The sequence below is a fragment of the Gigantopelta aegis genome, chromosome 10, assembly GCF_016097555.1.
Source record: "Gigantopelta aegis isolate Gae_Host chromosome 10, Gae_host_genome, whole genome shotgun sequence".
Lineage (NCBI taxonomy): Eukaryota > Metazoa > Mollusca > Gastropoda > Neomphalida > Peltospiridae > Gigantopelta > Gigantopelta aegis.
The window spans coordinates 49,901,531-50,187,177 of NC_054708.1; the positions used below are offsets into that span (position 1 = coordinate 49,901,531).

The window sequence follows — 285,647 nt, forward strand, 5'->3', positions numbered from 1 at the left end:
ATGATTGGATGAATTAATGTTTGTTTCATTAGAATATAGGAGAAAGCACAAAATGTACATATTAAAGCAAAGTTTAAGTCTTAATTTTATGGAATTTTTTTTTATCCTAGCAAAGTTACATTATAATTTAATTATACATGCAGAATTTTAATTTTAAAATAATTTAATATTTTTGGAGAATATACAAGCTTGTGTCATACTGATTTTACAAAATGAGTGTGAAGATTCTTGTATTGCCCGAGCGAGAGTTTCATAAAATCAGTTCGATTCACGCGCGAGTGTAATAATATTATCCACATTATCCATAATATTATTTTTATGAATAGCAATGACCATGGCAAAACATTTCCAATGTAACTAGAATGAGTTGAAGAAATTACGTCATTTTTGGTAAGCGATTATCATTACACAGAGCTAAGACTGGGGAAGCCACATTATGTTATGATGTCGCTTCCCAAAATTACGTCATTTGTTGTACACATGAAATCATTATAAAACATATGTTTTGACCGAGTAAGTGAAAATTAAATTTTTACATTTTATAGGAATATATCTTATATTACACTGTATGCTGCTTTGCAGTCAGGAAAAAAATATCAGATTTGATAAAGTGACATACCCTATGGCATCTTTTTCACTATTGGAGCCATTTTTATACGCCTGTCTATGATGGATCGTATTATGGTATGACGTTTTATGTCCGTCCAAACATCTGTCTGCTAACTTTTTCTTGTCCGGACCATATCTTGCATACAGGATCATCAGAGTCACATGTAGGGACAACATGGGATGGCGGTGTGTCACATACTATTACTAGTTCACTGTGACCTACTTTTCACGGTCTACTGCACATAACAGTAAATCCTTGTCTGGGCCATATCTTGCATACAGATGCATACAGGACCATCAAACCTCACATGTAGGAACAACTTGGGATGGTGGTGTGTCACATACAATTACTGGGTCTCTGTGATACAAATAAATAAAATAATTTGACTATATTATGAACATCATATGGTTTTCCATCAAACTACTGACGGCGTATCATGTATCTCACCGGTACTCGTGTTATTAATTAAAATGAGACATTATGTAGATTTAATTTAGATTATCCATTTTCTTGTCATTATGGTATTTGTAATAGCACGAAATACATTTTTCATATATACAAACTCTAGTATATTTTTTAAGGGTATTTTCCAATTTCAACCTCTCTCTCTCTCTCTCTCTCTCTCTCTCTCTCTCTCTCTCTCTCTCTCTCTCTCTCTCTCTCTCTCCCCCCCCCCCCCCCCCCCCCCCCACCCACCCATTGTAACTTTAATTAAAATGTGTTACCAGCTTGTAGATTAACCGAGCTGGGTGTCCCATTTTCACGGCTTGAAACTAGGGTCTGTGACTTTAAATCAGTTAGCTGTCATTCATTGTTAACTTGTTTCACTAATCCATTTTACATCTGTTTTACTAACTATCAAATTTATGTTTCAGCTTGGGATCAGTCAGACAAGTTCATGAAGTTGTATGTCACCTTGAGTGGTGTCCAATCGATCCCTGGAGAAAACGTAACTTCAAAGTTCACTGAAAAGTTAGTGTTAGCATTTGATATTTGATATCGGACGCCATTATGAATCAATCTTCACCATGAGCAAGGGGCAGGACGTAACCCAATGGTAAAGGGCTTGCTTTATGCGCAGTCGGTTTGAGGTCGATCCCTGTCGGTGGGCCCATTGGGCTGTTTCTCATTCCAACCAGTGCACCACGACTGGTATATCAAAGACATGTTATGTACTATCCTGTCTGCGGAATGGTACATATAAAAGATCCTTTGCTGCAAATGGAAAAATTTAGCAGTAATTTACCCCTGTAAGACTATATGTCAAAATTAGCAAATGTTTGACATTCAATAGCAGATATGGGGTGGCACGTAGCCCAGTGGTAAAGCGTTCGCTTGATGCACGGTTGGTCTGGGATCAATCCCCATCAGTGGGCCCATTGGGCTATTTCTCGTTCCAGCCAGTGCACCACGACTGATATATCAAAGGCCATAGTATGTGCTATCCTGTCTGTGGGATGGTGCATATAAAAGATCCCTTGCTGCTAATAGGAAAAGAGTAGTCCAGGAAGTGGTGACAGCAGGTTTCCTCTCAATATCTGTGTGGTCCTTAAAACAAACTTTAATGTTCACTGGATAGGATACTTGACAAATATTTATACTGAAACTCATTAAAGGTAGTCTCTCTTGGATTACAAAATGAAAAATATAAACAAAAAATACAAATATTAGTTCTCTTATTTTTACCCAAAAATCATGGATAAAAAGTATATATAAGAATTGTTTCTCATTTTTTTAGGAATTTATCGATGTATAAAAGTGTTGTACATCGATAAATTCCTAAAAAATGAGAAACAATTCTTATAATTACAAACAGTACAAGAAGTGTACCTTAAAACACTCAAAAATAATTTCTTTCGTTCTTATCGTCAACCATGTTCTGTAAATAAGCGTAGGAATACATGTATACATACTATTGGATGTTTTTGGGGGTTTTTTTAACAGAATAAAAACAAATAAAAAATATATTGTAATTTTTTTTTTTATAACATGAATATCTCATCCAGTTTCCCTTATTTTTTTAAGCGAGAAAACAGGTCACTTCCTTGTTCTATTTTTAAAATGACCACCGAACTGGGTCATTGGGCTTCTCGCCCATCCAGCTAAAAATAGTTCCAATCGATCTTGGTCTTCCGTGATGACGTATTTTTATGAGGTTTATGGAAGGATAACGCTTGGTTTTTTAGTGACGTCAGCCAATCAGAATACAGTAAATCGTATAAATTCGGAAAGTTTGTAATTATAAAGAAATAAAAATGTTTCACAAAATATTATAAAATACTATGTTTTCTGATTGTAGTTTGAGATCATTACATTGTGTAATTCTACACCTGATAAGTGTGTTGCTGGTTTGGCTTTGTTTTTCCTGTTTGACGATGCCAATGTAGATTAAAACTAGAGGTATGGGTATGAAAGAAAACTGACCTCATTTTTCTTCTTTTTTTATAGATCTGTTGAACTGCATATAAAAAACCTCAACAATAAAAACTACGAATTGTATATAACCAAAGTCTGTGAGTCGATTGATGCAAGTGCAAGCTACCACAAAGTGAGTGTAAATTCTTTCTTGCAAATTGAGATACTGTTTACTTTCTTTGTCCTTTATGGTAATGATATATTTGAGTGGGTGGGATATTCAATATTAAATCTTTGGTACCTAAGTCTTTATCGGTTATATGAATTGGCATAACATCAATTAGAGATTAAAATTTTTTTGCAAGTGATATTAAAACATCCAGTATAACTTGCAAAATATATTTATAAATATCTGTCTAGCAACAGCCATCTATACATACAGAGCTGTATCTGATGAAGTTTTTCTTTTAAAGAAAATATGACTCTTATTGAATATTGGTATAACAGTTTCAACTTTTTAAAACAGATATCATACCCCTGAATATAGTAAATTTTAATATACTGGGTATTGCAAGATTAATGCAAAACAGTGAAATTTACATTAAAATGTGTTTTATTGTATGTAAATTAGTAACGGGCCTAATCTAGAATTGAAAAAGTAGAAGCGATTTCTCCCTTTCCAGAAAAGGTTTGATAAAAATAGGTGAAGTGGACATTTGTTGGTGCGCATGCTTTCAGAAAGGTTCTGAATTATATACTTTGTTCAAATAGAAATATTTTGTTATCACTACTACATCTGGTAATAAAAAATAAGCAAAACAGTTGAATATTTTTTATTTAGGGCACGATAGTATTAAGTACTGGTAATTGATAATTTTCTGTCTGGTGGAAAATGCATTAGAAAAAATGTAACAGGTTTTCTCTGACTACATGTCAGAATTACGAAATGTTTAACATCCAATAGCCGATGATTAATTAATGAATGTGCTCTAGTGGTGTTGTTAAACAAAACAAATTTTGGGGGTTTTTTCAGCAAAGTTTTGCTGAAAAAAGGTCCCATTTTGCTGGCTAAATTAGGGATTGCTAGTAGATTAGTTTTGAAAATATCCACACAACACGTAGTTCTAGAACTGCGTGAACGTGTAAGCCAAGCAGAGAAGACTTGCACCTCCAAATCCTATTATATTAACTAGTATATGTTTTTCCATTGATTTGTTGTTGTTCCATCCAGGTTAAGACCGATATGGTGCTACTGATGTTAAAGAAGAAGGACACTGGCAAAGCATGGGCTTACGTTACAGAAGCAGAAAAGAAGGCAAAGGAAACTAAAAAGTAAGCTAGTCTTATTTCATTTGATGTCGGGCAATCAGTATGTACTGGATCTATTGTTTTATAAGTTTGTGTACACAATAATTATCAATCAGCCAACAGATAGTATTTAGGTCAGTTAGTTTACTAAACCATTATATTGATGAAAGAAAATCTCAACTACATTAGTGACATCCTGTCCGGTATTTAATTCCATTCATGACAATGTTAGTAACAGATTTGCATGCAATTAGAAGACATGATCTTTTATACTCAAACCAGCTTCAACTGTCTTAGATACCAGATATGTTTATCGTAAATTAAGTTAAAAAAAACAAAAAAACAAAAAACATTTCATGAACCACATACCAGTTGAAATAGGTTACTTTTTATATTCGTCTTAGGTATATGGTTAATGTTAGTATGAAATAAAAAAATAAATTACAATCTTTGCTCAAAACTGTCACAAACATTCCTAATTAACTTAATGTTAGTTAAATTATGCAATATGACAGAATGATTATTCAATGAATGAATGGATGGATAAATGACACCGCAGCACGTCTTGATTGATTGTTTCAGGCTGCCGAGGGGGTGGGGACGTAGCTCAGTGGTACAGCGCTCGGTTGATGTGCGATCGATCCCCGTTTGTGGGCCCATTGGGCTGTTTCTCGTTCCAGCCAGTACTCCACAACTGGTGTAACAAAGGCTGTGGTATGTACTATCCTGTCTGTGGGATGGTACATATAAAAGATCTCTTGCTGCTAACTGAAAAAGAGTAGTGCATGAAGTGGCGACAGCGGGTTTCTTCTCTCAATATCTGTGTGGTCCCTAACCATATGTCCGATGCCATATAACCGTATATAAAATGTGTTGAGTGCGTCATTTAATAAAACATTTCCTTCCTTCAGGCCACCGATTGATGAAAAGGACGATCCGAATGCGAGTATAATGAAACTGATGCAGAACATGTACGAGGAGGGCGATGATGAGATGAAGCGAACCATTTCCAAGGCGTGGTCCGAATCCAGGGACAAACAGCCATCATTCTAGAACACACATCAAACAGAAACAAGCGTACTGCCGTTAATAAACAAAACATATTAACATTATCGTCATTATTATCCGAGTGATAAAAAAAGCTTTTAATCAGTGTGGAAATGCAGTTAGCAAGTGAAACATGTGAATGGGTTATGACTGAATATCACATCTTGTAAGAAAAAAAAACATGGTTGACAGCCAGAATATGTCAAGCTTTGAATAGTGTTTTATGTTCCATTTGGATCACGTATAACTGCTGATAATATTGGACAAGGAAAACTAAAACAAAACAAAAATATGTGGGAGTGGGTGTGAATTCATGAGACATTTCAAGCAAGAAACAAAGTGATGCTTTCGCAACCGTGTCAAAAATGCTGAAGGACTGAAATTGTTGTTTTTTACAGACTTAACTCACTAACATTTAAAATAAAACCATATACACCAAATACATAACCCCCAAACCCTTAATTTTCAACATGGCTGGTACTATCACTCCCAAGTTAAGAAAATAAAATATCCCCAAAATGGGGAATTCATTTATTACATCTGGCTCCTAGTTTTTGTTGCATTATGCACGGTGGCTGAAGGTCAATTGGTGTTACTTCTACCGTTTCTTAAAATATTGCTTATTCAGTGCCATTTCTTTGTATATTCTGCAGTACTGTTTCTGTATATATAGTATATTTTTTCTGTGGTTCTATGTTTCTGCTATATGAACCATGATTAAAACTACCACCATCACAGGGGTTTCCCCAGAGGCATATGGTGTAGGGGGCCACTACGCCTTAGGTGTGTAAGTAAGAACTTTGGCATCATGGAAGGGTCTTAAATCAATTGCCCCTATGCTTTAATTGGCTGTAGGTGACAATCAACTGTTGGTTGTAACAACTTTTAAAATTTTACAGTATACAGGTATTCACACTATAATAGGTGAAACAAGTCCTTCATACCTAATTAGGTTCAAGGACCTCAGCACCCTTTCATTTAACAACAGTCGATTACTAATTGTTATAAACAACAAAGCTGGCACATGCATTTGCATTAAACTGATAGTGAAAATATAAGCGCCTTAAAACTATCCTGGGGAAAAATCTGCATCAAAGTAATGCATATACCATTACTACTGCAGACCTTGCTATGAAGAAACAAAAGGATTAATTCTTCCCTCACATAGATTATGGCGGGCCATTTAAGATATTATTACCCATGTGGTTAAAAATATGGTACATATCAAAGCGATACGTCCCACTTGGCATTACGTAAGTGGGACGTAACACTTCGATGTCCCCGATTGGTGCACTACAACCTTAAAGGAATGTCAACCAAACGAGTTGAGTGATATAAATTAAGATCGATTATGGGTCATAAATAGGATATTAAACTCGCTACTATTTTCTATCATGTTTATGTCCCTCATGAAATAATTTTCATTGTCTCTCCCTAAAGCTTGTCACAATTGAAAATTATTTCACGAGTGACATAAAAATTATACGAAATGGAAGCTCGTTTAATATCCTTTAATTACCATATTGAAAACTGATGTTTAATCCTTTAATATTACCATTTTTAAAATTCACATGCAAAGGAAGAGCTAAAAATTATCTCCTGAATTTATCTCGGGAGTGATGAGGAGCCAGAGAAAACCTCCCCTTAAACAGTAAGGTCTGCTACTGTGACAGCAATATCACATTTGTTACTGTACCTTTGTTTCACTGCTACTCAATGCAACAGCTTTTACTATTCTGTAAACTCCCGCAATGATTGCTGTGCCTCTGCAACCTACTGGTTTGATATCCGTGGTATGTAAATCAAAGCATGTACTTTCCGGTCTGAAGGAATGTGAATATAAAAGACCCCTTGCTGCTAGTTGGAAAGAGTAACCTATATGGTGGAAATAGGTTTCTTTTTTAATACTAGGAGGCCAAGTGTCCCACAACCAATGTTTGGTATCTAACAGATGTATATAAAGCTGCTACAGCATCATTAAACTGCTGCCAATATATGTTTTAATTTACCATGGTGTTCAATAATAAAATATAAGGGCATCTCTTTTTTTTTTGGCATTTACATATATAATAGCTTCTCTTTTTTTTCTTTTTTTTTTTATAAATTAAACTACGGATACTATAAGATTTTTTACCAATAGGATATACTGCCACTTTAACTTTTTATTACTCTGCCACTGCAACCTACTGGTTTGATATCCAAACGTACTTTCCTGTCTCTAGGAATGTGAATATAAAAGACCCCTTTTTGCTAGTTGGAAAGAGTAGCCTATATGGTGGAAGTAGGTTTCTTTTTTAATACTAGGAGGCAGAGTGGATTGTCATGCAACATTTTCTACATACAAGCTATTAAACATTAAAAATGTGTATGTGTTATTTATGTATAATGGTACCAGTATTTTGTCAGTCTGTAAAACCATTTAGTACACTTTTCTCTATTTTCAGAAAAAAGTTTCAACTATAACATAATGAATGCACCTTTTATCAATAACAAATATAGGTATTAGCTAGGACTATGTCAATGAAGTTGCAACCACATACATTCTCCATTTAGTAATCATTGACCTGAACATTGTGACTACTTTAGTCATTTTTATACGTCCATCTATGATGGGTCGTAATCTCGTATTATGGTATGGCATTGTCTGTTAACTTTTTCTTGTCCGGACCATATCTTGCATACAGGACCATCAAACCTCACATGTAGGAACAACTTGGAATGGCAGTGTGTTGCGTACTATTACTAGGTCGCTGTGACCTAGTTTTCATGGTCTACTGCACATAACAGTAAATCCTTGACGGACCATATCTTGCATTCAGGACCATCAAACCTCAGATGTAGAAACAAATTAGGATGGTGGTGTGTTGCGTACTATTACTAGGTCACTGTGACCTACTTTTCATTCTACTGCACATATCAGTAAATCCTTGTCCAGATCATATCTTGCATATAGGACCATCAAACCACATGTACAATCTGATTACAATCAACTCCACAGGCTGATTTTAATCAGATTGACCACACGTAGGAACAACTTGGAATGGTGGTTGGTCCAAAACAAACTATTCATCCATCCCATTGCAAAATTTGACATAATTAGAATTGAATCATACCCTAACATATTCATTAATATAGATATGGTTTTCTATCAAACTCCTGATGGGTGTATCATGTACCTCACCAGTACTCTTGTTAATTGCCATTTTCCATCTAAAAATCTTGTGTCCACAACACATTCGAGATGGTGGAAACTGTTTATAGAAAGTCTTTGCTGGGTATGAACATGAAAAATTAGTGAGTAAATTTGTTTGCTTCCAGTAGGGCCTACTAGGTTTTAATTTTACTTTTCTATCTCTTTTGATATATTGATTAACATGTTTTTGTGCTATTTGTCAAATTTACTAAATTAATTTCAATATCTCAAAATCTATGGTGAAAGCACCATTAGAGCAAAATAATCAACCATAAATGTTTTAAGTTATTGACATCAAATTATGACTACAATAGCATGAACTGTGATGCAGTAAAGTGCAAATTATTTTTTTATTATCATTGCAATAAAAGTTGTTAAATATTTTCTTTGCATTTTTTTTTATAAACCAAACTTTCAAATTTCATATCCAGGAAACTAATTTTAGGTGAGGGAGAGGCTTTCAAGGGTGGAAATGATATATTTCAATTTGTTTATGCAAGTCTGACTAAATTCTAGTACTTGGAATCTGGTTCTATTCTTGCCTTTTAAATATTCCTTACTTTTTACATATTTTATAATTCTATTTCCCTATATTAAGAGCTACAATGTAGATCAACTAATATTTATACACCTATACATCACAGATAAAACAGTGCAACCAATCAGTTGTGTGAACCAACTTCAAAAGTTAAGTTACATTTTATTTTGTTTACACCACTAGAGCACATTGATTTTTTAAACATCTACTACTGGATATGAAACATTTGGTAATTGTGACTCGGAGTCTTAGCGAGAAAACCCACATATTTCAGTTAATAGCAAGGGATCTTTTAAATACACCATCTCGCAGACAGGATAGCACATACCACAGCCTTTGACACACCAGTCTTGGTGCACTGACTGGTACGAGAAATAGCCCAATGGTTCCACCGACAGAAACCAACTTCTAAGGTCAATTGACATACAAATGTTTAGATACACAAGATGCTTTTTTATTTTAGTTTTATGCCAATTTCTCCCAAACTATAAAGTGTGTGAGACATAGCCTGGTGGTAGAGTGCTCTTCTAAGGAACCTGCAGTGTTTTTCATATCTCAACCAGTTTTTGCTTGGTGGGTATGTAAAAAGATTCCTTCTTGCTGTTTGGTTAAGTATTTCTTCTGAGGGTGGGACGTAACCCAGTGGTAAAGCACTCGCCTGATACACGTCAGTCTGGGATTGATCCCCATCATTGGGCCCAGTGGGGTATTTCTCATTCCAGCTGGTGCACAATGATTGGTATATCAAAGACTGGTATATGCTAGCCTGTCTGTGAGATGGTACATAAAGATCCCTTGCTACTAATAAATGTTTTTAGCAGGTTTCCTCTCTAAGACTATATGTCAAGATTACCAAATGCCAGACGTCCAATAGCCAATGATTAAAAAATTAATGTGCTCTAGTGGTATTGTTAAACAAATAAACTAACTTTTAAGTATTTCTTCTTGTCTAAGACCAAAGTGTGTAATCAACCATATGTTGGATACCCAATAACCAATTCTTACATAATGTAAAAAGATCACTTGGATATATTTGAGGGTTTGCACAGGTGATGTTTTGCACTTGTAAACTGATGTTTTATCATGTCATTTTTCATGTCATGGTGCAGGACATTGCCCAATAGTAATGTGTGTTGTAAATCTAAGATCAAACCCTGTCAGTGGGTCCATTAGACTATTTTTAATTCAAGCCAGTGCACCACAACTGGTAAATTAAGGGATCACGCAGCTATTTCAGCCAATCAGTGATGTGTAGGCAACGAATTTAGTTCTATGCAAAAAAAGAAGAAAAAAAAGAGAGTACCTCGTTTCTTTATTTTATTATGTTGGTGTCTGAACAGACTTGACAGTATGATTGTGGAATATTGGAAGGGTTAACATTGCCTCTTGATTTTGGCATATCAAACTGACAGATGTATATCTGCTCAGCTACAGGCAAGACCATTGTTTACAGTGCCTGTGTTACATATTTTTATTGAGAGTTGCTTCCCCACCATTACTCCATGTCTTAAGGAGTCTGGATAATTGAACTTGCAGGTGGTGAAGTATCAATGTTATTTGCTTAAATCCTGTCACAGAGGCTATTCTCTTCATGTCAGGTAGTATGTAGCACCTACTGTTAATAATTTAGTCAGTGCTTGGCTTTGTTTGTATCGTCACCAATGTATAATCAATAGTGGTGAGATACCTCAAAGGCCATGGTATGTGCTATCCTGTCTGTGGGTGGTACATATAAAAGACATTTTGCTACTATAGAAAAAATGTAGCAGATTTCCTCTAAGACTATAGGTCACAATTACCAAATGTTTGACATCCAATAACCAATGATTAATAAATGAATGTGCTCAAGTGGTGTTGTTAAACAAACCAAACTGTTTCATGTTTAGAACATTACACTAATATACAGTCTAGCAAAACGTTTAATTATAAAACAATATAGCACTTATAAAGAATTGTTTCTGATAAAGGAAGCACTAAATTGGACAGCACACAATTCAAAACACAGATGAGAAAATTACATCTTTATGTTTTTTTAATACATATTTACAAGCAACTTTAACATTATACAGAGTAAAACTGCAATTTCACCACCTCATCCTGTATTAATCAATGACTAATATAAAAACACGTCTACATTTGTGTGAACCTGTTTTCGCCATCACTGAATGTGGTAAATTGCTTGATACTACATACAATACCAATGTGTTGCCTCTCTTTTAATACATGGCAACGGGAGGAGCGACCTGCCTTTCAAGGTTTTAGGAAGTGTCCCCATTTTAATTGTTTTTATGATTCAATTTTAATTGTTTTTATGATTCCTTGATGAGCTAGATTCCTTGATGAGCTAGACTGTTAAAGTATGAACACAGGATAAAAATGTGAATGATCCATTTTAAATAATACAAAATGACCTGAGATTATAATCTGGTGGTAAACCGGGCTCGAAACTCGCCAAAAAATATGGTGGCCCAAAAAATAATAATGGATGTTGGCAAATTAAGGTTAGCGAACCATGAACAAGATTTTAATGTGGAATAAAGATATGCAATACAAATATTAATAGTGGCTCATATATTATAGCAAATAACACCATTATTTTTTTAATATGTAAGTCGCCCAAACAGGACATTGGTCACATTTGGCGACCTGCCCACAGGCTGTTCCGAGCCCTGGGTAAACTGCTCATCCGAGGTGTGATGAGTTGATTAACCCAGGTGGATACACCACTTTTATCATATCCAACCAGGATTTCCCAAACTCGTATATCACAGGCTGTGGTACATGTGTGTGCTAATACAACCTTTCTGTCGGGGAAGTGCATATTAAATATCCATTGCTGTTACTTAGTAGGAGTAACCTATGTGACAGCAACAGATTTCCTCTCACTATCTATAGTCCGTCTCATCCTTCTACAAAAGTGTTTTTTATTAATAATTTCAGTTTGGCATGATATAAGAAGAAAAGTAAAAATGTTCTGAAAATAACAAACAAATACTATTTGTGTGTGCAAGTTACGAAACAATCGACTCATAAATAAATAACTTGTAGTAAATTCCATAGTATCAAAAAGGCGTTCCCTGTGGGATGGACTATAAATCAAATGTTGCAATCATAATAAGTTAAAACCAAATAGCTGTAGTTTAAAATTCCTTCCATCTCTTATAACTCAGGATGCTCTCCCTATATAGTGGAACTCTTCATTGGGCTTCATCTCTGTCAGGTGTGCCAGTCTATTTGAAAAGGAGATGAACGCCGCTATTGTCCCGATGTCCCATGCGTCATCTTGTGTTAATCCCTGATCATAAAGTTTCTGGTACAGTTCTTCTGAGGGTGACCGACTGTGACAAATTTCCATTGCAAACTCCAATATTGCTTTTTGTCGGGTGTCCAGATCTGCACATTTCCAGTTAGCTGAAAGCTACAAGAAACAGACATGATGGCCAGCTTCAAGTCTTAAAATCACAGTGAAACCATTCTAAACTGGACACCCACAGGTACTGATATTTTAAAGGAAGGGGGAGGGAGCGTGAAACATCCAGTTTTGGAGGAATTCGGGTTTACAGAAGGTCCAGTTTTGAGGGGATTCACTGTATATTTATATGAAAACCTAATGGTAGGAAATTATTTAACTTTCATTAAAAAAAATATTCACTATATAGTTTTATCTACTTTGAAATAAGTACTCGTAACACATGAAATGTTACATTCTATAGCAAATGGTTTTCTGACATGATACAGTTCTCCACTAACTGGCTTCAAATGCACACTTTTCTGTGTACTTTCTGTACATATAATATTTGTGCTTTGTTGGTGTCATCCAGTCCTGTTGCCATGGCAGTGACTCCAGGAGATGACAAACATACATTTAGAAAAAAAAATTCTTATCAAATTGTTGTTAAGCAGTGTTCTCATTATGCATTTTGTCGCACAGACTTGTTGCATGCAATTTATCCTAGTGACTCGAATCGTGCATATGGGAAGACGTTACGTCAAGATTCCATGACATCAGTCAGTTTAAAAATATTTTGCAGGAAATGTAAGTGCATACAAATTCCAGTGAAATAAAGAAAACATGAATGTAGACAATTTACTGATGGCATTAAGTAACAAGACATCTGGACAATAATAGGTTTCATGGACCCATAAAATCTGGACATTTTGACATATTTATAAACAAATGAAAAAAAACCCGGAAGTAACAAAACTAAACAGTTGTACTTTAATGTGATTTGACTGGCTGAGACCTTACGATTTGTCATGAGAAATAGAACATGTTCTAATTGGTACGATTCCGACACAACTTGACGTATGAGAATAAAGTTGTTCCAATTTAGGTGTTCTCATAGTATGATTCGATCACATGCAACAAGTCGGTACGACTAATCGCCTAATGAGAATGCCCCTTAAATCTGTCCTGCAATACCATTTTCCAATATTATGCTATGTCTTGGAAATGGAATTGGTTGCATATAGGCTGGGGCCTATAGTATAGTTTAATGGCTGCCTAGTGCTTTGTGAAGATGATACAAACCTGATCTGCTAGTAGTGGGTTCTTGGACTGCATGCGATGAAGGGCGCCATGTGTGATGACACAGTAAAGACATTTGTTCTCTGAACTCACAGTAACTGCAATCATTTCTTTGTCCGCTTTTGTTATGTTACCTAAAAAAATTATCTCTCAATATTTACTACAAAAGAGGGGTGGAATGTATCTCAGTGGTAGAGTGCTCAACTGGGGCGTGGTGGATAGCAGTATTGAGCGCCCTCTATATACTTTGGGTTTTTTTCAAATCAGTGGCCCCCACAACCGTTAAATCAAAGGTTATGAAATTTAGTCCGCTTATGGGAAAGTGTATATAAAAGACCCCTTGCTTCTTTACTACTAACCGGCCTCAGTGGCGTCATGGTTAGGCCATCGGTCTACAGGTTGGTAGGTACTGGGTTCGGATCCCAGTCGAGGCATGGGATTTTTAATCCAGATACCGACTCCAAACCCTGAGTGAGTGCTCCGCAAGGCTCAGTGGGTAGGTGTAAACCACTTGCACCGACTAGTGATCCATAACTGGTTCAACAAAGGCCATGGTTTGTGCTATCCTGCCTGTGGGAAGTGCAAATAAAAGATCCCTTGCTGCTAATCGGAAAGAGTAGCCCATGTAGTGGCAACAACGGGTTTCCTCTCAAAATCTGTGTGGTCCTTAACCATATGTCTGACGCCATATAACCGTAAATAAAATGTGTTGAGTGCGTCGTTAAATAAAACATGTCTCTCTTTCTTTACTACTAGGACGGGATGTATCCCAGTGGTAAAGCGCATGCTTGATGCGCAGTCAGTCTATAATCAATTATCATTGGGCCATTTCTCATTCTAGCCAGTGCACCACGACTGGTGTATCAAAGGCTGTGGTATGTGCTATCCTGTCTGTGCGATGGTGCATATAAAAGATCTCTTGCTACTAATGGAAAAATTAAGCAGGTTTCCTTTCTAAGACTATTTGTCAGAATTTCCAAATGTTTGACATCCAATAGCTGATGATGAATAAATCAGTGTGCTCTAGTGGTGTCATTAAACAAAACATTTGCTTTATTTATTGGTAGATTAAGTGTATGTGGTAGCAGCGAGTTTCTTCTCTCTCTAGACCAAATATGAAAATAACCATGGGCCAAATTTATGAAGTGTGTTTTTCTTAAATATTGCAAACATTGTTTAATCACTATAAATGTATGTAGTTAATGTTTGTAAGACATAAACAGGCTTTGTAAATTCGGTCCCAAATAGCTGTAGTCTAAAAATGCACTGATGTGTCTTTAAACAAATATTCCTTACCTTTTCTGTAATACAAAAGAAATAATGATGATACCTAAATATGACGTTATGGCATGGCAATCTCCCAGTTGTGTGAGTTACTGATTTGAAAGTATCTAAACAGCTGTTATACAGTGATGACCCAAATATCAAACCCACTCTATCCAATGAAATAAGCACTACAGAAACGGACTGCTCTGTGATGTATAACTTTATTATAAGTGTTTGTTAGATAGGCCTACAACTTATCTGACATATCTTGCTCTCATTAAACAAATATCACAACACTTTAATATCACATATTATACAATACTAATATTAGATGCATATAGCAAATGTGCTTTCACATACCTTTGCCTTGCATTAAAACATCATTGTAAAACAGAAATGCCCTCAGTTCTACAGGTCTGTATGCCAGTGCTCGAAATGCATTTGGAATGAACTTGGACTGAAAAGCAAATATTTTAACTCAAACTTAATAATGTACTCATTTATAATAGTTTCTAAATTGTTTATGCGGGACAATTAAAAGAGTTCACATACGGTATCATTTATCATAATTACGTCCTGAGTTAAAGACACAGTCTGAGAATAATGCCAAAACAACACGTCTCCTACAGACCTCTGAGAATTGAACATCTGTGTGACCCATTTATTGGTTATGCACAAATAAATCCAGGTAACCCATTTCCTTTTTGCATGGCCCGTTATATCCAAGTAAATGGTGTTCCAAATTTTGGGTGAACAAAAAATAGGTTACGCAAATTAGTCCTACTAGGCCAAACTAATTTTCATATTTCTTACTTTCAAGATCAATAACTCTTGTCAGAAATGTGTAAATCCCCATGAAAGTCAAACATGATCTGTACCTCTTCATGATAAAACAATACACAGCTCAATATGTTGAAGAATTGTAAAAGAAAAGTCTGGAAAATTATACGTGGGACAGACTGAGGTCAAAATCCACAGAAACCATATTTCCAACCAACAATGGACATTTAAGGAAATTATCAAGTGTATTGTTAAAGGATACTTATTATTTTCATTTCGAACCATAATATATTGGGATACCTATAATACAACACAACTCTAATTATTTAAACTTCAAATCATAAAATATTACTATACTGATAATACCATACACACCTAGTATTATAGGCATACAGTTTGGAAGACAAATAAAATACTAACAAGGTACTTAAAAAGGCGTTTTAATGTTCATAATATTGACATAACACCCCTGAATATAGGAGAAAATCTAGAGAGGATGCTAAGAGAATATGAACCCATTAACTGATGCAAGAGGCTCAATTACTCTAGAATATAATTATTCTAGAATATAATAGCAATTATGTTTTGCATTTACCATAGTTTGACACCTAATAGCTGATGTATTTTTTTCGTGCTGGGGTGTCATTAAACATCTATTCTAGAATATAATATATTAATGATGACTACTTAAAACAAACAGCCAGACAAGTCCTGTTTTTGAGTTGTATCCTATCCCAAAGAAAATGTTGGATCTTCTCGTGTATTATACAGTATATGTGACATATCTAATTTGCATTAAAAAAAAGAGGAAAAATAATTATTATTATCATTATTTAACATTAGTTAATTATTTTGACCATCAGTGTATAATTATACTGCTTACATTTCCAAATCGATGTTGTAAATCTTGTGGCAGAGTTGACATATCTGGCACTGGAAATCGACTCACTGACTTATCATCATTTGATAATACGTGTCTGGATGTAAACAGACCAGAAGTCATCTGTCTTGGAATCTGTAAAGTATGAAGTGATGATGGAATAAGATAAAGAATGTTATTAATGTCCAGGACTTCTAGATTATGGTAGCCCCACTCCCATTGCTAGTGATATTCAATGCTGGGCTGGTAAATAACTAATATTACCATGCCCAACAGCTAGTGAAAACAAACAGAGTCAAATGATGCAGTTTAAAGTCTATTTTGTAAATATGAATATCCTGACCACCCCAACCCCCAATGTTAGTGTTTTAAGCTCTATGTTTCTCTTTAGGTGACATATCTGATTATTACTATTATTTAGTAAAATTGTACTAACTTAAAGTAAAGTAGGGCTAGTTCATTTTTAATCGCAGCAAGTAAATTTAAAAAATCACTGATCCCATGGCTAGTGGATTTTAAAAATGTTCTAGAAACCATGAAATTAAAGTGTAACATTTGCAACTCTGTAATATTAAAAAAATTAAAGAAAAAGAAAAGGGCAAGTCCTATAACAGGAAAAATGCAATATGCTGGGTGCATAAGATCCAATATTTAACATTACACATACATTCTATAAATTACAGTATAGTATAAATCTCTAGCCTTAAGAATACTGGTAACAATAAACAGGAATGATGCAATTACCGTTATTCTTGAATTTGGATTGTTCATACTACTAGGTGGCAGATTAGATTACCATAACAACTAGGAAATTTACTTGAGTGAAAACAAACCACTATGTCATAGGAACATGGAAGCAACAAAAATTAATTATTAACTTTACACAAATCAGAATTTCTAAAATGTTGAGGCTGCACAAATCACAGTATCAAAAGTTTATGGAACATTTACTAGTAAATGCTGATATGACACCACATCTATTTTATTTGTGCAGTCTCAACTGTTCTTAAACATTTTTGATCTCCACAAACCTCAATGAATACTCACACTCACAAGCCCCTTCCCCACAAAACTTTTGTCTTAAGAAACAAGTGTCATATAAATATTTATGCATAAATGACCCAAAACTAGCAGACATTTTGGTTTTTCAAATTGTGATTCAGTGTATTGTATTCACCCAATTCAACACAACTCGGCAGAAGTAATATGGGAGTGTGCAACATGCAGCTTGAATGTTGTCATTTAAACAGAACATATTGCTAGTATGAGAGAACTGGTGTAGCCAATCACACCTCTTTTTCACCCTCCCAACAAAAGAAATAAGCAGAAATGTTCAGTAGCCCAGTGGTAAAGCGCTCACTTGATGCACGGTCGGTTTGGGATCGATCCCCGTCGGTGGTCCCATTGGACTACTGCTCGTTCCAGCCAGTACACCACAACTGGTATATCAACGGCCATGGTATGTGCTATTCTGTCTGTGGGATGATGCATATAAAAGATACCTTGCTGCATTAGGAAAAATGTAGCCGGTTTCCTCTGATGACTATGTGTCAGAATTACCAAATGTTTGACATCCAATAGCCGATGATTAATTAATCAATGTGCTCCAGTGGTGTCGTTAAACAAAACAAACTTTAACTTTCATTAATCCACCAGACAAGTACATCAAGAAATCTATGTGTCCGCCAATATTTTTACATGTCCAAATAAATGATTTGTGTTATTCGAGTACAAAATAAAACTGCACTTAATATTTTTACTTGTCCACTGGACAACCACCGAGGCACATTGTATTTGTCAAATCAGTTTTTCACTAGTTTATCAAAATAAACGTATCCAACACGATATTTATTAATGTGATGTTTATTGCTGTGCCAATAAATGTCAGAATGTTAAAAAAACGGACCGTAGTGGTTTACATTGGTGAACTAGTTTTTCACTTGTCAGGACAAATGGACAAGTGCTCATTTCAAACACTGCCACCATCCATAGACAGTGTGGGTATATGAAAGAAATATTTTATTTAATGACACACTCAACACATTTTATTTACAGTTATATGGCATTGGACATATGGTGAAGGACCACACAGATATTGAGAGAGGAAACCCGCTGTCGCCACTTCGTGGGTTCCTCTTTTCAATTAGCACCAAGGGATCTTTTATATGCACCATCCCACAGACAGGATAGCACATACCACAGCTTTTGATATACCAGTCGTGGTGCACTGGCTGGAATGAGAAATTGCCCAATGGGCCCAATGGGGATCAATCCCTGACTGACCGCACATCGAGCGAATAATTTACCACAGGGCTAGGTCTCGCCCAACAGTACATGAGACAAAGAGATAATAAGTAATCCCACAACTGATAATGCTGCTTTAATTTTACAAACTAGCCAGTGATATAGCATGAGATGAGTATTCATATATTATGTCAACTAGCTACTTTTAACCAAATACTTAACTTATGCATATTCACTAATAAACATAGTTTACAACAGTGTTGAAACCTGTTCATGACAAACCCTGATCCACCAATAAACATTTTGTTTTTCGAAGCTGTTTTATGTAAACCCACCACTTTCACCAAAATACTGTTTATAGAAATTACGGAATCGTACGAGCTATTCGGACTGTTTCTCAGGCCATTTCAATTCACGAATCCGTAATCGGCCGATATGTTCCGAATATGGTCGAGATGTTCCGAACGTGAAAAAGGGAAAATGGCAACGACCTTGAGGGGCATATCTCGCTTTGTAACTAAAGATGGGTTACAAGTTTTGAAAACCTACGTCCGATCATGCTCCGTATGTTTATTAAATAATACTAGTATGTTAATAACATACTATTAATATATCTAAATATTTTTTAGCAGACTCCTTCGGTAATTTTATATATTTCTAGCTGTGTTTCCGACATATGCCAATATCCGTTTCTGTTATAAATAAACATAAATTTCTGTTAGTTACTTAAAGTTGAAGTTATTAGTATGTTTTTAATATTTAAACATTGGAAATAGATCTTAAACTTTAAAAACATTTCTGTGACACTCCATTATTTTATTTCCTTTTAGATCTAACTTACAATCTAGGTCACTTTCAAATGCAGTCCGCGTGAAATAGACAACCGTTACGTCTGAACTGAAGGGGCTCAACGATGTGGTGTCACTGCCCAATATGGCAATAAGAAATGACATGCAATATGTGCTGTGCAAAGAAAAGATGAAAACTATAGTTGTGATTTGTTGTGATTAATGTACATACACATATATTACAAACAATGGATGCAATTATTAAAGCTGTTTTGAGCAGAAAGTGGTAGATTTGTTTCTGCATGGACATTGTCAATATGTATTTATGGTGGTAACACACGTTTATTATAATTGTTTTTTTTATTTGTATTTTTGCATCAATAACTAATATTATAAGTTAAATATAATGGGGAATAGAGACAGCAGCTTTAACACACACTAGGCTCTGTACAGTAATCTGCTCCGTGAAAATGATCATTATGTGAAGGTCACAGTTACATGCATTAAATTACTTTATTATTCCATTGTCAGGGTTTCTGCAGAGATTAATTCTAGGGTATGCTTTCAATGAGCCATGAAGCATACCAACGCTCATGCTGAAGTTGTCATTTAAAAAATCATTTCAACAATGTTATAATGTATATATATATATAAAGTAGGCTACAATAAATACTCTAATTAATATAATGCTTTTTGTGTCTTTGTAATAAATTATGTTAAAAGTCGTACAGGAACATTTAAACAACTTTTTAACATTAAAATATATATATATATCTGAATATTTTAGGGTATGCATAAGTACCCTAAAAACATTTTAGGGTAAGCAGTTTTACCCATTTTACCCTCTGGAAAAATCCCTGGATATGTCATTCATCCATGGCATGGGTTAAATTTTCATCTACAACCATACATGAATTACATGTGGGAAAAACAAAGATACTTTTTTTGTTTACAAGTATGTCAAAGGATCATGGTGAAAATACAGTCTAGTTAGTCTGTGCAGTCATTCAAATGAGGGACGGGACGTAGCCCAGTGGTACAGTGCTCGCTCGATGCGTGGTCGGTGTGGGATTGATTTCCATCAGTGGGCCCATTGGGCTATTTCTTGTTCCAGCCAGTGCACCACGACTGGTATATCAAAGGCTGTGGTATGTACTACCCTGTCTGTGGGATGGTGCATATAAAATATCCCTTGCTGCTAATCGAAAAGAGTAGCCCATGAAGTGGCGACAGCGGGTTTCTTCTCTCAATAACAATGTGGTCCTTAACCTTATGGTTGACGCCATATAACCATAAATACAATGTGTTGATACAATAACACATTTCTTTCTTTCATTCAAACGAACTCATATTTAATGTAACTTAGTTATACTAACTTCATTGCAATTTACACCCATCAAATAAGTACATGAACACATTTATTACAGGGCTGCATATACCTACAATGTTTTGTGGATCCACCAACTCAGGAATTCTTAAACCTTTTTGCCAAGTGCTTCCCTTAGCAAGGTGATCATTGATTCATGTCCCATCATCATCCTTTGTTGTGTTTAGTTAGTCCATGACAGCAGTTTCAACTGACCTGTCTTACTTCCATTGAATTCTCACACACATCTATTTAAGAATAAGAATTACTTTAAAGTGCATTGGCATGAATGAATGAATGAATATTTAATGACACCCCAGCACCAAAACATATATGGGATGTGAAACTAACGGAAATGTGTATATAAAATGCTATAGTGTGTTGGCAGTAAGTTATTTCTAATGGGATGGAGGGTAAATTACAACAAGCACATCTACAGTATTCCAAAGTACACTAACATGCCCCAGACCAAGATTTTACATATTTCCCACCAAAAAAATAAAAATTAATTAATTATATTTATTTGTTAAACATAAAATTTTGGGGGCACTTCAAAGTTCAGGACAGGATGTGTTCACCCCATTCGCCCCCTCTGGATATGCACCTGACATTTTCAGTGTGTTGAAATGCTTAACAAAACTGTAATTGATCAATAATACATGAGTGTTTGATTTTGTTTTTATTAACGTTATTATTTTAAAGTTAAACCTTGTATCAGTTGCTTTAGTTTTAGTTTATAAATTGTGACTGGTCACCGTCGGCATGCTAGATTGTATTTTGGTGATGGAGCAAATGTTTGACGTTTTACTCACATCATTGTTTCAGAATGTTACAGAACCACTGTCAAAACCAGCTGAACGTCACAAAATTACCATGGTACCTGGTGATGGCGTCGGCCCAGAACTTATGGCAAGTGTCTGTGATGTCTTTCAGGCAGCAGGAGTTCCAGCTGATTTTGAAGAAATATTTATGAGGTATCAGGATGCAAAGCAGCACTTTATATTTACTCCGAAAGTCCGAACCAAATTGTTAACAACTACGATAAATTACTCTCCTACCTTTAATCACCGTTAGATTTTCTCCTCTTTTTGTTCAGACATAAATTGTGAAAAAAACATTACACTGACATGGATTCCACATATTAGACTGAAACCATATCACCTATATCGACTTTGTTAAGATCTCCTAGCACAAAACACATGCAATTTTTCACCGTCTGCCATTTTGATTTTTTTTGTGAAATACTCTTCAAGAGGAGTGGAAGTCTCCTAAGTATGTGACGTAATTAATCTGACCTCATGATGAGTGTGTTATACCTTAGCGCATGTCATGGCGTTGTTAGATTACGACATATCAACCACCCCTCTTGCAGAAAACTGCATGCATTTGGCCCTATGCGATCTCAGTGAAGTCGATATCGGTGACATCATTACAGTCTCATATGTGGAATCTGTGTCACTGTAATGTGATTTTTTCATGATTTGTGTCTGGACAATATTTGAAGGAAATCTAACAGTAATTGAAAGTAGGCAAGTAATTTATCGTAGTTAACAATTTGGTTCAGACTTTAGTTGGCAAGTAAATGCAAAAAATTACTTGCCATCTCGGGATTGTTAATTGTCAAGCAACATACCAAGTACATGTATTAATATGGATCTACATGAATAAAAGAAGTTTAAACACCAACCTCGATTTTGTAGAATTAAAAAGCATTGTATCATCGTTTATATGGTCACTGCGAATACAGACATATTCCCCAAAAGATCAAATCGAAGTGAAAATTTAACAAGTGAATATTATCATCGTAAAACATATCTAAACTGCTACACATTTTCCATTGTGTACCTTACTTTATTAAAAGGAAAGCATTAATTTTGCAGTACGACAAAATATTACGATCGTCAAGTCAAGGGGGAAAAATATGATCACATGATTTACAGAGAACAGGATGTTTTTGTTTTGTTTTTGTTTTTAATTTATTTTGATATGTATTTATTTTAATACCTCGGGCAACTTTGGTTATCTGATAAAAACGATTTGCAAAATAAAATTTATGTCATAATGATTGCTACGGTTTAGTGTGATAACATAATCTACTAGTAAAAAAACAAGTGTTTTTTCGCAATATTGCATCCTGGCCATAGAGTCAGATGACAAGTAGATGCATTTATATCTGCAGGTACATAGGAACAATATCTGGAGTGGTGGGCACCACCTCTAGTGTCGGGGGGGGGGGGGGGGACACCAATCTTGTTCCATGTCCTCAGGACATTTTAAACTTCAGCTAGTTAGTGTCTTAACAAAAGATAACTTCAGTGTTTGGTCAAGACAGAGAGAGAGCAGAATCACTATGATGAAATGTGTTGGGTCATCATTTTATGTTAGTGATGTTTTTGTTTCATGTTGACAGTGAAGTGCACCCAAGCCAGAGTGCCAACTTGGAGACTGTGGTGGAATCCTTCAAGAGGAATGGGGTAGGACTGAAAGGAATCATCACAACTCCATCCAACTTCAAGGGTGGTCTCCTGCAGACTCTAAATATGAAGATCAGGCAAGAAATCTCACCATCTGCTTATGAAAATAAGCCAGTAAATAGCAAATTTCATCAACTATTGTAACTTCCATGCCAGCTGTATGTTTTACACATTTCAGATCTGACCGTAACAAAAGTTATTAAACAAAACAAACTTCTTTGTTATTTTCATTTCGGTAATGGGTCAGTCAGTTGACATGTGGTTTTTTTTATTACTTGTACATTATATTAAAAACAAAAAACCCAGGAAGAAATTGTAGATTTTAAAAAGTCAATTATTTGTTTGTCAGTCAGGTTCCAGTGGTTGATTGATTCATTGATTCATTGATTGATTCATTTTTTCATGATACGTTTTTTTACAGAAGAGAGTTAGATCTGTTTGCCAATGTGGTCTGGATACAGAGTCTTCCAGGTTACAAAACACGTCACGACAATCTCGACTTTGTCATTATCCGAGAGCAGACAGAAGGAGAGTACAGTGCACTGGAGCATGAGGTAATTGTCATGGTTATCAAGCTCACCTGGTAATATGTTCCTCCGCACATTATTTTCAAAAATATAAGGTATCCAGAATGTTTATTCTTAGTCAAACACTAACCTATTCCTAAACTTAATGTCAAACTGAACAAGTAATTGGGATCCAATGTTTCAGTTGCTGTGATATTACATTGCAGCTGGAAAACATTTATGCTCGGAACATACAGTCACTTTCTACAACACTTACTGTCTGATATTGTGAGGAAATAGCACATGGCATGTGGTAAAACATTTGACAAGTTTGGTAAAACATTTTCTTGATACAAACTGTCGATCTATGTTTTTTTCTTTTCCACATTACCTGTCCTCAATCAAGTGCACTCCTCCCTACGGCTAGTAGTCTGGTCCGAACATCCCAAAAGCCAGTGGGATGGCCTAAATTCTTCTCCTGTATGCTCCCTCTAGTTCCGGTCATGTGACAGTAACTTCCTTCTTTTTTCCTTCGCTGTTTGGTTTGGATGTCTTTTTATTTGGCTCTGATTTATTCGGAGTCATTTATCAAGTTTTCTCCAGTGTTTTCATATGCCAAAAAAACTACTGACATGAGTACTCGGATGTGATTCATTGCAAAACCAAAATACACGACGATTAGAAAGTTTCATTAACAAACGCTCAGGTCCACTCGGGCAACCACCTGTTATAATCAACCACTTGTTCACACAAACACATGGATTTTTGATGATATTTTTTTTTCAGAGTGTACCTGGAGTGATCGAGTGCTTGAAGATAATCACAAGAGACAACTCTAAGAGGATAGCCAAATTTGCCTTTGATTATGCTATGAGACACAACAGGGAAAAGGTCACTGCAGTTCACAAGGCTAACATCATGTGAGTAAATATTCTACTGGTATAAACAGAGAATACTACATGAGTGGCCATTAGGTACCATTCATCTGTTGACTTTAAACATATTTAACGAGTAAAAGCAAGTTGGATATGTTTTAAACAACGAGTTGTAACATAAATGGTATCTAACGGACACTAATGTAGTATTCTATTTCTTACATATCCACAAAAAACACATTTAAAATAAAATTTAAACTCAACTTTTCCAACTAAAACCTATTTATGGCCCAAGCGCTTGTAGTTCATTTATGTGTCACAGACAAATCAATTTCTGGTTAACTTATCCTTCACAGAGAAATTCTTTTTTTTTTCTTCTTTTTTTTTCCAAGAGATGATATGTCAGTGGCCACCTGGAGCAGTCAGTCATATGTCTTTAAATTGTTATTACACATATGTGGTTATTAGTATGTGTTATCAAAAATAACTAATGATGTTTTCACCATATGTTTTTAATCATAGAAAATGCAAACTATGGCTAAAATTAGGGGGTATATGTTTTGTATTTGACCTTTTGCAACATTATTGCAGATTTTACTGTATAAAACTGATTTTTAACACATTTGAATATGTACATAGGCTCTGTAGCAATCCCCTAAATTTGTATCTTATTACCAATTTATATGCAGCAGATAAATTTGATAGCCAGTCAAATTACATATTATATGTGGATTGAATCTGAGTAGTTATGTGCATTAAATAATAAAGTGTGAAACATTTTTGTTTTTACAGTTGGTGTGTAACACATGAGAATACTTGGTTTCAGGAAACTAGGAGATGGTCTGTTTTTACAATGCTGTGGAGAAGTTGCAGAGATGTATCCCAAGATCAAGTTTGATTCCATGATCATCGACAACACGTGCATGCAGGTACAACTAGAAGAATAACGCTGTGGTGTATTTAGTTTGAAAATGGCTAGTCTCTGTTCACATTTATTTTTAATTCGAGTACATTTATAAAAAAAATTGTCCAGAGGTGAGGGCCAAGATGTTGATGTTACCTGTCTGACATTAGTATGCCTAACACAAATATACTTCCTATGAAAGACGAGCATTTTGAGAAATCAAAATCATTGGGCAAGTATGATAACCATAGGCTCACTGCATAGCTAGAAACAACAATGTTTTCGTGTTATCAGTATTATTCATTTCAAATTGCCCTTGATTGTGCATATAAAAGATCCCTTGCTGCTAATTGTAAAGAGTAGTCCATGAAGTGGCGACAGCGGGTTTCCTCTCTCAATATCTGTGTGGTACTTAACCATATGTCTGATGCCATATAACCGTAAATAAAAATGTGTTGAGTGCATCGTTAAATAAAACATTTCTTTCTTTTTTTCTTTCAAATTGCTCTTAATACAAGACATATGGTACAGATTATCATGTTAGGACTGAATTTACAAAGACTGGTTTCCTCTTGCACACATGTAACTACATAATTATATTTACAGTGCTTAAACACCTGCATTTAAGAAAAACAGGCTGTGTAAACTCGGCCTTAAATGTTTGATTTTCATTTCAGCTTGTGTCAAATCCTAACCAGTTTGATGTGATGGTGATGCCCAATTTGTATGGTCACATAATAGACAACCTGGCTGCAGGTCTTGTGGGCGGAGCAGGCGTGGTGCCGGGAGAGAGTTACAGTAAAGATGTGGCCATCTTTGAACAGGTTAGCTTCACGTACTAGCATTACTTTAGATATACAAACAAAAATGAAAAATACCACTCCTCTTAATACAATGAATACAGTAAAAAATGTAATGAAGAAAATCACACAAAGATATATCGGTGCCATTGCTAGTGTTACCATTCAAATGCATATGGCATTACTATTTTAAAATGTTGACAAAAAAGTTGCTTATGAAAAAAAGCTTCACACTATAAAACAGGACAATATTTCTGTTATAATAAAGTTTGAACAAAAGCTACATTGCCTTCCTCAAAGGAATATGATTCTACTATAATCTATGTTATTTTCATCTTGCTAATAAGAATAGCCATTTAATATAAATACACAATGTATATATAATGAATGCCTGATGTCAGAAACTTCTGTCCTTTTCGTCCTGTATATAAACAAGGCAATCTGCAAAGTTCTTAGACATCCAAGATGAGTAAAAAAGATATTTCTTCATGTATGTTTATCTTTTAGGGTGCCCGTCATTCTTTTGGTGAGGCTGTGGGCAAAAACATTGCCAACCCGACAGCTGTGTTGCTCAGTGCATGCAATTTATTGAACCATATCCACCTGGAGTATCACTCAAAACTCATCCAAAAAGCTGTTCACAAAGTTATCAAGGATGGGAAGGTAAACATACAGTTCTTTGATCACCATTAACACAATAGGTCCCATAATTAACTTAGTCATTTAATCATTTCTCTAAACAGAATGTCCCAATTTCACCGTCTTAGTCCAACATTTAATCTGGTCTAACATGACTTTTAAACCTCTACATTTTAAGTTCCTCATCTTTTGGTACATACCCCCACCCCCCAATCTTTTTTGCAGATTTTTTAGATGCAGTTATCTCACATTTGGCTTTAATTTTTGGTTTGAATGATTTTAGTTTTCTGATTTTCTGTTATACTTTTTCTTTCGCCAAACAATGTTAACTGCTGATGAGTTGAACACGTCCAGGGTCGACTATAAGCCTTCACTCGAACTAAATTATCGGCCCCGTCTGTGTTATTAGCTATATTTACCTCAAAATGGTGATCCATCAACTATCAAATGGAAAAACCACCGAAAAGGACCAGCAATTGCTGCGATTGCGCAGTTGGTTATTACAACCTTCGGATTAATTATTTAGGCGGAACGAACTGTAGATGAATCAGGGAACCGCAACAATAGCCAGGCAATCCTTTCTTTATGTTGTTTGTTAGGCGCCTATCGGTAATGATCTTCTAAGTAAAGCTAGTGGTGCGGTAACTGTTAGATGAACCGTGATACCAATTAAACAATTAGTGCACAAACAGGGCTCTGCATAGAGCATTACTTTGAACACGTCTGCAAGACCAGTTTTAAATCAAACAATGGGCGAGTTAATCAGCTGTCATCACTTCAGCAACCACAAATTTAATTAATACCTTCAAGGGCTTCTGTATCAAACAATCGGTGTAATTTCCAATAAATTCTTTCACTCAGATATTTTGCTATATAACACCTTGATGAAATATTTAAGTTTGCAGTTACCAAAATAATATGCATCTAATTCAACTTTCTGACTGATGTTACAAGCCTTGAAATAAAATATTTTAGTGTACCTGACACAATGTCCTGCACCAATCAATTTGTGCCTGACATGAAAGAAATTGTACCTGTCACAAAACATTGTAAATAAAAATGAAATAAATTATGTTTTGTGTTGTTTAATAATTGATATATTTAATTACTAAATAACCAATGCAGCAATTAAGGCAATAGTCACCAAATGATGACATTTATTATTGTTACATACTTATTAGTCTATGATGCATTAATATATGTCCTCTGGTAAAGCTATATCCTAACCAGCTGCGAGCTACATGAGCGATTATTTTAGAAATCATGCGTACAGTTAGGATGCGGCAATGGAAGTCATTGATTTCTAAAATAATTGCTCGCGGCCGGTTAGAATAGGGCTTAAGACACCCATGAAACTGTTGTCACTATCACTGTGTTGAACTTTCAGATTCACGATGATCTGACTCAGACTCATCCATTTTTTTCAATGTCATCAGTGTCTTGTTTGTGGTAATATTCTATATTTTTGGTTGCCGAGTGATCTTTAGCATTTGACACACGCGGATGTGTGGACTCTGATCCATGCGTCCGAAAAATTGTGATTATACTGCATTTCTTTTTTAAATGTTTTGCAGAGCGAGCACGTCATAAGTATAACCTCGCCTTTGGTGTTTTCTTCAAACTGTAGACACAAAGAGGCATTTCTTTTAACTAAATACTCCTTTTACCATTTTAGTTCAGTGCTAGATTTTAAGATACTACTCTGCGGGATATTCGTATGGGAATTTTTGGGGGACGATTTAATCAGCGGCTGCCCGCCGCGGATACTGGGAACAGGGACAATTGATTTGTCATTATCAGTACCTGTCTGTTCTTTTACAGCAAAGGCTGAAGTTATTTTGTTCAACATCCTTTAATTGTTAACCACGAGGCAATTTGAATTGCAAACTTTAAACGAAAATGCCACAGGAAAGTATACGCTAAGTACGAAAGGTCAATTACAAATATGCGTGACATCACTTTTCACAATGTAAGTTCCTGCAAAATCGAGACTATAAAAAATCCCATTAAACAGGTACACGGACTGTAGATGAACTTTGTGTTGGACTGTCAAGTGCCACGCGAACCGGTTCGAATCCCACTGGTACACATTTGTATTTTTTTCATTCGTAATCTTTTTTTTTTTTAATCGGTGCTTTAAGTGTATTCGACTCCAAAACAGCCGGCTTTTACTACAACGCGAGCTTCAGACATGGTGACCGGCGCAATCGACATTGTTACTGACAAGTTACAAATTTGTAGCGGACAATGACCGTGACCGGCCGCTTATTTCAAGGCTTGATGTTACGGAAATATCCGATGTTGATCGAATGGTTCAACTACCCGATGGGTCGAGTACCGACAGGGTTCGAGCCATTGGGATTCAACTATAGTTTGAAGTATACATATTTAATTTTCGTTTGTCATTAAAATGTTCCATCTAAAGTAATGATGTAATTTTCTGCATGAAATAGATGCCAAACACACCTACACGTATGACCGTTATAACTGCTAGTCACAAACGTAAACTTATAATGTTTTGTTAAATTGGCCCCAGATATTTGGACAGAGTTGGTGAAATAAAATTAATGTCTAAAATAAGACTATGTTTAAGAAGACCCAGTCATGTACACTTAGACATCTGTAACAGGATGAAAACATCCTTTATGTACAGAGCACAAAAAACAAATCCATGTACAATCAGTACACTTACCTCTGTAGAGAGGATGCCCGTGTATAAAAAAACAAACCCAGTTGAGTTTAGCTTTCACATAAACACTGCAGAGCGTTTTACAACATTAGTCTTTATTGGAGATGTCTAATGTCATATTCTGATATCCAGTTAAAACTTGCAAAATATGTATTTTAAAATTTTAACTTTATTTTATTATAAATTAAGCGACAAGTCTTATTAAATAATGCTATTCTGCCTTGCAGGTGCTGACCCAGGACATGGGAGGTTATGCATCCACCACGGATATGACCACTGCTGTGATAGCAAATCTCAACTAACAAGACAACTTCCAGCTCTGTTGTTGAACTTTTGTTAAATTTTGTATTTATTTATACACGTTTCGAATCTCAGATTTGCCATCCACGTAACAAAAAATAAAAACAGGCAGACATTGAATTGTGATCTTTCATCTCTTCCACTGTGGCTTCCTGTTATGTAAGTCGAGGTTCAAGAAATATCATTACTATAGTCCGCCCCACAGGGATCACCTTTTTTTATACTATGGAATTTACTACAGGTTATTTATTTTTCCAAAACATTTTTACTTTTCTTCCTAAACCAACCTGAAATTATTAATAAAAACCACTGGTAGAACTATAGATGTTGGATCATATTTCACGTCATTAAGAGCTAGTTTCTGTTTTCACTTTGTAAATAATTATCTTTGAAGTATTTTCACTTACTCCTTTGATCTCAGTTAACATTCATATAACGTTTGTGAACCTAAACGCCTCAACCAAATGGAAATCTTTTTATTAGTTCTGTGTGTTTGTCTCAATTACGGTTTATTGCACGAGTAAAAACACTGTCTTTAGTTATTTAATAACTTAATATTAGATACGGTAAAACATTTTTGGTTATTACAGCATTTGGAAACCATTACTTACATTTTGCTAAAATTATCAATTTTGGCAAATCCAGTGTGTTTCTAGTCGTCCTGTTATCTGTAATATCTCCAAATACATTTTGAATCTAAATTCAGTGATTTAAAGGTCAAACTTATTTATTGTAATCTAGACTTGATGTAAATTTGTAATCTAACCAGAAAGGTTGTAAATATTTTTTTTGTTCCAAAAAAATTAATAATTAAAGATGAAAACTTAATAATTATATATTGATACAAATAGCACAAATTATCTGCCTACAAGTATTTTATTCTGTAACGGTCTTATTTAGGTATTGAAAAAAACTTCTACTTCATAAATTGTGCAATATCCATATAAGATTCTTTGACCTGCAAGTAGACATTTTGATATATGCTTGATCCACAGTTCTTAATTAGACTAGCTATGGTGGTGTCGTGGTTAAGCCATCAGACATAAGGCTAGTAGGTACTGGGTTCGCAGCCTGGTACCAGCTCCCACCAGAGCGAGTTTTAACGACTTGATTGGTAGATGTAAGACAAACTACACCCTCTTCTCTCTCACTAACCACTAACCCACTGTCCTAGACAGACAGCCCAGATAGCTTTAACCTTAATTGGTAATAAGCACGAAAATAAGTTGAAATGAAATGAAATGGGATAAGTTGGTGCTACTAGTTTGACATCAATGAAATGTTCACCGATATTCCATTATTATTATTAGCACATTATTTTAATATCAAGTGTCATAGTAATTATTATATTGTTCAATTTGAAACAAGAAATTCTCTAGTCACCATATAGGTTTAGCTTCAGTTAGAAACAGCCATTTTATGTGATGGACAGCATTACAACAACCTTTGATATATCACTAACAACTGATCCTATGAGCAGTAGTGATATAATTAATGATCTATAGGATAACCGCTGGTTAGAAGTCCCGATTGATTCAGATATAATCGGTCATTTTAAGGCCAGCATTATAGCTTTTACCATAGTTGACACCCAATAGCTTATGTATTTTTCGAGCTGGGGTGTCATTAAACATCTATTCTATTCTATGTAGTCAGTAATTAGCCAATTCATCCTTGTACAACATGAATTTTAAAAAAGTATTTTAAATGGTCCATCTGAATAAAGAGTACTTAAAAGGGATATTATGCTAGTTTTTATAATGTGTACCTGGTTTTGATGATGTAACTAGTGTGAATTTTAGATTTTTAATTTTTTTTAATTTTATGAGCAGTTGTAATTTTTATGCGAATTATGTATGAAATAATGTTTAGCGACTTGGGATTACTGTAATGAATAGCTAAATGTTTGTTTGCCACAATATTTGTCCATAGAAATGTCTTAATAATGTCTAACATTGTAACTATGTATTGTATTTTGTGTATCTTGGTTGCAAAAATAAATAATTGTGACTGAGAAATGTTTCTTATTATTCATGATTTTTAATTAACACTCATCAATTTTTTTTTTTAAATTAAAAGAAATGTTACATCAGAGCAATAATCATATATCAATATACTGGGGGCAGGACGTAGCCCAGTGGTACAGCAGTCGGTCGGTGTGGGATCGATCCCTGTAGGTGGGACCATTGGGCTATTTCTCGTTCCAGCCAGTGCACCACGACTGGTATATCAAATGCCGTGGTATGTACTACCCTGTCTGTGGGATGGTGCATATAAAAGATACCTTGCTGCTAATCGGAAAGAGTAGCCCATGAAGTGGCGACAGCGGGTTTCCTCTCTCAATATCTGTGTGGTCCTTGACCATATGTCTGATGCCATATAACCGTCAATAAAATGTGTTGAGCGCGTCGTTAAATAAAATGTCTCTCTCTAGTTGTGGTCCATTATATATGCAAATAGAACTCAAACCAACGAAGTGAATATTAAATAAAGAAATTTTATTATTTCTTTCAGTCACAAAACATTGCATAATGATAACACTTTACACATGCTAAAGTAATATTTGTATTGATTAAAAACTGACCCAGTGATAATACAAATATAACTTATTCTTGTGCCTGAAAGTGGTACTGAAATGTAAAATTGTCACGTGTCCTTGTCTGAAAAAATAAATTAAAAATGTTTATCATAATTTTAAGAAACGTCATGAAAAAAAAAATTGTATTACAATATTGACAACTATATTTTAAAATGACTAACTCCAGTTAAAATAAATTTAAAAACTAATGTGTTTTGGGGGTTGTGTTTTGTTTTGCTTAATTTCCAGTTATCAAGTTGGCAGGTTATAAAAATAGCAGGTTTTCACAAAAGGTCTCCAAGACATATTAAACATTTATGCAAAAAATAGAAAATTCACTTTGATCTTAGAAACCCTATTATGAAACAAGTGATACAAAAATGAAACTCAAATAATATGCCGGAACTTTAATTTCAACAACAGAATCAAAGTAGTTTTGTTTAGAAAAATAACCACTTTCAACAACTTGTCAGCTAACATGTACCGGTACGTGTGCAATGAACTCAACAAGGTATAAAAGTTAATTTAAAAATACACACAATATACATTATTTTTTAAGTTCTTGCAATCACATAAAAAAGTGACGGGGTGAAAATAATATTACAAAACATTAAAACAGGATTCACATGGTTCTAGCACAACACCGACTTTATTAAGATTGGGTTTTTTTTAAACTGTAGTAGACTAAAAGGACTAGTTCAAGGAGAGTATCAGTATATTATCAGTACCAGTATAGTAATATCTTAAATGGCTCCCCATAATCTAAGCTAGGGAAGCAAGTAACCACTTGCCACAATTTTGTTTATAGCGAGGTCTGCTGAATCTATTGAATTTGATCTAAAATGCCAAAAAAGAACCCAGCATTTATTTTTAAATTGGTATCATATCCATGTCTATTTCTCCATGCTGCATAATACGGCTATTTATACCGTATCGAATTGTACTGCTTTCCATTGATGCATTTCCACACATGAGTTTATCGATACAATGTACTTAAAAAGTACCTTTTCTACACATATAAATGAGTACGATAAATTGTGCATGGAATCTATTTAATGGAAAGCGGGACTTCGTGAAAATGGAAATCATTATAGGTAATACAATAGTGCTTACTGAATTTTATGATCATACAATGAAGAACAAACTGTTTAATGATCAAAAAAAATATTTTGGTTTAAAACAAACCCCACCTATTCAAGCAATTACAATATACTGTGACACATCATAAATAGGCCTATATTGAAAAAACCCAAATGTTTACATTACATCAACAACTACAAAAACAAAACAAAAAATATAATTAAAAAAACAGTATCACAACCACTTTCACCAACAACTACTTTATGTGTTATCTGAATTATAAAAACCACAACAGTAAATGACTTAAAAATATAAATTGATTTTTTGTACACAAAAACAAGCATCTCCCCACCCAATTTTATCTATTGGATAACACTGTCAAAATTGATGTATCGTCCCAGTAATAAAATATAAATGACGGATGATGAACATTCACTATGCCCAACCTCAAATCACAAGTGGTTATTGATGTATAAATATGAATTTAAGACGAGGATCAAACATCAAGTGATAACTAACCAAATGACACCACAATAAAACCGGATGATTAACATCACCATGTGAAATAATCCTATAAGATAACTGTAATTACTGCCCCTAGAGTTATACCATATTACAAAATATCTTCCTCCTTTGCAGGAAAGTTACAAAATTGGAGAGATTATACAAACACACTGAAAATATTGGACACTGTTGAAGAATATTAATTATGGTAATAACAGCAGTGATAACTGGACAATGTTCACAATAATATAATAATTTTGATAAAATGGACGGAATATGAATAAAAAATGCAATTTTAACTATGTCTACCCCCACCCAAAGGTTGCGGCGTTTAAGTCGGAAGTGATAAAATAAACATACAATTTTATTAATTTATTGTAAGGTGAAAAACCCATACATGATTGATTAACATACCATTACCGGAAAAAAATATAAATGCAGACTGTCCATATAGCATATGTGGATGTACCATATAATATTTAAAAACCAGTGTATGATAAGATCTATGTGTATTAATAACTTTCACAGACACCAACATAAAATGCACCAAAATCTTGGTCAAATATCTATCACTTCACGTACAATCACTGGTAAGATTATTCATGGCACATTTCTCAAATGCTGATGCAATATTGGTAACAATTTTCTCATAACCTTATAACTACTTCTTAACAAAATTTATTCATATTTTATAACATAACCAAAAGAATGAGGTCGGTTAACTGGCAGAACAGTCATTAGGGAAATGGGCCTTTGTATTGTACAGCAAAAGAAAGGACTTGGGAAGCGTGAGTTAGTTCCTTGTGAAAAGTGAGACAAAAATACATCGAACAACGAGAACCAGCTTCTGACAGAAACACAAATCACCAGCAGCACAGTTGGTGTGTTAATCTAGTTAATACAAGAAAGAAGTTTAGTATGAGAAACAATCTCATCCGTCTGTGTAGTCGTGTGTGAACAGTGATCACAGCCATATGCTATTATGACAGCAAGGGGCATATATGTCAAAAATACTGTAAAACCCTTATATCGGACATGCAATCTCGATAGACTTTATAATCACATGCAGTTTAGATATACTTTATAATTATTAAATCCCCATTGTTTGACGTAAGACTGAAAATATCATGAATAACAAAATACAGTGATATGAATGCTGTTGTACACACATTGGTTTCATATCTGTAAGCAGGGTTACAGTTACCTGTGGCGATACAATTTATAATTTAATACCGTTTAATTTCATTTCATTTACATGTTTGTTTTTTCCAACTCTCTTTGGCAGTTTGTTGTGGTCAACTGTATGCACAAAGCCTTTTCTTTGCGAGTTACAAACCAATTTAACCACTTTCCTGGCAAAACATGTGAGGGTATTGTTGAAAAGCTGTGTAATTTTCTTATAAACCTAAGTCTGGAGTAAAAAATTAATATGTTGTATTTTACAAATATGACTAAGTTATTTGCAAACAGTTGTGAAGGTTTCATGCATTAAAATTATAAGGGTTTTACAGTATATAGTGAATACAATGAATATAATATAAATGATATTTTCAATGAGAAAGTTAAATATTTATTTCTTCTTAGATGATGAACACACTTTAATCATCCAATCTAGTCCACCCTGAAAAACAAAAAAGGGTAACATAACTTTTAAGATGAAAATTTCATGAAATTCAATTAGTAATTTTCCTTTTTGTAAAGTCTACCCAACCAGTTTTTGTTTCATGAAATGACTATTATTTGCAAACATTTGTGAAAATTTCATGTAGTAAAATATAAGTGAACTTCAATTATTCTAAATTGATTTTACCATGTCTTTAAATACATATGACATTCAACAGATGTCCAGATTTTCTAATATGCAATTTGCACCATATGGCTAATGAATTAGGATTGTTGATGCATTACGCTACTTCATACTAGAGGTACAATGTACAATTAACACACATAAAGCTCAACTATTATAGTGCACTGAACTTTTCTGATAGGCAATTTGCACCATTTGGTTAATAAATTAGGATTGTTGATGCATTACACTACTTCATACTAGAGGTATAATTAACACATTGAACTAACATCTTATATTTATGTAATGAATCAATGTAACCTGGAAATAACAAAATATCCCAGAAACGTTGTGTCCATTATAGACCTGACAGCACTGTAATAACATAAACTAACTTACCAGTACAGTGAAACCTGTCTAAACTTAACTCTCAACAAACGGAATCCTGTCAAAACCGTCCAAGTTTCATGGTACAACTTTTTTAAATTCTAAAATGGGACCCTCTAAACACCTAATCCAGTCTAAATCAGATATATATTAGGTCCCTGGCGTGATCCGGTTTAGACAGGTGTCAATGTACTACTACTACTTTATACCTGAACTCCCTCTCCTGTGAGAGCAGAACACGGCTGAATCTGCCACTGTCGATCTCTTATAGAAGACAGACTGAGACCCTCGGCAATTTCCGCTGCTGGAGCAGCACTCATCAGATCCTGTTTGTTGGCAAACACTAACACTGGGACACCATTCAGCTTCTCTTCTTCCAACAAGTCATTCAGTTCCTGTTAGGTAAAGATGCTATCTTTCTTAGATCTATATAATATTATTTTACTGTTCAGTACTGGAACCAACAGCCATGTGGTATCAATAAAGGGTTCATTCAAAATTGCATGACATTTCAGTGATTTTTTTAAAGGCACTTTGCGTAACCTTTTTCAAAAATGTTTCTGCAATCATCAACATGTTCTAATAATATTAAAATATTCTGACGTGAATTGTTGATCTCTTTTTGTTTTTGTTTTAAATGGAGAAAAATAATTGTCAACCAATTTTCATTTCCCTAGACTTTTCATGACCCAACTCAAAATTACATGACTTTCCATGTTATTTTGCATCATTTAAAAGACAACTTATCATTGAATTATTTGGGATTGTACAACTATTTGGATAGAAGGACATGAAGGTTTCAAACCAACAAGAAATAAAACTCCACACTCACCATTCCTGTTTCTTCTAATCGTTTACCGTCAGAACTGTCTATAACATAAATCTGCAATACAAAGACAATTGCTTAAAACTGGCTTTTCTTTTCATAACAGTTAACACAATACAGTTTTCTTGAGAGGTTCAAAAGGAAATATTTACCAGAAATAATGACCACTACACTTTGCAGCTATGCTGGCATTGGCATAGCCAGGGTTTTATACTGGGTCCACCCACATCAGAATAAGTCACCTACACTGTCTACGAGTCATGTTATGGAGTGACAGGTAAATATAATAGGTCACCTACACTGTCTACGAGTCATGTTATGGAGTGACAGGTAAATATAATAGGTCACCTACACTGTCTACGAGTCATGTTATGGAGTGACAGGTAAATATAAAAGGCAGGGCTAGCTCTGGGTTAACACAAAGTTTCGCCAAATTAACTATTAAACGTCAAAAATGGCAGAAAACCAGTTATTTTCTCATAAATGTAGTAAAATTATTTTGCCAACTTAAAATAAAATTTACCAATTGTTTTTAAAATTTGCAATTGGCGAATCTGGCGACTGCCAGCGCTAGCCCTGAAAGGTGGTGGGGAAGAAAATAGAAAGAGGTATGATTGAGGCTATGCCAGTGTAATCAGGTTCTTTAATTTCATTACAGTTCTGCGTAAGTTACAAATAAATAAAATGTACTTAAAGGTAGGGTCAACTCAAACAAGAGCCTTATGTGTTGGAAAGATGCATACCCGGACCACCAACACATACTGACACTTTAGCAAATGAAAAACGTGTAATTTTAGAGTAAATAAAAAACCATGATTATTCCTGCTAACTGGGGGCAGCCATTTTGTTTTGTTTTTGTGACGTCCGGTGGGATAACTTGGGGCGAAGTGACGTCAGCTCCTGACCATCTCCTGTATGTACAGTGTAAACAAAAGCAGTAATTTTCGACAAGGTGCTTCTCTTTGATCAACCTGACTTGTAAAACAGCATAAATGACATAATAATATAATAAACTATTTAACTAAATATATTTCAAGTTGTATTAACGGAACAAAATGGGGTTATAGTATTTTTCTCTGTTTAATAATCCAAAGGAAAAATGTACACTATTAGGCCTGTTGATATGCTATGTTGGAGCAAAAACGACAACCCACGATACCCAAGTGATAATTTTTTTTTCTTTGGGACTACGTAATTGGTCAGTTCTGTAGTTTTAGATGGAAAAGTCTACTTAATCAATAGTTTTACAGAACTATTTACAGTAATAAACCATGTCCATTACCATTTTAGGGGCGACAGGTAATATTCCACAATACCGGTATGTATTTTTGTTTCTAGACAGCATCAATTAATTGGCTTGTCTGGTTACCAATCAAATACACACCTGCCAATCAGGAATCACAGGTAGAAGCAACTAACAGCATAGACCAATTAACTAAGAAAACACTCCGTGTAGCATTTCAGTGCATAGGTTAATGCATGGACAAAACATTGTTAATTATTTCAACTTGTTGTGTAGCCACTTTGACAATGGTATTTTATTTTGTATTGAAAAATAATATATACAGTGCTGGATATACTTATTGCTGGCTTACTGGGATGTGTATTATTACAGAACATTGCAATGTATGACTATTTATCATCCCGCAAAAACCAGGTAGATTCCTGACGTTACGTGTTAAGTATTACGTAATCACCAGCTCGCCAGAGGGCGTACTCACTGTGATGGTACAAAATGGCTGCGCCCGTTATATATAATAGCCGTCACATTTAACCGTTTTATTAATTAACTATAGGATTATACTTGTTAATATTAAGCAATAATGTGCATTATATATCGTTGAATATGCATACCAGGCCAAATGCCTTAATTGTCCACTCCTTTAAATGATATAAATGTCAAATGGTATAAAAAACATTCTCTATTATTATGGTAAATGCAAAACAGTTTAGTGGTCCTTATAATAGTACTGCAAATACACACAATAAAGAATTTTCCCACATGCAGTATCAAACCTACTACATATTTAATAACTAAAAGATACGGCTTCAGCAATCTCTCAAATGCATAGTAATAACTTAAGTAGAGTTCAGTTACCAAAATATCAGTATTTTCAAAATAATTCTTCCAGTATGGTCGGATTTTCCTTTGTCCTCCTATATCCCATACATTTAACTTGAAGTTATTTGATTGCACTGTTTTGATGTTGAATCCCTGTGAAATGAAAAAGAGCACATTATTTAATTCATTAAACATTTTTCAAAGAGAAACACTGCAAGACAGCTTTAAAAAATTAAATCTTGTTACATCCATAAAATAGTGGAGTTTTAATTTTTATACAAAGTCTATATTATGTCAGAAAAATATGCTTCTTTCTAACATTCATAGTCACTTGACAGACTATCAGTACTTGTGTAAAATTATATAAAATTTTGCAATAATGGTTGACATGGCTACCAATTTGTAACCTTGATTAATAAAGTGGTGAAAGGAAAATTCCATTTATAATTGTGAAGATCAAATAATCATTTGATGGCTACTGTACCTGTGTTGGAGTGATGTGACTTATATCTTCTGATGCTAAACACTTCAATAGAGTTGTTTTCCCAGCATTGTCCAGACCAAGTAATAATATCCTCAGTTCCTTTTCATTAGAACCCTTTAACTTTCGTAAAAGAGCTAGGAGACCCTAAATAATAATTGATTAAATGTTATTATAAATACCAACAACTTGTAATTGGCACAATAATGTAATGAAATCTGCAATTTGTTTTAATGACAAATATTTTTTCAATTGCAGAGAATAGGCAATAAATTAAGTTGGTGAATAACAAATCAGTTTCAGTTCTTATTTTATGATTAGGTACTTCTGAAGCAGGAATTTAAAAGGAAGCTTACTTGACTGAAAGACATGTTTTATTTTATTACTGATGTCAAAATGTTTTTAATATTTCACAAACAATACTCTGATATATACATACAATGATACATACGTAACATATGTGTATATTAAAAATTCCTTTTCTATACTGTTGTCATGTGGTTTAGAATCCAATAGCATAAATATTAAAATATGGCTATTATAATGACAATGTGTGAGTCTAAGGAACCACAAAGTGAAAGGAGAAACCACTAGTGCCACATGTATTATTGGTAGGACTTTCCTTTGGCACTGTCACATATAAAGAACATTATAACAACTTATCATAAATAGAGTTAGGGTTAGTGACAGTACCAAAGGAAAGTCCTTATGTAATATTTTTACTATCACATAATACTAAAAGAAACAAGATAGCACCTATCACAGCTTTTGATTACAAGCTAATTTATAGAGAACGGATTAAAATGAAAAACCTAAAATGAGTACATCCACATAGAGGGTAGCCCGAGTACTCTGACTGTAAGAGAGCTAGACGGACATTTAGACATAAATACGCTCTCATTAGTCAGAGACCAACCTATGTATATTTTTGGCAATTCCTGACTACCAAACGGTAGGCAAAGATTCCCGCTCTAATACCACAACAATCCTATGTTTGACGTCTAATACCTTTACATCGATCATTTTCGAGTTAACTGATACAAAAAAATCCACATATTAATCACTAATACACATACTACAGAAAGAAACCCGACAGCACCCACATTCAGCTACGCTTAGTGACACTCCGTCGCAACAATTACAAAGCTCGGCGATCTATTTCGAGACGTAGATCACGTGATCGCCACTGGGCGATTCCGCCTTGTGCAGCAGATACAGGGGCCGTCTCATACCAAGCGACGTTACAACATGGATTAGTTTCTTTTTGTGTTTCTGCGATGGAATGTGCATGCTGTAAAGAACGTTTTGAGGATAAAAGTGGCCGGCTGCGTAGAACAGGAATTTGTACACGGCATTAGCCAAATCTTCCATGTGGTAACGTCGCTTGGTATGAGACGGCCCCTGTAACTGCTGCACAAGGCAGAATCGCCCAGTGTGCGATCACGTGATCTACGTCTCGAAATAGATTGCCGAGCTTTGTAATTATGGCGACGGAGTGTCACGAAGCGTAGCTGAATGTGGGTGCTGTCGGATTTCTTTCTGTAGTATGTGTATTAGTGATTAATATGTGGATTTTTTTGTATCAGTTAACTCGAAAATGATCGATGTAAAGGTATTTGACGTCAAACATAGGATTGTTGTGGTATTAGAGCGGGAATCTTTGCCTACCGTTTGGTAGTCAGGAATTGCCAAAAATATACATAGGTTGGTCTCTGACTGTAATGAGAGCGTATTTATGTCTAAATGTCCGTCTAGCTCTCTTACAGAGTACTCGGGCTACATAGAGGGATTCATCATATAAATAGTAACCCATCACACCTCATGTAGGCAAGCTACATCTTGCTTCATAACCATACATTTTATAAAAGGGTATTTCACCCATTACTGTGATTACAATTTATGTTGGTCAACTGTCAAAATATTCAAAACATTCTAAATGATGTAATTCTATTTAATAGAGAAATGAAGACAACATAAACATCATTTTCTTTTTTTAAATTGATTATTTTACTTGCATTCTCTTAACAGAAATTATTTTTATTGTTTTAAAAAACTAAAATACCTATGCGGTGTGAAACTGAAATTTTACAAACACCGATAAGTGACAAAACGAAACAAATCTGTCGAACAAAAGATATTTTCGAATACCAACAAGACGTCAGTGTTAATTAGATTTACATATATTTTGTACTATTTCCATTTTTACTCGCATTAAATGTTTTTCTTAATTTTTATTTACCATTTTAAGCAAGAAAAAGTAGCGTCAAATTGCTTGTAGCAACTACGCGTGACGTCAAAAAGTGTCCGCAAGTATGTCTCTTCTATGACAAAAGATTTATCCAAGGGACGTTATTCCAGAACGTGTTCGATTGCAGGTTGGAATTTTATCATTGTGAGCTATAAGCTAATTTTCTGTTGAACTTTTTTGACAAGTGTTTTCAGAAGTAACATACAAATACAAATAACTGTATAGTGTCATGATTTGCTCTTAGATCTAAATTAATGGACACTCTGACTTTTATCCAAGGAGCAACGGTCATAATCGGACGTACTACATGAGTAAAACGAGTAGTGGTTTCAATAAAGAACGTTTGTTTTGTTTAACGACACTACTAAAATACATTTATGAATCATCGGCTATTGGATGTCAAACATTTGGTAATTTTGACATGTAGTTTTAGAGAGGAACCCAAAACATTTTTGCATTAGTAGCAAATAATCAATTATATGCACCATTGCAGACAGGATAGCACATACCACAGCCTTTGATGCATCAGTTGTGGTGCACTGACTGAAATGAGAAATAGCCCAAAGGGTTCATCAAAAGGGATCGATCCCAGACCAACCACACATCAGACAAATACTTTACCACTAACTGGCGTAGGAAGCTGGGGGGGGGGGGGTGGAGGCAAGGGGTCATGTGACTCACTTTTCTTGATCCGGTATCAACATCGAGGGTTTATATATATAGGTCTACTGTAAATGTTATGACAGTGTAGGCCAACATTGTTTTTTGGTTACTTAGTGCTTGAAACCTTCATGGTAATTGAGCATGTAAATTCAATTCATTTCATTTATTTAATTTCAACTTATTTTCGTGCTTATATCCAATTAAGGTTCAAGCACACTGTCCTGGGCACAAACCTCAGCTATCTGGGCTGCCTGTTCAGGGCAGTGGGTTATATGTTAGTTGTTATTGGTTAGTGAGACAGAAGAGGGTGTAGTGGTCTTACACCTACTCATTGAGTCGTTAAAACTTGCTCTGGGTGGGAGCCAGTACCGGGCTGTGAACCCTGTACCTACCAGCTTTATGTCCAATGGCTTAACCACTGCGCCACCGAGGCCGGGTAATACAGTTCAAGCTCAGTTACTTAAATACAAGACCATCAGTTATAGAAGTTTGTTTGTTTGTTTTGTTTAACGATACCACTAGAGCATATTGATTTATGAATCATCAGCTATTGGATGTCAAACATATGGTCATTTACACACTATCATAGAGAGGAAACCCGCAACATTTTTACATTAGTAGCAAGGGATCTTTTATATGCACCATCCCACAAACAGGACAGCACATACCACAGCCTTTGATATACCAGTCATGGTGCATTGGCTGGAATGAGAAATAACAATCAGTTACAGTACTGTGAATATTATTACAATATACATTTTGTTTTTCAGTTAAGTAAACACAAGATGTCTATGAATTAATCAAACAATCATTTACTGTAGATATCATTACAATATACAATGTATATTTTGTTTTTCAGTTAAGTAAACACAAGCTGTCTATGAATTAATCAAACAATCATTTACTGTAGATATCATTACAATATACAATGTATATTTAGTTTTTCAGTTAAGTAAACACAAGATGTCTATGAATTAATCAAACAATCATTTACTGTAGATATCACTACAATATACAATGTAAATTTTGTTTTTCAGTTTAGTGAATAGAAGATGTCTCTACACAGAATCAATCAAAGAATCAATTAATTACCAGTAACAGTGCTGTGGATATTACTGTATTACATTGTTTTGTTTTTCAATTGAGTAAACACAAGATGTCTCCATACAGAATCTATCAAAGAATTAATCAATTACTCTAGAATAAGATATTATTACCATACAGTGTTTGGTGTATTTTGTTTTTCAGTTAATTGAACACAAGATGTCTCTACACAGAATCAACTTAGATGTACCCCGGTGGGATCAGTCAACATTTATGGGTCGTTTTAAGTACTTTTTATGGATAACTGACCCTCGTTTGACATTAACACCGACTTACAAGCTTTTGGAAGCAAAGACCTTGATTGAAAAATATAGGTATGTTTTGTTTTTTTATATTTAATTATACGAGTGCGAGTACGAATAATGTTTACATGCTCATATACCACTAGAGTTTCGAGCATATCCGTCCCAGGGCCTGTCTCTGGATAGCCAGTGACTTGCTCTGGGACAAAAAATTAAGGGGACAATTTTGAAATTTACATCCAAAAATTAAATAGTGGGCCTTTAAAATTTTGATGCGCATCTCTAATTAATATAATTAATAAAAATAAAATCTACTCATTAAATTTGGTCGCTAGATTAGATTGGCCGGTCAAAAAGAAATTAGATAGATAACTAGTTTAACGGGGGGGGGGGGGGGGGGGGGGAGTGGTGTGTGTGTGTGAATGGACAGAATTTTGAAATTAGCAAAAGAAATTAGTAGGATTAATTTTTTTTATTTACAAGCCAAAAATAAAATGAATTGACTGCTAGGCTAAATATTTATATAATTTGGAGCATTTTTGAAGGACAGTCCAAAAATAAATAAGAGAAAGAAGAGAGGATCGGACTATTTAATAATATATTTAAAAAAAGGGTAATTTCGACATAAAAATTTGAACAAAGGTCTAAAAGTTTAAAGTCCGATCTATATGTCCACGCGAGTGGCCTCGTTAAGGCCGTTAGGGGAGAGGTTGGTGACTACGGTGAGCCGATGTCTGGAGTTGCAGTCAGCGATGGGATGAATTGCTTCTTAGAGAGCAGATCTCTGATGACCACGCAGTAACTGGCACCGCAAATCGTCTTGACGATCCTGTGGATTGTTGAACTGTCCATCTCGTAGAGGAGGATCGCTTGTCGGTAGGTCTGCTGGCGCCGGTGCGTCATGATGAGTCCCGTCACTGAGCTTTGGAGCCGAATGTTGTGGAGCTCGAAGTGGCTCCCGTCTGGCAGCAGTCTCCAGTCCTGGTTGCAAAACCGGCCCCTCAGCTTCACCGTATCGGTCGTGTCGCCCTGGACGTAGTCCCGGTACTGAGCCTTAAGTTTCCCCAAGGCCAGTTGCCAGGTATCTACGTCCTCCTCCGGGGGTGTCGTCTGTCGGACAGGCTGGCTTGCAGGAGATGTTACTTTCCTCTTGATGGCCGCCGTCGCCTCAACAACAGCAGGGCTCTTCTCAACGGGAGTGGTCTGTATAGTCGACCGCTTCACCGGAGGTGCTGGAGTGGAAGTGTATCGAGGCGGCAGCGACTGGGCCATAGCAGTGTCCAACAGGTCGCTCGTCAGCTCCGCCGTCGATTCCGCCAGTGGCGTCTTCTTCCTCTTCGGTGGTGAAGCGGGGGGCGGCGACGCAGACGAAACTGCCACTGGCAATTGAGCCGCCAGCTTTGGTTCCCCCTGAGCCGCCCCTGCAACGCGTTCCTTCCTCCGTCCTCCTCTTCCTCTCCTCTTCTTATTGGAGTCTGCGTCCCCGTACACCAAAGTCATGGTCGCCCGCGACCTATACGCAACACGGAACTCCAACAACATTCCAAAGCTTGCCATAAGTCCCCCCAGGTGTGTGTGTGGGGGGGGGGGGGGGGGGCAAGTTCAGAGCACATGTCGACATGTCTAGTTTCATAGCTGTCTCAGTGGAATGGTTAATTATACCAATAAATAATACAATTTGTGAAACACTTCAAGAATAACAATGAAACCTAGGGGATGGGACGTAGCCCAGTGGTAAAGCGCTTGCTTGATGCGTGGTCGGTTTGGGATCAATCCCCGTCGGTGGGCCCATTGGGCTATTTCTCATTAAAGCCAATGCACCACGACTGGTATATCAAAGGCTGTGGTATGTGCTATCCTGTCTGTGGGATGGTGCATATAAAAGATCCCTTGAAAAAATGTAGCAGGTTTCCCCTCTAAGACTATATGTCAAAATTACCAAATGTTTGACATCCAGTAGACGATGATTAATAAATCAATGTGCTCTAGTGGTGTTGTTAAACAAACAAAAAACTTTACAATTTTTAATGAAACCTAATTTGATTTAGAACAACTATGTTTATTCATAAATTTGTAAAATATTTTAAGAATGATGAAAACTATTTGATTTGGAACAAGTGAGTTTATTAATAAATCTCTTGCTTGGAGTACATTATAGCTCCCTTCAATTTTTAAAAATTTATGTCACTCTAGCTATATTGCAGAATGCTAAAAGATAGCATAAACATAAAATGTGTTGTCACTATTAACCGAACTGAATTGATTGGTAAAGGTTTGTTTTAATATTTTGTATATTATGTATAATGAATAATTATACAGTAATAAGAGCTCCTTTGTTAAGCAGCCACTTGTCTTAAGAAGACACCTTTTAATATCCCAGGGGCGGGATAATAAAGCGTTCGCTTGATGCATGGTCGGTCTAGGATCGATCCCCATCAGTGGACCTATTGGGCTATTTCTCATTCAAGCCAGTGCTCCACAACTGGTGTAACAAAGGCTGTGGTATGTACTATTCAGTCTGTGGGATGGCGCATATAAAAGATCCTTTGCTGCTAATCGAAAAGAGTAGCCCATGAAATGCCGACAGCGAGTTTCCTCTCTCAATATCGGTGTTCCATAACCATATGTCTGACGCCATATAACCATAAATAAAATGTGTTGAGTGCGTCATTAAATAAAAATTTCCTTCCTTCCTTCCTTTAATATCTCAAATCATCAAATATAATATCTGTCATGTATTAAACAACCACCCTGTCTTAAAAGGGCAACATTTGATGCTTCCTTTATTTTGTCTCTACATGGCAGGCATTGAATAGGGGGGTGGGGGGTGAGGTGGATTCTACCAGAATTGTAAATATGATTTAATATAGATATTTTGAGATTCCATTTCATAATTTTGTGCTTCAGAGCCAAAATCTAGGATTTGCGGAAGCATGGAATTCTGTATAATCCGCAGCCTGAATATATGTATCATTTTAGGGCTTCTAGATTATGGCAGCCCCACTCCCATGGCTAGTGATATTCAATGTTGGGCTAGTAAATCAATACTATTGTCATACCCGACGGCTAGTGAATGTTTTTGGTCAAATATTGCAGTTACGTCTATTTTGTAAATATAATATCCTTTCCCCACCCCAATGTTAGTGTTTTTAATCTCCATCTCCTTGTTTAGGTGACATATCTGATATATTACTATTATTTAGTAAAATTTTATTAACTTAAAGTAAAGTAGGGCTAGTGAATTTTTAATCGTGGCTAGTAAATTTTTAAAATCACTGATCCCATGGCTAGTGGATTTTAAAAAAATTCTAGAAGCCCTGCATTTTATAAAAATAAGATGATAATATTCAAATAAAGTACAGTAAAGTACTCTTATAACAAACCAGAAGGGACCATGATAGTTAGTTTGTTATAACAGTAGTTCATTGTACACATTTGCATAAGTTAGTTGTTAATGTATAAGGAGATAAAACAGGACTTTACGATCAGTTCGTTCTATGCAGTAGTTCGTTCTAAGTGTGTCCGTTATAAGTGTACTTTACTGTTTCTCCTGAGTGTAATTGCATGTTGAAGGAAACATGAAGAGCCACCTGGTACAGATGTGTCTTTGGTGAGGAGAGCTCAGCAGCTGTACCTTTCCGCATTCCACCCAGACACTGGAGAGCTTCAGAACGTCATTGGACGGATGTCTTTCCAAGTGCCAGGAGGCATGATTCTCATTGGTGCAATGATTACATTTTACAAGTAAGCTCATTTTCATTGGACAGAGAAGAACGTTTACCAGTAAGCATACACAGTGTTAGTATAGGTATAGGTTATTAAAGTTTCATTTTAGTTTTTTGTCTCTCATAATTTGTTTAGTTTTTTAAGAAGTCTTGTTTAAAAAGAACAATGAACATTCTTAGTTACAATTATTAAAATATTGAGTTCATTATTTTTATTATTAATTTACTTATGAATGAAATTTATATGCAAATATCTAACTTAATGCTTGAGAGATTGATTAAAATATAAAATTTGTAAAAATAATAATAATAATAATAATAATAATAATAATTTAGCAATGAACATCTAAACATCTTCTGTATATAAAAACACGCCTCTAAGATTTGAAAATTAGCATAGCCCATTTATGGGTTACACAAATATAAATTCAGGTAACCCATTTTCTTTTGGTGCCCTAAATCTTGTATGAACCAAAAGTAGGTTAAGCAAAATTAGATTTGCCAGTATAGACATTTTAATCAGTGCTGTATCAATATATTACACTTAAGTTACACAGGTTGAGCTGGATCCTGAATGACAATATTGTGTGTGTGTGCATGTCTTCTTTTGTCCTGTCCGTATCTAAAATGATAAAATTTTCACAGGACCCCTGTTTTTTTCTGACCTTCCATTGAATTTTCATTTAAAACGAAAAAAACAACAACTTTCTATTGAGCTTTCTTTTTTTATAATTTTCTACTCCTGAAGAATTTGTACTCTATACATTTACACAACCAGCGATAGTTTTATTTCATTGTAAATTAATATCTGTATACTGAATTGTATTCTTTCCTCTATTATGCTGTTGTTTTTGTTTTGTTTTTTGTTTTGTTGGGGTTTTTTTTTTGTATTGCTTCTAGAGCTATTCCTCAAGTTACTCTAGAATTTATTGAAACCTGTTATATGTAATATATCAAGGTCATGTTGACCTCCTGTCCTTTATATTCACCCTGGTTGGAGACAGGTCTTACTGTAACAGGGTTTCTGTGAATAAAAAAAAAATAGATTTGCAATTTTCAAGGGCCATTAATAGTGTTTACTAATTTTTATTGTGCTATTTCTTTCAGATCTAATACAGCAGTATTGTTTTGGCAGTGGGCAAATCAGTCATTCAATGCTCTCGTCAACTACACCAATCGCAATGCAGATTCTGACATATCAACCAAGTGAGCTCATTAGTCTGTTTGCTGGAATGAGGAATTGTTTTTTTTTTAAAAAGACAAATGTTTTTGTGTGTCTGTGAAAATATGTTTAATATTTTATTGCTTAATAAACATGCTTTGCACTTTTATTGATACCTTTTAGTTGCTAGTATTGTTACTTTATTGATCAAATAAAAATAAGTCAAACTATTTTTTTTTTTATAAATATAAAATTTAAAACCAATATACCAGGAGTGATTTGTGTTTTGACCCCTATGGCATACATGTAAAAAAATACTACGATCTGTGTTTTATGTTATTAGATTATAATGTAATTTTTTCAGACAACTGGCTGTTGCCTATGTGAGTGCTACGACTAGTGCACTAGTGACTGCTCTAGGACTGAAACACTATCTAGCAACTGTGAGTATTTCTCAACTGTCTAAGTAGTCAAAATAATGAACATATTTAATTATACCTTGCAGGGGGTAGCCAGAAAATGTTTAGCATTACACACGCCGAAGGCCTGCCCGAGTAGGAGAATTCAGAGGGCCTCTCCCACCCACCCATGAACATTTTGAAACTCAGGATGCCTGTAGATGCATTCTGAGCCTTTTCTGAGGCATTTTTAAAAATCATTTTTGAGTAAATTTTAAATGGATATTTTATAGAACAATTACAGACATTTCTGGATTTTTCTTGCATTACGCACATGCATAATGGGCGCTATGCCGTTGCCTTGTTTTTTCCTTTTGCCTTTGCCGTGTAACTTTAATAGCTGATATTCTGTAGTCTTTTTCTACATCATCACAACAATGCTCACAGCTGGTAACCAAAAGACTTTGATATGCAAATTTATGCATATTCACGCCTATGGTAAAGCATAAATAAAGATAGTACTTGGTGCAATTCAGTAGAATTAGCTTCTACATCATCACAACAATGTTCACAGCTGGTAACCAAAAGGCTTTGATATGCAAATTTATGCATATTCACGCCTATGGGAAAGCATAAATAAAGATAGTACTTGGTGCAATTCAGTAGAATTAGCTTCTACATCATCACAACAATGCTCACAGCTGGTAACCAAAAGGCTTTGATATGCAAATTTATGCATATTCACGCCTATGGGAAAGCATAAATAAAGATAGTACTTGGTGCAATTCAGTAGAATTAGCTTATTTAGTGGCAACAGATGTCCTTTATTATATCCTCTTGATCAAGTTCCAAAATAACAATATGGTAGATAACAAACAGCTCTGGTTTAAAATGAGCTGAGTTGTTATAAAATAGCAACCATGCCTTTCCTTTCCTTGTATAACAAACACCTGTTTATAAAGGACAGTGCAGATTTTGACATGAAAAAAAAAAAAATGAGGAGAGTTATTAATGGCTCCCCTAACTTAGATTATGGGGAGCCATTTAAGATATTACCATAGTGATACCATATAAACTCAATACTACGGTGAACTAAAAATTACTCTCGGGGGAGTGATAGGGAGTGATAGGGAGTGATAGTGATAGCTCCCCTCCAACAGCAAGGTCTGCAGTGTCCCCATGTCTCTACTGGATACAGAATTCTGTATTTCACCCTGTATGTAACTTTAGGTCAGCCGCACAAATGGCCACCGGCCTCGGTGGTGTCATGGTTAAGCCATTGGACAGTTCTTCTAGAATTGTTTTTAAATCCACTAGCCATGGGATTAGTAATTTTACTAGCCACGATTAAAAATTCAATAGCCCTACTTTACTTTAAGTTAATACAATTTTACTAAATAATAGTAATAATCAGATATGTCACCTAAAGAGGGAGATAGAGTTTAAAAACACTAACATAAGTGATTGGAGTGGGGTTAGCATATTCACATTTACAAAATAGACTTAACTGAAACATTTTTTTTTTCACTAGCCGTCGGGCATGGCCATTGTAGTTATTTATTAGCCCAACATTGAATATCACTAGCCATGGGAGTGGGGCTACCATAATCTAGAAGCCCTGATTTTAGGTCTTTGGTTTAATGTTCATTATCCAGGGAACATTTTTGTTCAGTATCACATTGTGATTCGCTATGCAAGTTTCAGAAATTGCTACACAATTTTCAAACATTAAACAGTAATTGGTAATCAATTTTCAGTTCACTAGAAATATTGCTAATCAAGATTATGAAAACAAAATATTCCCTGTTATCATTATAAGTAGCCTATTAAATATATATTTAATAATCCTATGTTTTTTGTGGGGGTTTTCAGAGAGCTCCAGCACTGATTCAGAGATTTGTTCCATTTGCTGCAGTAGCTGCAGCCAACATGGTGAACATACCTTTAATGAGGCAAAGGTGAGTTGATACCTCAGACAAACAAATATTTAAAGATAAATCGCTTTTCTTACAATTTGCTCCCTATGTTTTTGCAAATTTTAATGAAAGTGAGTTATGTTTAAACTTTTTCCATTATGGAATTTTCATAGTGTAAAAAATATATTATTTTTTCTTCTTTATTTTATATGGTATCAAGATGGGAAGAGATGTAGCTCAGTGGTAGAGTGCTCCCCTAAGGGCAATAGAAAAAATGTCTAAAGTTGGGGTGAGGGTGGGTGCACAGTTTCTAGTGAAAGAGCACAAGCCAGAGTTTTATTTTAGGAGGATTAAAAAACATACATTTTCATCCTCAAGTGTGGGACCTATGCCCCTGCCCCCTCCCCCCCCCCCTAATTTAATTCCTATACTATAGGTCTGCTCCTGAGGGTTGAGTAGATGTATGATTGATCATCCTTGTCATATATCCATCATTTCCCCACCACTACCACCACAACCAATACCTCATGACTGGTGTATCAATGGCTATCAAAACTGCACATAAAGTATCCCTCATGACTGGTGTATCAATGGCTATCAAAACTGCACATAAAGTATCCCTCATGACTGGTGTATCAATGGCTATCAAAACTGCACATAAAGTATCCCTCATGACTGGTGTATCAATGGCTATCAAAACTGCACATAAAGTATCCCTCATGACTGGTGTATCAATGGCTATCAAAACTGCACATAAAGTATCCCTCATGACTGGTGTATCAATGGCTATCAAAACTGCACATAAAGTATCCCTCATGACTGGTGTATCAATGGCTATCAAAACTGCACATAAAGTATCCCTCATGACTGGTGTATCAATGGCTATCAAAACTGCACATAAAGTATCCCTCATGACTGGTGTATCAATGGCTATCAAAACTGCACATAAAGTATCCCTCATGACTGGTGTATCAATGGCTATCAAAACTGCACATAAAGTATCCCTCATGACTGGTGTATCAATGGCTATCAAAACTGCACATAAAGTATCCCTCATGACTGGTGTATCAATGGCTATCAAAACTGCACATAAAGTATCCCTCATGACTGGTGTATCAATGGCTATCAAAACTGCACATAAAGTATCCCTCATGACTGGTGTATCAATGGCTATCAAAACTGCACATAAAGTATCCCTCATGACTGGTGTATCAATGGCTATCAAAACTGCACATAAAGTATCCCTCATGACTGGTGTATCAATGGCTATCAAAACTGCACATAAAGTATCCCTCATGACTGGTGTATCAATGGCTATCAAAACTGCACATAAAGTATCCCTCATGACTGGTGTATCAATGGCTATCAAAACTGCACATAAAGTATCCCTCATGACTGGTGTATCAATGGCTATCAAAACTGCACATAAAGTATCCCTCATGACTGGTGTATCAATGGCTATCAAAAACTGCACATCAAAGTATCAAAACTGCCTCATGACTGGTGTATCAATGGCTATCAAAACTGCACATAAAGTATCCCTCATGACTGGTGTATCAATGGCTATCAAAACTGCACATAAAGTATCCCTCATGACTGGTGTATCAATGGCTATCAAAACTGCACATAAAGTATCCCTCATGACTGGTGTATCAATGGCTATCAAAACTGCACATAAAGTATCCCTCATGACTGGTGTATCAATGGCTATCAAACTGCACATAAAGTATCCCTCATGACTGGTGTATCAATGGCTATCAAACTGCACATAAAGTATCCCTCATGACTGGTGTATCAATGGCTATCAAACTGCACTGGCTGCTATTTGGTAGGAGTAGTTATAGTCTGTCCCACGGGGAACGCCTTTTTTCATACTATAGAATTTACTACACGCCCGTTGTTTTTTTACTATCCTGTCTTTGGAATGGAGCATATGAAAGATCCCTTGCAAATAATGGACAAATGTAGCAAGTTTCCTCTGTAAGACTATATTTTTAAATGACCAATGTTGGACATCCAGTAGCCTATGATGTACTCTAGTGGTGTCGTTAAACAAAACAAACTTTAACTTTCATTCCAGCTCTAACATATATCCCCATGCAACTGATTTTCCATTACAGTGAACTAAGGAATGGCGTCCCAGTGTATGACAAAGATGGCAACAAAGTAACAGAGTCCAAGGTTAGTACGTGTGCAATTAAAAAAATTATGTCTACAATCTTTTTCGCTAACTTCTGCTGTGCCTTTGGGTTTTTTTTTTGCAATATCTGCATTCTGTTAGTTTAGTTATCAAAATCTAATTCAATAATGGCTGAGCCATGCTGAAGAAATTAAATTAAGTGTCTACACGGTTCCATTTCATTTTAATTATTTTTATATAAGTTTATTGTGTGGGAGACAGATATTTAAAAATCATATAAAGTTTTTTTTTTATATTCATCATAAATAGTACTGATATAAAGCTTGTAAAGTGTTTCATTTGACAGTATGCTGCTTTAAAGGATATAGGCCAGGTCGTGTTCTCGAGAATTGTTTCATTTTACAGTATGCTTCTTTAAAGGGTATAGGCCAGGTCGTGTTCTCGAGAATTGTTATATACTGATATAAAGCTTGTAAAGTGTTTCATTTTACAGTATGCTGCTTTAAAGGGTATAGGCCAGGTCGTGTTCTCGAGAATTGTTATGGCAGCACCAAGCATGAGTGAGTGCTAAAAGCTAAAAGGTTTATGTTATCGGTCTGTCTGTCTGTCTGCCTCTGTATCTGTCTGTCTACTGCATGCATGCCAGTCTGTCTGTCTGTCTCTGTCTGTCTCTGTCTGTCTGTATCTGTCTCTGTATCTGTATCTGTCTACTGCATGCATGCATGCCGGTCAGTCTGTCAGTCTGTCTGTCTGTCTGTACCTGGCTGTCTGTCTGTATCTGTATCTGTCAACTGCATGCATGCCAGTCTGTCAGTCTGTCTGTCTGTATCTGTATCTGTCTACTGCATGCATGCCGGTCTGTCTGTCTGTCTGTCTGTATCTGTATCTGTATCTGTCAACTGCATGCATGCCGGTCTTTCTGTCTGTCTGTGTGTGTGTCCGACTCTTTTCCTCTCTCTCTATATGACCAGCCTCGGTGGCGTCGTGGCAGGCCATCGGTCTACAGGCTGGTAGGTACTGGGTTCGGATCCCAGTCGAGGCATGGGATTTTTAATCCAGATACCGACTCCAAACCCTGAGTGAGTGCTCCGCAAGGCTCAATGGGTAGGTGTAAAACCACTTGCACCGACCAGTGATCCATAACTGGTTCAACAAAGGCCATGGTTTGTGCTATCCTGCCTGTGGGAAGCGCAAATAAAAGATCCCTTGCTGCCTGTCGTAAAAGAGTAGCCTGTGTGGCGACAGCGGGTTTCCTCTGAAAAAATCTGTGTGGTCCTTAACCATATGTCTTGACGCCATATAACCGTAAATAAAATGTGTCGAGTGCGTCATTAAATAAAACATTTCTTTCTTTCTTTCTCTATATATCTCGGGGGCAAGATGTAGCCCAGTGGTACAGCGCTCACTCGATGTGCGGTCGGTGTGAGATCGATCCCCATCAGTGGCCCCATTGCGCTATTTCTCGTTCCAGCCAGTGAACCACAACTGGCATATCAAAGGCTGTGGTATGTACTACCCTGTCTGTGGGATGGTACATATAAAAGATCCCTTGCTGTTAATCGAAAAGAGTAGCCCATGAAGTGGTCACACGCAGGTTTCCTCTCTCAATATCTGTATGGTCCTTAACCATATGTCTGACGCCATATAACCGTAAATAAAAATGTGTTGAGTGCATCGTTAAGTAAAACATTTCTTTCTTTCTGTTATGAAACTGCAAGATATGGCAAACATTATTTTCTGTTAATGCTTTAGTAACATCAATTACTCACTTAACATGGATGGGAGAACCTGTTTGAATTGGATATTTATAATATTATGACAATAATGTTAAGACCATAGCAAAAGATTCCTGGTAATTTTGATATCAATCTCACCATTCATCAAAAGTCTATAAAGACTGAGCCCAATTTTTTGTTCTCCTTAAGGTAGTATTAAACCAAATAACTTCCGGCTGGGTCAAAGTGCGAGGTGCACCGAACTTTTGATAGAGAAGTGAACACCACAAGTCCTGTGATTGGTTATAAATGTGAGTGTGTTGGTTGTAAAAAATAATAGTTTCATCTGGGTAAAAAAATATTGCAATTTTATTTCATCTAGTACCAATGTGTCAAGTAGCCTTGTGCTTGAAACATGTATGGGGTACCTGTAAAAAAAAGTACTCGAATTTTGTGCGAAACTAGGGTAGTCATAGACGCTACCCGTTATCTCAGAAACGAGCAACTTGACCCCCATTTTTTTCTGATTCATTTTAAGTGTAAGGGGTGGTAGTATTTATATCCGTGGCGTTTATGTCGGTTGATACGTTGCAGGTAGGAGTTTTAGCCACATATGTTACTATTGTCATCTATGGGATTTGATTTGGTAGTATACACCCTATAGCACATATTCAGTGCATAATAAAAAATATTATGATTTTGTCATTTTATTTAATTAAACTATACTGGTTGATAAATTAGCCATCACTCGATCATGCAAGTTCACAATGACCTTGACCTTGACAATAATCTCTGTACATGGCTCTGAATGGAGTTTGAATCAAAGTTAGCACTGAAGAAAAGTTGGTTTTGGCCTATAATTCATACTGTAAAGATTTCAATAATTTCTTTTTACATGGCATTTGACTTGCCATATACAACTGCTCTTAAATATGGTATTATATATAAGCAACCTGAACTAAGATTTTAATAGCAATTTATTTTTATATTAAAAATAGCATGTCCCAATAGTGGGTTAATGTCTTTAGTTTCCATTAACATTGTTAATTTTTTATGTATGAAATTTTGAAAACTCAAATTTGTAAAGAAGTTGATTTTTATTGTCATTTTGACATATTTATAGGGTGCTAAGTTATATTTTAGACAAATTTGTAGTTTTATGCAAAATTTAAAGTAAATTTTAAGAAAAACTTTACCAAAAACATATTAAATTTGTTGTCACTATTGTGCCTTCTGTTCTTATTTGTACATAACAATAAGGTTGTTAAACATATACTTAGATCTCCAGATAATTTTTTTTTTTTAATAATCACTTAGTTAGCTCTCATGAAAAGCATTTTGAGTTTATACTAGATTCAGAACCAATTTTTTCAGATCTGATTATCTGCCTTGGATTAAGTTGATAATTTATTTTATTGTTAAAGTTGTATTACCTAATGTTACTAGCTAAATAAAATGCTGGATTACAGATTGTAGGAATACATCTAATGTACATATTGTATTCATCCGGATTAGAAAATAATGCAAGAAAATAGATGTTCGGGTAATTTTGTCATTTAAAAATAGTTTTTTTCAGTAATTAATCAAAAATAAATGTGTTAAAGCTGCATGATTATTCCAGATATCACAACTATTAAAACCTCCAACTACAGTAGGCTATAAATAAAATATAGTCAGGAATATTGGTGGCTGCCAATAGTTTTGATGGTTCATTATGAAAATCAGCATGGCCGATGGATTTGAAATTCGCACACCTGGTAACTTGAAGACACCCACACCCAGCATACAGGATTTCCTCCCAACACTAATGTTCAGGACATTAAGTCATTACTTCATACAGGTACAGTCATGTTTGTGTTTCCTTCCTCAGAAAGTGTATTTTTTTAATACTGATATTTCTTTGATGTGCCTGTTAAGGTCTTCATAATCTAGGGGTCAATCAAGTGCATGTGTTTTAATGGAATTCTTTAAAGGGGTAGAGGTACTCTGACTATCTTTGTTGTCTCTACATATATACCTGAGTACACACACCCAACTGAAAGTAAATATCTTCAGGAGTTTTATTTTAAAACATTTTGTTGTTTAATATGACATATTGCATTTGTACAAAAAAAGAAATGTTTTATTTAACGACGCACTCAACACATTTTATTTACGGTTATATGGCGTCAGACATATGGTTAAGGACCATACAGATTTTGAGAGGAAACCCGCTGTCGCCACTACATGGGCTACTCTTCCGATTGGCAGCAAGGGATCTTTTATTTGCGCTTCCCACAGGCAGGATAGCACAAACCATGGCCTTTGTTGAACCAGTTATGGATCACTGGTCGGTGCAAGTGGTTTACACCTACCCATTGAGCCTTGCGGAGCACTCACTCAGGGTTTGGAGTCGATATCTGGATTAAAAATCCCATGCCTCGACTGGGATCCGAACCCAGTACCTACCAGCCTGTAGACCGATGGCCTGCCACGACGCCACCGAGGCCGGTGCATTTGTACAAAACTATATGCAATATATATGCTTTTTGAGGTGTACATTATATTAGGTTGCACTGTAGAAACAACAGTTTCAGTGAGGTTGTCAGTTTATGTCAGAATACACCAGATCCTGGTTGTCATAAAGACACATAGCTGGACACTTTTTGAAAAATGTATGTTATCAGTATAGGTAGTACTAAACCAAATAACTTCCGGCTGGGTCAAAGTGCGAGGTGCACCGAACTTTTGATAGAGAAGTGAACATCACAAGTCCTGTGATTGGTTATAAATGTGAGTGTGTTGGTTGTAAAAAATAATAGTTTCATCTGGGTAAAAAAAAATTGCAATTTTATTTCATCTAGTACCAATGTGTCAAGTAGCCTTGTGCTTGAAACATGTATGGGGTACCTGTAAAAAAAAGTACTCGAATTTTGTGCGAAACTAGGGTAGTCATAGACGCTACCCGTTATCTCAGAAACGAGCAGCTTGACCCCCATTTTTTTCTGATTCATTTTAAGTGTAAGGGGTGGTAGTATTTATATCCGTGGCGTTTATGTCGGTTGATACGTTGCAGGTAGGAGTTTTAGCCACATATGTTACTATTGTCGTCTGTGGGATTTGATTTGGTAGTATACACCCTTAACAATATGTAAAACTTTTATTTAAACTGTACCAAATTTTATGTATTTTACAAGCACTCATATTAGCCTGATAATTTAAAATTTGTATCACTGTTGACCTGATTTCAATCCTTTCTTGACAACAGTGTCAGTTATTTGAATTCTTCTTAGAGGCAACAAAATTTGGCTAACATTTTGTTAGGACTTTGCCTAATTCGCAGAAACTGTATAGATATAGAAACATCCCAGGTCAAATAAAAATACATATGTCAGAATTTTTATTCTTTCAGCCATTCTACCTCTGGTAATGGAAAGAATGGAAAAAGGTGTTTGGATGAAAAAGTATCCCAAAATGAACGCACCTGTGCAAATTTTCTTGTCAGGAGCTATGTAAGTTGTGTTTGACATTTCATTTTAATTTGGTGGTTCTGTCTGTAGCTGTTGCCTAGTACAAGTGTTAATTTGGTGGTTCTGTCTGTAGCTGTTGCCTAGTACAACTGTTAATTTGGTGGTTCTGTCTTTAGCTGTTGCCTAGTACAAATGTTAATTTGGTGGTTCTGTCTGTAGCTGTTGCCTAGTACAAATGTTAATTTGGTGGTTCTGTATGTAGCTGTTGCCTAGTACAAATGTTAATTTGGTGGTTCTGTCTGTAGTTGTTGCCTAGTACAAGTGTTAATTTTTCAGTTTCATTTCATTTCAACTTATTTTCATGCTTATATCCAATTATGGTTCAAGCACGCTGTCCTGGGCACACACCTTATCTATCTGGGCCCCGTTCCATGAAGCAATCTTAGCACTAAGATCACCGTAAGTGCATAACTACTCTATGCACTTAAGGCGATTGTAGCACTAAGATCGCTTCGTGGAACGGGGCCTTGGGCTGTCTGCCTAGGACAGTGGGTTAGTTGTTAGATGTTAATGAGAGAGAAGAGAGTGTAGTGTTCTTACACCTACCTATTGAGTCATTAAAACTTGCTACTACCAGCCTTATGTCCAATGGCTTAACCACGACACCACCGAGGCCGGTTCATTTTTCAGTTTTAATGAAGCACGAAGAGAGATATGAAACAGCTTCTAAGAATGACTTTTATAATACATTCACATTGATAAGCATAGTCTCTGATAATGTATGTACAAGTTACCACAAATACAGACCTATAGCTAGGATATGTCAAGTTTACAGTTCTAATTTACTTATTAAAACACATCACAGATATACTTGGTTATTCATTCATAGCACTCATTGTATTGATACTTGTATATGTATCTTATATTTGAACTGGGTTTTTTTTGGTTTATTTGTTATTTTTTTCATAAAGTTTAATAACCCCAGAAATAAATTTGGTAGTGTCTAGGTTGGGGGCCCTGATATCACAACCTTACAGTCATGTCATATGTTAAAAATTGTACATAATATATAAACTGTAAATATATAGGTGTATATATATCATAAATATATATATGTATAATAGTACATTGCACTTATAATAATGAATATTCATATATGAAAACAACTAAAGATTTCTGGGGTTAACAGAAAAGGAAGAGAGAAAGATAGAAGGAAAGAAAGATCGAATTTAAATATTAAATTTCAAAATGGAGAATAATACCCTTTATTAAATATTAAATATTTATTGTATTTTAACTGTTTTAGTTCAGTGAGAAGCTATAACAAAATAATGTTCTCAGCTATATAGTCATGTGATAACTTGAATGTATTTCAATTAAATAAATATGGTCAAGGTATGATATGTGTACATGTACCGTATATTTGAATTTTAATTAAACAAATATGGTCAATGTATGATTTAATTCATTCATAGATAAAGAATAAAATAATGTGATAACCTGAACAAGCATTCACAACCTTTTCGATTAAACAAATATGGTGAAAATAATAACTGAATAATAAATAATAAACTTCACATTGATCAATATTTTATTTTTGTTTGCAGCCTGCTCTTTATGACACCGGCTGCTTGTGCACTGTTTCCACAGAAATGGTAAGTTGTCGCTGTTATTTACCAATACGATTTACTAATACAGTGAAACCCCACTAAAACAGAACAGCTACAGGACTTTGTAAGGGGTATCCCAGTGATAAAGCGCTAACTCGATGCACGGTTGGTCTGGGATCGATCCCTGTCGGTGGACCCATTCAGCTATTTCTCATTCCAGCCAGTGCTCCATGACTGGTATATCAATGGCCATGGTATGTACTACCCTGTTTGTGGGATGGTGCATATAAAAGATCCCTTGCTGCAAATCGAAAAGAGTAGCCCATGAAGTGGCGACAGCGGGTTTTCTCTCTCAATATCTGTGTGGTCCTTAACCATAGGTCTGACACCATATAACCGTAAATACAATGTGTTGAGTGCGTCGTTAAATAAAACATTTCTTTCTTTCTTGTAAGGGGTATCTGGTTTAGAGAGGTACTAATATTTTTTTTAAATGTCCAGTATTGAAGGAATTCTATTTTACTCAGAGTCTGATTTTGAGGGGTTTCACTATATATATTGGTGTTTCGTGTGTGCCTCAGTCTCACTAGTAAAGTGGTTAGATCTGTGCACACAAATTTCGAACATTGTCGCATCATTTCTAAGGGACAGTAAAAAAAACAATAATAACATTTGTTCACAGGTAGTATATAAGTAGCTGATCTTTAAGCACCATTTAGTTGTTTCTCTGACACCCAATAGCCTATTTATTTTTCGTGCTGGGGTGTAATTTATTGATACAGTTGGTTGTTTCCTTCCCCCTTCCGCATCTGATCCAGTTTGTTTTGATTTTCTCTTGATTAATCTAATACTTCTGACTTAATATTTCCGACTCTTTTGAATATTCTCGTTCCAGCCAGTGCACCACGACTGGTACATCAAAGGCCGTGGTATCTGCTATCCTGTCTGTGGGATGGTGCATATAAAAGACCCCTTGGTACTAATGAAAAAATGTAGGAGGTTTTCTCTCTGAGAGAATACTTCAAAATTACCAAATGTTTGACATCCAATAGCCAATATATCAGTGTGCTCTAGTGGTGTCGTTAAACAAAACAAACAAACTGTTGGAGGTTTTAAAATAAGTTCTGTAAACATTGACATGTGATATATAAGAATCTTCCAGATTTATCTGAATTTAGGATTTTAGCACAGCCCGATATATTTCTGGTGCACTTAGTGCTCGGGCCAATTCCATTCTATATAGGTATTATTTTTTAATCCCTGTCAGTGCTATCCTGTCTATGGGATGTTGCATATAAAAAATCCCTTGCTGCTAATCGAAAAGAGTAGCCCATGAAGTGGCGACAGCGGGTTTCCTCTCTCAATATCTGTGTGGTCCTTAACCATATGTCCGACGCCATATAACCGTAAATAAAATGTGTTGAGTGCGTCGTTAAATCAAACATTTCCTTATTTTTTAATGTGAGGCAGGATCTAGCTCGGTAAGCAGAGCACTTGCGAAAAGTGTTTGGGTCAAACTTTAACTTTTGAATATGTAATTTTTCTTTTTATCCAGTTCTATACGGACAGAAAGACTGAAGCTGTTAGACAGTGAACGGTTTCTAGAAGTACAGCAAAGATATGGAGACAGCTTGCCAAAACAGCTGTACTTCAACAAGGGATTGTGATTACAGTCATCAGGATAAATACAGTAATACAGATAGGTGGAATGACCAAGGGATGGATTTCAACATATAGAATACTAAACGAGCTTGCCTGTCATACCATTTTTATGAAATGAGTGAATTGTTATGGTATCTGACAAGTGAAAGCGAGTCAGATACCAACATTGTTCACAAGTTTTTAAATATGGTATGACAGGCAAGCTAGTTTAGTATTTTATTTATTATGAATCAACTGCAAAGAAGGCGCAATGTAGAAGTAAGCAGATGTTGAGACCTACTAAACGTTATGTCTATGAATTGGTGCAGAAAGTGATCTACGTCACGCTCTCGTCACACCAGTATTACACTAGTTAGATACTGAGTGATTGTTATGACAGGAGCAATATCTTACACTGGTGTGTATAGTGAAACTCCTCTAAACCGGACACCCTCACGACCAAATAAAAAGTCTGGTTTTAAGAGGTATCCAGTTTAGAGAGGTTCTCTTTTGTACATATATTTAAAAAGGGCTCTAGAAAAACGTCTGTTTTGATGGAATTCCAGTTTACAGAGGGTCCGGTTTTGAGAGGTTTCACTGTAATAAAAGGAACTATGATAGCTATAATTAGTGAAGATATAGTAGTACAGATGAAAAAATCAAAAGTCCGTGATTGCTGTTAGAAAATATACTGACATCCATGGAAAATGCAGAACCCAATTTTCAGTTGTTGTAAAACACACAATAACCGTAACTCTGCTATACAATGTTGGGTTTATGTAGTGCCCACCAGAATACTGCCAGTTACTTTAAAGAAAATCTCTTATATGTATTATTTGTTCTTCTCATATCCTTTTTACAACTACAAATCTGACTGGTGCATTTTGAATGGTGTTCAGTATACATTAGGCCAGTTTTAGAACCGTTGAAACTAGGGCAGCAGTGTGTTTTATTATTTTATGTGTGGTGGGTCTGATGCAGTGTTTTCTCAATGCACACTTTTCTAAATAAAATTATAATTTTTTCAATCTAATTAAAATTAGCTTAGCTCCACTATTACATGTGGATCTAACTGCAGCCTGTTGAAGCTCATGTCCAGTTGACCTTTCATTCAACCCATCAAAACCTAACTTGCAAAATCATGCCAGTGATTTGAAAAGAATTTGAAAACATTCGGGATTATGCCGAGGGTATACGGAATGATTCGGGTGAATTACGAAGTATGGCAGAAACTAATTGCAATATAAAATTTTATATAAAATTTGTTTCAAGATGAAAAAAAAAAACTGTGATGGTATAGCCATAAAGTCTGTTTATACTAGTATACTATCCAGAGTTTATTACTGCACTTTTTCCCCTGTTTCTTCAATGTTGAAATAGACCAACAAGTTTGCCTATTGTATAAACAGTCTCACCCGATATTTTTAGAATTTGTATGCTCCCGAATAACGCTCTTAAAGGCGAAGTGTAATTGGTCGCTATTAAATTTTTTATTTATAGATGAAATGTCACCTGGACATGGGAGTCCACGCAATGCTGTTAGCTCTACTGGTACACCCAGTAGAGCTAATTTTAATCAGACTGGTATACATTAGGCCGGTTTTAGAACCGTTGAAACTAAGGCAATGTGTTTTATTATTTTATGTGTGGTGGGTCTGATGCAATGTTTTCTCAATGCACACTTAACTAAATAAAATTGGAATTTTTTGTGGTAGTGATGGGTATACAAAAAAACTAAAACCAATTTTGATTGCTGTAACAAGTAATCAGATTAACGTACAGATAAAACATGTCTTATTGTTGTAATCAGTAAAGGTGTAAGATGGATAAAATTGATCTATTGTAAAAACATAGTAAGAGTACAGATCTGATAGGTGATATGTAATTATGGCTACCAATTTCTGTAGTCGGTATATCGTACAGTAATACAGAAAGATAAAATAAATAACCTGAATTTGAAAAAAGTGTTTTGTTTAACAACACCACTAGATCATATTGATTTATTAATCACCGGCTAATGGATGTTAAACATTTGGCAATTTTGACATATAATCTTAGAGAAGAAACCTGCTACATTTTTTCATTGATAGCAAGGGATCTTTTATATGCACCATCCCATAGGGTAGCACATACTACAGCCTTTGATGTACCAGTCATCGTGCACTGGCTGGAACGAGATTTAGTCCAATGTGCCCACTGACTGGTTGATCACTGATTGATCCCAAACCAACTGCACATCAAGCAAGTGCATTACCACTGGGCTACATCCCGCCTCCTATGTGACTATGATTGTTACAGGCAGGATATAAGGTTTATTTAGACTTGAGGCTGGTAGTTTCTGGGTTCGCATCCTGGTACTGGCTCCCAGTGAGTTTTATATTTGTACCATTGTCTGCCATCCATTAGCCGATATATTTTTGTGCTGGAATGTCATTAAACATTCATTCATTCAGTTGGCAAGTGTAAGTCCACTATACCAATTTCTCTTTTATTAACCACCAAACAACTGGGCCTAATTTCACAAAACATCTTAAGCCTAGTTTTGCACGTAAATGTAAATCTACGACTAAACCACAATTCTTATTACTATTATAGTACAACAAATAGTTAAAAATACACATATTTCATTTTCTTTTGTCTTTAAAATGCTCCATCTTCCCTAATGATGCAATTTTCTGCATGAAATAGATGCGAAACATGTGTAAATGCACGACCGTTATAACTGCTAGTAGCAGACGTAAAGTTATGATGTTTAGTGAAATAGGCCCCTAACCACTAACCTACTGTCCTGGAAAGACAGCTAAGATAGCTGAGGACTGCTTGAACCTTAATTTGATAGAAGCATGAAAAATAAGTAATAAATGAAATGTAGGCCAAAGAAATTTTATGAATCGTATGTAAAAAAGCATAAAATATTTGGGACATTATTTTATCAACTCTTTAGTTGGGCATGCATTAAGGATTATGAATCTGAAATTTGTTAAAAATGTGATATTCAAAGATTATCTGGAATAATCGTTACAAAATACACCCCAAACAGTTTTTTTTTTTTTTTTAAATCTGTTTTATTGGGGCATGTTTCTGTTGTGTTTTGATCACTTTTATTTGATGGGTAATAGAGGAATTTTATTTGCATAGTATACTTCGGATAATATATACACAGATATTTATACAGTTTGCCATTTGAAATTACTATATGACTAGATAATAAAAGTTGAGACCACATTGTTTCAAACTGTTGTTTACCTAATTATTTGAGCGAGATGTACTCAGTTGTCAGATGGTGGATACATTGTGTTATTTTCAGATTTGGTATACCAAGTGCCTTGCATAGTCTTATTGGAGATAAAAAAGAAAAACAGTAAAGTTTAATGGGTGTCGAGTTTCTTCTTGTAGCTTTTGTACTAAGGTAGTGTCAGAAATAGGTTGTTTAATGGTAAATGAAACGCACATGTCGATCAAAATTTGTTATAGTCTGTTCCAATAAAGTACACAAATCACCTGTTTACGGACATTTTTCTTTTAACTTCAAGAGTAAACACCACATTGTACATCAATGAGAACCCAAACAAGTAAATGCTAAATAGATGTTTACAAAATATTTACTTGTCAGTTTAATATGAAAGACATAATCGACGAAAATCAGTTGTATTCTATTTCCGACACTACTTTAGTCACAAACTTGTTAGTTTAATGTTAAGACTGAACTCGAAAACGTTAAAATTAATAGTCTGTAGCACAAGTAGGAAAATGTATGTACTTTAGACAGTTGGCAACCATTTGTTTGTTACAAAGAGTATCTCTAGCATTAAGGATTATGTCCCGACACAAACAGGACAGGGCAAGAGGACACTTGAGTAAATTTTAAACTATTGTTATTTGTGGTATAACATTTGGTAGACGAAAAAAGTCACTGCCTCCACACAGACTATTCCAAGACAGATCAGTACATACCATGCATTTGATGGCCCATCAGATGGGTTAATGATTCTATAATCTAGCACCTCAGGGGAGCACTCTGTCACAGCTACAACCCACCGGTGAGAAAATGCTTACAAAAAGACTCATTCTGTTTGGAGTGACACATGTGATGGCTAATTTTCCTTTCCTTTGTGTTGAATGCGAGTGTGAAATGAAAAAAATCTTAAATTTGAGGAAAACTCTCAGGTTAGTGATAATATTTGCACATTAGTCGGTGGATTTTTATGGCTGGCTAGTAAATTTTGTTGTAGTTCCACAAGTCACTCTTCTTTGCAAGTAAGTAATACATTGTAAATTACTACCGTAGATAAAAGTATAATATACACAAAGTGTTAATGCATATTATTTTATTTCCATACAAGACAACATTAAGACTAGTCATCACAGCTGTACAGTCATATTGCCTTTACACACACAAAAATAACAAGAGAACAAGTATGTGCAAAAAACAAATACCTAGTTGTGGCTTAACATGAGCTACTTGCAAGTTGGTGTACGTCACAAGGCAATATGCAATACATGTAGTCATAGTAGAATAATTTACATTTTCTCTTATGCTTACAACATTTTAGTGCATTATGATATATTGAACATTAAACAAGCCTATCAAAATGATTTTGATTATATTTTTGTTTATCAAATGGAAAAAGCATCCACAAGGATGAAAGCGGCCCTTGACATAAAAGGCTGAAATATTTTTCAGCTGAGAATATGCGCCTTTTTTTTTTTTTTTTTTTTTTGGGGGGGGGGGGGGGGTCATGCCAAAAAGGCAACCAACTTTCACTCCTGATCCAACATCTGAACTTTTTGCACCCAACAAACTTAACTTGCATTGCTTAGAACAGTCTGGTTGTTTCCTGTAAAGGTTTGTACATCAGTAAGTTCAGTTTTTGGCAAAATATGATAACAATAAGTTACGGAAATAACAATTTGTAATCACCTTTCACACATTATGCCATCAGAGATTTCAGTTAATCTAATGAACTGACACATGTACTTCATCATCTCGCTTGATGAGATCACAGGGACTTGTACTGAATAACACGCTTTTGGCACTGACGTTAAAGGATTTAATGATCTTATTTTGTCTAAAAATGGATAATAAATGAAAATTGCATCAATGTTTGGAAATCAAATCTGGCTATCACATCACCTTAAGTGAACCATGATGGAGTGAAATCCATGTCAACCCTCTCTGCAATTTAACTTTTTGAATTATGGACCATTGCCATAATTAAATTATTTTTTAATAATTATCATTAATAGGTTGAGTATGGCAATTACATAAATGGTTGAATAATGTACCGGGTACATTTGGGGACAAATCAAATACATATTTTCTTTGTTGGGCCATTTAATAGACGAGTGGTCTGTGACAATATGCCTTTAAGTTACTTGAAAGTGTAAAATGCCTATACAGCTTTATGTTAAATCATACATCACTAAAAACTTCTCAACATATGCCTAACACTAATACCAGTGACTAGCAATATAGCAAATGTATTTTTCTACTGATTTTTACTTAAATCGAGCAATATTGTTTTCTTTTTGTCAAGTTACAATATCTAGTAAAAAACTTGAAAGGAAGGAAACCACAAATAAGTTTTATAAGGGCATAAATAATTTTACCAAACTTTTAAGCATAACCACATCAATATATACACACAAAAATAGTTATGTATTTGGATGATGCAACAAATGTCTAGAGAGTTAACTAAAAAATAATGATGTGAAAAAATATAATATAAGTGGTAAGAAATATTAAAATATGTAAGCTCTGTGGTCAAACACTTTACAGGTGGGCTCTAGAAGCTGGTAAAATGGTGGATGATCATCAACAATGTTTCTTACAACAAACTGACAGCATTATTTAAATAACATATTACATTAAATAAACAAACATTTCAGTAAGATTCACACATTTTTATATAATATATTCACATGGAATATAAGTCTAAAATGTAACATTAACACTAAATTTCAGTGAGATTGTTGTTGAATTCGTCTCTCCGATATTTATTGTTCATGATATGCCTCATTTATTCTCTTGCTTTGTGAGGTGTTCATTATTTATTGAAAGCATCTGTGATGTGCATCATATTTGTTGATTGTAAATTTTTAGTAGTTAGATATGGAAAACATCAAACACATTTATTTTTGTCTAGATTTAATTATTTAAATTATATACTGCAGCAATCATTGGTGTAGGAAAAAATAATAATGGAAATGCCTATAAACTCTTGCTGAAGTTCTATTAGCAGTAAAGCTGAGTATGTTAGATTTGATAAACTTCCCAATGGTTCTTCAGAATTACAAGTATTCCAGTGCAACCATAGCTAAAACTCACATGAAATCCATTGGTCATCTTATACTCCCAATGTATGCCCCGTTATTCCTTTGGACTGTAGATTCTCTAAACAAATGCACTCACAGGTATTTCTAATATGGCCTACTAAAATGTAGGCAATTCATTTGTACCAGTGAACACACTGGTAATTAAACAGGACCTTGGTTTAATGTAATAACTAATACCTGTTTAAAGTTGTTGTCCTGAATCTACAGGCATTGTAACATGGTTTTGATTAACGGTTACTGGAAGGTAAAATTGTTTGGGCTACTACAAATATCAGAACGACTAGAATTATCTTGTATATATACAGATATTGATATTCTCAACTAGCAAATGTATTTAATACATAATACAAGTCATTAAAAACAGAAACATATTACTATAGCTAGATGTATAGAAACAAATCAAATTAGATACACGACAATAGTAGCATATGTAGCTAAAACTGCTACATACAGCATTTCGATCAACATATACACCATGGATATAAATACTACCACTCCTTACACTTAAAGTAAATCAGTAAAACAATGGGGGTTTAGCTGCTAAGTTCAGACAGAATGTTAAGTGTCGGACTATCTTAGTTTATTACAAAAATTGTCACGCTATTTTTAGTAGGACCTCCCATGTTTTAAACACAATTGTACCTGGTACACCGATTCAAATTAAATTACAGAACTTTACTGGCCAAATAAAACATTTTATGTCGACAAATACTGTCGCATTTTATCACCTATAGCAGGACTGGTAGCGTTTACTGTGATATTAAAAGTTATATGCACTTTTAAACTTAAGACTTGGGAATCCTCATACAAACCACAAACTCAGGGGGAGTCCTTATAAACTTCCCACCAACTTATCCAAATGGTTTCAATATGGTAGCATTTCAAAAAGATTTATGTCAATAAATGCACATATAAAAAAAAGTAATAATAATAAAATAATAAAAAATTATAATATGAAGCATTGTTAATATAGTTATGCTTGTTGAAAACCTTAAGACAAACTGGTATTGGATATTGATTCAGAACTTTGACAGAAGACAATGCTTTAACTATCAGACAAAATTAAGGTCACCATGACCTACATTTAGGGCACTCAGATAGTATTCATCAAAATAAATTAAGTACAAGTTTTTATTACCACAGATCACGACTTCAATTCCGATTTTAAAAAAAAAGCAAAAAAAAAAGCACTAATATCATTGAATCCCATCCTGGGGAAACAATTACAAAACAACAAACTACAAAAATAAAACTTCTAAAAAATAAACAAAATCTTTCTTGTCTGACCTGTTAAAACACATGCAGACTGTAGTGGGTCACCCCAAGTATTTAAAAAAAAAAAAAAAAAAAAATAGTGTGTATATATATATATATATATATATATATATATATATATATATATATATATATATATATATATATAAACAAATAGAAACATACCAAATAAATATTAAGTCATGGCAAATATGAAAGAATCAGCTATAGAAATATCAAATGACAATAACATGATTGGATTTACTCAGTCTGCTTTAAGTGATAAGCTTATTTTGTGACTAAAGGGTACATATATATATATATATATATATATATATATATATATATATATATATATATATATATATATATATATATATATTTATTGCAAACCACAAGAATGTATTTATGGTAATATAAACAAAACCAACCAACCAACCAAAAAAGAAAACAATTCCCCCCAAAACACAAATGGTAATTTAAGCCCACTATGGTATACACTACTTAAAAAGATCTGTTTAAGACCCACTTTCCATTAATGCAGTTCTATGTGCAGAATTGTGCAATTCCACATCTGCATTTTTGCAAGCAGATTGCTATACAAAAGTTGACACTGTCGAAGTGTACTTTTAAGCTGAAAGTGGATGCTTCACATTATGACATCACTGCACTGAAAAACACACACACAACATCACTCATCAATCACCCCTCACGCAAAATCGCATTAATGCAGGGTTCAATCTTAATGGTCCTCCGATTACCCCTGGCAACTGAAAATACCGATTGGCAAGTCAAACCCCTGTCCCAGGTTGCCTGCCTGGCGACAAAAATATTTGACAGTCACAGTGGAATGACTGAATGTTCAGATTTATATTCATCGTAGTGATGTGTGGTTAACCGTGGAATCAGTTTGGTTTTGTTTATAGAAAAAACGAAAACTGTAACTGTGAAGATAGAAAAAAACTGTACTTTCGGTTTTTCAAATTTGCCACTTTTAACCCAGCTCGTCCAAAATGGGGGGAAAGAAATAAATTCTAGACGAGTCAATATCAAAATCCACTTCTGGCAATAACCTGCCGAACAACTCATATTTTTGTATTTTGAGATGTTGATCTGCGAATTCGGTACACGTTTTGAACATTGTGCTGTGTTGTTTGCAATGTAAACTCATCACCATTTTAACTTGGCGAAAACAAGGCAGAGTTTGGGAAAACCCTGTTTGTCTGTGAACATAATGCCTATTTTACCACATCCACATGATGTATTCTTATGCACGTATGCTTTCTGCAAAAGTAGGTCATGTTTATTATTCGTTTGAACCCTTCATTTGTACCCGTACTTTATTATTTATACCCGTAAGGTATTTCCAGTGGGTTTTTCAATATCGGCTATTTTCGTTAATTTCCAACACAAAAGATACATTTACTGTTAACACATTATCGAAAATTCTTTTTCTTTGTATCAAAATAAGAATTAAGTAAACTTGTTTCTTAAAGTTAATCCGGATTACAAATGAACACAATTACCATGATGTCGGCCATTCTTATCGTATTATGTGACATTACCCGAGGACTTCCGATATTGACCCATTTAAAACAACTCAGCCATTTGATTCTTACTTATACTTCTGTATTTTACCTCCTAATATTTTTGCAGGTACAAAAAGAAAAATTGTAGTAGGAAGTAAACTGAAATGTGACCTACTAGTACTACAAACATCAGGATGATCAGAAACACATTCGATATACATGTATACCAAATGTATACCAAGTGTTCCAAATGAGTTTGTTTTGGACTATGTTTTTTTTTCCACTACTTTTTTTGTTTTAGTTGCAATATAAAACCATGCTGACAAATAGTTTATCTGATATATGGAACAAAAATGTTCATAAAATTTGAGGGAAAGAATCTCGGGCTAGTGATAATATCTGTAAACTAATGTATTTTTATACTTACTAACCCGACCGACTAAGCTTAGTATTTTTTTTTTTTTTAATAGACCTACAAGCCTAGAACATGATGAATTTCACAGCAGTCACAGTGGAATGACTAGATGTTAAGATACAATGTATATGAAAATAATGTTATGTTGGCAGTCCAGGTAGAAGAAAGGACTGTAATCTGCATGGCTATAACTATGTTTTAAAGGGACACACCCTAGTTACGTTTATTTGTTAACCATTACGGCGTTGTTTTTTGCTATTAAACCCCATTTTTCACAAATAAAATTGCACTTTACTTACATTTTATTATTTAGAATACACATTTCCATTCACCTGAAGTGCTTTTTGGTAATCCTGATGTTTGTAAAACCACGAAATGCATTTTTTCACAAAACGTGTTGTCGAGAAAAAACCGTTAAGCAAGCGAGGTCCAATCTATTTTTAATGTCACAGACGTTGGTATATCACGTGACCGTTATCATTTTGGTTCGGTTTGTTTTCTCGTGCACGGTTCGCGCAATCAACATCCGATTTGTTGTTGTTCATTTGTGAGATTTTTCTTCACAGTTCGTGAACATTTTCAGTAACAATAAAGTTCAGACAAGTGTCTCAGTACAAAACGTTACAAACCCTTAAAACCAATAATTTTGCTAAGTCTTACGATATCTGGAGAGGGGATACAACCAGGACAGAACAGGGATACAACCAGGACAGAACAGTTGGAACATGTCCAGGAGAGGTGAAACGAACGCACCCCAAGTCTGTGAAATTTGTCGTGACATAGGCATTGTTGTGCTTCTACCGGTGACATCAGAATACTAACTTTCAAAATTATTTCAAGCAATTGGGACATGGGGATTCCCATGGTATTTATCGATATAAAACCTGCTTTTTCACTCCATTTGATAAAAACGTGATCTAAGTGTGTTACAGGTTTGTAGATTAACCAAATTATAATTTATTTTCGTTGGATGGAACTAGGGTGTGCGGCTTTAAGTGAATGGTATTTTATTTTATTGACCGACACTAAAATATTGTTCTGTTCAAAATAAATGTTTTCTCACAGTTTATGTTGTGTGGATATTAATAAATGTATTTACAATTTGAAAAAGTTTATGTAGGGCAAGTGAAAACTCCCAAGGGCAAGTGAAATTTGTCTTAAGCGCAAACACTGTCAATGGAAAGCAGGCCTGTTTAAGGTATTTCTTAAAATATAAGTAATCTTTTTTCACTTAATATATTTATTATTTATATTTAGAACAAAATTAAAATTACTTTTTTTTTTCAAATGAAATTCTTTTATGCCCGACTGTCTAAAAATTGGCACATCAAATATAAATTATTAGATACATTTGCTTCAGATAAGGTAGTGATATTTTATAAAACATGTGATTCATAAATATAGAAGATTATCAATACTGCTGTGTTAAAATATTTAACAAAACAAAATAAAACATAAATAAATAAAAATTTGCTCCAGCAAATATTTAAATAAAGACAACTATTTACACAAATAAGAGAGAAAAAATTATATTCACATTAATATAACAAATAACCCTGTATTAATATATATATAAATCATTATGTCTACAAAATGAAAGCAATCAGATAACAAAACACAATGGTCAAAACAAATACACAAGAATATTCATTTGCAGTTATATTTCAAAATTTCTAATTAATTATGTTTGGTTTTATTGTACCCACAGTTCTCTTCACTGTAAAGCTTGCAAGTTTCCCATTCATCACACTTCAGCCTGTTGTAAATCATGTATTTGTAAACCATATATTATGTACGATTTATAAATCTAAACAGGTTAGATACAACATTGAGAATGAGACTGTATGTTGATCAGTTACGTTGAAAATTATTTAAAATGCTGAGAATGGACATTAACATGCACAAAACACAGAAAGTTTTTAATATGCCCACAAAATGTGATAAATTTAGTAACTAATCGACAACTTAATGAAATGCAATAGCATTGAGAATTGATAATATCATTTAAACAACCCTGATAATTAATTTCTAGAAATGGACTTGTAATGAGTAATAAGGTTTCTTTAATTTCTATAATTGTCCTATTTTGAAGTCAGTATAAGAATAATCAATTTGTTGTATGCTTCCTTGGTTTTTTAAAGCATTTTTTTAAAAATGTCACAAACGTTTCCGTATACCAAAAATAATCAATGCATCTTCTGTGGGATTGTACAAATAAACAACATAACCTTATTTTAGTTTAAAAGGACTGTTCTGAGTTTGCTGTACTGTAAGATGTTTTCGACTAACAGAGAATTTTTAACAACTAAAATACATCAATGTCTGTATATATACACGGTGTTTCTTCATACCCTAATGTCTATAGTAGCCCAATCTGTATTTTACCTCTAATATTTTTGCAGGTACAAAAAGAAAAATTGTAGTAGGAAGTAAACTGAAATGTGACCTACTAGTACTACAAACATTAGGATGATCAGAAACACATTCGATATACATGTATACAGTAACTGATATTCTAAACAATAAAACTGTAGTCAAGATGTAACTTCAGTTGTTACAAAGGATTTATTATTTGGAAATATGTTACAATGGTTGAAAGTCAAGAATTCCCTTTAATAAAAATGGACATACTAAACATTTTACAATTAAATGGATTTCTGTGAAGAAAATGGGATTACAAATGTCATCCTGTTTGCCATCTGTCAAATTGTTGTAAGCTATACATGTACCTTTAGTGTGGTTTTCAACAAAATAAAGTCACTACACATTTTGTTTTTAATGGACAAACTACTGGACTAACATAATGATAATAAATATGTACATTGATTTACTTGATATGATGAAAGAAGCGATGCATCATGTTGTAAACTGTTCTTGAAATGACTATTATAGGTCATGGCTACTTTGCTTAGTAGCCTAATTTGTCATGCATCAACAAACGAGGAATAGCTATTTAAAAAATCTTCTTTCGACCTCCAAGCTACAAACTAGAAGCACACAGTTCTACAGTTAAGAGTATGTTCAAGTTTCTAATATATTCAGCAATCCACTCAAAACATACATCTTAATATTGCACATAAAATATAAAAGAACTCAAAAATACAAATTATGATAGAGACCTGTTCATTATGATGTAAAGCCATTCAAGACAAGTCTGTAAGTTAATTATGTACAAAAGCCAGCGTTGAGATTAACTGCTCACTGCAGCGACAGGGTGGGATTCTGTTTGATGATAGGCTGCCAACACAAATTATGCATCACATTACTGTAAAGTTGCAATACATTACTGAACATTTACACATACTAAACTTTACTCATTACAAAAAGCATCTGTGCTACAAATTAGTTTAAATCAAATGCATGTCTGCATTTTCGTTATTTAAGTTTCAAGTTTGCATGAACTTTTCTTCTTTTTTTTGGTCTTTTTTTGTCTCATTACATCAACAAACTATGGAGCTACAAGTATCTAGTTTGTTAATGAAAATATCATGAGCTGACCACCTGAACTGGAAATGTCCTAATCATGGTTCTCAGAAAAATTAGTTTTAATGTTTGAAAAATTCAGAAAAGAAAGCAATTAAAATACGCTATTCCCTCTCTTATTATAAGAAACACTTATTATGTAAGGCAGTTAAATTTTTCTTTAGATATACAATATTCATATCTTGTTTATAACTGCTTGACATCACCAACTTCAATTTCTAAATATTATAAGTCAACGATTATGCTAACATGTCAGTTAGTGGTATTATTTTATATTTTTGGTGCTTGTGATCACTATATTTAACTCAAGACTAACAGTAGTGATACCTAAAGCATACTAGTGAAAACCAATACTTGTAGACTGATCTTGAGTGAAAAATCTAATTTAGATTTTGTTTTACATTAACCACACATTCTTAATTATGCTTTTTTTTTTTAAAATCAACTTATACTTTTTAACAATTACATTACAACATAGATTATCTTCTAAATATGAATGACCTTTTTGAGCATTATTACATCGTGGTTTTATAAATTTCATAATGAAACATCTACTGGTTTAACTACTGAATGCTCTTAACTACTAGAATTCCAGTCATAACATTAATGGGACCTGCAAATAAAATTGCAATCATCATTATGGCCTTAAACAAAGTGTTGGAATTAAAACACACTATATGGAGTGCAGAAAATGTCATCCAGCCATAAACGAGAAAGGTAAAAACCAGGGGTGGGAATTGGTGAACTGTAAAAAAAAGAGGAAATCTAGAGGGGTCTCAGAAATTCTTGAAACCCTTGGTAAAAATCTGCGCCATCTGACACATTTTGGAAGAAAGGACGATTAAAATGTGAGGAAATGCAATGTTCCAAGAGAGGAAAACAGCTGATCCGAGGAGAATTCCCACCCCTGAAAAACTTTCTTTCTTTTTTACCACTGTAACAGGACAAATGATACAATATATTAAAAGTAAATTCACAGTATAGTTTTAAAACTAGTAGCTGACTAAATTTAAAGTAGAACAACAACAACAAAAACAGACAACTATGTAGTCAAACTACAGTGATACACATCAATCCTTGGGGTCCTTCTTTGTGTGGGCTACCTCCTTTATAGACGTTAACGTTTTCTGGAACCAGGTGTTCTTGGATGCCTGAATTTCAGTCAGTGCTGTGTTTAGCTGGTGTGTAAGGTCTTGAGTTTTACACTCGGATTCTACAAGTGCTAACTTTGTCTGCGCCAGTTCCAGTTCAAGTTCACGAACCTGGCGCTCCAAATCTATAATCCGTGGATTAGAATCGTCAGGATTGGGAATGGGGTCAGGCAGTTTGACCTTGCCGTCATCTGTAAACATCTTGGAGCACTGGATGCAAGACGTAACCTGGTTCTAAAAAGGGAAAGATAAAACATTTTTAATGTTATATATACACAAATGTATTTAAAATTGTGGCTATTTGTTGTCCAACATTATGGTGATTTCATCACTTGGACTAAATGGTGTGAAAGGAAGTCTGTTACCACCACATCTATAGGCTACTTCTAGCAAATATCAGCAAGAGTTTTATAATCAGGAACGGAATAAAAATCTGATGCGATCACTGTGGGAGATTGATCCTATGACCCACAGCATCACAGATGAGGACTCTACCAGTTATATCCTGGCCGTCCTTAGAAGATAATAACTGTTATAATCATACCTTTATTCTGCGAAGTTCCTGTTTACCAGCTGTTTGCTGCTTCTCCAGTCTTGCACTTAGCTGAGAACATATCTACATAAGAAAAAATAGAGGATATCAACTAAACAAATCAAATGCTTAAAACTCACATCTATAATATATCTAGTATTATGTGGGTCAAAGAATTAAATTAACTGAATCAGAATCTCTGTGAAATATACACACTGCTGTAAGTACAACATAATTTTTTTTTAAATAAGAATTCTGTTGAATTAAATGTCTCGTCTACCATAAAACTTTTTCGGTGTACTGTTAAACCAAGTTTTACTGACCTAGTACTTATTGTTTATGAAAAACTAATCTAAACACAAAACTTTAATGCAAAAGTTAACACCGCCACAGCCACAAAAGTAATACCTATATTTTACCTTTTTTTAAAAAGTAAAGTTTGTTTTATTTAACGCCACTAGAGCACATTGAGTTTTTATCTTATCATCGGCTATTGGACGTCAAACATATGGTCATTCTGACACTATTTTTTTAGAGGAACCCCGCTGTCGCCACATAGGCTACTCTTTTACGACAGGCAGCAAGGGATCTTTTATTTGCGCTTCCCACAGGCAGGATAGCACAAACCATGGCCTTTGTTGAACCAGTTATGGATTACTGGTTGGTGCAAGTGGTTTACACCTACCCATTGAACCTTGCGGAGCACTCACTCAGGGTTTGGAGTCGGTATCTGGATTAAAAATCCCTTGCCTCGACTGGGATCCGAACCCAATACCTACCAGCCTGTAGACCGATGGCCTAACCATGACGTCACCGAGGCCGGTTCTTTCCTTTTTACTTTTCAAAGGCGAGACAAAAACAACCAAAAAACATTGACACCCAACAGTATTACCTTACTTATTGTATCAGATATTAATTTTTGTTTGTATGGAAAATGTGATGTGTAATTATTGTATCGATGTCCTTTTCCACAAGAACAGTTTGAAAGAAATAGTTTATTTAATGACGTACTCAACACATTGTATTTTCGGTTGTATTGCGTCAGACATATGGTTACGGATCACAGATATTGATTGAGGAAACCTGCTATCGCCACTTCATGGGTTACTCTTTTTGATTAGCAGCAAGGGATCTTTTATATGTGCCATCCCACAGACAGGATAGCACATACCACAGCCTTTGATGTACCAGTCATGATGCACTAGCTGGAGCGAGACACAGCCCAATGGGTCCACTGACAGGGATCGATCCCAAACCGACTGTGCATCAAACAAGCACTTTACCACTGGGCTGCGTCCAGCCCAGAATAGTTTGAGTTTTGAATATTACAACCGTCTCACCTGTTTATAGTCTGCTATTATTGCAGCATTCCTCACACTTTCTGACTCGGCTCTATCCAATTCACGACGACACATTTCCTTCAGCTAAAAAAACAAAACCCAAGAAAATATTAAATTATGGGGTATAAAAACATATTTCACATAGCATATGATACAACAGCAGAGTTATGTTAAATTGCCCAACTTCAAATGAAGATTGCCAAATAGAACGGGTTATCATTGGCACTAACAACATACACCATTGCGAACATAACATTATATAAGAATTTATTTTTACTCCAAAGTTGAGAACATCTCCGTCTCAGTTTTTTTCTATATGACTGCATCTGGCTGTAGTATTGGTCTGAACAGGTGGTTCATTAACCGATTCACTCCGGCTGTCTCTTGCACTATACACCCATGTCCCAAAAGGTCAAGGCACAATATTACAAAACAACATGGGCAAAATACAGCCAGAAGGCTTACCATTAAACATACATATTGTTTTAATTCTTCCCCAATTCCTAGAAGTGAATATGTGAACCACAACGTGTTAAAATTAGAAACTATAGTGGACCGTGATGAATGAACTCTCACATGGAAGTGAACTGTGTAGTGAGATCTTAGACAAAGTTTCTAAAAAGCCATTAGCCACAGGGCTAGCTAATTTGGGATTTTCACTAGCTCACCAAGCTAAACTACTAGCTCAATTTTCTGACCAAATATACATTGAAAAAATAAGTTACCTCAAAACTAATTTCATACAGTTTTATTTATTTATATTTTATTTTTTACTTACTTTAGTTTATAAAAAAAGTTTTTATGTTATTTTTATTTAGTTTGTTTTACTTATTTTATTTAGGAAATAACCATATGGAGTTTTTAAGATTTTCGGGTGTTATTGTCTATTTGATATCACAAATATCATTTTTGACAGGAGGCATTAACCTGATGTTAAAAATGAAACTCCATATGGTCACGTCCATTGAAAACTGAATAATTTTTCTATGGAACTAAGTGTATATTTGGTATTTCTTTAAAAAAAAATACCCGTCTACAATCTAACTGTAGACCCTTGAACTGTCAACTTGGCCTGTTCCGATTACTAATGACGTCACTTTCTAAGGACGTCATTATTTTCACTTGATCGCGGAAAAAAAATGTAATTACCCAATCATAATACAGAACACACTCGCATCAGTTTACAATTATTCATAATTTAAAAAAAAAAAAATTATTACTTAAATATGAAAAATTAATTTTGTTATTTTTATTAGCAACTGTAATATTTTTTTTAATTTTTTTTCTACACATATATTTAAAATAATGTTTTTTATAGGTTAAAGAAACTGAGCATCGAGCTATCGGATTTGTCAAACTAAAGAACAGTATCATAAAATTTAGAGGACAAATTTTCATTCTCTTTTACTGCCATTTAACAAGAATAAAATCAAGACATGAAACAATTTTGACAAAATTGATAACCACGTACTGATAGTAATTTCTGCAGTACATAATAGCATAATTTTTACTGAAATAATATAACTTTTTCTGCAAAGTCCAATTTACTTAAGACCAGACTGTTGTAGCTGCTTCATGATGAACATAAAATATTTTTGGCAAAGGTAATACCTGAGCTGATTCAGTTTCTAGACGCTTTTTCTCTTCTTCTGTTTCAAAGAGCAGTTTCTTTGTCAGTACAACATCCTTAGACAAATTTTCACACTGGTCTTCTGCCTAGAACAACAATAAAAACAAAATATATAGGTATATACGTTCTACATTTGGTTACATATACATTTGTATAACATGTATATATGTTATATTTCATTATTAACTGAAGTTTTCCTACAACAGATTATTAAGTGAATAGAAAATTTTATAACTGCTAGATTATTTATCAGAACACCCCAACCCAATATTTAACTATGTTATTATACATTGTAATGCCTCTAATATTTATTCCATCTTGCTGTCCTGTCACTTCACAATTACAATAGCATGAAGGTTTGTATTTTAACAATCACATAATATTGACCATGTTATGTTAAATAAGGAAAACTTCTAAAAATACACTGGCCTCTGTGGTGTCGTGGTTAAGCCATCGGACATAAGACTGGTAGATACAGGGTTCGCAGCCCAGTACCAGCTCCCACCCAGAGCAAGTTTTAACAACTCAGTGGGTTGGTGTAAGACCACTACATCCCCTTCTCTATCACTAACAACTAACCCGCTGTTCTGGATAGACAGACCAGATAGTCACGGTGTGTGCCCAGGACAGCATGCTTGAATTAAGTTCACGAAGATAAGTTAAAATGAAATGAAATGTCCGGTCACGTCACAATTACAATAGTGTGAATGTTTGAATTTTTAAAAACATCATATTATATTGACCATGTTATCTTGAATAAGGAAATAAAACCACTTTAGTTTAGTGTGTTAAAGGGACATACCCTAGTTTTTAAACACTAAGGGATATTTTTTACTATTAGAACCATTTTTTGATAACTGAAATCATACTTTACTTGGATTTTATTGGTTAGATTATCCATTTCCATACATTCAAAGTGTTTCTGGTCATCCTGGTGTTTTTAATATCACAAAATGCATTTCTCATATTTTTTAAAACGCACATGCGTCTGAGAGGTAATAGTTATGGAGACAAGTTTTAGTCTGTTTTTAGAGGGTATTTCACCATTTCAAAGTCACAAACTCATGCTTCACTCAATTGTAACTTTATGCAAATGTGTTACAAGTTTGTAGATTAAATAAACTTACCGTATTTGACCGGAAATAAGCCCAGGGGGCCAAGACAACTCATTGTGAGCTTAGCATGGGGTGGGCTTATTCCCAGACAAGGGGCCAGTTTTGTTGGGGGAAAAAAATGATAATAATTAAAATAAATAATAATAATTAAATGTACTAGGAAGAAAACAAAAAACGTTCAGTAGCATATCTATTAATTAATGTTCCATTTGTTATTAATAAATAATAATTGTTTATTAATTAAATTGTGGGTTTTTTACTAGTATCTAATTATCAGAAACACACCTTCTATGTTACAATTACTTACCAGTGCTGTTTATTTACATCCAAAATTTAATGCTGTGAAGACTTAAAACAACAGCAATTAACAACAAACTCAATAGCGTACCGTATACACACGTTTCTGACACAGTCAGCCAGCTTACACTACAAAAAATTGTCAATCTAAGGTCATTGTTCTTAGCCAATCAGAATATGGTATTTGCTTAATTAGCATTAACTGCGGACCCAGTGTGGTGGTAAAAATAGACATTGGTTTTTAGTTCATACTTGGGCTTGGATACTTCAAAGAAATACTGCAGGCATGAAATTGAAAACAATGTTACACAGTTATTGTTAGACTGCTAAATCTCACTGGTGGTAAAATATTGTGTTACATTTGTGTTTAATTATCTGCAGGAGGTATGGCCTTTTAAATGAACTTTGAGCAAACTTGCAATTTCGTGTTATTTATAAGGTGACGAAGTTGGGGGTGGGCTTATTTACGAATGAGAGCCTAATTTCTTAAATGCTATCAAAACGGAGGGGGGCTTATTCAAAGACATGGGCTTATTTCCGGTCAAATACGGTAGTGTGAATTATCATGTCCTGAAACTAGGGTTTGTCCCTTTAATTAGCACATGACCCAGTAGACAGGACGGTGTGATAGTGGGCTGTAAACAATGTAAAGTTGGAACTGACTGCATCAAGTTCACTCCTAAGAACCAGCTTGCTCTCCACCAGTTCGTGGGCCAAATCATCATTCTCCTGCTCCAGCCTCATCACATCCTCCAGCAGGCGTTTGTTCTCACGCTGAAAATTAAAAAACAGTTTTTGTTTAATGACACCACTAGGGCACATTGATTTATTAATCAGCGGCTATTGGATGTTAAACATATGGTAATTTTTGACATAGTCTTAGAAAGAAAACCTGCTATATTTTTTCACCCAAATCTCTATAGTCTTTCCCAGCAAATGAATGTCATTTTCTTACTTTGGTAAGTACTACATTGAAACCCCTCTAAACCAGACACCCTGGGGACCAAGACAAATATCCAGTTTTAAGAGCGATCCGGTTTAGAGAGGTTAAGTTCTGTCCTGGTTTTTAAAAAAGGACTCTGTAAAACGTCCGGTTTTGAGAGAATTCTGGTTAACAGAGGTTCCTGTATTGAGAGGTTTCACTGTATAATGTTAAGTACTTCTCAATCGACTGTTATTCTTAAATTGCACACCAAAATAGTAGGGTATTGAGAGGTTTCACTGTATAATGTTAAGTACTTCTCAATCGACTGTTATTTTTAAATTGCACACCAAAATAGTAGGGGTTTTTTGTTATTTTGAAAACACTTTTATTTTTCTTCTTACATCAAATCAAACAGAAATTATTAACAAATTTACAGTGTTCATGTAGGACTATAAGTATAACATCCTTCCAAAGTAAAACTTAATCATAACTGAAGATGGATCATACTGGTCAACTCAGAGTTTCGGAATATCAAACCTAACTTCATGTAATCCTTCATGCAGGTGACTCAACCCCTGCAATTAAGAAAATGTCCATGGCAAAGAAAAATACCATTGACAAAAATCCTGAATATAGTTCAAGGCAAACACATGCCGTTGAGAATTAAAACCTCCACGGCAATCTCCACAGCATTGCCGATTGCCGTGGGCAGTTGTAGGGGTTGTGACACTTAGAATTAAAATATCGACCAATCACAATTCATCTTTTACACACATTTTTGGGTGCATCAAAAACTGTCATACATAGCAGATGATACTATGTATCAAGTGACCATGCCAGTGACTACAGAGGGAAATAAGTAACGTTCCAAAATGCTATGTGCACTACACATTATGACAATGACAACGAACAACCTGAACTGGGTATGTCCACTGAAAGAAAAGTTTTGAACAGTTTAAAAATCAGAAGAGAGAACAATATTTTTATCATCCTCAGGTATATGGGAGAGAGCTATCCCATAAAAGAAAGCTATGTAAGAAATTTCTATCTCATATGGCATATCACTTGCTTGTGCTTAATATGACGTTGTTGGTAATATGACATCATATTAATGCAAGGTAAATCAGACAACAATTTTAAATTAATATTTTGTTATTAAAACCTTCATTATAAAAGCTATCTTGTTAATCTGTAGAGTTTAATTATATTTAACACATGAAACAAACACAGCAAATACAATAATGTAGTTTATATGATAAAATGGTCAAATAAAAAAAGTTACTTTTTTAGCCATCTTTGTCTGTTCGTGTAAAATAAGCAAGCCTCCTCCCATGTTGAGATTTCCACCACCTCGGGTGTACTTTTTCTATCCCACAAAGACCGCATATGATGGAGCGTTATATTATTTACTAATTAAAATTATATAGCTTTTCATCACTCCTGTTACAAGCCAACATTTAAGAAAAAACAAAGTTGTTCAACAAAGAGTTATGGTTGTACTTCGAAACTTTTCATTAAATCTAACATCATGAAACACAATTATTTAAATATGTTGTTGAAAAAACCGGGAAACATATCTGCTAGGATAAAAAAGAATACAAACCTCGAAACGTTCACTAGGGTTTTCTTGCTGCATTTGTTGTTCTTTCATAGCAAGATATTCTTTTTCATACTTCTTCAGCTTCCGTGACGTTACCTAATAAATAAAAAAAACCCCAATTCTTTACTTAATTGAATACCACACATGCCTGTAATAAACAGTAAGTCAGATAAATGATCTGGCCAAGCATTGGCGATTTCAGTCAAGTTTATTATTGTGCTTGTCTCTGATTAGTTTATTAGCTGAATACATTAATAATACACTATTAAAATATATTACAATAACTATTTTTGTTTTGTGTTTCCACAATCTAATGCTTCCTCTTATTATCTTTAAAACTTAAGAAGCAAATTAAGTATCTTCTAGAACGTGAACATTTCGGGCATTAATGCTGAATTTATTGGATTTTATTAAAATTCTTAATCAGGTCAACACCAACACCTACATACATAGGCAACACAATTACCTTACAATCCACAGCTGTCCTCATCAGTTTTTTAGCTGCATCTTCCGATCGGTATTTTTTAGGCAACTGAACTCGGAAATATTTTAAAACTCCTTCAAAATCAAGTGCAAGAAGATCTTTTCTTGAACTCTGAAATAAAAGAAAATGTTTAAAATTAACAAATATGATTACTTCTGAATAAATAAATCTTTTTCTTTGATAATCATTATTCATCTACTTCAAAACAATTGAGAACATATATAGCACATTTAAAGCAAGAATTTTGAAGGTAATGCTAAAGCAATACACGTCCCCTACCTGACCCAAATGTTTTTCGTATCTCCTAAATTCAAGGGCCTTAAGTCTGTGAAAAGTGGATAAATCACCATGAAAGTTAAACTTGATCAGTAACAGTACATGATAAAGCTATATACAAAATTTAACCTCAATATTTTCAAGTATTGCAAAACAAAAGTCCGGAATTGTTTTTTCATATTTCCTAAGTTCAAGGGCTGTAATTCTGTCAAAAATGGGTAAATTGCCATAAAAGTTAAACTTCATTTGTAACAGTACATGATAAAGCTATATACAAAATTTCAATTTACTATCTCAAGACCTTCTAAAAAGAAGTCCAGAAAACCAATTTTCACACTGCCTAAGTTCAAGGGCCATCAAAAATGGGTAAATCGCCATGTAAGTCAAACTTGATCTGTAACAGTACATGATAAAGCTATACACAAAAGTTCAATATCTCAAAGCTTTCTGCAAAAAACATCCTAAAAACATATGTGGGACTGACATACGGACTGATGGATGGACGGACAGAACAGACGGATGGACAGAACAGACAGACCATACTAAAAACATTATAAAATAGAAGTAAAGTAACAAATAAAAATATCTAATTCTTATAAATGTAGAAAGACATTAGGAAATGCTTACCTTTAAGAGTGCCAGAGCAACATAGAAAATCACATTTTTGCCCTACAAAAAAAAAGAAAGAGTGAAATGTTTTTAAAACAGAAAAACACAGTAATCAATTAAACATGGTAATCAATATTACCAAACAATGTTTTAGCACATTAACATGTCAGCACATTAACATGTCTGCACACACAAGCACGCACGCATGATCGCTCGCTCGCTCACTCATTCACAGACAGTATATTATCCATTAAAAAATTGATTCAAGTGGGAACAAAAATTTAAAATTCAAGTATATAAATAAGAAAAGCGAACCTCACTAAGAAAGACGTCAAGGATGTGGAATACCAGATGAAGTGGGAACTTGGCCGTGAACAACGTGAGGAACCACTGGGAAGCAAACATGTGGATTTCTAGCCCCATGTCGGCAAAATGGCCGTAAACGTCAAGCAGTTGATCCTAAGAATAAAGAACAATTTGCTGTAAGCACCTGATGAAACAAATTCAACATAGTAATAAATAATCATGAAAACATAAAAAACAAATTAAGTTCAATAGTTGTCACGGATAATTAATTAAATGAAATTTTAATTTTAATATACCCATGCTCTCAAATTAACCTATAACTCTTAACAACATTAAATAACACACAGTGACCTAAATAGTTACCTGCTGCCATGAATACTATTGTTATTTGCTAGTGCATTACAGTCTTTGATAGGCCAGATGGTAAAGAAAAACCAAAATAAACATGAAGTCTATTTCTGCTTTTCCTGGAAAAATGGAATTTAGAAAAAATTATTCTGGATTTAAGTAATAATCAATATCTTAACACTTACTGGGAATCGGGAGACCCAGTCAATTACAAAGGAGCAACAGTGACACAATACCTGCATGAGTCTTTCCAGCTGATAAAACTTAAGATGCAACTCCTCAAAGCCCTGTTTGAACAAATCACGCAGACCATATTCAAACATGATCTTAACTAACACACAAAATGCTTGCTCCTCAGGCATCTGAAAATAGAAAACATTAACATTAAAAAAGAAATGCATAACGTTCAATGTTAAAATATTCAAATTTACTGGTTTTGCATTATCATCTGAAGCCAAACAATACCTGCCATTTTAATTAAGTGACATTAAAAAAAATATACTGTTCTAACTTTAAGATAGTTATCTTATTTAGACTCTCTTTAATCTCAATCCATCAAATAGTCAGCATTTCAGAAGTGATTTGATTTTTCTGTACTGCATAATTAACGACTGTCTGGGGTTTTTTTAATGTTCATCGGGGTATGAACAAAAATAATAATCCGCAAATTTGCAGATTTCTTTTTCATACCCAGATGAACGTAAAAGAAATAACAGACAATATTTATAATTAAATTTGAATCATGCTTGCTAATAATAATATTAAAACTTTATAATTATTTTGAATTATTTTTGGTCCATAAACAATAATGCTCAATTAAGACAACTTGCCTATATAAAATGACGTCATCAGATATGACGTTCTCCGACGACGTAATTTTTACATTCATCGAGAAATGAAGAAACTCCTGTTGCTATGTTTGGACCAATGCGATGACATTATGTTGTAATGAATATAACGAAAATTGTATTATTTATTTATGAAATTTGCTAGACAACCACAATAATAAATAATAATGTAAAATATTAAAATACATTAAAAAAATAAAGAAACTTTACTTACATGAAGTAGGAGAGCTGCAGCTAGAAATGACAGGCCCTGGACGTAGCCAATTTCAGCATCATAAATAGCATAGGCCTGAAATAAATTAAAGGTGCATACTGGGTTAAAGTTTATACAACTATTACCATTGACATAATCAATGTGCCTTTTTCATTATAAATTTTAAAAATTCATTCTACATAAAATTTTAGGAAATAAGTAGTACAACATTATAAAATCAAATTAAATATGGATTTAATTTTAAAATTTCAAAACAGTAATTTTTTACCTAGACACTAAAATCTAATTTAGAACTGGTGTAATAAAATAACTGTTCATACCTTGCTTATCTTGTATAGAGAATCCTGCCCCAGACCCCCAGATTCCTTGAAGAAATCATGAGCTGGGAACGTTCGGTTGATATCTCGCAGAATCACCGACTCACTGGAACAGTCCTGATAAGAAACAAATTACAATAACAGGATGTTTTATCACTAACAGTCAAAGAATGCAATGATAGAAATGTCTAAAGCACTAAATAACAATATAATAGACAGAATTCCTCATGTCAAAATAAAATTTCATCTGGTATACATGACATGCCTAATCTTAGGATTAGCTCTACCAAGTCACAATTGCATGTTCACTCAGTTGGAAGAAAACTTGGGAGTGTTTTCTCTATTAAGAATACTTAACCTGACCTCAAGGTATGGCATATTCCCCATGAGATATTGTTATTGATTGAGGTCAGGTTAAGTAGAACAGAAATGGAGAAAACTTGGGAGTGTTATTTTATGAATACTTAACCTGACCTGAAATAATAACAATATGCCTTGGGGAATATGCCATCATTTGAGGTCAGGTTAAGTAGAAAAGAAAATCCAAAATATACAACCCATCAAACAAATTTTTAATGCTAATATAACATATGTTGCACTTTTTAAAAAATCAACATAAATCAACCATAAAAACTTTATTACAAACATATGAATAATCACAAGGCAAGTACCTTCGTAATAAGAACTCGATATGCTTCAAGTAGTTCAGTGGTCTCCTGGCAACCAGCGAGAAGTTGCCACACCTCCCCTCGTAGAGCCTCGGGAATGCCTTTGCGAGCTAACGGCTGGACCTGCTTGGGCCGCTGTGTCAGATTCTGATGCCATTTGATAAGAACATCCGACCAAGCCTCAAGCAGATTCTCATCGGTTACCTCCTTGCTGACAATACCCGACCCACTCAACAAAGGTTCATCCGCATCTAAATATAGGACATTAATTTTAGTAATTTACAGACTCTGAACATTTGAAATTGATAATTTTATCACATAAGTTTATGTATTAACAGACATCAGACCTGGTGCTTATAATATGTTTTGAGTCTAAAGTCAAGACTCTAATAAGTGTCTGAAACTTTTAACATCATGGCAACGCCATGCAAACTGCATGCATGTGATGTCATTAGAGATTTGAGACTTGACTCAAAGTTTTATAAGCAAGGGCCCAGAGCTCAAATAATAAGCAGCTACAATGGTCACAACAACAACAGTCAGTACAAGTTAGTCAGTGAGATAAACTTCTCCAGTGTGCTCTACTATAACATTATCAATCTTTAGGCAATCTATTTTCAGAAATAAAAACGTTACCCTCATCCTCCATTCCGCCTAATGCTCAACAATGACAAACAATGACTAACAAGTCATGTAGTAAGTAATTTTATTTATTTATTATCTGAATTTGAAACCTTTGTATACAACTGATTACTAGTCACTATGAGTGCCAATTGTTTTACTGAGAGGAGGGCTCATGTTACCGGAATCCTCCTCTGGTTCGTCTGGTGTCGTGACGGGCTCCGACAGACTCTGGCTGCTGTTCAGACTGAGGCTCATGCCCATGCTGCGGTGGTCGATTTCCGACTGACTCTCTACTTGCAGCACCTCAAACTTCGGCTCATCGTTACTTTCACTTTCAATCTGAAACACAGACAGTTCCATCGTCTAGCAGCTATATATTGTAACATAAACCAATTGGATGATTTACCCTATGGTGATGCTCATCAATACTTTTACTTTCAGTCTGAAACAGGGACAGTGTTACTACATAAGGAAACAGTATTAAGCCAAATGGTGATCATACTATAGTGATTTACGTTTCAAGATGAAAGATGCTCATCAATACTTTTACTTTCAGTCTGAAACAGGGACAGTGTTACTACATAAGGAAACAGTATTAAACCAAATGGTGATCATACTATAGTGATTTACGTTTCAAGATGAAAGATGCTCATCAATACTTTTACTTTCAGTCTGAAACAGGGACAGTGTTACTACATAAGGAAACAGTATTAAACCAAATGGTGATCATACTATAGTGATTTACGTTTCAAAATGAAAGATGCTCATCAATACTTTTACTTTCAGTCTGAAACAGGGACAGTGTTACTACATAAGGAAACAGTATTAAGCCAAATGGTGATCATACTATAGTGATTTACGTTTCAAGATGAAAGATGCTCATCAATACTTTTACTTTCAGTCTGAAACAGGGACAGTGTTACTACATAAGGAAACAGTATTAAGCCAAATGGTGATCATACTATAGTGATTTATGTTTCAAGATGAAAGATGCTCATCATTACTTTTACTTTCAGTCTGAAACAGGGACAGTGTTACTACATAAGGAAACAGTATTAAACCAAATGGTGATCATACTATAGTGATTTACGTTTCAAGATGAAAGATGCTCATCAATACTTTTACTTTCAGTCTGAAACAGGGACAGTGTTACTACATAAGGAAACAGTATTAAACCAAATGGTGATCATACTATAGTGATTTACTTTCAAGATGAAAGATGCTCATCATTACTTTTACTTTCAGTCTGAAACAGGGACAGTGTTACTACACATCTACATAAGGAAATAGTATTAAACCAAATGGTGACCACATTATGGTGTTTAACATTTCAAAATGACACATAACTAATTGGACTAGTGTGTTAGAAGCCTCACTACCGAAGTGTTTGTAAGACAGTCAATGCATATTCAACTGCACTATGATCGCTGTTTGTTTTTCAGGTATTTCACATACTATTTTCATTAATTCATTCATTCTTTAAAAGCATAATGAAGTTTGTTTATGATCTGGAGAGTATGTACAACAACAATTATGTTTTACAAAGCTTCTCCTGAATCACTGTTTTCTTTCAAAATACAGTTTTAACATCACTTGCAGTCCTATGGTCATTTTACACTTACTTTTTGTAAAATGAATTTGGAAATTCAATTATTATTAAATATCCATAATTTTCTTGTTTACCTTTTTCAATTCAGTCTTCACATTGGTTAACATATTCCTAGAAATGTTGACTTCACACGAAGCTGACAGGTTGTAAAGTCAGCAGTTTGGTTGCTTACTTCACTACTTACTTGTTTTGTTCTACCTATACTCTGTTCCAGCAGAACTTTAATGGGTTGAGGTTTCTTAATTATTAATTCAAAAGTTTGGCTTGAAGCAAGAAAATGACCAAAACATTGTTTGAAAACATTGGTCAAGATGTAAATTTATAGTAGGATAAACTAATCAAGAAAATTTAATTTCAAACTCCATGAGCAGATGTTCTTATTATGGGTGAGGATTAGTTTTTTATTTGAATACTGACCAACATGTTTACAAATTGCACATAAAAATATACAATTTTTTTTCCAAAACCACTTTTAATTTTATTTTATGTCAAGCTAAGCTGGAATTATTGACCAAAAACCCTTAAATGTTTGCTCTTTGCTAGAACGAGATGTACGTCCATTTAGAATTAACAATTAAGTGTTTTAGGTTAGATGTACAAAATACTATTGAAAATAGAAATTGTTTCCAATTCTTTCCAAGAGATCCACCATTACTTTAGAAAGAACTGGAGACAAAAACAAACTTCAATGAAAGGATGATAAATCACAGTACCTCTTTGAGTTTAACATTGAAGTTTTCCACATGGGGTTTCTTGGTGAAATACCAAAATCGCTCATTTGTTGGGTAAATTCTAGCTTTGGTTTCCACAGAAAATCGAACTGGCTCCTGAATTCCGACCATGACTAAGTCAACTGCTACAGTCAAAAATACTCTCGTATCTGAAATTAACATGTTTCCATAGTAATAATGATTTATCACAGATGGTTGTGTGATGACCGCTAATTTGACATTAACATAGCAAATGAATGAATATGTATGGTAACTCGAACCAATAAATAATCCACTTGTGCCGTGAAATTTTGTTAATTCTAATTTTACCTATTTTGACATAATTAGCGAATAAATGGACATGTAATCTGGTGATGATGATTATCAGAGGTCATTTGTACCAGCTCTAGTTGAAACCTACATGATGGAACTTGAGAACAAGTCGAAAATATCTCATGACTGCGATGCAACACTATATAACATAATTTATGTTATACACTTACATTGTAATGATGTTAACTAATTATAATTTGTTGTGACAACCCTTGAATGAAGCATTAGGTGCAAGTTTTCAATCAATACATAAACAAGAGCCTGTGGTTTGCAAGAAAATTTTGAAAAGTATATAGTAGAATCTCGTCAGGTCAAATACACCGCAACGCTCGAAACAAAAATGAGTTACACTTACACGATATTGACCGAATGGTTAGGTCAAACTACCTGATGGATCGAACACTTTCTCTAGCATCAAAAAAGGTTCGAACCAAGGCGATTCAACTGCATGTTCAAAAATGGTGACCAAAACCAACACAGCATCAATATAATAATATAAGCTAAGCTTGGGTGGTGAATATTCTAATGACAGGTCTACATATAACTCAGATCTGAGAGTGTTCACCTTTTCGAGTCTCGGTGTTCAGGACCAGAAAACAATTTTCAGTAGGATCCCAGTGGCCTGTAATAGTGTAGCTTTGTCCATCAGAGTTGTAGCTCATGGAAACCTACAACCAACAAGAATTCCATCAAGAGTCAACAATACGAGTACATCAACTATTATGATCCACTCCACATTAAATCCACTTATCATAAGTTATGATTAAATGATCATGTAACGTCACACTGAGTAGCTATGACGCACAATGTACTTGATTTCCCATGGAAGAGTACCGAGGACAATGAAAGGGACATTTGCTTGATAACACCTCAGCACACTATTTAGTTTGCAAATGTTAGATGTAGTAATTATGACACCTGATCCAAACAATAAGAGAAGAAACCCACCCTCTATATATTGGAGACAACTTGAGGTTCACTTTGAATGATGCAAAATTAATACACATGCAGTTTTTTCCAGGTTTACTTTACTGTAATCTGGCTTAGAATAATAACTGCAATATCTTTATGGAGACAATATCAACACCAAATTGCCATAAAAAGAGAAACAAATGAAAGAAGCCATGAGTAAACTAATGAATAGCATGAACATGAACTGTTGTTGCTACTACCAACTAATGAATTTCACAACAGATATACATCTTACCAGTTCTATTAGCTGCATGTCACTATGCTTCACATTTCTACCAGGAGAGATTAACAAACCGAAACACCTAAAACAAACAAACCAAAAATAACACTGGCATGATTTTACACAACATTCTCAGAGTAGTCTTCAAATTTTGGATACAAATGTTTTAAATAGCTTATACATATACTGCTATTAAACAAAGACACTTTAATGAGCATAATAAAACAGGTCCCAAATAAAAGCAAACACAAAGCAAGCAAATTACCAACAAGTCATGTCATACTACAGGTGTACTAATTTAGAATTATTTGACTTATGACATCAGAAAGAACATTTTTATAATTTTGATGAAATATCTTATTTTGTTAAGCTATCAACAATTATAGACATTTATGTTGCTGTTATTTACCCCTGACAACATAAATAAATATATTTCTTTAAAATATTGATCAACACTAAACATTTGTTAACTATAATTATTTCTCCTTAGTATTGTTACCGTTCAATCTTGAGATCCCTTGGCCCACTATGCTGAACTGTAATAGCAATCCGCTTTTCAGTATTGGTTCTGAACTTGAAGACGTGCTGATCTTTAGGGACAGATGAGTAGTTTCCCTTGCCATCGTCTTCCTTGAATTCAATGGCTACAGTAAACAGGTAGTTCTGCTCAGCTTCGGGAAAACTAGTCGATGAAAATGTTCTTGTACTCCTAGGAACTCTGCGGAATGTTGTTGCAAAGCAGTATAGTATCTTTGCTACCTGAAATTATAGTGAAAATGTTTCTTTCAAATTTAAAAAACCTCACTACGTCACGACAAGCCAGTTCATTTCCACACATATGTAGGTCCAGAAATAACATTAATATAATAACAATGCATTTTTACAAGTGAAAGCCATTGACCTGTTTGACTTTCAACAGTCAATGATGCTCAATATTGAATCTCAAATAACATTTCCTACAAATATCAACGATAACAAGTGGCAAGCACTTAGGTGGCACTTTTTAACTATGTCAATGAGTATTAGATCTGCTTCCTGGTTTTGTTTTCTATAAACTAATAAATTAATAATAACCAAATATAATATGCTGAAAAAAACCACCCGAATTTTTTTAACTGCTTACCTATTTAATAAGTTTACTGTAAATAATGAAATTAATTGCAACATATTATTGCAAAAAAATGTCTTAGGAATCAGCACAATAAATACTGCAATTATTGATGCCTATTTTTAACCGATAACACTACTAAAAATACTAAATTTAAGATAAACAACAAAACAAACGACAATAGATGTGTGATGAACATCTGTTAAACTGAAAGTTAGAAGAAAGTAGTTATGTATTGAACAAGCAGAAAACTAACATCAGGGAGGTAGAAGAAAGTAGTACCAACTAACAAAACATGGATAGCTCAGCTGCCACTGGTTTGACTGTCAAAACAAATTTCAACTTGTTTTTGTTTAATCTGTGGGATAAAAATTAAAGTGAATTTATTAAAAATAACTCACATTTCTTCTTTGAAATTATGTGATATTTTAAAATTGCATTTACCAGATGCAATAGTAGTAGTAAAAAAAAATAATTAATGTGTACTTTTTCAAAGGCAAATTTATCATGACACATTATTTTCCTGATTGATAGTAGTTTGAGGATTGAGGATAGTGGGCTAGTAGAAAGGTAATTAAGGGCTTTTTAAACTTTTATTTTCCTAGTAATTTCCATTAGGGAAGTGTGTTATGAAAACTCAAACAACTGATCAATGCAACTGAGTAAAATAAAACATCATTAATTATGCTTCTCTCATTCTAGGTTATGTTTAGCAAATTGAATGTTAACAATGTATATCTCTTCCAATGTATCATTAAAGGAGCTCAATCACAGATTTAGTGGGCCTTGTTTCTCTAAATATGCATTATAAATGAAACTTACATTCATTTGGAATACCAAACCTAGTTATTGTGTGATCCAAATTATTTTAATTGAACTACGATCGAGGGAATTCCATGATACGCTTCTTTTTAAAAAAAATTGGAACTCTTCTTGTGATGAGACATGAAAAATACGGAAAAACAGACTTGTAGTGATGAGGCTATATATACGACAACCGTATAATGTATTTTTTTGATTTTATATAAACGATCGCTGTGTATAGATACTTGGCAAATGAGGGCCGGCTATATACATGGCAAATAATAAAAAATATATTATTTCATGACGAAAATAACCACAAATAAGCTGAAATAAAATAATAAACAGTCGGAACATGAACTCACCATTTATTATTATCATTATTATTATTATTAGGCACGTGTGCAAATTATTTTTACTGGTTCGCAAAGTGGTATTTCGGTTTTAATGTACAGCGTAAAAAACCCAGTGTACTGTTGCATGTTTTGTCGTACAAAGGTTGGCTAATTATTACTTAACCCAGCTGAATCCAGTTCTACTGCAGGGACAAGTTCAGCCTGCCGTTTTGTGCATGTGTGAATGTGTGCACACACGTTAATCTTGCATTTTTATAGCCAAAACTCCTCCAGATAAAACACCTCCCCTCCACCTCAAAAAGGTAGTAGTAGGCTAATAATAATAATAATCATAATAATCATAATAATAATAATAATAATAATAATAATACACAATTATAATAATAATAATAATAATAATACACAATTATAATAATAATAATAATAATAATAGCAATAGTATTAGTAGTAATAGTAGTAATATGAATAATAATTGTATTATTATTATTATTATTATTATTATTACATGTATTATAATGTTGGTAAAATCACGTCGCGGTGGGGTGGGGTGGGTAGGGGCAGTTGTTATAAAACATTACATAAATTCAGAGGGGGACCCGCGAGTGGTCTCAGCTTTAGTAGTAGCCTATATAAAAAATATATTTAGAGTTTTATTGCCCCTTGCAATTTTGAGCTTTTGAAATGTGACTAAATACAGCAAAATAACCTTTTAGTCATATTTATTTATGGTAAAATTTAATTTTTTTTTTTTTTTACGTAAGCAGCCTCAAAATTACAATCAGTGAAAAACTATTAAGTTCAAGCCCTGTTGTTAGTTTGTGTACTGTCCGTAGTTAGTTTCTCTTTCAGTTAATCTACCTCAGCCGCTGATAATTTGTAATTGTTATTTATTTATTTATTCATCATCATCATCATCATCATCATTTATTTGTTATAATTAATTTTTTGTTAGTACTGTAGGGACAATATGACGCTATTCATATATCTATGGAAAACGTACACAAAAGGGTCTGCTAAATTCATATACTCCCCCAGCCCCTCCCCATTTCAGAAAATGCACTGTTCGTACAGTACTTAGTATGTATTCCTCCTGTTCCAGATGGTTCGGTAATATAGATCAATCAAATACATGTACTTATTTACCGCCTATATACATTTTTGCTGTGAATATAGCCAGCCCTTGTTAGTGGAGGCTATAGACACGGTCTTCATATATATAGTCACATCGTATATAAACACCGTCTAGTTCAGAGTATTCTTTACAAATGTAACAATTCCTATCCCAAGTTAGCTGTTATGGCATATTTTGTATAATAATGAATTTGACAAGGTGGAAAATGATGGTGTTTGTGATCCAGATGTTTAGAGTTTTTCGCGTACGACTAACAATAAATTTACCTATAGATACAAAGGCCTACTAGTCGGGATTGTCGACGTTTAACATGCTTCTGTTACTAAAATAAATTAATGTATAAGCTTTTTGTCATTCAGTACATGTATTTATTCTTTTTTAATAACTTATTTTCATTGGGTTTTTTTTTCTATTTACCCTACGTCGCAGAAGACGGTCAAGCATTCTCGTTACACGAGCGTGGTAAATCGTTTTGGCACTGCGGTTATTCGGGGAATGCCTGTCACGTGACTCAAAATAATATGTCACACCTCTGCTCTCCAAATAGCCATTATTTTTCTCAGAATTATGGACCGTACCCATAATTCAATTACTTTTATAAAATATCAATAATAAGTGTGATATGGTGGTTATGTAGATGGTTCAATAAAGTACTTTTAGGTACAAATCAAATGTATATATTGTCATATAATACCTTGTTGGGTCAATAATTAGGTCAACCATCTGTGAGAGAGTGCGTTTAATAACTACATAATATATAGTGGCATTTCCCCAATATTGTTTTTTTCCAGGAACAGGCATTGACATCAAATGATATCCAATCACTATTTCAGTACTGACAGGTCAGTATTATACTGCTCCACCTGTTTCAGATCATTTTAATAATATGGCATCAATTTCAAGTATGATATCAATGTTATTAGAGTTAGATAAAATATTCTTGCTGCTATATATTGAATTTTTATTTCTGGCATCACAAATTTTAGTACTTCATCATCAGGCTTAAGCTATTTAGATATTTCAAATTTGTTGCTTTTACCTTTTTTTCTTTCCTAATTGCCTGACAAAGCATTGTTCCTAAAAGCCAAGTATAAACATCATAAACAAAACATGCAATAACACTTCTAGTGATAAAAATACAAAGCATTTTACAACAGATTCCAACTGGGGACATTAATCTGTCATAAATATGAGACATGAATGGATTTTATGTCTAAATAGCTGAATTTTGACAAATTATATAAATGTGAGCGATTTGAAAAATTCCTGGGGGAAATTTTGCTACATTTAATCAGATACAGGCTCTTTACAGTACAAATAACTTGAAGCTCAATGACATTTATAAATGTTAAAGAAAGAAATGACATTCATAATCATTTCCAGTAATTGAATATTTTCAAAAACTATTCTTGACTAACATAAGAAAAGAAATTACATGTACTTACTGCTTCAGGAAGATCACATCTAAAGACATGACACTGGAAGATGGCCGTTTCTGGCGTGTCACCGTGACTAAATGTGAACGCAAAACACTTCCGTTCATTGCTTTCAACTGGTCCACGGGCACAGAATAAGATCCGGTGAATTTTGTAACTTGCGATGTCAGTTTCATTGGCAGGGTCAAAAAGTCTGGAAAAAAGAAGAGTGAACATATAATATTTGACAGATTAATGAAGGTACACAAACATAAAAAGATTCAAATGGATTTAGATACCAAGTCATTGTGGACCATAAGAATAAAAAATAAGAAACAAAAATAGACATGTAGATAACTAATGAGCTACGAGGAATTACAAATTATCCGTCCCGAGTGAACGAATGTTGTAAACCCAAGCCTTTGGTTATACTCTATATTACCCATTGTCACCATTTGTGAAAATATAAAAATCTTTCTGCTATTTAAAGCAATTTCATCAGCCATTATGTAACATAACAACAGCGTTCTTTTTACAGCCAAATGTTTACAATACAAAATAATACAATTGTGATTTTACTAGAACTATAATCTTCTATATTGTTAAAGGTAGACTAAATTCCAACAAGAGCCTTGTGTTGAAAAGATGCATACCCGGACCACCAACACATACTGACACTTTAACAAATGAAAAACACGTAATTTTAGAGCTTGGGGCGAAGTGACGTCAGCTCAGGTCCAACTTTTCTATTATGCACATTGTAAACAAATGCTCTAATTTACGACAAGGCGATTCGCTTTCATCAACCTGACTTGTAAAACAACATAAATTACTTGATAGTATAATAAACTATTTAACTAAATATATTTCAATTTGCATCAATATAACGAAATGGAGTTACAGTATTTTTTTCTTTTAAAAAATCCAAAGAAAAAATGCATATTATTAGGCCTATTGGTAGGATACGTTCGAACAAAAACGACCACTCACGATACCCAAGTGATAATTTTCTTTTCTCTGGGACTACGTAATTGGTCAGTTTTGTGATTTTAGATGGCAAAGTCTACTTAATCAAGGGTTTTACAGAATTACTTACAGTAATAAAGCTGGTAAAGTCCATTACGATTTGAGGTTATCACACAATAAGGTGATCTTAATAAAAGAGGCACGTCTTTTTAATGTGTCTAGACACAATGTCTAGGGACCGTCTAAATATACACCTGCCAATCAAGAACCACAGGTACAGACCACGGAAAGAAAAGACCAATTAAGCACCAAAAAACCCCACTCCGACTATTATTTCAGTACGTGGGTTAATTTATATACAAAATATAATACAGTTATTTCAACACTTTGACAATGGTGGTTTATTTTGTATTTAAAAATAAACCACATGTACACGTTGCTGTGTTACTGGGATAGATATTATTACAGAACATTGCGATGCATTCGCAAAAATCAGGTATATTTTGTTTCTTAAGTTCGAAGACTAATTCCTGACGTGACACGTTAGGTATTACGTAAACACCAGCTCGCCAGAGGGCGTATTCACTGGGATGGTACAAAATGGCTGCACCCGTTATATATAATAGCCGTCACATTTAACCGTTTTATTAATTAACTATACGATTATACTTGTTGATATTAAGCAATAATGTGCATTATGTATCATTGAATATGCACACCAGTCCAAAAGCCTTGCTTTAGCATTCCTTTAATACTGCTACTTATGAAAATATTCAATTTCATGTTTATAGAACAAATGAGTCAAATTTTCTGGAAATTTCTGTAGATTGCATAATGTATGGGTAATTTGACTTGTGAATGGAAACATTAAATGAATGAAAGTGAAGTTCCAGCTGTAGCGCCGAACAACCACACGTTGTCATTTTTTAACCAGCCAATCGTTGACTATAGAGGCAATCTGCATTTTGTTCATTTTTTTTACAAAATATTAGCCCAGATATTTTATCCCATATGGGTAATAAGTATGAATACAAAACTAATTTATAAGAAATATTCCTTGCACCTTTCCAATTTATTTCTCTGTACTTACATATATGAATTTATAGACTTCTTTTTGAAGAGTGGGAGTAAAAGTGTGACCATGCACACCAATCAATTCAAACTGAGAGGTGTGGAACACTACCCTAACTTAAAAAAATAAATGCATTTATTGTTTTACAATTTTAATATTTTCATTTACTGTATAATCCAGTCCAAATATAATTTTTCACCTCGGTTAAACTGAAACAAGAAAACTTAAGAAATATGAAAAAGAAACAGTGGGGGAAAGGCAGTGAACAATCTGATGGGATCATGCAATTTTCATAACCATCCCTGCTGCAAGTCATAATCTACACAATTTTGTTTCAGATGCGTTTTGATCAAGAGGGAAAATATGTTAAAGATGGAGAAAAGTGAAAATGTTGATGTTCTTGAAAAATAATGTAAACAGTTGAAAAACATTTCTGCATAGATTAACTGTTAGCAAAAAAAGAGAAAGAAATGTTTTATTTAACGACGCACTCAACACATTTTATTCACAGTTATATGGCGTCAGACATATGGTTAAGGACCACACAGATTTTTTTAGAGGAAACCCGCTGTCGCCACTACATGGGCTACTCTTCCGATTAGCAGCAAGGGATCTTTTATTTGCGCTTCCAACAGGCAGGATAGCACAAACCATGGCCTTTGTTGAACCAGTTATGGATCACTGGTCGGTGCAAGTGGTTTACACCTACCCATTGAGCCTTGCAGAGCACTCACTCAGGGTTTGGAGTCGGTATCTGGATTAAAAATCCAATGCTTCGACTGGGATCCGAACCCAGTACCTACCAGCCTATAGACCGATGGCCTACCATGACGCCACCGAGGCCGGTAACTGTTAGCAAGTCTTGAATTTGGCAAATTAGAGGGCAATGGCAGTGTTCTCGCTGCTCCATTTAAGTGGGGCAACCCGCCCCACTTTCGTGTTTTGCCACCCCCTTAATTTTTCTCTGCTTCTTTTCTTTATTTTCCCATATCCTACTATATTTTACAGCACCCAGGTCTGGTATTTGAAAATGCACGCCTTTTTCACACACTGAAAAAAATGTATATGTCTGCATACTGGACATCAAAGGAAACAAGCTGCAGTGTATACGAAAACACAACTGATGAAAAACTTTAGTCATAATTTAACAGTATTTTTAACAACATCTATTGTGTCCCATATCAGTATCCATTTGTATGTTTGATACACACAATAAAAGTTATATTTTATTTGAGCAATGAAAACATTCTATTTTATGGTTTCAGCAATTTCCAACTATAAAAGCACTTATTTGGTGCTAAATTTGTCACATGATCAAAACGGTCATTCTGTCTTTTGTGTCCACTAACTCCCGTCGTGATATTTTGTCCTTAATTGCAAATTTAATTGGTCGTAACATGATTTTTACTTATTGTCATTTGTTTATTCAGCAATTCTTTATAAATTATAAACTTTTCATTTTTGGGGGGATATCATGCTTATAAAAACAACTGAAGCTGTAGTGTTCATTTTTAAAATCATTTATCTTGGGCACCAAATAATATATACACTGCCAAAAACTACTTTTTATCAATGTGATCGATTCATTCGAAGAAGATAGAAATACAAAGAACAGAAAATGTGGGATCACTTTAACAAAATCTTTGATATTTTTCAGATACTTAATTTTTTTAAGATCAATAGAGTTGTTTTGAACTCTTGCCTGAGGTAGTTGCTTCATATGATTGAACCACCTCGGTAGACCCATTCTCTGAGAGTTTTTTCTCAACCCAACCAGTGTCCCAGTGAAATATCAAATGTCATGGTATGTGCTGTTCTGTCTGTGGGGAAAGTACATTAAAAAATCCCCATGCTGCATAAATGGACTTTCCTCTGAAGACTACAAATCAAAATGACCTAATGTTTGACATCCAATAGCTATGATTAATAAATCAGTGATCTAATGGTGTCATTAAATAAAACAAACTTCAGAATTCTCAAAACAAAAGTGAGGCATTTTGGTAATACTTGTTAATTTTACGAGATCTGACCATCAGTGCCACAAATATAGATGGCTATAATCATGGCTTTTTGCATTTGCTCATTAGTCACAGAGACAGTGTTCAATGTCATAACAGTGAAAATTCTGTTGCCTTCAGTATTAGTTTTGGTATATACTGTGATAAACGTGCATATAAAATATATTTATTGACCCTTAACTTGTTTTGAGTAGTATCTGTCGGGTGAAGAAACATGTACAAACCAATCTTATTGAAATAACATCACAATGGTCAATGTGGTGTTTCCACAGCATCTTTCTTACATGAATGAAACATAGTTGTTACATTCGAATTTACATGTGTATGTCATAGGTGTTTATTAATCGTTTTATGTTATTTTATGAATGTCGAGTATTATTAATAAAACTAATAATAATAATCCCTTTAATAACTTAACCTCGTCCAAAAGGAAGGCACACATAAATCACTGTTTAAAACATTTGTTTTGTTTAACGACACCTCTAGAGCACATTGATTTATTAATCATCAGCTACTGGTTGTTAAACATTTGATAATTTTGACATATAGTCTTAGAGAGGAAACCTGTTACATTTTTCCATTAGTAGCAAGGGATCTTTTAAATGCATCACCCCACAGACAGGATAGTACATACCATGGCATTTGATATACCAGTTGTGGTGCACTGGCTGGAAGGAGAAATAGCCCAATAGGCCCAATGTCTGGGATCAATCCTAGACTGACCGCATATCAAGCGGATGCTTTACCACTAGACTACATTGCATATTGCATATGAACAACAACAAAAAATCCCACAATAATGGCTGGAAAAAAAATGTATGCAAAATAAAATATTCCCATGCAGTAAATACATATATATCAAAAATTAAAGACGGCATACCGAATAAATCCATCAGACTGACTGCAACAAAGGAGAAACAAAATACAAACACAGTGAAACAAACATGAAGACAGTAAATGAAAAAACCAAAAACAAATCATAACTTTCCAGGTGCTCATACATGTGGAATATCAGGTTGCTAAGTTTTCATATCATCTTTATTTAGCATGGTTTAGATAATGGTGTAACAAAAGAAAGAAAATTTTAGTTTTTTAATGAAGCTCTCAACACATTTTAATTTAGTTAAATGACATCAGACATGTGGGTTAACAGGGAACATTTTGATTTCAAAATCTTGATTAGCAATATTTCTAGTCAACTGAAAAATTTTCAGCAACTACTGTTTAATGTCTTAAAATTGTGTAGCGATCTCTGAAACTTGAGTAGTGTATTGCGACATTATACTAAACAAAAAATTCACTGGGTTAAGGACCACAGAGAGAATTAGAGACAAAACCTGCTTCTGCCACACGATGGGCTACTCTTTTTGATTAGCAGTATCGGATCTTTTATATGCACCATCCCAAAGACATGATAGTACCTACATACCATTGCTTTTGTTACATCAGTTGTGGTGCGAGCATCAGCAAGCCTTTTACACCATTATCAAACCACACCAAATTAACATATCAAAACATAGTAATCTGTTTTTTAAAAATCATAAAACCCCTTTCAAGCTATATTTTAAACTTGATTTCTGTGAAAATAAACACAAGTTTAGTTCTGATTTGAGGAAGATCTGTCATTGGCTGTTTTTTACGACATTTTTACACACTACAACAAACCAAAACAAAACAATAATGGTGAAAACTTTCAGTGTTTTCTCTTTTATAGAGATATTACCTCAAAACAAGTGCATTCCCCCCCCCCCCCCACACACAAGTGGACTGGTCCGAGCATCCCAACAGATAATGGGATGGCCTAAATCTTCTACAGCATGCTCCCTTGTAGTTCTGGTCATGTGACTATAGCTTCCTTCTTTTTCACTGAGCGCATTACACGGATAACAGGAAAGCAGGGAGGCACAGGTGGGAATAAACCCTTGAGGACAGGTAATATTTCTATAAAAGAGAAAACACTTAAAGTTTTCTCCATTTCTTTTCAATATTACCTGTCCTCAAATCAAGTGCAGCATTCAACAGATGGTGGTGGGTACCAAATCCGAAGATGCTCTTAAAAACTACCAGAGACCGGAGGGAGACTTACCAGGGGAAGAGTTAGGCCAACCATAAAGACCCCTCTTCCAAAGGATGCCCGTAACAGCCCAATGCAGGTGATGTTAGGAACAACAACCGGAAAAGGCGGCATCCGTCAGCAGTGGCAAACCCGACACCAAGAAACCAACAGGAACTGGAGATGTAAGCCACATCATATGCAGGTTCTCTGACAGGGTGGGAAGACGTAGCCATCAGGGATGCAGGTATTAGGTAACCTCCCAACGTATTGGAGTGTTATTAAAAATAACGAGCAACAACATTGTATGGGTGCATCCGTCAGAACACTGAACTAAACAGGCCCCTGAGTGTTTTCTGACCAGTACACCAAAACCGGTTAGTCCAGTTAGGAAACATAATACCAAATGCAGATTGTGCAAAGGAAAATGTTATCCAGACAAAAGTTCCGGCACCAGTACATGAAAGGTGCAAAAGAACAAATGTCTCAGCAGTCCTCAGCTGTTGATTCGAAGGACATCTCGGTGTGCAGCCTAGAATCCAACAGCAACCATCAACGGTGACGAGGACGGCTAGTGTTCACCAGTGTCTGCACAGCCACCACAGGACTCAGAGGATGGAAGCCCTCGACATCCTCAGTGGAGACGTCCCTCAGGTAAGAGTTGACAAAGATGGAGTCCATCGCTCAGAAACAGTCAGTGAGTATGTGCTGGATAGGAGTGTTTGCAAAGACATGGTGGCGGCCAGTGCACGCAGTTCATGCGGGTTTGAGGCAGAATGTGCAGGCAAACCTGCAGTCTGGTACGCTGACAGAATCGTAGATCCAATCCAAGGAGCCACAGTGTTCTTGGTAATGACTAAGTGCATCTGGTGACAAGAAAGGAACAACCTTGAACGGCATTGGCGAACGAGCGAGTCCTTTCAATATAGTGGTTCAGAGCTCAAACAGGACACAAAGCCAAGACTTCAGTATCAGCCGGACCCAGGATGGACGATAACTCTTGGACCACATACGTTCGCGGCGGTTGATCAGGAAGCTGATTCTTCGCCAAAAAAGTTCAAGAGGAACCCCAAGGTAACTGACTTGCATTCACGGTGAAACCGAACCAGGTCCACATCCAAGGCATGTAGTTCAGAAACACGAGCAGCCGTTGGGAACCCCAACAAGAAGACAGTCGTCCGAGTAACAGCCTTCAAGGAGGACTCATAGGGTACTACAGTCAAGGACCTCAAAACCAGACTCAAGACCCACTTCGGAGGATGAAGCGATGAACTTAATCTTCTGATTGAAACCCATTAATCATCTTATGGATCTCCGTGATAGCAGATAACTTTGTACCAGTAGCAGGATCACGGACAGTAGCGAAGACCGAGACATAACCCGCAATCGCTCAGCCCTTGAGATTCAGATATGTACGGAGGTACACCAGGAAATCAACCAGACAAGGTACAGGAACTGTCTGAGGCTGGAGTTCATGCTGCAGGCACCATCGGACATTGTACGACGCAGTAGGAGATGATCGATGAGCCGTAGTAGACTTGGAAGAAAAACCCTGCTTCGTCAGACCTATGGCAATAAGATCCAAGTGTGTAGCCGGCATAAGCATGGTTGCGGATGGTAGAGCCAAGATGTGGGATGCAGCAGCAGATGAACCCACTCTGGCAGAGGCAGCGAATGTACATCGGTGTGATCAACAGCAGACAACAGTATTGTTGAAACCACTGTAGCACCCTGGGCAGCAGGATCGGAAGTGGGAAGGCATATGCACCCATCTGATCCCAGCTGATGGTCAGAGCATCTAGGTCGATGGCAACTGGATCTGGAACTGGCAACACATAGACCCGAAGTTGAAGGTTGAACTTTGTGGCGAACAGGTCGATGTTTGGTGTCCAGAGACGCTCGCACACCCATCAAAAAGCCTCTGGATGTAGCATCCACTCAGTTGATTGAGGAGATGACAGCCGGGATAAACAGTCTGCTAGGACGTTGGAGACCAATGGAATATGTTGTGCATGGAACTACAGAGGCACATCATGCACCAAGTCGTACAGGCGAAACATCAGCCGCAGAAGACTGCTGGAGTGTGCCCCGCCTTGTCGACTGATGTAAGCCGCCATGGTCATACTGTCTGTGACCACCATAAGAGTCGCTCCAATCAACTGTTGACACCAGAAGGATGATGTATAGCACGGCTGCTTCTGGAGACCACAACCCGGACAGATGATGAGTCGCCTGGAATGGCCGCAAAGAAACTCTGTCGAAGACGTTCGCCTGGCATTGCCACCATCAGGGACTAGACTGCAGGGCGACTGGTAACTGGATCAGCAAATAGTACTGAATGCATGGATTCAGAAACAACTGGATACGGCGAAGCTGGAGTCGACATCTCAGCGTCAAATCTTGCGCCGACGTCAAAATCGCTCTTGCAATGATACTTGATAAAACAGTAGTAGAGTGATGCAGGAACCAGGACATCGGAAACAGTGATCCCGTGAAACAGTCAAGAGCCAACGACAGCATAGAGACCCACTACGCTATATGCCCAATATACGTGGAAGTGAAGCAACGCAAACAGCAACCGGCTAAAATCTATGGCCGTCACACCACTCGGTGCGACCAGTATAGCGAAAAGAAAAAGAAGGATGCTATAGTCACATGACCGGAACTACAAGGGAGCATGCTGTAGAAGATTTAGGCCATCCCATTATCTGTTGAGATGCTCAGACCAGTCCACTTGTGTGTGGGGGGGGGGGGGGGGGGAAGGGAGAAATGCACTTGTTTTGAGGACAGGTAATATTGAAAAGAAATTACTTTTTTAGTTATTAAAAATTTGCAGCCACGATACGTTTGTTATTGTTTAAACTATTCTAGTTGGGAAAGAGTAGGTAAGAAAAAGAAAAATAACTAATAATTTTTCTGTTTCTTCACCAATTAAGTGTTAATAAAATAATGGAGGTGAAAACGAAATATGCTAAAAAATCAATTTAAGAACATAAAGTAACTCATTAGATGAACAATCTAACACCAATAAAAAAGTGTGCAAATATTCAAATATCTGGCACATCTATTATATATTAAGGGTTCATACACATTATCATCCAACATATTCTATGTTTTCTAAGGCATTTTCTATGACCTTTTTGAAAATCAGTTTTTTATTTTAAAAGGTGAAAAACCCCAAAACAAACCAATTTTTAATTTCCATGACGTTCCAAGACCAAACTAAAAACTTCAATGACTTTCCAGGCCTGGAAAATGACATTTGCTAAATCCACGACTTTACAGGACTTTCACATCCCACATAAACCCTGTGCAAAATCCACGACTTTACAGGACTTTCACATCCCACATAAACCCTGTGCAAAATCCATGACTTTACAGGACTTTCACGATCCACATAAACCCTGTTTATGTCAGACATTCTTATTTATGTTCCAACTAGAGACATGCAAGTTTCATTTCTGGATACCAAATAAACTGTTTTTAACATCTACATGTATACAAAAATGTATTTACCGGGTAATTGAAAAACACTACCCATAATTTTCAGTTTAAAAAAAACCCCAAACTTTAAGTCTTCAGTTCTTCAAGAACATTAAATGTAAACTGGAAAAAAATACCCAATGCTGTAAAAATGGTTAAAATACTGAAAGAGCAAAGAAAAAAGAAAGAAATGTTTTATTTAACGACGCACTCAACACATTCGCTTTGAAAATGTTGGTCAAGGTGTTAGAAAGGAATTTTCATTAATAAATAATGTACAATTAAAACCAAAAACAACACAAAATGTTAGTACATGAATATTTACTAAATGCATCTATTTCAACATGCCACTAATAAAAAAAACAAAAAAACCCAATAAAACTACTTACGTCACAACACCTTCTGAGGTGTTAGGAACTGACAAAACAACAGGAATAACCATCTTCGACTGTTCGTTTAACACAGCCATGTTACGATAAATTTCCACCTCACTGCGGGGAGCATTCACAGATGCACAGCCAAGGTAGGTAACTCCATTAAAAACAGTACAATCACCACCTGGCATTGAGGGCAACGATGTTGACCTACTGACATCTGAAATTCATAAAACAGATTTTCTTGTAAAAAAAAATCCAAATTTCTTGTGGAAATGCATTTCAGCTAAAACTTTGGATTATGTAAAAAAAAAAAAAAAAATTAGTAAACCAATAAATGTGAGAGACCTAACTTTATAAACAATTTAATGTCTTAAAACCATTTATTGCATGGTCCTAAATTAGCTATATGGAAAACAATTGCTGGTATTATTAACAAATCATATCTTTTAAGATGCCATCTTTTGATATTTCACTATATAGCTACTTATAACTTGTGTACTTTTACAGGACCAATTAATTTACTTTAGGCTGAAGAGATACAGGTGGTACTACAAATACTTGCTGAAGGTTTCTGTTATTCATTATTAATCTCAGCTGATATTTTTAACTTCAAGAATTTTTCAGAATTATTCAATGTTGCTGATATTCTTTTGACTTCATCAAGGTGAGACAAGTCATAACGAGTTTTGATTTATCACAAAGAGTTTTAACTGGGATCAAATTACCCTGAATGTATCACATTTAAGGTGATTTCAAAATGTGTTACTTATTTACCAAATGATTAACTGGGAGAAATAAAATTCACACACCTTAGTAAGTACTGACACACAAATAATTGAGAACAATTAAATTAATAATAAAAATAGTATTCTTGTTCTTACTTGGCTGAAACACATCAGCTGAACCTGGTCCGATCACTGACATGGGCTGCTCTTGTGAGGATGACATGGCATCGGCCATCAGCCCGTCGGCTGATTGACTACCTCTCAGGACGTTGTCCACCGATTCCTCAGACCCACCTTTTTCCGTATCTACAGAGTTCGAAGCCATCTTCACATTTAGCAACTTGTCAACACTGATTTCTTCGTCAATGTCATTAATATCACCTGTCAACTTAAATTTTGGTTCTCCATTAACAACAACAAATTCATCTCCAGTTGAGGACGACTCGATAGAACCTTGTGATATTGCATCCTCCATCTTACCGACAAGAGGTCTCCATACTTTGATTAACACCAGCCAGTTCTCCCTACAAATATTTAATAAACATAAAATATTCAGAGATTAATTTTAATATTTTTGTTTTAAAAGGTATTAGACTAAGTACTGCATTCTTTTCCCAAATGTTCAGTTAAGCTCACAATTAATATTAATACATAAAATAATATGTATTAATAAACAAAAACATTATGTTACATTGTAATTAGAAATAAAACAAGTTGAATTTAATAAAAATTAGGAACTTCAAGACAATTTTTTTCAGAAAATAACACATGTAATAATTAATAGTTTTAATATGTAAAGAAACAAAAGGAAAAAAATAAACCTATCAGGGAAAAACTAGTACAACATATCAGTTTACAAAATAAACACAGCTGACCCAGCTATTCTCAATCAAGATCTAAGTTACATTCATGTAATTAATAGGTAGCTCTGAAACAAGGTCAACCACAAGTATCAACCAGTCTCACTATAGCGTTTGCCTTTGCCATTAATTGTTTTTCATAGACAATGATTATTGATTACACATATAGTTTTGAAATAATGTGACAGAAATACCTGATACAAAATAATTACAGTCCCCTCACCTCCCCCACTACAGTAAACTCTGTAATGCATGTAGCTGTTAGCTAGCAAAGACTCAATATCGTAAGGACACATTCAGAGTATATTTCTTGCTAAACCAGTTTTCTTTCTGATGAGGCTTAAAATTAAATGGTTACCGTAATCAAGTTTTTAAAACATACACATGTATGTATGACACATGTACTGTCAATCCGGTATTGAGTAACAACACAAGAATAATAATTTAAAAAAAGTTTTTTTGTCAGGTGACTGCTGAATACAGGCTGTTCACAAGTTCAAAGACCATAACTTTGTCATAAATGAGCAAAACCCTGTGAAAATCAAACTTGATCTGTAGATGCAACTCTACATGATAAAGCTACATGTTACTTGTATATACATTTCAGCTCAACATCTTAATGCATAGTGAAGAAAAGTCCAGAAAACCAAATATAATTAAAGTTCCGTTATATTCATTACAATATATCATCATCCCATTGGTCCAGCTGTAGGAAAGGGAGTTTTTTAATTTCTCGATGAATGTAAAAATTATGTCGTCAGGGAACGTCATACCGGATGACGTAATTTTATATTGGTAATTTGTCTTACGGAGCGTTATTGTTTTAACCAAAAAAATAATTCAAAATAAAATATGAACTTTAATGTTATTATTAGCAAATATGTTTCAAATTTAATTATAAATATTATCTGTTATTTCTTTTATGTAAACTAGATCAACTTCGCCAATTCACACAGTTCGAGGATCTTTTTTTTTTTCATACCCCGATGAACATAAATGAAATAAGACAATCCTTAAATGAATCAGATGGACCTATAAGACGGGTTTATTGGCAAGTGACGTCAAACTACTGTGCGCGGCCATGTTTAGAATCACGTGATCGGTCTGCCATTAAGGGAGTGAAACTCGCCCAGTAATAACATGTGAAGGCATTGCATCTGGGTGCATTTTCAGTATTTATTACCTTTTAGTACATTTTGTGAAAGCAAAACCAATATGTCAAATAATACAACCCGATTTAAAGATTGTAGGTTCATATCAAAGTTGGTGGAAGTGTATTAATAATTAAAAAGTAAATAATAAAGCATGTATATATACACGCGAATATAAAAGCATAACGAATAATTTAAACTTATGCAAGCAAATATAATTTCCCTGGACACTTGTATAGCCTAATATATTGAACTTTAAAACAATATTTTAGCCTCAGCGCCAGTCTAAGCTACTGTTTTGTTTGTACTTGCCTTGGACATCACCAGTAAGTGTCAAAGGGGTTCGTTTTGTAATTAACTAGTATATAGAAAATTGTATGGCTAATCAGAGGTGCATTTTCAGGGTAATTTAGTGTTGTATATTGTGGATGATTAATTAATTTTAAAAAATTTCCAAGAAACAAAAGATAATAATTTAAAAAATATATATTATAATTATAAAATAATAACAAATAAATAAATTAATTAATATTTTATTTTATTTATTTATTTTTCAGGGGCATAGGCTAGGGATGGGGTCCGAACCCCCCACCCCACCCCCCGCCGAAGCAAATGGTCTGCTTTCAGAACTAAAACATACAGGTTTATACGTATGGAGTTTCTGGTGGTGCAAAAACAAAATAGAAAAAGGTCCACTTGGTTCATATTCGATTCGACCCCCCCCCCCCCCCCAGGTCCAGATCACGCTACACCCCTGTTTTTATTATTATTTCTTAATTAATTAATAAGAAAAAAAAATTAATAATAAAATAAATAAAAATAATCATAAAACAAATTCAATGAAATGGGTGGGGTGCGATTTTCAGTGTGGCATGCATGCGTGTTACGTCGTTAAATTATTTATTTATCATTTTATCACACACATTTAACACCATAATAACTCGTATGTGTATATATATATATATATATATATATATATATATATATATATAAAAAAAAAAAAGAGATAAATATTCGGCAGTGTTAACTGCGCCCCCACTTCAACCACATGTATGTGCTCACATCTGGAATATCCCAGAGCTAATAATAGTAACAGCTAAACGTTGACATCTACTCTAGATCCAAGTTCAGTCTCTTTAAAATGCTACACCACGTTTTCTACAAACGTACATAAATGAAATACTTTTCTACATTTTAGAATGCATTCAGTAAAGTTTCACTTAATAACCATCAAAATTATTTACACTTGCGTGTGCTATGCTTTTGTGTTGGCGTATATAGGTGCTTTATTATTTATGTTTTAATCATTCACAGATTTCCACCGATATTGATATGAATATACAATCTTTAAATGAGGTTGAATTATCCGAGAGACTGGTTTTGCTTTTGCAAAACGTTCCGAAAAAGTCATAAATACTGAAATTGCACCCAGCTGCAATGCCGTCACATGTTGTTGTTGCGTGAATTTCACTCCCTTAATGGCGGTCGTACAGTTACGCCATCTCATGACAACATCATAAACTGCTGGGCGACAATCAGAAAAACCTGTCTATAGAAGAAAAAAAAAAACATAGACTCCTCCGGTTGGACATATAAAGCACAGAAAGTTAGAAATAAATGTAGGACATGTACTCATTTCTATTTAATTTAGGCTCGGCAAACAATCTTTTTACAGATGACACTTTTTTGAAAGGGCTACCCACTCCTTGTCTGCCATGTGGGATTTGTTTTGCGATAGTGGTTAAAAAATAACAACTTTTGAGAACATCATAGTTTATATGTCATCTAATAACATCAGAAACAACTGAAGCAAACAAAATACATGCAACATTTTATTACTTGATATCACATTGAATATCGACTACCGAAGTCTGATTATAAACAGGTAATCTGTGCACATGTGTTTTTGACATTACATATTTGATGATGGTTGATAATAGTATAGCCATGCACCCATCAACAAACAAGAGGAAAAATATTTAGCTGGGGGCCATCCATAATGCATGTTTGCACAAACTTTGGGATTTTCTTATCCTATCCATCATGTACATGTTTGTACATTTGATCATTACCCCACACACCCCATTACTAAATTATTATAAAGTAAGAATGGTTAACGGTTAACGTTTGTTTTGTTTAGTGACACCACTAGAGCATACTGATTTATTAATCAACTATTGGAAACCTGCAACAATTTTCCATTGGTAGCAAGGGATCTTTTATATGAACAATCCCATAGATAAAATAGCACATACACACTGCCTTATACCAGTCGCGGTGCATTGGCTGGAACAAAAAGTAGTCCGATTGGACTATTTTTTAAAGAAGGCATTGAACATTAATTTCATTACATGACATAAATAATTAAATAACAAGTAAATCTCAAAAATGATCTTATTTCTGCAAAAATAATCTAAGTAAAACACTCATTATCAGCAATTAGGTAAAGTTATTTTTCAATCCCAAGGTTTTCTCTTTTGAGCCATTCAAACCACATTGATCCAAATACAATAAAAATTAGTTTATTATTATAAAATAAATATGTATTTAGAATAGATCATGGCTGCAGTGTATTTATTTTGCTGTCTGCAATTCAACTACTGTGATTTATGTAGTCATTCAAATGCGGACGGGTTTATTCTGTTAATTTTATCAAACAATTATAGTTATATGTCATATTATAAAAGATTATAAAAATACATGTACACAAATTTATTCTCAAACATTCTATACATAATTTATAAACAACAAGTATAATGTGGTCTCGCAGAAACGTGGAACGCCGGAAGTTTGCCAAAACAACCTAAAATATAGATCGGTTGCGATATGTTGCAAAGGATTTGATGTGAATGAACCTGGTAACACTGTTAATATGTAGGATCGTGTCCCTGCGCTGCCACCACGCCAGTTTGTTAAGTTTTACACAAATACCCAATCTAAAATAACACAAGACATAATTTGGCAGAACAGTAACGGGATGTAAACTTTAAAACCACAAATGTCAATACTAAAAAACTAACTCAAACTAACGATCCAATTGCAGTCAACAGAACCTATTGGCGCTGAGCTAATGAAAATTTCTAAAACAAAATATTCCGTGGTTCAAATTAACTTTTCACAATGGTACAAAAATGACCAGGCTTAAAGGCACAGGCCCCAGTTTAACTCGTAAAAATGGACACCAAGTTTAGTTAATCTACAAGCCTGTAACATATCTGGATAAAGTTACAACAGAGTGAAAAACACTGGGATGACCAGAAATACTTTGGGTGTTTGGTAATGGATAATCTAAATATTAAAATCTAAGTAAAGTATCATTTCAGTTATCAAAAATGGCTCTAACAGTGAAAAATATGCCTTAGTGTTTAAAAACTAGTGTCAGTCACTTTAAGTTTAATGGTACCTCCTAATGATATTGTCACTTTTTAAACATTGTTACCAATATATAAATTATAAGTATACTAGGATATTAACTGTAACCATTGTAACATGTCTAGTTTTTCTTTTCTTGCTATTTGATTATATTATTGTTCTGTCTGTTACAGAATATGATTCATGGAAATAAATGATTAATTGATTGATTGATACAAAATGACAGATTCCTCTCTTCATACACAAACATGTGACAATGTCCAAATATCCCTCCCACTCTGTTTACATACTTTATGACACCCCCCCCCCCCCCCCCCCCCCCAAATTATCCTGTAATGTTGACCCACTGGGTCATATACAATGATGATTATGATATATACTATTACTGGTCAGACAGATGCAACCGATTATTATTCTATTGTTCATATACAGAGACGTTAAATTTGATCAAACACTGGGTGATTATGAGAAAGAAACCATTGCAAATTTAGAAATTACTTTTCAAATAGCCATGCTTAGAACGTCGACATTACATCCCTTCACTGATAAAAATCACTTCCTCAAAAACCACAACAAAATTACACATGGCTGATACCTAGGTGGCGCTTTTGACTAGTGACGTCACTGTTCTTCTTTTCTTTCTTTTTTTCTTTCTTTTTATTCCCCCTTCTTTTTCTTTTTATTCCCCCTTCTTTTTCTTTTTCCTTTTTAAACCTAATTTATATCAATGTCCTGGACGGAGAAGCCGGTGAAAGTCGACACCTGCGCCCATGACAGGCGTGCGCTACAACGGCTTGTTCTGAATGTGCACGTTAAAACCTATGACCTGACCTGAACTGATCAATCTCCGCCAGTTCATTATTTTCATTTTAAAATCAGGATTTCAATAATTATCCCGAGCGCTTATTTCATGGCGGGTACGTGGTGGTAGGAAGTCCTCTAGCATACATTTTGTCACCAAAATAGGGATTTTATCAGTTTTACTTTTCGACCGCCGAACCCCCATTAGGCCACTCTCACTCTCCCTTTGACACGCGCCTCCAATCACGGTTAATCCGATACATAATACATGAGTGGCCGTTTGATATCATTTATCTCACGAGTTGTTTTAAAATGTATCTAACGAGCGAAAGTGACTTTGATACCTTTTTAAACAACATTTTTACAAAATTAATGACTTATCATTAGGCCCACTGTATGATTTTCTTAAACCTAACCCTAAACTTAACCCATTTTCTTTCTGGAGGTGGTCCCCCATACCCCTTGTTGTCTGTGGTTGCATTCAATTACGTAGCGCCATACGCAAAAAAAGAAGAAGATTCTGGCAGAAACACTGTGTAGCACTAGTAAAATTTATGTCAATTCCAAGCAGGTTTTCTTTCTAAGACTATATGTAAAAATTACCATAGCTATAGCCGATGATTAATATATCATTGTAAACTGATCACGAGTGTGTTCTGTAATGTGATTGGTTAATTACATTCTTTTTCCGGGATCAAATGAAAATAACACCCGGAAAGCTAATGACGTCATTTTTAATGACGTCATTAGCAATTGGAACAGGCCAAATTGTTTTTCAAGGGTCTGCAGTTAGATTATAGCTAGGTTTTTTGGGGGTTTTTTGTCGGGTTTTTTTTTTTTTTTTAAGAAATAACAAATATACAGTTAGTTCCGTAGAAAAACGATTCAGTTTACACTGGACATAACCATATGGAGTTTTTCGATTTGCGGGTGTTATTGTCTATTTGATGCCCGCAAATGTTTAATTTTTAACCTCAGGCTAACGCCTTCGGTCAAAAATGACACTTGGCAGTTGCGGGATCAAATAGACAATAACATTCGCAAATCTAAAAACTCCATATGGTTATCTCCTAAATGTGCTCTAGTTGTGTCGTTAAACAAAACAAACATTTTCTTTTTGTGTAATATACTAAATGTTTATCTATTAAATTTTTGGACTGGTCTAGTTCACTTCGGTAAGCCAGATGAAGTTGGCCACGTTTAAAATCCATAATATTGACTTGATTTGCGTTCGGTCTAATTGGGATCGATCCCCGTCGGTGGACCCATTGGGCTGTTTCTCGTTCCAGCCAGTGCACTACGACTGGTATATCAAAGGGTGTGATATGTGTTATCCTGTCTGTGGGATGGAGCATATAAAAGATCCCTTTCTACTAATGGAAAAAACAGCGGGTTTACTCTCTAAGACTATTTTAAAATTACCAAATGTTTGACATCCGATAGCCGATGATTAATAAATCAATGTGTTCTAGTGGTGTATCTCGTTAAAGTAGGACTAATTAATCAAAATGGCCATCTTTGAACATTTCGGTCTACTGCATACGGCATGGTTTGCCATTCTAGTTTTATTTCACAAATTGAGGTTTAAAACGCTATAGAAAACCTTATTTTGTATTTTTGAAAGTTTTATTTTGAAAATAGCAACTTGAATTTTCAATGTACTATTTATACAAATATTTTCTTTTGACCCTAAAGGACCCAATCACTTTGTAGCAACAGCGATGGTTTATATATATATATATATATATATATATATATATATATGTATTGTGTGTGTGTGTGTGTGTGTGTGTGTGTGTGTGTGTGTGTGTGTGTGTGTGTGTGTGTGTGTGTGTGCATGTATGCATGTGTGTGTGTGGGGGGGGGGGGGGCGCTCACCTTCCTGCGCCCTTGTAACTTTATTGTGTGAACTTTAAGTTAATTAGAAGATAACCACATGGAGTTTTTAGATTTGCAAATGTTATCGTTTATTTTATCCCGCAAATGTGATTTTTGACCGAACGCGTTAGCCCGAGGTCAAAAATTAAACATTTGCGAACATCAAATAGACAATAACACCCGCAAATCTAAAAACTCAATATGGTTATGTTCATTGTAAACTGAATCGTTTTTCTACGGAACGAAGTGTATATTTGTTATTTCTTGAAAAAACAAAAAAAACCTGGCTACAATCTAACTATAGACCCTTGAATCGTCAACTTCGCCTGTTCCAATTATTGCTAATGACGTCATTAGCTTTCCGTGTGTTATTTTCATTTGATCCCGGAAAAAGAATGTAATTAACCAATCACAATACAGAACACATTCACCACCAGTTTACAATTTTCAGTTAACGTTATCGTGACGTCAACGGTAATAATCTTGATGACGTCATTGCCAAACCGATGGTATAAAAGGAAAAGCTCATCATTTTAACGGCTGTTGAGTTGAAAAAGAGTTTCGTTACACGACTCAGAGCAACTCAAACACCAATTAAGCAACACAAATACCAACTAAAAACGATAAATCTACAATTAATTTTCCATCATGGTGAGTAAAATATGTTTTTAGTAATTAATTTGATTAAGTATGACTTGTTTCCATAATTATGTTGACGCCAATGCCAATTGTGGCACCATTGTTTTGGCTTCGAACAGTAGGCCTACACAATTATTGTATTTTTTTAATTTATGCATGTCAGTTTAATGTATAAACTAGTAATATAAAAATAAAATAATACATCTGGCTATGACGCTTCAACGTACTGTTAACTGTGTTAAGGAGGAGACGGGACGTAGCCGAGTGGTAAAGCGGTTGGTGTGGGATCGATCCCCGTCGATGGGCCCATAGGGCTATTTCTCATCTCAGCCAGTGCACCACGACAGTGGTATGTGCTATTCTGTTGGTGGAATAGTGCATATAAAAGATTACTTGCTACTTATTGTGAAAAAAAGGTAGCGGGTGTTCTCTTCAAGATTATATGTCAAAATGAAAACAATTTTTGCCATCCAATAGCCTCTCTAAGACTATGTCATAATTACCAAATGTTTGACATCCGATAGCCGATGATTAATAAATCAATGTGCTCCAGTGGTGTTGTTAAACAAAATATTGTTTTTAATTTAAGGAATTATAATTTAAGCCAATACCCGATATCCCCATCCCTGCTTTCAGTAACTCTGTGTCTGTGTATGTGATAATAATAATTTCAGTTTGGATTGACATAAAAGGATTTTTTTTTTCAAAAAAAAAAAATTCTATTTTGATTTGTAGTTTAAAAAAACACACAAAAACCCCCATCTTACAATCCTTTTAACAGTTACATGTACTGCATGTGTATGTATATGTACATATATGATATAAAATAATTGTTTATATATAAAATATAATTTTCCCCCTCCTTAGCGTGAATGTATTTCAATCCACGTTGGTCAAGCTGGTGTGCAGATTGGCAATGCCTGCTGGGAGTTGTACTGCTTGGAACATGGCATACAGCCTGACGGTCAGATGCCAAGCGACAAGTCTATTGGAGGAGGTGACGATTCCTTCTGCACATTCTTCAGTGAGACAGGAGCAGGAAAACATGTACCAAGAGCAGTTTTCGTAGATCTCGAGCCTACTGTCGTTGGTAAGTTTAAAGGGACAGACCCTAGTTTCAACCAGTGAACATTAACACGAAGTTTAGTTAATCTACAAACCTTATTTTGGATAAGCTTACAATTGAGTGAAATACGAGTCTGCGACTTTGAATTGGTGAAATACCCTCTAAAAATAGACTAAAACTTGACTCCATAAATATTACTTCTCAGACCCACATGCGTTTTTAAAAATATGACAAATGCATTTTGTGATATTAAAAACACCAGGATGACCAAAAACACTTCGAGTGCACGGAAACCATAAAATCTAAGTAAAGTATGATTTCAGTTATAATAGTTAAACGTATGCCTTAGTGTTTAAAAACTAGGGTATGTCCCTTTAAGTTAACAGCTTGAAGTGATACAGACTACAGTGCTTGCCTGGGGTGTAATGAGTGGCAGAAATTATCACCCTTTATGGACTTGGGTTTTTTACCATTCCAACCAGTTCCCATGGATGGTACATCAAAGGTTGTGGTATGTACTGTACTGTCTATGGGGAAAGTGCTTACCATATAAAATATCCTTTTGTATTGTTAATGGGCATCTCCATTAGAAAATAGCAGGGAGCAAACGTTTGCTCCAGATGACAATAATTTAAGTCAAATTAAAAATAAATTGACAAAGAATTCATAATCATGCAGGTTTTGTCACTGTTGGAATAATCTCAGTCTCATAATTTAATAGCGTTATAACTTATGTATGTATACAGGTACATGTACATGATTAATAGCTATGAGCTAACAATATATTAATTAAAGGTACATGGTTCTATTAAAATATTACGTGATATTTCTAACACTTAGTTTGTTAATATGTTAAATGTATGTGGTCCTATTCCAACACTGTTTGTTGATTAATTATAATATATTAAAGGGACATTACTGAGTTTGCTGCACTTTTTAAGATGTTATCGACTAACAAAGACTTTTTAACGATTGTAATTACATATCAAATATATTTTTCTGCATAAAATATTAGTGGCTCTATATTAAACGTGTTTCTGATTGTTCTAGTGTTTGTACTAGTTTAAATATCATTATATTTCCTAAAAAAGATTTTTTTCGTACGTACAAAATTATTTGAAGACAAAATCCAGTTTGAGCTTCTTATTAATATTAAGACGACCAGAAACACACTGAACATACAGACACTGATATTCTAAACAAGAAAATATATTTAATATGTAAGTTTAATCGTAGAAATATTTTATTAGTCTAAAAAATCTTACAATGCAGCAAACTCGGGAATGTCCATTTAAAGCGGCAGTATCCGAAATATTTTTATTATTTAAGCATATAGAACAGATAATCTAATTACGTTTGGTGAAAATATGACGCCGCACTCCGCATTGGTTTCACTACGCTGGCTTATCCAGGTAAAAAAACAACAACAGTATTTCGAAAGTGGGACACTTGACGGGCTCCTACCGATCTCGGTTTTCATTGGCTTATCACAAGTGTGGAATTCAACTGTTTTGATTGAGGGGTCGTCTCATATCTCCAAAACATATTTATATCCATAGAGGTATGGTACAACGCCGTTCCAGGGGTCGGTGGGTGGGGGATTTGCCTTGAAATTTTGACAGTGGCCAGCTGTTGGCATACGCGTTACATGTAAGGGGGTGTTACTAATTACGTAACGCTCTAGCAGGCATCGAAATAAGTCGAGAACGGTCGTTCAGGTTACCGGTAGGTTACCACATGTAAGAAAAGTCAAGAACAGGGTTTCTTTTTGGACAAAAATTTCAACAACGGTAGTTTCGTTTCCGAATTTAAACCAGACAATACATTCCGGACTTCCGCGTTTCATTTTCTGGTAAGGAATTGCATCAATGTGCAATTGCAAGCAGTAATAGTCATTCTGCATTTAAGTTGCGTCCACTAGATGGATTTACTTCCGCGTTTCAGTTTTTTCGTACGAAATTGCACCGATGTTAGTGTGCACTTGTGCAATTCAATTCTAACTTTCACATACTAGTAGTTGTGGTAACCTATAGGTTACCAGGCTATATTTTGTGGTAACCTGTAAATGGGTTACCAGACACAATGCTTACTTCGATGCATGTCTAGGGGTAGAGGAAGAGGGTACTGTGTTCGATTTACATAACATTTTTCAAGACTATATGTTATTTTTATTCATTATTTAGACCTAAAAAGGTGTTTTTTGGAAATGCACGGTCAGTCTAGGATCGATCCCCATCGGCGGGTATATAAAAGACCATGGTATGTGATATCCTGTCTGTGGGATGGTACATATAAACGATCCCTTGCTAAAAAAAAATGTAGCAGGTTTCCAAGTCGTGAGTGCAGGGATTTCACCGGGGTTGGGGTTATAGACTGTTGAGCGAAGTTTATATGGGGCCATGGTCCCCCAGAAAATACATTTCAATTTTTTTTAAGCTTGGGCAAGTAAGGGTTTCAACCTCCAATACCCTCCCTCTGCAGATGCACCCGATTCCTTTCTAAGATTATATGTCAAAATTACCAAATGTTAGACATACAACAGCAGATGGAAGGAAGGATAGGATAGGTTTTATTTAATGACGCACTCAACACATTTTATTTACGGTTGTATGGCATCGGATGATTATTAAATCAATATGCTCTAACTCTGATGTTGTTAAACACCACCACCACCACCCCCACCCCACCCCCCAACTTTACCCTTTCCAAACGAAAGAATATTTATTTGAATTTGTCGATTTTAACACGTAAAATTAAGAAGTGAAAACATTCATTGTCTACTTTAGTATATTTTATTTAAAAAATATATACATGATTAATGTGTTACTAGTATACAAACTAAACTTTGAAAGTTCTACGAACACTTTATGAAATATTAATTCTGAAATAGGAAGGTACGATTGTCGATAATACGTTGTCAAGATCAAACCGGTTTAAAAATGCATTTGAGCTTGTATTTCATATTTGTACATGATGTTATAATATGGTAACCAGAGACTGTAACTTTAAAGGTTGTTGATTTTTACAAAATTAAAGTTGATTTTTACAAAATTAAAAGTTTATATTTCCAAGACAAAAGTTGATTTTTCTAAAATTAAAGTAGATTTTCCCAAGATTAATGTTGATTTTCCAAGTTGATATGTTGATCTTATCAAGATTAAAGTTAAGTTTTCCAAGTCTAAAGTTGAGTTTTCCCCTAGATTATATGTTGGCAATAGAAATATTTTATTGTATATGATGGCACTAATAGGCTTCTGTAGATATTGGACTACAACATGGCAAAGCATTTTAAACTTTATTATTAAGTTAACCTTTAAAGTCTGGAGACGTTGCTGGACTTCAAACTTTTAAGGTCTTGAGCCCAGGTCAGGTTCAACCTTTGCAACTTGGGATGGTATGTTTATTTAAATGTTTTGTCTTCTCTATTACAGATGAGGTACGCACAGGAACATACCGTCAATTGTTCCACCCAGAACAGCTTATCACTGGAAAGGAAGATGCGGCCAACAACTATGCACGAGGCCATTACACCATTGGCAAAGAAATTATCGATCTTGTTTTGGACAGAATTAGAAAATTGGTGAGTAAATTTCACAAAGAGTCTTTGCCTGTATTCAAGTTATTTAATGTTTGTTTTAAAGGGGTATATGACCATTTGTGTTAATGATTATTCAAATAGTTGACAAACATTTTTGTAAAGTTTTATGTGTATGTGCTTATGGTTTGTAAAAATGACATGCAATGTCTGTTTCATTCAAATAATGAAAAAACAAACAAAAATTAATTCCACAATTTAAACATTACTGATTCACGTGGGCATCAAAATAAATATTGTGAAAAAGTTGAAAATTAACAATTTCATGAGCTGAAGCAGAATGTTACAAACAGCATCTCTAAATACTCCCCATCAGTGGGCTCATTGGGTTATTTCTTGCTCCAGCCAGTGCGCCATGACTGGTACATCACAGACCATGGTATATGCTATACTGTCTATAGGATGGTGCATATAAAAGATCCCTTGCTGCCAGTCGAAAAAGAGTAGCCCATGAAGTGGCGACAGCGGGTTTCCTCTTTCGATATCTGTGTGGTCCTTAACCATATATCTGACGCCATATAGCCGTAAATAAAATGTGTTGAGTGCGTCATTAAATAAAACATTTCCTTCCTTCCTTCCTCTAATACTAGTAGTCTGCTTATTTACTACCATTAAACAAAATTACTCAAGGTTTAATATAATATAAATACTTTTGCTTTCTTTATTGTTATTTTTGTATTTGTTGTGTATGTGTTACAGGCTGACCAGTGTACTGGCTTGCAAGGATTCCTCATTTTCCATAGTTTCGGAGGAGGCACTGGATCTGGATTTGCAGCCTTGTTGATGGAACGATTATCTGTTGATTATGGGAAAAAATCCAAACTAGAATTTGCAGTCTATCCCGCTCCACAGGTATTTTACTGTTTCATTGTTGTACACCAATGTTTCAATGGCAATGTTAACTTCATAACTGTTACACTACATTGAAACCACTGGTCAACAACTGGTATTATTGTATCTAATCTTTTTGAACAAGTATACTAAATGAGACATGTAAGAATGAAAATAATGCATTAAACTTGATTAAATAGCAGTCCATCTGTCATGCTTTGCTTAAAAATGTGAACTACATACTGCATTTAACAACACTATTTGGGTATTACATTTTGTACACAGGGCTTCTTTTTAAAAAAAAAATCATATTGTGGCGTAAACTCCACATTTGAGAAAGTAAAAAAAACACACAAAAAACCTCATGTCCATAAAATTATAAAAAAAAAATCAAATTACCACCCCATATAAACATGTTTTTCATGCATTTAATTAAAAGATCAAATTGCTTACCCTCCATTTTATTAATGGAGCCACAGTATTTCCATTTCGGTATGGGACTACCTGATAGGGCTGTGATCCATGCTTGTTGTCAGTTGAGCTATATCACCTGAGCCCTTGGGGCAGGATGTAGCCCAGTGATAAAGCACATGCCTAATGTGCGGTCGGTCTTGCATCGATCCCCTTCTGTGGGCCCATTGGGCTATTTCTCGTTCCAGCCAGTGCACCACGACTGGTATATCAAAGGCCGTGGTATGTGCTATCCCGTCTGTCATATAAAAGATCCCTTGTTACTAATGGACAAATGTAGCAGGTTTCCTCTCTATGACTGTCAAAATTACCATATGTTTGACATCCAATAGCTGTTGATTAATAAAACAATGTGCTCTAGTGGTTTCGTTAATCAAGACAAACTTCAACTTCGCCTGAGCCTGTGGTACACAGAACCAACAGACAGGGTATGCCAGGTAATTCTCTCCTCCTCTCTCCCCCCCCCCCCCCCCCCCCATGTGGGGTCATACACTCGTGAGAAACAAACATAATCGCATCCGTGACGTTGGTTAAACTGTGTATGTGGCCTTACACCTACCTATTGAGCCTAGCGGTGTACTCACACAGAGTTGGAGCCGATACTGGCATAAAAAATCCTCCATTGCCTCAGTTGGGATACGAACTCGGTACCTACCGGCTTCAGCATAACCACTACACCACCGAGGATGGTGATCTATACCTTTAACAGTGTGTCTGTTGATTATTTCTTTTTATTACCAACATATTTCATGTGAAAAATCATATTGGAATAAAGTGGGTTGTCACTGAATAATTTTTGTTTAAAGGTTGGCCTAATGTTACTTTGACTAGTAATACAAATGTATATATATATATTTTTAATCATTTTTCATTTCAGGTTTCAACTGCTGTTGTAGAACCATACAACTCCATCCTGACTACTCATACTACTTTGGAACATTCAGACTGTGCTTTCATGGTTGACAATGAAGCCATCTATGACATTTGCCGTCGGAATCTCGATATTGAACGTCCAACCTACACCAACCTCAATCGTTTGATTGGTCAGATCGTCAGCTCAATTACAGCTTCTTTGCGCTTTGATGGTGCTCTTAATGTTGACTTAACAGAGTTCCAGACCAACTTGGTACCATATCCCAGAATTCATTTCCCACTAGTCACATATGCACCAGTTATTTCTGCAGAAAAGGCCTACCATGAGCAGCTTTCTGTCTCGGAAATTACCAATGCTTGCTTTGAGCCAGCTAACCAGATGGTCAAGTGCGATCCACGCCACGGCAAATACATGGCCTGCTGTATGCTGTACCGAGGCGATGTGGTTCCTAAAGATGTCAATGCTGCTATCGCTGTCATCAAGACAAAGCGCACCATTCAGTTTGTGGACTGGTGTCCAACTGGCTTCAAAGTTGGGATCAACTATCAACCACCAACTGTCGTGCCAGGAGGAGATCTAGCCAAGGTCCAGCGTGCTGTCTGTATGTTGAGCAACACCACTGCCATCGCTGAAGCTTGGGCTCGACTTGATCATAAGTTTGACCTCATGTATGCCAAGCGTGCCTTTGTGCACTGGTATGTGGGAGAAGGTATGGAGGAAGGAGAGTTCTCAGAGGCCCGGGAGGATCTTGCTGCTCTTGAGAAGGACTACGAAGAAGTAGGAGTCGACTCTGTGGAGGGCGAAGGTGAAGAGGATCAGGATCAATACTAAACTGAAACGTAAAAACTAATAACTCGGGACAATTTCTTTCTAATGCAGCCGTTTATAAACCACTAAACTCGTTTTGCAGGCAGAACCAGTCAACATGTGTTGCAATTTTGAAAAATTAAACAAACATACATTCAAAAGCCAGACTTCAGCCTTTGTTGTTTAAAAACAAATTAATATAAAATGTCAATTTGTTCATTCATAGATTAATTGTTTCTTCTCTTCCACCCGTCAGAAAATATGCTCCTGTTGGGAAGATAAACAAAAAATATTTTTTTTTATCAATAGTATCTACTGACCATTATAAATAACTAGTAATAGAACACGACACACCGCCATCCCAAGTTGTTCCTACGTGTGAGATTTGGTGGTCCTGTATGCATCTGTATACAAGATATGGTCCGGACAAGGATTTACTGTTATGTGCAGTAGACCGTGAAAAGTAGGTCACAGTGACCTAGTAATAGTACATGATACACCACCATCCCAAGTTCTTACAACAAAAATTAAGTCACCCTTAGTTTGCCTTTCCACTGGTGTGGTATTAGCTGCATGGTTATCTCCGCATAGCTGTCAACAGGTGACAAATATTTCATTGGTTGATTTGCATTGATGTCTTTCTACCAACACTGGTCCAAGCTGTGGTAAAAAAAAAATATCTGGCATCAATTGTTTTCCAGTCGTGCAGCTAGAACTGCAAGGAAAATCCTTGAAATTATATAACGTGAGATTCCCCACAGAAAAACAGCCATTTTAATTAATGATGTCACATGGAAGGAACCGTGTCATAAGAATGCCTAAATGGAAATATGCAAGCTGCACAGGTAGAAATACTAGGCGGCTAGCTATGCAGCAAGAGCCATACTAATGGAAAGGTAGCCTTAAGAAGTAGACAACATTCCATTTAACATTTGGTAGCAAAAATGTTCCTGGATAGTTTTTTAACTAGTAGTTATAAAGTGGGATTGAAATGGATAACATATTAACATGTATATATATCCAATTAAAAAGTTATTACTCTCACTTATAATTGAGAAAATATTTTACTTTTTTTTTGTAGAAAATATGCATTTGCGTAACAAATGTATAGAGGTTATTTCATGTTTGCACAAACAATTTTTATGTTAAAGAATGATGTGTGAAAACATTACACATTATGAGTTGACATAAATATCGTATTTGAAAAAAACACCATGAAATGGTCTTTTTATATACATCTTTCCTAATTTTTCTACAATATCTTTTGCATTTTGTTAATATCTTTCTATTATCCTATCAAAAACACTAATGCCATGATACTGTGGCTACGTCCCAAGGATATCAACAATGTCCAAAGAATATAAATAACATCCACAGATGACAAAAACAAAAAGTTCCAGTTTCCAGAATTATACATTTATTTAAAAGTTATGAGTAAATGAAAATAAAGTTGATGTTCACAGTTAAGTTTCCAACAGATAGATCTCTTCCTTTGAGCTCTAGTTATATTAAACCAGTGAGGACTATCCAATAAATGTAAACAGCTTGCAGTTGCTTATAAATACCAATATTACTTCCATAAAACAAATTAATTAAATAGAGATGGTAAGTTAATAAAAATTTCTTTAAAACTTTTAAGTTAAAGTTATTCCAGTGTCAATTTAAATGTATGTGATGTAATAAAATTGAAAAGTTGGACAGGTGCAAGGGAGCACCAGCAGCCCGACCGTGGTTGGTAACAGGCAGGTGGGTGGGTAGTGGTGCTATGGAATTTTTAAGGAGCAAAAAATGCCAAAGAGAAAAGGTGCGCAATTTTAATTAAGGAAATATGGTGCAATTTTGAGCGGTCGGTCAAAAAAGAAAGATCAAGAGCTAATATAGGTTTTGATTTTAGTGAGTCGAAGGGAAGGGAACTATATTAACGTGCCCACATCCTTTCGGTTCAGGCATGCCCGCCATGGACTCGGGTTCTGACTTCGCCAGCCTACAATTCCATGGTGGGAGGATAGTGAGTCGAGAGTAGCTCGTCCATTGACGTCAGCCTTTTATACTTTTTCTTAAGTACCACGTGACGTCATAACAGCCAATCAGAAATTATGTCACGCTAGGAAGAGATCTACCTTTACAAAATAAATATAATTTCATTTAATAATTACGTTATGCACACAATTTCTCAATAAGTAAAGTAATTGCTTTTTGGTCCAGCTTCCATTTGCAGTTTGTAAATGCACACTCTAGATCCTGAAAAACTTCAACTTTTATAAATACGTCGGTTTAGCCCATAGCAAAAGCATTACAAACTTGAAATAATTAATACTGGAAATTTCTAAAGTGCATAAACATAAAACTAACATTTCTTAATTGCTTTTTTAGTCTAAAACAATTTCACAGAAAAAGACTTTAGAATATTTATAAAAACAACATTACTGACCAGGCACAGAAATACTGCTATTGTGCATTGCAAATACATTAGGAATTCAAGCTAATAATACAAACAAATTCTAATGTGCATAAACACGAACCTATCACTACACAATCGCTTTTTTGGTCTAATTTCAATATAAAATAGTTTTAATGAAAAAGCCTTTTTATACTGTTGTTTACAAACATTATGTGCCGATATATCAGACCGTAGCAACATGTAAGCCCTATGCCTAAACAGGTTCTCAGCGTACAAGGATATAGTTCCTGAAAGCACTAATATTACAGTAATCAGTTTTACAGTTATTATCTCAATTAATATGATTTGTCATAATGTACAAACAATATTAGGATACGTCGATCATACAAGTTTTGGAGGAAAATAAACTTTACTGAAAGGCAAGGTCGCTCTCGGCAGCCATGTCAAAACTGTCGATCAAACGGAAATTTATCCCAGGTTTATTTATGAGCCCATGCGACGTTTTCAGTGTGTAAGTGCACACACTTTGCAATTATGGAAATATTTACATCAATAATATTAATGTCAAAGTTGTGTCATAGCTTTCATATGCACAGGAATTTGGGAATTAAATAAAGTCGAAGACCGCAAAACCAAAACACGGACGTCAAGCATTAAATTAACACATTTATGAGTTAGGGATCGTAATAATATTATACTAATATCACATAAATAAATTACGGCAACTATTTACAAACATAGTTTCACACACTATAAACATATTATTTTGAAATACAACTAAATGTAGCTCGCATTGTGCATCCAAACGATCACTAATAACAATGGTTACGCAATTTAGTTTTTTTCTATGGTGTGCGACACAACAAACGGCACTACTAAGAATTTCATTAAACAATAACTATAATACATGGCATAGTTCCAGACATTACACAATACAAGTAAATGTGCAAATAATTACTATTAAATGTAAAAATAAATATTCTGTTTTGTCCAATATTAAAATTACTTGAGAAAAGTCCATGTCACAGCACACAGTTAAGAAAATTGTTGGGACAGCCATGACAATATATTTGTTCTGTTGGAACTTTTCCAGAATGTGTTTTGTCTTTATTCCATGAAAAATAACTGTCACATTTACATTTGCTTTATACTCACGTGGCTTGGAGTATAATTGATAACACTTTTACCGGTAATACAGATTATTTTCTACAAACCTTTATGCAATTACAAAAATGCATTTTCCAAAATTACTTTTGATCTCGGAATCTGTCCCAGAACAGGAGAAAAAAGCTTTCCCCCACCTCTGGTGCAAACATACCTAACAAAGCGATCCTTCTAAAAAAAATCACAAAAACAAAACATGAATCAAACTCGAAGTTAATCTTTAACTTCACTCAATGACAGGACATTGTGTCATAATAATTAGCTTCGTATTCAATCAGTTTTAGTTATTTTATCATAATTGCATTCATATTCATTTTTTATAGGTACAATTGTTTAAACTACTTTTTTTTATTTAAATATGATCAGATGTATTGGTAATCATCAAACTAAAACACGATGAAGCAACACTGACCTCAGTAATTAAAAAGTAATAATTTACAAGGGAGATAATTGAATCATGAATTTGTTCACAAAAATATAAATATAATTTCTATATTTTTACTGTAACTAAAATACAGTAAAAATATGACTTTCACTGAATGGTTTCTGTAGATATATTTCATAGCTATGTACATAATAATATTGGACAATTTTGCACTTACAAACATACAAAATGACAATCTAATTAAAATTAGCTCCACTATTACATGTGGATCTAAAGACAGCCAGTTGGAGCTCATGTCCACCAATCAAAACCTTACTTGCAGAATCCTGCCAGTGATTTAAAACTAACAACACTGCGTAGTCCCCAATGTCCAGGTAACATTTTGTCTGTAAATAATAATTTAAATATTGACCAATCACACTTCGCCTTTTATAACGTTATTTGGGAGCATACAAATTCTAAAAATATCGGGCGAGTCTATTTTAGTGGCTGCAGTACAGCGAACCATACCAATACGTACGGGGTGGGTTATCAGTCTTCAATTTTACATCAAAAATTATTTATTTATTTATAAAATTTAAAAAACTAAATCAGTCTTCAGTTTTACATTACAAATTATTTATTTTATAAAATAAAACATATTTTAAGGCATTCGTAATTCACACGAAACATGTCGTATACCCTCAGGATAATTCGGAATGTTTTCAAATTATTTTTAAATCACTGGCAGGATTCTGCAAGTAAGGTTTTGATTGGTGGACATGAGCTCCAACTGGCTGTCTTTAGATCCACATGTAATAGTGGAGCTAATTTTAATTAGATTGACAAAATGAGGTCATGTAATTATTTTGCATTTAAACCTCTGTGTTAATTGTTAAATTTGTAATGAAATGTTTTAACAGTTCTTCCTGAGTGAAAAGTAAGGGGAGGTACACCCACCCACATATAGGCAACAAGAAACTGTAACATCTTCCAATATTGGTGTCTGGGCGAGATGTAGCCTAGTGGTAAAGCGCTCATTTGATGTCCAGGATTGATCCACGTCGGTGGGCCCATTGGGCTATTTCTTGTTCCATCCAGTGCACCAAGATGGAATATCAAAGTCTGTAGTATGTGCTATCCTGTCTGTGGGATGGTACATATAAAAGGTCCTTTGCTGCTAATTGAAAAGAATAGCCCATGAAGATGCGACAGCAGGTTTCCTCTCCCAATAGCTGGTCCTTAATCATATGTCCTAGGCCATATAACTGTACATAAAATGTGTTGAGTGCGTCATTAAATAAAACATTTCCTTCCTTCCAATATAAAATGTCCTCTAAATCTAGGATACTGTCCTCTAATAATTTCATCAGTAAGGGTGCTGGGAGGCCAGTCTGTTGAATATCACACTTGTTTGAACTTCTTTGACTTGCTTAGCTCGTCAGGCCATTCCCTCTTGGTTGCCTTTGCACTACTACCACTGGTATCTTTGGGAACCTGTAAAATAAATTAGAATGGCATTATAAATAACTACTGGTAGATTTGAATGAGTCGGAGTTCCCACCAGATTTAACATTATTTTTGTAGGTATAAAATAATATTTTTCTGATAACCTTATTCAGGTTATGGAACTAGATCCATTCTAAGTCATCGCTACTATATGAATCTGATAAATAAATTAGTTTTGACATATAATATAGTAAAATCTACATATAATAAATATTAAACACAAATGAAAAGGGCTATGAAGCTTAGCAAATGAACATATTCTTCCCAGAATCATTGTAAACTGATGGTGAGTATGTTCTGTAATGTGATTGGTTAATTTATGGGCATCAAATAGACAATAATGCCTGCAGTTACATTAAATATTAATGCACAAAACGTATTAATATTATTATCTAATAAAACAATAATAGGCAAAATTAATTAAGCAATATGATTTGAAATAGAAACCCATGCTATGTAACAATAACCAATTTGTAAATATGATATGCATAATGTTGTAAGTTTGATAAGATCTATGAAATTGATGATAGAGGTAATAAAACCTAATATTGCCAAAAATATGGTCAGTAACTCGTGATTTCTAAGCTTTTTATCTTCAGATCAAAGCCTTGCTACTGTTTATACTTTCATATACATATTTTAACATCTGTGTTCAGTATGTAATACATTGTATTACCGTAATGGTCTTCAGGTCAGCTGCGAATAACACCTGAAATATAAATAGTAAAGATTATCTTTAATCGATTTACTGTTATTTATTTGTAAAGAAGTAACGTTGATTAGGCCTACATGTAAAAAAAAAAAGAAAAGAAAAACACAACAAAAATCACCCTCAAAATCCTGACAGCTAACTCAAACATGAGCACATTGCATTAGGTATCTGCATTCCCAATCAGGTATTTGGCCGAGATGACATTTGGAGCAATTGTTGGCATCATAATGATTGATACTGATCTAATCATTGTGTTTTCAGGAGTTCAGTTTACATTAAATAAACATGTTGGAACATTATTCATCTGGTGTTCACTTTCTTCTCTAAACCATGTGTAATAATTACTATTTATCCTATAACTTACCCATAATATCCATGTCATAAACCCATTTGATATTTACCATTATTAACTCGGTTAATAAAGTTTTGCTGTCAATGGGTCATTTATTTACAGCCAACAAGATTTGTATACCTGAGCGTAACGTTTTGATGAGATTTAGTTGAAGTGTGTGATGTCAAACTACATTTGTGCTAATCGTGATTACCAGTGAGGCGACTTCAGAACTTTGATTTACTAAATATTAAATAAAAATGTTATTTTAGAAGTGTTATAGGATAAATGCAAATTGCTACTCGTGTTTTTTAATATGTAAACTATCAACCTCGATAAATACTGATTAACATAAACTCACTTGATATTTTCCACATTAAAGAATACTCGTGATGAATCCTTCATATATTAGACACCTAATAGCAGTGGTTAAACAATGTGTTGGGATATCTACATGTTCACCATGTTTCTTGTCTTGTATATTTTTGTGTTCTTGCACATACTATAGTTCAGTTGTGTCAAAAGGAAACTGGTGAACTGACAAGTAATTTTATAAAAACATATTTTTAAGTTTTAAATTCATACTAACTTGCATAACATTTTTTTAAAGAATAAATCTATGTTTAAATAATAAGGTTTCTTAACAAACTGCCATCAAAGTTCATAATTCTCCTTTTTTGATACAAGGATGAATGCAACTGATGGAACAGCCATGGTAAAGCAATTCTGGTCATGACATCAAGCGAGGTAGTGTGGGATCTGAGAGTGGGAATGTGTTCTCGCCTTTTTGCAAAATGTTTAGGAACACATTCCCTGCAACATAACAGCCATGGTAAAGCAACTGTTGTCACAACACCAAGCGAGGTAGTGTGTGATCTGTGAATGGGAACGCATTCTCGCCTTTTCGAAATGTTTAGGAACACATTCCCTGCACCATAACAGACTTTCAAATACACAGTTGGTATACTATATTATCAACAATTAAGGTGAAACTGCCTATCTTGGCTGTTCCAGAATTTTGTCTTCAACCCTTTATTCAAATGGAGATAGCTACACAATGTGGTGGTAATTTGCTAACAAACTGTTTTATTTACATAGGCATTTTTTTTTAAAATAATAAGTGAGTTGATATGGATTTAACGATAAATATGTTTTTATGTGAGTTTTAATATTATTCATTATAGAGTTACATGTCAATTCATCAGTTTCCTTTCGACGCAAATGAAAACTCAACAAATACATCTACATATTTTGATTGTACATATATAGAGGATAATAAATAAGGAAGAAATAGTTGTTTAATGAGATTCCATACCATGGTTATTCAGTGTCTAGCACATGGTGTTGGGGTTGTTTTTTTGTATTTTGTATGGTTTTCAGAGGTGTCCAGTTTTCAGGGCTTTGCAATGATGTTTTAGTAGTACTCTGTTGTTTTTGTTTCTGTCTTATTCATATTCAGCCTTATATATGTATTGAATATGTATCCAACAGATAATAATCCAATAAAGAACGTTTGACTTAAGATATTTTAAAGTTTGCTCGTATACTTTTAATGATATTAAGTTTATCACTGAGTGATAGTTTACTATGGAGACATTTAGCTGGACATTCAGTGTTGAAAATCAATATGACAATGAAATGCTACTGACATCTTTTTAACACCGCAAAACCAACATTACATTTGCCTACTGGGGTACTCTTTATTTTGCTAAATAAATGGTTTTAAAACAAAATCAAATTCAGACAATAAGAAGACAGTGAATTAAATTCATTACTGTTTTGTCAATCCTTGAACCAAACTACTATAGACTAAACAGGATATGAAGGATATCAAAGCTGCCACTTGATCATCAATTGCTTACTTGTTATTTGCCAACTGTACCCAGTCACATGCAACGGTGATTACACATTTATGCATGTGCATATTGCACTAGCTATGTTCGCAGTCAAGTAATCTGGCCGAAGATGAAAAAATGACAATAAATGTAACAATTAGTGGCGTCATAATGATTGATAATGGTTTGATTGTCCAGTTTTCAGAAGTACAATCTGCACTAAATAGAATGTTTGACACTGAATTATTCATCTAGTGTTCAGTTTAGAGAGGTTTCCAGTTTAGAGAGGTAAACTTTAGTGTTAAAAGATGCATAAATCAAGGGACCATGGAAAACGTTTGGTTTTGAGAGAATATATTTAACACTCACAGAATGAGCCCAGCCAGCATATTCTCCCCACAGGTCACGGAAGTGTTTTCCTGAAGTTTTAAAAAAGTTTTTAAACATTTCATATAACATGCTGGTGATAAGAAACATGTTTAGTTTGGCAGTGTCACATAATTTATTAATCTTAAGAACAAAGGGTTTTTCTTTGGGTTTTTTTTTAGCTATTAAGGTTAGGGTTGGGACATCATAATTAACAGAAAAATTAATAATGTTAGACCCAAGAATTAACAGAAAAATTAATGTTAGATCCAAGCTCAATGGGAAACAAATTAAATTATGTATGACATGATAGACATACAGCGAAAGTAACAGCTATCCAGAATTGTTTAATCAGTCCTATTGGATTACATTAAATATATTGTATCTGTAACGTTTTGTTTCCACCATAAAGGTTACTTCTGCCAATTTATATGTCTTTTTATATGCACATTCTTACAAGCAGACAGCATATACCTGAGTATTTCAGGCCTTTTGAAAATAGCAACAATGATAGTTTTGTTTTCCCATTGCTAGTGGTACGTTTACTTTTACATAACCTAAATTTGTTCCTGCACTTTTTTCATATACATGTAATTAGGGTACTTTTCATATATTTTTGAGTGAAACTACCCCATTTGTAACCCCCTCCCCACCACATACACACAGTGGAGTATTTACTGAAAATAGCGCCTATGGCAAGTACTGAAATTGCACACCTGTCCAACCATATGACACCCATCTTTTAGATAACTTTACTTTAATAGAAACTTTACTTTAATAGAAACTGCTCAGTGGAGCCCAGGGCATGTACCATACCTGCCATACCCTAGGTACGCCACTGCACACACACCTAGGTATGATCCTGTAAATAAGGAGTCATCTAAGCTCGAAATGTGTGCAGAATATTTGACATTCCAGTTGCTGCTGCTGATGATAAGACAAAGGACACATTACTAAATACAGTAATTATTACTAATACATGTACCTATCTTCTTATACAGCCTGTCTGTGAGAGATTTGTTCCCTTGAAGATCTAACATATAGTGTTCAGCTGCAATCTTCCACACATGGGTGTCCACAGGGATAGCACCTGGCTTATCTAGTGACATAAGGCATACGCAGTCTGCAATCTGAAATAATTAAAGGAGGTTAAATAGCTATTGGACAATATTTCAACACATATACATGTTTATATATATATATATATATACATATATACATACATACATACATACATACATACATACATACATACATACATACATACATACATATATATATATATATATATGTGCTAAAAGAGTGGAATGTAGTTCAGTCCTGGGCGGGACGTACCCCAGTGGTACAGTGCTCGCTCGAAATGCGGTTGGTGTAGGATCGGCTATTTCTCGTTCCAGCCAGTGACTGGTATATCAAAGGCCATGGTTTGTACTACCCTCTCTGTGGGATAGTGCATATAAAGGATCCCTTGCTGCTAATCAAAAAAAAAGAGTAGCCCATGAAGTGGCGACAGCGGGTTTCCTCTCTCAATATCTGTGTGGTCCTTAACCATATGTCTGACGCCATATAACCGTAAATAAAATGTATTTCTTTCTTTCTAAAATCAGTCCATACAGCGCTCGCCTGAAATGCTTGCACTGATGGACTGAACCACTCGGTGTCCCATTCTCTGACTGGGTTTTCCTCCGTCCAAACCAGTGCACCACAACTGGTATATCAAAGGCCATGGAATGTAGTGTCCAGTCTTGGGGAAGTGTATATAAAAGATCCCTTACTGCTAAAGGAAAAATGTAGCAGGTTTCCTCTTAAAATGTTTGACATTCAATAGCTAATAATTAATAAATCAATGTGCAATAGTGGTGTTATTGAACCAAAAAACAACAACAAACAAACAAAAAAGGTTCCTAAAACTAGTAATTTTCAAGTAACACTGTAATAGTAAAAATCTGATACATGTCTACACTACTGCAAACATTTATTTCATGACATGTATGATGATGGCTGAATGAATTAATGTTTAACTACACCACATCACAAAAAAAACCCACATTGGCTACTGGGTGTCAAACAAAGGTAAGTATACTAATATGATTATTTACATTGAAAAAAAATAATCTATCTATATCTATCTATCTATCTATATATACTATATATATATATATATATATATATATATATATATATATATATATATATATATATATATATATATATATATATAGACACACACACAGGTACATATATACAGTAAATGTTAAAAAATTCTAAATTTAAACCTTTGGTCCAACCCCAAGAAGTTTCATGAGTTGTTGTTTAGCATATTGATAATCACACTGACGCAGAGAATTGACCCAATCTTTGCCATGATTCTCCAAGATAAATTTTGCAGATTTGTGAATATACTTGGCTCTGTACCCAAAACTAAGCATTCGTAAATTGCTCTCAACATTATCTCCAACAAAAGCTGATATTTTAGGGAATGAATAATAGTCTTCACCATCCACAGTAGCTATTTTCTCTCCATAGTGACTACACAGTTTATCAACCAGCTGAATGATACGAGGGATAGAGTTGTTAGATGAACAGATAAAAGAGAATAAGGTTTCCACAGGATCTTGGCGAATCATCCGGATCCCAGAATATTTAGAGGACACCTCTTTGAAATGTGGGTCGACATCAGACCAGTGGTCATAAAGTTTAGTCAGACAGATATTAAGCTGAAAATAGTCTCGAAGAATAGACTGTTCCTCATCCACCTTCTCTGTACCATCACTAATATCACCAGCAGTGTCTGTGTGTTGTGATTTCCGAAATTTATTTTTGTTAATTACTTTCTTGTCATCTATCTCATATTTGTGATCTGGTATCTCTACTTTTATTTTAAATTTACGATCTGCTTGTTTACACTCCGTCAAGGTCATGGACGTTTCTTGCATTGTATTTTGCAATTTAATAGAAGGAAAGCCATCTTCATCTTTTTCAATTTTAACATTAGATATGTCTGCCTGTTCCAGAGTTTCACTGTATTCTGGAAACACTTGATAGTACAGGTGTGTCTGTGACTGCCTCAGTTTCCACACTCTGTTGCCAATGACACCAGTCCAAACATCACTGTCAGTTTCTCTCCATCTAAAAATATAATATTTTACTTGCTAAATTTTAAGTACCTGTCAATAAATGTTAATTACCTCATATATATTGATTATTTGATCATTTTAATTTTAATTTTATTTCTAATATAATAATAATTACTATTATAGCTGCTATTATTATTATTATCATTGTTGTTGTTGTTATTAATGTCTCCATGGAACATTTAGTTTTTAAAAATTTTGATTAGTGACATTTCAAGTCAAATGAAAATTTATTAGCTATTAACAACTACTGTTGTTTGTTTTAAAATTGTGTAGCGATCTTTAAAACTTGCATAGTGAATCACTATGCAATACTGAACAAAATGTTCCCTGGTTCCGTAAACAAAGTATGTTAAAAAAGGATTATAATTACAAAGAATTTGACTGAGACAGTGTCCCATAGTGAGATAGTGTATGCTTTGTGGATAGTGTCTGCAAACAGACACATTTTGACCCTTTCCCCTGTAAGAATAAAGTATTATTTAAAATAAAAGTGTGTGTACTTACCTTTGCACCCTACCCTACCCTCTCACTTTTCAGATATTTTGCTTTATATTTGCTTTATAATAGTGTAAAAGTGTGTAAATATAAAAGTGTGCCCCCCCCCCCCCCCCCCCCCCCCTGTTTGGAACCTTCCTATGCCACTGCCTCTTCCCTATATACGAGTCTGAAAATTGTGATGCAATGCAAGTCTGGTTTTGCTTAATCTAATTTGTGCAATATATTTAAAACATTATCTATATAAATAATTTGTTTTGCATATAACCCATATATGAGTTACACCAATTTGAGTACTTAATTTGACCAATATTACTCAGGGTTTTTTTTAATATTCTTTATTTGTTTTATTGGTAACAACTCCCACCCATATGTTTTGTAACACATTTCAATATCTATTACTCCCTCCACTAAACAATACAGTGATTCATGAGTGCACGTCATCACAGCTGTATATATTCCATTGAGTTCTGTCCTGTGCAAGGTTGTTTTTTTCTAAGCTAGATTGGGGAGTGGCAGTTTTCCTGCTTGCAAAGCACGAGGGATGAAACACCCTGTTACAGATTTTCTAGGGGAGTGGCAGTCAAGCACCTGATAGTGAATCATGGAAGCTATCAGGACTTTGCCTAAACACCGTTTGACTGGCTTTTGAAGAGATATGATTTTGATCAAGGAATACAGTTTTGCAGTTCAGATTACATTAATACTGAACCCCCGTGGTACCTATAAATACTATAATATATATATATATATATATATATATATATATATATATATATATATATATATATATATATATATATATATATAACCAAAACATTGTTGAAATGGGGTGCTGTCAGGTTTCTTCTAGCTCGAGTCACCTCTAGCCCTCCCCTTTGATTACTTGGTTTAAACAATATTTATTTGACAAAAACATATTGGGATTGGTCAACGGGCTAAGACCTCTCCCTACATTTTACATACAGATACATGCAGACTTGAACAATGAGGAAGAAAAAGAGAAGGGGTAAAGAAAAGGGTGTGGGTATAGCGAGTTGAAAACTGCAGAACGTTGACATTGGATTTGGGAATTGCTAGCATAAAATTAGTGTGTTAACTTTAGCAAAAACAATTTAGTAGCAGTTATGTGTTTTAAAGTAGTTTTAATCACTTCTTCATCTTCTTGTTCACTAAATTCTGGATTTCCCAATAAGATCATTTTATAATTTAGATGTAAATAGTTTAACATGAAATTGTTTCTTTATTCATTGTACAGGGGACAGTAGAGAATGAAATGATCTGTATCTTCTATAGGATGACCACAAGAACAAGACGGATCATCTGAGATATATCAAAGAATTGATGACTATTAAGATCAATGATGTCTAGATGAAGTTTACAGTGGAGTATCTGCTCAAGTCTAGAACCCTTTAGTTTGATTAGTCCCAAGTCCTGACATTAAACTTACATGTTGTTAACCAGTACCCATGCTACACAAAGAAACCCAATGCCCCTTGCAAAACGAACCTGCCCTGTAGTTTCTTGTGGTGATATATACAGTGAAACACCTCTAAACCAGACACCCATGGGACCAAGACAAATGTCCACTATTAAGAGGGATCCGGTTTAGAGAGGTTAAGTTCTGTCATAGTTTTTATAAAGGAACTCTGTAAAGCATCTGGTTTTGAGGGAATTCCAGTTTACAGATGGTCCGGTCTTGAGAGGTTTCACTGTAGCAAATTGTGTGCCCACGTGACACGCCTTGCACGCTTACTTGCAGGGGCCATATTATACTGTCACATGGCTAACTTAACGGCTTGTTGCACCAGTGTTACCATTAAGGTCAATTCATACTTTAATTGCAAACCTTGTGTGCAACGGAAAATTATTTTTTATTAGGTCGACGCACTGTAAATAAAAAAGTGTTAAATGAACGCACACCAAAATTTAATATGATCTGTGTTAAAACCACAGACTTTACTCAAAAATGATGATTAGGTTTGAACAAAACAAGAAATGGGCCAGTCAAGTACTCGCCGACTCTTGCGGTGAAGTATAAATCTAGCTTTATCATAAAGTTTATGAAACAATTAGTGAATACAGTTTTGCATGAAAAGTGGTATCATTTCCGAGTGAAACCCAAACAAATATAAATAACAGAATCTGTCTTGACCACGAAGGAAAAATTCAATGTACTTTCGTTTCGACAGTCTATGAGAAAACTATTTGCTACATGTTGCCATCGTTGATGAAAGATAAAAGAAGTACCGGGTATATTAGTTCATAAAAATAAACTCGAATGTAAATGCACATTACTGAGCAGACAGAAGGCCACAAGGGAGATTAGTGTACTACTATTTGTGTAACCTTCTTTAAATTAAGATTAAGATTATTATTATTATTATTATTATTATTATTATTTACATTCGAGTTTATTTTTATGAACTACGGGTATATATGTATTTTCTATTTCTGGTTTTAACGTGACAGTAATGGTGTCAGGTTCTAAAGATTAACTTGTATGTGTGTACCTAAACGATTGTCCACAAGCAAGCGTTCTTTTGAGTATAAGCTCATTTTCCGGGCATAAAATACATTTCCACAGGGGCGTGGCCATATCTGTAAACAATATGTAGTTACTTCCCTTGATAAATTCCGTTTCCGTTGTCAATGGTAACGTGTACAAATGGCAGCTTGCTGTGGAAAGATACGTTACACTTTTCTTAATAGTGCAACGAAGAAACACTAAATTACAAAAAGTGGTTCAAGGTAGATTTATAACGAATTTACAATAACTGTTTTATTGGTGGAGCGAATTTTGTTTTATTACCAAAAACTAATACAAGTCAAAACATATCCAAACCAAAAGCAGGACACAAAATAGGAAGTAAAAATTAAAATATGGCCTGCTGTTAGAAATAGCAGTCCAAAAGAAATATATCCCGCTAGTAAAAATATGTCCTGTTGGAAATGCTGTTCTTAATGAGATCAATGAACACCGTAAAATAAATTAAAATCTTGAAGACATGAATAACAAATAAATGGTTTTCCCTGTGGGAAGGATTATATCGTCAATGTCCCTAATTGCGTTATGCTTTCAACTCTGTTCACTTTGTTTTTTCGTGCACGGTTCATGCACTTAACATCTGATTTGTTGTCATCTGCTTGTTGTTCATTTGTGAGGTTTTTCTTCAAAGTTCTAGAACATTTTCATTAACAATAAAGTTCAAACAAGTAAACTTGTATGTAAATACAAAACTTTACAAACCCCTACAACCATTATTTTTACTAAGTCGTTTTTGTTTATTCCTTAAAATTACCTATATCGGGTCCACATGACTTGTAGAAATTGACTTAAAATGGAGGAAGATGAATTAACATTCGTTGCGTGTCACATGACCTCACACATGCTAGATCAACAAGGCCAAAGCATTTAATATTTATGATTTTTAGCACCCCTGTTGTTAGAATTTGTTTTCAATTGTTATATTCGATCTGCAAAAGGTATACTACAGTTTTGTGCCTCTACTGTAGTGAATAGTATTCACAATCCATTCACAACAATTGTAAATAATTTTTGAGTGTGTTGTGTTAATTCAGAATCAATTTATAACAAAATTATATTTTACAAACTATTCACTTGTATAAACAAGTATTGATAACAAGTGTCAGCGATGGGTGTTGGTAAAACACGGACCGGACCAGAACGCTTGAGAAATTAAATTTTTCCTTTTAAAAAAGTATTAAACAAAGTGTTTGTCAATTGTGTATAGTTAAGAAACATATATATTTTTTCATATAGTGGCCTTAAAAATGGAAAATGACAAAAAGCACATGTGCTGTACAATACGTTTTGCAAACGCATGTACCTGAACGCAGTTAGAAATGTCGCACTCTTTCCTGTTTACTGGAGGGTGTTTCACTTTTATTTACTAGAATGGATTCGTTTTGCGTCAACATTGTTGCTGTTTTACGTTAATTGATTTGGTTTGTTTCACGTATCGTAGCTGAAAAATGTAGAATAGTATGTCCGTAAATATCATATTCGTGTTTTTGTCATTAGGTGAACGCAGATTGGGACGTCGATGGTAGATCTATGATAGTTTCATGGATCTATAATCCTTCCCACAGGGAACACCATTTTCTTACTATGGTATTTACTACAAGTTATTTATTTTCAAATGCACACAAAAATAGTGTGGGTTTCTTGTTATTTTCAAAACTTTTACTGGTAGGACTTTCCTTTTACTTATGACATCATACATTCATGAATAAAATAAATTAAACAAAACTTCTTTGTTTTTCATATTTAATTCTGATGTGCTTTAGATGGCATATTTAGATTCTGAAGGTCTGTTACTCTGAAGGTTTTCTAGTCTAGCCCTTGCCATATGAAAAATCCTGGAGTGTTCTATAGATGAAAAATATATGTCAATTGTAATTTCAGTATCCACAATTAGTAAGCAACAATATCAGTTCTGTATAGAGTATTGTCTTCATTTTTCTTATTTTATAGTTAAAGGGACTGTAATGAGTTTTCTGCATTGTAAGATGTTTCCGACTAATAAAATCTTTAAATGTCTAAAAATATGCATTAAATATATTTTCTTGTTTCAAATATCAGTGTCTGTTTATTCAATGTGTTTCTGGTCATCTTAATACTTGTAAGAAGCCCAAACTGGATTTTCTCTTCAAATAATTTCATACGAACGAAAAACAAATAAAAATTTAGGAAATAAAATGAAATTTACAAAAATAAAAAAAAAGGAAATAAAATGAAATTTAACCTAGTACAAATACTAGAATGATTAGAAACACGTTTAATATCCAGCCACTAATATTTTATGCATAAAAATATATTTGATATGTAATTACAGTCGTTAAAATGTTTGTTAGTCAATAACATCTTAAAAATTGCAGCAAACTCAGGACTGTCCCTTTAACTTTTCTCCTGTACTGTAGAATTCTTATAAAATGTAACAACTGAATTCTTCAGTTTTAAACTAAGGAATACATTTGCAGCACAGGGGTGAACATTTAAGTTCAAACTGTAATTCCATCATTGCTGTTGTAGCTGGAACTAAAATATCCAACTATTTGGCATGGAAACAAGTTCTCATACATCAGCCACCTATTATACTTATAATGTTCTGGTATGTTTATTCATATTCAGTACATTATGTTAATGTATAATCAGTGAATTACAGAATTTATTTTAATATCATTACATAACATAAATAGCTCTAGATTTTAGCCCTAACTGTTGTTGTTAATTTAGTAAGGTAACTCCAACCATCAATCCAACCATTCAAAACCGATCCATCTATTTGAAATCATCCAGATCCATCCTTCCTTACATCAGTCTATTCCTTTGTCCATCCATCTATCATTCCAACTTCATCCATCCATCCATCTTCCACCCACCCATTGATGCATCCATCATTCTATCTCTCCATCCATCCGTCATATTAAGGCAGTTTGAGTTGACTTTTCTAGAAAATTTTATTGAGATGTTACACTATAAGACTGATTCAAACAATGTTCAAACTAACTTAAAGAGCTAAAATAAAACATGTTTTACATACTGAAGAGGTCAGTAGAGGAGGGACATTAGGAATTGATGGTTATAGCCTAATGGACCCCCCCCCCCCCCCCCCCCCCCCCCCACCATTACACGGTTAAAACCCATCATGTCACCCAAATTTAAAACCCATCATGTAATGGACATGGTCAGTTTTTAAAATTGATAGCCAAAAAAAGCATTACTTCTGACACTGGAAAACCTGGCTATGTGTGCCAAGGGTACATATGCAGAATTGGTACAAAACTGGATCCTTGTCTTGTAAAAATGTTCGAGGACAAAAGCAAAAGCACACAAATTGTTTAGGATAGATGTTAGCATTAGAATATGGACTGGAGTATTTACATACCTTTTCAAGATAATTTTTAAAAGAATATTTTGTAACATTATATTAAAAAAAAAACCTCCCCAAAAAAATCCATCAATCATTTGTTTAAAGGGATAGACCCTAGTTTCAGCCAAGGAAAATGCACATTAAGTTTAGTTAATCTACAAACCACCAACTCATTTGGATAAAGTTACAACTGAGTGAAAAATGAATCTGTGACTTTGAAATGGTGAAATACCCTCTACAAATATGAGAAATGCATGCATTTTGTGATATTAAAAATACCAGGATGACCAAAACCACTTCCAATGTACGGAAATGGATAATCTAAACAATAAAATCTGAGTAAAGTATGATTTTAATTATCAAAAATGGCATTGATAGTAAAAAATATGCTTTAGTGTTTAAAAACTAGGGTATGTCCCTTTAATAAGCCTCATGACTGTTCTTATTTTGTTAACTTTGTCACTACCTTTTGGTATTTTATCCATAGTACCATGTGACCTTTCTTATTTTTGTCAAGTCCTTAATGATTTAATTTTATTTTTTTACCATTATAATTGAATTATAATCATGATCAACTTGCATGGAGCAGTCTTTTATCAGGCTAAACAAATGATTTGTGTTAGTTTGCATAATCCAAACCATTTTCAGTTACATGCAAATGTTATTCAAGCAGCCATATCAATATGGTAAAACAGTTTAAAAGAAAATCTGTCACCCATAAGTTGTGCTGAAATCTATAAAAGGATTATGATAGCTGGATCTTTCAGTAATAGGAAAGTCCTGCTTTTTTTGCTCCAAAGTTAACCAAGGCTGTTTATACTAGTATGTCAAATCATTCAATACAAAATTATTAATGAGTAATTGATATGTTTGAATCTTTTTTGTAAAAACATTTTTCTAAGGATATATTTTCATTGTAGTTGTTTATATTGGCAAACATCCAATTTATGATAGATAGTTGTTAACATACAGATACAATTTTTGAGGAGGTAGATTCCAGTGCACATAATACTAGTTGATTTTATTTCAAATATTTGGCTGTTGTTTTCCATCCAGTTCACAACAAGCTTTGTGAGGGTCAATTTATTGTTTTATTCTCTGTATAGATATCTAAATTCATAGATTTGTCATATTCTTGTACAGAGTTACTTTTTATGAAGAGTTCTTACTGTAGATTCCAGTGCACATAATACTAGTTGATTTTATTTCAAATATTTGGCTGTTGTTTTCCATCCAGTTCACAACAAGCTTTGTGAGGGTCAATTTATTGTTTTATTCTCTGTATAGATATCTAAATTCATAGATTTGTCATATTCTTGTACAGAGTTACTTTTTATGAAGAGTTCTTACTGTTAGTATACGTAAATCTAATAATACATGTTTGAATACTAACATTAATTTTTTTTGAATAATTTTATATTCAAATATTTGTTTTTAAATTTAAAAAACCTTCTTTATTTTAGCACTTGATGTGTTAGGAAGACAATCACCATGGTTAGCATACCAGACTGGGCCAAATTCTCTCGTCTTCATGACTATGAGTACTCCAAGTCGCACTCTAATGACCAACGTAGCCCGTATTACAAGAAGAGAGAGCAGGAGGCTGTCAGACAAGCTGAGCTGAATGGTTACTTCATTGTGCCAACCCAGGACTTCCTCATTAACAATTCTGCTTGGAAAAGAGGCAGAGTCAAGAATATTAAATCACTGAGTCTGGTTAAGTTGGATGGAGTACATGTCAGGAAAATTGGAGATATTTCATACTGCATCAATTTGAAGATTTGTATTTTAAGCAACAATTTCTTACAAAAGATTGACGGTCTAGTGTCATGTCGACAGCTTGTCAAGTTAGATGTCCATGGCAACCAGGTGAGATTAGGTTAAACTAATGTTAACTTTAGAATACACACACTGCCCGGGGAAAGTTTTCCAGCAGGATGTATACTACCAAATCAAATCCCATAGACGACAATAGTAACATATGTGGCTAAAACTCCTACCTGCAGCGTATCAATCGACATAAACGCCACAGATATAAATACTACCACCCCTCACACTTAAAGTGAATCCGAAAAAATTGGGGGTCAAGCTGCTCATTTCTGAGATAACGGGTAGCGTCTATGACTACCCTAGTTCCACACAAAATTCAATTTTTTTTTTTTTTTTACAAGTACCCCATACATGTTTCAAGCACAAGGCTACTTGACACATTGGTACTAGATGAAATAAAACTGCTTTTTTTTTTACCCAGATGAAACTATTGTTTTTTACAACCAACACATTCACATTTATAACCAATCACAGGACTTGTGGTGTTCACTTCTCTATCAAAAGTTTGGTGTACCTCGCACTTTGACCCAGCCAGAAGTTATTTGGTTTAGTAAGTACTACCAGCACATGTCTGAACTAGGGTTTGTATACTTGAACCTCAGATAGATAGAGGGACATAAAAAGAGTATCCTGCTGCATATATTAATACACTAATATTGCATAAGGATCAGTACATCAAAACACTACTGAAGAAAGTCTTTTATACAAAATGTTAGCATTTCAAATTCTTGTACCAAAATATGTATAAAACAAATTAACATGTAGTATGAAAACTGTTAACCTTTTTGTTCTACTAAATAAACTAGAAGTAGAATTACCCCGGTATTGCTATAAATTGCTGTTTGTGATGTTGTGAAGTACAATGTACAAATTTAGTATCTTTTCAGTGCTTATGGTTTGAAAATGGTTGGTGAGCAATAAACTGCTGTCCTAAAATTAATGTAGGAGAGTACCGGTAATTGCTCTCAGTGTTAAACTTACAGTAATTCTGGGTAAGATAAAATAGTAATATCAGCATGTGATGAGACCAGCAGTTTTTTGCCCACACGGAAATTGTTCTGTGTGAGCACATCCTATCGAGAATAAATGCTTGACTCAAACCATAAGAACTGCATTTGGGGGTTTTCCCATATTCACTGAAGGTATTAAATTTTGTTTATATATTTTATATTTTAGCTTTCAAGTGTGCCAGGAATAGCATTTTGGTCAGGCCTGAGAAGTCTGAAATTTCTGTATCTCCACGACAACCCACTTGGAAAGTTTGAAACTCTGTACAGTCTGGCTACGTGCCCTCAGTTAATTGCATTAACACTGTACGATACACCACTGAGTATTAGGAAGAATTACCGACACCATGTTGTCAACAGTGTGTGGTCGCTCAAAGCACTGGACAGTTACGTCATTTCAGATGAAGAGATTATCGAAGATGCCTTGTTTGATGGACCGTATAGCACCATGCAGCCCCCATTCAGAATAGATTTGTCTAAACCAAGCGTTCAGGTTGGTTTATCATTAAAATAAAATTTGTGTAGCTATATTTATAGGTTAAAAAACCCAACCCAAAACCAACAACCAGACACCTACCCACCCACTATTTTGTAATATTACAGTTGCAGATCCTAGCTATTAGTATGAAATATTTCTCAGTTACACTTTTTTTTTTACCATTAACTTACATATTTCTTAAAACTTTTAGCTTAAATTATCAATTTTGGAAAATCCATGATTTCTGGTCATCCTGTTATCTGTAGTAGCTGAAAAATAATCTTAAAAAGTTAAAGTTTGTTTGGTTTAACGACACCATTAGAGCACATTGATCATCGGCTATGGGATATCAAACATTTGGTAATTCTGACATATAGACTTAGAAAGGAAATCCGCTACATCTTTCCAAACTAGGGTCAGCAGCTTTAAAAAAATATTAAAACTTTGAATTCCTGACTGTTTGTAATTTTCTAAATCAATTTATTTAATAAAAGTAATTTTAATGTACAATAAATACTTGTTCAACTGTTAAGTTCAAATCTGATGACTGACCAGTGCGGTAATAATACTATTAAAAGTATCATTTTAATTCAACATATTTGTAACCACAAATCTGACTGGGTCATTGTTACAATACAATTGCTGATGTACACTAATGCAAATTCTGGAATTTAAAATATGTCATTATTTAAGCAAAGATCAGGAAGTTAGCTTCACTAGAATATTAAGTTTGTTAAATGTCACACATTTTTTAAGTCTTGATTATCCACAAAAATGGATGGAACTTTGCAAATTATGCAATCTAAGTTAGACCCAACTTTTGTTACGAGATGAGGTCACCAGCTAGTGATATTTGTAATCATCTTTAAATTTGTATTGATTTTATTGGCCATACGTTAGCAGCATCAGTGGTTATCGCTAACCTTATTTCCACTATTTGAAACAAATAATTAAGTGCAAATTGGTCACGGTTTAATCCAAATATATTATTTTGACAGATTCAAAAACCCAATAGGCCAATGCAAAAGGAGTATTTTGTATTGTCTCACCCTAGATAATAACATCTATAGCAACTCGGGGCTTCTAGAATTTTATAAAAATCCACTAACCATGGGATCAGTGATTTTAAAAATGTACTAGCCATGATTAAAAATGTACTAGCCCTACAATTTTAAGTACAATTTTACTAATACCCGGTAGTAATAATCAGATATGTTACCTAAAGAGAGAGATTGAGCTTAAAAATCCTTAGATTGGGGTAGAAAGAGGGGGCAAGATATTTATATTTACAAAATATGTAAATGCCGGGCTAGCTATGGTAATTATTTACTATCCTAACACTGAATATCCCTAGCCATGGGAGTGGGCCTACCATAATCTAGAAGCCCTGAGCAACTGAGTCATGGTGTGATTCATGTAGTTTAAATGAATTTTTTAACAAAGCAGACTGTATATATAATGTTGGTCACATAATTTGGAAAATGTAGACTAATGATATCTACATGTAGTTGTGACATTATTCATTTGTTTCAACAATTTGTAGTTAGGTGGAAAAGTTCCAGTTTACTCGGAATCAGAATATCAGGACAAGGTTGATTTTCTGTCATTTACCGAAGGTTCTAACAATTTGAAAGTGTCATGATTATTGCATCTTCATGTCATTTAGGATGCTGTTAGTACAACTGAACAAGAAATGCAAAAAAAGTATTTAGTATTGTCTCACCCTATATCATACATCTATAGCAACTGAGTCATGGTTGATTTACATTTTTTAACAAAGCAGACTGTATTTATAATGTTAGTCACATAATTTGGAAAATGTAGACTAATGATATCTACATGTAGTTGTGACATTATTCATTTGTTTCAACAATCAGAATATCAGGACAAGGTTGATTTTCTGTCATTTACCGAAGGTTCTAACAATTTGAAAGTGTCATGATTATTGCATCTTCATATCATTTAGGATGCTGTTAGTACAATTGAACAAGAAATGGAGTGCCTTCGACAGCTGGAGTCTGAAATCACCAGGATCCTGGCCCACTGGTCCCCAATTCACATCATACAGAGATATGTGCGTGGTTACTTGTGCAGAATAAAGTAAGTATGCAGCAGTAATTTCTGTTATTGGTACTGCAGAATCTCAATGGATGGAAGACACTTAAAGGGACTGTGCTGAGTTTGCTGCATTGTACAATGTTTCCGAATAATAGAATATATATATATATTTATATATATATATATATATATTTTCTTATTTAGAATATCAGTCTGTACATTCAATGTGTTTCTGATCATCTTAATGTCTGTAAATAGCCCGAACTGGATTCGCATTTAGGAAATAAAATGAAGTGTGTCCTAGCACAAAAACTAGGATGATCAGAAACACATTTAATACACAGCTACTGATATTTTATGCAGAAAAATATATATAATATGTAATTATAGTTGTTAAAAAAAGCTTTGTTACCAGGTGTCTGCAACATTGCAGCTATCAGAAAATTTGAAGCAAACATTTGACTGACAAGTTACATCAGTGTTTTTGTTACCTTTTGTTAATTACTGCACAGAATAAAATATCATTGAAGTACATGTACAGTACTTCATTTTGTTTTCAGGATGCCTAGCCATATTAGCATCAGTAACATTAAAAAAGTAGATTCATGATGCGGTTGGGATTCCCAACACCGATTTTAAATATGATTTTAAACAATATATCTTTTCAACTTGGCAAGATGATTGGAATGGTGCGGTTGTGAACAAGCTTCATTCTGTGAAGCTAGTCCTGGGAGAGTGGCAGTCCAACTATAGTCAGTACAGGAAGGATGAAATGGGACTTGTCGTGCTTGCACCATTCATACATATTTGACACATTAATTTATTCTGAAGAGTGAGTACTGTCAGTGTGTTTTGACAGTATGCCACATTTTAGTGGAGTAAAATCATCTTAATCAAACAAGAAAAGATATACATGTATTTGAAGGGAGAAATGCGAGAACTTGTTTTGAAATTTCTTCAAGATATCAAACTTTATTCCAAATTTTAACTTAACTTACTAATAATATTTGTATGTTTTGCAATATTCTTTACACTGCATTTTAATTTAACTTTTGAATTATTCTATTGATGTTGATCATTGATTTATTCATTTATAAATTTACCATTATTTGACACCCAATAGCCGATATCTTTAAATGTTGTTAAACTTTCATTCATTAATTTTGTTTTCACTTCTTTTGTATTGTATGGGTTACCTGATTATTTCCTGGCACACTCTAGGGTCTCCATGAGTACTCTGGCACGTGTCGAGTCTAGCAAGACTCGAGTCCATTCATAGGACTCGAGTACCCGTACAAGGTGGAATACAATGATCAACTATAATACAGTGGACAATGTAGGACAATATTTTCAGCAGTAGATAATCAACGATATAAGCTACACAATAATTACATGATCATTCACTAGTTTCTCTTTTTAAACTGGCCATCTGTCCACAACACTGAACATATCAACCGGTTTCTAAATGCAATACAGTGGCATGATTTGGCATTCATGTTCAGTGCTGGAATTAAATGCTATTTTACTTTATTCCTTAATCTCATCATCATCTAGTGTAAGTGTCGGGTACTCTGGTTTGGGTCGAGTTTGACCCTCAAGTACTCGAGTCCAATATGTTGGACTCGTGGAGGCTCTAGCACACTCCATAAATGGTTTTCCTAAAGGTTCAATTCTCAGAGGTCTGCAGCCACAAACATCACTTTTGTATCACTGTTTTCAGACACAAGGACAAACTAAAGCATAAGGCTGCAAAGAGTCCAAAAGAAATATTACCTGATGATGTTGTACCGCCACCACCATCAACACCGAGCACTATTATGACCTTGAACCTGCAGGACTTTGGCATTGTGGGATCATCAACTGACTATGATATGTATATGCAGAACAGAAGGCCCGGCTCAGATCTTACAGAGTCTTCACACAGGTTGCTAATGTCTCAGGTGATTATCAGTTTTAAGCATGAAGGTCATACTTTGGAAAAATCAGGGAGGTCTCAATCCCTGCAATTAAGAAAATGTACATGGCAGAAAAGATGCCATGAAAAACAAAATTGAATATAGTCCATGTTAAAAAAAAAAGGGCCGCAGAGAAATAAAAACTCTATAGTAATATCCATGGCATTGTCAATTTCTGTGGGTAATTGTAGGGTTTGAAGCCTTAAGAGATAATGTTCATTGAATTATTTTCATTTCTACTAGTTACATTATCATGTAGCATACATCTTCATAAAACAATTATAATTCAGTCATTAAATTTTTTAAAAATCTTGTTCAGTTATGTCATCAGTCATACTTTTTCAATTGAGTAGAAATCTAGCATTTTATGCTTGTTTTACCAGATAATTGTTTCATGGGCATTTATTAAACAATACTATGGTCTTCAATTATCTAAAAATAATACTGTTTTATATTATTCAATTAGAAACTTATTCATAAAAGTTAAATCATAAACCCATCGGTTTCATCTTGTAAACTTTACACCTTTTGAAATTTACAGAAGCTAAACTATTCCTAACATCCAGACTTTTTTCATTATACTTATCTAAAGCAAACATATTGCACAACCTTTTTTATGTCATCACATTTTTAACAGTAAATACACCAAGTTTTTCTTCTTTTGTTTAATGATACCACTAGAGCACATTGATTAATTAATCATCGGCTATTGGATGTCAAACATTTGGTAATTCTGACACATAGTCATCAGAGGAAACCTACATTTTTCCATTAGTAGCAAAGGATCTTTCATATGCACTTTCCCACAAACAGGAAAGCACATACCACAACCTTTGACCAGTTGTGGTGCACTGGTTGGAATGAAAACAAAATCCAATCAGTTTAATGGATCCACCGAGGTGGTTCGATCCTACGACGCAAGCACCTAAGGTGAGCACTCAACCAACTGAGCTAAATCCTGCCCCCAACATACACTAAGGGCGGAATTTACGAAGTCTGTCTTTCTTTAATGCATATGTTGAAATACTGGAAATGCATTTAGTTACACTCGGCCTTTAATGTTTTTCACGACCATCTTCAAAAACTAAAGTGAAGCTTTTTTTCTTAGCCAATTAAATTAGTAAATTATCACTCTATGTATATCATATTTGAATAGCATCTGCTGCATTGATTTATTTTAAACAGCTCTGTGCTAAAAAAAAATCAAGGGACCTAATTTCACACCATTCCCAACTCAAAAGACAAACTTGTAACATGTTGCTTTTCAATATTTCAGGGCTTGCCAGGAACATTTTCAGGCATTGATGAAGATACTTTTAATGCGCATAAAATGAAAAAGAACCTCATCATCAATCTTTCCAAACTTCAGAGCTACACCTTGCAGACTCCTCAAGATGAGATTACTGCTATGGAAAGATTCTTTACAATGGACTCACAAGACGGAATGGTCACTGCTAGGTCAAAAGACGAAAGGAGAAAACAAAAGAAACGCAACAAAAAAACGAAACGAATAAAGGATGTCAGAGTATTCTTTGGTCCTGTTGTTCCTAGTGTAAGTCCAGATGAATCTGATCTGCCCAATGAAGCCAATAACAAGGATCCTAAAACTAATTTTCGACTGCGGGGTCGAAAGCCAAACATTTTCTTTGTTGATCCAACAACTGAAATGATTTTGGATCGAAGAGAAATTGGAAAAGCTATACGAGATGCAGAGTATGAAAATCACAATTATGTGTTAGAGAAATATGGTGTTCCTAAACTACCACCCAAGAAAAAAACAACACTAAATCAAAGACTCTTTTCCAGAGTACACGGAACCATGGGAATGTCTTGCTTGTTGGCAGTCCAGAAAGCTTACAAAGATCGCGAAAAGGCGGAAAAAAGTGCAGCTAAAATGGAGCACAACTTCAGTATGCGCCAAGAACGAAATAGAGCAAAGGAAAGAATAAACTTCTATCACGAAGAAAGAAGGAACCATATACAGAAAAAGCGTGATGAGGACAGAGCTCGCATGTTGGATGCACTTGAAAAACACGACCTACAGAGACTGAATTACCTTGACAAGAGGCAGGAGTTCAAAATCAAGTCAGTAGATGTCACAAAGACCCTTCAAGCAGACAACACGTTTGTTTCAGATTTCAGCAACCAGCATACTTCAGTTTCCATCGCTCTTCTCCGCCATGATAGGCAGACGCGATCTGAAGATCAGACGCTGGCCAAAATTAACTTTGTTCAAAATCGAAAGCAAATTGAAACTGATCAGTTAAATACTGTCAAGAAATTTTTAGAGCACAGACAGCTAATACGTCAGAGTGAAGCAGCTGCTTTGAAGTCAGATTTAGGAACCAAGATGCTTCAAGAGGCAAATGAGAAGATGATGGAAGCCAGAGCAAGAGTGGAGAAACTGAAGGCTCGGCAAGCCACAGTGCAAGCATTCTACTCGCTACCACCTCGTGAATTATTACCCTTAGCAATGCAAAGTTCAGGCAGTAAGATGCATATGGGTTTCAAGACGCTACCTTCAGCACCTCTGACTCAAGCAAATAGGCCACATATAGCTATGGAATCAGAAAAAAGACGGCATACGATGGTAACATGATGCGTCCACATTTTCAAGCACAATACTCTGTTTTCGATTTCAAGTGAAGGGGTGAATATGTACATAATGAAGTTAAGCATTTTGTGAGCATGGTGCCTTTAACTGTGTCTAATATTGTCATTTACTGTTGCAGATATGTGTGTGGGTATGGTAGCAGTGTACTTTTATCTCCCTTGTGTACCCAGGCACACAAAGAGTTTGCATGTTGGTTTTGCACAGATCCATGTTTGAAGGCTAATTATTTGGCATAGGAAGTAAATTCTTAAGCTTAGTGATAGCCAAGGAGTTATTTTTAAAAATGACAATTGGTTTGTAAATGGTTTAACTATAATTAGGCTTGGTATTCATACATCAGGTTTTTCTTGTGACAAAAGTGGGGCGCAATAATTTTGGGCAATTTTCAAACAAGCTGATTTTGTGAACAATTTAATAGCTGAACCTTTATTCAAATAAGGGTTTTTGTAAGGTTTGATGAGCAAAGTTTCCATAAATATATGTGTGATATCTGCCAACTCCCACTTGGGTGTGGTTTGTGTGGGTGTGAACATGGTAAAAAAAATGTACCAAAATCATGCAGTTTGGACACATTATGATGAAAGTAACAAATATTTAACTAAAAATATTTAAAATAAGTCCTCTTTATAATTATGACCCTTTTCATAATTTCCGTGAGACTAAAACATACTGTAGCTTTATTTTTAAACCATAGGTGGGCATTTAGGATGTCATGGGCTGGTATGCATAAATCTCAGCTGAAGATTAACAAATGTTACCGATGTAATCAACATAGAATAAAATGATTGCTTGTAGAACTATATTTGCTCCCGACTATTGTCTAATGCCATGTCTAATAATTATCTGCAATTCATGACAAAATCATGCGACATATAATTAGTTGCATCATTTACAGGACATGTAATGGTTTAAAGCTTGTTAACTACTCTTGTTTATATAGTTAGCAGGATAAGAATTTTGAAAATATGTGTGTACCCTTTAATACATTTGTAGTATTTGTTTTGTCCAAGTTTGATTTCATAAAATATAGAATAATCTTCTTTTGTTTTTTAAAGTTGAAGAGAAATTTCAAACTTGTCATTTGTCCAATTAATGATTAAGCACACACTGTACCTTGGCAGTCCCTATTAGTGCTCCACTTAAACAAAAAGCAGATTCTGCTTCCAAGTCTGCTTTGGATCTGCCTCATGCCAGTGATGGTGTATCTTATACCGATTTTAAACACAGCATTAACCAATTTATCTTTTCAACTTGGCAAGATGATTAGAATGGTGCTTCATTCTGTCTAGCCAGTCCTGGGAGTGGCACTCCTCCTATAGGCGGTGCAGGAAAGATGAAATGGTCTTGTCATGCTCCAATTGGTCGTAGATATTGGACACATTCAGTTATTTTGGTGGAAGTGCAATCATATTAAGCAAACTAGGAAAGATATATATATTTGGTAGGAGCAATGTGAACTTTTGTTGAAATTTCTTCGTAATACTGAATTTTATTCTAAATTTTTATTTTACCCATCTGTGATATTTGTATTTTTTGCACAGTTCTTTAGTGTTTTATTTTAACTCTTTAATTTTTATATTAATGTTGATCATCACTTGACTTACCTTAATTTGACACTCAATAGTCAATGTATTTTTCATCATTCAGTCCATATGAAACAGAATACTTGACATTATGTGTTGTTTATTACTATCACAAACATTTATTGTCTTCTTCCAAAAACAATATATAAATAAAGTACTTGTTCAAAATATCCATTTACTATAGGATATGCAGGAATAACTGAAGTAGTATACACATACATCATTAAAATGGCAAAAAAAGAAGAGGAACAAGAGGTACCCCTCCCTTCAAAAAGTCAATGTTTCCTAGACAAACCAAGTGTGCCTAGTTCAAAACTTGGTTGAAAGTATTCAAATAAACAAAACTTTATTGATATGAATTATTATATATTAGATCTAAAAACATTTCTGCAAAAAATACAGCCTTTCTGTACAGTGTATATTTATTAAAAAACAAAAACATTTTAAATAAAATAAAAAATAATAATAATAAAGCATTTAATTGCCTGTTACGAGTATTAGAAGAGTTGAAAACAAAAGATTCCAGTGAATCGACATCTGATGTAACTGCTGCCATTCCAGCTATAGCTAGCCGTATCTGATCAGATATTACATTATTGTGCCTTTCTGTGATAATACTAATGTATATATATATATTATTTATTATTTTCAGGATTTCTTTGTATACACTTTTGAAGACTTGCTAATAAAAATATTAAAACAAGATTATCTTGTTGTTTTATAAATTGAGAAACGAGCATTCTTAGAGTACAGTAATGTTAAAGCAATTAGAGAATACTCAACTCGCTACTCAGCAATACTGTTCATCTTGCACAAGTGAATTGATGTTGTCCTTTCTGAGCCTGTGGTGAGGGAAGGACAACATCAGTTCATGAGTGTAAGATAAACACCATTGTCCATGTTTATCATTTTATGGATATTTTCATATGATACGGTTATTGAAAACAAGATTGCAAGTTGAGAACAAGAGACAGTGTTGCATCGTAGCTGTCATACATATCGCTGATGATGCAAGTTGTTGACACGGTTATTTGTGGTTGCAACGTCAATGCCTATAGTGAAGTAGTGAAGCACTGATTATGATGTCAAAACATATCTAGGGGAAGAAATGGTTGTTTTTTTCCCTACGGAAAGATAATTTTTCTTTCCCCACTTCTCTCTGCCCATATGGGTAAAAGTCCTAAAAACTATATATGGGGTAGACAGAAGGTCCGAGACAAAACTTGTTTCACTAATAATGCGTTGAAAGACAATGAAGACTAGGTGTAGGTTTTTGTTCACCAACAACTGGTCATTAACCCATCATGGAGAGACTGCCCAAATGTTTTATTTGTGTGGCCAGGACGAAATATTATGTGAACCTTAAGGGGATATAAGTACAGAATGTTTGTCTTTTGTTTTTTTAAATAAGTATTTTGTGCGTGTGTGGATAGTAAAGGGTACATGTGATAAACATTTGCAGAATTGACTCCATTTTGGGATGTATTATAATTTAAATATCTTCAATAGCAGAATATTAATTGTATTCATGCAAATACTTCTTCAATGGATTCTGGTTTCCCCCCGTTACAACCATTCCCATGTATCTGGTAAATCAATGGCCATAGTAAGCACTATCCTGCCTATGGTAAGTGCATAAAAATATCCCTTGCAGCTGACATTTTGTTAAATAAATCTTTCTCTTTTTGTAGTTCCAAGTTTTAAATATTTCGGTTTTGGTCTAGATACATTCCAAGTAGATATTATAATTTACTCAGCCTGAACATGACCTTCAACACCAAATGTACTTTGGACTATCTTAATATAAAAAACTTTCCAATTTCTCCCACGATTTCAATCTGTTTCGACCCTTTCTGTCAGTTTCCTCCAACTCTTTCTGAACTGTCCACACCATAGCCTACCTGTCTCAACTTCCTCCACGGGTGCAGTCTCTTGTGTACTTCCCTGGTATCCTTATCCTCTGCTGCTAATAAAGCTGGTTTGACCCACAGCATTAACTAACGACCATCGGTAGTAGGGGAGCATAGTAAGTAATTACAATTGCCTCTTAACAATGCCAGAAGTAACTACTGAACACCCTCATAAGTGGTCAGACTAAGCCCACAGCTAAAAGCTGATGGGGAATGACAGGTGTGTGGCACGAATAGCCTAAGAGATGAGCACTTATCGCGGTTGGAGAGACAAAGACTGGGATGTGGAGGTGGACAGTGAAAGAAGTTGAAAGATAGGAGTTGCCACATCGGCAAGAAAAGAGATGAAATTCAAAGGAGTAAAAGGAAAGCGATAAAAATAATAAAAAAAAAAAAAAAAAGTGTACTTTGGACACTGGCATTGCAAACAACACCTTCCTTTTTTTTCTTCTAATTTATATTTTCGTGTTGTCCCATTAGTAGACCCTCCCCCAATTATATAAAATCCGGGCTACACCAATGACTAGGTATACATACCTTTATCAAATTATCAGACTAAAGTTACTTATTTTACACAAATGGTGCTTTAGAAGCTACATGTGCAATGATTATCTTGTAGTTTTATTGGACCAGGTAGCAAAAATGGAAAAAGTTAAAGAGTGAAATGATATCTAGATAAACATCAATCAAATTCCATTTTGAAAAGGTTCTAAACATTGTCTTTCTTAATCGTAGTGCTCACCAGAGGTGCGATGGGTTGAATGATCAATCAATATTGATGGAGTGTTTTCCTGCCTGCCCCACAACTAGTATATCTAAGGTCATGGTATGTACTGTCCTATGAGACCATACATATAAAAGATCCAATGCTGCTTTTTTAGGTAGCAGAAGCAGATTTTTAGTCACTTCACTGGAAGAAAGACACATATTTCCCTAGATGATAATCCACCCTTTTTATTGATCTAAGTGGTCTTGTCCATGTGCCGGACATCATTTGCTAACTGCTGTCACGTTACAAAAAAATAAGATGTAGTCATTTTCATTTAAAAGTATGAACCACAGAATAACAACCAAATTCTTTTTTCTTTTTTTTTGAGGAAATTTATACACAGCACAATGGGAATCTCAATTCTACAGTTTGGCTTGTCCCGTCAGTTGCCTAATGAGAGAATTCCTAACATTTCAAGACAACTTTTTAAAAATATGTATGCAGGTTGTTGTTTGGGGTTTTTAAAATTAATTTTAAACAATAAAACAATTAGCTCAAACAATCTATTTATTTTGTTTAGCGTGGCCAAAGTAGTGTAAAATTGAGATTCATGCAGTTGTCATGTTATGAACATCTTTTTTTTTTGTCACGTGATATCATCTGGACAAATCCAAACATTTATAACAAAAAAATATTTACAGATTGGAATTACCGGTATACAATAATTATGCTAAACTTGCATGACTAATTGAAAAACAAACCCATTCTGGGACTCCTCCTTTTGTATCTAATATTTTTTCCAATAACTTGCTAAAACAGTCTCCAAGGATTGATTTCCTTAAGACTCGTGTCAAGAAAACATTTACAAAATGTCTCGTCCCCAAAACTATTATTCCTCACTTTTTCTTGACCAAGTGATGAACCACCATATATTATTATACAAATATTAATTTCCTTTTCTGTACTCATGAAAAATATCAATATTTTCCTGAATATGAAAGAATTCTGAACTTTCTCAATAACAAACCAAACATATTTCACACAGTATTCTGTAATATAACAAAAATCACAATCCATTTATCATAATATATGTTCAACTCAAGAAAAGTCACACGTCCGTGTTACTTAACACATCTTCTTTTCGTTTTGCTTTAGCTTTCAAAATCACTTCTTTAAAAAGTCTGCAGTATAGTTCGACAGCAGCTGGTGTATCATCATTTCCAGGTATTGGATACGTGATCAGCCTGGGGTCACAGTTAGAATCAACAATCCCAACTGTGGGTATCAGCATTTTGGCTGTGTCAATGATGGCCGTGTGGGTTTGAAAAACACTGTTTAAGGTGTTGATGAAGATACACAGATCTGGCAGACGTGTCACCGAGCCGAACTGAACATTGGCATTGGTGAACGTACCGCCTTTCCAGAACCGACAGTGAGCATATTCTCCACAGTCTTTGGCCGTCTTCTCGATGAGCGGACTCACCTGGCGATTGCGGCTGATGAACAGAATGACACCGCCTCGGTACGCAATGTGACCAGTGAAGTTCAAGGCGTAGTGGAGCATAGGCAGAGTCTGATCCAGGTCAATAATATCAACTCCAAGTCGTGTGCCAAACAGATACGGTTTCATGAAATTATTTCTTGTACCCATGTTATGTCCATAATAGATGCAAGCTTTGAAGAGATCTCTCATGTTGACCATTGACTTGATATCAAAGAAGTCCTCATGTTGAAGAACCTCTTTCTCCACAGGCTCCACTTCCAGAGGGACCTCAGCTGCTAAATAAAGAAAACAAAATTGGAATTTTATTCACTTAAAATTATCTTTTTGTAATATTTTATCACTGTCAATAATTTACAAACATACAGTTCAATGCCTTACTGGTACCTTTTAATTGTTTGGTTATTAGATTGTTTAATTTTAAGACACTAAACAACACAAATGCTGTGTTTCTGACAATGTTGGCAAAGCTATTGTGGTTGTTTGGATATTTATTGTAGCTCCAAATTCATTTTCAGTGAACAGAAAACCTACAGCTTAGGACTGGACTAGGTTCAGTGACTTTAATAATTAACTTAAATTTTTCAAGCTCTATCCGTATCCATAAAAAAGACTGCAGTGAATTTGTTTTGCTATTTATTGATGTATTACAGTGACTGGATTTCAATTAAACATGTATTGTATATATGTACCAATTACTTGACCTCAGGTTTCAAATTTTATAGGAATCATACGCTAGTTTCAGTGCCCGGTGAGAATCAGAATTTATCAAAAACTTTTTCGTTTATCATGGTAATAGTGTTTTATATTATATAATAAATTTTAATGGACTTTTGGTTCCATGATTCTGACAACATGCTGCAAAGACTAATTCAGGAGGTTTTCTTAAAGAAAATTAATAATCATAGTGACCTAGTTAAATTTATTTTACCTTGTTGTTGTTGTGCATTCACTGCAGAGAAATACAAAGAACGACACGTTGTAACTAATCCAGATGATCTGCATATCCAACTTCGACCTAACTGCTGCAAATCTATAAAAAAGTAAAATAATAAAAAAAAGAGTGTCAATACATTATAAAACAGCTATATGCTACATGCAAAATTTATTTTAAGAAACAAAGCCAACCCCCATCCCCACAAAAAAAAACCCCACAACGACCAACCAGTCAATGAAACCAAATGCATGACATTACAAATATTGCTTTTTGGGGGGGGGGGGGTTTAGAGTAGATAACACTTATCCGTACATAATATCAAGCATATCTGTCTGGAAAACTCTTCAAAAGGGGTGAAAGTATGTGACATATTTATTAATAATGTCATTGTGAAAAATAGTAAATTTGCTTGTTAAATATAGCACAAACATGATGTGGTCAACTTGGTCACAAACACTATCCGTTTTATACCCTAGATTTGCCTCTTGTTCCAGCCAGCGCACCATGACTGGTACATCAAAGGACGTAGTATGTGCTATCCTGTCTATGGGATGGTGCATATAAAAGATCCCTTGCTGCTAATCAAAAAGAGTAGCCCATGAAGTGGCAACAGCGGGTTTTCTCTCTCAATATCTGTGTGGTCTTTAACCATATGACCAACGCTATATAACCGTAAGTAAAATGTGTTGAGCGTGTCGTTAAATAAAACATTTCCTTCCTTCCTAGTTTTGGCCTCGTACACAATAAATACAACATTATCTTACCTCAAGTACACTTTAAATCCATATTTCATAAATAGTGCTCTTTTTTTTTAATTATAAGATTTTTATAAAAATTATTAATGATTTTCAAAGAAAATTTTCAGTAGCAATTTGCATTGGAATTTTTCCAGTGTCCTGAAAACAGAAATGTCATGCACCCAGTTTATTGTTATTGTAATGTGATGCAAAGTGACATCACTGGAATACTGATCAGTGGCATAGGAAGGTGCTAAACAGTGAGGGTACACACACACATATATATATATAGAATATCAGGTTACTATCGTTGATATCGTGGTTATTTGACGAGGTTTAGATAACAGTGTAACAGGCGAGCTGAAAGCTCGCCTGTTATACCATTATTGAACCGAATAACCACAATATCAAAACGTAGTAACCTGATATTTTTTTTATCATGCATCCCCTATCAAGTTATATTTTTGTAATATGTTCCAGTCAAAAGCGGTATAGAAACCAATAGTTTTATCGTGTAGAAACTATTACCAGAAGACCGAAAGCATCTTGGGAATGGCATAGCCAGCCTAAAAGTTATGTGTTTCCAAATTTTAAATAACATACTTTGATAATATTTCAAAGTCTGTTGTGTCACAACATTACTATTTTTGTACCGTTTTCTGTGAAAATAAACTCAAAGTTTATGTGTAACCAGAAGAAGATCTACATCACTGGCTGCTAGTGACTGTGACGTCAGATGCTGTTCCAATGTAAACATTCTTTGCAGGAAGCTACTTGCTTTTTTGTTTCAAAATGTTTAATTCAAAACGCTGGCTAGTTCAGAATGGAAGCGAATAATGGAGAATTAAAAAATAGGAGGTAATTTGATGTTATAGAAGTGTAAACGTTATATTTATTCATGCAGTTCTGTTCAACACTTATTTTTGTAAATGGATGTTAGAAAAATTAGAAAACGATCTACCTGAAAATTGAGCAAACAATGTCATGCACACAACTCATTTCCTAATGACATAACACCTTGAATTATCAGGTAGGGGTTATCAGGTCAAAAGGAAGCATGGTTGCATGATATATATATAAACCATCACTGCTGCTACTGGATCAAGTGCTGATGTCATTCAAATTCAAAATTAGCTACCGTAAATACTGAAATGCATATTTTTATTAATGTGACTGGTAAATGCAACGTTAAAGGTCTACATTTATCAAAAACGTAATTCACTATTGTTTGGTATCTATGTATACTTTTCACAATATATATGAAGTATCAATAAAATTAAAATAATTAACTTTACCCATTTTTAATATATTCGCAATAAAAAGTCACGTTTTCCCCATCGCTTGGCAAAAAGCCTCTAACTCCAAGAGTCAAGTCACATGACCCCGTGACGTGCTAACCGACATAACATGAACGCGTGATTCGCAGCCTTTCGGTCATTTTACATGGAAGTGGAACACGTGTATTTTTAAAACGCGAAAATGTTATTCTATTGAACTGAATTGTATGTTTGGAATATTATTTTGAAGAAATCTTTCAGATGTGAAACATGGTGAACCACTGTTTGGTGTATGGATGTACAAAAGCTGCAGTTAAAGGCAAAAGAAGTTTGCATATTTTTACGAAAGACAAACCGACATTGTTTGCATGGAAGCAGTTCTTAAAACGAACACGTGTGTATTGGAAAGTGCAGCTTGTAGGGACAAGATGGGTTGCATCCCATCAAGAAAACCCCTAGATTGACAGTCAATAGACGTTGAAGGTGTAGTGCTGTGTTGAAATACAGATCCTGAGAAGGCGGATCCGTCTGAACGAGAGAGAAAATCAGACTAGGGTATAGTCCAGTCGTCATGGGTTGGTATAGTGGTGCGGACGGGCCCGACTCTGGAGGATACGAGATGGTATCACAATAAAACAAAGTAAAGTCTAGAAAAGAGTAGTAGGGACCAACCCCACTTCCTATTTCTTCTTAGAGTGGGGCGGTCAATCTTCCAGTGCTGCTTGGACAGGCTCGGACATGTAGAGACTAAACGCGAACAACCGCGACGTTCTGCAGAATGGCCGTCATACGAGTCACGAAAAAAACTAGTCAACATAGTCAGACGGAGAAATGATATGGAGGCAAGGAATCTTGCTAAAAAGAATCCAACCTGGTGGTGCAGACTGTCGAAACGAGAAGCATTCCAGCATTCAGTCAGTTCCAATGGCCGCATACATCCCAGCAGAAAACTTCGAGCCGCAAAAGCATGTGCAGTGTGCACAACCGAAACAAACACGTCTTACCGCATCGAGCTCCAGACTGGGAATGTCCAGGCTGCAAATAGGCTGAACATGGGGGATACAGGGTTGTCTGTAACCAAGTAATGATTAGACTGATGATGAATGCGCCTTGTTTAATATATTTAATGATGTTTTTTAAAAAACATATTTAATGTATGTACGTGTATTTGTTGTTTTTAATAATAATTGCAATACATTAATTATTTAAATGCTATCCATTAATTATTATTTTTTCTAAAAAATATTTTCCTAAATTAACATATATAAATGCATCGTGTTGAGGTGTATCCGTGTGCCAAATATGAAAAATGTACACCTCGGCATTAACATTCGGGCTTTGTTTTGTCTCCGGGCAACGTCCGGGTTCCATGCTGCAAATAGGCTAACCGCATTTGGCTCGATGGATCATTGTTGGTGTACTACGGTTCAAGCTGATAGGAAAGTACCCCTAACAGATTTTCTCCTTCTTCCTCACCAATCGAGGGTAGCATTAGAATAAATGTCCAAACTAACGTCCAATAAGAATTAGCTATTTTCCGAAGAATCATTATATGCTGTTGCCATGCTAACCTACTAATGAATGAGTGGAATTCACCTGATGCTACGTCACAGGTCAGATGTGTGTCAAATCGACTGGATCAGTGTTTTTTCCCCCTGAGCGTTTTACAAAAAGTCGCTTTATTAATAATTGGGGTGGTATTTTAGTTTTTTATGGTTAATAATGTAATCTTTATGTATTTTTTTTTATATACTGTGTATTAATAATGTGCCATGATTGTGGACCTTTAAAAGTTCACACTTCAAACAGGAAATACTGTGTTGTTTTCAATAAATTTATTTTAGTTTTTCTCACACTGATTACACAAACGAAGTTAGCATTTGTTTGACAGCCAAACAAGCTATCCAAGTTTTGTTAGTTGGTAGTAATTTCCTCCACTTCTTACGCAGAGCACCGCACAAATGACAAGACATGGAGCAAACATAGTAAATCTAAGTAGTGTCAGTAATAACAATTACTACTACTCATAGACTGATTGTCTTAACAACAAGTACTAATAGACTGCTGTTTTAAGTTGGGTTTTTCTTGTTCATTCAGGCCTCTGAAAATTGCGAGAATGATGGTTTGAAACGCTAGCCTTGGGTTGCTATTTTTGTTGGCCAAAAAATTTGCCAATCTTCAATTTCTTTCGCCAATCTAAATATATATTCGCCAGTAACATATTTGCATTTCAGTCAAAAGATTTATTTTTAATCTCATTCTTTATGATAATATAGTATATGCTAAAATGTACTTATTATTCAGTTTACGTCTTGTAATCTAATAATGAAATGCTGCTGATGCATAGGGCTGGCTGTAGGCCAGTCATAAAGCGCTCATATGATGTGCAGACGGTCTAGGGTCGATCCCCGTCGATGGGCTCATTGACGTCAGTGCACCACGAGTGGTATATATCACAAAAGAGGCAATTTTACTTATTGTATGCATCAGATAATGAATTGTATGTTTCTCTGTAATTTGAAAGAAGCAAGTGAATTTTGATTTGATATATATGTTCCCCAAAAGATTCACCGGACTAAGATATACACTATACATATATTTTTGCACTTTTGTTCGCATGTCATTCATGCAAATCTGATTTAGTGTAACCTATTTTCTGTTTGCGCATTAAATTTGGGACATTATTTACATGTCCAGACATAATGGGTTATGCACACAAAAAAAGGGGTACCTGAATTTATTTTTGCGTAACTGATAAATGGTTTATGCAAATAGTCAATTCTCAGAAGCCTGTCATTACACAATTACTTTCTACTGACATAAAATAATACTTTGACCCCTGTCAAAATAGTTATGAGTTCTATAAGAGTTTTAAAAGATAAAACAAATAAAAAGTACCATTCGTCAATATATCATATACAAAAATGACTGTTGGGCATGTTACATTTGTTGTGTACGAAGTTAAAACAAGGGTGCGGAAAGTGACTGTTGTCGACGGAGTACGGACAATTGCTCACCTTTATTATTATTACTGTTTACTTTCCTTTTTCATGATCATCCTAATGTCGTGGTCACCTTTGATATGTTTTCTTTTGTTAATAAAACATATAATTTCTAAAGGCACAACTTCGAAGCTGTGAATAACACAATTCACTTAATTAATGTTATTGTTGGTTTAGGTAGATCAAACCTTTCAAAGTGTGTGTTGTTTTTAGTAATTAGTTACTTTGTAGCCTTTTATCACTACACTTAATACATGAAAGCTTTAAAAAAAAAAAAGGATTAGAAACATCACAATTTTTTTTTAAATTGACATGACTCACTCACATAGGAGTACTTCTTCAATTATACAATTTATAGGTATATATAGTTATTGGGTTTCTGTTTTTATTAGCAATTATGGAGATTATTAAGACAGAGAGAGGTCATAGCAAGCTTTGTGTGGAAGGATTTATGTATGTTAAGAAAATAGCTAAGAAGGACTGGATTTGGTGGCAATGTGTGCATCAACGGTCCTCTGGCTGTAAAGTCGCCGTTACCACTGATGTTAATGTGACTGATGTACGTTTCCATAAGATCCATGATCATGATCCTGACGAGGCAGCTATTGAGGTGGCCAAGGTGCGCTCATCCCTGAGGGAGAAAGCCCTGACCACCAAAGCAAGACCTGCTCAGATTCTAGCTGCTGGTCTACAGGAAGCATCCAACACTGCCCGTGCTAACCTTGGGAGAATGGACACTTTGAAGAGAACCATCCGCCGGCAGAAACGTGGAACTCTCCCTCCTGAGCCTGCATCTCAGCGCGATTTGGTGATTGATGGTGAATGGACCAATACTGGTGATAATGATGATGCCCAGCCCTTCCTCATCCATGACAATGGATCTGGTATCAACAACCATGTGACGGTGTTTGCTAAGCAGCAAGCACTTCAATTACCGACACGCTCTAGGAGTCGGACCTGGTATATGGATGGGAACTTCAAGATGGCACCAAACATCTACACCCAAGTTTATGTGATTCGTGTTGTGATTAATTTTGTTATTTTATTGTGTTTAACTGATATTTCTATACACCCACTGATACTGGAAATGAAATTTTTATTTAAAAAATTTTTTTAATTAAAATGAAAAATAAATGGGAGCAATTATCCTATTTCTCACTTTATTGGTGAGCAATTGTCCAGTGAGCAATTGTCCGGTGAGGTATTGTCCGGTGAGCAATTGTCCTACATTCGTTGTCGACCTTGGTACATGTAGCCTACTGATGTAAGTGGAATCGGTGTCATTGTTATGTATTTTTTCACAATTTGTGTCTGGACAAAATGTGACGCAAAAGAAATGATCACAAAAGGCAGGAGAATAATTTATCATAGTTGTTAACAGTGTGGTTCGGACATTAGCCTGGTTTGGGTTGATTAAAAAATTTAAGCACTGTTTATAAATTTCGTAATCAAATATCACCACCCAAGTTCATTACTCCTAAATGGGGAAGGTGCAGAATTTTTTCCAAAAATTCAGACCATTATTTTAATATTTAATAGTGTCTTCGGCTGTACATCGTTGTTTTAATTTGGATATTTTATTTTTCGTGCAGTTCGGTATTTCGTCGGACCGAACAAACGTGATGTTATGAAAGTGCCAAAGCCCGGTGAACAAACAAAATATGTTTTCAAATGCATAACTATTCACAGTAGCTGTACTGAAATTCTACTAATACGAATAACAATAAAACACCTACAACCACATGTTACTGATGATTTTTGTGCAAACAAGATCCCAGCTTCCATCATGGGGGCTGACATTTTGTTTTCTTCTGCTGGGTCCAACTACATATCAGAATAGACAGAAATGGAACATGAGACAGCATTTGTCAGCGATTAACTTTAATGCACAATTACCTCCAAACAACAATGCCGGGGTCCTATGGTTTTATTATATAATAAACATTGCTGAAAAATTGCATAACATCTGGTTTTCAAAATGTTCATTATTTAATTGGATCTAATAATTTGGTACATTGTGGTGCTGTTAACATGTTTTTCATATAGTTTTGTTTATGTCAACATAGGGAAAAAGGAAAACAGTTTTGGCAAAAAGAGATGATGTTCTGTGAAATTAAATACAATTATATATTTTTTTTAAAGTGTATGATTAAAGGAGACAGTGATGTAGGCCTACTTCCACGTTAGTCCTAAAATGGACGGCAATCACAGGAGTCAGGACTGTCATTTTGGCTTCGTAATTAATAAAATATCACATATCTTAGTGCAATTTATTTGACTAGTTCATGTTTGACAGGCAGGTGAATTTATGACATCATTTTCAGCACATACAAATATGTGGGGATAATGACACCCCCTCCCCTCCAAATTTTTTGTATTAATAATAATAATTTTTAAAATCCTACAGATGCCTTTGTTATACCAGTCGTGGTGCACTGGCTGGAACGAGAAATAGCCCAATGGGCCCATGCACCGACAGCGATCGATCCCAAACCGACCGCGCATCAAGCGAGCGCTTTACCACTGGGCTACGTCCCGACATCACAAGATTATAGATGCCGCAAGAAGTCTACGTTGCCATACGGAAAAAAAAGAGACCGACAGAAAAAAAAAGTGTATTCAGTCTGCACATTTGTGGTTTTGTGAGATTCGCCTATTCTTTTTACGTAGTGTAGCCTTGTTAGCATTTTAAAACCTGAAGTCCTATCTTCTCCTAAAATGGTTTTTCTTTTTTCTTTTTAAACGATGGTGAACGAAAGGAGACCAATTGATGCTACTCAAGTGTTAGCTCAAATGTCCTTTAGCCCTGCCCTGTTTTTATGTTGGTTTCAATAAACAGGGCAGGGCAGGGTTATAGGACACTACTCAGGTGTGATCCGAGGATCAGCATATTTGTTATAAGATTTGAAAAATCAAGTGAAGTGGTTTATGTTTATGTGTATCTAAAAAAAAGAAAAAAGAAAAAGAAAAGAAAGTTAATTGTAGATTTTAGTTTCATAATAATATACGCATCATATATATAAAAAAAAAAAACCTTTTTCAGTTTTCTTTAATTTATTTAAAACTATTCAGTCGGAATCCCATTAAGTTTTCTGTCTATTAAAATTATCAAAGACTTGAAATTCTTAGGCTCATTTTCCCTGTCTATTTTTCATGAAAAATATATGTATTAAGATGTTCGCGCAACTTCTGTTGTTCGGTATACATGCTGGGAACAATTCTGACTAGTACAATAGCGATATTAAAAATAAATAAATACAACCAAAACAAAAAGAAGAAAATTAAAATGTGCTTTTTCTGCTGCCTGAGCTATGTATCAAGACCATGCTAGCTATTAAAATGACATAATCAGTTTTAAACCTCTCCCCCCTCCCCCCCCCCCCACACGCACAAGGTATGTGGTCACATACACGAACACACACACACACGCATGTCTCAGAAGATCGTCTATCAAAACGGATCTAAATGGGTGCAAATTGATGCAAGTGCGACTTGTTAAAGTCAATCAACATTTAGTTAATTCAAATGTAAATATTACCATCATTAAAACTTATCAATGATAAATTAGTCGTCCTTAAAAATGTTTTAAAACCTCTGACCCTAGATTTAAGGCTGTGTAAAATGATAAAGAAGCTTGGCTTATGAAAACACATTCTATTACGGTTTCCAAACAATAGTGATGCATAGCTCCTGTACCCCGAGATTAGTTTTCCGCTTGTCTTAGGAAAGTTTGTGAAAGCCCAAGATGTCCCAATTGCCCAAGATCTCCCAAAATTGGGACATCTTGGGCCGGTGCTTGGCCCAAGATGTCCCAATTGAGACATGTCCCAATTCTAAAAATTATGTGGCAAGTCAGCCCAAAATGTCCCAACTGATGAATAGTGTGTTGAAGCAGAAACATATATAGTAGAGGCAACATAATAGGATTCCGTGACCAATTCACGGGGACCAAGGTTTGGAGGTGTTTTTCACAACTTCAATGCCTTCTTAATAAAATTAGAGGGGGTGACCCTCTCAAAAATGTGGGCTAAGTCCGACAGGTGGCAAAATCCAAGGTGGCCGCCAAAATTACTAAAATATAACGTTTTCAGCTTCTGCTTTATGTATGAAGATGATTTTGATCTCTGAATATATGTCTTGAGGGTCAGAGAATTGAATTCTATACACTAGATCAGTATAACATAACAACTTTTAATGAAATTGAAGATGGCCGCCAAAATTAATGAAACCTGTTTTTCATCTTTTGCTTATCGTAAGAAGTAGATTTTGATGTCCGAATATATGGTTTGAATGTCGGAGAATTGATTTGTAAAAACTAGAACAGCATAAGATAACAACTGATAATGAAATCCAAGATGGCCGCCAAAATGAATAGACTTATGTTTCTCAGCTTCTATTTGTCATTTGAAAATGGTATTGATGTTCGAATCTATGTTTTGGGGGTCAAAATCTACTTCTTACGATAAGCAGAAGATAAGCAGCAAGGCGTCTTTTATATGTACTTTCCCACAGACAGGACAGCACATACCACGCCCTTTGGTGAACCAGTTGTGGACCACGGGTTGGAACGGAAAATAGCTCAATGGAAGATATCCACTGAGGAGGTTCGATCCTGCGACCGTGGCACCTCAAGCGAGCACTCAACTGACTGAGCTAGATCCCGCTCCTATTGTACCTGAAGATGTGGACATATGATAACTGGCACTAGTTTATATGTACATGTGTATATATTTCTGTGTGAATATCTCTCTTGTATGTATGTTCGGATTTTAACTTACACACACACAGAGAGAGAGAGGGGTGGGGGGTGGGGTGGAGGGAGGGAGAGACAGAGAGGGAGGGAGCGGAGGGAGGATGGAGAGAGGGAGGAAGATAGGGAGGGAGATAGGGAGGGAGGGAGAGAGAGAGAGAGAGAGAGAGAGAGAGAGAGAGAGAGAGAGAGAGAGAGAGAGAGAGAGAGGGGGGGGTCCAGTTTTTTCTTTAACTTCCAAAGTATATAACCTAGTCAGTGAATTTGATTGTTTGGTTATCTTTTTAAGTTAATTAAATATATACCTCCCCTGGTGCCAAGGCTGCAAATTGAAACAAGTGTTACCCCCACTTCCACTACATACACACCCCTGGACATTTTACTATTCTTTTGTCGGTTGCATCAAACGTACAGCTTTTGAAGATTGCCGTGAATCGGACCAACTGGAAGGCCATTGCTGAGTTATGTTTTTACTTAATTTAGTGCTGAGAAAAGATTGGTCATTCCGAGACTGGAGATCAGCAGTGTCAACAGCTAGAAAAAGGTACAGTATACTATTATTCTCTATTTTTATTTACAATTTTTATAAGTATTATCGAATATTGTTCTGTAGATTGCTCAACTGACATATTTGTATTAAGTTTGTTTTAAAGTGACAAACCCTAGTTTTTAAACAATCTGACTTTTTTTTGTTTTACTTTTAACGTCATTTTTAACATTTTAAAAATTATTTAGAATATTTATTTTCGTACACCTGAAGTGGTTCTGGTCAACCAGATTTTTATAATACCCTGAAATGCATTTTTAAAAATATATAATTCTACAAATGCAAGTTCGTCTTAGAAATAATGGTTATCGAGACAAGGTCTTGTTTGTTTTTGATGGTATTTACCTGTTTAAACATCACACGCTAAATAGCTTGTCTCTCTTATAACCTTATCCAGATGTGTTGCATGATTGTATATTAACTAAACTTAGTGTACATTTTCACGGGCTGAAACTAGTGTATCCGTCTTTAACAGTATGCTATGTTATTGTTTTAAAAAATGTGCGTTGCCAGGAACGTTATGACAAAACAACAATTAAGTATGATCGGTTGGCGTTTAAAATTATTTTTAACTACATTTTTACTCTTTTCATCTATATATTAATTTTTTTAATCGAAACAAAAAAGGGAAAAAGTGGGTTCGGCCGACTTTTTTCTTTGGTTCCTGGAAACACTCAACTTTCAAGCCTTAATACAATAATACATCAATTAATTTGTACATGAATTTTCCGTGAAAGTAATAGTAAAGAAGTAAATATATACTATATTTTTATGTTTTGTTCCAAATTTGTTTAAGAAGTATAAAAAACTAAACAAAAAAAGATATGCACATTACACTTATTTATGCAGCATAATAATACATATTATTCGAATGACAATACAGATGCATAGTAAATTTATATGGACACACAATGGCTTGAAAGTTAGACAGTTGTTCGTAAAACAATATTACTTTTTAAGAAAAGAGAAACCAAAAAGAATGTTTTTCGGAAAATTTACATACGTGTATATGTCAGTGCCTTTAATTCCATAATATATAATGCCGCCCATCCCCAGAAGAACACCCCAGTTATAATTAATTACAAAAAGAGTTGTGTACTATGATTTCCCGATATAATTCTTCCGAATTTACGCTCATGTTACCCTTAGGCATTAGTATATCAAAGATCGGGGCGGTGGTAAAGCGCTCGCTTGATGCGCGGTAGGTCTAAGATCGATCCCCTTCGGTGGGCCCGTTTATAGTTCCAGCCAGTGCACCACGACTGGTATATCAAAGCCTGTGGTTTGTGCTATCTTATTTGTGGGATAGTGCATATAAAAATCCCTTGCTACTAGTGGAAATATGTAGTAGGTTTCTTCTCTAAGACTATACGCAAAATTACCAATACCTAGCGTAGGGCCTACATTCGAAGTCACCACTATATTAAAGGCATGTTACATCCGACCCAGGTGTGACTTCGAAAATGTCTGAATCCAGGTACCGACTATAACGGCCTCGGTGACGTCGTGGTTAAGCTATCGGACATCAGGCTGGTAGGTACTGGGTTCGCAGCCCGGTACCGGCTCCCACCCAGAGAGAGTTTTAACGAGCACTACTCCTTATTTCTAACTAACCACTAACAACTAATCCAGACAGCCAGCCCAGATAGCTGAGGTGTGTGCCCAGGACAGCGTGATTGAACCTTAATTGGAAAATAAGTTGAAATGAAATATGGGATTTCAGTTTGGGTTGACGTCAAAGTTAACCCTTCCCACCCCACACACCCGTGTACAATAGGCTATATGGTAGGTATGGTATGGTACATTTAGCCCGCGGACGTCTCTGGAACTCTGATGACGAATTGGTATATGAACGAAAATTTACGAGCATTTTGAGAGAACTTCATAGTACCAGATCTCAACATGAGACAAATTGAGGGGGTTATTAATTGCTAAACTTATATCATGAGGGGGCATTTTAGATATTAACACATTATTACCATATAAATTCACAGGCTGGGTGGGGTGGGGGGGGGGGGGGGGTGGGGGTGGAGCAAAACATTACTCTCCTTGAACTATTCCCATGGAAGTGATGGAGAGCGGGAGTGGTAGCTCTCATTGAGGTATGTAGTACGAGCAGTTATAATCTTAATCATATATAATTAGGCATAACACCTCGACGGTGGTGGTAGAACATTGATATACCATTGAAAGGATTTGTTTTTGTTTTTGTTGCTTAACGACCCCACTACAGCACACAGATTTATTGATCATCGGCTATTGCACGACAAACATTTGGTAATTCTGACATATAGTTTTAGAGAGGAAACCCGCTACAGTTTTTTTTCTTTTGTAGTAAGGGATCTTTTATATGCACCATACCACAGACATGGTATCACATACCACTGCCTTTGATATACCAGTTGTGGTGCACTGGCTGAAATTAAATTTAGCCCAATGAGCCAACCGACGGGGATCGATCCTAGACCGAAAGCGCATCAGACATGATTTTTAGTACCGGGCTACGTCCCGCCCCATCCCGTCCGTCTGTTGTTGTTTTCTTGTCCGGACTATATCTTCGACACCAAGACATGTAATACCATCGGACCAAGTTTGGATGACGGTAAACATACTGCTATTACACATACATAAACTGTTTTTCTGCCAACATAAAATTGTTACCATGTTTACCTATTTCCCATGCTTTCTAATAACAAAACCCAATGACTTTATTAGACGGTACCTTCACTAATGGATATAGTACCATCAGTAGTTGGTTCAAAACAAACTATTAATCCATTCATTTCTCAAATTTCACATAATTATAATGGAGCAATACACGTTACACATTCACCGATATGTGTGTTCTCTTTCAAACTCCCGACGGGATCCAATTGTTGTTATTGTTGTTGTTATTATTATTATTTGTCTCCTTGCAGGCTAAACTGGAGATCAGCAACATTAAAAGTGATGGATGATAAGTCAAGGAGACAGAAACGGCAACGCACATGGTTGTTGTTGTTTTCAAAAGAACAGTACGATACAGTCGTTTAGAAAGTACAAGGAAATTTCAATGTTGCTTTGAAAAAGAGATCTAGAATACAGATGAACGCAATAAAACAGTACAACAGAAACAGATCAAAATTTTCAGTCAACAACGGGAAGCTGTTTTACAAGCAAAAAGAAGTGGTGAAAAAGGACTGTGTTCGAAAATTAGTAATGAAACAATTCGAAGAAAATCATGGTAGTGGATCTTGTCCAATACAACATCAGCTCAAACACAGATACATGGGTGTTAGCCGGCGGAAAGTTGGAGGTGTGTTACAGAAATCCACAAAAATACGCTAACTTTTGCAATGAATGAATGAATGAATGTTTAACGACACCCCAGCACGAAAAATACATCGGCTATTGGGTGTCAAACTATGGTAATGCAAATAAATAGTGATGATCAACATCAATATAAAAATTCAAGACTTAAACAAAAACAGTGTAAAGAACTGTGCAAAAAAACAAATATCACAGAATTTTACGGATACTGAATTTTACTCAAAACTTCAGTTTTGTGCTGTATTGGCCATTCTCAAAGAGAATGTTACACCCCTGCACCACGGTGAGGTTACAGCACACGCAGGGGCTTTTGCAATGAAGCAATCCCGGTACCAGTTACAGCTTCACGTGTCGGCGAAAGGTGGCAAGTCGACCTCGTTAATATGATGAAAGATAAAGTCGTATATGAAGGGAAAGAATACAAATACATTGTTTCGGTATTGGATGTTTTTTCAAGATTTTTAATCTTGAGACCGCTGGAACGAAAGAAAAGTTCCGTCCTTGCCAGAGAATTTGAAAAAGTCTTCGCTGAACATGGCCGGCCAACGATAATACAGTGCGACCAGGGCACAGAATTTAAAGGTGAAGTCGCCAAGATACTTGACAAAAGAGGCATACAAGTGATTAGAAGCCGCCCATACCATCCAGTTACAAGGAAAATGTGAAGTGAGCCACAGAGGTGTGAGGTCCAAAATCCAATATTGCTCTTCAAAGAAACAAGGCTTCAACTGGGCTAAGGATATGCACAAAATACAAGAAGCCATCAACAGATTACCAAAAGAAGTCATTGGATATATGTGTCCAATTCAGGTATACACGAGCCGAAATTGTCGTCGAATTGTGAAAAGAGTTAAAGAAGCTTCTAGTCGATGCTCAAATAGGATGATAAAATGGTCCTTGTCAGGCATCCATCAACAGGCACCAAGAGATATGCACCGCACAGACGGTATGTGTTGAAAGGAGTTGTTGTGAAACACTCATAATGGTCTGTACTTTTATTTACAACACCAGATAGAGAAGTTGTCTCGGAGTGGATCAAAGTCCGTAACATAACAAGCATAACTGCTGAAAACGAGAAACGGCAAAAACGTTTAACAGCTATGCACAATAATACGTTGAAAAAACGGCTGGTCCACCGTCGAACATATCTAATTCCTATGACTCACAATGACCGTTTGAATGATCTTGATATATTCAGCAACGGTGGAGTTCAGGTCCTCTACGATCCTCAAGACCAACCAGGCTCCTGTCAATTTTCATCAGTTGCGCATCAGCTATCGCTCTTCTCCATTCATAGGTCACCTGAAATACTCCGCCGTGAGGCAGTGAAACATAACTACATTTTTCAAGGAGTATAGCCCATTCATTGAAGGAGACATACACACGTACTTGACACAAATGCAACAAGAGAGCACATACGGCGATCATTGCACACTGTTAGCATTGTCAAAAGAGCAAAACGTACAGTTTCTCGTCATTTCTGCACGAGGCCTCGCACACACAGCACTTGTTTCTCCGACAGGGACTTATAACGTTGGCATATTTCTGTTAACCGTGGGCTATTTTCCAGAAAATGAAGGAGAACACTACGTCAGTGTGGCTGTTAAACGTGACGTTCTAGTGCATCTACTCTCCACGATAAAAGACCGATCTGGTGAATCTGATGACGTTGATGTTCCTCCCTACGAATATAACTTGCCCCCCGATGAGAACCTCGGTGTTGTATCATCTGATGAAGAAGTTGATTTCCAACCCAACAGATCTAACTTGCTCCCCGATGAGAACCTCGGTGTTGTATCATCTGATGAAGAAGTTGATTTCCAACCCAACAGATCTAACTTGCCCCCCGATGAGAACCTCGGTGTTGTATCATCTGATGAAGAAATTGATTTCCAACCCAACAGGTCCAACTTGCCACCCGATGACAACCTCGGTGCTGTATCATCTGATGAAGAAGTTGATTTCCAACCCAACAGATCTAACTTACCACCCGATGAGAACCTCGGTGCTGTATCATCTGATGAAGAAATTGATTTCCAACCCAACAGATCTAACTTGCCACCCGATAAGAACCCTCCTGAAGTACTAACCACAGAATACCTTCCACGAGAAGTGCAGAGAATTATAATTTATTTCTGCTTGGACAACGATCCCAGTAGTAGGTTCTATTTACAAAGTGTTAGTATGTTTTTCAGATCGGTCGTTGATTCTTTGCCATTGCCCAGAATGTATATAAATGTTCTTATTCTAAGAAATGTGCCCACGCCAGTTAGTGTCAGACGGCTTGTCCGTGCAGCGGGTAGAGGAAGTGGTCTGGTTGCAGAAATCAGAAGAATAATAAACAACAGATGATGATACAACTCGTGGTTGTTTTTTCGAGAGGATTCCTTTAGGTGGTTTGAAATTATTGACATTTGGTTTGGACGTCATTAACTTAGTCATCTGCACAAAAAAACCTTGTCACAACGGTGGTTATTGTTTTACTTAGTTTCAGCTAACAATATGCATGTTTTGAGTGTGAAGTGAAGAGTTATTAAAACTACTATTTTCGCTCCGTTCTGTTTTGTTTGTACTTAACCGAGATACACATGTACGTTTGCTTTAAAGCCGCTGATCCTAGTTTCCTATGACCATGGCTACCAGAAAAATTTATAACTGAAACAAAATGCTATAAGCGATGTGTACCTTAAATGCAAAAAGAAAAGAACCCCCACCCCTACCCCTACCCCTCAAAAAAGAAACAAACAATAACAACAAAAACCACACAAAAAACAACAACAAGCAAACAAAGAACCAAAAACATGTTCTAGAGAAAACTATTTTCCACTGTCTAAAATAATAGTTATGGTCAGCGGCTTTAACCAGTTTACACTTGTAATTAAGCACAATTGACATACAAGTATCTGCTGAATTTCAGGTAGTACTAATAGTCCTGCAGAATTCCAGATTACATTGCACTTGCGTTCCTATAAAAAAAAATTGCGGTTTTATATCTTTGAAGGGTGCTGAACAAGAATCCAAGTGATAACATCCTGTCAGGTTTGGGCAATTTGCATAATATGCAAATGAAGTCGGCCATCACCGAAATTCAGTTTTTTGCTATATCTATGGCTATATATGGGATAGGATGGAAATAATGGTGTCTAAACCTAGGTTTTCATGGTCAAGGAATATAATAATACCAGTTACAAGTGTTTGAGATGGTGGCCATCTTGGATTCCAAGATGGCCACCACAGTGTTTGGCTATATTTATGGGACTATGGCTATATGGGATAGGACAGTTTGTATCAACATGAAATCTATGAAGATAGGAGTGGATTCTATTTCTAACCAACATTTTGGATAATAGCTGGTACCATTATAAGGACTAGAAGCACGAAGTACGTAACAGAGGTCAGTCATCGTCGGCGTCATCAGCAGTCTCCTCGTCGGTCTCGTCACTGTCACTGTCATGTTCTACCTGTTTTGTACGTTCATTATGGCAATTAATATTTGAATCTCTATGACATGCACAGAAGAAAGTGCATGGTAAATGAGCGGCACAATAACCACACTGCGCTGTTCTACATGGGGTGCCTGAAGTACAACCACACCTTATTAACTCCAGAATTTGTGGTGGAGCAAGTGCAACGTCTGTGGGTATTGGAACAGGAAGAAGAGACTTGGAAGTTTCCTCTCGCGCCCATCCGTATTCTTCTGGATTCATGATGGGAGGCTTTGATTGAAGGGCCGCGTTCCAAATTGTCGTCTGGAAATGAGCACGTCGAACATTTTCTACGAATGCTTGGCTTATTGGCGGCAGTGACTTTAGTTTTGGCGCTGCTGTCATGTTCTTTCGACCCATTTTCCGGGACCATACTTGTACCCTAGTGTCGGACATGTCTGCAGTAGTCGTGCACCCATAACACTTCGCGATAAATTTGGTAGCTTCGTCTATAATAGTTGACATTGGAGCATCAAACTCACCCAAGCATTCGAGTGTTTGACTGGCCTGAAGCATCTTGATGGCAGTTGATTTGCCAACACCAAACAGTTGCGCAACAGTATCGCACCCAGAAAGGCAGTGCATCGCTGGAAGCTGTGGAGCTATTTTAGCATGCTCTTTGGCAGATGCTGTTATGTCAACCAAGGCTCTTTCAGAATGAGTAGATTCCATTGTTAGACCGCACGTGAGATCAAGTTTGTGGTAAAAATGTAGGAGCAGTACGAAGACGTCTGTATCATCGCCGTTGCACCTTCTTCTGCCAGCTTCGACATTAGACGAACCATGATTACATCTGCGTCTTCATGAAAGTTCTCTAGATCTTCCCTCTGTCTCAGGACATCGCAGCTGACTTCCATTGGTACAGGGTCTTGGCCAGTTAGTACGAGCTTGTTCTTCATCTTTTCCCCTCTGTTGAGCAGTTCTGTGCATATCAAACTTGATGAGTTGAACTTTGTTCGCTATAGTTAGGACGACCTTTCGTGGTGGGAGAGGACTTTGGAGGGTTAAGCGATGGTGTCTACTGGCTTGCTGACCACACCGTTTTGTCCGTGTTGTGCCTTTGATGCTGAAATCGAAGTATCGATCAAATACAAGATAGATATTCCCCTGCGACATTCGACGGATGATGAAGCTGCACACATTGTCCACAAAGTCTTTGACTGTACCCTTACATGGCCAGTGGACACACCAGAGGATAGCGCAACCGTCAATTATAACAGCTTCTACCTTCTGAACAACACGTGAGGAAACTAACACTTGGAGCTTTTTCTTCAGTGTAGACTTTGCTGACGCTATGCGCATGGTGCCATTTTCCGTGAACATGGAGGTCGGCATGGGGGCAAGTTCATGTTTGAGAACTGTTGGTAAGTCAATGTCTCGTGTTTGTTGAAGCCCCAACACACATGAGTATATCAGATTGACATCGTATACATCTTTGCCCCAAACCTTGATGGATTTCTTCGTGATGGCCATCGTGACAACCTTGTTGGATAGAGGGGCATTGAAGCCAGATGGCAGACTACTTTCAAAAGCGATCATCTGTTCCTTGCCTATGTCAACAACGTGCTCTACATTTACAGACTCTGGTTGTATCTGTCCGGTTTGGATGTTCACCAGGCCTTTTGGATGGTCGTCATTACCCAGTGGCTGTATGCATAATTGCAGCTTCTTTCGAATCTTTGACCTGTCTTGGTTGTCTCCGTGGATCCTAGATGGTTTCTCTTCTTTATGCATACTCAGAGCCCATCGTTTGAGTGCAGACGGCTTGAGAGTGATCCCTATGATGCCTCTAGCACCGTGGCCGTATCTCATAAAGGTGCTCTCTATAAACATGTCTGACCAGATATCGTTCCAGAGACCGGGTTTATGCCTCATCACATGGTCCCCTTTCAGGAAACTATGCAAGATGTCACCGGGGAGACGTTCCATCGACCTCAGGTAATAAAGGCCGTAACGGGCATAGTGGTGATGTCCCGTAGCAAAGAAATACGGCATCATTTCTTTGACTGCATATAGATATAGTGGCCAGTCGGCCTCACGTTCAGCTCGCACAAAGATCATCATAAGACCCATTTAATCTACTTATTTCAGGCATTCATTATCCTTACCCATTACTGCTAGACCCTTAAACCCTAGGTTTAGAATCATTATTTCCGTCCTATCCCATATAGCCATAGTTCCATAAATATAGCCAAACACTGTGGTGGCCATCTTGGAATCCAAGATGGCCACCATCTCGGACACTTGTAACTGGTATTATTATATTCCTTGACCATGAAAACCTAGGTTTAGACACCATTATTTCCATCCTATCCCATATATAGCCATAGATATAGCCAAAAAACTGAAGTTCGGTAATGGCCGACTTCATTTGCATATTATGCAAATTGCCCAAACCTGACGGGATGTTATCACTTGGATTCTTGTTCAGCACCCTTCAAAGACAAAAACCGCAAAAAAACTTTATAGGAACGCAAGTGCAAAGTTGACCCCCAAAACAGCATTTCACTGCAGGACTATAAACAAAATAACATTTGGCTGGGTCAAAGTTCGAGGTGCACTGAAGTTTTGATAGAGCAATAAGAGGGTCAACTTTCTTCAGTTAATACTTTGAGGGAGGGGTTGTAGTAACTGAAAAAAGTGGAATCTATGGGTCATAGTTTGGTGCATATATTGCATACAGTGTTTTTAACCACACACGTGAACATTGTCGCCTATGGGATATTATTTAGTATAGTACAACCTCCATACTGGGTGCAGAAGCTTGTTTTATTTAACGATACCACTAGACCACATATAATAACCAACCATCGGCTATTGGATGTCAAACATTTGGGAATTCTGACACGTAGTCATCAGAGGAAACCGCAACATTTTTCCTAATGCAGCAAGAAATATTTTATATGCACCATCCCACAGACAGAATAGCACATACCAGGTGCACTGGTTGGAACGAGAGACGGCCCAACGGCCCCACCGATGGGGATCGATAACAGACCGACCGAGCATCAAACGAGCGCTTTACCACTGGGGTACGTCCCGCTCCCTACTGGCTGCAGACATACAAAATATGCGAGAAAACGTGCTTTGTGTATAAAAATGTATGAGGCGTGGAAGATGGGGAAGGGGGTGTGGAACAGCATGCATATTATAATTTTTAGCACCTTGACTAAAAATAAATAAATAACGTGACTAGTTGCCTAGTGGTTAAGCTAACGGATAATATCATAATTATTAGGTTCGTATATTGGGTAACGGCTGTTGTACACAAGTAAATAAAAACACATATGAAAGAGTTAACTATAAAATTTTATACTACTACTAAAGAGCAATGCATAATTCTATGAACGTTCGTCACAGAAATATGAAAAAAGTATATATAAATGAGAGAAAGGAAAAAAAACCATGAATAATTTTATTATATAAAAATGTTATTCAAAATATAAATTTGAAAACATTTTATTGAAAGTCACTCTTATTCACCTTTTGAAAAAGTTATTTATTTGTTATTGTCTTGCACTGCTGGATTCTGTTAGCTATTAAATTAGTCCATGAAACTGCAGGAAAGAAATCATTATTTATTAACAAAAGGACCAGTTTTCAAATGTGTTATATCTGAACAAACATCGAGGCAGACTGCCGTAAACTGCTTGTCTGATAAACAGCTATCACACACTGATGCTATTATTACTTCAACCAATAACAGGTCGCCTTGGAAATGACTGACAAACAACATCACACAGATATAAGATGCAAATTTTTGAAAAATGCAGTTTGGTGACACACACACGCACGCACGCACACACAGGAAAAGGGAGTTGGCTGAGTGCATGATGTTCTGACCTACCAATTGCGGGTAACGGCATGAGGAAATGTGTGAAGACAACAAAGGATTTTAATATCCCCTGAACCAGTGCGTCATTGAATATATGTGTATAAGTCAAAAACCGACATACATACAATAGAGATATTCAAACATAAATATATGATAAATGTATACATACATATATACATGCATACACACACACACACACACACACACACACATATAATGTAGCCTATGATAAAACATTAGTGGTTTACTGGTTGGAATAAGAAAAACATATAGGCCCAACAAGGGGATCGACCCTACGAAACTTCGCATCTCAAACAAACATACTATAATCATGCATGTGCAGTTAAAAAAATTCCACATGCTTTTAAATTGTTAAAACAAATATCACAAAGTAAGGTTTAATATCTTTATTTTATGTGGCAGTTAAAACTTTTATTTTATATGGCATGTCTCGGCCCAAGATGCCCCAAGAACATCTTGGGCCGAACACTGCCCAAGATGTCCCAAATGGGACATTTTGGGCAATTGGGACATCTTGGGCTTTCACAAAAGTTTCATTACCCTGATTATGAGCCTCTACGGGTTAGTGACGGAGCATATTCATACACCAATGGGTCATGTACACAGCGCCTCTGGGGCTCCGAAATCACCATCATGGTCTAGCATGGGTTAGCAAAGTGTCCAGTTTCATAGTGTTTAACTCTGTAATACTACAGAGCATTGAGAGAATCTCTCTGTGGATAGGTTATGTACCATGTTTTTTGTTAGTACACAAGAGTACATTTTCTTAAAGTTTTACAACAGCCATTTTAATTCCTTCAAAACATTACTCCAGCAATTCCGTGTACTTTAACCCCCCAAAACAAACAACAACAAAACAACCTTGCACACAATAACTTGTTAGATGGTGTCATCCACAATGAATAAACTGACAATGTATCGTGTATGAAAACCAAACAAGGGCCAAATACCAGCCTTCTTTTGAGAGAGAAGTCCGTGTAACCGCTATTCAATTAAATGTAAAGCAGTATTAATCAGTATTGTTTAGTATACATGTAGGTGCAAATTTGTTTATAACACCTGTACTGGCGTAGCTGCAAGTGGCTGGTAGATAAGGGTTTGCAGCCCGGTACCGGCTCCCACCCAAAGCGAGTTTTAACAACTCAATGGGTAGGTACAAGACCACTACACCCTCTTCTCTCATTAACCACAAACTCACTGCCCTGGACAGACAACCCAAATAGCTGAGGTGTGTGCCCAGGACAACGTACTTGGATATAAGCACAGAAATAAGTTGAAATTAAAGGCTCAAATTATGGTGCCCAAATAAGATTCTATTAGTTGCCATCTTAAATCTAAGCAAAATAAGTATGTGTAGGTCGTCTCAAATATACGATGTACTCACCAGAGTATTGTTAGGGTCAAAACCTTTTTTTTATTTATTTTTTAAAATTCTTTTTTAAATCTATGTCTTAGTGAGAGGTAATTCCCAGGCTTTAAGTTCACAATGTCCTGCTCCGAATAACCAAGGCAAAACCTTTTCTTAGGCCTAGCTTAGATTTGAATCTAAGACCTTTTACAGTCAAAATGAGCCATATCCCAAGATCATGAAGGAAGGAAATGTTTTATTTAACGACGCATTCAACACATTTTATTTACGGTTATATGGCGTTGGACATATGGTTAAGGACCAAACAGATATTGAGGGAAAAAACCCACTGTCGCCACTTCATGGGCTACTCTTTTCGATTAGCAGCAAGGGATCTTTTATATGCTCTATCCCATAAACAGGATAGCACACACCACAGCCTTTGATGTACCAGTCGTGATGCACTGGCTGAAGCGAGAAATAGTCCAATGAGCCCACCGACGGGGATCGATCCCAAACTGACCGTGCATCAAGCGAGTGCCTTGCCACTGGGCTACGTCCCGCCCCTAAAACAAAGGTGCCCAAATAAGATTCTACTGTATATACATAACGGGTAATATGAAAGTTGCAATCTTAAATTTTGACCAATCTAGGCAAAATAAGTATTTGTAAGTCATCTCTAAAATATACTTTGTACTCACCAGAGTATTTGCTAGGGTCAAAACCAAGCAAAATACCTTTTTGTTAATTAAAAAATAAAAATAAATAAATGTCCTAGTGAGAGGTAATTCCCACAATGTCCTGCTCTGAATAACCAAGGCAAAACCTTTTCTTGGGCCTAGCTTAGATTTGAATCTAAGACCTTTTACAGTCAAAATTAGCCATATAGCAAGATCAAGGAGCCCTGTTTGGTATCCTCCATTAAATTATACATTTTAGAAACCACTTCGGCTCAAAATTAATTTGCAAAGCTCTAGTTTATAAATATTTCTCTCGTCCAATAATTGATCCAGCAAGGGAAGTTTGTAAATCTGCACCCAACCTTAAACATGTTTCTGAATCTGACAGCTCCATCATTCACTTTCAAACAAGACAGATAATATTAGATGAATCAGTTTAATAAAACTAAAATACACTGGACCCATTTGACTTGTGGGTAACGTGGATACATCAGTTGAACATTTTAAGTATGCACAAGAAACATCTTGGTTTAAAACACAACTGTTATTATTTGGCATCTGAGCAAGACAAAACATATATTTGTAATTTGTACTTAAGAAAAATTAATCAATAACTTATTTTCAAACAGGTCATTTGTATATAATATTGCTTCAATTTATTTTTATGACAGATACTAAAAATTCATACATATATGACAATCCAAACTGCACGGATTATAAAAATGTTTTCTTCTTAACAGCAGGGACAACCACAAAGATGTGTCATCTCTTTAAGTGTATAGTATTCCTCACTGATAACTCAAATGTACATTTATCCTCAACATGAAACCAATACCATGTTTAAAGTCCAAACAATTAATAATTACATACTGATAAGAAAACTGTTCGCTAGACTGGTTTATACGCTTCATGTTAAACCAAATGACTGCACTAGAAATCAGTTAAATAGTTTGTTAACATAATGTTGCATTCATTTGGCGCTCATGAATATCGTGAATTCACAAGTTCTAAATTGTGAACACGAATTCACAAAAAAAAGAAGAGCATTCAGACGATTTATAGACAGACAATCTGCACTCCAATCTCACACACCCAACTCATAATTGCACGAATGATTTGTGTTTGTTCCGCCCTTTTTTTTCCACGAAGTTGTGAAGATTGAGACAGAAAATCCTACTCCAGTTCACAAGTTGTGTTCACCACGTCACAAGTTATTTTGTCAAATGAAAGCTCTTCACAACTTATGAATTGGGAAATACGATCTTCACGACTTCTAATGAATACAGCATTAGCACTACTCACTGTCACTGAATGCAGGGCAGGAATGTATAGTTGTTGTATTAAAATAAGAGAATACCATTAGGGTATGGTTGTTTCTGTCATGCAAATACATTTTATGAATAAACAAATTTCAACAGTGAAAGAATGAAGTTTTTCTTGATCTCTGTATGTAAAATTAATCTAAATAAAATGAACAGGCAACACTGGAATGGAAGAATAAATAAATATTTTGTGAAAAAGGCTTTGAAAGGTTCTTGCTTACTACTGTCACAAGAAAACAAATGGGTGAAACTGTATCCCAAAGATTCGGAATTAAACACAAAGGGATAGGTTCTATTTTAATTGTTAAAACTTAACAATGGACATAACAATGCCTGTTTTTGACTTGATATTTCTTCCAGGTACAAACCAAACGTGTTAACATGTTTTTGTTGGCTTTTTAACACCGATTTTAAAAAATAAACCACAATTCTACCAAATGTTGTTTCATATGTCAACCCACTGAGTTTAATTATATCAAAGGGTAAAAGATCCAGTTGTTCATGATTTTGCAAATAATATAGAACAAAGAGAAATAATCTGTGGTAATTGTTTCTAACATAATTTTCAGTCACCTTTGGAAGATTTGTATTAAATTTCATCCTTGCCCTTGTCACACTTGCTTTGAAGCTTTTGTTCTTACTGGCATGGTTCAAACACTTCATCAAATGAATAAAACTTAATTTTTGAAACTTGATACAACCATCTTTTACATTGTGATGTAAAGTTCATTATTCTCGGAACAGTTCATAATGTTGAACATCCTACTTGAATCCACCAGTGTCTGGATATGAATGGACCAAGAATGTTACTCTTGAAAACTAGAACACTGGTGAACAAAAAAAATGATGTGCGTATTTAACAGTTGCTCTTAATGGCTGCATCAAAATCCACTTTTATGCTGATGATTAAGGGTTTGTAAAGGATCGTCAGTAAACTAAACGTCACTTCTCCACAATTTTATTGTTTTGTCATTTTCCAGAGCTGCTGATGCAATGATGTTTTCTGTTGGATGGCAAGCACAGCAGAGCACAACATCTGAAATTTATTACAAAAAAAATTATTAGGCCATTATAATATAAATCCAAGATTTTCATCCTGCCCCGCACCATGTTTTTTTTTTTATTGGCAAAACATTTTGTTTTTGCTCAGGTATTATTTCCAATGTCTTGAAAATATCAAAAATAACATGTCACCTCGCCCCATTTTGAAATATAAATGGAAATGAACTTTGCTTATGAAAAGAATAACATCAGGTAGTCATCAGGTTATCAAGTACTGCAAACATTTATCATTACTTTTTTCCTCACTACATTAATAACACATTTGCCAAATGCCAAATAAATTTTCTTTTCTTTGTTACTTTTTGGATATATTTGGTGATGTACTTTTAATTCAATTTTCACAACAGAGCCAAACTATTAAAGAAACACCATTATTTTGTATAATTCCAGTACCTGCATGTCCCTGTAGTTTCTGTACAATCTCTTTCGTCTGGAGGTTCCATATAAAAACTGTGTTATCTTCTGACCCTGATACTATCCACTGAAAGCGAAAACGAACCAATTAGACATCTATCAAACTGTCATTTAATCTTAAACGGCTAAATTATAAATAAAAGGAAGATATTCTCTGCTTAGTAATTAGTAATACAATAATCTTCACCAAATCAGTTTTAGATTATACACCTTCAGAAAAGTTTAGACCATTTAATTTTTTTTCGGAGATATCTTGTACTATGAAAATACCGATAATGTTAACATTTTGTTCATGATTATCTGATTGTAATCAATAACATGGAAAGAAAAGAAATGTTGCTGCTGAAGGAAGGAAGGAAATGTTTTATTTAACGACACACTCAACACATTTTATTAATCTGCAGTTGCCATTTCATGGGCTACTCTTTTCGATTAGCAGCAAGGAATCTTTTACATGTACCATCCCACAGACAGGATAGTACATACAACGGCCTTTGTTACACCAGTTGGAGAGCACTGGCTGGAACAAGAAATAGCCCAATGGGTCCACCGACGGGGATTGATCCTAGACCGACCGCGCATCAAGCAAACTCTTTACGACTGGGTTATGTTGCTGCTGATGTTATGGAGATACAGAAGGATGTTAATAACAATTGAACAAGTGATACTAAAACAATCTTACAACTATTGCTCCACATCTGTTACGAATGACATAATGGTTGACAATATCTCAACATTGTTCCGAATCTACCACTGAACAGTGTTGGGTATATGACAAACTGGACATGTATGCCTCCTGATGCTGGACACCAATTGTTAAGTCCTCAAATGCTGTATTGTCTGTAAATTTGGCACAGTATACCCTTCCCTCACCATGCGCTCAAAACATCCCAGGAGAAGACTCCTCACAGGCCATGGTAGTTTCAGTTGCATTCTGCTGCTGGTATAGTGAGATCGACCATTGTTATGCATGATAATGCATGATAGCAAGGCAGTTTGTAAGTGCATAATTAACAAAATGATGCATGGCAACCCTATTAAAGGTGGCATCCTGGTATAGCCCCCCTCCCTCACTGAGTGTCCAAATAGTCACCAATCCTGTTTACAGTCAAAGGACAGGCACCTCTACACCATGAGTGAACCTCCACCAAAGGGAACTTCCTCAAGAATGTCCTGGTGGTCCTTGGTGTGCCACTAGATCTGTATACTTGAGTTTAAACATCCGTAGGGTGGAGCTGGAACCAACTTTCATCTGACCAGTGTACCCTTCTTATCCAGGTCCTCAGGTTCCAGTGGACTCCTGTAGTGCACCATCTCTGATGCTCCTCTTTGTTATTGGTCTCATCTCAACAGAATGCAGTCTCCTTGTGACAATGGACACCCTGTTGTGTATTCTCCAACGAGACGCTTAGCCCATGCTGTTGGGCAATTATAGATAGTGTTTGACAAATGTTTGAGAAAGTCACGAGCCCTCACTAAAGTGTAATACAGTAATACAGGTGAATATTTCCCAAACATAGTTAGCTGGGTCCGAGAGCTAGCGGATTTGTCGAACCATGCAATGCGGATCGTCTTACAAGGCTACTAAGACTTGGTCTTCATGGGCATCGTTCTTCCTTAGTCTGCCAATCTCTCTGCATTACATACCAGTGATATACATGCCAATAATGTGCCATTTTGTGGTATCAGGCAACCACCGCTTTATCCAAAACAATGCATTTGGCAAAGAAACCTATGAACAAATGTTAATGACAGGTTTTGCTTATTTTAGAACATGAGTAGCCAGATTTTATTATCACACAGTAAACATGCATTAAATATTTTAGAATACCTTTCCACCTGTGACTGAGAAGTTCGCAAAAATGCAGTACTTTTCATTCTTGTGTCCAACATATGTTTTTAAACACTGAAACAAACAAAATTATATATATATATATAAAAGGGTTTGTACATGTTACTAATGATCAAATTCAAAAAAATTCAATTATCTTCCAGTAATATAAGACACAATACGGAATTTAAACATTAACAATGAACTAATTAACAGTTGAGAGCGAGAGAGAGAGAGAGAGAGAGAGAGAGAGCGAGAGAGAAAGAGAGCGAGAGAGAGAGAGAGAGAGAAGAGAAGAGAAGAGAAGAGAAGAGAGAGAGAGAGAGAGAGACAGAACTAACCAGTTAGGACAGAAATTGCTACTTTGAAGTACTTGAAATATGTTATGAACATGAGAATCATGAGAACACAAAACTTAAATGTTTAAACAACTTAAACTATACTAGAACCTTAAAACCAAATCAGTTCAGGTTTATTAACAAAAATTGTTCATTTATAAAAACAATAATGAATGAAATAGAGATAGATTAAAAGTTTGTTTGGTTTAATAACACCTTAGAGCACACTGATTTATTAATCATTTAATTTCAGAGAGAAAACCAGCTACATTTTATCATTCCTTTAATATACCAGTCATGATGCATTGGCTGGATCGAGAAACAACCCCATGAGCCTACTGACAGGGATTGATCTAAGACAAACCATGCATAAGGGGAGCGCTTTACCACTGGGCTACTTTCTGCCTCGAAATAAAGATGGAGACACAGAGAGGGAGAAGATATGAAAATTTTCTCTCTAAATTTGTATATTATTCTATAGATCTACCTCACCTTTCCTTTACTGTAGTCCCATAATTTTAATGTGCTGAAAAAAGACAAAAAGAATGCAGTATGAACAAAAAAAAATCAAACAAGGAAAAATACAACCCCTATAATGTACTACAGGTAACAATACAAAATTAGGGATAATTAAAAAATATATAGTAAGATTTTTACACTGTTGTAAAGGAATCAATGAAGTCTATGTCTACACATAAAGTGCAACTCACTTGTCAAGTGTTGCTGCTAGTATGTATTTGCCGTTTGGAGAAAATTTCACAAAGGAAACTGGTGGATTATCATCATCTGAAGAGAAAAAAACACATACATTACTTTAAAATATGTTATTGTAAAAAAAAATACTTAAATTGACATTATGGTTAAATATGGTTTCTTAACATTTAAATAACTATACAGGTGCCACACATATTGGCAATGTTAATTTAGTGAAATTAACCAAACTATACTCTAACAATTAAAGAAAAACACAATATTTGATATACAATTTTACATATAATTATCATGATCCAAGAATATAGCCGTTGTTAGAGTTACCAAAACACAGCTACCACAAATTTTCCAAAACATCCCCACATGCAAATCATCTTACCAGTGCATGTGTGCATTCAGCACATGAAAACTTAATACCAGCATTACGCATTTTTAAATATGATTTGTCCCCATTATTTTGGCTACAGCACAAAATGAATCACATGGTATGATTGAGTGAAGTACAATGAAACAACACTGGTCATTTACTAACAGGCGAATCCAGTTTGGCTGTAACAAGGATATTCCATGTATCGCTAAGTACCAAATCGAGATTGTGGTATCTGTTCCAGCATCAACAGACATGTAACCTTCCCAGATCAGGCGGACCATGTGTGATCGCTGTGTCATACAAATAATCTATCTGTGGCAAAGAACTACCTGGGCAACCTGTACTGCAGGTTTGTTTAAAATATCACCTCGGATGGCACGGAACTGTCTATGTGATGCAGAACCACCTATGTGAGGCAGATATTCGATACAGGCATTCTGACAATAATATTATCAACTACAGTGAAACCTCTCAAAACCGGAATTCCTGGTCCATTTTTAAAAATCAGTACAGAACTTAACCTGTCTAAAACGGTTACCTCTAAAAACCGGACATTTTACTTGGTTCCATGGGTGTCCGGTTTTGAGGGGTTTCACTGTACAATGTCAGTGGTATCAAGCCCACAAGGTATGACTTCAACTGCAATGGAATCGCTCGCCTTTCTTAGTGAAGACAGAGTATGATTTGCTGTCAGTCTAACTGAGCTATTTTCTAGTTTGTTGTCTTTTTAAACAGATATTATCATCACACAGCTAGATGTAATACACCTACCTATTAATGTTTTCAGACATTGCCCTGATGCAGTGTCCCAGATACGACTGGAAAAAAGAAAACAACTCGAATAAGCATCAAAACAGGATAAATCGGCAAAAACACTTTGTTAAAAATGTTTAAAAAACTTTCAAATATTAATGATATTCCACCTTTAAACTTTAGGCAAATTCAAGTTAGTCAAGGAGCTTACTTCCTATAATTGTCACATTTGATCATGTAATGCTTTTAGACAATAGTAGTCTTTAAGATCACTCATTTTAGAGCACAATGATTTATTAATCATCGGCTATTGGATGTCAAACATTTGGAAATTTTGACATAGTCTTAGAGAGGAAACCCGCTACATTTTTGCGTTAGCAGCAAGGGATCTTTTATATACACTATCCTACAAACAGGATAACACATACCACAAACCTTTGATATACCAGTCATAATGCACTGGCTGAAATAAGAAATTGCACAATCTCATTTTAGTTACATTCACTAAAGATTATCAACAGTTATGAAAAGATATTTAAATACAAGATGTTTCTCACATATTTGTATGACACATTAAATCTACATACCACAAACCATCATAACTACTTGAAACTATGAGTGAACCATCTCTGTTGAAGTGAACCTGCAACAAAACAAAAACAATAAAGTGTCACACCCAGTATCAGGAACATCAACTCAATGCACAAATTAACTGAATCATAGCAATATCAAAATAGATGTATTCAGAATTTTTTATATACACTACATAATAAAGCATAGAAAAATATTCTACAATATTCTATAACAAAACTAATGTTTCACCATGAAAAAAAAAGGAAAAAAAAAAGGACTTATGTTACTAAGAATTGTTTATAATATTTTTTTTTAATCTATCTGTGTATAAGAGTAACAAATTGGTTCACTGAACTACATGATTTTATACTGAATTTGTGACCATTTTACATCAGTAAATACCTCAAAGGAAAGAAAAACAATTCATATTCAAAACATACATAAATGATTTTCTTTTTTTGTAGTTCCATTTGGAATCAAGAAAATTGTGTAACAGCATTAAGTTTGATTACAATGAAATATTGTCTCTATGGTGACTGAAGAATGGGTTACTTACAGCTGTAACTGGATCTGAATGGGCTGGGAGAGTTTTCAGACATTTTCCTGTTTTAACATCCCATATTCTGACACTTTCATCAAACTAAAACATAAAATAAATTGGAAGTTACTAATATTCCATCAAGAGTTTAAAAGGATATGCAAATGACACAGGACAACTAAAGCAATCAGACGCACCTATTTAGTAACAACATTAATGTACAAGCTTACACCATCTGTACCATTCACTAGATGAGACAAAACAAAAACACTAAATCAAATATATTCACACAGTTTGTTTGTTTTGTTTAACGACATTGATTAATTAATCATCGGCTATTGGATGTCAAACAGTTGGTAATTCTGACTCGTAGTCATCAGAGGACGGTGGCGTCGTGGTAGGCCATCGGTCTACAGGCTGGTAGGTACTGGGTTCGGATCCCAGTCGAGGCATGGGATTTTTAATCCAGATACTGACTCCTAACCCTGAGTGAGTGCTCTGCAAGGTGCAATGGGTAGGTGTAAACCACTTGCACCAACCAGTGATCCATAACTGGTTGAACAAAGGCCATGGTTTGTGCTATCCTGCCTGTGGGAAGCGCAAATAAAAGATCCCTTGCTGCTAATCGGAAGAGTAGCCCATGTAGTGGCGACAGCAGGTTTCCTCTGTGTGGTCCTTAACCATATGTCTGACACCATATAACCGTAAATAAAATGTGTTGAGTGCGTCGTTAAATAAAACATTTCTTTTCTTTTTTTTTTTTCTTTCTTTCATCAGAGGAAACCTGCTACATGTTTCCTAATGCAGAAAGGAATCTTTTATATGCACTTTCCCACAGACAGGAAAGCACATACTAGTACTATGGCCGTTGTCAAGTTGTGGTGCACTGGTTGGAACGAGGAAAAACCCAATCAGCTGAATGGGTGCACCGAGGTGGTTCATTTCTGCGACGCAAGCACCTAAGTAAACACTCAACTGACTGAGCTAAATCCTGCCCCCAGTACAAAGATACTTAGCTTTTTACATTTAAACCATAACATTTCAGAACATTTCCCAGAACATTTTGAGATGTTTCCAGGACACAAAAGAAGAAGTTAATGTGTTTACTACACAAGATGTCACACATGGCTCACACTGGAGCAAATTTTGTTTCATCCTAAGTTGTTCCTACATGTGAGGTTTGATGGTCCTGTATGCACCTGTATGCAAAATACGATCCAGATAAGGATTTACTGTTATGTGCAGTACACTAAAAAGTAGGTCACAGTGACCTAGTAATAGTACACGACACACCGCCATCCCAGACTGTTCCAACATGTGAGGTTTGATGATCCTGTATGCATCTGTATGCATGATATGGTCCAGACAAGAAAATGTTATAGACAGATGTATGTACAGACAACGCCATACCATAATACCAAAAATGTATTAACCAAAGAGTAAATGTTATAGCCACTTTGTACAAAATTAGCAACTGGCTAATCTGATAATGGTCTTGCACGCATATGGGATGTTTCATTTCTGGGTTATTATAACTGTGGTCACCAAACTGGATTGGTCGATGAGTAGACTAGACCGACAAAAAAGTTAAAGTTTGTTTTGTTTTACGACACTTCTAGAGCACAATGATTTATTAATCATTGGCTATTGGATGTCATACATTGGGTAATTTTGACATATAGTCTTAGAGAGGAAACCTGCAATATTTTTCCATTAGTAGCAAGGGATCTTCTATATGCACCATCCGAGACAGGATAGCACATACCACAGCCTTTGATATACCAGTTGTGGTACACTGGCTGGAACGAGATCTAGACTGACAAAGTCCAAGAGTGAGGTAACCCTAACAGAAACCTTGAGTGCTGAAGTCAGAGATATTGGGCCACAAGGCTTACTCTAACAGACCACAAAACAACTATTATGACAACACATATTTTGAAAACAACTCTTAAACATTATGTAGGAAAAAAAACCTCAAAATAAACAAGCAAGCAAGAGAACAAATAATATTCAGTTAATACTCTTAGACACACCTGTATTATCAAGTGAGATAATTAGACAACAACTAATACATGTGATACTTACAGAACCAGAAACAATGAGGTTTGACTGTGGATTAAAGTTGCAGCAAAAGACATAGTTGCTGTGACCCTTCAGTGTTTTCAGACATTTCCCCTAAAAAGATTAGTAACAATTCTGTACTCATATATGTAACAGTGTTGGGAATCGGTTGAAATTTCACTGTTATAATTGGTTTGCAACAACTGATGAACTTCCAATGACATAATCAATTAAAAAATTTATATACGTAACAAAGATTTTGAGATATTATGAGTGCAGGGTACGACTGTTCCGAAGTAAATTTGCATATCAGTGTAATTTATTTGAAACTCATTTTAACAAAACTGTCTTCATCATGTCTTCATTAAAAAATGTTAATAAATACATCTAATAGCAAGAGTACCAGTAAAGTACATGATACACCCGCCAGACGCTTGATGAAAAGTCGCAGTAACCTAGTTATGCCATTACAAGTTGTACTTTCATGCAAGGTTTGATGATCCTATATGAACTGATAACAGAGATATGCCCTGGAAATAAAACGTTGATGGACGGATGGACAACACCATACCATAATACCTGCCAAAGAAGGGTGTATAATAAAAAGTGTTAAGACTAGAAAGTGTTATGGTCTATTTTATCACAGAGATACAAGGACAGAGAGACACAAGGAAAATGTAAACATACATAAATATTTGTTTAAATTTCCAGACAATTTTGCCATGTCACATTTGTTAAGTAATTCTTGACACAATGGTCACGTATTAAAATACTTACTGTTGCGAAATCCCAAATTTTAAGTGTTTTGTCATCGGATGCACTAACTAGGAGGCGAGAGTCTGTAGACCAAGAAACATCTGATATCCCCTAAAAGATAACAATATATATATTTCAATAAAAACAAAAAAAAACAAGTCAACAATAACATGTACCTACAAACTAGAGCATTAAAGCCATTTTTTTCTCAATAGTTGAACCACAACACCTCACTGAAATTAGACAGATATTATACCAAACAGCATTAATTAGAATATGTATATGACAATACCACTATCAGTTTGATCCATAGATGTTCATCTCCAGACATATTACAAAAAAACACCCAGCAAATTGTTCTACATTATCGTAATGAACAACATCCATAAATCCAACCATAATTAATGTAGGACATATATATAGCTTATGTATCAATATAATGGGGTGGTTGGTGGGGGTGGGGTGGAGGTAAGAGGCAGAAATCTTTCCTTTCATTAGTCCCCTACCAGTTCAACCAAAGGGGACTACAGGTTTCATTTCTGTCCTGTCTGTCTATCCATCTGTCTATCCCACTTATAGTTTTCCAGACCCCCCCCCCCCCCCCCCCCCCAATGCCTTGAGATATTAAAAAAAATAAAAATAAAAATTCCTATTTTTAAAACGCATTATTGTGAAGATCAATATCATATATTTCAATTCTAAAAATGGCTGAAACAAACAAAACTTGCCTTTATTTCAAAACAATAATGGTAATTATTGATGATAATAGACATGCCATAAGCCAATTATTGTAGTCAGAGGATCGCCATGTGTGTTTGTGTTATCACTTGACAGTCAGTTGTCATTTTGAGCAAGGCTATGGCGCAAGGCTACAGTAAATGATTAGAATGATTTAACTAAAAATAATTAGAAAAAAATATTAATATTTTTAACATAGAAAATATACGCCAATTTATACAATTCTTTAATTTAATAATAGATATTAATTTTGTGAACTATAATCTGACAATTTTTGTAGGTAGCTTAGAGGAAACTAAACTGTGATTGAATTATGGTTTGGTTTGGCAAATAGTCTTAATCATACCAGACGTTAGTTATTAGTAGGTGTCAAAACAATGGGCGTGTTTTCAATTTTCATAAATCAGTAAGATTAGATAATAAATTAATTAAAAAACAATGCCTACATAGTATTGTATGCAAGAACCTACACTTATGTATACTAGTATTTAGTAAGTAATTTTCATTTTCGAAGACCCAAATAAAACAATTCCATGACCTTTCAGGCCTGGAAAATTACATTAAATATTTTGCAAATTCCATGACTTTTCAGGATTTTCATTACCATTACGAACCCTGTCATTGTAATAATAACACTGAAGACAATGTATAAAAGAACCCGAATACTACTTATCGTAATTTAAAAATCTAAATGTCTATAATAATATGATCAATAGTTTGATATGTAATTAAGTGGGCTAGTTTCATATTTAAATAACTCCATTCCTAAAAGGAAAAAGAAGTCAGACAAACATAAAAGTATTAAACATTTAAAAATTTATTGGATTATCCAGGTGTGTATGCAAAACATTATACAAGAGGGAGACTCGTCTAGACTGTGGGGAGTTGTTTCACAGGGTGGGTTCCAGTCATGCTTCACCAGAAAATATATTTGAACAAAAAGAATTCACGTTGAGTAGGAAAGGTTTTGACCCCTGAAACCCACCCTCTGCACAGGCACCTGATTATATAGGGTTTATTGTTTATACTTCATAAATTAATAATGCTTGGTTTTCATTTGCCGTAGCATTTTGAAGAGTGCAATTATTTTATTCACATTTCAAGAATTTTGAGTGATTTTTTTCATTCGCTTTTTAAAAGTATTTTGAAGGGGTGCACCTTTTCACTCACCTGGATTTTTCAAAAATAAATAATAAATAATAATGATGTTAATGATGATGATAATAATAATGATGATAATAATAATAATAATCATCATCATCTTATGCACATTTGACACTACAAATGTTAATTCTAATCATAAAAAAGAAAAAACTCAATACACACCAACTTGTGCCCACTTATTGTCTTTTCAAATTTTCCATCATATGCTCCCCAGATTTTTATTAGTTTATCAGCAGCTGTAAAATAAAGTGAAAACAGTTAATATCGTTACCTGAATGAGTACCAGAAGAAAAGAAATCTACAAAAATGTGCTTCATAGTATATTAAAGTTAAAGTTTGTATTGTTTAATGACACCACACAAGCACATTGATTTATTAACATTTGGTAATTCTGACAGTCTTAGAGGAAACAGCTAACTTAAGATAGAACTGACATAGAACTGATAGAACATTTGTTTTGTTTAAATGTTTTATTACTAGTATTATTAACTATTACTATTATTTCTAATATATATATATAAATATATAATTAAAAATTTTCCGAATTTATATGATTTACTGTATTCTGATTGGCTGACGTCACTAAAAAACCAAGTGTTATCCTTCCATAAACCTCATAAAAAATACGTCATCACGGAAGACCAAGATCGAAATAACCGCACAACACCAACAGTCACTACACGTAAACAAAAGTTAATATCAAGGTCACTTTGCGATAGAAAAAAAACAAGACAAATCTGCACATGAAATTGTTTCATTTTTTAAAAAGAAGTTATAATAAAAATATATACCGTATTTGACCGGAAATAAGCCCATGTCTTTGAATAAGCCCCCCTCCGTTTTGATAGCATTTAAGAAATTAGGCCCTCATTCGTAAATAAGCCCACCCCCAACTTCGTCACCTTTTAAATAACACGAAATTGCAAGTTTGCTCAAAGTTCATTTAAAAGGTCATACCTCCTGCAGATAATTAAACACAAATGTAACAACAAATGTAACACAATATTTTACCACCAGTGAGATTTAGCAGTCTAACAATAACAGTGTGTAACATTGTTTTCAATTTCATGCCTGCAGTATTTCTTTGAAGTATCCAAGCCCAAGTATGAACTAAAAACCAATGTCTATTTTTACCACCACATTGGGTCCGCAGTTAATGCTAATTAAGCAAATACCATATTCTGATTGGCTAAGAACAATGACCTTAGATTGACAATTTTTTGTAGTGTAAGCTGGCTTCCTTTGTCAGAAACGTGTGTATATGCTATTGAGTTTGTTGTTAATTGATGTTGTTTTAAGTCTTCTCAGCATTAAATTTTGGATGTAAATAAACCTCACTGGTAAGTAACTGTAACATAGAAGGTGTGTTTCTGATAATTAGATACTAGTAAAAAACCCACAATTTAATTAATAAACAATTATTATTTATTAATAACAAATGGAACACTAATTAATAGATATGCTACTGAATGTTTTTTTCCTAGTTCATTTAATTATTATTATTTATTTTAATTATTATTTTTTTTTTTTTCCAACAAAACTGGCCCCTTGTCTGGGAATAAGCCCACCCCATGCTAAGCTCACAATGAGTTGTCTTGGCCCCTTGGGCTTATTTCCGGTCAAATACGGTACACAGTTTTTGTTGATTCAATACTTATTTTTATTTTTAGCGGACAATTTCCAATAGTATGTATACATGTATTCCTACGCTTACTTACAGAACGTGGTTGACGGTAAGAACGAAAGCAATTATTTTTGAGTGTTTTAAGGTACACTTCTTGTACTGTTTGTAATTATAAGAATTGTTTCTAAATTTTTTAGGAATTTATCGATGTATAAAAGTCACAAATGTAGTATAAAATCGCTTCGCTACGCTACGCTACGCGATTTTATACCATTTGTGACTTTTATACATCGATAAATTCCTAAAAAATGAGAAACAATTCTTATATATATAATTCGTATTTTTATTAATGGTCAGTATCAAGTAAAACATCAAAGTTTAAAATGTTTTGAGAGTTCAGTTATAATCTATAATCAGAACATTTCGGTATGTCACCAATGTTTTTCAGTTGTGGTTAATAAAGTATTCAAAAGATCAAAACACCTCATCATCATCAAAATTGCCAAAATTCATTCTTTAAGATGCCTATATTTCAGCCTTGTCACAAATATGTTTTTTTCTCTGCCACAATTGTATAGGAAGTAAAAAATAATAAATCTTATTGTGTGGAAAGAATAATCGGTCTACTTACAGGAACTTGCAAGCCATTCTCCACTGGGACTGAACTTGACTGATGACACAGCTTTTGTGTGACCAGCTAAAGTGAACTTTAGTGTGTAGTTGGGTTTCTAAAAATAAAACAAGATTAAAAAAATGTCTTGTTATTTTGCAAACATATTACGTGTCGCAAATAACCAACTCATTTAGTCTAGTCATAAATGTATATCATACTTCCTCTTTCATTGTCAAGTACAGATAATTTTCTGCACCCCTCTTTATTTTCTAACCACCTACTATATTTTACAGCACCCAGCTCCACTATTTCAAAATGCACACTTTTTTTACACACTGAAAAAGAAGAAGTTCAGTGTGCACACTGTACATCAAAGGAAACAAGCCACAGTGTGTACCAAAAAAGACAGAAAACTTCTATAGTTTATGATAGTTACTGCAACGTAATTTAACAGCCTGCATTGTGTCCCATTCCAGTATCCATTTGTATGTTTGATACACACAATGAAAGTTATATTTTGAGAATTGAATCAAACAAAATAAATTATCGTTTCAGCAATCTCCGACTGAAAAACCACTTATTTAGCGCCAATTTTGTCATATGATCAGAATGATCATTCTGTCTTTTGTGACCACTAACTCTCTTCTGATATTTTGTCCTCAATTGCAAAGCCTCCCTCCTTTAATTTTCACCCAGCGATAAAACTGTATTAGCTTATTTTAAGTTATCTTTGAAAAACCTTTTTATAACAAATACCACATTAATTCAAAGTGTATTCACTTTTTCAGTTTCTTTATTCTATATAATTAGTATATTCCAACAGCCATGTGAATAAATACTCCACTAAAGTTGTTGAAAATACATACAAGTATATAATTGTTGACAAAAACCCCAAACATACATACAAAAACCCCAAAACAACCACTTCAACTATTCAGTCTGAAAAAGGTTAATTTATGCACACAAAAAATATTACGGAACTTATTTTAATTTGTATTTATTTAACTTAAAAGTTAAAAATAAATATATATTAAAAGATATATTGCTTTGAATGATCATTTGACATATATAATTGTATAACCAATGCACAAATAAAATAATCATGCATACAACTTATAAATGTCTGCAACACAAAGATTGTTCCTTTTGTTTCTACAGTACCAAACGCTTAAATGAGTGACAATTTTTCTTTCCCCCTACTTCTCGTTCTCTCTCTGCCTCTATTTGTATCTCTCTCCCTCCCTCCCTCCCTGTCTGTCTGTCTCCACACACACACACACACACAAATGTTTGTTACTGTTAGTTGAGCAACAATTTATTTTCTCTTCTCTGTCAATCTCTCCACACACACACACACACACACACACTTATCAGCTGCAATTATGTGGTTACCATTGGCTGAGAAGTCGACTTTGGAGCATTAGATGATGTAGTAACCTGTGAAATACTACCAGATGTAGACACGGTAGAGATTGGTGGTTTTATATCACTTCCTTCCATCGACTTAGAAATTGTGCTTTCTTCAGACATCATTTAAATCTGAAAGAAAAAAAATTGAACAATTATGTTAAAGTTACAGGTCTGTCTCACTATAACATGTTACACAATTCACTAACAAAAAAACAATTACAATGGTAATGAACTTGTGTGTTATCCCCATCAGTGGTTATTGTCATAAACATACGTACGGATCATGCTTTTATAATACTTCTTAACAGTCACAAATCAGTAGTTTGTTTCTTAGTTAAAGTTTGTTTTGTTTAACAATGCCACTAGAGCACATTTATTTATTAATCATTGGCTAATAAATGTCAAACATGTCATTTTGACATAGTCTTAGAGAGGAAACCAGCTACATTTTTTCCATTAATAGCAAGGGATCTTTTATATGCACCATCCCACAGACAGGATAGCACATTCCACGGCCTTTGATATACTAGTCGTTGTGCACTGGCTGGAACGAGAAATAGCCCAAAGAGCCCACCAACAGGGATTGATCCCAAATTGACCGTGCATCAAGCAAGTGCTTTACCACTGGGCTATGTCTCACCCCCTCGTTTCTTATATAATTTAACAAGAATTCTGTGGAATTAAATGTCTCGCATATCATAAACATATTTTATTTCACTGATGGTTACATCCATAAGATATTAATCTCAATGCACAAATATCATAGTTAATATAAAAGACATTTAAATAACTTGGTTTTAAAGGTGAATCATGGAACTGAAACAAAGTAGATTGATGCTTTGATGATAATAAAATTATAATATCTGTGAACACCAAAGAGTGTTTTGAACCACAGTCTGACAGACATGATGGTGTCTCTTCTTATTTGTATGTATAGATGGTATTCACTATGTCCTTTCTTTACTAGTGGGATTAACGAATGAGGTCAATTCCGGTAATTAGTAATGAAGATAATCACCATCTGAAATTGCATGCAGTGATTAGCTAACTATTAATATATGCACAGCAGTTTAGTCAACCTAGATCAAAGGGCTTTCGACTTGCATAGCACTTGGCACGCCACAGTCATAGTGGACAATCTCTCATTCCAAGTCATTAAAAGCTGCATTACATATTCTAATATATGAATATTTTGTTTAAAGGACTGCAATACGTCTTTAGGCCTATCGAGGTAACCTGCTCAGAGCAACCAACTTAAATTGGATATATCTACCACTGGTATTTCGGATTACATTTGTGTGTGTGTAGTAGCAGCTAGCAGCAAAAAATTTTTTTCGGAGCAATCGGAAAAAGTGACAGTGATGCACTGAGCTAATGTGCATTATTTACAGGGTAATTAATTAAAAGTAAATTTTTTTTCTGTTGATGCCCTGTTGAAACGCTGCAATAGTGTGGGGAGGGCTTTATCGAATTTAAATTTACGTAATGCACTTGTCATCAACCTACTCTCCCTTCACAATTAAAAAATTAAAATAATTGTATTTTTTGTTGTGATCTTAAGAAAAGAGGCATGTATTTTTAGTGTGTCTAGACACATTGACTCGAGACCGGCAAATATACACCTGCCAATCAGGAACCACAGATACAGGCCACGGAAAGAAAAGACCAATTAACTAAGAAAACATGCAGATTATTATTTCAGTACATGGGTTAATTTATGGACAAAACATAATACAGTTATTTCGTCACTTTGGCAATGGTGGTTTATTTGTGATCTTAAGAAAAGAGGCATGTATTTTTAGTGTGTCTAGACACATTGACTCGAGACCGGCTAAATATACACCTGCCAATCAGGAACCACAGATACAGGCCATGGAAAGAAAAGACCAATTAACTAAGAAAACATGCAGATTATTATTTCAGTACATGGGTTAATTTATGGACAAAACATAATAGTTATTTCGTCAATTTGACAATGGTGGTTTATTTTATACTGAAAAATAATACAGTTATTTCGTCACTTTGACAATGGTGGTTTATTTTGTATTGAAAATTAATATATACTTCTTGCTGGCTTACTGAAATGGATATTATTACAGAACATTGCGATGCATCCACAAAAATCAGGTACGTTTTGTTTCTTCAGTTCTAACACTAATTCCTGAAGTGACATGTTAAAGTGCTGTGCCAGACCATACACTAAAATTTCAAATTTCTTAATTCATTGCAATAATATTTTACACCGATATGTAAGTCAATAATTACGAAAATGCCCCATAAAAGTATTAAAACATCACTCCCGTAGAACACTGCCGGAAACGACCGAGTAAAATTCTCGGTAAAAACATTTGCCTGTAAACAGCCGTGACGTCACGAAGGGAACGCGCTTCACAGAAACCTACCACGAGATGACTTTCAGCGCAAGCAAAAGTGGGACCGACAGCGACTGCCAAGCTTGATCATGCGATTCTTCTTTCGATGATGAATAGTGTAGTAATGACGACTGGACTAATATTTGTGCAACATAACAAATAATGCCTTATCAGTTTGAACCTGGAACATCTTCCGACGAACCACCGACCTGACAGATGACGATGAAAATGGTCGTAGAGACAGCTTACCACTAATTTACAACTTTTATTCTTGTTTTGTTCTTTAGCTTTTCGTGCGAATTATTTTGCTACACTGTATGTTCTAATACTTGTGATGTAGTAGAAAAGACGATAAATAAATCTTGAATTCTATGAGTCAAGTGGACCCGATATCGGTAATTTTAAGAAATAAACAAAAACGACTTTTAGTTCGTCCCATCCATGAAGATGTTTTTTGTGTGTGAATAATTTCAGTTTAGTTTGACGTAAAAAAAAAGAAAAAGTAAAAGTGTTTTGGAAATAACAAAACAATACTATTTTTTGTGTGCAGGTGTGAAAACAGTCTGCTCAGAAATAAATAACTTATTTTAATTTTAAAAAATAAACAAAAACGACTTTTAGCCCGTCCCATCCATCTAGGAAGATGTTTTTTTGTGTGAATAATTTCAGTTTAGTTTGATGTAAAAAAAAAAAGTAAAAATGTTTTGGAAATAAAACAATACTATTTTTTTATGTGCAGTTGTGAAAACAGTCTGCTCAGAAATAAATAACTTATAGCACATTCCATAGTATGAAAAATGGTTTTCTCTGTGGGAGGTATAGTAAAATTAATTTTAATGTATTTATAGTCTGTTTTACAGGGAACGCCTTTTTTCATACTATGGAATTTACAAGTCATTTATTTCTGAGCCAATTGTTTTACAAAAAAAAACCTACATTTTTGTAGGATGGGACGGACTAGGCTATAGATACTTACTTGGCTGTACTTTATTGTTTTAATGTTCTCGAACTATAAAGAAAAATCTCACAAATGAACGAGATGCAAACGACAACAAATCGGATCTCGATGATTGCACGAACCGTGCATGAGAAAACAAACTGACCGGAGTTGAAAGCATAATGCAATTTGGGACATTGTCGATATGCACCCCAAGGTCATTTCGGTGTGGATGGCGTCGGCTTGTTGTCATTTGTTTTGTGTCGCAGAAAAATTGTTGGTACAGCATCTTTTTAAAAAGCCATAACACATGGTATTCCCATATCTCGCTAAAGCCGACAAGCCAGTTTGGACGAATCGAAACTAAAGTGTCTGCTGTCGCAACGGTCTCCGGCATTTTCTTCCTGTCCAGTATTTCCACGTTGTTTTAATCAAATTCACACACAGCTTTCTCACAGCAATATTACTAGGAAATGCGTGAAGACTAAATTGATCGGCTTTTGTACTGCTACAGCCGCCAACAACACGCCGTTTAACCATAATAAACACAAAAGAAGCAATGAACAATGGCATTGACTATCGAAAGGACTTCCCTTCGTGACGTCACAGATCAAATCTTACGGAAATTCCCGAAACGAATTCAGCTGGTTCTGTTTTTCAGGGGAATATTTTTAAATGGAAAATATACCGGTATATAATTTTTTTTAATTTTTTTTTTTTAATTTTCGAATCATATTAAATATCTTGATTGATATAGCTCAATACATCATACATCTGGCACAGCACTTTAAGTATTACATAATCACTAGCTCGCCAGAGGGAGTATTCACTGGGATGGTACAAAATGGCTACGCCCGTTATATATAGCTATCACATTTGACCGTTTTATTAATTAACTATATGATTATACTTGTTGATATTAAGCAATAATGTGCATTATATATTGTTCAATATGCATACCAATTCAAAAACCTTTAACGTAAAATACAAAATACAGTAACAACTAATCATATTTAATTATCTTTATTAAATTTGTCTTACTTTTCTTAACAAGATTATAGTCTTCTTTTTAAAATGACGAAAATACTAAATTTATTTGATAATGAACGACTTCTTAAATCATTTAGATCAGTTTTGATGTCAAATGTAAACTTCTTTAGTACAATAACTTCACATACTACATGATACAGCTTTACGATTTTATTTACATGTAAACTTGTCTGCTACAGAGGTTCATAACATACTCATGTGTATCAGTAGAAAATACTTTACAATTTTAATTACAAAAAAAAATATCTGCATGGATGACTTATTTAAAATATACCGGCCTTGGTGGCGTCGTGGTAGGCCATCGATCTACAGGCTGGTAGGTACTGGGTTCGGATCCCAGTCGAGGCATGGGATTTTTAATCCAGATACCGACTCCAAACCCTGAGTGAGTGCTCCGCAAGGCTCAATGGGTAAGTGTAAACCACTGCACCGATCAGTGATCCATAACTGGTTGAACAAAGGCCATGGTTTGTGCTATCCTGCCTGTGGGAAGCGCAAATAAAAGATCACATGCTGCTAATCGGAAGAGTAGCCCATGTAGTGGCGACAGCAGGTTTCCTCTCAAAATCTGTGTGGTCCGTAACCATATGTCTGACACCATATAACCGTAAATAAAATGTGTTGAGTGCGTCATTAAATAAAACATTTCTTTCTTTTATTTAAAATATAATATTTCAGATAAACCTAATCTACCGCCGAAAGGTAGGCTACTAAGGCTTACTGCAATGAAATTAAAAAGTTAAAAAGAAAAGTGTATAATTCACGGCATTACGAAAAGAAGAAAGGGTCAACATGTTTATTAAATAAAAAACATGAATTCTGGAAAAGAAACCAGAGAAGAGAAAGACGTTGAAACAATGAAACACCTGAAAGAAAAGGAATATGAGAAAAGAAGCAAATTTAGACAATGGGTACATCACCACTGCCATAAACTCATTCATATATTTTATAAACAAAATTGAGCCTTGCCATGACACGTGTTTACTGGTCTACTTCCACGAAACTTTCTGGACATTGTGGATGAAATACAAATCTATATCACAAGTATAAAAAGAAAATGCTTGTGTTTTACAAATGATCAAACAAAATAAATATAAAATGTTTTGACTTTGTAAACTTTTAATATGTACGCCATGAAGGGAATGGGTGGAACACCACATACAAAGAGCTTATCATTATGGGAGGGAAGTGGTCGATAGAGGTGTAACGGCAATACAGTATTGTATACACGGTCCATCTTAAAGGAGGGGACAATTAAGGCATTTGGCCTGATATGCATATTCAACGATATATAATGCACATTATTGCTTAATATCAACAAGTATAATCATATAGTTAATTAATAAAACAGTTAAATGTGACGGCTATTATATATAACGGGAGCAGCCATTTAGTACAATCTCAGTGAGTACGCCCTCTGGCGAGCTGGTGGTTAAGCCAGCAATAAGCAGGTGTGTATTTGATTGGTAACCAGACGAGCCAATTAATTGACGCTGTCTAGACACAAAAATACATACTGGTATTGTGGAAATTACCTGTCGCCCCTAAAATGGTAATGGACATGGTTTATTACTGTAAATAGTTCTGTTAAACTATTGATTAAGTAGACTTTTCCATCTAAAACCACAGAACTAACCAATTATGTAGTACCAAAGAAAAAAAAATTATCACTTGGGTATCGTGGGTTGTAGTTTTTGCTCCAACGTAGCATATCAATAGGCCTAATAGTGTAAATTTTTCCTTTGGATTATTTAACAGAGAAAAATACTGTAACCCCATTTTGTTCCGTATGCAACTTGAAATATATTTAGTTAAATAGTTTATTATATTATTACGTCATTTATGCTGTTTTACAAGTCAGATTGATCAAAGAGAAGCACCTTGTCGAAAATTACTGCTTTTGTTTATACTGTACATACAGGAGACGGTCAGGAGCTGACGTTACTTCGCCCCAAACTATCCCACCGGACGTCACAAAAACTAAACAAAATGGCTGCTCCCAGTAAGCAGGAATAATCATGTTTTTTTATTAACTCTAAAATTACGCGTTTTTTATTTGCTAAAGTGTCAGTATGTGTTGGTGGTCCGGGTATGCATCTTTCCAACACATAAGGCTCTTATTTGAGTTGACCATACCTTTAAAACTGTATATTATGTCACTCATCATCATTCTGTAAGGTGATATTGGGGCGAGTTGGTCGAGTGTGAGTTTGTTTTTGGGGTGAATTTCAAACGATGACAGGAAGCAGAGTATACATATATAGTGATTTCTCTAGAAATTAGGCAAGGCATGGTAGACCAAACACTTGGGGCATTCTCACCATTTTCGGGGAACTTGTTTTGAATTAAAAATACACAAAAATTAATTGAAATAAACATTAATGTAATTTATGTGCTTTCTTTAAATAATAAATGAATGGCAAAAGATATAAAAGGCATATTTTATTAATTAATAATACCTTTTTGGGCGTTTTATGGAGGCAATTTTAGAATTATTGAAAAAGGCTTGTTTAATCTCAGGGCAGCATGGCACTGATTAAGGCAAGGTAGTGCTAGACTATTGAGGCATGGTGCTGCACCATGCTAAAACAAGCTAGGGAAAATACTAATACAGAATACTAAACAAGCTTGCCTGTCATACCATTTTTATGAAATGAGTGAACAATTTTGGTATCTGACGCCAACACTATTCATGAATTTCATAAAAATGGTAGGACAGGCAAGCTCGTTTAGTACTTTATTTATTACAAACCAACTGCAAACAAGACGCAATGCAGATGTTGAGACATTATTTTTTCTACTAATTGGGTCGGCAAGTGACCTACGTCACGACAATATTACACTAGATAGATATCAGTTATATTATGACATGAGCAATATCTTACACTGGTGTATAATAAAGGGACGAAATGGGGATGCGGTGAACTCGTATGGAAACTAACTCATATGAACGGAAAACTTGTATGGAAAACGAACTCGTATGGAAAAAATAACGGTGAACTCGTATGGGGATATACTTTGATAAGTGTATTTTGACACTTGTTTTGTATACATGCTTCTTATTTATGTCCCCATCAGTCAACTATTTGCGTGTCAACCGCAGTTTGTGCGTCAACGGCAGTCACCTATAATTAAAACATGCATGTCATTAGACTTATTTCCTGCAACAGAAACCGTAAACAATGCATGCATGTTTTGCGTTTCTCACTAGCCCGAACTTAAAAACCACTTGCCACGGACGTTGGGGTAGCAGATTTGTCAAACTGCATAAAAACAACACACAAGTTGCTATACAGTATTGGATATATCAGTTTGTAATTTCCATACGAGTTCACTGCATTTTCCCCCATACGAATTTGTCTTCCATACCAGTTCACTTGTGGATTTCCATACGAGTTCACCGCAAGCCGACGTAATGGATGTTTTGACTAGACAATGCGCCGGTCTTTGAACGGTTATATTAAAAACAAAAATGGTTCCATTTTCGTCAAAAAATTAGGTGCCATTATAGTCAAAAGAGGTTCCGTTTTCGCCAAAACATTGAGGTGCCGTTATAGCAAAATTAATCCCGTTTTGGTAGTGCTACCGTTTTAGCCCGATCTCATCATACATAACCATGGCATAGTGATAGTCATATTCCATAGAACACTCGGATGCACAGTTGAGTGCCTTATTACTGCGTCATTATGTAAATTACTGACAAGTAATAACTTATAATTAAGTACGTTTCACTTAATCTTACATTCTGTATAATAGCACACAAAACTGATTCAGCTTTTGTAAACACGGTTCGCGCTAACAGGACACATGGCCGAACTTCCTACGCATGCGTATTGTTGAAGTTGACGGAAATTGACGTCTCAAGGACATTGTTGTTTTTATTGACTTTCTCGCACAATGGATATATTTAGCTACTTTGTACAGGAGTTTCTCACGTTCTTTAATTCAGAGTTATTTTCATCGACACTCATAGGAATACTAACTTAATAATGTGCAATATAATAACGTTTTTTGCAAAATACTGCTCGAAAAGTATTCCTCAAGGTGTCACGTGATTTAATCAACCAATAACATATGTGAAGCTTATTGCACAACAGACTGAAACTTTCAGTCGTGTGTTCGACTTCGTGGGAACAGGTTGATATAAATGGATGAATCGGAAGTTTTACATCTATGACCACTAAATACAAACACCATAAAATGTTTTAACAACTTAAAACACGCTTAATTCTTCTTTATTAATTCTTACATTTGCAAACTTTTACCTTTCTCAAAACCATGTGATACGAATTGACCAATCGAATTGTCTGATTTTTAAACACCCATATATAAGCTTCCAGACGGACGACATCAAATGCGATGCAATTGATAGACGCTAATGGAGAGGCGGAAAATCTAACAAAAGTGATGGACCCAAAGAGCCATCCGGCGCTGAAAGGGTACCAGCAGAATGTGCAAAACGTCGACGCAGGGTACTTTGTTAATATTTTTTGTGTATAATGCCTAAAATGCACATTTTCTGTCATTATATTTTCTTGCTTGTGCATCCGGCATTGTGTAGACGTCGGTCGTAATATCGTCTCCGATAAAAAATAAAAATGCACGAAATTTACGCATTTTGGGACTATTTTGAAACATTAAAAGAATGATTGTGATCATAAGAATACACTTCCGATTTCGTAACATGTGTCAAAACGCCCTCAAACGTACACAAGTTTGTATATTCAAGTCGCCCTAGTTTACAACCTTTTGTTACATGGCGTCCAGCATTTTATGAGGCACGTACAATAATGAAACGGTTTTTCTAACGCGTTTGTGACCTTTTTAAAACAAAAAAATACAGCACTCTAAAGAGACTTGACTTCAGGTAGATCTCTTTGATATTAAAATGTGACTTGGACTCCAGTTGGAGAGGAAAAATCGTGATCAGTTGTCGTTTGGGGCTTTTTAAAAGCTTATTTCGATATATCATTATGTGTTAAGAATTGATCAATGTACTTTTTGTTTTTCATTCGTAACAGAGCTGGGCGGTATTGAAATTTGAGGTTTGGTATCGATATTGGTATTTTGGGGTGATTTACCTCAGTATCGGTACAGTATTCGTTATTGACACTATACCGATATCGAACACAATTTTCGGTATACTCAGCTATAAATGCATGCCTGTGTTATTGCTCAACCGCTAATTTCGTCTAAATACAATTAAATTCATACACATGGCTCTCGTCTGATTTATACCAACCCATTTCGCCTTCATCCAATATATTACTAGTGCTTTTCAGGAAATATTTTTCAATACCGAAATTTCTGTATTTTGAAATTTGCTTGGTATGGTAAATTAGTATTGACATAATACCGATACCGAATGGTATATACGGTATACCACCCAGCTCTAATTCTCAATATAATAAAGTTGTTATTTCTTGGGTGTCAGAAGTTGATAAAGGAAAGGGGCAGCCTGGCACTAGATAAATGTATTGAGACCCCCCCCCCCACCCAACAATGATGAGTGGTGAATTAATGGATTACTTGCTAGCATTATCAGATACTTAAGAATAATTTGTAGCAAAGTAATGGTTCATTATAAACTAGGTGCAACAATACGTTCAAAACCATATTGCAATACAAGAAACAGTGATATTTTTTTAATTTAATATTTATGGTTTTTTTTATAATGAAAGCAGAAAGCATAAACTTTTTAATCATCATAAACATCAAACACGTCAGCGTTTCTTTGATGGTCAGTTACTAAATAATTGCACAGGTTTTTTGTGCATAAAAAGAAAAACTAACATGATTCATATCCCAATATTTGGTGATTTTTGTTGGTAAAACGATCAAATTTATTATCAAATTAGCTGTCACAATCTGCTATCGATCCCTGAAAATGACTGCAACGTGCCGCTATTGTTGTCGAGCGAAAATACTTGCCAAAAACCACTTTTTCAACTTAAAATTCCAAGGTATAATCCATTGAAAAAATAAAATCTGAAGAAACATGACGCTCACTTGTCTTCCATTTCCTGTTAATAAATCGCTTCTGGTGAGTGTCGTGTGCAAAACAGCGGAAAATATGAATTTGGGAATGCACTGTATACATTGTACAGTATGTTGACTGGTGTGAAGTCAGGCTAGATACCTTGCCGTCGGAAGGTTAAAACAAAACAAAATACTAGATATATAGACAGAACTGAAAACTTGTGGCTGGTATCCGTAAACAAACCGCACATTCAACAATGTCGCATTTATCTAAATTTAGACAAAGGGACTGGCACACTACATCAGTTAAGGATGGGAAATTCGTAGTCGTTACGTTTTCATATATTATATTAAAAAAAAAATGTGTATACATGTGAAATTGATTGACATCGGAATTATTTTGCGTCAACCATGATACACACACACACACACATTATTTAGGAGTATTTTACGTAAATATGGCGTCAAATACACATGATTCCTGCATCGTGTGAAACACTGTTCAATTACAATTTACTACCATATTCTATATCCCCACTCGGCACCAACACGATTATTTTTTGTTCTGCATTCAGCAGGAAGCTAACTTGGCTAATCTAAAGTCTGATAATTTCAGGTTTTACTTTTAAAAAATTAGCGCACCTATGTGGGAAACTTCATAGTGATCATAATTGAAAATTATCAAAGTTCAGGTCGAACAGACCGGCCGTGTGACTCGAGTAGTTTATTTAAGTGCATATATTAAAATTATGGTCTGGTGTTTATATATTGTTGGATGAGTGCATTTTATTAATTTATGTGCAAAGAGGCAGTTTGCTCTGAAGGCATATCTTAAAATGAATCGTTGAAACTTTCTCTTTGTAAATTAAATCAATTTTGCTTTATTCAGATTCAACAGATAATTGGTACCAGCAATTACTTTGTCTGTGAAAATGAAGAAGGGTTCCACTGAAGTTCATCCATGGTGAGAAATGTAATAATGAAGAGGGTGGGGGCAATGTTAAAAAAATCTTTATGATATCTTGTGCTCAGAACACTATTTTTATGGATATTAGTAAGTTATAGCTCAAAGTCGTTTCGATGATCAACTTGAAAGAACTAGGCATAATTAATGAGACCCTTGACATTGATAGAGCCCGAAATTGCAGACTGGCTAATGCACCTGTAGACCGTTTGGATTTCAAATTGCTTGAAATGTTTTATTAAGCTGTGATTGAAATGTTGTTCTGTTTATTGCAGGGCTAATGGAGATCTTGCTAGTGAAAGTTCCAGTAACCCAGACACTGGTGATACTGGCAATGTAAGTATGATTGCATGTAAGTTATATCAGGGCACAATATTTCATGCTAACTGCCGTTCTGTTCCCATGTTGGTTACGCAAAATTAAATTTACGTGTAGTGCAAATCAGTTAAATTGTGACCTGTAGACTTTCAGAACTTAAAACTTGCAAACTTCACGATTATAAGAAGTTAATTATACAGTTGAGTATTGTAATTAAGAGACTCTAAGGTTTCACTAGTATTCCAACAAATGTTTTAGACTAATTTTTAGATACTAGCTGTGCAGCAAACCAGTAGACAACATTATATTGCAACAGTTGTAACTTGCGACCAATCTAAACTAAATGCTCGGTATATACTTGAGCCAAAAGTTTTAAAGAAATGTGCATGTACCTCTGTTTTATCTCTAAAGGAATATTTAATATTAGACATGTCGAAAAAGACTAACATCGCATAATGAGCTTCAAAAAACAAAACATTTGGAACGTCGCTGCAATATAGAAGTACCATCAAAAGTAACTTAGCCACTGCAAAGTGAGAAAAGGAATCTGGAAGTGTTTCTATTTTGTTTTAATACTGGGGCTGATATTAAGTCCTTTTACCATATTAACTTTAGCAAGCATTAAAGAAACTGTTCTATGAAATGCTTTATTTTGTTTTAAGTTTGTTTGAGCTAAAAATCATGTATTTAAAATATAATTTTAACGTAACTGAGATAACCCGCAGGTTATGCAAATATAATTCACGTAACCTAGGTAAAAACCATGTGAACCGACTTCTGTTTACCTCGGATTTCGAAATAATTGTCCCGTTATATATTAACCAATGGGTTTGAATTCAGCTGTAAATGTGATTTGTAAACAAGAATTAATTATAAATTGATTCATTTTAAGCCGCTGTTGATCTAATAAAATATTACAAGCATATGGTATACTACATAAATTACATGGCCTAATTTTTATTTTCTATTAGTTTATGGTTAGAAATCTAATGAAACAGGAAGTTTATTTTTTTCCAAAATAAGTTTCTCAAAAACATCTGTGCGAGTTTTTAGTTTAAAAGAAAAATGTTCAGTGATACATTTGCGTTAATTACATGTGGTCTGTAAGATGCTGTGGTTGCGAATAATAGTACCATTCAGAGTCAATCTACTGCTGTGGTTGCGAATAATAGTACCATTCAGAGTCAATCTGAAGAAAAAAAAAACGCTTCACATATTGAAATATACATCTAGCTGGCCTTGGGACCTATGTCATTTAAATTGTACTCGTCTCCAGACATTTCAACTTTACAGTGATGAGGGGGCAAGTGTTGAAAGCACAAGCAATAATTGTTTTGTTTATACATAAATATATGTCTGAAAGAAAAAGCTATTGTGTTCTTGCACCTATTTTATTTTTTCTTAAATATAACCTTCCCATTTATGAGGATACAATGTGTTGGAAACCATTGAGTGCTATAAATAGTTTAATTTTTAGTACTCTGAATATAGGCCGGTTCAAAGAGAATTCTAAAGAGATATATGGTCGTGCATTTTTTTTTGAATTTTGATTTTAATTTTTAATTATTTTTAAAAATTATTGTACAGACTACCAGTGTCAAGGTTACTGGAGATGATGAGCAAGTGAAGTCTATGCCACAGAAACCGGCTGGACGGCTTACAAATCAGCTGCAATTTCTTTCCAAAGTGGTCATGAAAACTGTGTGGAAGCACCATTTTGCCTGGCCTTTTCAAAACCCTGTGGACTCTGAAAAGCTAGGTCTTCATGTAAGTTTTATGTTTTTGCAACTTTCTAGAGCTTGAATTGGTGTGTATCAATGGCTTTTAAAGACATGCCTACAGCATTTTTTTTTACCTGACATAAACATACTTTAATTTTTATTTTGTCGATTGTTTGCATTACAATAAGTCATTCTAGTTTGAACATAAAACAGTTGTTACAACAAAAGCACAAGTATAGAACAGGGTTAGAGGGGATCATTTTGTGTAATCACAGAAAAACAGATGTCATTCCTGGTAGGTTTAGGTCAACAGGTGAGCGTTTCAAGTCCCTGGGCAAGACTTGTAATAGACATAGTTGACCTATAAGGATTTTTTGTTTGTTTACTCCTTGTTGGAGCACATTTAATTTAACAGTGGGAATTTAACATACATACATACATACATAATATGTTGAAAGCAAAAATATATCTGAGCTAAGCTCGAACAATTCTTTTAACAATTATAAGACATTTAGGCATGCACATGCTTGTGTACAAATCTATATACTGTTCGTTAGAAATAGTATGGAAACTTAATTAGTTGCACTAGATGAATATTTGGTACTGGTTGAATACTAGTGCCATTGACCTAGTGGTTAACATTATTTGGAAACTACACAGAAACGGTTAGAAAAAAAAAAGGAATTTGCCAAAATCTAAAAAGGCAAGATTATTATTTCAGGTTTATCATGCCATTTTCTTTGTATTATATAACGGTTAAGAAGTGTTTGTTAAATTCTTAGATTAGATGGACTTGCCCTCCCATGTGATAGATGATACATTCAATTTATTTTCAGGACTACTACAAAATTATCAAACATCCCATGGATCTTGGAACAATAAAAAAGCGATTGGAAACAAATTATTATCACAGTGCGAAAGACTGCATTCAAGATTTCAGTACCATGTTCACAAACTGCTATGTTTACAATAAACCTGGAGATGTAAGAATTTATTTATATTTTTTAGCATAATTATTATTTTTTAATTATTATTTTACTATAAGTAACTTATGTTTAGTTGAATACGGTCATATGCCAGATTTGTTTCCCTAAAATATCCTCGTCGTGAAAATAGTTTTATGCAATATTGAGTTGTAATTGTAGATAATGAAAGTTGGTTGGTAGTACAATTTGTTTTTGCCACTTAATAAACAAAACAAAAAGAGATTGGCAATTTGTGTCACCATATTGAAATAGTTACTAAATAGTGTTGATTGCAGGAAAATCTAAAAAAGATTTTAATGGAAAATTCCTTTGAAAAGTCATCAAATCGCCTATCAAGTTCATTTAGCACCATTTCATTTTGATTAAAAAAATTGTCATATAGTGCATATGTAGCAATTTTAAGCTACATGTAAACCAAAATGTTCTGAGAAGGGACATTGTTGGATTGTTAACAATTAATCGGTGTGCTTTATTTATTGGGGCGAGACGTAGCCCAGTAATAAAGCAATCGTTTGATGTGCCATCTGTTTGGGATCGATCCATGTCGAAGGGCCCAGTGGGCCATTTCTCGTTCCAGTTAGTACACCACAACTGGTATATCAACGGCCATGGGATGGTGCATATTAAAGATGCCTTGCTACTAGTGGAAAAATGTAGTCAAGTTTCCTCTCTAAGACTATATGTGAAAAAATGTTAAGAAATCAATTTTCTCTAGAGGTGTCGTTAAACAAAACAACTCCTTTTTATACACCCATCTATGATGGGTCGTATTATGGTATGGCATTTGTCCGTCCGTCTGTTAACTTTTTCTTGTTTGGACCATCAAACCTCACATGTAGGAACAACTTAGGATGGTGTGACGTGTACTATTACTAGGTCACTGTGACCTACTTTATACGGTTTACTGCACATAACAGTAAATCCTTGTCCAGATCATATCTTGCATACAGATGTATACAGGACCATCAAACCACATGTAGGAACAACTCGGGGATGGTAGTTAGTCCAAAACAAACTGCTGCATCCATCCCATTGCAAAAATTTCATATAATAAGAATTAAATCATACCCGTAACATAATATAGATACGGTTTTCCATCAAACTCCTGATGAGCATATTGTGTACCTCACCAGTACTCGTTAAAAAATGTATTTACTTTCAAGCAAGTTAGGTAGAACAATTAAAGTATATTTATTATGGGAGAACAGCTAGTTTCATTCATCATTATATGCTGATATATTATTATTTTTCATGGTTCCAGGATATTACTCTTATGGCACAAACATTGGAAAAATTATTTCTTCAGAAGGTTGCACAGATGCCTCCAGAGGTAAATTTTTTGTTCACCATCTAGTATAAAACAGTATTGATTGTCTTAAATGTTAAATGAGCAACATTATATTTCTTTTAATGTCAGCATATGAAAAATGAAATAAAGTTGCAATTATTAAAAATGAGTATTTGGAGGTGAATTAAATTACTTCGATCATGTTTGTCGGTAAACATGTTGTTGAACCTATAATGAATACAATTTGTTTCTTACATCCATCTTCAAAGATTCATCATCTGTGTACTTGGTAGTCAGATAATATCGTTTTATTGTATACAGTGGGTTTTTTCATGTATTGGGGGGGGGATTGTTTGAACCGCATTTTTTTTCCACCAAAAAGAGCCATTTGCCTTTTAATGTGAAATTGCCAACCTTTATGAAATGTGATTTTCTCACTCTCTTTAAGCTTTTCACTTTTGAATGAGTGCTGTATTTAAGTAGAAATTGTCATGCTACTTCCGCAGGGAACATTTCGTTTTCAAATTTTTTATTGGTGATATTTCTAGCTATGCAAGTTTTAAAGATTGCTCACAGGGTTTGAGCAACTGTATGAAATGCTTCAGTCGCCAAACGAACAAAATGGTTGCAGTAGAGGCCTGAAGTTTGAGAATCCGACTTCTAAAAAAAAAATTATTCATTTAGTAACAGTTTATGAACTGATTATTTTAGATGTAATACATTTTTAGAAATATTTCATGCGAATCCCTGTAGATTCAGATGTTTAATGCTGATGTGAATTAGATTCGGAGATTTGCATGAATTTTAGCCCTGTTGTTACAACTTTGAAAACCATGTATTGTAAATGTAAACAAAATCATGAAGACAGCTTACTCAATGTTTCTGCCAGAAATTTTTTTTGGGGTATGGTGCTATGAAATTGAATATTTACAATGTGTGTACTAAATGAATAGGGGATACGGGGGTCCTCCCCGAGAAAGAAAATAGGTTAGGTCTTGTGTTAGGGTTAAGAAATCATACAGTAATGATAAGTCATTAATTTTGTCAAACGGTAAAAAAAAAAAAATCTGCTAAACAATTTGGGTATGGCACCATACCTATTTTTCACTCTGGCAGAAACCCTGTTACTTTCTATCAAGTTTTCACAGACAAAAATTATTTTGCCCTTTAGGAAGGGCATGGCGGCATCTAATTAATTTATATAAGTTTTTAGCCCACAACAGAATTAAAAAAAACTTTGATATTGTTCTTGCATTTTACTTTGCTCATTGTGTTTCTTATTTTATCTTTAATAAATACATTTTACACAAACTTTTGATTTTATAGGAAACTGAAATTCAGCCACCAGTCAAAAAAACTCCAGGTCGTAAAGGATTGGGTCGTGGGGCTATCATTAATAGAGGTTTACGTGTGCCTGGTTCTAAAGATGGTCCTCCACCATTGGTGGCAAAGAGTGTTGATTCTCGTATCTCAAAAACTGTAAATGCACAAGGTCTCAAAGGAGCTGGATTGACTGGTGTTAAAAGTGCTGTGACACCAGACATTAAGAATTCTGATGCAAATGCACCCAAAACTGGTGGCATCATTAGTCAGAAAAGTGTTGGGACGCCAGCACCAAAAACAGTTGGTTCTTTAAGTTCCAAAGGAACTACAGCTGAAACACAAACAATTATACATTCACCTTCCAATGGTCCACCATCGTTGGTGAACAGTACCAGTCCAGCAACAACCTTGATGCCAACATTGTCAACATCTTCGCCAACCATTGGTGCACTGCCTCCTCGTGTTCCAGTACGTGTGACTTCTCCACCAGTGCAAGTTGGTACTGGGCCACCACCACCAGTTTTAGAACCTATTTTACCCGCCACATCTACTTCTAGTCTGCTTCCTAGTGTTCATCCACCTGTTCAACCTACAAGGGTAAGCTGTTGTACTTGTGTAATGTGGTGATAGTACACACCCAATTATATGTATGTCCATCTCAAAGCTTTTAAACTTTATTTAAAGTATAGTTTTAGTTGGAGATTCAATGAAATGAAATGATCAAAGATGTTTTTTCATCCACGTCTGGAACTTATGTTTTGCATTTGGAAGATCTGTGAATTCAAATAAGTTACATTAAATAAATTATTTTTGTGGGTTAGATTATAGATATATTCCTTAATCATGGTCTATGCTGAAGTCGCTGAAACAATAATAGATGGAAAAACTGTATGCTTTGATATAATAGAATGAAGGCTTTTAAAATGTTTATTGCATTGTAGTGTTTTCCCTAGCTTGTTTTAGCATGGTGCAACACCATGCCTCTATAGTCTAGCACCATCTTGCCTTAATCAGCACCATGCTGCCCCGAGATTAAACGAGCCTTTTTCAGTAATTAATTCTAAAATTGCCGTTACAAAACACCAATAAAGGTATTATTAATTAATAAAATATGCATTTTATATCTTTTGCCATTCATTCATTAACGCAAGCACATACATTACATTAATGTTCATTTCAATTAATTTTTGTGCATTTTTAATGTAAAATAAGTGCCCCAAAAGTGTTTGGTCTACCATGCCTTGCCTAATTTCTAGGGAAATCACTACATTGTTTTCGTTTAGTTCTAACAATTAATACAATCGACAATTTGCTTTTTAAGACTCTCAGAATTACCATATGACATCCAATAGCTGATAATTAATAAATCAGTGTGTACTGGTGATGCGTTAACCTACTGCCAGTCGACATACTGTATACAGTGCATTCCTCAATTCATATTTCCCGTCATTTTGCACACAACACTCACTGGAAACTATTAACAGGAAACTGAAGAAAACTCTGCTTCCTATGTCTTTAGATTTTTAATTTTCAGTGGGAAGTACTTAGGAATTTTGAGTTCAAAAAGTGGTTTTCGGCAACTATTTTCGCTTGACAACAATGGCGGCACGTTGCGGTCATTTTTTAGGGATTGATAGCCAATTGTGACAGCTATTTTGATATTAAATTTGATCAATTTACCAACAAAAATCACCAATTATTGGGATATGAATCGTAGTTTGTTTTTATTAAAAAAATATTTTGGTCAGAAAGCCACTGTTATTGGGAATAATGGACAGTAAATGCAACTTTTTTTATTTTTTGCCTAATTTTAATTGACATTAACCGATCTGAAATATAAAAACTAAAAAAATACATGAAAATAATACTTTATTTTATGTATTTATAAAACATTCAAGTGAATATATGCAAATAAAAGTATAAACCTGAACACACTCAATGTGGTTTTTGTCAAAAATACAATTAATATTTAAAATGTATATTTAAATTTTGTTTTCAGAGAAAACCAGGTATTAAACGCAAGGCTGATACAACTACACCAACGACAACACCATCAACAGTTGGACCAGGAATTTATGACTTTGAGCCTGAGACGTCTCTTCTTCCAAACAAAGTTGCTCCAACACGTCGTGAAAGTGTACGCCAGATAAAAAAGCCGAAGCGTGATTTGCCAGATGACGAGGTTGTTGTATTAACACAAATTTTTATAGCTCTGAATGATAACTGCATGTTGAAATTCTCTTTTTACTAACTCATGTTGGTATATCACTAGAAATCTTGTACTGTGCAGCAAAAGGTCGCAGGATCCTTAACAACTGATGGTTGGAATGTCTTCCTTCAAATACATCACATAATATATCGCCATCAAAATGGGTTTTTCAGTTTTTCTTTTCACAGTTGAATCTTATTTTATCTTGGGTCAGTACTAATAAAATCCAGTTTGTGGTTGCCTTTATTAAAGCAGTGGTTTGTTTCAGACGGTGAACAGAAATTTTTTTGCTTACTTGCTTGGCAACAGTAACACTGACCAAAATTAGATCAATATCCTGCCTAATGCTAGATTCTTTGTTGACTTACTGCTCCTGTTTTGTTTATTAGTTAACAGAAACTGAAATATCATTTGTCAACTTCCTCTGTAGTGAGAGACTTTGTCGACTGCATTTTGACTACAAATTTTAAATCCAGCTGTTAATTTAAATTTTATTTCCAGAGGCATGTACATTAATCGATATAAAGGCATATTAAATAAGATGAATTGATGTCCTATAATAATTGTTTAAAATCAAATGTTTACATGTATGCTTGTTTTTTTTTATATTGATCTTTCAGAGCACGGTTGATAATCTTTTCCAGGCCCAGCATAGTTCAAAAAACAAAAAAGGGAAGGTGTCTGAACAACTGAAGTATTGTGCGAATCTTGTCAAGGACCTTTTTTCAAAGAAACATGGTGTAAGCCGCACTGTTTTAATATTTTCAGTGGGATTTTTTTTATTAAAGCTAAACTTAATGAAAAAGAGATTTAAAAAAAAATAAGATAAAGCTTTTACTAAGGAAATGTATGGGTGAAATCTTTTATTTTAGAGAAAAATATAAAATGTTTTTAATTTATGTTTTGTTTTTGGTGGGGTGGGGTGGGTTTTGTTTGTTTTTATATGCATTTTTTTTTTTTTTTGTTGAATAGGATATATAAAGGCAGATTACTTTAAAATTGGAAATAATTGTTTCAAAACTTGTTCACATTGTTATTGCACATTCATTTTTATATTTACATGTTTAATGAGAACTCCTGCTACATTTCAGGCTTATGCTTGGCCCTTTTATAAACCAGTTGATGCACAAGCTTTGGGCCTTCATGATTATTATGACATTATCAAGAAGCCAATGGACTTGGGAACAATTAGAGTATGTATTTGCAGCTATGCTTTTTGTGGGTTAAATTCCATATTAGTTAACTGTCTTGGACACAGGTTTAACAAAATTAAGGTCCGACAGGACATTTTACATAAACAATCGGGGTTTCTGCCAGAGTGAAAAACTGGTATGTGCCATAACCAAATATTTTAGCAATTGTTTTTTAAGTTGAGTTTTTGACAAAATTAATTACTCTTTATCATTACTTTTCTTAACCCTAACCCTAAACCATTTTCTTTATGGGGCAGGGCCCCCCTACCCCCTATTGACTGATTGCATTCATTTCCATAGCGCCATACCCAAACTTTTCTTTCTGACAATACAATTTTTGTTTTGCCTTTATGAAAAGTTGACGGTGTCAACATTTGTATTAAAGTTTTAACATTTACATTAGTTTAACACAAACTAATTACAAATTATTTTGCAGTACAGTTTTGCCTTAGCTCCATTTCTCAAAAACTTTTAACTCGTAGATTATGAAACTTGTTTTCTAATTGTTCCAATTGATGTTCATCAGGAATGCATGTGAAAAGAAGTAAAAATTAATTAAATATTTTATTAAAACACTAGCTAAATGTTAAAGTTTTGGATTTAGCACCATTCTTCAGAAACTAAGATGTAAATGGATGAAACTTGTTTCTCACAATGCATGTGAAAAGAAATACAAATTAATTAGTGAAACATTTTTAATTAAAATATATTTGCTTTTTGATAAATGTTAAAAGTTTTGTGTTTAGATCCGTCCTACAATAACATCAATGAAATTTGGTTTATAATTAGACCTATAGATGTCAATCACAGAGTATGTGAAAGAAATTAAACCATATTAAATAAAATACTTTAGCGTTTAGCTGAGCATTAAACGTTTACATTTAGTTCCATTTCACACAAACTGTAAGTCTTATATCAATGAAACTTGTTTAATAGTTGTTCTTTTGGATGCTCATCACAATATGATAACTGCATTAAATGTACATATATCACTCTAATGGTCTAGTAGTGCTATTTTCTTTTTTCTTTTTTTGTGTGTGTTATAATATAAACAAATGGCCAAGTTGACCAAATTCACCATTTCCATTTTCAATGACAATTTCTTATTGCACACCTTAAAATTTGAAATATGATGGTGCAATTTTTAATTGTATCCATTATAAATGGGATAAAACAATCATCTGATAAATGTATTAAGAAGTGACAGACCCCATTTCTTAAACACCACCACATATTTTTCATGGTTGGAGCCATTTGTGATCACTGACATCAAACATTACTTGCATTTTATTGCTGAGATTATCAGTTCCCATGTATCTGAGGTGTTTCTGGTGTTTCTAATACCACAAAATGCATGTTTCATAATTGTAAAAATGCATTTTCGTATGAGAAGTAATGATTATCAAGACCAGCTCTAGTTATTTTAAGACCGTATTTTCATGTTTAAACATCACATACTGTAAATCATGAAATTAATGCGAGCAAGTAATTAATGCGAAAAATGCGGCGAAGACATCGACGCAATAATAACTAGACGCATTTTGTTTAGTCTCATTCCCAATACAAAAAATGTGCAGGATTTTACTATAATACTTCTAAATAAAATAAAACTTTTATAATATAAAGATGAAACAAAATACAAAAACAATTTTTGTTAAACGTCGTTTTGTGAATACTTCAAGAATCTTTCTTTCGTTTCGATGTTGCTATTCTATTTTCACTTTCCTGGAATATCATAGCGGTTATATAATACAGTGATGTTCCAAATGTTTTGTTTTTAAAAAGTTAATTTTGTGATGTGAGTATTTTTCAAATTTTCTTACACTTCTGGATTACTGTATACATTTAAACTGTTTTGAACATTTGTAAAATTATCAACAACAAATTTTATTACTAAATATATTCCTTTAAAAATGAAACAGTAGAAAATTATATAACCGCAACCAACAATCCGTGGATATTTCTTCAAACCATTTGGCTCGACTCTATACATGGCATTTTAAGTTAGACTGGTCGCAAGTTGTCACTGTTGCAATATATCGCATTTGTTAACGTCTATTCCAGTGCTGCGCATCAAGTGTATAAAATCAGTCTAAAACATTTGTTAGAATAATACGTCTGCGTTCGCGTGAAATATTGTGCCCTTCAATAGCGACCCGTTTACCTTTTATTCCTACTGGTGGATTAATTAGAAGCAATCGCCACACAAAAGTGCGAGGCATACCCTTAACAATAAGGTGTAGTTATACTAATTACACTACTTTAAGTCGACCTACCATGCGATTAGCTTCAGATTATGTAGTAGCTGTCAAAACATATACTGACTTCTTTTAACATGAAAGATGAAGCCCAAACAATATAATAAGAACACAACTGTGTTTTTTATATGATGTGGACTTTTGCCCGATGCATTAATAAAAATACGCATTTTTGTTCACTCATGTACGGACGCAATAATATCATGCCGCATTAATTTCATGATTTACAGTACTTTAGCTTCTGTCTGTTATAACCGTATCCAAATATGTTATAGCTTTGTAGATTAACTAAACTTGGTGTCCATTTTCACTGGCTGAAACAGGATATGTACCTTTAATAAAAGTTGTTCCATTATGTAATTATTTATAGCTACAAATTTAAAACCTAAATGTGTGTGTGTGCACACAGTGAAACCTGTCTAAACTAGAAGCGCGGGGGATGCGTACAGAATTTAGCTTTTTCGTCACCCTTTTATAAGGCTTGCTCTTGGTCTACAGAAAATTTCGCCAAATTAACTTTCAAACTTCACAAGCTGAAGAAACAGTTAATTTTCTAACAAAGCATAAATTATTGCATGGAATTATTTCGCCAGAGTAAAATAAAATTTGCCAATTATTTTTAAAATAAGAATTTGGTGAATGGCAGAGCTAGCCCTGTTTTAAATGTGCATAGTATACATATATTCTTGTCAGAAATCTAAATCCAAAATATCTCCAAAAAATAACCACTATTGCACCAATAAACATTAATAAGTTACTGCTTAAACTTGAGTGGTTACATGGTTATTTTTAATTGACGACCAATGATCCTGAGAGTGACAGACTTGACATGAAAGGTTTTTTGTTTTTTTAATATTGCGTTTACGTTTTGCTACATTTCCATGTACCAATTACTTCATAAATTAATAATGGATTGTTTTCACCTCCATGGTTTTTCAAAAGTCAAGGACTGTACTTAATAATGTCTTCAGCTATCAATTAAACCATCAATTGCTCAGTGTGTATTTTGTACTATTTTAATTTCAGAGATAAAAACTAAAATAAGTGTTCATAAAATGCTGTATTTTCAGAGAAAATTGGAATCCCGTGAATATTCCACACCAAGTGAAGTGGCAGAGGATGTGCGTGTAATATTTACCAACTGCTACCGATATAATCCTCCAGAAAGTGATGTTGTAATGATGGGAAGAAAATTGCAGGTAATTTTAAGATAATTATTTTTGCTTTGATAATTTAACTTTTTCCCCAAGGATCTTTGTATGAGCTATTGTTGTTTCTAAAACTTGCAATATTGATTACATGGGAAGGTTGTCGACATCTTTATTGTTTTATACCATATGGCAGCTATGAACCATAATGTGAAAAAAATTACTTGACAGGAGTCATTCTAGATCAGAATAACTAGCGATTTTTATTAACTATATTGAAGATGCTTTAGCTAAAATTAATTTAAGTAATAGTGTACAGATTATGGCAGCTTTCAGTCAAATATAATATTAAATTTAAGCATTTTATGTTTAGTATTTTCGCTCGTGTTGGTTTTCTTGTTTGTGTTTGGAAGTGCAAAACATTACAGAGAACTGCAGTTTAAAAAAAAAAAAAAAAAAAAGGTTGCATGAAATGCAGTGTCCGGTTCTAAAACATTTGTCGCATGCACCAATACAATTTCAGAATGTCCACGTTAAAAGTAGCAGTAACAGGAATTCAATTCTAACTTTCATATAGTTGTGGTAACCTATAGGTTACCAGGCTATATTTTGTGGTAACCTGTAAATAGGTTACCAGACACAATGCTTATTTCGATGCCTGATTAGTCCAGCATCGAGTACAATCCATTCTGATAGGCAACCCATGTTGCCATCTAGTTCTTAACTGAATCGGTTATGATTGAGGAATTCCATGTCTGTTATGCCGACTACAGCTTATTTTGAGACATAACAACTGCTGAATAAACAGTGTGCTGGAATGTTGTTAAACATTATTTTCCAAGTAAACTAAAGAAAAATTAAAAAACAAAAAAAAGTCCTGGAAAATGAACCAAAATAGTGTTTAAAAGTCCTGGAAACCATTTGAAGTAGATGAGCCCTGTAAGTTATTGTTTTCAGTTGCCGGATCGTCCAGTACAGTAGTAGTATATGTTAACATCAATATATAACGTTTCTCACTGAGAAAATATAAAAAATACTTTACATGTTGCGAGTGACCACTGGGGTAATAAATTGTTTTATTTTATAGGATGTATTTGAAATGAAATATGCTAAAATGCCTGATGAGCCTCCACCACCACCTGAACCAGAACATCCACCGCCAGTGCTAACTGTTATCAACAAAATGGGGAAACTTAGTGATATGTCCTCAAGTAGTGGTTCAGAAGATAGTGATATTGATGATGATAGTGAAGAAGAAAGAGAAAAACAACTTAAAGAGCTTCAGGAACAGGTACAGGTTGAATATTTTTGATTGTTTAAAAAAAAAAAAAAAGCTGGCTGGGAATAAACTGATTTGTCGAGATTGACAGCCATGAAGTTTTAACTTCATGATTCAACACAAATGTAATTAATTTTCAGTGAATATTTGATATCTTAATTATAATAATTAAAAAAAAAGAAAGGTTTTCTCAATGAATGTGTGTTATTTTTCCCCTTATTTTGCACAACTATGTAATTTTATGTAGTAAAAAAAAAAATTGTACCATAGATCAGGGGCTGTACCAATGGCAGTTATTTTGCTTTTGGATAAATATTATTGCTGTTGGTTTTTAATTTTATGTTTATTTGCTGCAAAACTTAAGGACTTAACCTTTAGACTACTGGATTAAATTTTTACCAAAACCACATTGAGTGAGTACAAGTTTATGATTTGTACGTACATATATTCACTCAATGTTTTACAAATACGTAAATTAAAGTTCATAAGTGAATCGATAAATATTATTTTTGTGGGTTTTTCTAATTTTTATGCGCACATCTATGATGGGTCGTATTATGGTATGGCATTGCCTGTCCATCCGTCTGTTAACTTTTTCTTTAGCTTTTTCACACCAAAAATTGGGATATGAATTATAGTTCGTTTTTAAAAAAAACATTCTGGTCAGAAAACCACTGTTGGGAATAATGGACATAAATACTGAACAGCTGGCCACAAAAGCTCGTAAGTAAACGCAACTTTTTCGAATTTCTGCCTAATTTTAATCAATATTAACTGATCTAAAATATAAAAATTAGAAAAACCCATGAAAATACTACTTACTGATTCAAATATGAACTTTATTTTATGTATTTGTAAAACATTAAGTGAATATATGTGAGTCAAAATTATAAACTTGTACCCACTCAATGTGGTTTTTGTCAAAAATTAATCCAGTAGTCTAAAGGTTAATGTTGATTAAAATTAAGCAAAAAATTTAAAGTATTGTCAGCTGTCGAGTATTTATGGTAAAACGATCAAATGTATTATCAAGTCGGCTATCACAATCGGCTATCGATCCCTGAAAATGACCATTAATGGTTATGAAAACACATAATTCATCCTAACTGTGAAAAAAAAGAGAAGAAATGGTGTGTTTTTAGCTTTATTATAAGTTAACCTTTAACCGTATGGATACTGCAGGTTAGATAATCTTGTCCGACTGCAAGCCGAAACACTACCGCATGCAGTACATTAACTAATTCATATTTTCTGCCATTTTGCACGTGTGACTGATCAGAATAATAACACAGGAGATATCTTTGATTGAGACTAAAAATTACTGCTTTAATTTTGTCTTTTGCTTGGAGAGATACCTGGGAATTTTGAGTTGGAAAAATGGTTTTCGTTATTTTCACATGACAACAATGGCAAAACGTGATTATTTTGAGGGATTGACAGCTAAACTGATAATATATTGGGTTGTTTTTTCTAACAAAAATTGTGGTCAGTAAAAACAATGATTGGAAATAATGGTAAATACTGAACATAATCCACAATATGTGTAAGTAAATGAGAATTTATTGATTTTTAAAAACATTTATTGAATTTTTTTTATTTGGCTTAATATTAAACGGCATTAACTGCTAGAAAGGTTATAGAAATGGAGAAGAAGAAAAACCCTCATAAAAAATAATACATAACCTTTCACACATGGACATTACTTTTTGTATTTATAATATTTTAAAGTGAATATATGTAAATAAATGTGGTTATTGTCACACATTGTTGCAATAGTCAAAAGGTTGATGTCACAACAATTATAGATAAGTGTATAAGCCACATGCTGGATTGTAAGAGTAATGTTTGGTGGTAAGCAATTAATTCTGTGGCATGGAATGATAGAGTAATATGATGACATCATGCGTGTCATTTGATTTCCAAATAGTATTTCTTCTTGAAGCTGGATTTGGTGTTTTTCCACATTCAGTGAATGGGAACTACATTTTGGAAAATATGATTCTGTTTTGTTCTGATTACTCTTTCTGTATTGAAATAGTATAGTAATCATAGTCATTTCCCCAAAAAACATTGTGGTCAGCAAAACAGTAATTGGGAATAATTATTTGTAAATAGTGAACACTGACCACAATATGTGTAAGTAAATAAGAATTTTTTTTTTTAATTTTTTTTTTTTATTGAAAACAAAATTTAGCGTAATTGCTAAAAAGAAGAAAAAAAATGGAGAAGAAAACCATGAAAATAATACTTAGACTTTCACATGTGAACATTAATTTTTGTGTTTATAATATTTTAAAGTGGATATATGTAAGTAAAAGTTATTAATATGGTGGTCAAACATTTATCAAATAGTCCAAGGTTAACGCCAGAATAGTTTTATAAGTATAAGCCACATGATGGATTGTAAGAGTAATGTTTGGTCGTAAGCAGTTAATTCTATGGCATGGAAAAATTGAGTAATGTGATGACATCATGCGTGTCATTTGATTTCCAAATAGTAATTCTTCTTGAAGCTGGATTTGGTGTTTTTCCACATTCAGTGAATGGGAATTACATTTCGGAAAATATGATTCTATTTGGTTCTGATTACTCTTTCTGTATTGTATTAATTATTAATATTTACATTCATTATTAGAGCCATGTTTTGTTTTTTCGTTTTTCAGTTTCAAAAAATACAAGATCAGCTGGCTAATCTCACTCGGGAACATATGAGCAGATTAAAAGAAAAAAGAGAAAAGAAAAAGAAGAAAAAACGAACACACGAAAAGGACAAAGAAAGGGAAAAATCCCAGGAAGTTGTTCCCATTCCTCAACCTGCACCAGTTGCATCAATTCCTTTGACTCTAGACACAACAAAACAACCAAAGAAAAAATCTAAACAAAAATCTCCTAGTTCAAAAAGACAAAGGACTAATAGTCGATCTTCTTCAAAGAAAAAGTCTGTAATGCTTGCTTCAGCGGCTGTGCCAGCATTCGATAGTGATGATGAGGATAATGCAAAGCCTATGACTTACGACGAAAAAAGACAACTTAGTTTAGACATAAATAAATTGCCAGGTAAGATATGTTCTGGCATTGTGTGTTCTATGGATGGCAGATATCGGATGTGCTGTGTTCTCAATGTGCTGTTTTCTAGTTGTGGATTATGGGGGAATTTCCATCAGGAGCAGGAAGCTGTTGCAATGTCATGTTTTAGTAAACGTTACAAAATCATTACAAGACCATTATATTGTGATTCTGTTTTAGGTTTACTATATATTTATATCAAAATGAGCTGTTCAATTCTTAAAAATTTAAGTGTTACTTTGATAAGGCATATTTACCTAGAGTTGTTTCTCATCCAACCATTGCTTAAATCTGGAAAAATTGCATATGAAAGATACCTTGTTGCTAATTGATTGTGTGGTTGTAGCGGGTTTTTACTTAGACTGCATTGCACTATATGTAGGACACTTGTTTAGGTTAAATAATTTTTTTTAAAGGAGGGCCTATGGTGTTTTGAACATTCCTCGTAAAGTTTTTATTTTTTTTATGAGTATTATTGTGTATGTAGATTGTTTCTTCTTTCATCTATAATTCTACATCAGTAATTCCTCTTTTTGGAGTCTGATCCTCATTAATCAAATGTGACGTGTTGAAAGAGACCATAGTTTTTAGGGACACAGTTTTAAGTTTATTAATGAACTTTGAACAACGAAAAAGGCAACTCAACATATTGTGCATGTTATGAATGATCATATATGATTAATGCCTAAGATAACACATTTTTAATATTGAATGCAAGTAAATATTCTCAATGACAAATTTACAGAATGATTGAAAGGTTAGAGTATGTAGTATCATTTGCAAAAATTATTAACACTTTTAAAAAGACAAATTAATTTTCCCCTATTACCCTGATCCGAACATCACAAAAACTAATAAAAATAGCTAAAATCTTCTATTGAGCCTGACCCACCTGTTTTCTCCAGTTTGTCTCGTATTCCTCCTGTTTTGCTCATATCCTGATTATAATCAATGTGGTTCCTGCATCACATTTTAATCAATACATATTTGTCCAGAATATATGATGAACATCCCACAAACGTTTTGTGACTTTAATTTGGAATATACCGGCCTCGGTGGTGTCGTGGCAGGCCATTGGTCTACAGGCTGGTAGGTACTGGGTTCGGATCCTAGTCGAGGTATGGGATTTTTAATCCAGATACCGACTCCAAACCCTGAGTGAGTGCTCCGCAAGGCTCAGTGGGTAGGTGTAAACCACTTGCACCGACCAGTGATCCATAACTGGTTCAACAAAGGCCATGGTTTGTGCTATCCTGCCTGTGGGAAGCGCAAATAAAAGATCCCTTGCTGCCTGTCATAAAAAGAGTAGCCTGTGTGGCGACAGCGGGTTTCCTCTAAAAACAGTGTCAGAATGACCATATGTTTGACGTCCAATAGCCGATGATAAGATAAAAAATCGATGTGCTCTAGTGGCGTCGTTAAATAAAACAAACTTTACTTTTTTTTAAATTTGGAATATAGTCTGATCATAACAATATTTTTGTGTGACTAAATTTATAATTATTGAGGCAGCTAATAACTTACTGAAAAGGATTTTTATGCATTGTTTTCCTGATTAAATAATCCAAATTTATCCCGGGGCATAGTCTGTTCGTATTTGCTTTTATTTTGATGGGTAAACATGAGACATTTTTAGCATTAGCACAAACGTCCATTAAAGCAACCACCTTAGCTCCTGAGCTACTTGCCCTTTTTTTTTTCTCACATGAATTAATTTTGAGTTATTATAAACACCAAAATGAATGCTTAATGTTTGACAATTTAATCAACAAGTTGTAAGGTGTAAGTTAATGGTAATAAGCTTAAATATTTAGCACTGTTAAGGTCGGCTATTTTAATTCGGGTATATTTTAAGTGAATTCAGGTATATTTTTTCTAGTGGAGGTTGTTTTTGTTTTTTTGGTCTTAAATTGTTGCACCTTTTAAATAAAAGTGTGTGTTTAATTTCCTTCTACAGTTGATTGTAAAGTTTTTAGTGATTAAACAGAAATTACCTACTTTAACGTGATATTATACAAAAGTATTTTTCCTACTGAATATTGGTGTTAAATCTTTGATTTGATTAGTAATTGACTAATCATATTTTAGTTTGTCATTAATAATAAAAACCAACTAATATATATATAGTTGACAAATATGTAATTTGTTTTGCAGGTGATAAACTTGGTAGAGTGGTACATATTATACAGTCCAGAGAACCGTCCTTGCGAGATTCCAATCCTGATGAGATAGAAATAGACTTCGAAACATTAAAGCCATCAACTCTACGAGAATTAGAAGCCTATGTTATGTCTTGCTTAAAGAAAAAGCCAAGAAAACCGTACAGTGAGTATAGTTTCTATATTCTATATAATATACATCAGGGCTTTTGGTTGGTTTTTGTCAAAATAATTAAATTAAATTAGATTTTGTATCCTGCAAAATGATTCCAACCATATATCTATTATAGGCGAGGTTTCAGTTTCATAATGACCAAAATATTTATTAATTTTTCTTGTGAAATGTAAATATTTACCTTGAATTGCATGCCCACAAATAAATGTATAAAAATAATTTAATTTACTACCGATGGTAAATTTTTATTATTGCAATATCCAGTATGTGTAATTGACAGGTTAACATTATAGTTTGTATTTGAATTAAATCTCTATATTGACCAAAAATTGCTGATTTTATGGATTTGTGATTTAGTATTTTCAAAGTGACATTCATTTTGACAAGGATTCAGTCAGATGAATACACATTGCAATTTTTATATTCCAGAGTTATTTGTGGGATTGATTAATTTGTTATTTATTTTATGACAAATATCTGTAAAAATAGCGACATAAGACACTGCAACTTTGAGAATGCGGAAATTAAGGAGCTAGGCACTTTATTTTAAAAGGGTCCAATATGAGATTAGTCAGCTCAGCTTTTAAAAAATATTATATTGATTTTCCTTTGTAGTTTTAATTGGATTTTTATGAAACTAATTGCAATGAGGAGTAGTGACTAATACTGTGAAAATTTTGAAGTTCAAAATTTTATTAAATTAAAAAATTTAAGTCTACATTCTCAAGTTTTGATTAAATAGTTCTGAGGCCTGTTTTTATCATCAAGGCCATCGAAATAGTAACAGTGTATTCATGAGCAGTGATTAACTTACTAATTTGAGGGTATCGAATGCCATTCGACAATGTTTATTAGCCAATCGTATTACAGAACATGCTTACCATCAGTTTACAATATATCTTAATATTTACAGCTAAGAAGACGCCAGGAAAATCAAAAGAAGAACAGCAGCTTGAAAAGAAGAAAGAATTAGAAAAACGTCTTCAAGGTGTACAAGCACAACTAAATCCTGGTGGGAAAAAACTGTCTGGTAAAATATCTCTACTTTTGCATTTGTGGATTTATATAAAAACTGTATTTTGTGCAAGTTGGCATTTATTACAAAGCATATAAAAGTGACAGGAAATTTATATAAACTGCATTTAAATGGAGTACTAGTCAGCTGTGGAAAGAAATGTAAACCCAACATATTGTGCTGAAGATCCATTTCCTCATGTACTGTCCTGATTGAGTGAAGTGGTGTATATTGAATGGCAGTAAATTATTATGATCAAGTTTGTTTACAAATCTGCAAAATATGGTCTCATGTTGAATATGCATTATACAAAAAAGTAAATGGGATATTGTTTAGCATCCACAAGACTTGCAGAATTTAGACTGATCCAAAATTGAAACCTACAATGCCTTAATGTTTTACTAACGTAGTTCGACATGTCAGTGGTGCTTTGTTGATCATAGTTTGAAAATCCATTTTGATTGATTATTTGTGATGAAAATTCCTGCACACCTTAATCTGAGAAATGTGTTACATTGCAATACTGAGCAATCATTGTTTATTTTTCATCACATACTTGAACCTAGAAGGATGTGTTACAGAGTGATGATGATTCATATGTATAAGTCTATTTTCCATCTAGAATGAGATGGAAATTTGCACACCTGGGATAAGCATGACACCAGTGTTTTAAATATTACAGACATGTACGACACGCTGTCTTTATTTATTACAATTATTTGTATTATTTTTGTTGTAAATGACATTTTATTATTGATGTTGTTTTCTTAGGTGAAGGGGGCAATGTTGATGTGACTGGACCGAGTCGACTGAGTGCCAGTAGCAGCAGTTCTTCGGGTAGTGACACCAGCAGCGACAGTAGCTCATCCAGTTCTTCTGAATCCAGTGATTCGGATTCAGGTTAGGGTCCTGTTGGATTCAACAGTTTCTTATCTCAAGAGTTGCATACCTTACTGCACAACCAAAAGCAAGGAAAGGCAGGCTTTCAAGTGAAATACTTCACGGAGGTTTTGACGTTTCAGTATTTGAGGTGCTATGGTGATGAGTTTTAATTGCTAAAGATCTGTGAAAATAGCATTTACAAGGAACATTGGTCTGGATGGTAACACATTTTTAGAAATCCACACAGACCAGTGTGTTGTAGTGTAGTCTACTGGGTATTTGCAGCAGTAGGTTTTGTTTAGCCAGAGTGCAGAATGTGTGCAAGTTGAGGCCAGTTGCACTAGGGAGTTTAAAACAGGTAGCATTAAAGCACCCCAGGGAGCTATCATCAGTCATTGTTGTCCATATTTGCTTATCATTTACAGCATAATATATATATATATATATATTGAAATGTCAATGGTGCTTTGTTAAATTTTTCTTTTCTTTTTCTTTTATCTAACTTTTTTTTTTTTTTTTTTTTTTTTTTTAAATAAAAAAATGTGCTATTATTTATTTGTGCTTGCACCCAGTAGGGTGATGTTAGTCTATCTGTTGCTGTGGGGAACATGAAAAGTTTTGAATGTGGAATCATAGTCATGCTGGCCTCCACTGCAACACGTCTTTGCACTCATTGGCATTATAGTTCCAAGCATTTCCTACCATTTATTGACATAATGACCTCCTCTAAAGGCTACTTGGAGTTGACCTCCAAAATAATAGTTCATTTGTACTTTACAAAAGTCAAGGAAAAAACTTTTCTGATCATAGCATGCATAAATTATGTGCAAGTGTCATTTAATTATGCTCTCTGTCGTGCTCATCATTTTTCATACATTATACACCTGCCAACAGACGCATTTTTTGTACTTGAAATCTTGCATATATTTAAGTATTGTACATTGTTTATGGAAATGACCAATTTTGTACATAGAGCAGGTAGATCTCGTGTCATGATGTCATTATTGACATTTTATCACCTAATAAAACAACAAAATCGAAAATACTAGTTTTTGAGTTTTTATTATTCCTTTGTGTGACTGGTCTCATAGCATAGCATTCTGCACTCTACATAGAACTATGTGGAATTTGTCATGTAGTAGTTAGAAACACTGGGAGAATAGTATTAATGTTTCTATATAATTAGGCTTATTATTTACAACCAACAATATCATTTAATTTGAATCTTGCAGTCCACTCTACCTTGGATGTTCAATAATTGAAGACATCACCATTTCATAACCATGTAACCTTTAGTTGTGAACAGACATTCCAGTCAAATTTATGCCTGTCCATTTATTGGTCTCAAAAAAGGTATGAACACCATATATTTTGGTAGGTGTAATAATGGAATCATCCAAGGCAAGAGTGGAAGTAAGGTTTGATTTGACGAAATCACAACATAAGGCAGAATTGGAAGAGAAGCCTATGGAACAGCATTTAATGAAAATGAGATGCTTAATTTTTGCTACCACTTAGCTTGCATGTAGTGAACAATCTATAAAGTGATCTTTCTCTGTGGGCAACGGTTAATGCGATCACGTTTTTATTAAATGCTTACCTGCATTTTACAGTTATCTTCCTGTAGTATATTTACCACTTAGTGTAAACTAACGGGGATAATTTAAATATCTCTTAAAAGCTGGAAGCACTATACCATCCTCAAGGTAATTGTCAAGCATTTCATATCAAGTACGACCTATGGTTTGAAATTATTTCCTGCAAAGACCGCTGAAATCTGAAAAGCGAAAAAAATTGTCTCTTAGATGCTTGTTAATTTTTTTATGATTGCATTGGTGAACTCTTCAAAATTTAATAATTACGGGTATGTGTTGATGGGCGTTTTGACTTGTTTCATTGGCAAGTTTGATGTGCTTTTTTTTTTGCTTTTTTTTTTAGTATTTAAGGCTGACATGGTGACAAACATGACTTGCAGGCTAGTTGTTGAGAACGGTTGTCTTCAAACTTCACTCAAATTTGGTGCTGCATTTGCTTACAATTCAACACAAAACAAATTTAAACATACCATTTTATTGGAGTTCTTGTAATGAAATTAATATCAGCTCATCATCATTTGCAAAGTTCCAATCGAATTAAAAAACGACAACCAGGAATTATTATTTTGCTGGCTGTCTGAAGTAGGCTTCTTTGTTGCCCAAGATGTAACAACTTTGTCTACACCAAATTCGATTTTGTTGATTTGCTCAATGAGTTTGTGGAAGATCTTTCTGAACATAAAAAACTTGCTGGCCTATATCCGGTGACAGTAACCCTGTGGTTTGTGAATAAGTTTGATTGGTTCCCAATGTAATTAATGTAACATAAAGACACACAAAAGCAGTCTAGCGAGCCCTTTATTGCTTTTAACTGGTTGAACTGCACTGATTAAGTGGGGGGAGGAGGGGATTTAGCTCTGTCAGTTGAGGTGTTTGGATCCATTCAACTGATTGGGGTTTTTTCTTGTTCCAACCAGTGCACCACAACTGATCAAAGGCTGTGTTGTGTGCTTTTCTGTCTGTTAGAAAGTGCATATAAAAAATCCCTTGCTGCATTAAGAAAAATGTAGTGGGTTTCCTCTGCTGACTATGTGTCATAATTACCAAATGTCTGACATCCAATAGTCAATTAATTATTCAATGTGGTCTAGCAGTGCTAACAAACTTTCGATTAAGGAGGTTATATACTGCATATTTTAGAAAGATTATTGGAGTTTTTTTCTCGAAAGTAGCCTAATTTTAATGCTTAACAAATGCACACCTCATTACATTCATTAAATATAACTGCTAATTTAATGTCGAGCCTCTCCGAAATAAAAAGGGAAGATGAAGGTATTAGTTTTCCAATGGTGACACTGTCAACATTTTCATTTAAGTTTCACGTTTAGATAAGTTTTTTACAAACTAGGTCAGTGAAACGTTTATACTTGCATCTGTTGATGGATGGGACAGCCCAGTAGTAAAGCGCTCGCTTGATGTGCAGTCTGTCTAATAACGATCCTTGTTGGTGGGCTTATTGGGTGGGTTGTCGTTCCAGCCAGTGCGCCACAACTGGTATATCAAAGGCAGTGGTATATGCTATTCTCTCTGGGATGGTGCATATAAAAGAACCCTTTTTTAAGACTCAAAATTACCAAATGTTTGACATCCAATAGCCATTGATTAATAAATTGAGGTGTTGTTAAACAAAACGCTCTTTTTCATCACTGGATGTGAAACATTTTTAAAATAAAATTTCTTATGCATTTATCTTCAGTTAAAAAAAAATGTTTCTCACACACTATTCAGGATTGATGAAACCTGTTATTTAGTTGTTCCCATGGCATTTGAAATTAATTAAACATTTTTAATTATAATATATGCTTTTTATACTCCTGTCTATAATAGGTGGTATTATGGTATGGCTTCCGTCCGTTCGTACTTCTGTCAGTTAACTTTTTTTTTGTCTGGACCATATCTTGCAAACCGATGCATACAGGACCATCAAACCTCGCATTTAGGAACAACTTGGGATGGTTGTGTGTCGTGTACTACTACTAGTTCACTGTGACCTACTTTTCAAGGTCTACTGCACATAACGGTAAATCTTGTCGGACCATATCTTGCATACAGGACCATCAAACCTCACATGTAGGAACAACTTGGGATGGTGGTGTGTTGGATACTATTACTAGGGTCACTGTGACCTACTTTTCATGGTCTACTGCACATAACTGGACCATATCTTGCAAACAGATGCATAAAGGACCATCAAACCTCACATGTAAGAACAACTTAGAATGGTGATTGGCCCAAAACAAACTTCATCCCATTGCAAACATTTCACATAATTAGAATTGAATCATACCACGTAACATATTCATTAACATCTGGCTCCTGACGGGCATATCGTCTACCTCACCGGTACTCTTGTTGCTAATGTTCAAGTTTAGTATTTAACTCCATATGTCATAACCTATAAGTCCTAAATCAATAAAACTAGTTGCACCTATGAATGTTCATAACAATGTATGTGACAAACTTTACTCTTAGTTGCATCAGTGATGCTAAATTAGGTTGTGGGTGCGCGAATTAATTTTTCGGAACTCTTAGTCTCAAACAGCCTTCCTGTTTTCAAAGATATGAACACCCTGCTATTGATAATTGCTTGATAACTAATGTTTGTGTACCTCTTCACTGATAATGAACAATTAATCGGACAAAAGAAAAACTTGTTAAATTGTTGATTACTAGCTAAACTTTGGACTATTAAACTTGTCACAGAAACCTAGTGCTACTTTATGGCTGCATGCCATACACTTCAGCAACTTAAATCCCATCTCATTTTGAAATCGCTCAAATTATAAAATGAATTTGAGTAACTTTCAAAGATAATGACAGTGTTCTACCTTAATAAAATGGTTGGTTGTTGAAGAGTCATGGTATTGAAATGAATTAACTGGTAAGAATTTACACCAGTGTCCATTGTATTGATACTAAAGTGTGTTGTGTGAAATGGGGTCATTAGTGTTGGTTAATTTCCGTGATTTATTGGTGATCGTAACCTAATTCCCTGTGCACAAGGAAGCAAGTTTCTGTTCCAGGAAAAGAAGCCACATTTTGCAATAGCATCAACTCCAAAATTGACTACAGCATCTGTTTAGAGACTGCTTTATACAGGTGGATTGCTTCATTAATCACACCATGTATGAAATGGCGTATGATTAAAACATTGGAATCGGGCATTGATATGTACCGGGTATGTCTCTTTACATTTGAAAATATTGGAAAGTAAAATGCAGCTACAAATGTTAAAACAAACAGAAATGTATTGAATATACACACTATTATTCTGAAAATGTATTTTGACTTATATTAGTTGTTAAAAATGCTTTAACTACTTGGAAATGTTACAATGGAATGCCACAATGGCAGCAAATTTGGGGACAGTAACATTAAGACCACTCCTTGTCGGTACCTTCACATTCTACATCATATTATGACATAGTTTGAACAGTATTAGATTTTGGATTCGTTTAGTAATAAATACTAGAAAAAAATTCTTTAAAATGACGGACACTTGATGCATGGGCATTTGAGTCCTAGTCTGTGTTTCCGAGTGTTCAGTTAGTACCAGTTGATGAAACAATCATGCATGCTACTCTGTATTGATTAGACTACAGAAGACAGGCATATAGTGTAAGGCGCATGACTGTTCCATCAATTGGTATTAATTAAACACCCCAAAACACCAACCCGGACCTGAATGCCAGTAACGTGCTATACCATCATTTTGCCTTCATACACAATAAAAACAAAATCCAACAGTATTTTAGTTATGTTACTCTTCACAAATGGTACTTTTCATCCCTAAAACAAGTTCCACAATTCTTGTCGAGCAAATTTAAAAAAAAAAAAATTGAGAATGATCTCTTCCAATTGTCAAATTAAAAACGTTATAACAAGTGGGCGGGATGTAGCCCAGTGGTAAAAGCACTTGCTTGATGTGCAGTCGGTCTGGGGTCGATCCCCATCGGTGGGCCTATTGGGCTATTTTTCGCTCCACCCATTGCACTACGACTGGTATATTAAAGGCCATGGTATGTACTATCCTGTCTGTGGGATGGTGCATATAAAAGATCCCTTGCTGCTAATCGAAAAGAGTAGCCCATGAAGTGGTGACCGGGTTTCCTCCCTCAGTATCTGTATGGTCCTTAACCATATGTCCGACGCCATATAAAAAAAGTGTTGAGTGTGTCATTAAATAAAAACATTTCCTTCTTGTTGTAACAACCTCCTATTTTAATGTTGGCATATGTACAAAAATGACGTTTTTTCTAAGCATCTACTACTTTTCACACACTAATAAAGAAAATTTAACCATATCGGTGAAATTTGATATCGGAGATCTGTAGTCCCCTACCAGTAATAACTTTTGTTAGGTTTTTTAATTCATAAAATAACAAAAATGTATGTAAATCTGTTTACATTTGTGTAAAATTGGCACTAACAATTTATATTTAAAATAAAACTATTGGATGTCACACACATGGTAAGTGTTGGAGAGGAAATCTACATTTTCCAATTAGTAGCAGTGGATCTTTTATATGCACAGGCAGGATAGCACATACCACAGTCATTGAATTATCAGTCGTGGTGCATTTGCTGGAACGAGAAATAGCCCAATGGGCCCACTGCCAGGGATCGATCCTAGACCAACCATACATCAGGCGTAGAAGTTTAAAAGTGACCTCTAATAACAATGATGAAAAGTAGTAAATTCCCAGGATAGTTAGGCCTATTTTAATGATATATCTACCAATCAAAGTTTATTATATTCAGATAAGTATTCTGGTAATTGTGCTGTGTGTGTGTGTGCGCGCGTGCCAATTACCACGATGATTAACACACTATGATCTGGTGGTGATCATGAAAAACACAAAATGTTTAGTCAGTTTGCCAGTGTGGAGTCAAATTTATCCTGATAACCAATAAAATGTGATGTATAGCCAGCCAATGAAATGTGATTTATGTACAAGAGCCAGCCAATAAAATGTGATGTATATGCAAGAGCCAGTGGCCTGTTGGTTGATATGGACCACTATTGGTTAGGTCTTACTACAGGTCAGATGCATAGAATGTCTGCTAAAACAAATTTGGAGTGCGATTCCTGATACAAGTACAAAAGTGATGAAAATCACCAATTTGCCATAACAAAAAAGTGCATGCATGACTTCCATTTTTAGAAATTGGAATACTATAAATGCAAAATTAATATTGAAAGGGGGTGGGGGGGGGGGGTGTGCAGGGTTGAATTGAAAGATACTAATAACTACGAAAGAATGGAATTTAATAAAATACCATCCATGAAATATGACCCTAAAGTAAAATGATGTGATGTATTATATTTATTGTATATGATGTCGCAACAATGGTATGGTCTGTTGTTGACCTTAGCTGCATTTTACCTTGTAAATAGAAATGAGACTTGTTTTGGGTGGAGTGTGGCATGTTTACCATTTGGCTGATTATAATTGAGAATGAAACCTACCAATTCTGAAATTGTTTTTTTGATCAATTAAATTTATTTGCCAAATTTAACTTCAGTTCTTACTTGGCAAATGACAGCTTAAATCCTGGGTAGTGATAGGTTTCTAGATAGTTGTTATGGTTAATGTAGTTTATTGGATAATGTCGGTAAACTACAGTTCTGTTTATCCTGTTATGCCTTGCATTATTTACTTTCATAGTGTGCACAATCTCCAAAGTTGCACCATTGGTCATCCCACTGTGACAGCACAAAACTTGAATAGCGAGCCACAGTTTTAGACTCCCTTTTAAATTGTATGAGAACAATAATGTAATTGTCACGATACCTTTCAATGGATAATTGTTAACGTTTTCCTAAAAATTGGAAAAATTACTTGTATCTGCTGGAATAATGTCATGGACTGAGCCTTTTTGTGATTTTAAACTAATAGTGTTACGCAGTGTGTCATCACATCCTCAGCATAATCGAATTGACAGGGCACATAAACATCACCTTTCAGTACATGCTAAAATATGTTGAGTGTAATCAGATATTTACAAGTTTAATGTGAAAAAAATTAAAATAATTTTTATTCTATTTCGGACATTAAGTGTCTGAAGAATGAGAGAAGAAACCTGCTTCCACAGTATGATTACTTTTAATATTAACAGCAAGGGATTTATAAAGGAAACATAGCTCATCTCATTTCTCAACATATTACTTTGGGAGCACTGGTTCAAGTGATAAATTATTTTTAATGGGAATTTATTTGGTTCTGTGGTGTTTCATCAAAGTTCAGTATGTTAAATGTTGGGAATATGTTGGCATCTGAATTTGACATCACTGGAAGCTTTGTTCACTAAAACTATTGCTCGTAAGTAGTGACAATAATAGAAAAAGATAGTTTCATTATTTAAGATTAAACTGAAAAGTAAATATCCAATAATAGAAAAAGATAGTTTCATTATTTAAGATTAAACTGAAAAGTAAATATCCATTTGTTTACACTTAATGTAACTAAGCATATGTCTGTCGAGTACATCAGTTTACAAGTTGTTGTTTACAGTTAATATTAAAGTGGAGAAACGTAACAAGTTTAGGTGATAGCTCAGTTGACTGATGTAAGATTATGATAGTGATTGAGTCGGTGTAAGTGATGATAACCTGGTAAATAGAGGTCATAAATAACCAGATGCCGAAAAGGTGGAATAAGTTAGTATTTACAAATCATTTACGTATCTGTTTAATATTGGTAAAATAATCGATGAAAAGAATTATTGTATTTGTTTCACTACTTGAGTTCACCTGTAGCTCTGGTCATATTAAAAAGCTATGAATGATGCCTGTTCACTTCATATACAGCTAGGTATTCTGGCAAGTATCTTGTTCAACACAAAAACACCTGTGGAAAGTTTCATGCAAAATCAGTAGTCTCTCGCGGGTGGGAGTAGGGTTCAAATAATGAAGTTGAGATAAATCTTTGAAAATTTTCTACAATTTCCAAAAAGAATCCTAATAAACAAAAAAATGTGCTCAATAGAGGCCATGATTAAATGTTTAATATTGTAGTAATGACATTAGAGGGACTGTCCTGAGTTAGCAGCCACTGTAAAATCTTTTGGCGACTAAATACATTTTCTTATTTAAAATACCAGTGTCTGTATATCCAGTATGTGCACACGTGTGCTAATTTTAGCGCTTAAGAAATTATGGAAAGGTAAAATCTAGTTTGGGATACTAAAAACAGTAGAACGACAACAGATACAGAAACATTTATTCTAAAAAGGAAAATATCTTTACTATGTAATTTTATTCATCGGGATTTGTTAGTCGTAAACATGTTAAAGTGGCAGCAAACCCAGGATGGTCTCTTTAAACATGTGCAAACAATAATAATGTATGATAGTGCCACATGTTACCTGACTCTTCCTGAAGAAAGGGACAAAATAATCATACCTCAAAGTATGGTATATCTATCCAGTGGACTAGAAAAGTTGGTGTAGCTTGGATTTTATATTGGGAAACGGGCAAATGTAAAAGGTGGTTAGGAAAAAAAAAAAGTGTGATCTGGTAAGCCAGCTAGCAACTTGCCTTAATTTGTGGTCGATGGGCCTAGTGGTAATTCCATAGCCAATTACCTTGTCATTGAAAAATTAATTGAGTCATGGACCAGTCTTGGTGGTATACCAGGATTTCTCTATCTAAGCGTGCATGAAATGGATTTTTAAAAAATGGGAAATTCCACCATAGTTAAGCCAATGGACTTAAATTGGATAATATGTTTAACAGGAATCTCAACTGGGGTTTAAAAACTTACATCCAGGGCGTAAATATGCAAAATCCTTGGTGATTGAGTGATAGATGTTGAGAAAGATGTCTGCTTGATACCAGTAACGACTCCAACCTAGAGTGATGTAACAGTTTGATTGGGAGACCGTAAGCTGCTACACTGACCAACCATTAAGAACTCTGTCATGAACCAATCATCCATATAGTTGGTGCGAGTCCAGGATAGTGTGTGAGAATCTTACTTGCATACACGTGTAAATAAACCAAAATGAAGATAAACTGTCCCACATTATTTTTGTAGTAATTGTTTTTGTCTGTGTCTGTGTGCATGTGTGTTAAGAATTTACCAGTGGTGTTTCAAATTCAACTCTCTCATTTTGCAAAATACATGTATTGCAAATTTTTAAAGAAATAATTTATGAATTTGTTGAACTATGTAATGAAGATTTTAACATGGCCTTGAATACAACTTCGAAAATACGTCATTAGTGGGGTTTTGTTTATATTTGTCAGCATTGTGAAGGCCTATTTTTGGTTTTGAAAGAAGTAAATGTATGATTTATATTTGAAATGTGTTCTTCCAGAAAAGACTCCTCAAAAGAAGAAGACGATAAGTCCTCAGAAGGTGCCCCCTGGTAGTCCTGGCCGGTCTCCACCTGTGAAAATCAACATGGGCGGTCCGATGCCAGTAGTCGTATCATCATCACCTCCATTGTCATACTCTCAGCCAGTACACCCACCTTTCATTGTACCACAAATGTCTGAACCAGCTAGTCTTCCGACACCAGTAATTAAACCCAAGCCACCTTCTCCTGAAAGAGGTATGATTATCTTTGTCAGATTAATTTTTTATTAGTCGCCTACCAGTCCAACTGGAAGGGACTATAGGTTTTGTCTTGGTCCTTCTGTCTGTCTGTCCTTGTGTCCCAAATATAATTTTGCGGACGTGTTTTTTTAACAATGCCACAAGATATTGAGCTGAAACTGTGTATAGCCACATTTTTTTTTTTTTTAACAAACAACTTCATAGATTTTACAATTTTTTTTTTTTTTTTTAACTTATACATAACCAATTTAATTTGCAGAATTGTTGGTAGTAAAAAAAAGTTGGTCATTTCATTTCTTCACTCCTTCCTTATACCACTGATTTTTCAGCTTTTTATTTGATTGATTGTTGTAAAGTAATTTTCTGAAATACACTGGAAAATTATTTTTTAATTAACTTCTATTTTTTTTTCAGCTTTTAAAAGTTTAGTTCAGTTTTTTTATTTTGAAAATGGGTTAAAACAGTGTGTTTTATGTGTTTACTATATATAGTAATTTTTATTTAAACTTTTCAGTTGCTCCTATGGTAACTCCAAAGCCTATAACCCACTCGCATATGCCACAGCAGCCCAGTCGACCAACTGCCATGGCAACAGCCAAGCCACAAATTAGGAACACTAGTAAGTATTTGTTTCAATCAAATAAAGAATTTATATTGTTGGTTGCAGAACTAATTATCCAGACAGTCACTTATATTGTTTTTATAGAATTACGGTCAATACTTTTTAATACTGTGCAGCTTATATAATCTTGATTTATAAAAAATATGTTGGTTTTAATGGAACTATTACGGAGCTTTTATTCCCAACATTTAAAAATATTAAAGGACATGAATTTGCTTTATGTAAGCAACTATGTATTACTATTAAATTCTGTTTTTAGTTCCGGTAACCCCAAATATTGCTCCTGTCCGTCAGCCTCTCTCTCCTCCTGTGGAGGTTGTGTCACCACCCAAAATGAATCAAGAGATTAAACGCCAGTCGCCAAGAATACAGCAATCTCCCGAAGATCTGACTAAAGACCCTCTAATGTTTTCCCTGACTGATGAGGAATCCAACAGCCCAAAACCAAGCCCTAAGCATGCACCACCTGCACCTCCAGGAGCTACTGTTTGTAAGTAATAAGAACCTTGCTTTAAACTATGGGTTTTTTTTAAACAGAGAAAAAAAGATTATTTGTTAAATTATTTCTAATGGGAGTATTTTGGGGGTAAATGTATTCAAATGAAACTGTCATCTTGTATAACTATGATTTTAGTTAATGCAAGTTAAACAAAAAATGTAAACATTTAACAGTATTCACTGATACATCGATCACTATTTTAACTGATACTTATATTGGAGATAGTTTGTAATACTTTGAAGAGCTTGATTAAAATTAGAATGCATCATTCATATTTTCATTTTTGTGTGTGTATAAATTAAATATTTTGAAGTGTTGATTTACATTCATTAGAAATTAAGCATCTGAAACTTGTGGAGTTGTTTAACATGCTTGTATCTGAGTGGTTTTGTTGTAATTTCAGCTGCTAGTGGTGTTAGAATAGCATATGGAGTTGGGTCGTCAGTTCCACAGATGTCACAGGATCGCAGACTTGATCAGAAGATTCCAATTCCTCCGTCACAAATCAAGAAATCAAACACGGTTTGTGCTTATAATAGTTCCCACAGAGAACAGTGATAGCTTCAAACAGGGCAACAGCAACATGATATTGTAGTTGGGTGACTTCTATATACCTACATGTTGTGATCTCCACAAAGTAAAAGTTAGATATTTTAGTAGTTTATAATTTTTTAATTTTTGTTAAATTTAATTATTAAATAATAGAAAGATATTTTGGAAATTTGAATGAAATTTTAAAAGTTTTTATTAGAAATTTAACATTGAAAATTTGAAAGTGTCTATCAATTATCATCTACCAGTAACAAATTAAATAGCTGAACTCACTAGGCTGAAAGGCCAATTGTTAAATTTAGCTTCTCACAAACTTACAAAAAACAAGATTATTTACACCATGCCAAGTTAACAAGTTAGTAAAAAACAAAAACATTATTTTATTTTTTTCTCCAGGATGTGAAATTAAAAAACACAGCTTCCTGGTCAAGTTTGGCAAATGCAGCTCAGAACATGGGACCAGGCTCTAACAAAAAGGCCAGTGCAAAACAAAGTTTTGAGCAGTTTAAAAAGCAAGCAAAAGAAAAGGAAGAAAGGGTAAGTGTTTTGTGTGTTATGATGTTCAACATCCATTCATATTCATTTGTACGTAATATAATGGAATTTTTGTGCCTTTTTTTTTTTTGTTCTTTAAAGGTGAATTATTCCTTCTGTCTGTTATTGTGAAAATACTTACATTGTAGACAACCTATTAAAATGAATAATATATTTCAGGAACGTACATTACGTGAACAAGAATCTCTCCGTCGACAACAGAAAGAGAAGGCAGAACGTGAGAGATTGCGTTTGGAACGTGAAAGACAACGTGAGAAGGAAGAAGAGGAAGCCCTGGAGTTGGCACAACATTCCCAGTTGGCACAACATACTCAGCAGCAACAACAGCAGGAAGAGTTACTGCGGCAACAAGAACTGGAACTATTAAACCGCCAGAAGGAGCGCGAGAGACAGAGAGAACAAGATCGACGTAGGAGAGAAGCTGTAAGTTTAATAGACACTAAACCTGTATCCTAACTGGACATGAGTGACTATTTTAGAAATCATTGATTTCAATCTCAGTATCCTAACCGCATGCGTATGGTGCAACAGATAAATGTGTCGTGTCCCACGCGTCCGGTTAGGATACGGCAATTGAAATCAATGATTTCTAAAATAATCGCTCGCTTCTGGTTAGGATACAGCTTAACCGGTTCATGACATAAGTTATCAGCTTTTTCCAGTGAAGGTAAGTCTAGGGAACCCCGCGATGCTTGTTCCCTGTTCAACCTAAACATGACAAAGCTGATACATTATGTCTCTAACCTGTTATTGTTTTTATCCTGCAGCCCAAAAGTAATAGTAGGAATTTTATTACTTGTACTTTAAAATCTCTTGTATAGCTTTTGTGCTCGTTTTATTTGCAAAGACATTACTGTAGGAAAAACAAATATGCATCATATTTTGTTCAGCTTATTACATTAATGAAAGGATTGGCAGTTTAATCTTAATGTCAGAATTCTACAGAAATATACTGCAGAACCACATTGAACAACACTGTAGAATTTAATGATTCTGAAATTGAAATGTTTGCTTCTGCATACATGCTTTAGAAGACTGTCTTTGTAATTTATTTGCTCTGAATTGTGATGGTTTTTTAGTGGTTAATATAATTTAAATTTTTGAGAAACTATATTTTATATTTGTGTGGTAATCCATTAATTTTTGTTTTACAGATGGCCAACAAAATTGACATGAATGCTCAGAGTGAGTTAATGGCTTCGTTTGAAGAAATGTTATGATATGGAATTCAGGTGACATCACACTCCCAAGTGATTTTCATTCCACGATACTGTGTACAAAACTGCATCATCTTGTCACTGGTACATGCCAACAGAGGTGTTCATTCACTGTCTCTAGTATTGGATTAGGTCAGCTTGGATAGCATGTTCAGCTGAGAGTATGGGTTGGCTTCTATTTTTACCAAGGATCCCAAAGAACAAGACAGAAACTAGATCAGACCAACATAAACAGATCTAATGTGCTTGTAATGCTGGGATAGAACGGTGATGAAAGCTAGGTAACAAAAAACTAATAAACCAGAACCGGAGTAGTAAAGCTTTCTGATACATTGTATGAAGGAACTTGGGGAAAATAGGAAATTCTGCCAGTATTATGTGAACTGCATGCTATAGTCTTGTTTGTTCACAGAAGAGGTGCGTTGCAAAATGTTGCCAATTCATATCATAATTCTTAGCATGTTAAGTTATTATAACATGTTATCATTGCTTCGTAGTTTGGACATCTGATGTTGTCGGTTTTGTTCGTATGAAGTGCACAGACACCAATAAATGTTTGTATTTGAGAAAGTAGCAGACATATATTTGCATCACATGGTACGCACTAATAATTTTGACGTGTACATTTTGTTCCACCTGTGCATTAACTGTTTATGAACCAACCTAACTTCTTAGATAATTCATTCACAGCAAAAACTATTGAATTACTCTATGCAGGAAGCATGATTTGGCTCTTGTTTCTATATGAAAAAGAGTTCTTGTTTCATTGGAAGAATGTGCTCAAGATAATAAGGTTGTTGCTTCATTAATGAAGACAATTAGAAGAAAATTGTTGCAATTTTCAAGAAACATTTTGTACCTCTTTTTTTTTTCTCTTTTTTTTTTTCTTTTTTTTTTCAGAGTATTATTTTTGTGTGAAACTGTTCAGTTTAAATTAAAAATTATATATTTTTAGAAATCTGAGTTCAGGTGGAAGACCTATTGGTGACTGAAATACTTAAGAAAAGAGGTCACTTGATTTTGCTGTTTTAATAAATGGAATCCCAGCACATTACTATAGTTCAGTAGATTTTTAGTAGATTTTTCCTACATTGTGCTTGTTTTATGGTTCATGGCATTTTAAGCCATGGGATAAAATAGAATGTTAGGAATTACAAAAGTAATTCTGATAAATAATTGCTAACAATTGTAAACTGTTACTTACTAGCAATGTTGTTTTTAAAGTAATTTTGAAACTTTCTCCCCCCACAGTCTGGCAAAGAATTGATAATTATTTACTTTATGTAAAAACTACAAATATGTTAATATATTAGTTATCAAATATGAGTAATTTACCAATGTAGCCTGCATTTGTAATATTCTAACTGCAATACAAAACTGGTAGTGCCAATCATGGATAGTAAAGATGGACAAAATTAAATGAAAGCATTTTTTTATTTATTTCATGCATAGTTTTGTTTTAATTTTTACAAACGGTATAAAAGTAAAGCTACAGTGACACATTTAAAAACAACTTCTGCCATGCTGTTTATATTTTTACAACTGATCTTTTATGTGGATCAAGAAATTGTTGATAAAGTAATGGAACAGTTTCAGTTATAGTGTGTTGACCAGCCAATGGACAGTTGATGGTGCAAACTATTCAGTTAACTAAGATTATTTTGGATCAACTTCAGTTTATAAGCTACAAACCTTGACTGTCCTGTTCACACAAAAAGGTATCCTTATTTTCAGCCACATGTGTTCTTTATATTTGTACATTCTGTGAATTATAAGTAATTTCAGTTTATCAGTTGTATCACTTTAAAAAAAAAAAAAAGTTTGTTAAATGAAAGTAAATTTTATTACTTTTAAAATGGAAATACAATATTAATATGCAAAATTATTTTTATGTTTGATGTTAAATTTATCTGTTAGCTTATCCGTAAAAATATGTTCTAAATGTAATATTTTTAATGGCTCTTCCTGTTAAAAGAAATCAGAACTGTGGTTGCACTGCCTAATATTAATATTTTTCAATAAAACTTCTCATATCAAGTATTTATTCTCATAGAACTAATTATATATTACAAACGTGGATTGTGTATAATCTGTAGTATTGCTGTCATAGTTATTAGTATAACTTTATTGCAAGATTTCTGTGTATTGACTAGAGTAAAAATTGATTCTTGAAATTCATAACACATTTGTAAATTGTCTTCAGTGCAACGTATCTTCTTTGTTGAGAAAAACAAATATAAAACTATAGCTGCCACATGTAGACTGCTGCTGCTACTAATTAGCATATTTCATTGTAATTTCATTATAATTTCTTGTGAAACTACTGATTTGTAAGTGTCTTGTGGAAAGCAACAACAAAGTGCAATTGAGGGTGTGTGTAGTTGTAAACTTGCATATGGAGTTGATCTCGATTATTAATGCTGCAACTCATTGCAGTTGTATGTAAAACGATTTTCATTATGAATATATATTTTTCAGTATGTCTAATATTTTTCAGTTTGAGTTTCATACTTATATATGACCGTGTCATATTTATTTATAAATGTTTGTGTAAATTTTGTCAGTAAAAACAGTTTGAGACAAATACAATAGTTTTTTTCCATGTCTAATGTATGATTGTGTAAATGATAATGTAGAAAGTGTGAATTACATAATGGGGAAAATCTAATTTAAAAGGATATTCCATCTTGCTTGTAAGATTGCTGTTATGCTTGTGTGCATGAATTTTATTATGGAAGCTGCTTTGTACATTGCTGTGGCATCAGTTTCTTGGAATCTGACAATAAATTGTTGAGAGATATATATATGAATATATATATATATATATATATATAAATATAAATATATATACATTGTTTGTGTAATTTTCTTTTACTCAGGTCATGCATATTTTTGCCGGTAACTAGAAGAAATGCAATGTTTTCACACTCAGAACTACACCCAAAAATTACTCTGTAGCTCCACTATGGTGTCTGTCAGCAGAACTATGATAGATTTCTCCAACATCTGTCCATTGGCTCTCAAATTTCCCTTGACATTTGACTTATAGATTTCAGATTGCGTAGTCCTGAAACTTTGTACAGGGATTCTCTGAAGGAGTTTACAAGAAATGGGAGAGATATTTAGTTTTAATTAAAAATGCAGAATTGTCCGGGCCAAGAAGTCCACCGGTTTGTATGAGTGTAATTGTTTTTGTAGTACACAGGATTAAGGGACTCTGATCCCTCGAATTTATCCACTGAAGGTTCAGGCATGACCCCCAAGGCCAAGCCTCTGAAATTACCAGTGATTAGGTCCAGTACTAAAGAGGTGGGCAGAATTTCCAATAAAAACGTACCAAACTAATTGGCAGCTGACTGGAAAAAAATGAAGAAGCTAAAAGTAAATATTTACTATACCACAAGTTCAGAGTGATTTGATTAATTTGAATGGGCAGCTAGATTATAAATTATTGTAAAAGGAATTGAAACGGTTTTTGAGGGGTGCCAAACGTTTTTTTTAAAAAGTCCAATGGCTTTGATCTAGCAAGAGGAGACGGCCACCGGTAATTTCATTTGGGAAATAAAACCTTGATGATTGTGTAGAGCTGGGATATATGTCGATAATGATTTACCGTACTGTGCAAATTTCAAAATACTAATAAAATACTAAATATTATCCACCATTTAGTAAAGCACTAACAATATATCTGACAAATGCAAAATAGCTGAAAACAAGAGATGGGTGGAGGGTGGCCTTGTGTATGGAATTTAATTTTATTTAGATGAAATTTGTGGGTTACACTACTCTGGCATACATTTAAAGTAGAGTATACCGAAAATGCCGCTCTGAATCTGTATCTGTATTGTAATCAATAAATGCCAAGATAAATAGCCTCAAAATGCCGATGCTGGACCTGAATTTCAATGCTTCCCAGCTCTTGACGATTGTGTTGATGGTCTGGTAATCCAGGTTTGAAAATTAACTGTCGCCCGGTCGCCCGTGGCGACCTTTATTGGCTAAGGGCGACTAGGAATCTTAAACGGTAGTCCGTTGGGCGACAATCGATTTTAGTGTTTGGCGAGTATTGTACTACTTGAAAAAAGAAACGCACTGATACTGATTCGAATGTGATAAAACACGCTGCGTCTATTTAGGCACGAACTACAGATCTGGCAGCAGAAGACCTAGAACAGGTTCTATATTTTGACAGCGCCAACATAATGAATAAAGATAAAATTCATATAAAACCTAGTCAAACCTGTCCTAGCGGCCACCTGCTTTAAGTGGTCACCTGTCTTAACGCGGCCAGCGGCCACCCAAATCGGATCCCAAATCACTAAAATACCTGTATTAAGCGGTCACAGTAAATGTTTACTATTATATAAAAGGGATAATTAACAACTGCGATAAGGTGCAGCAAATAACCGATCTTCACACCTTCAGGAATACTGGTACCCATTCAGTCCCGACATCTCTACTGTGTATCAATTAAAGTATGACTATGGAAAGCATCTAATTGCCTCTGGGCAGGCTACGCTTGACATTTGTAGATTCACTTACTATGACAATACACTGCATGAAGTAGAAATTAAATGGAAAGAAAACAAACTGTTGAGAACGGTTAATTTAATACATTCCAGTTGCAGTTTTCCAGAAGGAGGCGACGTGTCAAAAGTTTATTTGTAGTAAGCTGTGAAGCACACATCCATTAATTAGCAGTATAGATGCTAAAACAAGAAACAACAACATATGTTTTAAAGACTGTCACAACCTGTAATCAGCGGTCACCTGTCTTAAGCGGCCAATTTTATGTATTTATTTTTGTGACTGCATAAGACAGGTTTGACTATATTAATTTATTAAGTTTTAAACCCATACCATCTCAAATAACATTTTATTGGGGGTAAAAGTGCAGTGTAAATTAAAACAAAAATTCTTTACAAATTACTATCAAACTGCATAGGTTAACTTCTTTTTTCATGTGATAAAGTTTTAAGGCAATTGAACATCCAAGGTAATCTGAATGACACAACCTTAATACATGATCAGGACCGTATCTCTGTACAATGCAGAGTCGAATGGGTATTTGGCAAAACTGGGTGATTTCATGGATCTCTATCTAGGAGAACAGCCACTCCCGAGGAAATCATTTGCTGGGAATTTCACCCCTCTTGTATCACCACAAAGTTTATTCCATCCCTCTTGCATTGCCACAAAGAGGACTGCCACTCCCAAACTAGTTTACTAAAGCACGTGCAGTTTTACATTGTCTATTTCTACTGCATTATCTTTTACCCTGTGTTGAAAATGAGATTTAATATGTTTAATTTAATGGTACTTTGTAAAGAAACATGTTTATTTATACTGGATTTCTTTTTCAAATTTTTTTTTTTTGAGTTGGTATAAGTTTAAAACTTGACATGTTTTTATATAAATTTTTTTTTTATTCATTATGAAGTTAAACATCAATTCATCGATTTTATTTAACGCAAACGGTTATTATTCAACAAAACCCCCACTATGGTTTTAATTTTACCTGTGCAGTTAAAACTTGCAAATCTAGATGTTCCAAGGAGTTGGTTTAAATTTGTTTGGCTTCACTCCTGTCTGAGGGGTCTATTCCCCTTGACCTTTGATGACACATACGGGCTGGATCAGCGCAGTCTTCACCACCCATGGGGAGGGGAAGAGTCCACTGAACTATAGGACTAGACTACGGCTCTGCTAGGTCATAAACATGAATGATGTGATATCACAATATAATGTGCTGCTATAGACTGGTGGGATGGTGACATAAAGGGACCATCAATGAATGGTAGTTGAGCCACTTGTTTTGGTCCTTCACAAATGGCCCGCGACCTGGCTCATCATCTCTTATTCAGCTTTCTCATCCAAGATAATTGTGACTTTTAACTGTGGGTCTGACATGTACAATACTGTACTCCACAACATATTTGCCAACATTTTATAATCTTTCTGATACACTGAAGGATGTGATGTAGTGTTTTTGGATAAATGGGCCAACGCTGTAATTAGTTTCACCTGGGCGGGCAAATTCTCATGGTGTTTAATAGCCCTATGCCTGTAAGTTAATAAATAATGTGATAGAATTTTATAAGCCGTAGCTTTTGATGGATATTGCTATGTAAATATAATTAGTCAAGGACACATTTTTGTCAAATATTTTTGGTAGGGAAAGTAAAATATAACTTTGTAACCAATCATCACAGCCTCACAAATTACTACCGGTACTAAAAATGTTGATATTGAAGTTAAGTTTGTTTGGTTAATAACAAATCACTGACTATTGGCTGTCAAACATTTGGTAATTTTGAGAAAAAACCTGGTACATTTTTCCATAAATAGCCAGGGATCTCCTATATGCACCATACCACGGCCTTTGATATACCAGTCATGGTGCACTGGCTGGAATGAGAAATGGGCCTACCGACTGGGATCGATCCCAGACTGACTGCATCAAGCAGGCATTTTACCACTAGGCTATGTGTTGATATTAAAACCCTTCTACAAACTATGATTTGTATAATTTGATTAATGATTAGGTCACAGGGGTCAAAAGGTCATGAAATTTGTGTGATTTTAATGGTACATGTGCTATTAGTTCATCATGTTCATGTATGAGGGACATATTTTGTCTAGTGGGTGGGATTTAGCTTAGTCGGTTGAGTGCTTGCCTGAGGTGCTTGTATCGCAGGATCGAACTACCTTGGTGGATCCATTCAACTGACTGGGTTTTTTCTCGTTCCAGTGCACCACAACTGTTCAATGGCCGTGGTATGTGCTTTCCTTTCTGTGGGAAAGTGCACATAAAAGATCCCTTTCAGCAAATGGAAAAATGTAGCAGTTTTCCTCTGATGACTACGAGTCAGAGTTAGCAACTGTTTGACATCCAATAGCTGATGATTAATTAATATGCTCTAGTGGTGGTATTAAAAAACAAAAAACAACTATTTTTTATAATGCTGCTGTTCAGTTTGCATAGCCCATTTGGCTATTTCTCGTGGTATGTGCTATCTTGTCTATGGGATGGTGCATATAAAAGATCTCTTTGCTGCTAATCAAAAAAAGAGGAGCCCTGGCCTCATGAAGTGGCGACAGCGGGCTTCCTCTCTCAATATGTGTGGTCCTTAACCATGTCTGACGCCATATAACTGTAAATAAAATGTGTTGAGTGTGTCATTAAATCATTTCCTTCCTTGACCCATGGAGAAACAAAACTATGAATTTGCTTGCTCTGACCCCCCTCCCTCCACGACCAATGCCTGATTGGTAGGAACCAAAATTGGGAAAAACTGATGCAAAATAAAAATTTAAGAATTTAGTCATTCTGATATCCCCCTCCCCCTCCCCCTTGGAGTGGGACCAAAAGAAAAAATATATATGCCAATTAAAAAAAATATGCACTTCTAGAAATGCTGTAATTGAATAGTCAATATATTAAAAAATCATAAGTTGTGAATTTCATTAAGTTGGCCAGAGGATTGGTGAAGTTTACTAGAAAACTTTTACAAAGAAATGCATTTTAACTGTTATTTCTTCACTACTACTGCATTTGATGGGCGTTTGCTAGAGAACGTGTACAGAGAAATGCATTTCCACTATTATTTCTTCACTATTACTTCTTCACTATTACTGCATTTGATGGGTGTTTGCTAGAGAACGTGTACAGAGAAATGCATTTTAACTGTTATTTCTTCACTACTACTGCATTTGATGGGCGTTTGCTAGAGAACGTGTACAGAGAAATGGATTTCAACTGTTATTTCTTCACTACTACTGGACCATTTCCAACTGCATTTGATGGGAAAGTTTCTTGACCAATGAACAAAATCATGAAAATGGTCATCCTCCCCTTCCCACCTGAAAAATGAATACTGTACATTCCATGAGACTGGTAGGCAAAACCAACAATTTACTCAGGTGACATTTAGGTTCATGGACCTCTTGTGAAGAATAAATATAGTGTTTCACCCATAGCATTTTGATTTATTAATCATTGGCTATTGGATGTCAAACATTTGTTAATTTTGATATATAGTCTTAGAGAGGACACACATTTCCATTTGTAGCATGGTATCTTTTATATGCACCATCCCACAAACAGGACAGCACATACAATGGCCTTTGATGTAACAGTCGCCATGCACTGGCTGGAATGAGAGAGAGCCCACCAATGTAGATAGATTCTAGACCGACTGTGCATCAGGCGAGCACTTTACCACTGGGCTACATTCTACCCCTTGTATGGGGAAAGTGCTTATAAAAAGATTCCTTGCTGTTTTATCAGTAGTAGTATATGTAGCAGTAGCAGCATGTTTTTCCCATCAGATATTGAAATGAAGAGCCCATGACACTTTTTTTCTTCTATGTGGACTATATTCAGTTTTTGTTCACTGCATATTTTTTAGCCACAGACTGAATAACTATGTATGGCACCAAACAGTCATGGTTTAAAATGTGCTGAGGTGTTGTTAAAAGAGATATTTCTTTCCTTTCCAGTGACTCGTGAACGGCCAAGCGGCCATTATATTCTCTGGTTGAACCATTTTGACATTTGCCAAGCTTTGGTTGTTATGAATAATTTATTTTTAGTTTGGCTTTTGCTTATATGTCATTTAAGAGTTTAATACATTGTTTTCAAAATGTAATATTACATAGCTAAAATGATCCATCATGAAAATAGTTAATATAGTTGCAAATTTGTAATATTTCTTTGGATCAGATGTGAATTGGTAATTCTTCATTCTGAGACAAAAGCAAGCTAAGAATACTAAAACATGAAAACAGATTTGCATTTTGTTTCATACTTTACTCCCAAGATAGAGCTTTATGCACAAAGTCAGCTTGGGTTTTCAAAATTATCTCACAAAATGTTATTCTTCACCAGTTTTCATAATTTACTAATCGACTTAAAAACTAATGGCTCAGACTAAGCACAATAAGATGTTTCACTCCACCAATTTTAAAATGTACTTAATTGTTTAATCTAACTAATCTGATGCTCAAACATGCAATAAGACATAGCAGTTTGTTATATTTCTGATATTTGGTAATGTCATTGTCGAGTGTTTGCATCTCTGTTTTTTTGTGATGCACCATGATTATAAAGTATTGGCAACAAACCATTACAAAATGACCAGTCATGTGACCTGCTTCCTGGCTTGGCCACATGTTATTCGCAAAATCACTTGTGTCATTCATTTCAGGAACTTCCAAGGCCACAATCTGACCTGTGTTTGTGTGCTTTAACAGACCATATCTCATTAACCGCTGTTAACCATATTCTGTCTTTGTATGTTGTGAATGTTACGTCACATCAAGAAACGAACATCAGCTGCCTGATGTTAGAGTACAGGACAAATCCTGATTCAAGTAAAGGATGTGTCCTGAATCAATAAAGGATTTTTAGTCCTGATTCAAGTAAAGGATGTGTCCTGAATCGATTAATGTTTTATTCCTGATCCACCAACAGAATGAGTCCCGATTCAAGTGAAATAAGAGTCCTGATTGTTGAGGCTTTGCTTCAGGAACAGCTGCTGCTTGTGAATGCTGTCCTGATCCAACTCTTCCTGACTAGGATGCCACAGTTTGTGTATGGCTCTCTCTACAGCTGGCGCATACACAGCATGACATGGAATAGAGGACCGGTACAACTGAAAAAAAAAGAAAAAAAAAAAGAATCTTTCAAATGAAGATATCTAATGATTACTTTCAAATTTGGTAACATCCAAGATGGTAAAAAATTACAAGGTGTACTCCTTTAAAACAATTTTTAAAATCCAAGTGCATATTCTAATATGTATAACAGTATCTAATTGGCAAATAAATTACTGTGTGTGTGGATGCTAAATCGAAAAAGCTTTAATGACCTATGTTTGTTTGAAACATATTTTATTGCATATAATATAAGGATTGGGCACAAGTTATCCAACTTACGAGGCCCTCTGCGTGAGAATTTGTTTTGCCAAATTATTTTTAAAACATGCAAAAACCCAGTGTTATTTTCATACATAATATCAATCATTACTCGAAATATTTTCAACAAATTCAAATGAAACTTGTCAGTTGTTCTTAAATTTTGGAATTGGCAAATTTGACAAGTGATGGAGCTATCTAGCTCTGCATTATGAATAAACAATATATGTAGTATAATTTTAGAAGTCTGGAGTTGCTGGTTAAGTACCACCTTGAGTGTGAAACTTAAGTAACTAGATCTCACCAAAAGTGTTTCTAGTAAATCAAACAAGGTGATCTGCCCATTGCTCTGTGGAGGCACCGTGACTGTCGAGACTTGGTGCGCTGCAGTTCCTTCCCCGATGTCAAGAGATGGCTTCAGACTGGGGGCGTGAGAACCTCCTAATGATACACACGTCGCCTCACTGAAATCACAAAATTACAGATGCTGTAACTGAATGTTTATGATCCAATTACCCTTACAGTAGCATACACAGGGATTTAAAAGGAAGGGAGGCAGTCGATTTAAAGTTTAAACATTTAAAACAATAATGAAACGCCAAAAGCATGCAGTGGAATGATCAAAAGAGGGAATGTTCAACAAAATTAATGTCATAACACTGATGATAGCTTTTCAGGAGTCTTATGGAAATGTATTTTATTCAGCACTTTCTATGATTTTTCAGAATGTACATGTAGACAAAAAAAAACCCAACCCAAAAACCGTAACCTCAATAATTAAACCCTTTTGCAACATAAAAGTAGATCATCCTCCATGTGGATTTAAAACTGCAGTTTATGGATGTGTGGCAGATTTCTGAACTTTGTCCTGAAGTACCTCTCAGTACATGAATCGTCCACCATAGCTGCCTGTCTAAGGTATGGATTCTTTACTTCTGATCCCATCGCAAATCTGAACTGCTTCTCTCTTAGCTTGTAGCCAACTTTCTTGGCCAATACCAAAGACATTATGTTCTTCAGCTGAATCTAAAATAAACAAACATTCTAAGAATACTGCTAAAACAACACATTTTTGTTCAAGTTCAAGTTCAAGGGCCAAAACTGTTAAAAATGGGTAAATATCCATGAAAGTCAAACTTGATCTAGACCGGCATCGGTGATGTCGTGGTTAGACCATCGGTCTACAGGCTGGTAAGTACTGGGTTCGGATCCCAGTCGGGGCATGGGATTTTTAATCTAGATACCGACTCCAAACCCTGAGTGCTCCGCAAGGTTCAATGGATAGGTGTAAACCACTTGCACCGACCAGTGATCCATAACTGGTTCAACAAAGGCCATGGTTTGGGCTATCCTGCCTGTGGGAAGCGAAAATAAAAGATCCCTTGCTGCCTGTCATAAAAGAGTAGCTTATGTGGTGACAGCGGGTTTCCTCTTAAAAAAAAAAACAGTGTCAGAATGACCATATATTTGACATCTAATAGCCGATTATAAGATAAAAAAAATTTATGTGAACTAGTGGCGTCATTAAATAAAACAAACTTCACTTTTTTTTCAAACTTGATCTATAAAAGAATATGATAAAGCTACACACTAAATTTTAGCTTAGTATTTTGAGGCATTCAGAAAAAAAGTCAAGAAAATACATTTTCGTATCTCATAAGTTCAAGGGCCATAACTGTGTTAAAAATTGGTAAATTGTTATGAAAGTCAAACTTGATCTGTAACGACATGATAAAGCTACACAAAACAAATACAGCTCAACATCTTGAGGCACATTTCAGCTCAGTATCTCAAGGCATTGTAAAAAAATCAACGGACAGATGGATGGACCGACCGACTGACAAACAAGATGGAGATGAAACCTATCGTCCCCTCCATTATGACTGGTAGAGGATTTAAAACAGGGTAAAAAACAAGGCCATTTTATTAATATTACTAGTCTTGATTGCATTTTTGAGATTATTTGAAGACTTATCCAGAGACAATATTTCATACTGCTAACAAAAAAGTCATTTTTGTTTTGTTACTCAATTAGTTAACCGATGAGACATTTTACAATACATGCTTCTTGAAACAACAATGGTTTTAAATATTTTTAGTGAAATGCTCACCTCGCAGGCCTGTATAACCAACTTAACTGTGCCTGATGCGATGTCATGTAAGTCGGACTCGAGAGCACACACCAAGATTCGACCGTGTATCATCTGCGAATCAGGAAGAAGATTGTCCCTGGAAGTGAATCCTGCAACAGACAGGAAGGATCAACAAATCCAGTAAACCTTCCATTTCAGTAAACGTGCTTGTCTTAAAGATAATTTCTATAACATTTCACTTACATGCACAAATAGAAAGTATTTGTTAATTGTAGCCACCAGGAAGGATCAACAAATCCAGTAAACCTTCCATTTCAGTAAACGTGCTTGTCTTAAAGATAATTTCTATAATATTTCACTTACATCCACAAATAGAAAGTATTTGTTAATTGTAATTAATTACAAAATACAGATTGTATGAAGTGAATATTTAAAATTTTACATTCTGAGTAAAGCAGGATTTAAGAAATTTTGTAATATTACTAAATTGTCTAGTGATTTAATCCACTCACCTAGAGTGTGTTGCATGTCTTCAACCAATGGTGTGGGCACTTTAGGAATATTAGCCAATGGATTTGCAGGAACGAAACGTTGCTGAAAAAGTGACAAAAATATACACTGTATTAGGTAATCCTTTAAAACCACCACCTCTCCTTATAAGCTAACCCACCATTTTATCTGTATGTAAGCAATTGGTTATTTAAAACAATTCATTATAATTTATTACATGTATATTACTGTAATGACAAAAAAGGGTGAGGGGAAGGAAGTGGTTTATTTAACGACGCACTCAACGCATTTTATTTACGGTTATATGGCGTCAGACATATGGTTAAGGACCACACAGATATACAGAGAGGAAACCCGCTGTTGCCACTTCACGGGCTACTCTTTTCAATTAGCAGCAAGGGATCTTTTATATGTACCATCCCACAGACAGGATAGTACATACCACGGCCTTTGATACACCAGTTGTGGAGCACTGGCTAGGTGAGGGGAAGATGTTCATGACTAAATAAAAAAGTAAAAAGTCAAGAGTGGATTTTAAAAGCAAGTTCTGAGAAACCCTTACCTGAAGATTTGATCTGCCACCAGGAATTTTTCTTTTAAGTTTCGCTTTCTTTTGTAGTTTACCATAACTTGAAGTCATCAGTGGCCGAGAAGGGTCCTTTGACACTGAAGAAAAAACATAAAACCCAGTCATTATATAAGAAATATTTCTGCACATGCTACACCTTTAAAATAGTAATTTAACAGAATGTGCTTCAGGTAACACCCCCTCATCATAATCATTTAGGTGCCTTCCTTTTCCTAAACCATTTAGGTACTTTGCCTTCTTATAATAATTTAGGTGTCTCCTCTCCCATAATTATTTATACCTTTATATTATCAAGAAATTAACATGTTTTTGGGTTTTTTGTAAATAATTCCAATTTGGCTTGATGTAAAAAAAAAAGAACAAAAAAAAAAAAACTTTTTGAAAATAACAAAACACTTCTACTTTAATGTGCATTTTGTAAAAAAACTGGTTAAATTATATAAATAAAGAAAGAAAGAAATGTTTTATTTAACGACGAACTCAACACATTTTATTTACGGTTATATGGCATCAGACATATGGTTAAGGACCACACAGATTTTGAGAGGAAACCCGCTGTCGCCATTACATGGGCTACTCTTCCGATTGGCAGCAAGGGATCTTTTATTTGCGCTTCCCACAGGCAGGATAGCACAAACCATGGCCTTTGTTGAACCAGTTATGGATCACTGGTCGGTGCAAGTGGTTTACACCTACCCATTGAGCCTTGCGGAGCATTCACTCAGGGTTTGGAGTCTGTATCTGGATTAAAAATCCCATGCCTCGACTGGGATCCGAACTCCGTACCTACCAGCCTGTAGACCGATGGCCTGCCACGACGCCGGTAAATTATATAAATAAAACAGCAACACTTGCCCTCAGAATTATATAAATTACAACCTTTTATCCTTGCTTGTCTCAAGTCTTTTATTTGTCTAATTATGAATCTAATTTTTAGAACTGCTTTTCAGTTCCTAGCATTTGCTTCAAAATTAAAATTGAAAAAGCAATGGTTGCTTCCCACTCAACAAAATGAATTTCTGACCTTGTATATTGTGCATCGTAAAGTTTCAGTACTCACTTGGAATAACCTTTGTCTGACATCTTGAAATAACAGCCAGAAGAAATTCATTATGAAGATGAACTGGAAACAAATGTTATTAAAATTACACAAAACAAAATTCTTTAGGGTTTACAACTGATCTGGAGTCGAACATGATCTTGAGTCAAATGACTTTAAAGCTGTACTTCTACGGTTTTACACAATAACTGTGATTAAATAATAAACTATAAATATTATCTATAGAACTTCAGTGATTTGTCATTCCAGGGCACATTTTGTTCAGTATCAAGTAATAACTGTTGATAATAAAATTTTGAAAACAAAATATTCCCTGCAATTGTCTCAACATTATGTGAATGTAGTCTCTTTTTTTTATAACAGAAAAAAGCAACCACAGCAGGAGTTTTCAGCAAAAAAATATGCTTTTAAAGTTTTCTTTTTCTTTCTCCATTGATAATCAGGAAATTAGTTCAGCATCCTAAAAGGAATAGGTATAACAACACTAAATAAATCTTTAGTAATAATATGGTATTTATTTTGAATATATTTCTATTACTTTATGCCTGGTGGGTTTCTGTTTTTTCCTAAATAATTACTTGGTTTAAATAAAATGTTATTTTGTGAATAATCAGTATAGTCAAAACTATGTCTTAATTTAAACTCAAACTTCCCAATTTAATCATTTTGAAATGGCCCGAAAGTCATAAAACAAAAATCTGAATTTATACTTACTTATTTAATTTTACTACTTACCCGCATCATTGGTGAGTAATTTACGTGCCTCCAAATCAAACTCTTCTTTAGAAATCTGCAAAAGAGCGTTTTTAAAACGGTGATGAAGCTTTTCATCTATTCTTATATGATTACCAATATTCTTAAACAATTACCAATATTTTAAAACAATTACACATATTCTTAAACAATTACCAATATTCTCACACAATTTTCAATATTCGTAAACAGCAATATTCTTTAACAATCCCCTATATTCTTAAACTATTATCAATATGCACCCAATATAATATTCAATGGGTCATACTGACGAAAAAGATAGATGTTTTATCAGCACATTTACTGCTTTCTACACACTACATTCTTCAGTAAAATATAGTAGGAACGGTGCTGTCCAATTAGATTAAGTGTTTAAAAAAGTATTTTGCATCCAGTGAATCACATGGATACCTAACACTATAAACCAAGTTTTACCACAAATTCAAAATAAGACAGGGAGCAAGAGGAAATTGCCACTCAAAATACACAATATGCTTTCTGATAATCAATGTCACAAGCAGCTTTTACTTTCCATTTTAAAGCATTATACAACTATTCACATTAAAGTTTGCTGCATTGTAAGATGTTTTCGACTAATAAAATATTTCTACAATTAAACTTACATATTAAATATCAATGTTTGTATATTCAATGTGTTTCTGGTCGTCTTAATATTTGCAAGAAGCCCAAACTGGATTTTGTCTTCATATAATTTTGTACGTATGAAAAAAATATATTTTAGGAAATAAAATTAAATTTAACCTAGTACAAATATTAGAACGATAAAAAACATGATTAATATACAGTCACTAATATTTTATGCAGAAATATATATTTGATATGTAATTACAATCGTTAAAAAGTCTCTGTTAGTCGATAACATCTTAAAAATTGCAGCAAACTCTGGAATGTCCTTTTAAAAGATTAGTGCCAACTACATCAACATTAGAGCAACCAATATTAAATTAGATATAAAATGAAAACAAAAAAAGAAGAAAACTATCGGGCCACTATAAAATAAATACTACATTTTCATCCCTGCTTGCCCAAGGGATAAAGGCCCGCTCCTTTTTTTTAATTGTCCAAAAATAATTTTATAAATTCTCGATGTGCAGATTTCCAATGTTCTAAAAATATATTTTAAAAAATGATAATATTTGAAGGAGAATCTAGCATTTACTTTGTAAATGGCCTTAGTTTAGTATAGTTAGATCAGTACAAGAAGGAAGGAAATGTTTTATTTAACGACGCACTCAACACATTTTATTTACGGTTATATGACGTCAGACATATGGTTAAGGACCACACAGATATTGAGAGAGGAAACCCGCTGTGGCCACTTCATGGGCTACTCTTTTCGATTAGCAACAAGGGATCTTTTATATGCACCATCCCACAGACAGAATAGTACAAACCAAGGCCTTTGTTACACCAGTTGTGAAGCATTGACTGGAACGAGAAAAAGCCCAGTGGGTCCACCGACAGGGATCGATCCTAGACCGACCACGCATCAAGCGAATGCTTTACCAGTGGGCTACGTCCCACCCTATATCAGTACAAGTGGTCTAGAACTACTCAAGTTTTAGCAAGATTAAAATGACAGAAGCAGATATTGCTTCCAATTCCACAAAATGAATTTAGAGCCTTGTTTTAGTTATAAATAGCTAATAGTAATAACTAAAAAATGTGCAACAAACATTCCTTTCCAACATTTCACCATTTCTGAATTATTAAAGGTAGAAAAAAATTCGGAATAATGCATTCAGACATCATATGTTTTCATTTGTTTTCTTTTTTAAAGTTGTGATAGTATCTAGCAGTAATCCAGTTACACGATGCACTTAACAAATACCGATAGCGGCAACTTGTTTAAAATGAGAATTTATATTTTCCCCATTCAAATCCAAATGTTTTTGTGTTTTCTCATAAAGGAAAACATACCTGTTGCTTGAACCATGACTTTAAGTTGTGTAGATATCTGTAAAAACAAATAAAAAAGTACATGAATTTAATTCACACATATGAACCAGAAACAGTAATAACTAAATATTTTAGGCACTGAGAGTACAGAATCAAATACACAAAATTAACAAAGCACAGTATCCTATGCATCACTGTAAAACCAGTAACAGATTAGGTGACAAATCTAGGAGAAATCCATCCAGTGGAATCCAGTAGAACTTCAGTGATTGTGTAAAAACAAAATGATCTCCAGGTGGATCTCATCTATTACCTATTTAAACGAGCATTGTTCTTGCTCCAAGGATTACATTCATTACTATTTAGGATGATGATTATAAGTCAATAATTCTTACATATACCTGTTTGATGAGAAAATCATTTGTTATTAATAATAACACACTTCATGGGCTACTCTTTTCAATTAACAGCAAGGAATCTTTTATATGCACCATCCCATAGACAGGATAGCACATACCACAACTCATTTAAAAATGTATTCCACTCACGTTTGCTTACTTGATATGTTTTAAAACATTTCTTGTAAGATAAATAGTATCGAACAGCCACTCACGAAGTATTCTTTACTTACTCTTTATTTCTCCCTTAATGAAGTCATTTCTAAACTGACTCAGTCATCTGACAAAGTACCCACCCCAGTACACTTCACACGATTTTCCTTTTATGTTCAGCAATATATTTTATGGTATAAACTATCAAAATGTATGTGACACATTGGGTTCTCTGATTACCACAACAAATTTCATTATTCACTGGACATAACAATTTCCTTGGTCCCGCCCGGCCAGTAAAATTTTGGTCTGGGTTAGTGGAAGTTATCAATTGTATCACTGTAATACATAAAGTTTAAAGTTTGTTTTTTGTTTAACGACACCACTAGAGCACATTGATTTATTAATCATTGGCTATTGGATGTCAAACATTTGGTAATTTTGACGTATAGTCGTAGAGGAAATCCTCTATAAATTTCCATTAATAGCAAGGGATCTTTTATAGGCAACATCCCACAGACAGGATAGCACATACCACAGCCTTTGATATACCAGTCGTGGTGCACTAGCTATAACGAGAAAAAGCCCAATGGGCCCACTGATGGCAATTGATCCCAAACTGATCGTGCATCACTGTAATACATAGTGCAATAGCCAAAGCTTCTGTGACGGCTTGACTTTCTAAAACATTTGTCAAACATTGCCTTTTTACCGTGGACGGACATTGAGGTGATGTTCAGGGCTCCCAACCCTGACATCACCTATGTTTCTGGGGACAATAAATAATTTCAACTGCAAATTTGTCAATCAGGCTAACTGCTACTATGGTAAATGTTAAAAGCTGCACCTACCCTGTCAAAAATCAGATCCCCCTCCCACTTAATGATATATATATTCAGATTTTGGAAGGGTGTTATTCCATAACTAAACACTACATAGATGTAACATTTTATATTTATACAGTGATTGGGGTGGACTTCATAGACAAAAACAATTGTGTGTATGCAGTGAATGTAACACACTGTTTTAGAGTCAGGAAAATGGGTGCTCGTGAAATAAACTTGCATTTTCGACATTTTTCATGTGTATCCAGTCATTCAGTATGATGACTGAAAAGCACCAGTCTGCTATAAATCAGTCCTTTATAACCTCCTTAGAGGCCATGCAAAATTCCAGGGCTCTAAATCCATTATGTCCTGAGATAATAGGTCTTAAAATATAGCAGGTAAATTACGGTGGCCATTTTTCTGCTAAATTTAACTCTTACCATAGTTAGGAAAATGTCCATTACTTCAAAACTGTTTGAAATACAGAACTCAAACTTGAGATTTGTTCATGTGGATAACTGCGGCTTGTTTGGTACAAATTTCAAGTGAATCTGAGACCAAAGTGCGTAGGCGACCTCAAATATTTGTTGATTTGAAATGAAATGACCCCATGGAGATATTCACATTCCCATTGTGTGGCCTCCCATTGCTATGCCCCCCAAATTGTATAGAGCTATTTTCGCGAGATCTTGCTTGAATTCACGGTTAGCATCCACAAGTTGCTCCGCGACATGGACATGCACAATGGAATGTGAGAGGTATATTGTAACTGTTAGTGAGAGAACAGGGTGTAGTGGTCTTACACCTACCCACCGAGTTGTTACAATTCACTCAGGGTAGGAGCTGGTATGGGGATGCGAACCCTGTACCTACCAGCCTTATGCTCGATGGCGTAACCACGACGCCACCGAAGCCGATAGTAGTTTTCATTTAAATAAAATCACGACGGTTAAAATTTCGATCCCTGCCGTAGCCGAAATCGTGAACTTTAAGTCTCATTTTTAAAACATATTTAAAAACGAGGTGCTTTCATTTAATTTCAAGGTATTGCATAATCATAATGGCGTACATTTTCATAGAATCTCCAAGAACTTCAGACAAATTCTTCCTCGCTGAATGTATGTCTATGGAGGCAGCCATTTTTATCATTCGATGTCAATCGGAAATAAGCGGAATTGTACGAAGCAAAAATACAAAACGCATTTGGGTACGTGGCACTGGCTCGCTGTCACAATCACCTCCCTCGTATAATTGCGGTGGATTTCTTTATTTTGCAAAAATAAAATATTACAACTCAGGGTTTTTTATTTTTTTATTTTTTTTAGCATACATTAAAGAATTTTATTTGTAAATTTAAGTTACATTTTTACTATGTCGCTGCAACACTGATCTTTATTTCCGTAGACATTATATAAAAACAACGAGGGATGACGTCTACAATATGTAATAGCAGAAGTCCATGCGTCCTCTACTTCCGGTCATAGTGGATAACAACTTTTACGTGGCCAAGTTAGCCGAAGATCTCGGCAATTTGTGGCACTATGTCTCGGCAGAGTGAATTGATGGAAAAAGCAGAAGATGCAGCTGATACGGTGATACTCCATGCACATTTTCAATAACTATATTATTCATAACTACTTCGAATATGAATTACCGCTTTGAATGTAAGCTTGGGGCCTACCGTCTGTGACAGTTACATACAAAAAATTGTCTTTTATGCCTAATGCATGGGCTCAAAACATATGTTAAACATAGTAATAATATTAAAGGACAACCATACATAGGTCTAAAAGATGTCAGGGTTAGAATGTATAGCTAAAGCAGAAACGGATATATTCTATCTATTAACCTGTTTTAAAAATGAGTTTTATTTCACACTGATATAGTCAATAATAGTGTTTAGGCCAAGAGAATGAAAGTTACAGATTTGCGTCCGAACAATTTAAAAAACACGAGGCATTTTTTCATTATTCATTATTTTTTATTGATCTATTATTTCCATAGTAGATTCAAGTCCAGACGAGGTCTTTGACATGTTTGAAGGTGGAATATAAACAATTGAAATTTTTTATTTCATTTTAATTGAGCTCTAACTAGCTAGCTAGGGCCTATATGATTCAGTGTCTCCTTTGGATTGGTGAAGTACCGATCACATCGTTCGACACATTTTCGTTAATGTTTGGAATATACTGCTTACGGATTCAATGCTCTGCTGGGCTACACTTCAGAATTTATGGAGGAGATGGCAGTTTTGGCGCGAAGGACCTCGTAGACATTACCACTATTGACAATTTGGAACTTGAATTTGTGTGATGATCATTAAGTGCCTTTTTTGTGCAAATAATGAACATTTTCAGCAGTACCTTTCACAGCATGCGGGCGGTGGACGCAAATCTGTAACTTTCATTCTCATGGCCTTAGTTTAACTTTAAAACTGCTAAACAGACGGATGCTGAATTGACAGTTCCAGTCTGCCAGATGGTAGCACACAACTTTCACCCTGACAGTATGGTTCTTTCAGTAGCAATTTCACTCATCTCAGTAGTCCCAAGTTTGCTTTAACAGGCCTTCAAAACACTACACAGAATGCTAAGAATAAGAATTAGCATAAGAAACTTTATGGTAGCATGTCAGAAAGTTTTGACCTGTACCTCTCTATATCAAAGGCTCTAAAGACTACCGGTAGTCCAAACCCAAAAACTAGCCCAAACCATTAAAAGTTGGGTACGGGTCAAACCTCATGCCAGCATGTCCAGGTAGTTCAAATACATTATAGCAGCAGGGCTTCTAGATTATTGACCGGTCTCGGTGGCGTCGTGGCAGGCCATCGGTCTACAGGCTGGTAGGTACTGGGTTCGGATCCCAGTCGAGGCATGGGATTTTTAATCCAGATACCGACTCCAAACCCAGAGTGAGTGCTCCGCAAGGCTCAATGGGTAGGTGTAAACCACTTGCACCGACCAGTGATCCATAACTGGTTCAACAAAGGCCATGGTTTGTGCTATCCTGCCTGTGGGAAGCGCAAATAAAAGATCGCTTGCTGCTAATCGGAAGAGTAGCCCATGTAGTGGCGACAGCAGGTTTCCTCTTAGAATCTGTGTGGTCCTTAACCATATGTCTGACGCCATATAACCGTAAATAAAATGTGTTGAGTGCGTCGTTAAATAAAACATTTCTTTCTTTCTAGATTATTGTAGCCCCACTCCCATGGCTAGTGTTGTTCAGTGTTGGGCTAGTAATAGCTACTACTACCATGCCCGACGGCTAGTAATGAAGTCTTATTTTGTAAATATAAATATCCTGACCCCACCCCAACCACCCATTGTTAGTATTTTTAAGCACTATCTCCCTCTTTAGGTGACATATCGGATTATTACTATTATTTAGTAAAATTGTTTTAACTTAAAAGTAAAGTAGGGCTAGTGGATTTTTAATCGTGGAGAGTAAATGTTTAAAATCATTGATCCCATGGCTAGTGGTTTTTAAAAAGATTCTAGAAGCCTTGATTGCAGTGTTTGAAATAAGCACTTGTCTGTCCTGACAAGTGATAATCTGCTCGGACAAGCAAAATGTACCTTAATGGTTGTTCAATAGAAAATTAAACATTTGTAATATTGAGCAATCAAAAACATTGTCCTTGCATTTGAATAAAACAAATCATATTTGGACAAGTGAAAATATTGGTGTAAAAATAGATTTCTTGATGTACTTATCCAGTAGATTAGTAAAATTCTCCCTATTTCTATCACTGGATGGATTCCGGGTCATTTCGCCCTAAAACCGTTTCGAAATTTGCATTGTTTCGACGTTAGTTCTGTTCACCCAGGGTTGGTTCGCCCTAAATATCATTCATACACATACAGAGTCGGTTCACCCCCAAAATAAATATATTTATTATAATTTTGAAGTCTTTTTTTTTTCTTCTTCTTCTGGTTATTCATTTCCAAATATTAGGTAATTTTCTGTATTTGGATATTAATGCCTTACCAACTGTTTACTTTGTCAGCTGAAGCTGGGCAGAATCAGTAGTATGCCTGCTCATATATTAAGGCTGCCTTTCCATTGGTCAGGTTTTACCCGCGTGGCTATTTCTGCTGCTATGCAGTAAAAATCAAATGTGTTGATTTGCATTGACGTCTTTCCATTGACACTGGTGCTAACCATGCAGCAAAAGAAAGTCGATCATGTATAAATTTTTTGCCAGCCGTGCGGCTCGAACCGCATGGGGAACCCATAAAATGACGTCATTTTGGAGTATTACCCATGATTACCCATCTCCTGCATTTGTGTGTTTTATAGCGTTATTTAATTTTCAAGTTTTAGGAGTAGGCATTTTTAGCATTCTTCGTGCAATGGGGGAGAAAAGTTCACACATTTTAACTGACTTGGTAATGGGAAAACCCGGTATGTATTACCAATCCTTAAGTGAATATAAGTACCAGATCTGAACTAACAATTGCTGGACGAAAATTGCAAGAAAATTCAACATCCAAGACATGACAGGTGCAACAACAACAATAATAATAATAATAATAGTTTAATATTATGCTACTGTTATACACGCATATTAATGGAAAGTTGATAAACACAACCATTATAATGAATTAAAATATTAAATTCACTAAACTATGTCTACACAGTATCGGTGACAGATCTGGATATGAACCAAGTGAACCCTGTTTCTATTTTGTTATTGCACCACCAGAAACTCCATATGCATAAACCTGTATGTTTTAGTTCTGAAAGCGGACACCCACCCCCCACCCCCCAGCCTACGCCTCTGTGCGTGGTGTCAGTAAAACATAATCGGTTCCTCATTATTTTATGTTTCCAAAAATATGTGTGTTAGCTCTCGTATCCGGTTGTTGTTTTTTTGTTGTTGGGGGGGTTGTAATTAATTTCAGTTTGGTTTGATGTAAAAAAAAAAAAGTAGGCTTATGTGTTTTGGAATAGGCCTATAACAAAAAAACAAACCCAACAACTATTTTTGTGTCTAATTTAGAAAACAATCGGTTCGGAAATAAATAATATGTAGTAAATTACATAGTATGGGGTGGGAGCGTTCCCTGTAGGAAGGGCTTAAGTAATAGTTCAAATCTCAATTTGATCAAATGTTTGGTTTTTTCTGTACAAATTTCATTAGTAATGGATCTTCCTCATTTTACAATGGCATATTTCAATTTGCATATGGCCGCTTGATTAATTAATGATGTCCGGTGGAAGAAACCGTGTCATAAGAACGCCTCAATGGAAATGTGCTAGCCATGCGGGTAGAACCGCTCCACAGGTAGAACTGTTCCGCGGCTAGCCGCGCAGGTAAAACCGCGCCAATGGAAAGGCAGCCTAAATTATTAATTTATTTTTTAAAATATTAACCTATTCATGTTTTCGCCTATTGTAAACACATGTATGTTGTGAATATATTGTTTGTATATTATCGTAGGCCTGTAGGTATTTCGTGTATATGGCTTGAGTAAATTATATATTGTGGTCTAATATGTGCGGTTGGTCTAGGATCAATCCCCGTTGGTGGCCCATTGGGCTATTTTTTGTTCCAGCCCCATGGCTGGTATATCAAGGCTGTGGTATGTGCAATCCTGTCTGTTAAAAAGACTACAAAAATGTTGTTAATTGGCTAGCAAAATATTTAGCACTTTGTCGACACAAAACATTGAGTTGGCACATGTTTAAGTATGATCACATAAGCATGTGACGAAATTAGTAACAATAATTCACTGTTCTTTGTATACTGGTCTCATACTGGAACAAAAATTTTTGTTCCAAGACGCCTTTAAATATTTTTTTAAGCTTTATTGTTAAGTTTTAAAAAGTGTTTCACGGCTAGCTCTGGGTGTGCATTCAATTTCACCAAATTATTTATAAAACTTCAAAAATAGCAGAAACTGAGTTATTTTCTAACAAAATATAAATTATTACATGTAATATTTTCACCAAATTATAATACAATTTGCCAATTGTTTTTAAAATTCGCAATTGGCGAGTTGCAGAGCTAGCCCTGTGTTTATTCTTCTGTATTCATAAACACATTTATTTTGTTTAAACCAGTTGTAATTATTTTTATTCTCAACATTCTTATGTACAACATAATTTATAAGAAGTATGAAATTAATTATAGCTATTCTAATTTTACTACGAAGTTAATCATTCTTAATAACTATACTAATTCAGCTGTTTTTTCTTTGAAGGTACTTCGATACTCCAAGCATTTTCTTCCTCATGTTGCACGGTTCTGTCTGATCAGCACATTTCTGGAGGATGGAATCCGAATGTGGTCACAGTGGGGTGACCAGCGAGACTACATGAACCAAGCATGGGGGTGTGGTTATTTCCTCGCCTCCCTCTTTGTACTTATAAATCTCCTCGGCCAGATTGGCAGCTGCATCATGATACTCAGTCGACAGAAGGTTGGCATCGCGTGTGGCATTCTGTTCGGTATTATTTCACTCCAGGTGGGTACATATTGATGTGAACTTATGTGTTTGTTATAATAGTTTGTTTTACTAATAGTAATATCTTTTATTAACTGACATACTAGTAGTGTATATATGTTAAGATGACACAACAGCCTTTTCATTTTAAAATGACGTACACAGCAGAATAGTAAAAATAGATGACATACACACGTCTTCTAATGTTGCTTTTATGAAAAATTTGTAAAACGAACAGTAAATAAACATTTAAAAGGTGATGAAGTGATGCATTCAGTTGCAAATTCTTAAGTTTGAGCCCTGCAACTATATAATTCATGTATCGAGCAATTGGTTACCTAGGTAAAACCACGTGAACCAAATTCTGGTTACCTAAGATTTTGAAATATAGTCTGGGACCCTGTAATATTAGAATGTGGTTTAACCAGTTGCCAGCTGAAATTTAAGAGACTGAATGTGACATAAGCTGGAATTCATGTACTATTTATTACGGTCAAGTTTCTGAAGTCAGGCCTGCTCTCATTTCTTTATTTTTGTTTCAGACCATTGCATACAGTATTTTGTGGGATTTTCATTTTCTTCTGAGGTAAGCTTTATATTTGTGTCTTGTATGTTTCACCTTCATATTTAACTGAAACATTGTTGATAGGAAATACTGTCAGGTTTTATCCTGTAGTGTGTAAATTAATTATTAATATGTGAAATATTTCTTGTAGGCAAACTAAATTTAATAATCAGTTTAATGGTATTTAACTTCCAACATTTTTTGTCGTATTAGAGTGAGAAGCTTGATCTGCTCTGTGGTAGACAAAAAATCAGTTTTTATTGAGTCATTCCATGTCAGTTCAACACCGATTTTCTTGAAATTTGACAGGATGATTGGTGTCATGGAGAAATACTCAGAAACCACATTTCACCTTTCTGAGGTAATTACATTTAGAGATGGATTAACAAACTGTGGCCTAAATAGCATGGCCTTGTGTGTTCAAAGATTCATATCTCCGGTTATATAGCACCTAGAAGCATGGGGCTTGTACCATTTTAAAGGTCATATGAAGCCCAATACTATATTCTATTCAAGTATTCTAATTTTGAAAAAATTAACAACTTTTAACTTTGACCTTGTTCTTCAGCTATTATAGAATTGACTCTAATGGTAGAGAATATTATAACTATCCAAATGTCTGCAAGGCTTCTAGATTATGGTAGTCCCACTCCCATGGCTAGTGATATTCAATGTTGGGCTAGTAAATAACTACTACTGCCATGCCCGATGGCTAGTGAAACAAAAGTTGTTAAATGCATTTAAAGGGGCATACCCCATTTTTTAAACACTAACGCATATTTTTGACTATTATACCCATTTGTGATAACTTAAATCATACTTTACTTAGATTTTATTGTTTAGATTATCAATTTCTGTACATTCAAAGTGTTTTTGGTCATCCTGGTGTTTTTAATATTGCAAAATGCATTTCTCATTTTTAAAAATGCATGTGTGTCTGAGAAGTAACCATTATTGAGTCGAGTTTTAGTCTATTTTTAGAGGATATTTCACCATTTCAAAGTCACAGACTAATGTTTCACTCAATTGTAACTTTACCCAAATGTGTTACAGGTTTGTAGATTAACTAAACTTAGTGTTAATTTTCACGGGTAGAACTAATATGAATATCCTGCCCCCAATGTTAGTGTTTATAATATCTCGCTCGCTCGCTCTCCCTCTCCCTCTCCCTCTCTCTCTCTCTCTCTCTCTCTCTCTCTCTCTCTCTCTCTCTCTCTCTCTCTCTCTCTCTCTCTCTCTCTCTCTCTCTCTCTTTCTCTTTAGGTAACATATCTATTAGTAAAATTGTCTTAATTAAAGTAGAGCTAGAAAATTTGCCATTGTGACTAGTAAATTTTTAAAATCAGTAATCCCATGGCTATTGGATTTTGTAAAAATTCTAGAAGCCCTGGTTTGTCAAGATCTTGAACAGCAGCGTACTTGAGCTATTGATTGATACGAATATTCATGAACAACTTGCTAAAAAAGACTACCTTTCCAAAAATATTGGTGATGGTATTCCAAACATTTGGTTCATAAATTTGTTTTCTAATGCCTACTTCTTACTCAACAGAAACCTTGCCCTGGCTGGAGGCGTGTTACTGCTGCTGGCAGAAAGCAAGTCTGAAGGGAAGAGCCTATTTGCTGGCCTGCCATCTTTAGGTGAAAACAACCCCAAACAGTACATGCAGCTGAGCGGGCGGATTCTGCTTGTCCTTATGTTCCTCACACTATTCCGGCTTGAATTCAGCCCTCTTCAGATGGTTAACCTTGTCGGTCTGGTTCTCATGCTTCTAGTCGCTGTGGGATACAAGACAAAGCTGTCCGCCTTGGTTCTTGTCGTGTGGCTCACAGGCCTTAACTTTTATTTCAATAACTGGTGGAGCATTCCCGACTACAAGCCCATGCGAGACTTTCTCAAGTATGATTTCTTTCAGACATTGTCCGTAATAGGAGGCTTGCTTTTAGTAGTTGCGTTTGGACCCGGTGGAGTTAGTATGGATGAACACAAGAAGAAGTGGTAGTTTACTTTACTGCCTGTAACAATTTTATCTGTTAATGATAGCATTATGAGTCGTCTGTTTGGTTTCATGGGCGTGCCGAGTTCTTTTATAGACCTTTTTTGTCAGTTAATAAATTTATTGTAAGATATTTCTATTTTTGTAATATTAGTTATTAATTATTATTTTTAGTTTTTTGTGTCATCAGAGATTGTTACATACGTTAACTTGGTAGAATCTTTGCATTCTATCCAACCACATTATTCATTTTCTGAATAATGGTGGTCAGATTTCAACTTCTTCAAAACCAGTGAACCATGATGAGGTGATAGAAATTTAGTATTCCCTGAAACATAGATAGTTTGGAGAAGACGTCTTGCAAATTTTGTTTGAAAACAAATATGCATATTTTACACACTGCTTTAGTATTTGGTAGAGAGCAACCTTTTTTAGACTAAAACAAATTTGGTTGCAGTCTTGACAGTCACAAATGTTTCATACTCAAGAAAAACTAGTTTAAAAAACCCAAATGAAAACAAAGACTCATTTCTTAAATCATGATGTATCACCACATTTGCATTTCTAGTCATTGATAGAATACATTTGGGTACTTCATGCTAACACGTTGAAGTCTCATCTTCAAAGAGCTGGTTGAATAATACTCTTCAAATAGTGCAGATAATCTGAAATGGTCATGTGACTGTCATGAAGATATTGCTTGATTAACTGATGGTCATCATTGCACAAGTACCAATGGTAGTATAATGTAGGTGAGCTTCCATCAACATATTAGTTTATCTAAATGTAAGAAGTCGTGTTGAATTAAATTGTCTGATCTATTACAGTTGTAAAAATATAAAAATGAGCTCTGGTGGTATTAACAATTACCATTTTATTTTATTTAGTTTTTGTTAATCATTTTTAATAGCCAATATAAATGTTGTAGGACTCGGCATTAATGGCCCATGTCAGACTTGAGATGTATCTTTTCAGTGAAACATACAAACTGTGCTTGATTGTTTAGACTAACAGTAAGGGAGTGGTACGTTTGTTATATTGTCTTACATCTTGTTCATAGATGTTGTATGTGTGTAAATATATATATATATATATATTAAAAAAAAAAAGAGTAACAGTCACGTTTGCATTACACTTGTAACTATGTGTATGTAAATTTGAATAAATTTGTTTCTTGTCTTAACAATTTTAGACTACTTTTATCTTTTCGATGACAACTGAAACAATATCACTGTGCAGTGTGTATTGACCTGGAACATACGAGTACATGATGTATTCTGATGACATCTAAATCATATTGATTTTTGTGCAGGATGCATGCAACTGAAATGCTGCAGTCATTGCACTCTTTATTGCACTAATGGGCACAACCAGGAAACATGTTTGGTTAATGATAAACAAGTAGACATATTGACTAGAACTGGAATTTATTTAAAATAAGGATCAGGATTTATCTCTGTAAGCTGAGGTGCCCGAGTCGCATGATTGAACATCCTCCATGCTGGTACTTCAAAGACTATCCTATGCTATCCTATCTCTGGGAAAGTACATGTAAAAGATCTGTTACTATTAATGGAAGAATGTAGCAGGTTTCCTCTGAAGACTACATGTCAGAATGACCAAATGTCTAACACCCAGTAGCTGATGATTAATTAAAATTGGGCTCTAGTGGTGTCGTTAAACAGAACTAACTATTTAGTATAAGGAGGTCAATAAACTTGATGGTAGGGTACTTGTAAGAAGTGAAGTGGGTCGAGGGATTAATTGGCTTGTGGATCTGTTCACATTTTCAAAATGTGGGTGTTTTTTTTTACTTTCAACCGTTGCCTCACAAAGATCCCTTGCTGCGTGTCAGTAGAATAGCTTATGTGGCAGCCACAGGTTCCCCCTCTGACCATTAAGATCGATAATTACATTTTGGACACCAAACACCCAGGCTTTGACATGTCATTGAACATGCATTTGTTTTCTTTCCTTTATTTCTTTGCAACTAAGTGAAAGTTTGCTCCATTGTTACATGCTGTAAGTCATTGTCCTATATCTTGAGATCCAATCCGGATGTAGGAAGCAACACTGACAACAGCTTATGCATATTCATATTTACAACTGTTTTGATATCAAGTTTGTTAGGACGGGTTTGTCTTGACCTTTTTATTACAAATAATTTCAAGATTCATTTATGGTATGAGTTGAAGGGTGGGTTTTTTTTAATGATCATTTCTTGTGTTAAGAAAGGCATATTTTATTTTATGCATTGAGCATTTTTTAAGTTTGCTTTCTTTGAATCCTTAGTTTTTCTTTGGTTTACCAAATTTGTTAGGATTAGATGATGGCAAGTTTAAAATTTACATTCGTTTAAAATGCCAGTCTGCTGGTCTACAGTCGATGTAAGTGTTCTTTGGAAGGGCAACTTTATTGATGTCACCAATCATGTGTTATTTCACATACAAACCACATAACCTTCTGCTAAAGCTCATGCATTAGTTGCTCAGCCCAGTGATACCTGTTGGATTAGCATCCACTTCACTAACAAATAATTAAAATCATTCTGCATATTCATCCATTGGTCCTTCAACTGTACAAACATATCTCATATTTGACTATATCTTTTGAGAACTTCATAAGATGTTGGGGATCAGGACTGAAATGTCAATAATCGTTGTTGAACTACATATCTGTTAGTATTTCTAACATGCAAACATCGATTCATCTGCTGGTATTACAGGACAAAAAACCCAACTATTTTTGGTATACTTACCGTAAATTATGCATTATTATACTTGTTGTAAGTTACACTTTCTAATACTAGTATTGCATTATGGCAATCAGATCTGTCTTTAGTTTACTGCTAAGATGGTGTTTATAGTTTCCTGTTTGTAACTATGAGGATTGAACTGACTGTGTTTCTTATGTCATATTATTGACCGTGTGACATAATTTAACATTTATTTTATTCCGTTAGTAATGTACTTGCATTTGCTAAAGAATGACTGCATTATCAGTGTTCGAGATTAAAAAATTTGGCCAGTATCCCAGTTGGATACTAACATTTCAAAATCTGGTATCCCACTTGAGAATTTAGTATAATATGGCATCCCGGTGGGATACTGGGTTCTTGAAGTCTGGTATCCAAAATTAAATTCTGGTATCCCCGGGATATCGGGATACCATTAATCTCGAACACTGATTATGTTAACGTCTTTTATGTAACTAGAAATATTTTGTTATTATGTTCATCTACTGGTCACAAGTATGAAAGTTTCTAACTCATGGATTGTTTTCATATTTGGTATGCATGAACAAGTGATTGCTATCAGCATTCATTTTGATTAACTTTCAAATGTCCATATTTAGAGCCAGATCAAAATGATCTAGTTACCGTAAGTTTTGGAAATTGCTAATAAGATGGAGAAGTGTTTATACTTTATTTCATTGGTATTGGAAACAGATTTAAAATGAAAATACTATAGGAACCTGGCTAGGGATTTTCGAAACTATCTTGGAACTACTAAATCGTAAAGCCATCGAAGGCTATGATGTCACTACAGCATATAGTGATGTCGTAGCCTACAATGGTTTTACAATTTCATAGATTTAAGATAGCTTCAGAATATGGGCCCAGATCCATACGGTTTTGGTATCATAGTGACCATGTTTCATGCAGGAAAAGTTGATTGCTGACAAATCCTTATTGCATTCTAGTTTAATCCTGAAAATATTAATCAAAACCGTTTTGTTTTGTTTTTGTTGTCGTCACTTGTTATTGTTTTGTACTGTACTAATTATGTCAGTTATACATTGATGGAAAATAATAATTTGAATAAAATTATTGAAATAAATTTCTTTCTTCCATGACAATTATGTACAGAATATTGTGTAGCTTGTTCTTGCTTAATACCTAATCTCATATTATTGTGTGTTATACTGTAAATCTGTATTACATGTTTTCTGTATGGCGGTTTTGAGTATCATAGTACCGGTACATGTATAATGAAAATGTTACATATGTACACAGGGCAGATGGTCCCATATGTTTATACATAATTCATGATTATGTATGGAATATGAAGTAACATATACCAAGGATATCAAATTGTTCTTTTTATTAAATGTTATGCTAAATGAACATGTTCTACTGTTGTTGGTGAATTTTCTGTGTGTAGCATCCCCTCCATATACAGTGTTGTGAAAATGAAGGTACAGTAATAGTTGTATTGACACTCATGGTAACATACCTGTTGTATTTACATGCAATTTTGATTTCATGGCTCTATGGGACTTTCATTTGCCCGTGTGCTGTTTGAAATTTATTGATTTGTTAAAATTTGTAACCTATTGTGAAACAATTCACAACTTGTGTAATAAACTTTGTTTGACACATTCATGTACCTTCAAACCTGCAGGATAGCCATAGCCTGGAGGGTATTCCACCCAACTCTGAAAAACAGATTGCCCTGCTGAAATCTGCTATTACGTATATGCTTTTCTCCATAAAACTGAATGGGAAACACCACCACCCCCCCCCCCCCCCCCCCCCCCCCCCCCCCCTCCCACCCCCCCTCTCCAAGTGACACAACTTTGCTATGGTTCTGCTGAGGTTAATGTTCATGAGATTCAGGGTTCATAACAGCCATGAATCTTTTAGATTCATGGAATTGCAAATGTCTTTCCAGGCTTGGAAAAGTTATGAAATTTTGAGTTGTCGTTAAATATTATGGAAAATTAAAATTGGTTGAAACATCTCCCAAAAAGTAATGCAAAAACCCCTATAGAATTTGATTGATAATGAAGTATATGACCCCTTTATGGAATATGTTATATGATTATATGTTATTAATCACAGTTAATTCTCATAAAATATATTTAGAGCTCCTGGGAGGACCACAAACACACTGGATTTGTCAAAATGATAATTTAAGCAAGACTTTTAAGAAATGTGTATACAGTATGATAAAAAAAAAAGAACTGTAATTGCAAACTTTTGTTTTACAGTGCCACATAACTAGTGTTGGTGTCTTTAACATAATGAATGGGACTAGCTGTTCTGTCATATGTATGGCTGCATGTTTTTGGGTTATGGTTCTGTTCTCTTGTAGTGAGATAGTCTTAAAATTGAAGGTTATCGGGATTTGTGGGGAAAAACATTCTTGAGAAATGTTTTCAGTAAATATTTAATTTCAATCTAACATCTTTGCACAATTTTTTTTAATTTTTTTTAAGTAAACATTTTTTGAAATATACATCATCCTTGCATGTATTTATGAATGTTCGAACTTTAAAAAAATATGTTGTAAGCCAAATGTAGTATACCAAAGATGCATTAGTGGTGTTAGTCGAGATACTTTTTACTTATAGTTCTTTGGTATCATGTCCTTAAGAAAGATCATTGTCTTATTGGGTTTTTTATTGCTTCTGATATGAAGGACCCTCATTCTGTTAGATGCTGTTAACACATTTTAGTGAGAGTTTGCTGTCACATTCTTCAATCATGTACCTTCCATTAAATAAATTCTGTCTTTTGCATTGTAAAATTTCTTGTTAATTAAAAATTAAGCCTTTTGTGGGGTTTATTATTATTATTATTATTATTTTATTTTTAAAATATACAATACAAGAGTATATGCAAACAGTTTACATGTATATTTGGTATGTAAATTACACATTGTCCTTATTTCAGTATATTCTAACATTATCTTATGACGTGGCTTTGGTTATCATTGATTATAGTCTCATAAAAGAAATGCATGATGTATATTTGTAAGTTTTGTTAAATAATATCGACATTTGCATGGAATAATATTGTGCAGATGAGTGATCAAAAGTATAATTTCAAGTCTTGTGATTATAAAACTATTAAATATGGCAGGACTGAAGACTTTTTAACTTCTGTACATCACCATACAAACAGTATGCAGCAATACAGACTTTAATGAAGACTGGACTTGAAATTGTTTTATAAGCACGAGTCCTGGTGGTTCTCGTTGAAACGATGGGTGCAGACATGAATATAATAGTAATACAGTATGTAATGTTCTAGTAACAGTAATAAAATATATATATTTTTAATTCTACAAGTACACATCACAATACTAGGTTATTAACAAGTTACTGCTTTAGTATCTGAAAACAAAACAGCAGAATGATTTGTCAAAATGGTTAAAATTAATAGTTTACCATGAAATGATGCATTTATCTGAATATTTCTTTCTCTATACACTGTGACCCAGTAGGCTACCAGAATGCATTGCAAAGATGACAGCACCCTGGAGGACTATGAAGTTTATCATTGGTGTCAAACAGATTAATCAGTCTGACACGTACATGTGTGTTTATGTGAGAGGCAGATGGGCAGAAACAAACGTGAGAGAGAGGAGAGATGTGAATCTGTAAAGTAAAACATTTAGAATCCATTTCCCAGCTTATTTTGATGGCTTTGCATCTAACATCAACAAAGTTAAAGTTTGTTTTGTTTAACGACACGACTAGAGCACATTGATTAATTAAACATCGGCTATTGGATGTCAGACATTTGATAATTCTGATTCGCAGTCATCGGATGAAACCTGCTGCATTTTTCCATTAGTAGTAAGTAATATTTTATATGCACTTTCCCACAAAAAGGAAAGCATATACCACCGTCTTTGATAGTCATGGTGCACTGGTTGGAATGAGAAAAACCCCAATCGGTTGGAATTAGTTCACTACAGTGGTTCAGTCCTGTGACAAAAGCACCTTAGGCGAGCACTCAATCGACTGAGCGAAATCCCACCCCTAACATTTACAATGTACATTAGTAATAGGATGCCTGTCTGAGGTGCAAAGAATCATTTCATCCATTAGGTTTCTTCTCGTTCTGCACCGTAACTGGCAAGATGAATGGTATATGCTGTCCTGACCATGGGAAGTGAATATATAAAGACTATTAGAGTAGCCGGTGTGACATCAGTTCTCTCATTCTCTAAACCATATGTCACAATTAACATGTACTAATACATGTACTAGTAATCTACTTTTTCATTTCAACTTATTTTTGTGCTTATATCCAGTTAAGGTTCAAGCAGGCTGTCCTGGGTACACACCTCAGCTATCTGGGCTGTCTGTCCAAAACAGTGTGCTAGTTGTTGGTTGGTCAGTGGTTAGTAAGAGAGAAGAGGGTGTAGTGGCCTTACACCAACCCATTGAGCCCTTAAGAACTCGCTCTGGGTTGGAGCCAGTACTGGGCTGCGAACCCGGTACCTACCAGCCTGTAATCCGATGGCTTAGCCACAGCACTACTGAGGCCGGTAGTAATCTACTAAACCAATAATGCACTGGTATACTGTTAACATTGTCATTCTACTTCAATTCAAGACTACCAGCAAAATATCAAAATTTCAGTTTGCCAGTTTAATTTTTTTTCCTTTCCACCTTGAACATTTCGCTTTTACAGTAGCTCATAAAACTATAAGAATGTTCAACACAACCATATTAATCTTAACATGCACACCGCTTGACTACTCAAAGTAAACTGAACCTACAGAACAACTAATTGGCAATGGCAGGATACATGCCACACTCCCAAAGATGTAGTCACAATTACATGGTTCCAAAAACACCACTTGAGCAGATTGATTTATTATCAGCTATTGGATGTAAAACGTTTGGTAATTTTGACTTGTTGACATGGTTCCAAAAACAAAGGCTAGAATATGGAGTTAGGCAGCAAAATAATTTGAAAAACCGATAAAATTAGTTCTGCACTCCCCAGATAGGCCGTTTGTCATGGATCAATCCCCGATGGTGGACCTATTCGATCATTTCTCGTTCAACTGGTGCTACAAAGGCTGTGGTTTGTACTCTCCTCACTGGGATGATGCATATAAAAGATCCCTTACTGTTAAAGCATAATGCCTGTCAATATAATCCCACCCTTTGATTTCCCCCATCATAACAAAACATAAACAGTTGTTTTTAATGACACCACTAAAGCACATTGATTTATCATAGACTTGGATGTGAAATATTTGGTAATTGTGACGCATGGTCTTCAGAGGAAATCTGGTTTATTGTTTCAATAGCTGCAAGGGATCTTTTACATGGACTTTTCCACAGACAGGACAGCACATACCACAACCTTTCATATACGATTCGTGGGGCAGTGGTTGGGATGGGCAAAAAACATATCGTAGAATGGGTCTACCGAGGGGGGATTTAATCCTTCACCCAATGCACCTCTAGCAAGCAGTCTACAGATTGAGTTGGATCCTGCTCTGTCATAACGACGTACTTTGGCCAGTACTATTAGATTTTCTGTTTGGTTTGGTTTGGTAATAAATACTAGAAAGAAAATCATCTGTTAAAGAACAAAACAGCAATGGTGTACAGACTACCATGTTGATCGCAAAGTTAACAAACCACAGACTTGGTTTAAGAATGCACTCAACACATTTTATTTATGGTTATATGGTGTCGGTCAAATGGTTCAGGACCTTTCCATCAATGAGGTTTTTTCCAGTTAACTAATGCCAATGAAAAAAGTCAATACTTCAGTCTGATCAGATATTTATTGGCAAGTCACAATGAACAAGGTATAAATGTGATAATAAAACTACTTTGACTATTTAATGCTACTGTCCATGCTACACTATTCTAATTAATATTTATTACCCCAGTAGTCATTCATAATGGAAAATGTTTTCAAAGTTTCTCATGGAGAAAATATCGCTCATTGGTGTAACGCACCATGTTTTATTTTCAGCGATTTAGCACTTTCTAGCCAATGACTTTGTCGGTACTAAATTAAAATATAATGTCATGATTTTGCAAACTTGCCAAATGTCATATATTTTAGAGAAAATTTGCATTTATGCATTTTGACTGTTGTTTAATAATGTAATAAAATGTCATTTAAAAAAAAAAGCAAAAACAATCAGAAGTCCTTTGATTTAATAATGAAAGTGAAAGTGAACCTAGAACAGCGAGTAAAGTGGTTTACATTTGTATCGAAATAAGATTTTTATTTTTTGTTTTTATAAAGCAATAAAAATAGCTGGGGCAATAAACAGATTAATAAAACTCGATACCAGTTATTATCCAGTATATGTTCATGATGAAATAATTTTCCTTCGTTACTCACTAAAGCACTAGATAATACCATTAGCTGGTTAATTCATTTATTAATTATCTGCTATATACTATGGCAGTGAAAATAAGCTTCCATTTATACAAAACGTAATAAATTAAATATTTTATATATCCCATAAAATTGATGAAAATAAACATAGGGAGACATTTCCCATCAAAGACATGGTAAAAGTATCACAATAAAACTTTTGTGTTGCCGATTGAAACAAATGGAAAAACAGAAGTTAAATTATATTTACTGGTATCAACCTGCAACACGTGAAAGATTCTGAAACCAGATCAAATGAAAATAAGATTCATATTGTGAAAAAAATAGATGAATCATAGCTGGGGTGATTGTTTTGTGACTGTTCACACTGAACTTGTTTTCAAAAGATTGATTTATGGTTTTGATAAGCACATGGAAGCATGAGGCTTAAAGTATTTTGGGCCAAGACCCCCTTTTTCATATTTCCAGTTATAGTACTAATGGTATTGCTATGAGGATGGGGATGAGAATTTTGAGGCAATTTATTAGTCCAGTCTCAACCATCCCAAACTAAAAGAAAACAACGTCATGGTTTTGCTTGGTCTTATTATTACTTTTGTTTAACAACAATAAAAACTATTTTAAAGTATAGACATTCACAAGCAGGTAGGCCTATGCATTATTTCCAAATTAGAGGGGGATGGGATGGTGAAAGCAAAATAAAATTGCATAGGGGTAATGATGGTCAAACTAGGAGGAATGATATTTAAAAGAGCGGGGAAAAGAAAAGAAAGAAAGAAAGAAAGAAATGTTTTATTTAATAACGCACAACACATTTTTATTTTACGGTTATATGGCGTCAGACGTATGGTTACGGACCACACAGATTTTGAGAGGAAACCCGCTGTCATCACTACATGGGCTACTCTTTCCGATTAGCAGAAAGGGATCTTTTATTTGCACTTCCCACAGTCAGGATAGCACAAACCATGGCCTTTGTTGAACCAGTTATGGATCACTGGTCGGTGCAAGTGGTTTACACCTACCCATTGAGCCTTGCGAAGCACTCACTCAGGGTTTGGAGTCTGTATCTGGATTAAAAATCCCATGCCTCGACTGGGATCCGAACCTAGTACCGAGGCCGGGGTAGCGGGGGAAGGGAGACTATTTTTGTGTAGCATTTGAAGAACAAACGTTTTATCTTTTGAATGGAAATTTCCAGCTGTTTTAAATATTTTGTCAAAAAACACAAATGTGTGGTCCTCAAGTAAGAAAGGACAAAGGCCCCCTCCCCCAAAGTTCCTGTGTGCATGTTTGTATGTCTGTCCAAAGTGCATTGTTTAATGAGTACAGTATAATGTCCCTTTCAAACCCGTCATATCCAACACATCAAACAAGCATTGTAACTAATTACTATTGTAATAAATAGTCAATAAAACAAACTGTGTACTTCCGTTTACAAGCCTATGTATTACTTTAAGTTAATACACAGCCATGGAGCATTACATTGCATTGATACAGTGACAACTGTCTGTGCAGGGCTCTAAATAGCAGCCTGCGAAAAGCAAAAAATTGTCCATTAGACCAAGCAGGTGAAATAAGAATGCACCTGCTAAAAGCACCAAAAAAATCACAGATTATTTTTTCAGAAGTCTTATCGTGTCTTAGGTGTTTTACACACACGTTCAGAGCAAGCTGGTGTAGCACACACCTAACATGGGTGCAAGTGTTGGCGTATGTCAATTCTTCGTCCAGGACAGAAAAATTCGAGAGAGATGTTTGATTATATCATCTGCTTGTAATTATTCTATTTTAATTCCAAGGATGCGAGAGCAACGCAGAAACACACTTTTCTATTTCGTCTAAAAAACAAACAAACATGATGTTCAATACTGTTGACTACACAAGGTTCATTTGCATGTTTTCAAGTTTATGATGTGTGCCGTATATTATAAATTATAACCAGTTTAGATTTGTTAGCAATGAATGCAATTTTTGGCAGTTCCAGGGGTTGCAAACAACACTTTTCCTTCAGAGGCCCTTGAGTGGTCCCATGTCTCCGGCCACAGTAACAAAATTTGTTCCAGCCCCTCTCATATCCCTGTAATTCCATAATTACTTTGCTTTAAAATCCATCTCTGCCAGGTTATAATTTTTAACACACTATACCAAACCCTCATCTCACCCATGCTTTTTTTTGTTTTCCCCCAGCAGGCCATATTGTTTTTCTTAGCAGGACAAATCTCTTTTGACCTGCTATCTTACAAAAAATAACAGCAGGTCATAGTTTGCTTCCTATGAGCTCCGCAGTGATCTGCTAATCTCAGTTTAGCACAGAGTTAATGCGTACTAGCACAGGTGGGTTCCTATTGTTAATATACAGGGTTGAGATTCTTCCTACTCATCATATATATAATATATAGCCAGCATAGAATTATGTCATATTGCAGTGAATAAAAGATGGAATAAATGAACATATTAACTATGGAATAAATGAAGATATTGACCAATACGTGAAAAATATGTGATACCTTTAACATTTGAACATGCACCACACATTCAACTCCAGCATCACAAGATGTAGATCAATTGAAATATGATTTAATTGTTACATAGTAATAATGGTGTATACTTACGATGTCAAAAATTACTTTTTTCATATATACTGTCTACAAATTGACATCTACTCCCCATAATAATATAAATACTTAATTTTTGGTACAAGCCTTCTATCTTTTAAGACTGATATTTGACAACTGGCCTCCAGATTTCTCAGAATCGAATGTTTATAGTAGCCCGTCAGAAAAATCATGGAACTAAAGTATGTGGCCCATTATCATGTCACATAATAATTAACTCTTACCATAATTACTAAAAATCAGTTTCCCCACAGGGTCTGTGATCTGGGTACAATTCAAGATTCAGCTTCTTATATTTAGGACATGCTTGTGTAATAAAAATAACAAGTCGTCTACATAGATGTACGAGGGTTTTAAATATCCAGGCAAACGGACTTATACTGAAGTTTTATTCAAGACCCTCCATAATGTTTTTTTCACATTCAATTGCATGGCTCACCTATATACTATGTAACACCCAGGAAGTCATTTTGTACATATGGTAATTTGAAATCTATCTAATTTGTACTAATTTAATGTCACAATTAATTTCTCAATATATACTATATATAAATTTACATCTGTTCACCATAAGTTTAAATCTTTGTCTTATGTAATACTGACATCTTAATTACTAATCAACAATGTATACGTAAATTTGCATATTTCACTGTGATAAGTAATCTAAAATTACTCTCTCAATATACACTATAAATTTACAACTCTCGCCCAAATCAGCTATCTGTAAATTTACATATGTTCACTCTAACTACTGTCCATAATTTACGTGTATTAAAGGGACATTCATGACTTTATAGTCACTGTAACATGTTTTAGAACTGCTTTAAAGTGACAAACCTCAGTTTTTAAATACATATTTTTCACTATTGGAGCAGTTTTTTTAATCTTTTATATTGCACCATTTCTATTGGCGAATTATGACGACCGATTTAAGCAAAGTCATAAATGTATCCCAGCAGATTATGACGCGTAGCATCATAGGCATAGCTACATCACAAAATCGCTCATTTGACCTCTAAGTCATCATACAATATAGCTAAATGTATCCCAGCAGATTATGACGCGTGGCATCATAGGCATAGCTACATCACAAAATCGCTCATTTGACCTCTAAGTCATCATACAATATAGCTAAATGTATCCCAGCAGATTATGACGCGTGGCATCATAGGCATAGCTACATCACAAAATCGCTCATTTGACCTCTAAGTCATCATGCAATATAGCTAAAATAACACAAATAATCTCTCTTAATTTTTATGGTCACAAGGATAAAAATAATAACTAGTTAATGACATAGGATATCGCGTTTATCCTGTTCAGGCTGAATGAGAAGTTCCGCTCAGCAAGCCTTGTGGAATTTCCCATTCTTACCTTCACAGGATAAAGCCGATATCCTATGTCATTAACTAGTTATTCTTTATTTAAATTAGAAATTACTGACATCTTATTTTTAAGATTATCCATTTTTTTTACACCCAATGTGTTTTTGATCATCCTAGCTTTTGTAATACCCTGAAATATATCTTTTATGGACAGTCATCATGTGTCCATTATGCAACTTTAAATTTACGCAAACTGCCAATCTGTTATATGGTAAACTGTTACACATTCTGAAATTAGAAGACGTAAACTTCAGAAGGCAGCTAGTTTCAATGCAAGTTTAAAGTAAATGATATGGTTACACAAATATACTTCATGTAACTATCAGTTACCTATAGTCCATCCCATCATTCTATTATAATGGTTTTTGTAAATAATTTCAGTTTGCTTTAAAGTAAGTAGAAAAGTAAAAGTTTAGAAATAACAAAAAAGACTATTTTTGTGTGCAATTTACCAATCAATCGGCTCAGAAATAAATAACTTGTAGTAAATTTTATAGTATGAAAAAGGTGTTCCCTATAGGTAAAAATCACAAGAACTGATTCTAGTTACAGATAAGTTTGAAATACTCCCTCCTGTAAAATTTAGTATGAGGTACAACATATATCGGGATGTCTAGAAACACACTAGATATACAAATATGGCTATTCCAAGCAATTGTTTTTAATTTTTGTTTAATTTAAATTAAATTTAAAAAGTTTGCAAGAAACATGTTACATTACCTGCAAGACAAGTATATTTCTTTAATAGTAACATAAACTCAAGAAAAATGTTTTACTGGAGTACAAACTTGACCATTACATGGTCTACATACGTATCGAATCAGTAATGAAAACTAAACATAAAAGTCTTGTTTACTAATTGATCTTGTGATTCTTGGATTAAGCATTTTAAAAATGCTAAATATTTATGCATGATTAACGTGATGAAGATGGTGATGAATAAACCTATTTTAATGCTAATATTCAAATATGCAACAAAGCTGTCCTAGACATCCAATACAGCAGGCTGGACTAGTTTGCTAGTTGTAAATGAAGAAAATCTGAAACTACCACAAAGAGTACTCTTATTATCAATTAGTCTAGTGTTTTCCCTAGCTTGTTTTAGCATGGTGCAGCACCATGCCTCAATGGTCTAGCACCATCTTGCCTTAACCAGTGCCATGCTGCCCTGAGATTAAAAAGCCTTTTTCAATAATTGATTCTAAAATTGCCTTTATGAAACACTACAATTTTTTATTTATTAATTAATAAAAATATTTCTGTTATATATTTTGCCATTCATTTGTTAAAGCAAGAACATTAATTACATTTATGTTTATTTCAATTATTGTTTTTGTCTTTAATGCAAAAAAAGTGCCCTGAAAATGGTGAAAATGCCCCCAAAGTGTTTTGTCTACCATACCTTGCCAAATTTCTAGGGAAAACATTATAGTCCTTTAGTTTAATTTTTTTTAAATAATTATAAAAAAACAAACACAAAACGTACATAATAAAATGAATTACAGCTGG

At 34.8% G+C, this 285,647-nt stretch overlaps 14 protein-coding genes and 2 non-coding genes across 24 annotated transcripts in view; 9 read left to right on the plus strand and 7 right to left on the minus strand.

Annotated features, from left to right (window-relative positions):
• The window catches only part of LOC121383025 (calcyclin-binding protein-like), an 8,603-nt gene extending 2,746 nt beyond the window's left edge, over window positions 1-5,857 (plus strand). For both annotated transcript variants that reach the window (XM_041512765.1, XM_041512762.1), the window contains exons 3-6: window positions 1,486-1,582; window positions 3,059-3,158; window positions 4,197-4,297; window positions 5,185-5,857. In XM_041512765.1, coding sequence (XP_041368699.1) covers window positions 1,486-1,582; window positions 3,059-3,158; window positions 4,197-4,297; window positions 5,185-5,326 — 440 coding nt within the window. In that variant the 3' untranslated portion in view covers window positions 5,327-5,857. The remainder of the gene's footprint in view (window positions 1-1,485; window positions 1,583-3,058; window positions 3,159-4,196; window positions 4,298-5,184) is intronic.
• Window positions 5,858-10,350: 4,493 nt separating this feature from the next.
• On the minus strand, window positions 10,351-19,093 carry LOC121384408. Its single transcript, XM_041514795.1, has 5 exons — window positions 18,971-19,093; window positions 16,509-16,640; window positions 15,206-15,302; window positions 13,583-13,713; window positions 10,351-12,469 (listed from the first exon to the last, which is right to left on the minus strand). The coding sequence occupies exons 1-5, from the start codon at window positions 19,049-19,051 to the stop codon at window positions 12,218-12,220; spliced, it is 693 nt and encodes a 230-aa protein (XP_041370729.1). The 5' UTR covers window positions 19,052-19,093; the 3' UTR covers window positions 10,351-12,217.
• A 112-nt stretch (window positions 19,094-19,205) lies between these two features.
• LOC121383206 (isocitrate dehydrogenase [NAD] subunit beta, mitochondrial-like) lies at window positions 19,206-32,104 on the plus strand. Its single transcript, XM_041513083.1, has 9 exons — window positions 19,206-19,313; window positions 21,729-21,877; window positions 23,314-23,454; window positions 23,799-23,931; window positions 24,670-24,803; window positions 25,585-25,687; window positions 26,340-26,486; window positions 26,970-27,125; window positions 30,018-32,104. Exons 1-9 carry the CDS (start codon window positions 19,230-19,232, stop codon window positions 30,090-30,092), a joined length of 1,122 nt encoding a protein of 373 aa, XP_041369017.1. The 5' UTR covers window positions 19,206-19,229; the 3' UTR covers window positions 30,093-32,104.
• A 463-nt stretch (window positions 32,105-32,567) lies between these two features.
• Window positions 32,568-42,162, minus strand: LOC121382827 (ADP-ribosylation factor-like protein 3). Its single transcript, XM_041512452.1, has 6 exons — window positions 42,034-42,162; window positions 39,798-39,941; window positions 39,350-39,466; window positions 37,258-37,308; window positions 36,635-36,820; window positions 32,568-35,873 (listed from the first exon to the last, which is right to left on the minus strand). The coding sequence occupies exons 1-6, from the start codon at window positions 42,034-42,036 to the stop codon at window positions 35,823-35,825; spliced, it is 552 nt and encodes a 183-aa protein (XP_041368386.1). The 5' UTR covers window positions 42,037-42,162; the 3' UTR covers window positions 32,568-35,822.
• A 1,797-nt stretch (window positions 42,163-43,959) lies between these two features.
• On the plus strand, window positions 43,960-62,928 carry LOC121382826 (sideroflexin-2-like). The gene is made up of 10 exons (XM_041512451.1): window positions 43,960-44,123; window positions 47,625-47,795; window positions 48,884-48,982; window positions 49,303-49,381; window positions 51,209-51,294; window positions 53,373-53,433; window positions 53,886-53,952; window positions 58,499-58,598; window positions 60,164-60,211; window positions 61,722-62,928. Exons 1-10 carry the CDS (start codon window positions 43,969-43,971, stop codon window positions 61,831-61,833), a joined length of 978 nt encoding a protein of 325 aa, XP_041368385.1. The 5' UTR covers window positions 43,960-43,968; the 3' UTR covers window positions 61,834-62,928.
• Window positions 62,929-72,246: 9,318 nt separating this feature from the next.
• LOC121384080 (rab GTPase-activating protein 1-like) lies at window positions 72,247-113,519 on the minus strand. Of its 2 annotated transcripts, none has more exons than XM_041514303.1 (22): window positions 113,437-113,519; window positions 107,615-107,982; window positions 106,746-106,950; window positions 96,795-96,978; window positions 92,452-92,711; window positions 91,968-92,034; window positions 91,326-91,428; window positions 90,431-90,597; window positions 88,288-88,447; window positions 87,488-87,735; window positions 86,820-86,933; window positions 86,500-86,574; window positions 85,674-85,799; window positions 85,099-85,242; window positions 84,802-84,843; window positions 83,881-84,009; window positions 83,418-83,510; window positions 81,553-81,663; window positions 79,459-79,563; window positions 77,848-77,931; window positions 76,520-76,591; window positions 72,247-76,209 (listed from the first exon to the last, which is right to left on the minus strand). In XM_041514303.1, the coding sequence occupies exons 2-22, from the start codon at window positions 107,931-107,933 to the stop codon at window positions 75,895-75,897; spliced, it is 3,123 nt and encodes a 1,040-aa protein (XP_041370237.1). In that variant the 5' UTR covers window positions 107,934-107,982; window positions 113,437-113,519; the 3' UTR covers window positions 72,247-75,894. The 2 variants fall into 2 exon arrangements, with proteins under 2 accessions (XP_041370237.1, XP_041370238.1); XM_041514304.1 differs by having other exon boundaries at window positions 113,340-113,447.
• A 2,500-nt stretch (window positions 113,520-116,019) lies between these two features.
• LOC121384273 (tubulin alpha chain, testis-specific-like) lies at window positions 116,020-123,964 on the plus strand. The gene is made up of 5 exons (XM_041514590.1): window positions 116,020-116,171; window positions 117,027-117,249; window positions 120,657-120,805; window positions 121,520-121,672; window positions 123,000-123,964. The coding sequence occupies exons 1-5, from the start codon at window positions 116,169-116,171 to the stop codon at window positions 123,825-123,827; spliced, it is 1,356 nt and encodes a 451-aa protein (XP_041370524.1). The 5' UTR covers window positions 116,020-116,168; the 3' UTR covers window positions 123,828-123,964.
• A 4,971-nt stretch (window positions 123,965-128,935) lies between these two features.
• On the minus strand, window positions 128,936-138,716 carry LOC121383670 (N-glycosylase/DNA lyase-like). The gene is made up of 6 exons (XM_041513764.1): window positions 138,631-138,716; window positions 134,762-135,614; window positions 133,471-133,615; window positions 132,489-132,538; window positions 129,918-129,950; window positions 128,936-129,229 (listed from the first exon to the last, which is right to left on the minus strand). The coding sequence occupies exons 1-6, from the start codon at window positions 138,714-138,716 to the stop codon at window positions 129,137-129,139; spliced, it is 1,260 nt and encodes a 419-aa protein (XP_041369698.1). The 3' UTR covers window positions 128,936-129,136.
• A 56-nt stretch (window positions 138,717-138,772) lies between these two features.
• LOC121382712 lies at window positions 138,773-154,244 on the plus strand. The gene is made up of 6 exons (XM_041512260.1): window positions 138,773-138,868; window positions 143,478-143,883; window positions 145,021-145,344; window positions 147,296-147,429; window positions 149,108-149,327; window positions 150,619-154,244. The coding sequence occupies exons 2-6, from the start codon at window positions 143,506-143,508 to the stop codon at window positions 151,939-151,941; spliced, it is 2,379 nt and encodes a 792-aa protein (XP_041368194.1). The 5' UTR covers window positions 138,773-138,868; window positions 143,478-143,505; the 3' UTR covers window positions 151,942-154,244.
• A 2,143-nt stretch (window positions 154,245-156,387) lies between these two features.
• Window positions 156,388-165,445, minus strand: LOC121382713 (28S ribosomal protein S2, mitochondrial-like). 2 transcript variants are annotated; one of them, XM_041512262.1, is made up of 3 exons: window positions 165,349-165,445; window positions 158,591-158,692; window positions 156,388-157,934 (listed from the first exon to the last, which is right to left on the minus strand). In XM_041512262.1, exons 1-3 carry the CDS (start codon window positions 165,410-165,412, stop codon window positions 157,267-157,269), a joined length of 834 nt encoding a protein of 277 aa, XP_041368196.1. In that variant the 5' UTR covers window positions 165,413-165,445; the 3' UTR covers window positions 156,388-157,266. The 2 variants fall into 2 exon arrangements, with proteins under 2 accessions (XP_041368196.1, XP_041368195.1); XM_041512261.1 differs by having other exon boundaries at window positions 156,388-157,937.
• Window positions 165,446-182,009: 16,564 nt separating this feature from the next.
• LOC121384403 (WD repeat-containing protein 5) lies at window positions 182,010-206,077 on the minus strand. Of its 2 annotated transcripts, none has more exons than XM_041514791.1 (14): window positions 205,967-206,077; window positions 197,848-197,994; window positions 196,474-196,570; window positions 194,381-194,454; window positions 192,338-192,427; window positions 191,585-191,674; window positions 189,518-189,601; window positions 188,976-189,031; window positions 188,407-188,453; window positions 187,265-187,340; window positions 187,047-187,080; window positions 186,217-186,291; window positions 184,365-184,452; window positions 182,010-183,945 (listed from the first exon to the last, which is right to left on the minus strand). In XM_041514791.1, exons 2-14 carry the CDS (start codon window positions 197,986-197,988, stop codon window positions 183,845-183,847), a joined length of 1,053 nt encoding a protein of 350 aa, XP_041370725.1. In that variant the 5' UTR covers window positions 197,989-197,994; window positions 205,967-206,077; the 3' UTR covers window positions 182,010-183,844. The 2 variants fall into 2 exon arrangements, with proteins under 2 accessions (XP_041370725.1, XP_041370726.1); XM_041514792.1 differs by lacking the exon at window positions 205,967-206,077 and adding an exon at window positions 205,594-205,871.
• A 351-nt stretch (window positions 206,078-206,428) lies between these two features.
• LOC121384402 (bromodomain-containing protein 3-like) lies at window positions 206,429-246,637 on the plus strand. 5 transcript variants are annotated; one of them, XM_041514790.1, is made up of 23 exons: window positions 206,559-206,696; window positions 209,093-209,167; window positions 209,443-209,503; window positions 211,073-211,252; window positions 212,043-212,189; window positions 213,454-213,522; window positions 214,807-215,400; window positions 216,803-216,988; window positions 217,633-217,752; window positions 218,104-218,205; window positions 221,534-221,662; window positions 222,699-222,902; window positions 225,554-225,947; window positions 228,111-228,281; window positions 229,204-229,320; window positions 230,077-230,205; window positions 240,105-240,341; window positions 240,861-240,965; window positions 241,228-241,458; window positions 241,871-241,989; window positions 242,416-242,556; window positions 242,734-242,997; window positions 243,729-246,637. In XM_041514790.1, exons 2-23 carry the CDS (start codon window positions 209,136-209,138, stop codon window positions 243,792-243,794), a joined length of 3,798 nt encoding a protein of 1,265 aa, XP_041370724.1. In that variant the 5' UTR covers window positions 206,559-206,696; window positions 209,093-209,135; the 3' UTR covers window positions 243,795-246,637. The 5 variants fall into 5 exon arrangements, with proteins under 5 accessions (XP_041370720.1, XP_041370722.1, XP_041370721.1 ...); XM_041514786.1 differs by lacking the exon at window positions 209,093-209,167 and having other exon boundaries at window positions 206,429-206,696; XM_041514788.1 differs by lacking the exon at window positions 209,093-209,167 and having other exon boundaries at window positions 206,429-206,696; window positions 217,657-217,752.
• On the plus strand, window positions 224,776-224,909 carry LOC121384866. The gene has a single exon (XR_005959482.1). It is a non-coding gene; the product is annotated as a small nucleolar RNA SNORD10 (small nucleolar RNA).
• On the plus strand, window positions 225,347-225,480 carry LOC121384864. Its single transcript, XR_005959481.1, has one exon. It is a non-coding gene; the product is annotated as a small nucleolar RNA SNORD10 (small nucleolar RNA).
• A 5,945-nt stretch (window positions 246,638-252,582) lies between the features above and the next one.
• On the minus strand, window positions 252,583-263,209 carry LOC121384348 (transcriptional adapter 1-like). Its single transcript, XM_041514705.1, has 10 exons — window positions 263,082-263,209; window positions 260,656-260,692; window positions 258,697-258,751; window positions 257,962-258,024; window positions 256,875-256,978; window positions 256,315-256,396; window positions 255,821-255,951; window positions 254,587-254,735; window positions 254,014-254,173; window positions 252,583-253,447 (listed from the first exon to the last, which is right to left on the minus strand). Exons 1-10 carry the CDS (start codon window positions 263,159-263,161, stop codon window positions 253,280-253,282), a joined length of 1,029 nt encoding a protein of 342 aa, XP_041370639.1. The 5' UTR covers window positions 263,162-263,209; the 3' UTR covers window positions 252,583-253,279.
• A 263-nt stretch (window positions 263,210-263,472) lies between these two features.
• On the plus strand, window positions 263,473-275,149 carry LOC121384218 (surfeit locus protein 4-like). Its single transcript, XM_041514503.1, has 4 exons — window positions 263,473-263,604; window positions 268,219-268,482; window positions 269,004-269,047; window positions 270,579-275,149. Exons 1-4 carry the CDS (start codon window positions 263,554-263,556, stop codon window positions 271,027-271,029), a joined length of 810 nt encoding a protein of 269 aa, XP_041370437.1. The 5' UTR covers window positions 263,473-263,553; the 3' UTR covers window positions 271,030-275,149.
• The last annotated feature ends 10,498 nt before the right edge of the window (window positions 275,150-285,647 follow it).

What these genes read in the sequence shown, in the direction of transcription:
- LOC121383206 (XM_041513083.1), top strand. Translation starts at nt 19,230, where the DNA reads ATGGCAACGACCTTGAGGGGCATATCTCGCTTTGTAACTAAAGATGGG. An exon ending in TTTGAAGAAATATTTATGAG is followed by an intron (nt 21,878 to 23,313) that starts GTATCAGGATGC and finishes TCATGTTGACAG; the next exon opens with TGAAGTGCACCCAAGCCAGA. An exon ending in ACAGTGCACTGGAGCATGAG is followed by an intron (nt 23,932 to 24,669) that starts GTAATTGTCATG and finishes TTTTTTTTTCAG; the next exon opens with AGTGTACCTGGAGTGATCGA.
- LOC121384218 (XM_041514503.1), top strand. Translation starts at nt 263,554, where the DNA reads ATGTCTCGGCAGAGTGAATTGATGGAAAAAGCAGAAGATGCAGCTGAT. An exon ending in CAGAAGATGCAGCTGATACG is followed by an intron (nt 263,605 to 268,218) that starts GTGATACTCCAT and finishes TTTTCTTTGAAG; the next exon opens with GTACTTCGATACTCCAAGCA. An exon ending in TCGGTATTATTTCACTCCAG is followed by an intron (nt 268,483 to 269,003) that starts GTGGGTACATAT and finishes TTTTTGTTTCAG; the next exon opens with ACCATTGCATACAGTATTTT.
- LOC121383670 (XM_041513764.1), bottom strand. Translation starts at nt 138,716, where the DNA reads ATGGCCACGCCCCTGTGGAAATGTATTTTATGCCCGGAAAATGAGCTT. An exon ending in TTCTTGGGGTTGGACCAAAG is followed by an intron (nt 133,616 to 134,761) that starts GTTTAAATTTAG and finishes TAATTATTTCAG; the next exon opens with ATTGCAGACTGCGTATGCCT. An exon ending in CAGGCTGTATAAGAAGATAG is followed by an intron (nt 132,539 to 133,470) that starts GTACATGTATTA and finishes TTAAAACTTCAG; the next exon opens with GAAAACACTTCCGTGACCTG.
- LOC121382712 (XM_041512260.1), top strand. Translation starts at nt 143,506, where the DNA reads ATGGTTAGCATACCAGACTGGGCCAAATTCTCTCGTCTTCATGACTAT. An exon ending in TAGATGTCCATGGCAACCAG is followed by an intron (nt 143,884 to 145,020) that starts GTGAGATTAGGT and finishes TTTATATTTTAG; the next exon opens with CTTTCAAGTGTGCCAGGAAT. An exon ending in TGTCTAAACCAAGCGTTCAG is followed by an intron (nt 145,345 to 147,295) that starts GTTGGTTTATCA and finishes CATATCATTTAG; the next exon opens with GATGCTGTTAGTACAATTGA.
- LOC121382826 (XM_041512451.1), top strand. Translation starts at nt 43,969, where the DNA reads ATGTCTCTACACAGAATCAACTTAGATGTACCCCGGTGGGATCAGTCA. An exon ending in ATACCTTTAATGAGGCAAAG is followed by an intron (nt 51,295 to 53,372) that starts GTGAGTTGATAC and finishes TTTCCATTACAG; the next exon opens with TGAACTAAGGAATGGCGTCC. An exon ending in GCACTGTTTCCACAGAAATG is followed by an intron (nt 60,212 to 61,721) that starts GTAAGTTGTCGC and finishes CTTTTTATCCAG; the next exon opens with TTCTATACGGACAGAAAGAC.
- LOC121384402 (XM_041514786.1), top strand. Translation starts at nt 206,584, where the DNA reads ATGCAATTGATAGACGCTAATGGAGAGGCGGAAAATCTAACAAAAGTG. An exon ending in TTGCACAGATGCCTCCAGAG is followed by an intron (nt 213,523 to 214,806) that starts GTAAATTTTTTG and finishes TTGATTTTATAG; the next exon opens with GAAACTGAAATTCAGCCACC. An exon ending in CACCTGTTCAACCTACAAGG is followed by an intron (nt 215,401 to 216,802) that starts GTAAGCTGTTGT and finishes TTTTGTTTTCAG; the next exon opens with AGAAAACCAGGTATTAAACG.
- LOC121384408 (XM_041514795.1), bottom strand. Translation starts at nt 19,051, where the DNA reads ATGTTTATTGGTGGATCAGGGTTTGTCATGAACAGGTTTCAACACTGT. An exon ending in TATTAGTGAATATGCATAAG is followed by an intron (nt 16,641 to 18,970) that starts TTAAGTATTTGG and finishes CATACTTTACAG; the next exon opens with ATTCCAAGACAGATGACTTC. An exon ending in TGTTTTAATGCAAGGCAAAG is followed by an intron (nt 13,714 to 15,205) that starts GTATGTGAAAGC and finishes TAATTTTTTTAG; the next exon opens with GTAACATAACAAAAGCGGAC.
- LOC121384273 (XM_041514590.1), top strand. An exon ending in TCTCGAGCCTACTGTCGTTG is followed by an intron (nt 117,250 to 120,656) that starts GTAAGTTTAAAG and finishes TCTCTATTACAG; the next exon opens with ATGAGGTACGCACAGGAACA. An exon ending in TGGACAGAATTAGAAAATTG is followed by an intron (nt 120,806 to 121,519) that starts GTGAGTAAATTT and finishes TATGTGTTACAG; the next exon opens with GCTGACCAGTGTACTGGCTT.
- LOC121382713 (XM_041512261.1), bottom strand. Translation starts at nt 165,412, where the DNA reads ATGTCAGCCCCCATGATGGAAGCTGGGATCTTGTTTGCACAAAAATCA. An exon ending in ATCATCAGTAACATGTGGTT is followed by an intron (nt 158,693 to 165,348) that starts GTAGGTGTTTTA and finishes ACTTTTTTATAG; the next exon opens with ATTTGCAGCAGTTAGGTCGA. An exon ending in GAATGCACAACAACAACAAG is followed by an intron (nt 157,938 to 158,590) that starts GTAAAATAAATT and finishes TTCTTTATTTAG; the next exon opens with CAGCTGAGGTCCCTCTGGAA.
- LOC121384348 (XM_041514705.1), bottom strand. Translation starts at nt 263,161, where the DNA reads ATGATAAAAATGGCTGCCTCCATAGACATACATTCAGCGAGGAAGAAT. An exon ending in ATTACTCACCAATGATGCGG is followed by an intron (nt 258,025 to 258,696) that starts GTAAGTAGTAAA and finishes ATTTGTTTCCAG; the next exon opens with TTCATCTTCATAATGAATTT. An exon ending in GACGATTCATGTACTGAGAG is followed by an intron (nt 254,174 to 254,586) that starts GTACTTCAGGAC and finishes TTGTGATTTCAG; the next exon opens with TGAGGCGACGTGTGTATCAT.
- LOC121384403 (XM_041514791.1), bottom strand. Translation starts at nt 197,988, where the DNA reads ATGATGTCTGAAGAAAGCACAATTTCTAAGTCGATGGAAGGAAGTGAT. An exon ending in CTAGCAGCAACACTTGACAA is followed by an intron (nt 187,081 to 187,264) that starts GTGAGTTGCACT and finishes GTCTTTTTTCAG; the next exon opens with CACATTAAAATTATGGGACT. An exon ending in GGGACTACAGTAAAGGAAAG is followed by an intron (nt 186,292 to 187,046) that starts GTGAGGTAGATC and finishes TGTTTGTTTCAG; the next exon opens with TGTTTAAAAACATATGTTGG.
- LOC121382827 (XM_041512452.1), bottom strand. An exon ending in GTCACATCACTCCAACACAG is followed by an intron (nt 39,467 to 39,797) that starts GTACAGTAGCCA and finishes TTCATTTCACAG; the next exon opens with GGATTCAACATCAAAACAGT. An exon ending in TCACAGGAGAGGGAGTTCAG is followed by an intron (nt 35,874 to 36,634) that starts GTATAAAGTAGT and finishes TTTGTTTTTCAG; the next exon opens with GGTGGACTAGATTGGATGAT.
- LOC121384080 (XM_041514303.1), bottom strand. Translation starts at nt 107,933, where the DNA reads ATGGAGGATGCAATATCACAAGGTTCTATCGAGTCGTCCTCAACTGGA. An exon ending in TCAATGTTAAACTCAAAGAG is followed by an intron (nt 88,448 to 90,430) that starts GTACTGTGATTT and finishes TCTGTGTTTCAG; the next exon opens with ATTGAAAGTGAAAGTAACGA. An exon ending in TTAGGAGTGAACTTGATGCA is followed by an intron (nt 79,564 to 81,552) that starts GTCAGTTCCAAC and finishes TTGTTGTTCTAG; the next exon opens with GCAGAAGACCAGTGTGAAAA.